We start from the raw sequence: 288,358 nt of genomic DNA, 5'->3' as shown, positions 1-288,358 counted from the left end.
ACAGTCCTGACTGGGGGGGGGGGGGGGGGTGCAGGTCCACGTTACACAGCTGGAATGTCGTCTGCTCCCTTGCTCTATCCGTACTCTCAGCCATTTATTAACATCAGGTGGAATAAATGGGAATATGTGAGGCTGCAGTGCCTGTGATACCTCAGGAAGGAAGCTGAGGTGGATCATTCACCTCAGCACTTCTGACCGAACACAGTTGTGAGTGCTTCAGCCTTGGCTCCAGCTCTCACAGGCTGGATCCTATGTCACTGAGGATGGGGATGTTCTTGGAACCTCCTCCTCCTTCTCCCGTCAGTGGAGGAATTGTCCAGCACAGTTCATAACCAGATGCGGTGGGGCTGCGGAGCTGCAGTCCACCCTGCTGGCTGTGGAACCACTTGCTGCATGTTGTTTAGCAAGCAAGCTACATTTATGCAACCTTTTTCAGCATAACCACCAGACACCTGTGCAGGGCAGGTTTGAGATGTGGGAATTTCTAGTGCACAAGTTCAATGCTCAATAAAAGTTCCTGGGGTTATACTTACTGCAATGTCACAGCAACTGTCACAGCAGTTAGTGTGAAGATGGCCAGAGCAACGCCTACAACTATCAGCGTTACGGAGAGATCGTGGAACTGCTTCTTGTTTTTGCCGGTGTGCAATACTTGTATCCCACAACGCTCGTTCTGATATCCAGGAAGACATCTGCGTGGGAGGAACAGCAATGGGAATAGAGAAGTCAGCAGGGATGAAAATGGGAATGATGAAATGACCATTATTTAGTGTGGAGCTAAGATTTACAAGTCTAGAGTACTAACAGAGTTCTGGCCTCCATATTATAAAAGCATCCAAGTTGGTTTACAAGTATTTTTACCAGAATAGAGACCTTATGACTATCAGGAAGAGATCAATACCTGGGAGTCCAATATTTAGAAAGGAGAGGTGGACTGGGGGCAGGGGAGGGGGGGGGAGGATCTTAGGGGCTTCAGTAGAATAGATGTGGAGAAAATATTTCCATATGTGGAAGTGAGTAGTGAGTACAAGACACTAATAAATGCAGCAGGGAGCTCAGACCAAGGTCCCTTCCTAGAGAGGGCTGAGATGTCCCCACAGCAAGGAGTTGATGTGAATAGTAATCATATTGACAGTGCTTAAGATCAACAGATCTTGGAGACAGTGATAGATGTCACCTTTGGGTCATTGTAGAGGGGTGTGGGAGAATATTGTTGTAGAGAAGGACCAGTAAAGCAGTGGACTGAACACAATCTGTTATAAGATATTCTTAATACATCCAAAGTTCCCAGTATTTAATAAACTCATATTGGACAGTAAACTCTGCATAACTCTTCCGCTGAACACCAAAGCTACCTGTACGTGCACAGAGAAGTGTAGGGATAGCAGAGGATCTTAACTGGAAGCTCTTTGAAAAAGGGTCAATAAAACTCTGGCTTGAAAATGAAGAACACCAAAGTTTGGTGAATAAAAGGCAAAAAGTTGGTGGAGCAATAGTTTGCCTTCTTCCCAGTAATAGCTGAGGACCACATCCCGATCATCACCACATTGACTGTAGAAACACCATAATACTGCAAGCTTCTGCGAGTGTTAACTCTCTGGTTCTACTGTAGCAGAGGCATGCATTAAACCAAAGTAGATACCTTTCAAGGAATGTATTGCAATATCAGAAATAATTTTTGCACATCAGGCATGTTCAGAAAAAAAAAATTCAACTTCTCAAGCCTTTGAGGCCACAATTGAAAACATTAAGACAGATCAACAAACCAAAGCCAACAAGGATTAAGGGCTTAGGGAGAGAGTGGATGTGTGGAGTTCAAGCATCAGTCATGAAATAATGAGATAGCAGTACTAACTTAAGGGCCAAGTGGACTTTTCTGTTTTAACATTACAACATACAAGGTTGCCAGCCATCTTCAATCACAATAGGAACTTTAATGCAGCAAAGCACCCTGACAAACAATGCTTGACGTCAAGCCATGGGCGGTGAGGACCAGAGCTTGGTGCAATGGACAGGAAATGGGGAGGCAGTAGTATAGGGAGGAAATTCCTAGGCAGCAGGCCAGACAGTTGAGGACACAGCACTAAAATTTTAACTATTCTGTAAAACACACTTCCTGCATTTAAAAGTACTGCTGGCCACCCTTATATAGATGCAGAATATAAACTTATTATTTAGTATGAGCCCTACTATGGGTTTCACTTACATGCAAGAGGGCTTATTCAGTTCTTTCAGATACTTGCACTTTCCATGGATGCAGTAATCTTTGTAAATGGTTTTGCAGAAATTGCGCTTCCTTTTTCCATTTTTATTTTTCTTCCTCTTGCCCTTAAGATTTTTTGAGTTATTTTTCTTTTGGTCTTTGCCTTCGGGTTTCACGACAGCTTGAACTGCAAGCACAAGTCAACAGATGTTATTGAAACATGGTCCACAAACTCTTCTCATATACCAACAATGTAAAACACGGAATCATTTCCCTCTGCACATCGTATCACAAACGTGCACACAAGCAAACACAGATCAATTAAATTTCTGGATTTTATACAAATCATTCATCCCCAATAACATTCTCCGTAACTTCTACAGCACCAGAGGCCATTCTGCCCATTTTTTCATCACAACCAAAAAAAAAGACTTGGAGACCAACCCTACCTCCTGACCTCCTGATCCGTAACCCTCAAAGGTGGCCAGGGACTTCCAAACAAGCTCTACTTCCACCACACATTAGCCAAAAAAACCTTTCCTTAAATCCCTTCATATATGCTTTGCTATCTTGGTAAAGCTGCTAACATAAACAAAAGACTGCACACATCCCTGACATTCTCTTTTCTCCCACCTCCCAACAGGCAGAAGATACAGAAGCCTGAAAGGATGCACCACCAGGCTCATGGACAACTGTTAACAGGCTGTTGAACTCACCTCTTGTAGGACAAGATGGACTCTTGACCTCACAATCTACCTTGTTATGGCCTTGCACCTGATTTTCTGCCTGTCCTTTCTCTGTAACTGTAACACAATATTCTGTTCTTGTTTTCCCTTGGGCTGTACTACCTCAAAGCACTGGTGTGATAAAATGACCTGCATGGATGGCATGCAAAACGAAGTTTTCCACTGTACCTCAGCACGTGCTAATAATAAATCAATTTATTGACAATGCTACTAAGGGAGCACAACTTTCCCCTTCCCACTGACCACACCCTTCAAGCAAATCTCCCCTCCGCCATCAATTTAAATCAGAGTTTTCATCAATAGAAATGTATGACCACGCATCCTGCAACAGTTGTAGCAGGGCCCAGTATTCACCCACTCAAAAACTGATCTAATTCTGGCCTCAACGTCACTGACGAAGGGTCTCGGCCCGAAACGTCGACTGTAACTCTTCCTGGAGATGCTGCCTGGCCTGCTGCGTTCACCAGCAACTTTGATGTGTGTTACTCAACATCACTTTCCTAATCTCTCCTCATATCACTTGTAGTTCAAATGCCTGTCTATCTCTAATCGTTCCCTCCAGCTCTCACTGGGCCAGATATGCTCAACTGAGTCAGAATTTTATCTTGAATACATAAAACATCCTGCTTGGCTTCAGCATGTGTGGAGGCTTTGATTGGCACAAATTGGACTAATAAATCCTGGCAGATTGGGATGGAGGAAGGAGGGGACAATTTAAGCTCATACCAACAATTAACAAGACTGTAATTTCAAAATTCTACCTCCGGCTGAATTTGGGCATTACTTTTCATCTCAGTAAGGGAAGTAACAGTAGATCGGCTTGCAGATTAATCTGAAACCGGTCCAGGAGTCCCTGTGAGAGCTACATTGCCAAATTCTAGCACAACACCTCCCTACACGTCACTCCAGGTAAAACCAGCTGCACCATTTATTCCTTGCCACTAGTTAATGATTTTACAAGTTGCAGGGTGACTTGGATAGGTTAAGTGAGTGGGCAAATTCATGGCAGATGCAATTTAATGTGGATAAATGTGAGGTTATCCACTTTGGTGACAAAAACAGGAAAACAGATTATTATCTGAATGGTGGCCGATTAGGAAAAGGGGAGGTGCAACGAGACCTGGGTGTCATTGTACACCAGTCATTGAAAGTGGGCATGCAGGTACAGCAGGCAGTGAAAAAGGCAAATGGTATGCTGGCATTCATAGCAAGAGGATTCGAGTACAGGAGCAGGGAGGTTCTACTGCAGTTGTACAAGGCCTTGGTGAGACCACACCTGGAGTATTGTGTGCAGTTTTGGTCCCCTAATCTGAGGAAGGACATTCTTGCCATAGAGGGAGTACAAAGAAGGTTCAGCAGATTGATTCCTGGGATGGCAGGACTTTCATATGATGAAAGACTGGATGAACTAGGCTTATACTCACTGGAATTTAGAAGATTGAGGGGGGATCTTATTGAAACATATAAAATTCTAAAGGGATTGGACAGGCTAGATGCAGGAAGATTGTTCCCAATGTTGGGGAAGTCCAGAATGAGGGGTCACAGTTTAATGATAAAGGGGAAGCCTTTTAGGACCAAGATGAGGAAAAACTTCTTCACACAGAGAGTGGTGAATCTGTGGAATTCTCTGCCACAGGAAACAGTTGAGGCCAGTTCATTGGCTATATTTAAGAGGGAGTTAGGTATGGCCCTTGTGGCTAAAGGGATCAGGGGGTATGGAGAGAAGGCAGGTACAGGGTTCTGAGTTGGATGATCAGCCATGATCGTACTGAATGGCGATGCAGGCTCGAAGGGCCGAATGGCCTACTCCTGCACCTATTTTCTATGTTTCTATGTTTAAGTTGGCCAGCAATTGTCTGTTGCCCGTTCCAATCTACCCGGGGGGAAATGGCAAGGAGTTAAGCTCTGGGTGCTTCGAACCAATCAATAGTTATCTTAAACTTAGACTGTAAGGGATGTCTGGAACTGACGGAACGTCCTGCTTTAAAACAATGCACTGAAGGTAATATTATTGAGAGCTTATTGACCTTTTGCTGGTGACGTTACGTCGTAAAGCTCTTCCGACCCCGAGAGCTCATAGTCTTCTGAATAATCCTCATCATCTTCTTCCTCCTCCTCCTCCTCCTCCTCCTCGGAGCCCGTGAATCGCTCGGGGACGAGTTGCGGGGTGACACCATGGCTGTTGGTGGAGACACTGGAATCTGGAACCCCCAACGCCGTCACTGCTTTACTCTCCTCCTCGTCCCGAGGAGATCCCCTAACTGTACAACCTAAATACAGAAGAGATTTTTAAAACTCAAAAAGCTTGAAACATTTAGCGACCACAACACTACAATCCTGGCGCGAGGCATAAGTCCGTGGAAAAAGCAAAATGCAGCCCATATCGTCAGGGTGTCCTAACCTCCAGCCAGAGAGAGCTGGGAGCGACTGAGAGTGCAAGGCGGTTAACCTTTCTTGTTAACAGTTGGGTTTGACAGCCCCAAATTCTCTTTAGCTCGCATGAAGATTGCAAAGATCAAAGTAGGCGAGAATTATGTTTTTACCTGCAGTTAGCAGCAGAGCTAACAGCGTGATGTGCAGCCTGACCATCTTCAGCAGCGAGCGAGGATCAGACAGGTGTGCGGAATACCTGCAATTCACCCGGTATAAGCAGGCATTCACACCCCGTGACGTCACCAGCCCCGCCCTCGGGGGGACGGCGTCACCGTAGTATGGAGAAAGTTTATGAATGAGCCCTAAACCGAGGGATTGAGCGAAGCAGGGAGTGCCGTTACTGAGGGGCGGCTTTGAGGGAGCGCCGCGCTGTGGGGGGGGGGCGCAGTACTGAGGGAATATCACACTGTAGGAGAGGCAGTACTGTGGGAGCGCCGCAATGTCTGAGCTCTTTTTCTTCTCGGGGGAGAGGTTCTATTAGACACAGCCAACCCTCAAAATCAGACCTTGAGACAGAGAATCTGGTGGATATAGCAAATGCCTATTGTGGAATCTTCCTGCACATTGATAGGTCACTTCTTCGGCCACAGACACCACGAAAGGCATCAACTAGTTGTACTGTACTCTGGGATTACCAGTTTACGGAGCTGGCTACAAGAGGGCAATTGGCTTGTTTGTTGAGGTATATATTTGTTGAGGTTATCTGCCCAGTGCCTGCAAAGTGTTCTGTTGCTATCTAGAGGTCAGATGGGTGCGGAGTGAACAGCCCGCCTGCAGTTGGCCTTAGTCAAACACCACGGGAGCGAATGGACTGCAGCCCAATGAACACCCAGTGTGCAGCCAACCCAGAGTGGTGGCCTGCTGGTCTCCTCTTGTGGCCAGAGGCTGTGCTCTAGGGACTACACAAATCTCAACAGAGTCTCAGGAGGCATAGTGCTACGGGAGTGCCACACTGCCATCTTTCAGACTGAGTGGTGGTGAGGTGGGTTTAACGTGTCCCTGCACCAGATCAAGCCTATTGCCCAGGCTCCTGCCCAGCTCTGGTTTCTCGGTACACATCACTGAAATGTGCTGTCATGCCATAATCACCTTGTGGGCTATTTCTCAGCAAAAAAAAATTAGCTGCTTTGTACAGTGACCACATTTCACAGATATCTTCCTGGCTTTCATGTCTGTGGGGATCTCATTAGCAGTGTGAACCTTGTCCCCATCCTGTCAAAGGATGAAATCACATGTCAGTTCAGGTCAGTGGATGCCTTTTATTACTTGTATTATTCATTAACCATTGTGGCTGTGACTAATTGTAATATTGATTCTCTATGGTTACAGAATAGTCAGAATCATGCAGCACATGTGTACAAGGAGAACTCATGGAAGGAGATTGTTCATAAAGACCATTTTAAGGGAGCAAACATCAAACTGCCAGTAGAACTGAGAGGTCAGGAAGCAACTGATGAGACCAGGTGGTAGTCGACATTTCAGGTCCTGCCAGGAGGATCTAGACCAGTAATAACACTCTCAAAATGCTGCAGGAACTCATCAGGTCAGGCAGCAGCTATTGAGGGGGAATGTCGAAGCGTCAAACAGCACAGAGACTTCAGATGTGGTCACCTCATTATAGGAAGGATGTGGGAGCTTCAGACAGAGTTCAGAGGAGACTTACCAGGACGCTGCCTGGCTTAGAGCGCATGTCTTATGAGGAAAGGCTGAGCGAGTAAGACTTTTCTCTTTGGAGTGAAGGTAGATGACAGGTGAATTGACAGAGGTGTGTAAGATGAAAAGAGACATAGACAGAATGGACAGTCAGCACATTTTTCCCAGGTTGGTAATGGCCCATATAACAGGGCATAATTTTAAGGTGATTGGAGAAAAGAATAAGGGGGGGTATTAGAGATGAGCTTTTTTTACACAGAGTGATAAGTACATGGAACACACTGCCAGGGGTTATGGTAGAGGCTGATACATTAGGGACATTTAAGAGAATCTTAAGAGACATTTAGGATGAAAGAAAAATGGAGGACTATGTGGGAAGAAAGGTTAGATTGATCTTGGAATAAGTTAAAAGGTTGATACAACATTGTGGGTTGAAGAGCCAGTGCTGTGCTGTACCATTCAATGTTCAGCGTTCTATGTAATAAGGCCTTTGACCCAACTTGTCCATGTTTACCCAGAAGCCCATCCAAGCTAGTCCCATTTACCTGCACTTAGCCCATAATCTTCTAATATACATCAAATGCAAGTTGAAACTTGCTGAATATTGAAAGACCTGGATGGTGTGGACATGGAAGAGATGCTTCCATTAGTGTGAGAAACTAGGATCGGAGGGCAGGGCCTCAGAATAAAGGGAAATTGAGATGAGAAGGAACTTCTGCAGCCAAGGGGTGAGGAATCTGTGGAATTCATCACCACAGGGGGCTGTAGAGGCTAAGTCATTAGAATGTATTTGAGTAGGAAAACAGGGGTTGGGAAAAAAAATCGGCCATAATGGAATGACAGCACAGACAGAGACTGGTCTAATTCATCTGCCATGTTGTATGGTCTCACTATCTTCTAATAAATATCAACTGTCTCTCTCCCTCTACAGATCCTGAGTTCCTCCAGCAGTTTTTATGTACTCCAGATCCCAACATCATTGACCAAGGTGCTCCAGTCTCCAGCGGACTGAGGTCTTTTCAGATGGATGAGAGAGAACCCTGAGCCTGACTCAGGACAATACATCACATCCAAGGCAGTTCATTCCTCAGCAACCAATATTTACTACTATTCTGTGAAATAACGAAGCAAAATTACCCCAAGGTTCTTTATACAAAATTCCCCAAATAAAACTTGACACCAAACTGCAAGAAAGTTGAGCAAACACTTAAAGAACGACATAGATCTTAGGAAGAAGCCGTTTTAGAGAGGTGGAGAGGTTTGGTGTTGGGGGGGTGGGGAGATTCCCAAAGTTTGTGCCAGAAGTGGTAGAGTGAAGGGAATTAGTGATGTTAAAAGGACAGAATTGGAGGTGGACTCAGAAGATCATAGAGCGGGAGGAGATTACAGAAGCCGGGTAAGAGCCAGTCCCACATAACTTGAATGACACCCACTGTACCATTCCATGACAGGCAGGCAGTTCCTATACGCCTTACTGCTAGACTTCCTTGCCTCCATTCACTGTCCAGACACTCTGTGGTGGTCGGTTTTTCCATCTGGTAGTGACGAGGCTCCTCAATGGAGTCCTTCTATTTGAGGGTTCTTCCCATTTACACCAGGGACCTGGACTGGAGGGTATTACATAGACAGGAGCCCTAAAACAAGTTTTTAGTTCTCTGCACAGATCTCCCAGCTGCTTGTCACTATTGTGAGCTGGAAGAGACTGTGTACCACATGAACGTAGAATGTACGAGGCTGCAGGCCCTATTCACATATCCAAGCTGACTGCTCTTCTGGTCATGTTCTAGACCCACCCTCTTCATATTCGGTCACCAAGTGCAGAGAGCTGTGGGATAGGGGGAGGATGTCCTGGCTGCTGACTAACTGAAGGGAGTCAGCTGAGGACTCTGCCTGAGATGTCTGCTTGGCCACCTCTCAGGACTATGTTTGTGTCCAAGCATCTTGGAAACAGAATACACAGTGTCCGTGAGCACCACAGGGTTTCCTCAAGTTTCTCCACCAATGTTCAACTTGTTGATGGGATAAACCTACAATATCTTAAGTCTTAATGTCCAGCTTGGTGTTGCAGTTGCAAAAACATGTGTTTAAAATTTCTTGGTGTTCACCTGGCGGAGAATCTCATCTGGTCCCTCAACACCAGCTCCAAAGCAAAGAAGGACCAGCAGCGGCTCTACTTTCTGCGAAGGCTGAGAAAAGTCCATCTCCCACCCCCCATCCTCACCACATTCTACAGAGGTTGTATTGAGAGCATCCTGAGCAGCTGCATCACTGCCTGGTTCGGAAATTGCACCATCTCGGATCGCAAGACCCTGCAGCGGATAGTGAGGTCAGCTGAGAAGATCATTGGGGTCTCTCTTCCCGCTTTTAGAGATATTTACGCCACAGGCTGCATCCGTAAAGCCAACAGCATTATGAAGGACCCCACGCACCCTTCATACAAACTCTTCTCCCTCCTGCCATCTGGCAAAAGGCACCAAAGTATTCAGGCTCTCACGACCAGACTATGTAACAATTTCTTCCCCCAAACTATCAGACTCCTCAATACCCAGAGCCTAGACTGACACCGACCTACTGCCCTCTACTGTGCCTATTGTCTTGTTTATTATTTATTGTAATGCCTGACGAATCTCATAGAATTATTTGAGGATGTAACTAGTAGAGTGGATAGGGGAGAACCAGTGGATGTGGTATATTTGGATTTTCAAAAGGCTTTTGACAAGGTCCCACACAGGAGATTAGTGTGCAAATTTAAAGCACACAGTATTGGGGGTAAGGTATTGATGTGGATAGAGAATTGGTTGGTAGACAGGAAGCAAAGAGTGGGAATAAATGGGACCTTTTCAGAATGGCAGGCAGTGACTAGTGGGGTACCGCAAGGCTCAGTGCTGGGACCCCAGTTATTTATAATATATATTAATGACTTGGATGAGGGAATTAAATGCAGCATCTCCAAGTTTGCGGATGACATGAAGCTGGGTGGCAGTGTTAGCTGTGAGGAGGATGCTAAGAGGATGCTGGGTGACTTGGATAGATTAGGTGAGTGGGCAAATTCATGGCAGATGCAATTTAATGTGGATAAATGTGAAGTTATCCACTTTGGTGGCAAAAACAGGAAAACAGATTATTAACTGAATGGTGGCCGATTAGGAAAAGAGGAGGTGCAACGAGACCTGGGTGTCATTCCTTGTTATTCCTTGCCACCAGTTAATGATTTTACAAGTTGCAGGGTGACTTGGATAGGTTAGGTGAGTGGGCAAATTCATGGCGGATGCAATTTAATGTGGATAAGTGTGAAGTTATCCACTTTGTTGACAAAAACAGGAAAACAGATTATTATCTGAATGGTGGCCGATTAGGAAAAGGGAAGGTGCAATGAGACCTGGGTGTCATTATACACCAGTCATTGAAAGTGGGCATGCAGGTACAGCAGGCGGTGAAAAAGACGAATGGTATGCTAGCATTTATAGCAAGAGGATTCAAGTACAGGAGCAGGGAGGTACTACTGCAGTTGTACAAGGCCTTGGTGAGACCACACCTGGAGTATTGTGTGCAGTTTTGGTCCCCTAATCTGAGGAAAAACATCTTGCCATAGAGGGAGTACAAAGAAGGTTCAGCAGATTGATTCCTGAGATGGCAGGACTTTCATATGATGAAAGACTGGATGAACTGGGCTTATACTCATTGGAATTTAGAAGATCGAGGGGGTATCTTATTGAAACGTATAAAATCCTAAAGGGATTGGACAGGCTAGATGCAGGAAGATTGTTCCCAATGTTGGGGAAGTCCAGAACAAGGGGTCACAGTTTGAGGATAAAGGGGAAGCCTTTTAGGACCGAGATTAGGAAAAACTTCTTCACACAAAGAGTGGTGAATCTGTGGAATTCTCTGCTACAGGAAACAGTTGAGGCCAGTTCATTGGCTATATTTAAGAGGGAGTTAGATATGGCCCTTGTGGCTAAAGGGATCAGGGGGTATGGAGGGAAGGCTGGTACAGGGTTCTGAGTTGGATGATCAGCCATGATCATACTGAATGGCGGTGCAGGCTCGAAGGGCTGAATGGCCTACTCCTGCACCTATTTTCTATGTTTCTATGTTTCTATGTTTGTGACTTTACGCAGTCCTGGGTAGGTCTGTAGTCTAGTGTAGTTTTGTGTTGTTTTACATAGTTCAGTGTAGTTTTTGTATTGTTCATGTAGCACCATGGTCCTGAAAAATGTCGTCTCGTTTTTACTGTGTACTGTACCAGCAGATATGGTCAAAATGACAATAAAAAGTGACTTGACTTGACTAAAGAAGACAATAACTCCAGCGTTTTTGAGTAGGGGTTACTGAAGCATACTATTGTGTGGATGGGGATATGGGGATGGCACAGTGTGTGGTCAGAAATTTATCTCCACTATCTCCTGCAAATGTTCCCTTTTAGATCATTTCTTGGGGGAGAAATGGAGCCGGCGGGAAAGGAATGGAGACTGCAACCAGCCAATCCCACAGATAGATTGGACTAGGAATGGCAGCTCTTACATCCACCCAGGAGAAACTAATTTCAGGAATTTACACTCTGCTCCCAAAAGGAGCTGTGAGGAAATCTAACCCAGTCTCAGATTAATTCTAAATTACATATTGCACATTGTTTCGGAAATGGACCTGTCTCCTAGAGTAGTTCACACTTTTACCTTGTTGAGTACTTTCCTGCCATTAATTGCTTCCCTGAGGAAACTTGACTAATTTATGAGACCATTACAACTGCCAGCATTTCATGGTCCAATGGGTAGTTACATCAGTGACTGAACAGCCTTTTTCATTCCCCTTTCACCATCTTTGAGCTTTAGAATGAGACACCAAAAGAATGAAAAAAAAAAGATATTTTTTGTCTGACAGACTCACTAAGGTGAATTATCTCCAGTCATGCAGATTACTTTCCAGTACCTACACCAAGATTAAGAGTTTGCCTTCTAGCTAGTTTCTTTCCCCACCTCCCACATTTTTATTCTGGTAAACAACAGGAATTCTGCAGATGCTGGAAATTCAAGCAACATACATCAAAGTTGCTGGTGAACGCAGCAGGCCAAGCAGCATCTATAGGAAGAGGTGCAGTCGACGTTTCAGGCCGAGACCCTTCGTCTTTTATTCTGGTGTTTACCTCCTTCCTTTCCAGTCCTGAAGAAGGATCTTGGCCTGAAACGTTGACAGTTTATTCATTTCCACAGATGCTGCCTGACTTGCTGGAGTTCCTCCAGGTTTTTGAGTGTGTTGCTTTGGATTTCCAGTATTGGCAGATTTTCTCTTGTTTAAGGTTGAGGGTTTGGCTGATTTGACCTCATCCTTTGGAGGATACTTTGCCATGTGTAAAATTAAAGAAATTAAATTATTGTCGTAATCATGATGGCATTCTCATAAAGAGCTATACACAGCCCCAGAAGCATGTAGAAGACAATTAAAATGGAAAGTTAATTGGTTTATGATTAGCTGAAAATCAAAGGATATGTTTTATGAGACCCTGAACACTTCCATTGGAACTTTATAGAAGTTTCACTAGTTGTAATAGCAGCATTCCTGTTGAACCAGCTTCCTAGCCTGGTGCTGTACACCCTTAACAGCCTGAAACAGGACTGAAACTAGTTCCAGTCAGGGCTACCCAAGTGTCACTAATGTGGAGATGGCATCTATTCATTGAAGCAATTAAACATTGTGAGCCTCAAGAAAGGATGTCAGCTCCTTATTGAAAATGCCTGTGAGCTAGTGGTGTATTTCCCAGGGTTGGGCAGTCATAGTTGGTTTCCTGACCTGATCTTCCTTCACAAGAAAGAGTACCAGCTGTTGCCTCCTCTCATGGAAATCATGGCAGCTTATCTGAATAGGGGTAGAGGTGTAAAACTCCAATGGGTTATAGATATTGATTTAGAAAAGACAGTTTTGTGGTCAATTTTTACATGGATAAAATATTGCACTCTATGTGTGTGCAAGTATATGCAAACATTTGCTTAAGTGTGTGTGTGTGTGTGCGTGTGTGTGTGTGTGCACACGTGTGCGTGTGTGTGCGTGCGTGCGTCCGTGTGCGTGCGTGTACGTGTGTGTGTGTGTGTGTGTGTGTGTGCGTGTGTGTGCATGTGTGTGTGCGTGTGCGTGCGTGCATGTGTGTAGAGACGGCTGGAATGTCAGCAAGAGATAATTCTGAGCATTTCTTCTTTGAAGACACCTGCAAGTCCTTTCTAAAGGTTCTTCCTGAATCTTCCTCCATTGCCCTTCCAGACAGCCCAATCCAAATCACCACAGCTCATTACACATAAACAATCCTTCACCCCCTTCATATGTTTCTCCAGATTCTCCTTAGCTGCATTTGTGCAGTTTCTCGTTAATTGTTACATTATCTGGCAAGTTCCTCTGTTCCTAACCCCCTCCCCAATCCCCACCATTATCCGTGTGTATCACTGGGACACTAGCAAACACACTTCTGGGATTCTGATTTATTAATTGCTACTCGAAAGGAGAAAGCAGGTAAAGAAATCTGACAGAACGGGAAATCCCATGGATTCCATTTGTTTGGTGATAATACGCATTAATGGTGCTTTTCAAACTACGTATGGCAAAGGAGGTTCACAATAGATCCGGGCAACTGTTGGTTTATTGTCCAGCTCATGTTTCTTTAAAGAATAACTTTTCATGAGAGTGATAGAATTTCATCATGAGCACAACTGGTAAAGATTGCAAAGATAAGAAGTTCGTTTCAGTGTAGGAGGGATGTTTGGTTGTTATGGAGATATATAAATACGCAGATACAAAAGTTCTGGCATTTTTTTTAAATCCACAGTTTCAATTGCTTTAAATACTTTGAACTGTTGAGATGCTGTTAAATTTTAACGTTATGTTTGTAATAGGAACTTTCAGAAAGGAATTGGATAAAGATTCTGCTATTTTTTCATCCTAATATTTCAGGTTCAAGTTTAAGTTTATTGTCAGAGGCATACATATCAAGGGCATAAATTAGCATTTTGCTACAGCAGCACAGTACGTTACAGATATAAGTTAACATAAACTTAAATGAACATAAATTATACATAACCTACATGACAAAATACACACGACAACAATAGTGCAAGTTGAAAGAGTGAGAGAAAAAGAGAGAGAGAGAGAGAGCGAGAGAGAGAAAGAGAGAGAGAGGAAGAGAGAGAGAGAGAGAGTAGTGTTAGGGTTTTTCATTTTGCAGACCCCTATTAAACTTACCTCCAACAACTTTCCCAGGTCACAGCAATTCACAGCAAAAAATCCATTTCCACACCACACGCCCCCCCCCAAACCTTTTACCAAGCCCCTTCACCCTGCGTCCTCCTGACGGAAGCTCTTCCTTCTTACTTACCCTGGTGAAACCCGTCCTCTACTCCAAGGGGAACAGCCCCTAGCTATAGCTTTTGCTACTTCGGTTAAGCAGCCAGCATAATTGAAAACATCACCCACCCCGGTTATGCTCTTTTCAACCCCCTCCCATCAGGCAGAAGATCCAAAAGCCTGACAGATGTCCCACCAGCCTCAATTCTGCTGTTATAGACGATTGGATGGTCTCCTAGTATAATAAGATGGACTCTTGACCTCACAATCCACCTCATTATGACCTTGCACCCTATCATCTGCCTGCACTGCACTTTCCCTGAAACTGTAACACTTCATTTTGAATCTCTTCTTGTTTTACCAAGTACTGCCTCAATGCTCTGTTGTAATGAATTAATCTGTATAAACCAATTTTTCAATTTACTCCATCTTCCCCAGTCATTCCACAGAACTGAAACACTTCAGCCTGGGACCCATCCGTTAAAAATCCGCCCAATTGTTCCACAGCAATGTCTGCGTATTCTGCTATCTTCAAGGTGTTCTGAATAGACTCTCCCAGGTCTTCATTCCTCTCTCCACTCTGTAAAGAATGTGAAGTTTTTGCAGTTGCGCCACATTTTTCTTCCCAAAATGCACCTTTAGTTAGTAAAAACATAGTCGGTAGAATTTTTTTTTGATTGTCAGTTTTTCCATTTATTCACTCATGTAAGCTAGCCCAAGTAATAGACAAACTTCCTCCTGTGAGGGGACATGTCCTCACGACAAACACTACAGACTTTAAACTCCACACTGCTAGTGGGATTTGAACTCATATATCTGAATTATTAATCGATGGACTTGACCTTCTAACTTAGTGATTCAACCCTTGCACCACCACAATGAATGCACACTGATCTCTGCTGCTGAAATCATGTTCTGCTCACTCCAGTGGAAGGGAAATTCTGATGGAGCAACAGCCTGCTGGAAGTGCTCGGCAGATTGAGCAGCCTCTGTGGGAGGAAGGAGCCGTCCGCATCTCTGATCAAACTTTGCATCAGGATGAACCCATACTTTCCTCACCCCCAAGTGATTCTGCTCGACCTGCTTTTCTTCCAACAGATTGTTTGTTGTTCCAGATTTCAGCATCTGCAGTCTCTTATCTTATGAATTTCTGAAAGGAATTCACCCATTATTCCACACAATGCACACAAAATGCTGGAAAAACTCAGTAAGTTAGGCAGCATGTGTGGAGGAGAATCATTTATTCCCTTCCATCGTGTGTATTGCTGAAGGTTTCCAGTATCTGCAGAATCTCATTCATTCTCCTACCTCCATAGGCAGGAGACTACCTCCGTAGTTACACTCAGAAGCAAATTCTGATTATTCCTACTGTTTATGGGGACAGTAGACTAGCATTTGAGATCTGGGGCTGGTTAAGGACCAGATTCTGAATCGTGCTGCCGAAGTTGTGCGATAACCACACAATGAGCCATTGTCAAATCCCTTCCCAGGGTCGAAGAAACATTGCCCTCTGCTGGTCCCTCAGACACCTTCTGCACACTTTACATGGGAAGCTGCAACACAACTACCACATGTACCAAGGTCTCGGAAAAACAACGTCATTGGGCACTGATTCTCTTGCATGGACAACACCTACTTCAGACACTGATATACTTCCTCCACAAGATCGCACACAGAGGTGGATGGAATCACACAGACACTCACCTACATCAACTTCCACAACACTCCCTCCCTCTCAGCTCTAATTTTTCCTCGTCCTTTCAGTTCTTCTCCCACTCTCCAAATGTGCCCTTTAATCCCCTTCCCTCCCCCACCAATGCTGCTCTCTACCTTCATATATTCCTAAAAGTAGGACGTTTAGCTCATCAGATCTATGCTGGCTGTCAGCACATTCCCATCAGTCCCTTTCCTCTCTCACATGCCCCTCAGCTGTCAAATTCGTATATGCACCAGGGATAATTTACAACAGTTAATTATCCTAGCTATTTGGCCCACCCAATCTCAGGGAGAACTTAGAGAGTACCTATGGCTGAACTTGTGTCTCTGGAGTAGCAGGGCCAGCAGCACTATTACCCCTATTTTACCTCCTCTCTCAAGGTGCCAGCTGTCCAGTCTCTTGGGATGAACCACCTTTTCTCTTTCCACCATTCACACCGCAGCCCACTCTCCAAAAACCAGCATTCAGTGCCCACTTTAGTCCGAGGACCAGGACTGACTCACAGGACATGTTGTCCTTGGTTACTTAAAAAGTGAGGCCCTCGCTCCCCTCTTGTGGACACCTTGGAAAACCTCAGTGTGAGTCCAGTACCCGTCATTGCAGGCAGTTCTGCTCACTCACCCAACCACAGGAAGGATGTCATTAAGCTGGAAGAGGCGCAGAAAGACTCACTTGCTGAATCACTGCTGACCTCGAGGTGTGGATGTATTCTCAAAGTTGGTAGGAAGGAAGTTCCAGGATTGAGCGATAGAGGAAGCAGATATACTGTATTTCCAAGTCAGGGTGGTGTGTAGCTGAAAGAGGAATGTATAATTAGTGGTGTTCCCTGTGCTTTTGCTGTTTATGTCCTGCTCCTGGTGGAGATGGTGGGATTAGAATTTGCTGCCTGAGGAGCCTCAGTGAGTTGCTGCAGTGCATACTGTAGGTGGTCCGCCCTGCCGCAGCCGCCCAGTGGTCCGCCCTGCCGCAGCCGCCCAGTGGTCCGCCCTGCCGCCCCCGCCCAGTGGTCCGCCCTGCCGCCGCCGCCCAGTGGTCCACGCTGCTGCCGCCCAGTGGTCCGCACTGCCGCCCAGTGGTCCGCGCTGCTGCCGCCCAGTGGTCCGCCCTGCCGCCGCCGCCCAGTGGTCCGCCCTGCCACCCCCGCCCAGTGGTCCGCCCTGCCGCCGCCCAGTGGTCCGCCCTGCCGCCGCCCAGTGGTCCGCGCTGCTGCCGCCGCCCAGTGGTCCGCGCTGCCACCCAGTGGTCCGCGCTGCCGCCGCCGCCCAGTGGTCCGCACTGCCGCCCAGTGGTCCGCCCTGCCGCCGCCCAGTGGTCCACGCTGCCGCCGCCCAGTGGTCTGCACTGCCGCCATTGCCCATCGGTGCTGAAGTGAGTGAGTGATTGTGCATGGGGCGTCAATCAAGCAGCCGTGTCCTGGAAGGTGATGAGTGTTGTTGACGTCACAGTCAGAATCAGCTATGTCCTTACAAAATGGTAGGGCAGGGTCCAGGGGCTGAGTGGCCTCGACTTGTTCCTCATGTATTTTTACCTGTGTAAATAGAAATGGTTCTTTAATCAATGGTGGGCTTCTAAATAGCATGCTTTAGAACGTGATGCAAAGCACAGAGCACTTACATCTCGAGCTGCTGGAACATTGGTGTATTGAAAACTTTTTCCAAGAAAAGTTGGTAAAGTTAAATGGTTGAAGAAAGTGTATTTCCATGAAAATTGATCTCATCTATTCATCCTCCCTCCCACCATTCCCAACCACACACAATCTTCTTCTCCTTCTTCTTCTTCTTTCTTCTTCTTGTTTTTCTTCTTCTTTTTTCTTCTTTCTTCTTTCTTCTTCCTCTCCTTCTTCTTCTTCCTTTTTCTTCTTCCTTCTCCTTCTCCTCCTTCTTCTTCTTCTTCTTTCTTCTTCTTCTTCAGCCCAATAGCCCCTACTGAGGGAGAGGTCACCAATAGCAACTCACCGAAGTCCTCTGTCCTGAGCCAATAGAAGTTTGATGGGCACTGTTGCTCTTGCTTTCACCGCATAATGTCATACATCTTCTAAGTGAAGATTCTTCCTCGCCAAGAAATGAGGTCTTTGAAGCTTCTATTGGTGCTTGTGTAGCTCCAGGTTTTTATATGATGGGATTACTAGCCCCATGCCCAGCCCCCCTCCTTTTGTAGCTGGGACGGGAACTGTCCATGGCATAATTTCCAGTTCCTCCTACTAGACACTTAATCCTGCCTGGTTTCGTCTGTTCTCTTCCATGAAGAAAGACACAAAGTAATTGTTTCAATCCTCTGCCATTAGAAACAGTCCTGTCTCTATCAGGGGCCCACAATTGCCCTGACTGACATTTTCCCTTTTACACCCCAACCTTTCTCTCCAGTCTACTCACACGTCCTATCTTGCACTTCCTTATCAATTCCTTGGTCCTCATTTGTCACTTGTGGCTGTCGGGCATGAAAAATTTATAGCATAACAGTTAGTGTAATGCTATTACAGTGCTAGTGATCTGGGTTCAATTCCGACCATTGTTTGTAAGGAGTATGCGCATTCTCACCATGACCGTGTGGATTTCTTCCGAGTGCTCCGCTTTCCTCTCACACTCCAAAGACTTACAGGTTAGTGAGATAATTGGTCACATGAGTTGGAGAGGCCTGTTACTGTGCTATATCTCTAAACAAAAATAAAATAAATAAAAATGCTACTTGGGATAATCCCAGTGAAATTTACCCCATTTTCAGGAAAGGGGATAAATAGTCTAGGGGGAGGGAGGGAACATCGACTCAGACCATGAGAGGCCTGCATCGGGCATCTTCATGCCTTACAAGGTACAGATTGGAAGTCTGTGTGGGGCGCCACTCCTCGCACAGATTAGAGCAATGTGTGGTTAAGTGCCTTGCTCAAGGACACAAACACACTGCCACAGTTGAGGCTCAAACTAGCGACCTTCAGATCACTAATAGTCCAAATGATCCTCAAAAATTCTCGGAAGGATTCAGCATCCTCAGTGGAGCAAGATTTCTGGGAAAATATCCATGAAACTCAAGGGGCTCACAGAAGAGACAGAATTATTCAGGATGAATTGCTTTGTCTTCCGGAAATGAAGCTGTGGTTCCACAGGTGTTTAAGACAGAACAGATACAAAGCAGAAAATACTGTAAACACTCAGCCGGTCAGCAGATGTTGATCTTGGACCCTTCCTCAGAACTAGGGCAGGGAGAGGCACACACACACACAGGTGTTTGGCACCAATGCACCTTCAGCTGAGGGCAGCCATTAATGTCACCAGCATCATTACCTTTGAGTGCACTTCCTGACTATATTTAGCAAATGTGAAAGTTGTGAAATAGCACGTTCTGATGGTAATGTGTTCTGGATCAATGCCTTCCTTTCAGAGTATTCAGAATAAATTGTTGCATTGACATCCTGAGGTTATTTTTGCATCTGTTCTTCCTTGAGCAGGAAAATAAATACATTTGTATAGCATTAATAATGATGTTTAGCATACTACATTGCCACTGTGCATCTGACAAGGGCAGTTCTCCCTGATACTTGGGCTATCTCCTATCCTCACATCAACATGCTGACACCGATTATCTGAATACCTCATCTCTCCAACGGTCACAAGTTGATGAGTACAAATTGGCTCCCACTATACAACACTAACCATCTCAAAGCCCCCATCATGGGGTGCAGGATCCTGAGAAAGAGAAAAGGTTAAACAGAAGGATGTAGTAACAAAAAAACTTGAAAAGAAAATCAGGTTTGTACAGAGTCAACATGGATTTAGAATTAGAATAAGAATCAGGTTTATTATCAGTCTTCTATTCCATAAAATTCCCTGTTTTGTGGCAGCAGCACAGTCCAAAGGTATAAAATCACTATAATTTGCAAAAATACATAAATAGCACAAATAAGTTGGAGTGAGGTGGATTCATGAACTGTTCAAAACCCTGATGATGGAAGGGAGGAAGCTGATCCTATAGCATTGAGTGTGGGTCTTCAGGCTCCTGTACCTCTCCCTCGATGGTAGTAATGAGAAGAGGGGCTATTGCAGATGGTGAGAATCCATAGTGATAGATGCAGTATTAGTAGCGGTAGTGCAATCACTTGAGTCGAGTCTGATGTTCTCCTAGGGAGTTGTCTATTGATGTGTTCTCAAGTGGCTGCAGGGGCCAGTGCAGGATCCACATACTCTGGTGCAGTGTGGGCAAGAGGTAAGTGGTGGCTGTGGTCAGTGGTTGGGTCCTTTGGTTTGTTCAGTCTCTCCTTTCGCAGCTGGCACTTGTTCTCTGTGGCACGGTGGAAGTCGATCTGATGTGGCGTCGCTCCGCCTTGAACAGATTTCCTCCAGTGAGTGCAACGTCATCCTAGCGTTTAGATGTAATGCTGAATTTCTTCAGGCTGACTGAGGAGTTTTCTTTGCCCACCAGGGACTCACTCACCCTCCTTCAACTTGGAGTAAAGTATCTGTTTGGGAAGACATGAATCCGGATGACATGACCTATCAATCGGAGTTGGTGTTGCATTATCATGGAGGAGATGCTCCTCTAGTATGCTGGTGTTAGTGCATCTGTCCTTCCAGCTGGTCCTCAAGTTATTTCATAAGTGTCTTGGCATTGTTCCAAGGCTTTCGGGTGCCTAATGTACGGAGAGCCAGTGATAGATGCAGCTTCCTTGTGGCACCACCTCTTGGAGATGTCATTGATGGTGGGGAGAGTTGTTGTGCCTGTGATGAAGCCGGCTAAGCCCACAACCCTCTGTAGCTTACCTCAACCCTATGCTTTGGAGCCTCCACACCAGACTGTGATGCATCCAGTCCAAATGCTCTCCACCATATCTCTGTTGAAGTTTGCAAGAGTCTTTGTGACATGCCAAATATCCACAAATCCCTAACAGAGTGGAACCACTGGCATGCCTTCCTCATAATTGTATCAATGTGTTGGATCTCGTCATTAGGGTCGACATTGGAGGAGAGGTGACTTCCAAGATACAGAAAGTGGTCCATGGTTTCCAGGGTTAATGTCGACCTTAATGACAAGATCCAACATTGTCTTAAATGTGCTGGCACAGCTTTTGGATGTCTCCGAACAAGTGTGTTTCATGATGGTGACATCTGAACAGACACCAAAATGTTAGTGTACAGAGCAGTGGTGATCCCAACGCTCCTGCATGCATCAGAAACCCGGACAACATACCGACGACATCTGAAAGCGCTTGAAAAGTTCCATCAACGCTGTCTTCGAAACATCTTAAATATCAGCTGGGAAGATAGAAGAACCAACGTCAGTGTGTTAAATGAAGCAAAAACAACAGCATTGAAGCCTACGTCTTCAAGAACCAACTAAGATGGAGCAGTCATGTTGTTCAGATGAAAGACTGAACAACATGACGACACAAATCTTCTACTCCCAGCTTAAAGAAGGCAAATGTAAAAGAGACGGACAACAGAAGAGATTCAAAGACATCTTAAAAGCCAACATGAAGAAATGTAACATCGACATCAACAATTGGGAAACCAATGCCAAGGACAGGAAACTCTGGCAAGCCATCATCCGAGAAGGAACAGCAACTTTCGAAGCCAACAGATGTGCAGAATTAGAAGAAAAGAGAAGAAAATGGAAAGAGAGGCAGCAACAACCAAAGCCCGATCTGTCATCTGGAACTACCTGTCCTGAATGCGGAAGAACTTTCAAAGCCTGGATTGGACTCATAAGCCACTTGAGAGCCCATAAATAGATCAGCAGAATGAAGACCATCATCCTTGACCTCAAGGGGTAGCCACGACGATCAATGTGTTGGGCCCAGGATGCATCGTCCAAGATGGTAACAACAATGAACTTGAATCTGCTTACTCTTTCAACTGCCTACTCCTCAATGAGGTATGCTATGTGTTCTCCCGACTTTCCCTTCCTGAAGTCCACAGTCAATACTTACTAACATTGAGTGTGAGTTTGTTGTTCTGACACCATTTGACCAATTGATTTATCTTGCTCCTGCCCCCCCCCCCCGCTCCCAGCCTATACCATTCATGAGAAGACAATCCTAGTTTGTCCAAATTCTCCTTTCAACTTGCCCCTACACCTTCCTCTTTACCACCATTTAGGGCCACAAACAGGTGAAGTGACACATCAATGGGACAGTCAAGAGAAGGTCTCCAATCAGTGAGATGGCCATCTATTATATCCAGTGCTCCCAGTGCAGCCTCTTCTAGATTGAAGGATCACTTTGTCAAGCACCTTTTCTCTATCCGCCATATAAAGCAGGATCTCTTATGGCTACCCATTTCAATTCAACTTCCCATTCCCATTCTGACATGTCTGTCAATGGCTTCCTCAACGGCCACATTGAGGCCAACTCAGGTTGGAGGGGCAAACAATCAATCTGTGTAGCCTCCAACCTGATGGCATGAACATTGAATTTTTCTGACTTCCTGTAATTACTCCCACCTCTGCCTTCTCTCTTTCTCCATTCTCCATTCTGGTTACCCTCTCACCCTTCTCTTCTCCGCACCTGCCCATTTCTTCCCTTGGTGCCCCTCCTCCTTTCCTTTCTTTCATGGTCCACTGTCCCCTCCTATCAGATTTCTTCTTCTTCAATCCTTTACCTCTTCCACCTATCACCTCCTAGCTTCTTACTTCACCCAACCCCCCCCCACCCACCCACATTCTCCCTCACCTGGTTTCACCTGACAACTTGTACTCCTTCCCCTCCTCCAACTTTTTTTATTCTGGCTTCTGTCACCTTCCTTTCTAGTTCTGATGAAGGGTATTGGCCCGAAACATTGACTGTTAATTTCCTTCCGCTGATGCTGCCCGACTTTTTGGGTTCCTCCGGCATTTTGAGCATGTTGCTCAAGAATTCCAGCAGCTGCAGTACCTCTTTTGTTTCCCATTCGCCCTTTTTATTCTTTCATTTTTATTCTTTTTTTTCTTCAATTGAGTTCTTTCGGGTTTCTTACTTTGCGGCTACGTGTGAGTGAGCAGATCTCAAGGTTGCATAATTTATACATTCTTTGATAATAAATGGATATTGAAATCATGAAGCTTCAAATCTTGAAACCCTATTTATCTATGTACCTGTCCAAATGTCCTTTAACTGTTGTTACTAAATCTGCTTTAATCACTACCTCTGGCAACTCGCTCCATATACATTCCTGCAGGATGGTGGAAATCAGGGTATCTTGCAGGTCCCTGAGGCCACGGCTGTGGGTAATGTGTTCATCAGTAGCTGCTGCACAGCCAAACAAAGGACTGACCTCACAATGCACTAGATGCACTGAGAACCATCAGGGATGCTGAGAGCATCACAAGTAGGAATTTTAGGTGCCCTTGTAAGCTAGCCCCTTGTACGCGTGTTTGGCCAATTTCCCTCTGAATCTTTCCTATCCATTATGCTGATAAAGAAAAGCAATTCTTTCATTCTTTCAATGGGCAGATCCACCTGTTTCATTGTTGCACATGTGCTTATTTAAAAATTATTTCCTGTCAGAGCTGGATTCCTTTTGCAGACGTAATCCCTGTCCTTTCCTGTACAATGCTTCACTTCCAAGTATGTGTGTGCACATTGCAGGGCGTGTAACCAGACACTCAGCCTCTTCTCTGTGCTTATATTGGAGATGCAAATAAGTCAATGAGGGCATGTACGTGTATCCTCATTGACCTCGTGGAGACAGAGAGAAGACAGTTTTTGCACAGGGGTAATGCACTTGCTCTCTCTCTCCCCCCCCCCCCAAGAGGGATGTGAATGTAGCCTATTCTATTGCAGAAACCAACATCCCCTCCATTAACTCCATCTCCATTTTCTGCTACCGTCCGAAAGCAGACAGTGTAATCAAGGACCTTTACACTCCGGCAATTCTTTAGTCTCTCCTCTCCCACCCAACAGAAGATAAAAGAACTTGAAAACACTTCCACCAGGCTCAAGGACAGCCTCTATCCTAATGTTATCAGACTCTTGAACAAACATTTCATATGCTGGAAGATGCATACTTGAGCTTCCAGTCTACCTCAACAAGGCCCTTGAACTTCATTTGTGCCCCTGCACTGATCAATCTCTGGATTCTGCGTTCTGCTTTCCTTTTTTATTATTTCCACGTACTCATGTATGGAATCGTCTGTCTGAATGGCGTGCAAATAAAAAAGTACCTTGCTACGTGTGACAATAATAAACCAATGCCAATTACTTAAGACCTCCCTTTTGGTCCAAGACCAAGCGAGATGGTGTGGGAGTGTGGTCACTTCTTGCACTCTGCTTTCTGCATATCTACTCATCACTTCCATTATTTTTGTTGTTCTGTCTTGTTGGAAACTGCCTCTCTAAGATCCCCCAAGGTCATACACATTGCCTGAGTAATATTATCAATCTATCATAGCTTCTGTCGTCCTCTCCTTCTTTTACCTTCTATTTCACCTAACACGAGAGTCTTCTCCAAGGAATCCTGTCTTCTCACGATGTGGCCAAAATATTTGAGATTTTGTCTCATAATCAAGTCTCCTAGCGAGCAGTCTGGCTGTATTTCTTCAGGTATTGACTTGCTGGATCTTCTTGCTGTCTAACAAACTCTTAACATTTAACACTTCTATTATACTCTATTAGTAATTCTTGGAGAAATAGAATTTAACAATGATCTTATTAAATCTACTTACAGGTCTATTGATCTTTCCACCTCCAGGACCCAGAGGGAAGGCTACTGAATGGTTCCCTAATGAATAAGATGGTCTCTTGACCTCACAGTCTACCTCGTTATGACCATGCACCTTATTGTCCATCCGCACCGCACTTTCTCTGTGACTCTTAACTCTTTATTCTGCATTCTGTTATTGTTTCCCCTTGTACTGCCTCAATGCACTCGTGTAATGATTGATCTGTATGAATGGCATGCAAAACATATTTGTTCATTGTACCTCGGTATTTGTGACAATAATAAACCAGTGTACAGTTCACAATTGAATGTATTTGATTACCTCCTTATGTGGATCACCATGAGAGACATGGTTAACTTAACCCACCAATATTATGGGTGCTATATAAATGCAAAATGTTGCCATGGCTACCTATTATGTCAGGAATGTTGTCCCTCTAGTGCAACGTGCCCAGTGGAGGAAGCTGGGTGTTGGTAAGGGGTAGTGGTGGTGATGAAATAGCGCACTCCGTAGACAATGCATGCCTGAATAGTGAAAAGCATCTCCCCTCAGGTGCCCTGGCAATACAGGTGATGGTAAAGAATGCTTCTGATCATGAAATATCTGCTGTAATGTAATATCTGCGATGCAGTGACTGTAAATCAGGTTACAGCAGGTTGCATTCCTCAGTCGCAGATTCCTTGCTGAAACACGACCTGTTCCATCGATTGCTTCCACATTCTTCCACCCGTGCTGCTATGCCGCAGCTCAACTAGGCAGCAGATCCCAAAGGTGCTGGCAAAATCCCAGCGGGAAAACACCGTGCCCCTTGTCTAAACACACATCAGCAACAAGATTGTACACACGGAAGTATCAACAACGAGAAGGAAGACCACTGTGTTGGCATGGTTGAGTTGAGCTGATCGCATGCTGTATTGACACAGAACAGTACCACACAAAACAGACCGTTCAGCCCCTGCCAAACTCAATGTCAAATTACATAGATAATTTCTGCCTGCACATGATACATATCCCTCAATTGCCTGCATATTTATGCGTCAACCTTAAAGTCTCCGACATGCAATTTTGTATCTGTTTCTACCACCACCATGACAGTCTGTTCCAGGCACCTATCATTCTCCATGTAAAAAACTTGCCCCACGCATCTGCCTTGAACTTTCCATCTCTTACCTCAAATGCATCACTCTAGTATGTGACAATTCCACCCTGGGAAATTACTGTGGCTGTCTACCCTATCTATGCTTCTCGCAATATTCAAAACATCTATCAGGTCTCCTCTCAGTCTCTGACACTCCAGACAAAATCCAAGATTACCCAATCTCTCCTTTGAGCTCACACCCTCCAATCCAGGCTACATCTTGATCAACCTCTTCAATACCCTTTCCAAAACCTCAACATCATTCCTGTAAATCAGATGCCCAAAATTGCACTCAAATATGGTCCAACCATAACAGGGTGATTAGAACTACACCCAGTACTCCTAATACAGCCTCAACAATAGCCTTTACCTCTGTAACTCTGAGTAATTGAAGAAGTTGGAATCATTCTCCTTGGACCACAGGGGTGATGAGGGAATTTAACATCTCAGAGAGATGTGAATTCACAGGGTCATAGTCCTACAGCATAACAAGAGGTCCTTCCGCCTACCATGTCCATGCTGACCAAGTGCCCAGACGTACTAATCCCAGGTGGTCTACTCAGCTCATCTGGATACTTCGTCAATGCTGTGTGAGTATCTGTCTCCGCTGGGTCACTCAGGCAGTGTGTTCCAGATGAAGTTGGCCGGACCTACTCTGTCGAAGAATGAGAGGTGAAGCAGGCAATTTTCTATGGAGCTTCAACACGATAGATACTGGGATCGTATTTCCCCTGACTAGGAAGTCTAGAATCAGGATCCACCATCTAAAAATGAAGGATCAGCCATTCAGAACAGAGCTAACAGGCTTCTACCCCAGGGAGCTGCATAGGACCAGTCAAAGAGTGCATTCAGTATAAGAGGGCAAACAGTTAGGAACTAGACCTCAAGTAAAAACAGTGACTGCTGGAGACACCTGGCAGGCACCAGCATCTGTGGAGACAGAAGTGGTCTATGTTTCAAGCTAAAGATCTTCAGTGATGATCTCCACCAAAGGTGGACAATGGTTGATGGTGCATTAAAGTCCAAATTGACTGAGCCAAATGAAATTGTATGGGTTTTATAATTCTTCTTCATCCTTAAAACCCTTATTACTTCTTCACCCTATCTGTGGTCCACCCTTTGCACCATAGAAAGCATCCTATCCAGATATATGGTGACACAGGAGACGGCAGGCGCTGCAACAGTGAAAATGCTGGAGGATCTCAACTGGTCAGGGAGCATTTGTGAAGAGAGACGGAAAGTTGACATTTCCGGTCGAGACCTTTCATTAGAACTGGCTATCCAGGTGCATCGTATCTCTGACCAAGGTGGCAAGAAACTGGAGAGAGTTGTGTGGACATAGCACAGCATCTCGCAGGGATCAGCCTCCCCTCCATGGGCTCTATCTACACATCCCGATGCCTCAGTTAAGCAGTCAACAATCCCTCCCTCCCCAGAAATCCCTCCTCCCCCCCTCCAGGGGATACAAAAACAAGTGAAAGTCAGGCTCAAGGAGAGTTTCTATTCTACAGTTATGACTATCGAATGGTCCCTTTGTATGATAAGATGGACTCTTGACCTCATAACCTACCTCGTTATGTCCTTGCATCTTCTTGTCTACCTGAGCTGCACTTTCTCTGTAACAGTATATTCTGCATTCTGTTATTCTTTTCTTCTGTACTTTGATGCACTGGTGTCATAGAGAAATACGATACAGAAACGGACTTGTCAGCCCACCTAGTCTGTCAAACTATTAATCTGCCTAGTCTCTGATCTTGTGAAATAATCTATACAGATTGCATGCGATGACAAAGTTTTTCATGTAGATTTGACAATAATGAACCAATTTAACAGATTTCACCCACCCTAATACAACGAGGCATCAGTAGAATCAAAGATGAGTTCAAATAACCATCACTGTAAACTGTGCCTCAAGCTGGAATCATTTCAGCTAAAGTAACTTAATCATTAGTGAGTCACTGCATAGCAAGAATCTCTAAACCTTGTAACTGGCTGCACTCAAACTTCCTGTAACGGGGTGTGTGAGGCGTACGACTGCTCTCTGGTATAACTACAGGAAAGTGCTTTGCGGGCTAGTTAGTCATTTTAAGATGCTCCTAATTGATATTTATGGTTGTGTACATTACAACATCACAACTTTATACACCACAGTCAGACCAACCTGCTTAAGATGACTCCAATATAGAGTCATGGCATCATAGAATACTACAGCATAGAAACAGGCCGTTCACTCCAACTAGATAGTACCAAACTGTTATTTTGTCTAGTCTCATCCAAGTACTTATCTAAACATCTCTTAAGTGTTTCATTCCAAACCACATCCACAATTTCTGCTAGCAGCTCGTTGCACACTTGCACCATCCTCTGAATAAAGAAGATCCCCCTCAGATTCCCATTAAATATTTCAGCTTCCACATTTAACCTATGACCTCTAGTTCTAGTCTCACCCAACTTCAGTGAAAAAAAGCCTGCTTGCATTTACCCTATCTATACCCCCTCATTAATTTGTGTACCTGTATCAAATCTCCCCTCATTCTCCAGGGAATAAAGCCCAAACACAGTGAACCTTTCCTTATTACTCAGGTCCTCCAGTCCCAGCAACATCCTTGTAAACTTTCTCTGTACTTTTTCAATCTTATGATATCTTTCCTTTAGGTATAAACGTATAGATGATCAAAACTGGACACAATTAGGCCTCATCAACATCTTATACAATTTCAACATAACATCCCAACTCCTGTACTCAACGTTTTGATTTAGAAAGGCCAATGTGCCAAAAGCTTTCTTTATGATCTATAATGCCACTTCCAAGCAATTATGGACCTGTATTCCAAGATCCCTTTGTTCTACTAGACTCCTCAGTGCCCAACCATTCATTGTCTAAGTCCTACCCTGGTTTCTCCTGCCAAAGTACAAAACTTTACACTTGTCTACATTAAATTACATCGGCCATTTCTCGGCCCATTTTTCCAGCTGGTCCAGAACCCAGCATTGATAGCCTTCATCGCTGTGCCCCCAAACTTGGCGTCAACTGCAAATTTGCTGATCCAGTTTCCTCCATTATCATCCAAATGATTCATGTAGATGAAAAACATGAACAGTCCCAGCACTGATCCCTACAGCATGCAACTAGTCATGGGACCCCAGTCAGAGAGACAACCATTTACTATCACCTCCATGAAGCCAATGTCGAACCCAGATTACTACTTCATCCTGAATGCCAGGAGAGTGAACCTTTTGGACCAGCCTCTCATGAAGGTCTTTCTCAAAGCAACACCACAATCACTCTCCCCTCAAGCCCTGCAAGGATTTTAATTTTCAAGTGAAAATTCTGCTCCTCTTTGACCTTTTCTGTTAAATCTGTTTCCACGCCCTTTAAGATCACAAGATGTAAGATATAGGAGCCGAGTTAGGCCATGCAGCCCAATGTCTCTGCTCCAGCATTCCATCATGGGTGGCTTATTATCCCTCTCATTCTCCTGCCTTCTCCCCATAACCTTTGACACCCTTACTAATCGAAAACCTATCAACCTCCGCTTTAAATATACCCAGTGATCTGTCCTCCACAGTTGTCTGTGGTAATAAATTCCACAGATTAACCACCCTTTGGCCAAAGAAATTCCTCCCTACCTCTGTTCTAAAGTGACTTGCTTCTATTCTGAGGCTGTGCTTTCTGGCCCTAGACTCTCCACTATACAGGGCATTTTCTCCATGTCTATTCTATCCAGTCCTTTCAATATTCCATAAATTTCAATGAGATCCCCCTTATCCTTCTAAACTCCAGCGAGTACAGGCCCAGAGCCATCAACCGCTCCACATGTGAAAATCCTCTCGTCCCCACAAGTATTCTTGTGGACCTCCTCTGGACCCTCTCCCTGTTAAGGCAGCAAATTCCTGATCAACGTAAGGTAATGAATCCCTGATTATCACAACTTACTGTTGAGTCATATATTCTGCTCTGTCTTCATTTCTTCCGGTCATTTGCTTATTTATTGCAATAGAGAGGGAGGTCATGCCCAGAAGGACAGTTCAACCAGTCCCATTCCCACTCTCGTTCCTTCCCAGGATTCTGTGTCACATTCTCTTTCCCTCTCACACACCCCCACCAACATCCCTTCGAATCTTAAAGTCTGCAGCAGCCAAACCAAAACCAAAAAATTGTCACGGCTGGCGACCCTACGGTTTTGAGATTCTTGCGTGACGCACCCTCACTCCAATAATGTTGCTCCAAAAGTCACGGATATGTATTTAATCCTTCATTAGCATTTAGCAAACATACCATCTTGAAGTGATGAAACTTATGTGTCCCCACCTGAGAAAACGCCTGATTCGATGGATGAGGGGAAGAGAAGAGGTGAAAAGACAAGGGTTGCAGGGAACATGGTAAGATGGGGAATGTTTGATGGGAATGAAAGAACTACTAATGGAGTTGCCAAGTGAAATGTGGAAAGGAGAAGAGAGGAGTGGATGTGTCTGGTGGAGGAATCCCTTCAAGGACATTTCAAAGAACGATCTATTGAGTATGGACACTAATGAGGGCCAAGGGAAACCTCTGGAATCCTTGGTTCCAGAGAAGAAGGGCTGAGACCAGAGGGACAGGAAGTGTTCACCCTCAAACAGCTCCCATTCACTCATAGAGCAGATCGCCTATTCACAGCCTGTCCCCAGTTCATTGCTCCCTCCTTGACAAATCCGGTCAAGATGGCGCCAGCATACAATCCTCCCACGGTCGACATCTTCTAGGTAGCAAACAAAAATAGCTTTTTCACTTCGTTTACATCTGTTTTCACCTTAAATGTGTTTCTGGGACTGTTAGAGGCTGTGATTCATAGCCTGGAAATCATTTGAATGATCCAAGGCCTTCCTGGCTCCGAGAAGATTCTGGGAAGCGAGCGCATACTCGGACGGCCTTGATACGAAGAAACTTTGAGACAGGACGTGAGCCGATACTCAGCTCCATTTCGCTGTTTAAAGCCTCTATTAATTGCTGATTAAAGCTTCGAGGAAGAAGAGACATCGAGGCGAATGCAGAAGACGAGCGAGAGTTCAGCGCTCACTGCCTGCCATTTGATCGCTGCCAGAAAAGGAGTCTGTGAGCGGCCTATCGCTGTGTGGCTCACTGTGGCAGGCGGGTAGGCCTCGTTGCCTCATGTGCTGTCCTCTTTTGATGAATGTTGGTGATATTGTAAAATAGTATGGTAGTTCTGCGTTCATGGATTGGATTATAGTGTTTATGGATTGTGGAATTTTTCAGACTGATGGTTTTTATATTCTGTATTTTTATTGCCTGTTCCTTTTCTTTTTCTTGTGCAAGGACAGAGTGTTTGGGGGTTGATGTTTTTGTGCAGGGAGGGTTTTTTTTTTGAGGGGGACGTCAATGTTCCTGTTCTGTTTTGGGCAGAGAGAGGGGGTTTTGTGGGGGCCGGGATTGGTGATCGAGATGCCATTCATTTTTGTACAGTGAGGAAATGAGTTTGATGTTTCTCTCTGAATGATTTACATGTTTTTCTTGTTTCGTGGCTACTTGGAAAAATACAAACTTCAGAGTTGTATATGGAGACATGTTTTGATAATAAACAAACCTTTGATCCTTTGAACCTCTAAGCTGTGCGAGTGCACAGCCATGCAGTAACTGAAATGCCCCCATGCACATAGCCTTTGTTGCTACACAGTTGGAATTTTCTTTTATATGAGAACAACGACGAAAGTGTTGTTGTAAAAATATCACAGTATTACTGAGGTTTCAAATTTGTCGTTTCTGAGAAAGTTAAGACTGGTTCACTGATACAATGTACTACGTGCTTAGAAATAAAGAATTTGAAGAATTATTGATTCTTGTTGACATTGCTGGAACATTTGAAGCTGACTGTAAACATGAAGTCAGTGTTATGAACTCAGTCAAATGTAAGTACAGAACATAGAACATAGAACATAGAATAGTACAGCACAGTACAGGCCCTTTGGCCCACAATGTTGTGCCGACCCTCAAACACTGCCTCCCATATAAGCCCCCACCTTAAATTCCTCCATATACCTGTCTAGTAGTCTCTTAAACTTCACTAGTGTATCTGCCTCCACCACTGACTCAGGCAGTGCATTCCATACACCAACCACTCTCTGAGTAAAAAAACCTTCCTCTAATATCCCCCTTGAACTTCTCACCCCTTACCTTAAATCTATGTCCTCTTGTATTGAGCAGTGGTGCCCTGGGGAAGAGGCACTGGCTATCCACTCTATCTATTCCTCTTATTATCTTGTACACCTCTATCATGTCTCCTCTCATCCTTCTCTCCAAAGAGTAAAGCCCTAGCTCCCTTAATCTCTGATCATAATGCATACTTTCTAAACCAGGCAGCATCCTGGTAAATCTCCTCTGTACCCTTTCCAATGCTTCCACATCCTTCCTAGAGTGAGGCAACCAGAACTGGACACAGTACTCCAAGTGTGGACTAACCAGAGTTTTACAGAGCTACGTCACGACTCTTAAACTCTATCCCTCGACTTATGAAAGCTAACACCCCATAAGCTTTCTTAACTACCCTATCCAACTGTGAGGCAACTTTCAGGGATCTGTGGACATGTACCCCCAGATCCCTCTGCTCCTCCACACTACCAAGTATCCTGCCATTTACTTTGTACTCTGCCTTGGAGTTTGTCCTTCCAAAGTGTACCACCTCACACTTCTCTGGGTTGATCTCCAGCTGCCACTTCTCAGCCCACTTCTGCATCCTATCAATGTCTCTCTGCAATCTTTGACAATCCTCTACACTATCCACAACACCACCAACCTTTGTGTCGTCTGCAAACTTGCCAACCCACCCTTCTACCCCCACATCCAAGTCGTTAATAAATATCACAAAAAGTAGAGGTCCCAGAACAGGTCCTTGTGGGATACCACTAGTCACAATCCTCCAATCTGAATGTACTCCCTCCACCACCACCCTCTGTCTTCTGCAGGCAAGCCAATTCTGAATCCACCTGGCCAAACTTCCCTGGATCCCATGCCTTCTGACTTTCTGAATAAGCCTACCATGTGGAACCTTGTCAAATGCCTTACTAAAATCCATATAGATAACATCCACTGCACTACCCTCATCTATATGCCTGGACACCTCCTCAAAGAACTCTATCAGGTTTGTTAGACACGATCTGCCCTTCACAAAGCCATGCTGACAGTCCCTGATCAGACCATAATTCTCTAAATGCCCATAGATCCTACCTCTAAGAATCTTTTCCAACAGCTTTCCCACCACAGACATAAGGCTCACTGGTCTATAGTTACCCGGACTATCCCTACTACATTTTTTGAACAAGGGGACAATATTCGCCTCCCTCCAATCCTCCGGTACCATTCCCGTGGGCAACGAGGACATAAACATCCTAGCCAGAGGCTCAGCAATCTCTTCCCTTGCCTTGTGGAGCAGCCTGGGGAATATTCCGTCAGGCCCTGGGGACTTACCTATCCTAATGTATTTTAACAACTCCAACATCTCCTCTCCCTTAATATCAACATGCTCCAGAATGTCAACCTCACTCATATTGTCCTCACCATCATCAAGTTCCCTCTCATTGGTGAATACCGAAGAGAAGTATTTATTGAGGACCTCGCTCACTTCCACAGCCTCCAGGCACATCTTCCCAGCTTTATCTCTAATCGGTCCTACTTTCACTCCTGTCATCCTTTTTTTCTTCACATAATTGAAGAATGCCTTGGGGTTTTCCTTTACCCTACTCGCCAAGGCCTTCTCATGCCCCCTTCTTGCTCTTCTCAGCCCCTTCTTAAGCTCCTTTCTTGCTTCCCTATATTCCTCAATAGACCCATCTGATCCTTGCTTCCTAAACCTCATCTATGCTGCCTTCTTCCACCTGACTAGATTTTCCACCTCACTTGTCACCCATGGTTCCTTCACCCTTCCATTCTTTATCTTCCTCACCGGGACAAATTTATCCCTAATATCCTGGAAGAGATCTCTAAACATCGACCACATGTCCATAGTACATTTCCCTGCAAAAACATCATCCCAATTCACACCCGCAAGTTCTAGCCTTAAAGCCTCATAATTTGCCCTTCCCCAATTAAAAATTTTCCTGTCCTCTCTGATTCTATCCTTTTCCATGATAATGCTGAAGGCCAGGGAGCGGTGGTCACTGTCCCCCAGATGCTCAGCCACTGAGAGATCTGTGACCTGACCCGGTTCATTACCTAGTACTAGATCTAGTATGGCATTCCCCCTAGTCGGCCTGTCCACATACTGTGACAGGAATCCATCCTGGACTCACTTAACAAACTCTGCCCCATCTAAACCCTTAGAACTAATCAGGTGCCAATCAATATTAGGGAAGTTAAAGTCACCCATGATAACAACCCTGTTATTTTTTCACCTTTCCAAAATCTGCCTCCCAATCTGCTCCTCTGTATCTCTGATGCTACCAGGGGGCCTATAGAATACCTCCAATAGAGTAACTGCTCCCTTCCTGTTCCTGACTTCCACCCATACTGACTCAAAAGAGGATCCTGCTACATTACCCACCCTTTCTGTAGCTGTAATAGTATCCCTGACCAGTAATGCCACCCCTCCTCCCCCTTTGCCCCCCCCTCTATCCCTTTTAAAGCACTGAAATCCAGGAATATTGAGAATCCATTCCTGCCCTGGTGCCAGCCAAATCTCTGTAGTGGCCACTACATCATAATTCCATGTATGTATCCAAGCTCTCAATTCATCACCTTTGTTCCTGCTGCTTCTTGCATTGAGGTACACGCATTTCAGCCCTTCTACCTTACTGTCTTTACACCGTTTATTCTGCTTCTCTTTCCTCAAAGCCTCTCTGTATGTTAGATCTGGCTTTACTCCATGCACTTCTTTCACTGCTCTATCGCTCTGGGTCCCATCCCCCTCGCAAATTAGTTTAAACCCTCCCGAACCATGCTAGCAAACCTACCTGCAAGGATATTGCTCCCCCTCGAGTTCAGGTGCAACCCATCCACAGGTCCCAGCTTCCCCAGAAGAGATCCCAATGGTCCAAAAATCTAAAACCCTGCTCCCTGCACCAACTCCTCAGCCACGCCTTCAACTGCCATCTCCTCCAGTTCTTACCATCACTGTCACGTAGCACTGGTAGCAATCCTGAGAACGTCACACTTGAGATCCTGTTCTTCAGCCTTCTGCCTAGTTCCCGAAACTCACACTTCAGAAACAGACTAGAAGTGGAGCATTTGTATGATCCAATGAGGATTAAGATGTATCTTTCAACAAGGGACATGGTGAGAGGGCAGGTGTATGGGGCTGAAAGAGATCTGGGATCAGCCATGATGAAATGACAGAGCAAACTCGATGGGGTGAATGGCCTGATTCTGTTCCTATGTCTTATGGTCTTATGGTCTTCATCTGGATGCCAAATTAATCTGGACTGTGTTTATAGACAATGGATTTGTAATAAAGACAGATGAGAAAAAGTTTACAAAACCTGGAAGATTTAATGCCATCCCCTTCTCACAATTCCTCCGTCTCCGCCGCATCTGCTCTCAGAATGAGGTTTTTCATTCCAGGACGAAGGAGATGTCTTCCTTTTTTAAAGAAAGGGGCTTCCCTTCCTCCACCATTAACTCTGTACTCAAATGCATCTCTGCCATTTCATGCACATCTGCTCTCACTCCATCTTCCCGCCACCCCACTAGGAATACGGTTCCCCTTGTCCTTACCTACCACCCCATCAGCCTCCGGATCCAACATATAATTCTCCGTAACTTCCGCCACCTCCAACAGGATCCCACCACTAAGCACATCTTTCCCGCCCCCCTTTCTGCTTTCCGCAGGGATTGCTCCCTACATGACTCCCTTGTCCATTCGTCCCCCCCATCCCTTCCCACCGATCTCCCTCCTGGCACTTATCCTTGTAAGCGGAACAAGGGCTACACATGCCCTTACACTTCCTCCCTTACCACCATTCAGGGCCCCAGACAGTCCTTCCAGGTGAGGCGACACTTCACCTGTGAGTCGGCTGGTGTGATATACTGTGTCCAGTGCTCCTGATGTGGCCTTCTATATATTGGTGAGACCCGACGCAGACTGGGAGACCATTTCGCTGAATGCCTACGCTCTGTCCGCCAGAGAAAGCAAGATCTCCCAGTGGCCACACATTTTAATTCCACGTCCCATTCCCATTCTGATATGTCTATCCACGGCCTCCTCTACTGTCGAGATGAAGCCACACTCAGGTTGGAGGAACAACACCTTATATTCTGTCTGGGTAGCCTCTAACCTGATGGCATGAACATTGATTTCTCTAACTTCCATTAATGCCTCTCCTCCCCTTCTTACCCCATCCCTTATTTATTTTTATTCCCCCCTTTTTTTCTTCTCTCTCTGTCCTTCTCACAATTACTCCTTGCCTGCTCTTCATCTTCCTCTGGGCCACCCTCCCCCTTTCTTTCTCCCTAGGCCTCCCGTCCCATGATCCTCCCCTTCTCCAACTCTGTATCCCTTTTGCCAATCAACATGCCAGCTCTTGGCTCCATCCCTTCCCCTCCTGTCTTCTCCTATCATTTCAGATCTCCCCCTCCCCCTCCCACTTTCAAATCTCTTCTTTCAGTTAGTCCTGATGAAGGGTCTCGGCCCAAAACATCGACTGTACCTCTTCCTATTGATGCTGCATGGCCTGCTGTGTTCCACCAGCATTTTGTGTGTGTTGCAAGATTTTCTTTGTTATACTGTATTTCATTATACTTTACAATTAATAAATAAAATCAAAAGTATGTGATTTTCCCATTTCATTCTAAATACTCTTAGCACACATATTACAAAAAAAAATTTAACTTGCTGTGCAGTTTTCAGGCCATGGAAAATTTCCTGCTCAGAGCAATAGTTGGTCTGCGCAGCTATAAAAAAAATATTGGGGGGAATGTTGCCCGTTTATATCCAATAGAAGACATCACTGTCCCCTGGCCCTTCTGCACGCCAATGGCATCTTTTATCTCTTTTTCAGTTCTGAATAAAGGTCTCTAAGCTGAAATGTTAACTCCGTTTCTCTTCCCACAGATGCTGCATGACCTGCTGTGTATTTCTAGCATTTTAAGTTTTGAAATAGATTTTTGGATATTGAAGGAGTCAATGGTTATGGGGTCAGTTAGGAGACTGATAAAGAGGTAGACAATTGGCACTGCTCCTGCAGGAAGGAGGCTGACACCTCCCCCTTCTGCATATGACAGGGTCCACTGACTTAGTGACTCATAAATAGATGTATATTTGAAAGACTGAGGAATTGAGGGCTGTGAGTAACTGGCATGGAGTAGGAGTTGGGGCTAGCATAGATCAGTCATAATAATGTTGAATGGAGGAGCAGGCTTGATGGGTCGAATGGCCTACTCCTGTTCCTATTTTCTTGTGTTCTTTAGTTTGTCTCCTGGATGAGTCCTTGGTTTGCTCTTCTGTGCTTACCATCCACTCACCGTCCCGTGGTGTCTCCCCATGCAGCTGGAGGAGTCACCACAAGCCGCCATCCAGAGACCCGTGCAGTTGCTCCAGGCGAAGCAACAATTCACCTCCATGAGTGAACGACATTCGGTGTTCACAGTGTGTCTCCTCTACCCTCAGAGAAGCCAAAGACAAATCTGTTCTCCATCCGCTGAAGTGACCTGGAGTTGCCTCCCACTTTAATTTCAAGCCCATCCCTTTCCTCACAGTCCATCTATGTTCTCCTTCACTGACATAGTGAGACCCAACATAAACCACAGCAGCAATATCTTATTTCCCAAATGGGCACTTTGCAACCTTCAGGAAAGAAACTCCAATGTCAGATCACCTACTCTCTCATTGTTTCCATTATCCTGCTTTTGTCCTTTCTCGCCTTTTTTTTAATTGCCTCACTAATGCTCTTATCATCTGATCTGATTTTACTCACCTCTATGTGGTCCTTTGTCCCACACTTCACTCCTCCTTCCAGCTCTAATTTGGAAACTGTAACCCTTCCACAGTTCTGAGAAAGGGTTTCTCACCTAAAGCACTAACCGGTTTCACTTTCCTTAGATACTGTTTGACTGGCTGAGCTCGTCCAGCGTTTCTGGTTTTGTTTCAGACTTCAGTGTCTGCAGTTTTATTCATTTTCCGTTAATAAAAATATCCCAGATTGTGTAGTCACTATCATATCACTGTTTGTGGAAGCCTGCTATGGACTTTTTACATTACAGCCATGCTAGACATCACCAAGTCCTTCACTGGTCATAAACCCCCCCTCAGGAGGTCTGCAGAATGTGCAAGGCCCTCCATAAACATAAGGGCCCTTAATTTTCACTGGTTCACTGAAACATTACACATTAGGTTAAAAAATAATTTATTTGCGTTAACAAATAAATACTGACAATGTATAATAATTGTTTTTCAGCTTACAAAGCAATTACAGATAAACACTTTACACCATCACAGGATGTTTACAGCACCAAAAGAGTCCAGTTGACCCATTGGGTCTATACTAGCTCTATGTATGAGCAATCCGGCCAATCCCACTCCCACATCTTTGTCCCACAGCCTTTCTCATTCCTCCACTCAAAAACTAGTCCAGCTGTCTTTTGATGCTACTTTTGAATCCCTCTCCACTACTGCCCAGCGTGTGTTCCAAACCCCTAACTCTTGCTACATAAAAAAAGTGTTCCCTCTTGTCGTTTTTGTTTTTCAGCCAATCACCTTCTTTCTATTCCCCCAGCTCTTGATTCTACACCAATGGGAACAGTCTCTCTCTGTCTGCACCCTGAATGACTTTAAATACTATTGGTTCCATTCACAACCTCCTCTTTTCCTGGAGGAACAACCCCAGTTTCTCCAGTCTATCCATAGTACTGAAGACGCTGATACCTGAAGTATTTTGGTGAGCCTCATCTGCACCCTCTCCAAAGCCTTCACATTTTCTCTAAGTATAGTACCTAACATTGGACATAATACTCTAAAAATGGCTGAAGTTGTCTATACGTGCAGTCTCAACAAGGACCCAGTAAATGCATTAAGACATCTTCATTTCTGAATTACCATCTCCTTATAATAAAGGCCACCATCCATTAACTTCCTAATCACCTGGCTTCTGGTGGTTTGTGCATTAGGACACCCAGGTCCCTTTGGATGTCAACTTTCTGCAATCCCTTCCCATTTAAAGAACATTCCACTTCTGTGTTATATTCTACGCAGTGGATCATTTCACCATCTTCCACATTACACTCCACCCACCAGATTCTTCCCCACTCATTCAGTTTGTGTGTTTCCTCTTGAAGCTTCTCCATCCTCCTCCCTCCTCACAATCTCACCGAGTGTTGTAGCATCATCAAACTTGGAAATGTGATATTTGGTCCCCTCATCCAAATCATTAATCTAGGTCACAAAGAGATGCGTCCAGTAATATATTCTAACTGAGCATAGAATATTACAGTTAAACACATTTTTACTTATTAGCTTATAAAACTCTATAGTACTGAACTGAAAATGTTCTGTGCTACAACAAGTGTTCAGTACTGAGTTCCAAGATCCTCTTTAAGCATAATACACAATAGCAGAGTTCACTTCAGTTCTGGGCACGTTGGTTTCACTAATGGATGAGCTGATTAGTATCAGCCCGTGGGAGGAAGGACATCAGCCTGAGTCGCAGTACAGGTCAAACTCTTGCCATTCTCGAGCATGCGCTGTATGTCGTTTTAGATTTCTGGCATCTAGGAGCAAGCAGAACTGCTGTTAGAATATTTACATTTCTACCTGACATGAGTAGAGACACCAGCTGGCCAATCCTGTACATGTCAGCTTTTGTCCATGTCCAGGAAACTGCCAAAAATGAGTTACCCATCTCACAAGTTGCCTAAAATCCAGTTGTTGCCCCTCAATTTCAGATACATACCTAGTTCTTTTCCTCTAACTGCAACTGAGCTCTGAAACTTTTCGCAGACCTCCCATCCCATGTCCCCTCCCCATAACCTTCTCTCCTGATCTATTGTGACCAACTGTAATGATTGTCCACCTCTCAACAGGACGTAAGGAAAAGACAAAGGTTTACTTCATCCAAGAAAGATTATTAACACTTGCCTGCTGAGTTTTCCTGATAATAATTTCACTTATTGAACAAGTGAATATAACAAATATAGCAATGTAAATTTAAAAACAAAAGAGATTCTGCAGATGCTGGAATTCTTGAGCAACACACACAAGATGGTGGAGAAACTCAGCAGGTCAGGCGGCATCTATGGGAGGAACAAATGGTCGATGTTACAGGCCAAGATCCTTCATCTATGCTGAAGGGTTCTCGGCCCATTAGGGCGACTGTTTATTTCTCTCCATAGATTCTGCCTGACCTGCTGAGTTCCTTCTGAATGTTATAAATGTGAATTTATGTTGCCTTTCTCTTAGTGGAAGCAGTTCAACTTGCCTTACAATAGTATTTATTGGCCAAGCTGTGCAAGACGGGATATTCAAGATTCCCAATTTTTTTTAGGAAGCATCCGATAGGGGGTTTGGGAAAGGAATCTCAGACGTAAAGGTGCAGCCCTCAGTGATGGACTGCAGGGATCTCAGAGAGTTTGTAAATTGGGGCCTTGTCCATGCTCTCAGGTGAACAATAAAGATTGTATTGTACTATTCCAAAGAAGAGGAGAGGGTTCTCCCTTGGGAACTGGGTCAGTGTTATCTAACCAGTATTGGTCTCATCAAAACCCAAAATACAGAAAATGTAGGGATCCTGAAATAATTTTTAAAAAAACATGAAATACTGGAAATCCTCTACAGCCCAAGCAGTGTCAAGGGAGAAACAAAACTGTTCTGATGAAAGATCGTTAACCATAAATATTAATTCTGCTTCTCCTTCCAGGTCAAAATTAACATTTCTGGCTAGTGACCTTTCATTGAAATGGAAAGGGAGAATATGGATTAGAACCAAGTCAAATCGGTTGGGCTGATATAATCCTTAGATTTATACAACTGCCTCATTAAAGGATTAATGAGGGGAAGAGAGAGAGAGATTATAAATCCAGGGAGATGTTAGAACTATGAAACATAGGTCAAAGGTGTTGCTGACTTCGGAGTGAGAATGCTGGAAACCATTCACAGATTCTGCCTGACCAGCATTTTTTGGCTCATTTCAGATTTCCAGCACCTGCAATGTTCAGATCTTCAATCCACCCTTTTCCTGTTGTGTGATCCAATCTTGTAACTGGGATCATAGTGTGAGGGTGCAATGTTTTCTTTGTCTGGCATTGGTGGTTATTACTCAAGAAGGCATCTAATTGGCTGTGAAATCCTTTTAAGATGTTAAGAGATCATTCCAAGTTCCAGTTTATTGAGAACAGAACAGGCACTTCAACCTACAATGTTTTGCTAAACTAATTAAATCTGGAATTAAAAACCTAACAAAACTAATCCCTTCTGCCTACGCAACATCCATATCCCTTCATTCCCTGCACATTCACGCACCTATCTAAGAATCTATGGAATGAAGAAGTCAGGTACAGGGTTCTGAGTTGGATGATCAGCCATGATCGTACTGAATGGCGGTGCAGGCTCGAAGAGCCAAATGGCCTACTCCTGCACCTATTTTCTATGTTTCTATGTTAATCTCTCAAATGCCTCTGTCGTATTTTCCTCCACTGCCACACCAGGCGTCCACTACTCTCTGTGTAAAAAACTTGGCCAACATATCCCTTTTGAATTTATTTCCCCCCCACCCCCACTCATTTAAATGCATGCCTTCTAGAATTAGACCTTTCATCTTGGGAAAAGATAGCAGCTATCTACCTACGCCTCTATTAATCTTATAACCGTCTATCAGTTCTCCCATCAACCGCTGATGCTCCAGAGAAAGCAACCCATACCTATGACTTCTTCTGCACCCTCTCCAAAGCTTATAATGAGAATGGAATACTCCGGATGCGGCCCAACCAAAAATTTATAGCTCCTTTATTCTGAGATTAGTTTCCAGTTCTGAATTTACCTGCTTCGGAAGCAATAAAAGAACAGCACAGCGAGCCCACTGAGCAGTAATCCAATCCCCATGCCGACTGCAATGTACAGATAACGTTCCGACTTTTCAACTCCTCGGGAAGTTAAGAGTGCATGTTGGCATCTTGTTCCCGTGTATCCTGATTGACAGCTGGTGAGAAAATTCCATAAAAGATTACACTTACAATTTGAGAACTGAAGACTGTTTTCTGGAAATAGGTCTTACTGTTTTGCAGGTAATAGCTAATGCAAAAATTCAGGAACACCAACAACACACTCAGTAAGTAATTCCCCTCTTCTCTCCTCTGAAATTTTAACTAGAACTGAGAACATAGAACAGTACTGCCCAGGAACAGGCCTTTCAGTTCACCATATCTGTGTCGATCCTGATGATAATTCAAACTAATTCCATCCACCTGAACATGCAGTGGAGATTTATTGCTGGAGGAGGCACTGATCTGACTATTACAGCATTAAAACTGCTGGGGCACCTCAATATGTGAAGGTCTCATTATGTGCCTCAGGGAAAATCTAAATGTTCACCTATAATGTCATGGATGCTAATCTCAGTTTGGTCCCAAATTCAGCATTAACCTCTTGATTATCACACATCAATACATCAGCAGCCCTTCAAGACCTACCATTCCCAGGTGGCCTCTTCACACAAACATCTGCCCAACCCCCAATTCCTGCCATTAGTCAGACTGCATGTCCATCCTAACGCTTGCTGGAAGCCAACAGGCTCTTTTTGAATACTTCTGTCAGACAGAAATGTTTCTCTTTATTCTGTGAATTATTTTAAACCCCTGGATATATTTTTGGTAAATTAATCTCCAATTCCTGAAGAGTCAGGCCATTTCAAGAGGGCTTATAGCCAAAAAGCAAAATGTAGATGCAAGCAGTGCTTGTAGAGAGAAGAGAAGGGTTGGCATTTTAGTTTGAATATCTTTCACTGAAATGGGAAAATGTTAGAAATAGAAGGACTGGGAATTATAAAAGAGAAGGGGGCAAAAGGGAAGGTCTTGTCCCTGGAGGCAGGTCCAGAAGGATCTGAATTATATTTGTGATCCATGGTGCTGGTTGAGAAGGCGTGCAGGAGGTATGAAAGGTGGGGATTGGGGAAAAAATATTTTTGAACTCTTTGTTAGGTTCAAAGAGCTGTAACTCAGGAGAGAAAATGCCTCAAGTTTGCTCTGAGTTTTTCTTGAAGAGTGTAGAAAGTCAAAGGATGAGAGATCATTGGGATGGAGAATCACATTGGTGGGAGACAGGATGGAGGTGCTTCACAAAATGGTCACCCAATCTCATTTGGTTTCTCCCCATCATGAGCACCAAAAAAACAATGATCAAATCTTCCGATTGACACTGAGTCCAAACATTTTAAAGGAAAATGACTTACATGCAGATGCGATGTCTGGTAACCTGGTCGTGATCTTCATGGTATTGGCAAATGCCATTCATACAATAACCTTGGTCACTTTGGTGACAATTTTTATTTAAATTCAGAGCCATGAAGCGACTGGAATTTCCTGTCAAATGAATTAAAATCAGGTTCAGACATCAGATGTACTTTTGCAGACACCATATCCACCAAACCTCGGCTTTAAGAGGGAGAACTCATGCTTTGGAGAAAATCTATTCCATCATACAGCACAGAAAAAGATTAGCTAGCCTATCAAGCATTAAATGAGTGTGCCTCTGGTCTCCGATCTTCTTGTTTCTGGTAACAGTTTCTCCCTATTCTCTATCAGAACCTTTCTTTGTTTTGAACTTAATCTTCTCTGCACTGGTTCTATCCCAGAGATTTACATAAAGACTCGAATGCAATGCTGAATGGAGGCTATATTGTCTCAGGAGCTGCTTCCTAGATGACACTTTAAACTGAGGTCAGATCTGCCTTGTTATGAGAGTAAGCGATGTGATGGCATTATTTTGAAGAGAAGAGGTAATTTCTCTTCTGTACTTGACCAGTATCAAAGTTCAAAGTAAATTTATTATCATAGTATTTATATATCACCATATACTGCCCTGAGATTCATCTTCTTGCAGGCACTCACAGTAGATCAAAAAAAAACAATTGAATCAACAAAAAAAAACTACACACAAAGATGGACAAAGAACCAATGTGCAAACGAAGCCAATCTGTGCAAATACAAAAAAATGACAATAAACAAGTAAGTATTGTTAAGAAAATGAGTTGTCGTGTCCTTGAAAGTGAGGAGCAGATCTTCTGACCATTCTTGTCACCACACTAAACAATTATGCAATTACGTAGAGTAGGTGCAAAAAGATTCACAAGAACGTTGCCAGAACGAGCGTGCTTGAGTTTTTCCTGGAGTGGAGGAAGCTTAGGGATGACCTTATAGACGCTTAAGTAGGTAAATTGGTATATTATTGTCATATGTACCAAGGTACAGTGAAAGACTTGTTTTGCAGATCAATTCATTACCACAGTGCATTAAGGTAGTGCAAGATAAAACAATAACAGAGAGTTACAGTTAACAAAGAAAGGGCATTGCAGTCAGGCACAAGGTCAAAACAAGGTAGATTGTGAGGTCAAGGGGCCATTTTATCATACTAGGGAACCATTCAATAGCCTTATAACAGCAAAATAGGTGTTGTCCTTGAGCCTGGTGGTATGTGCATTCTGGGTGATGGGTGGGTCAACGATTATGACGTTTGCTTTACCAAAGCAGTGAGAAGTGCAGACAGGGGTGATGGAGGGGAGGCTGGTTTCCGTGATGATTTCTGAGGCACATCCACATCCCGCTGCAGTTTCTTGCGATCACGGGGAAAGCAGTTGCCAAACCAAGCCATGGTGTAAAGGAAAAGGATCCTTTCTGTGGTGCATCACTAAAAGTTGGCAAGGATCAGAGGGAACCTGCCAAATGTTTTTAGCTTCCTGAGGAAGTAGGGTAAAATCAGTAAGTAGACAGAGCCCATCAGTTTTCCAGGTTAGGGGAGTCTAAAACTAGAGGACGTAGATTTTTAGTTGCGAGAGGAAAGTCTTAAAGGGAACTCAAGTGGCAACATTTTCACACAGAGGGTGGAACACTGTTGAGGCAGGTACAGGTGTGATGTTTAAAATACATTTGGACAACTACACAGATGGGAAAAGCTTAGAAGGATACAGGAGAAATATCTGCAAATGGGATTAGGTAGATAGGTTCTTTGTTCAACATAGACTCATTGGACCGCAGGGCCTGTATCCATGCTGCATTGCTCTATGACTCCATGGCCTGTAAAATACATAGTCTTTGAAGTAAATGGACAGAAGTTCAGGGAACACATATAAAATGCTGGAGGAACTCAGTAGGCCAGGCACTATCTATGGAAAAAAGTACAGTCAAAATTTCAGGCCAAGTCCTGCCGAAGAATCTCGGCACGAAATGTTGGCTGCACTTTTTCCCATAGATGCTGCCTGGCCTGCTGAGTTCCTCCAGCATTTTGTGTGCGTCACTTGGGTTTCCAGCATCTGCAGGTTTTCTTTTGTTGGTGAAAAGATCAGGGAGCATTGACTCAGAGTTTCCCTTCACTCGGAATTTCTTCCTCTTTAGGGAACATAATGTGGTGGAGCAATGTCACCTCTGCCCAACTCATCCTGACAAAACTAGCTATAATTAAAGTTCAAGAGAATTCCTGAAGCATGAGGTGTGATACCACATTAACATGCAACACGCAACTATAATCATGGTTCAGACCTAAGGCAAGTATTTCTGGTGCCTGTGAAGATGACTGACTAACTGGAAAGGTGCAATTTGAACGAAAGATCAGCTGGCTGAAGATTTCTGCACACTTGGACACTGTCCTATACTCTGCATCGTTCGGTTCCTTGACCCTGCATCAGAAAATGTAACCCATCTCCAAATGCATTCAACTTCCCAGTTTGGCACCGAATTTGAAGTAACCAGTCAAGACAATTACTTCTCATCATCTCAAAACAACTACTCCCACTCGCTTACACAATGAGAGAATGGCATGTTCCAGACAGACAATGATATACTGCCAGGGGCACTTAACTTCACCTTGAACTAAGTATGGAGCAGAACTCCAGAGCTGTGGTGAGAGTAACTGCCCTTAGCGTCAAGGTGGCAATTGACCAACTGCAACATCAAGGGATCGCCAGTAAAACTGAACTCAATGGGCATCACTGTACGTTTTGACGTACATGTAATAAATAAATTAGCCTGAATGAAGGGGAAAACCTTTCACTGTGGAGTCGCGTTTCACACGAAGGGAAATATGTGTGGTTTGAGGCAATCATCCCAGCACCATGGTATTTCTGCTGGGGTTCCTCATTGCTTCATCAGCGACCTTCCCTCCACTGTAAGGTCAGAACCAACGTTCACATTATGGATTAGCCGATGCCCATATGAGACAAAGTCTTGAAACCACACAGGCAGGGGTGGAGCAGTGACTAATAGCACCTGCAGAAGCGGTAGGTAGCAATTCTAGCCACCTCTGTACACCCTCTGGCACTAGCATCTGCAAGAGCTCCACCATCAGCCTCCTGAGGGTCACCACTGAACCAGCCACACACATCCCCTGGCTTCAGGCCGAGGTATCGCGTGACTCGCATCCTCACACCCCAAAAGCCTTTCCACCGTCAGCAAAGCTTTACAGCCGCTCACTCTGGCTTCTTCAATTACGAAGTAACACAAACAAAATGCTGACGGAACTCAGCAGGCCAGGCAGAACCTACGGGAAAGAGTAAACAGTCGCCATTTCAAAGGGTCTCGGCCCGAAGCGTCAACTCTTTCCCATAGATGCTGCCTGTCTTGTTGAGCTCCTCCAGGATTTTGTGCATGTTACTTTGGATTTGCAGCCTCTGCAGATTTTCTCGTGTTTGTGGTTCTTCAACTACACCTCTCAGACATGGAATGTCCAGCCCCCAAGAAGGACTAGGATAGCAGACATAAGGGGAGTACCATCACCTGTGGGTTCCTCGCTGAGTCAGGGTTTACCCCAATTTGAAATACACCATTGTTGTTTCATATAGACTCCTCACCCAGAAATATTGTAAGACAGAGATTGCACCACCTTCTCAAGCAACTAGAGATGGCCAAGAAACACCGCCATTGCCAATGACAATTGTCTTGTATTTATTCATTCACAGATGTGGACATCACTGCCAATGTCAATTTTGATCCACCATCCCTAATTGCTGGTAAATTTAGATAATTAAAAGGTAACCGCACTTTGGGTCTGGGTAGGTGGAGTCGACTTCTTTCTCTAAAGGGCATTAGTGAACCAGGTGGGTTTGTACATCAGGTCGTTTCACTTTCATTGAATAGCTTGCATTTTCATTCCCCTATTGCCCTGGCAGGATCCAAGCTCCCATCCCTGACCACAGAGCTCTGGTTACCAGAACAGTCATTTTGGCATGATACTACACCCATGAATTAATTCAGAATCGACCGCTAGATTAGAATAATTGAGCTTTGAAAGCAAGCGGGAGATGTGGAGGACGTGGCCACCACTAGGACATCTTCAAAAGCGGTGTCTCAAGAAGGACCCTCGTTGAGGACACACACTACCCAGGATGTACCCTCTTTCCATCACTACCATCAGGGAGGAGGTACAGGAGCTGGAAAACCCTCACTCAACATTTTAGCCACAACCTCTTTCCCCCCACCATCATATTTCAGAATGGTCCATGATCACCAGCTCGCTGGTCATCTTTTGCTGTATTTTTAAGTATTGTAACTTATAATAACTTTTTAAGAGTGGCACTGCACTGCTGTCAGTGATAATACGCCTGATTGGGATTCTGCTATTTCTTACGTCCTCCAGCATGACAACCCTTTGGGATATTTGTCCTCATTCACTTCTGGAGCATTTCATCATCTCTGATGCCCATTTTGAGTACTCCAGGCTCCGGTGTACTGAAATCACATCCCCAACTCTATCTGCTTCTCAACCACTCAGTGCTGATCTACAACCGTCCCCCAGCGCTTGTGCTTACCCTAACACCTCCTTCAACAGTATGGTATCGCAGACCATTCCCCCTGTGATGGGTTATCTGCTGCATTGCAAGCACTACATAGAATGCTGCTCAGAGACTGGAAAATATAAGGTCACCCAGAGGATGGAATGGGCAGCCTGTGGAAGTAGTAGATATAGGCACAATTAGAACGTTTAAAGGATTTTGGATACGTATATGGATAGGAAAGTTTCAGAGGGATATGGGCCAAACGCAGGTAAATGGGACCAGCTCAGGCGGGTATCTTGGTTGGTATGCATGAGTTAGGCCAAGGAGCCTCTTTCTGTGCTGCATAGCTCTATGGATCTATATACTCCTCTCAAAATTATACTTATTTTCAAATCTATAAATTTAAAAAGCTAATTTCTAAACAGTCTTGCTTTCTATCAGTGAAAATTTTTCAGTGCCTTTGTACATACAGCCTGTTGAAGGTCACTGCTGAGGGTGTCAGGGGTCCCTTTATACCGGGGCCACCAAGGACGGCCTTCTGAGGCACCTAATGCAGGTTCTCTGCAACCAGCTTCCACCCTGGCAGACAGTAACCAGCGTAAAAATGTCGGTATCAGCCATGTGCCCTCACCTCGGACTGCTGGAGCCATTGTTTCTGGGCCACTCAACTCGCGTCCTGATATGTTGGAAGTCGGGAGATTCTCGGAGGCGGGTGTCGGAGTCTGTTCGCTCAGAGCCACAGCCAGAGCCAAAGCTGCAAAAGAAAACATAAAGATTATGTTTAGTGGCTTGAGGGAACACGGGGTGTGTGTTATATCCGTGAGCACACCATGACTGTGTTATATTGCAATCACACCAGGACTGTGTTATATTGTGATCACACCAGGACTGTGTTAGACCCATGATCACACCAGGACTGTGTTATATCCGCGAGCACACCAGGACTGTGTTATATTGTGATCACACCAGGACTGTGTTATATTGTGATCAATCCAGGACTGTGTTATATTGTGATCACACCAGGACTGTGTTATATCGCGAGCACACCAGGACTGTGTTATATTGTGATCACACCAGGACTGTGTTATATCGCGAGCACACCAGGACTGTGTTAGACCCACATCAGTCTGTGTTATATCCACATCAGGAATATTTTAAGACCACACAGTGACTGTGCCCACATGAGCACTGAAACTGTGCTAATACTACAGAGACACCACACATTAGACCCACAGCAGCTCTAGTTTGGTGGGAGGGCTGCCTATTCCAAAACCTCCCTAGCTTGGCTCTCCAGCTTTGCCTTAACCCTAGCTGGCCTAGTTTGGTCTGTGTTGTTTAACTCTCAACCCTTGTCCCTTCACACCCTCACTCCTTGACTCAGCTTGACCCTTGACCCCATGCCCCCGACCCCACTGACACACCAATTCCTTGTCCAACAATCTCTCAAAATTCTCATCCATGTGTTTAAATTCTTAACTGATCTCATTTCATTCTGATCTCCATTAAGTTCTCCAAAAGCATTACAAGAACTAGAGGCAAGAACTCCCATAGTGTGGCGCTCCTTCAGTACAGTGCTCCCCCCACAATACACCACTCCCTCATTACCGCCCCTCCCACAGTACGACGCTCCCTCAGTACAGTGCTCCTCCCACAGTGTGACACACCCTCAGTACCACTCCTCCCACAGTGCAGCGCTCCCTCACTACCGCCCCTCCCACAGTGCAGTGCTCCCTCACTACCGCCCTTCCCACAGTGTGACGCTCCCTCAGTGCAATGACACTGGTGCTGATCACCTTGTGCTGCGGATTGGCAGATGCTGTCAATCTGTTAGATACAAGGAAGGGATTAAATTCCTGCAATGTTCGAACGTAGACAGGTAGTGTTTTTGCCTGGATAACCTGCCCTTATTCCTGACCTCTGTTCTCTCTGCACTGTCTGAGTCATACAGCTGTGCAGCACTATAACCATATAACCATATAACAATTACAACATGGAAACAGGCCATCTTGGCCCTTCTAGTCCATGCCAAACTCTTACCCTATCCTATTCCCACCGACCTGCACTCAGCCCATAACCCTCCATTTCTTTCCTGTCCATGTATCTATCCAATTTAACTTTAAACGACAACATAGAACCTGCACTACAGCACAGAAACAGGCCATTCGGCCTGTCTAGTACATACTGAATTGTTGCTGAAACTTACCTATCTCGTTCCCTTTGGTAGATTCCTGCTGAATCTTTTCTCTGCACCAGATATTCACTGAGAGGTATTCTCCACTCCCTTAATCTCCTCCACCCAATTCATAGAGGACTACAGCACAGAAGCAGGTGCTTTGGCCTACGTAGTGTGTTGATTAAACTTACTTGCCTCGCTCCCTTTGTAAGGATCCTTCTGAACATTTTTTCCTCTGCACCAAGTAGCAGCTGCTCGCTGAGAGAGGCATCCTCAGCTCCTTCAATCTCCTCCACCCAACTCTGCCGACCCCTTCACTCTCCACAGTCTGACCCCTATCCTCCATCACTGGAAACATTTGATCCACACACATACTACCTGGACCCTTCCTGGACTTGAACCCTTCCACTAAAACTCCACTTAACCTTCTCTGAACCGAGGAGATTAGACCCAGCTTTACTCACCTCACTGAGTAACTGGAGCCTGGGTCGAAGAACCAACATTTATTTCCAAATATAATGAAAACAGAAAAGACTGGAAATACTCAGCAGGTCAGGCATAAAAATCGTTAATCTGGTTCCCTTTCTGCCTTACCAGCCGAGTGTTTTCTGTACTTTCTGTTTTTATTTTGGATGTCCAACACCATTTTTTTTGTTTTCAGTCAATAGTTTCGGGATCGTCTTTCTAGCAAGAGATAAACCAGTGAAAGTACCCAGACTGACATCACAGTCGGTCTCCAAAACATAAACCGTGGATCAGATGGGGCTCCACAGATAAAGAACACAGCTTACATCTTCTGTGAAGTTCTGGCAGGCAGCTGGGAATCAGGTTGACAGACAGTGTAGTACAGTTACAGAGGAGTTTAAAAGTATTTGCAAAGAGTCTTACCACTTAATATGTAGACACTTGCCCTGGATTCCATTCTGAAGCACGACATGTGCATCCACCCCCACTCGACCTGCACAATGCTGCTCGCCTTGCTGCTGTGAACGGACCAGCTGATCTACCTGTACTTAAACCTGTTCAAAGAGGTGAGTCACCGCTACGTCAGGGAGTTGGAGCTCAGCCCACATTCTGATGTTAAGGAGCTCCATAGCAGGTCCAGTCTTGGCAGCTCGTACTGAGCTCCAGCTACCCTGGGGCAGGATCTATCATGCAGGCGGCACAGAACAGACCTTCTGTGACTTTCACTAGATCCGGGGAAACTCCCAAAGCAAGTCCATAGATGGCCACAGGAAAGTGGTCTTAGCAAAGGTATGTTTGAATCATTTCCTACAGACAATCACCAGTGCTCCAGCTTGCACCATCTTCTAATGCCTGGTGATCTATGATCAAAAACCAACTTCCTGCACTGACTTACCACACCAGTTTGTAACTCTCCAGAAGCATTAAACCCTGTTACCTTTAAGAGCCTCATCCAGCGACCTTTGGTATCACTTGTTAAATAAAAATTGAGACGCAGCAGCTTAGGATCCTGGCAGCAGAGTTCCGGATTAGTTCAAGTTTACAGAGAGAGAAATAGATCGGTCTGGGGGGACACAGGTACAAAGTAGAGTTATTAGAACAGCCCACAGAGCCACAGTCATAAACTTCTACAGTGCAGGGACGGGCACTTTGGTCCAATTCACCCATTCCTGCCTGAGCTAGTCCCACTTGCCTACATTTGGCCCATATTCTTCTAGCCCTTTTCTATCCATGAACCTGTTTAAATGACACTTAAAGATTCTGATTGTATCTTCCTCTACCAGTTCCTATGGCAACTCACCACCCACAACCCTCTTTGTGAAGAACCTGCTGCTCTCACCTTCAATCTATGCTGTCCAGCTTTGGACTTCCCACCCTGGGAAAAGAGTGTGACCGTTGACTGTAACACTGGAACAGTCGCAGTTACCTGTAGTGACCTACAACAGTCCTTCACCTCCAAACCCTAAACAACCCAGTTCCTTGCTTTGTTTGAACATAAGTAATGTTCTGTTTTTGAGCTTGTGGACTGATCTGTTAACTCAGCTCCACTTTCCTGAACTATGCACCTATCCCTTCATTTCAATAACATCCATAAATCTATTGATCTCTGCTTTAAATTAATTCATTTCTATTTGGGTAGAGAGTACCAAATATTCGTCTCTCTGAGTGGAGAAATTTCTCCTCATCTTAGTCCTAAATGGCTGAACCCTTTTTCTGAAACTGCGACCCCTGATCCTAGATTCTTCAGCTAGGGAAACATTCATCCCACTTCCACCTGTTTTGAGCCCCCTGAGAATTTTGTTTTGTTCATGTGAGATCGCTCTACATTCTTCTGAACTCTGGAGAGTACAATAACTCTAAAGATACTCCTTAAACTTTCTTTGTATGACAAGCCTACCATTCCTGGAAACAATTTGGTGAACCTTTGCTTTACTCCTTCTGTGCTGAGTATATTGTTTCTTAGGTGGGGAGATAAACACTCCCCACAATGAGTCTGGTCTCACCTTCACTCTTTTCCCATTTCCTACTCTAGTTTACCCTCTCACCCCTTCTCTTCCCTTCACCTACCCATCTCTTCCCTTTAGTTTCGCTATGTCCGGTCAAGGTGGCGCCAGCAAACAATGATTCCTCGGGTGACATCTTCCAGGTAGTCAATAATTTCAATTTATCTACGTCTTCTACTTAATCGCTTTATCTCAGTTTTGTGTTTGGAACTGTTGGAGCCTGTGACTTACGGTCTGAAGTTCGATTGAGTGGGCCAGCACCCTGCTGTCCTCAAGGAAGCTGCAGGAGAGAAATGTGAGCACCAGCTGCTATGAGAGGAAGCTCAGAGACAAAGCAAGGGGCCAGGATCGACTGCATTTCTCACCGATTAAAGCATTGAGGAAGATTGAAACATCGAGGCAAATGCGAAGGAGAGAGAGAGGTTCTAGGAGCGGCTTGGGGTTTGCAGGTTTGAGTCGCTTGCCTTGGAGGGGCCGCTGGTTCAAGTCACTACCCTCAAAGGGTCCACTGGGTCCCAGTGGTCTTGGAGATGGTGTTGAAATTCTGAGATTTATGGATCGGACTGTAGTTCAAACTAATTGCAGTTCATATTAGCCTCTTTCAGTTCTATGTTCTTTCTGTGTTCTTGTCCATTCTTTCTTATTGCTGATTGGTGGGGCTGGGGGTTTGGCATTTGATGTTCTTGTTGTTTCTCCATGTGGTGGGTAATCTGTTGGATTTTTGTGTGCCCAATGGGTGGAGAGGGTTGTTGGGGTTTGCGAGTTACCGTTTCTTTTTCTTTTCATGCGGGGGGGGGGTTGGAATAATGTCCTTCTTTCAACTACTTCTATGACTTTCTGTATTTTATGGCTACCTGGAGAAGGCATATTCTGGGTTGTATTCTGCATACGTACTTTGGTAATAAAATGAACCTTTGGTTTTACCCCCCCCCTTCCTTTTCTTCCATGCTTCACTGTCCTCTCTCATCAGATTCCTTTACATCTTCCACCTATGCACTCTCTCATCTTCTTACTTCATACCCCCTCCTTCTCACCTATTACTGCTAGCTTGTTCTCCTCTCCATCTCCCCACCTTCCTATTCTGGTTACTATCCCTTCCTCCACAGTCCTCATGGAGGGTCTAAGCTGGAATATTGACTGTCTAGTCCTCTCCTTATCTGTGCTAAGATGAGACCACCCTCAGGGTGGAGGAGAAACACCTTATATTCTGTCTGGATACCCTCCGACCTGATGGCATGAACATTGTTTTTTCTTTCTGGTGAACAGATTTCTCACCCCCTTCCTCTATCCCTCACTCTCAATGTTTACCTTCTCACCTGCCTATTACTTTCCCCTGGGTCCCCTCCTCCTTCCCCTTCTCCTATCGTCCACTTTCCTCTACTATCAGATTCTTTCTTCTCCAGCCTTTAACCTTTCCCACTCACTTGGCATCAGCTATCACCTTCTAGCTAGCCTCTTTCCCTTACCCCTACCTTTTTATTCTGGCATCTTCCCCCTTCCTTCTCAGTCCTGAAGAAGGGTCTCAGTCCAAAATATTAACTGTTTACTCTTCTCCCTCGATGGTGCCTGACATGCTGAGTTCCCCCAGCATTTTGTGTGTGTTGCTTTGGGTTTCCAACATCTGTAGACTTTTTCATGTTATGATTGACCCATCCACAAGTGCTGCCTGATTTGCTGAGTTCCTCCAGTATTTTGTGTACATAACAAATCACTTGTTCTATTAATGTTCATTGCATTTGCATGTTGTCTTTTAGTGACTGATGTACAAGCACTTCCCTTTGAACATCGACACTACCCAATTTCATATCATTTAACCAACACTCTGTTTTTCTATATTGTGCTCCATGTTGGATGGCCTCACAGTTTCCCTTTACTATATTCCATCTGCTCTGTTCTCACCCACTCACACAATTTGTCCATATCCCCTTGATGTCTCTCCAAGTCATCTTCCGCACTCACAGTCCCAGCTAGTTTTGAACGATCAACAGATTTGGTAATTTGATATTTGGTCCCCTCAGACAAATCATTGATATACAGTAGATTGGGAATACCTGGGGTCAACAGCACCGATCTCCACTACATATGACTGTCAACACAAGAAGCATCTATTTTTTTCTATTGAACAACCAACTCTCAGTCCATATCAGTGCATGACCCCTAGCACCGAGTGTTCTAATCTTCTTGACCAACTTCCTGTGCATAGCTTCAAGAATTACCTTTGGAAAGTAAAAATAAATGATCTTCACTTTATTATTCCATGACCTTGAAGAAGTCCAGTAGATCAGTCAAACATGATCCTCCTGACACAAATCCATGTTCAATCCTATTATTTTTTTTCAGGACACTCTGCTATTACATTACCCATTCCAGCATGTTTCCTACTATTTATGTTAAAATAACAGTTTCTGTTTTCTGTCTCCCTCTTTTCTTATAATAAATTCATGTTTGCTGCCCTACAACCCACAGGATCAATGCTAGAACTTATAGAAACTTTGTACTATACTTTCTTCTTATTTCTACCATCAGAGAAGACATATAAGAGCCTGAACACACACTAAACGTTTTAGAAACAGCTTCTTCCCCTCCGTCAACAGATTGCTGAACGGACAATGAACCGATGAACATTACCTCACTTCTTGCTCTCTGTTTGCACTACTTAAATTTTATATATACACAATATAGATTACATTAAGATATAAATGTTTTGTATTACACCGCACTACTGCAGCAAATTAACAAACTTCATGCCATACAGTGCTCCCACGCCCCCCCCCCCAGAAGTTGTCATGTTTTATTGTTTTACAACATTGAATCATAGTGGATTTAATTTGGCTCTTTGGACACTGATCAACAGAAAAGACTCTTTTGTGTCAAAGTGAAAATAAATTTTTGCAAATTGGTCTAAATTTATTATAATTATTAAACACAAAATAATTGATTGCATAATAACACACCCCCTACAAGTCAGTATTTAGTAGATGCACCTTTGGCAGCAATTACAGCCTTGAGTCTGTGTGGATAGGTCTCTATCAGCTTTGCACATCTGGACACTGCAATTTTTCCCCCATTCTTTACAAAACTGCTCAAGTTCAATCAGATTGCATGAGGATCGTGAGTGAACAGCCCTTTTCAAGTCCAGCCACAAATTCTTAATTGGATTGAAGTCTGGACTCTGCCTCGGCCACTGCAGGATGTTAACGTTGTTGTTTTTAAGCTATTCCTGTGTAGTTTTGGCTTTATGCTTGGGGTCATTGCCTTGCTAGAAAGCAGATCTTCTCCCAAGTTGCAGGTCTCTTGCAGACTCATCAGATATTTCTCCAGGATCACCCTGTATTTTGCCGCATTCATTTTACTCTCTACCTTCACAAGCCTTCCAGGGCCTGCTGCAGTGAAGCATCCCTACAGCATGATACAACCACCACCATGTTTCACAGTAGAGATGGTGTGTTTTTGCTTTTATCAGACCATAGAACCTACTTCCACTAGACTTTAGTTTCCCACATGCCTTCTGGTAAACTCTAGCCGAGAGTTCACGTGTTTTTTTCCCCCAACAGTAGCTTTCTCTTTGCCACTCTCCCATAAAGCTGTGACTGGTGAAGCACCCGGGCAACAGTTGTTGTATGTGCAGTCTCTCCCATCTCAGCCACTGAGGCTTGAAACTACTCCAGATTTGTCATAGATCTCTTGGTGGCCTCCCTCACTAGTCCCCTTCTTGCAGGGTCACTCAGTTTTTGAGGATGGTCTGCTCTGGGCAGATTTACAGCAGTGCCATATTCTTTCCATTTTTTGATGATTGACTTAACTGTACTCCAAAGGGATAGTCGCTGACTTGGAAATTTTCTTGTATCCATCTTCCAAATTATGCTTTTCAATTAACTTTTCACAAAGTTGCCTAGAGTGTTCTTTTGTCTTCGTGGTATAGTTTTTGCCAGGATTCTGACTCACCAGCAGTTGGATCTTCCAGATACAGATGTATTTTTACTACAATCAATTGAAACACCTTGACTGCACACAGGTGATCTCCATTTAACCAATTATGTGACTTCTAAAACCAATTGGCTGCACCAGTGATGATTTGGTGTGTCATATTAAATGGGGTGAATACTTAATCAGCCAATTATTTTGTATTTTATATTTGTAATTAATTTAGATCAGTTTGTAGAGATCTGCTTTCACTTTGACATGAAAGAGTTTTTTACTGTTGATCAGTGTCAAAAAAGCCAAATTAAATGCACTGTGATTCAATGTTGTAAAACAATAAAACATGAAAACTTCCAAGGGGGGGTGAATACTTTTTATAGGCACTGTTTGCTGGTGTTATGTGATTCTGATATGGAGGGGAAGCTGTTAACCAGAGCACACACTGTCATCATCGTCACCTCTCTCAAAATTCTTGGCTGTGATCCTTGGAGTTTAATAGGTTTTGGGCCAACCAATTTCTCCAGTACAATTTTTTTTCATTAAAGTTTAATTCTTCCAATTTCTCTTTCTAGGCATATTATCCTGGTAGGTCTTGTATGTTACTTCTATGAAGACAGACAGACACAAAGTAATTGTTTCAATCCTCTTCCGTTAGAAACTGTCCACTCTCTATCAGGAGCCCACAATTGCCCTGACCAACCTTTTCCCTTTTACACCCCAACCTTTCTCTCCGGTCTACTCATATGTACTCTCTCAAAGATCTAAGTTCAAAGTAAACATTATCAAAATACATATATGTCACCATATACAACCTGAGACTCATTTTCTTGTGGGCATACTCAGTAACTCCAATAACCACAACAGAATCAATGGAAGACCACACCAGCTGGGTGGACAACCAGTGTGCAAAAGTCAACAAACTGTGCAAGTACAAAGGAAAAAGAAATAACAACAATTATTATTATTAATAAGTAAATAATATTGAGAACAAGAAATGAAGAGTCCCTGAAAGAGTTCATTAGTTGTGGGAACAGTTCAGTGATGGGGCAAGTGAAGTTGGGTGAAGTTATCCCCTCTGGTTCGGGAGCCTGATGATTGAGGGGTAGTAACTTCCTGAACCTGGTGGTGTGAATCCTGTACCTTTTTCAGCGAGAAGAGAGCATGAGCTGGGTGGTGGGGTTTGCAGATAGTCGATGCTGTTTTCCTGCGACAACGCTCTGGGTAGATGTGCTCAATGGTGGGGAGGGCTTTACCCGTGATGGACTGGGCCGTATCCACGACTTTTTTTAGAATCTTGCACTTCCTTATCAATTGGTCCTCCGTTTCCACATTCCAATACATCTCAACCTTCAGACCTACTACTATCTCTGTCCGTTTGATAAGTGTCTTCCTTGAGTTTAATACTTCCTTTGATTTCTCTTCTCAGTCACGGATCACTACACTTTCACTTTTCCTGCCTCAGTAATGGAATTTATTCATTATTCCCTTAAATGGTAACTCTTAGCTCCCCACCCTCATGTTTAATCTGTTCTGCCGCTTGTCCTCTCACACGTTCATGCATTTCTTTGCTTGGATCACAGTACACACTGAACTATATCGCTTTAAACTCAATCCCATCATGTTATAGTCACTTTTCTCAAAAGCCCCTTGACAACAAGATTATCAGTCAACATTGTCCACTTGCACCACAGTATCTCTGTAAGTGCGACATTGTGACTCTAAATTCTGTTTTCTTGTAACTATCTCAATGTACTTACGTATGGAATGATCTCTCTGAAGGATTGTATCTTGGTACATATGATAATCACAATAGAAATAACATTGAACGGAAGAAGAGAAAAACAGCATTTTGCCCAGTTGGATCCTTGTCATGTTGACCTAGAAAACCATCTATCTCATCCACTTTCATCAATTCATCTTCCATCTTATTCCAGAAATGTTGATTGGTCCAGACTATATGGAAATTCAGGTTTCTATATTTATCCCTACCACATGCACATCTAATTTCCTGATTTAATCTGTATCAATGTTACAACTAGTTTCTTAAGGTTATTATAGCCAGGCATGGTAGTGGAGATAAGCTCTCACCATCTATTAAATGATTTCAACGGTGTGCTTCTCAGATAGCCTCCGACGGCCAAGTCCGGCTGCTGACTTTCACGTGTGCCCAGTTGGAACCATTTCTACTGATGGGAGAGGGGCAAAGGCAGGTTGCTGGCGCCTTAATACCAGGAGCTTTGGGCAGATGGGGCTCATCAGCCGTAGTTGGCAGTTCAGCTAGGAGAAGGAAGTCTGATCTCAATCCTCTGCTGCCTTGCGGTTATATCCGCTCATGGGGAAGACTTCGGGAGCAAGTCCCTAAGTCCTATGTTGAGTTCAGCACTGACTGGCAGCTCCCGCAATGCTGCTGTTGCTAAATTATATCGGTCTCTGCCATTCCTTTGGGTTCACCAGATGCACAGAGAGGGGAGCTTGCTGCACGGACAACAGCTTGCTCTCCATATCATACTGCCCTGGCTTGCTTAACGTGTAGACAGTTGAGACGCCATGTCCAAGGCTAACCCCAACCAACGGAGTGTCTCAAATGTTACGATGACTCTTACACTCGTCAGTAACCAAACTCCAATTTTCTTGCCCTTTGTTATTTCTTAGCTTGAACTAAATTGATTCTATTCTGCATCATGATCTCAAACCAAGATCATTCTCATCATTCTCTTCCTTACTAACAGGGCTACACCACCCCTCTTTCCCTAATTGTCTGCTCTTCTTGCATGTTAGGTACACTGGAATATTTTTTTTCCCAGTTTTGGTTGCCCTGTACCCACACCTGTGTAACCACTATCAGTGCACTAATTCATACATACTCAAATGATGTGAATATTCTGATGGAATGCCTTCATTGGGTGATTCTATCATATCTATCACAGCACAAAAAACAGACCCTTCCACCCATCTACTCCATGTTGTTGACTCTGACATCCCTGTTGCTTAAATTTATTTTTGCGGCTATTTTACTTTCGACTGTTCTTAACTTTCTTTCCATTTTATCACTCTCCTTCCTCAGTTCCTTTTCAGATCCCAAATCCTTGCCAAGCTACTTGAAACCATGCTCAAGACCAGCAGTAAAACACACCTTCCCTTTCGAAACGTTGCCCACATTTCAGGGCGATCAATCCCATCCACCTTCCACCTGACCTACTGGTGAGTCAGCGTCAGTGAGGGGAAATACCCCATCATTGTCCTGACTTTGCTAAAGAAACTTGGCAGTAAAACACGTCTTCTTGGCTATGAAAGGTTGTAGGGACCGAGCCTATGAAATGAACTACTGGAATTCATCTCTACTGCCATTCCTTATGAAGCAAACCTGCTCAGGCAAACAGTTCAATGGTTTTTCCACATTATTTAATTTAAAGTTGAATTTAACTGAAAATTTTTCTTAATTTCCACTTCCTTTGATGTGTCTGTTAAGAAAAAATTCAGGGCTAAAGAATCTCTATTATACCAACAGTTAACACGATGAAACTTGTTAAACAGTGGGCTGAAACTGGTTATGAAATGCCAGCAGTTCTGTAATGAACAGCTGGTGATTTCACTCACAAACCCAGCAAACGTCATTGCTGTTAGCAAGGAAGTTTCGCCACCATGACCCTGCAGTGAATGAAGGAATGGTGATTCTTTCCCAGGACAGGATGCTGTGTGACTTGAAGGGGAACCTGCAGGTGGTGGCGTTCCACCACACTTGTCCACCTTGTCGGGGAAGATTTGAAATTGCCTGGATAAGTACCTGCAAGACTTTAAATGGATAGTTGAGCTTTTGGCTGTATCCCACCATACATACAAGGTTTTAAAAATTATTTTCGGGGTGTGGATTTTAATATCAATCCCTAGCTGTCCCTTGAGAAGATGTCCAAGATTGATCATGCCAGAGTCTATGGTAGTCTGTGGAACAAAAACAGTACGAAAGTTCAATACCAGGGCACAACACACAAACCCTACCACATCACACTTACAGTGAATATTTGTCCAACTTTTGTTCCAAGCTCTCTTTGGTTTTGCTGTTGGTGATACAGAGGTTGTCTTATTCCTAGTCTGAGATCAGATTTCAGTCAGATGTGTTCTTTGGGGATCAGTGGGTTCAGCAAACCATCAGAATGTAGCCCATGTTAAAATGGCACAAGTCAAAAGCCCCAGTAAGGGCCTACCCAATACCCTTGTCCCATCAAGCCTCACAAACTTACCCATTAGTTTAATCTTTCAAAATCCAGTGGTCACTCTGTTACCCGCACCCTTCCTATCGCCTCCGTCCAGAATCCTATATGGAACTGTGAAATGTCCAAAGGATGAGAAGGAACAGTTGAGGAATTATTCCTCGAGTTCTGGAAGTAGTTATCCTTCAGCCCACATCACTTGATCCAGTTGTTATCACCATGTTGCTTGTAGAATCTTGCTGTGCACGGGATGACCACTATCTATGTGACCACACCAAATGGTTTGGGAGATCCCTGAAGTTGCATAAAGCACAGTAGGAAATGTATTTGCAATGGTGTGGATGTTGGGCCCATCAAACTGCCTGTAGTTCCAGACTTGCCCTCTGTCCCTCCCCAATACCTCTCCTCTTCCACTCCATTCCATTCTGATGCTTGGGGTTATACCTGACCACCTTTGCACCTCTGGGTGTTCCCCAACTTTGCGTGATTATAATGCACATGTATCAATCGTGTTCAGCTGTGGGTTTCAGGCCTCCAGCCTATGGACATAGTCATTGAGAATAGAAATAGGCCCTTCAGCTGATCTCCTTCAAGATGCCTATTTGAGTTAGTCCCATTTTCCTTTTTGGCTCATATACCTCTACACCTTTTCCGTCCAAGTACCTACCTAAATGTCCTTTAAATGTTATAGCCCCCCTCTACCACTTCCTCTGGCAGCTTGTTCCATATACCCGCCACCCTCTGTGTGAAAGAGGATCTCCTCAGCTCCCTTTAAATTTTTCTCCTCTCACCTTAAATCTACGTCTTTTACTTTGAAACTCCCCTAATCTGGGGGAAAAGATTGTGACCAAACACTTATCCGTGCCCTTCACGATTTTATAAACCTCTATAAAATCACTCCTCAGCCTCCTCAACTCCAGGGAAGACAACCCCAACCAATCTAAATTATTTTGGGTCTTCTGCACTCCCTTGTACATCTTTCCCACCTCACCCTAAATGATGCCCCAGGGTTTGGACTCCCCCGCCCTAGAGAAATAACTGCTACTGTCCACCTGATGGCTCTCATAATTTTAACCACTTCCTTAAGGTCACCCCTTCATTCCCCAGCGCTCCAAGAAATAAAGAACCAGCCAGGCCAACCTGTCCCTATAAATTAGGCTGTTAGTGCTGGCAACAGCCTTGCAAATATTTTCTGTACCCTTTCCAGCTTAATGTTAAAGGTGTAATGGTCTGACTAACAGGTTCTGCAGTTGTAAAATGACCTCCCAACCCCTGTACTCAGTGCCCTCACTGAGATAAGTGGGCCAAACACATTCACCCACGCTGCAATAAGTGAGAGTTCAGGCACCCTATACATCACCGGCTGCACCTGATCTTATTAAGCACCTCTCCTGATTTTCCATAGTGAGCAGGGAAATCAGTTATGTGCGTCCTAGAGAGGGTACAACACGAGCCTAACGTTCCTTTGACCTTGTAAGGTTAAGGGAAGTTTAACTGGGTGTAGGATGCTTAAAAGATTTAATTGGGTCAAGAGGAACTACAGTACCTATAAAAACTGTTCACTCCCCTTAGAAGTTTTTGAGTTTTATTATTTTACAACACTGAATCACACTGGATTTAATGTGGCTTTTTTTGATGCTGAATAATAGAAAAAGACTCTTTCACGTCAAAGTGAAAACAGATCCCTACAAAGTGATCTAAATTAATTACAAATATAAAATACAAAGTAATTGATTGTATAAGTATTCACCCCCTTTAATACCACACACCAAATCATCACTGGTGCAGCCAATTGGTTTTAGAAGTCACATAATTAATTAAATTGCAGTCAAGGTGTTTCAATTGATTGTAGTAAAAATACATCTGCATCAAAAACTGAGTGACCATACAAGAAGGGGACTAGTGAGGGAGGCCACCAACAGACCTATGACAACTCTGGAGGAGTTACAAGCTTCAGTGGCTGAGATGGGAGAGACTGTGCATACAACAACTGTTGCCTGGGTGCTTCACCAGTCACAACTTTATGGGAGAATGGCAAAAAGAAAGCCACTGTTGAGGAAAACTCATACGAAATCTTGGCTAGAGATTGCCAGAGGGCCTGTGGAAGAAGGTTCTATGGTCTGATGAAACCAACATTGAGCTTTTTAGCCATCAGACCAAATGCTATGCTTGCTGTAAGCCAAACCCCACACATCATTAAAAACACACCACCCCTACCATGAAGCATGGTGGTGGCTGCATCATGCTGTGGGGATGCTTCACTGCAGCAGGCCCTGGAAGGCTTGTGAAGGTAGAGGGTAAATGAATGCCGCAAAATACAAGGAAATCCTGTAGGAGAACCTGGTGCAGTCTGCAAGAGAACTGTGACTTAGGAGATTTGTTTTCCAGCAAGACAATGACCCCAAGCATAAAGCCAAAGCTACACAGGAATAGCTTAAAGACAACAAAGTTAATGTCCTGGAGTGGCCAAGTCAGAGTCCAGACCTCAAACCAATTGAAAATTTGTGGCAGGGCTTGAAAAGGGCTGTTCACTCACAATCCCCATGCAATCCAACAGACCTTGAGCAGTTTCGTAAAGAATGGGGAAAAATTGCAGTGTCCAGATGTGCAAAGCTGATAGAGACCTATCCACACAGACTCAAGACTGCAATTGCTGCCAAAGATGCATCTACTAAATACTGACTTGAAAGGGGTGAACACTTATGCAATCAGTTAGCTTGTGTTTTATAGTTGTAATTAATTTAGATCACTTTGTAGAGATCTGTTTTCACTTTGACACGAAAGTCTTTTACTGTTGATCAGTGTCAAGAAAAGCCAAATTATATCCACAATAAAACATGAAAATGTCCAAGACAAGTGAATCCTTTTTATAGGCACTGTAGACTCACTGATTAGTGACTCCACTTGTGGGAATAATAAAGTGATGGACCAGCCACTCAGTGACATCACTAGTGATCCAGACCTTGTCCCAGGAAGCTGTCAAGTTTGGAGGCTATTTGGTGGACCAGAAGTCTTTCATTTTGTAGATGTGATGGGATATTTTAAGTATTACAGAATAGAGGCAGGTCGATGTAGATATACGAACTGTTGTTAATGCTGCAAGTGTAAGTAGAAACACCGAATACAAGAGAGCATCATTGCAAACTGAGTGTGCAACAACTGTATGTTACTTTAAATGGACACCATGTTCTGGGTTTAATATTGCATAGATGACTTTAATCAACGATTATCAGATAAAGATCAATGATTTGACAAAACTGATGCAATTGTCCATTGCCCAATACCCATCTTCCTCATGACTGAAGGCCAACATTTGGTGATCAGCTCCTATGGGAATGAGACCCATTGGTGATGAAAGACTGGCAGAATATTTCCAGTGCAGGATGGTATACATCTGTTGGTCGTGGTGTTCCCCTTCACCTACTGCCCCTGCCCTGCCCCAGAAGTCTGGGAGGTTTTGTCAGAACAGCCTGGGCAAGTACCATTATTGGTGCTGGTATTTACCAATTAATGAACAACCCTGTTTCAACATATAACTCTCTGAGGACACTTAACATCTGCAATGCACCAAGACGAGGAAAATAGGGTACTGAGAGTTCAAAGGGTTCTAGAGCTGGAGGAGATCACAGAGGTGGGGAGAGGAGAGGACATCGAGCTCTACAAATGGCTGGGGCAATGGATCGAGTGCATGGTAGGGCACAGACAAAAATGAAAATGACTTCTTATGTAAAGGAGAAAAAGGTGAGAAGTCAGTCAGCAGACTACTCGAATGGTTCCCTAAAACCTAAACGGAAATAAAGGTCAATCTGTTCCTGTCTTCATTAGAAATTGGTGGTGGATTGAGTTTTTGTTCAGTCCATCCTCACAGGATGCCTATCAGATCAATGCCAGCTCTTCAAGCAATCCGTGTAGTCTCTCTCCCTAACATATCCTTAACACCTTTCAAATATTTCTGTTCTCACAACAGTAAAGGCCAGTTAAGCCTATACTAGCTCCTAGAAAATTCCAATTTCCCTCCTATTGTTTTCCCTGTAATTAATTCTCTCTCATAACCCCATCAATTCCCTATCACCTACCTGCACTAGGAAGTAACTTACAGCAGGTACATCAACCGATCTGCTCGTCTTTGGGACTTGGGAGGAAACGCAGAGCACCCGGGGAAGCTCATGTCACAGGGAGAACGTGCAAACTCCACAGAGATAGAATCAGAGGGCAGGACTGAACCCGGATCATTGGAGTGGTGACAGAGCAACACTACCTGCTGCACCACTGCTCTGCTCTTCAAATATCTACGAAATTGAACCCGTTTCCACCCTCTCAGGATAAAGACATTTGCCTCTCCCTTCTGGTCCTCCCTCTCATCAATCACTCCTTAGCTTCTGTGTTTCTCCCTCTCCCTCCATCTCTCTCAACAGCTTCTCCTCATTTATTAACAGCAAACCGTTTCACAGTTGACCATCAACATCACATCTCTTGACCTCCTCTGCTCTGAGGAGAACAACCCATCTTCTCCAGTCTCTCCAAGTAACATCACTGTCCTATTGTGGGATTCAATGTCAGACAATTGCATAAACACAGGAGCTTCTGATACTCTGTAACTATCTTAACTCCTTCAATATTCTATCTAAACTACCAATCACTCAATCGGATTACCACAAGCTTTAGGGAAACCACAAACCCTCATAGATGAGTTTGTTTACAAACACACTCTTCCCCAGATTTACCTTCTCAGTGACCCCTGAATTTAAACAGTGGCAGCCACTGCAAAGCCCACAGCTTAGCATTCCCTCCAGCAGTGTCCTTGTCTCCTCAAACAGGATTTTGTTTATTTGTCCAAATATCTCTTTCTGTAGCCCCTGCCAAACATTGCAAAATAATATTGCCGTGATGTTTTACCAGGGTAAAGGAGCTTTATAAACGCTAATTAATGTCACAGCAACTTCAACTAAACAACCAGTCACTGTGTCACACAGCAAAGAAACAGGCCCTTCAGCCCATCGCCTGTGCTGACCATCAACTACCCATTCACACCCAGCCTATTTTACTCTTCCATACTCCCACCAACAACCCCAGATTCCACCCCTCACTCACACACTAGGGGCAAGTTACCACACCCAATTAACCTACCAACCCATGCTGAAGGAAACTGGAGCCCTCGCGTGCAGGGTTGAGGAGGTGGCCACCTTGTGAAAGACAATGCTCGCATGAATGACTGAGCCCAACATGTAGAAGGATGCAATGACCCGCAGCAGGGGTGGTGGCTGTCGCTAGGCGTCCACACCTCCAGAAGACAATATGAAGTAAACTTTACACGTGATAGCTTGCAGCAAATATAAATAAATGCAGTTAACAAAAATATCTCTTATATAATAAATTAAACTGTGCTCCACAGAGGGAGAGGGACTGCATCAGCTGATGACGGGTTCATCCTCAGTAGTTTACTGACTTCTTGGCCACAATTAGAGTGTTCTTCATGAGCATTGCAACGGTCATCGGGCCCACTCCACCAGGCACAGGGGTGACGTAACTGGCCTTCTTCTTGATCTCTGCAAGGAGGACACAACACCTTTACTGTTTCAAAGAGCAGCAATTGATTGGAAAGACACCACAGGTCAAACAGATTCTCCTTATGGGCAAAAGAAACTGCAGGGCTGGAATCTGGAGAGAAGAAGCTGCTGGAGGAACTCAATGGGTTGAGCAGTATCTGTTTGGCGGGGGGGAGGGAGGGGGAGGGGGAAGAATTGTCAACACTTTGGGCCAAAACCTTGCACCAGGACCAAAAGTGGAGAGGAGAGGAGGGGAGTATGAAGAGGTGAGAGGGAAGGGTGCAACAGAGGCCCGAGGTAATTGGTGAACCGAGGAGAGGTGAGAGGTGACGGGTAGGCTGCACAAGGCAGGGGAGGGGTGGGATGGGATTGGAGTTAAGAGATAGGGGCAGGTGGACAATAGATGCAGGCAGACAAAGCGGAAGCATTGGAAAGGGTACAGAGGAGATTTACCAGGATGCTGCCTGGTTTAGAGAGTATGCATTACGATCAGAGATTAAGGGAGCTAGGGCTTTACTCTTTGGAGAGAAGGAGGATGAGAGGAGACATGATAGAGGTGTACAAGATAATAAGAGGAATAGATAGAGTGGATAGCCAGCGCCTCTTCCCCAGGGCACCACTGCTCAATACAAGAGGACATGGCTTTAAGGTAAGGGGTGGGAAGTTCAAAGGGGATATTAGAGGAAGGTTTTTTACTCGGAGAGTGGTTGGTGCGTGGAATGCACTGCCTGAGTCAGTGGTGGAGGCAGATACACTTGTGAAGTTTAAGAGACTACTAGACAGGTATATGGAGGGATTTAAGGTGGGGGGTTATATGGGAGGCAGGGTTTGAGGGTCGGCACAACATTGTGGGCCGAAGGGCCTGTACTGTGCTGTACTATTCTATGTTCTATGTTCTAAAAGAACAATGAAAGGCAGATGCAGTGACACTCACTAAATGCTGGAGGTACTCAGCAGGTCCGGCAGCATCTATGGAGAGGAATAAACAGTCGATGTTTCAGACAGAGAACCTTCATCAGGGTGGAGCGGGTAGGGAAATGGGAGGATGGAGGTTGGAGACAGCTGCTAGAAACAGATAACCAGGAACACAGAGCACTACAGGCACCTCAGCCTCCATATGAAGGGCCTCAACACACAATGGTGACTCCTCATTTCTACTGTTCATTTCCATTTGTTTAGAGATACAGCATAGTAACAGGCCTTTCTGGCCCAATGGGCTGGGCCACCCAACTACACCCATGTAGCCAATTAACCCACTAACCTGCATGTCTTAGGAGTGTGCAAGGAAAACAAAGCACCCAAAAGAATCCCATACGGCAACAGGGAGAATGTACAAACTCCTTACAGCCAGGTCACTGCATTACACGAATCGCTATGCTACTGTGTCACCCTAAGTTCCCACCGTCTTACCTGCTGAGTTCCCCAAGGATCTTGCCTTTTGCATCATTTTTACAGACGTCCGTAACTCAATTTTGTCCATAAATTGGAAAACACACAAAAATAACTCGATATATTTGCCATACCTCCACAGTTGTGTAATGGATGGAATTAAAAACACATTATGCTCACAATAAAGATCAATTTAAAAAAACAGGGTGAAAGAGGAAACCAGTGCTTTTGTTAGTAGGAACGAACGTACGTACAGTACACAGACATCCCACCCTGCAAAAACTCATTTCAGGGAGGTAGCACCACCACCTCTGCCCCCCGCAACCCCATATCCTTCCTGCCCGGTCGACCTCCAAATGTGTACAGGACAATTGATTATCAAAGAACACAACAATTTATTTGATTATATTTATATACACACACACACACATATATCTATATCCATTGTTGAGTATTTTGTTGGCAGTCTCAATGCTAATAGCTAAATGCTAATGCAAATAGCTTTTCTATTTCTTTTGCAAACTTTCCTTGTACTGTGCTGTGGCTTGCTTGGCAGATTTGAGCATTTTGTCAGAAGTCTCAATCTCCTAGCAGTCTGTGTCAATGAATTTGTTAATTTTGCAAGACATCAGATTCACAAGTGTTTTGTGAGACAGCTGACTTCTGAATTCTGTCTTAATGTGATGCACCATGCTGAATGCCCTTTCTACATCACAATTAGCATTTGGTATCATTATTTTTGACCCCTACGAGGCAGGGGTACACTTTAGGGGTGAAGTATGTTTTATATTTTCTTTTTTTGGAACACTCTGCCATGGCCCTGAAGGACACTAAACTGAACAGATGGACAATGAAAGAGAGAGAGAGGTCGACTGTAAAGCGCGTCCACAGAGAAAACTGATAGGTCTACTTAGCACAAAGAGAGACAATCAGGATGCTCTCTCTGTCGCTCTCTCTGTCACTCTCTCGCTACGTCTGTCTCTCTCTCTCTCTCTCCCTCCCTCTTCCTCTCAAAAAAAACGATTTCCAGGATATTGTATATAATCTGCGGGCGCCAGGGAGCCACTATCAATATGCGGGAGACTCCCGGAACTTCCAGAAGAGGTGGGATGTCTTGAGTGCATGCAGCAATGAATTTAGTATTTTGCAAAGCTTGTTTGTATAGTGGAGCAGAAAGTTTGTGAACTTGTAGAATTTTCTCTATTTCTGCATAAATATTACTAAAATATGATTAGATCTTCATGCAAGTCCTAAAACTAGATAAAGAGAACCCAATTAAAAAAATAACATTATACTTGTTCATTTATTTATGGAGAAGAATGATCCAATATTACATGTATTTGTTGGAAAAAGTATGTGAACCTTTGCTTTCAGTAACTGGTGTGATCCCCTTGTACAGCAATAACTTCAACCAAACATTTCCAGTAACTGTTGATCAATCCTGCACATCGGCTTGCAGGAATTTTAGCCCATTCCTCTTTACAAAACTGCTTCAACTCTGGATGTTGGTGGGCTTCCTTGTATGAACTGCTTGCTTTAGGTCCTTCCACAACATTTCTACAGGATTAAGGTCAGGACTTTGACTCGGCCTTTCCAAAACACAAATTGTCTTCTTTTTAAACCATTCTGTTGTTGATTTACTCTTGACTTTCGCATCCTTGTCTTGTTGCATTACCCAACTTATATTAAGCTTCAAGTGACAGGCTGTTACTCTGACATTCTCCAATAAAATATCTTGATGCAATTTTGAATTCATTGTTCCCTCAACGATTGCAAGCTGTCCAGGCCCTGGGGCAGCAAAGCAGCCCCAAACCATGATGCTCCTTCCACCATGCTTCACAACTGGGATGAGGTTTTGGTGTTAGTGTGCAGTGCCCTTCTTCCTCCAAACAGCAATGTGTATTTCTGCAAAAAAGTTCAACTTTAGTCTCATCTGTCCATAGAACATTATCCTAGAAGCATTGTAGAACATCTAGGTGGTCTTTTGCAAACTTAAAACATGCAGCAATTTTTTTTTTTGGAGAGCAGTGGTTACCTATGTGGTGCCTTTCCATGAAAACCATTCGTGTGGATACATGAACAGAAACCTTAGCAAGTTCTAGAGATTTCTGGAGATCTATTGCTGTTATCCTTGGGTTCTTTCTCATCTCCTTCAGCATTTTACGTTGTGCTCTTGGTGTGATCTTTGCAGGATGCCCACTCCTAGGGACAGTAGCAACAGTACTGAGTTTCCTCCATTTGTAGACACTTTCTCTTACTGTGGACTGATGAACACTCAGGTCTTTAGAAATGCTTCTGTGGCTTTTTCCAGCTTCATGCATCTCCACAATTCTTCTTCTAAGGTCCTCTGAAAGTTGTTTTGAATGAGACATGATGCACATAAACAGATCTTTCTTGAGAAGAGCAGGCAGAGTCAGGAATCTGACTTTGTGTGTCTTTTTTATCGGACAGGGTACCTCTAACCTCATCTCATTGTTTGGAGCACCTGACTCCATATAGCTTTTGTAGAAAGCATTACCCCAGAGCTTCACATACTTTTTCCAACAAAGATATGTAATACTGAATCCTTTTTTTCAATAAATAAATGAGCAAGAATAATGTCTTTCTGTTATTTTTTTAATTGGGTTCTCTGTATCCGGTTTTAGGACTCTCATGAAGATCTGATCACGTTAGGTCATATTTATGCAGAAACAGAGAAAATTCTACAGGGTTCACAAACTTTCTAGTACCACAATATGTAGGGATTACCAAAAGTCAGGTGTTAATAACCTGGGTACAGCCTCTACATAAATATACTGTATTGGCTTTTAATCATATGAGGAACTTTATTACAATCCTTTAAGACCGTAAGATATAGGAACAGAATGAGGCCATTTGGCCCATTGTCTGCTTGCCATCTCATCAGAGCTGATCCATCTTCCTTCTCAGCCCCAATCTCCTGCCTTCTCCCTGTATACCTTCATGCCCTGCCCAATCAAGAATCTATCAACCTCTGCCTTAAATATACATAAAGACTTGTCTCCCACAGCCACCCGTGGCAACGAATTCCACAGATTCACCACTCTCTGGCTAAAGAAATCCCTCCTCATTTCTGTTCTAAAAGGATGCTCATCTATTCTAAGGCTGTCCCCTCTGGTCTTAGACTCTCCCACCATAGGAAACATCCTCTCCACATCCACGCTATCAAGACCTTTCACCCTTCGAAAGGTTTCAATGAAGTCACCCCTCATTCTTCTGAATTCTAGTGAGTAGAGGCCCAGAGCCATGAAACGCTCCTCATATGACAAGCCATTCAATCCTGGAATCGTGTTTGAGAACCTCTCCAATGTCAGCACGTTGTTTCTTAGCTAAGGGGCACAAAACTGCTCACAATACTCCAAGTGAGGCCTTACCATTGCTTTATAAAGTCTCAACATTACATCCATGCTTTTATATTCTAAGCACCTCAGATCTAGGACGATCAGTCAGGATGCTGTTCCAGTGCTGTCTGAACTGGGATCATTGATCAAGAGGGGTGCCATGAATTACAGGGAACTGGGAATGATGAATTGGCTCTGGGAGCCAGGATAGTCTCGATGGGCCAAGTGGCAGGAGAAAATAAGGAAGTTTAAAATGGGGCAAGAATGAAATGCATTCTATTGACTGTTCTCAGAGAGAGGGATAGAACAAGATCATCTTTTAATGAAACGTTCTATCAAACATTCCTCAAAGTTCAGTAAACACACCCCATTGAAAGTAGTCAGGTCAGTTCTCAAAGTTCAAACAGAGGGCAAGAATCTACAGGGGTGATGTAAAGTGTGTGCAAGAACTGCCTTCCCTCCCTCTATCATGTGCTGTTGATGAAATCTATGCCTTTTATAAACCTGAAAAAGTTTCATGAAAGCAAATGACAGTCTGAGCCAAAAAATAAATCAACGCAAGATAAAGATCCTGCTGTTGAGAGAGTGATACCGAGTCTGGATATCTGGGAATCTAATCTCTTATTCTGATACACTTAGTATGATGGACGCACACACTGCCTTGAAGTAAACCCAAAATACTCTGCAGATGCTGAGGTCAAAGCAACACACACAACACACTGGAGGCAGCATCTGTGGAAACATTTCCAGCCGAGACCCTTCGTCAGGACTGTGGGGGAAGGGGCAGAGGCCCTATAAAGAAGGTGGGGAGAGGGTGGGAAGGAGAAGGCTGGTAGGTTCCAGATGAGAAACCAGTAAGGGGGAAAGATCAAGGGGTGGGGGAGGGGAAGCAGGGAGGGGATAGGCAGGAAAGGGGAAGAAGGAAAAGGGGAAAGCACAATGGGTAGTAGAAGGAGGCAGAACCATGAGGGAGGTGGTAGGCAGCTGGGGGAGGGGGCAGAGTGAAATTGGGATAGGGGACGGGAGGTGGAGGGAATTACCAGAAGTTGGAGAATTCTATGTTCATACCAAGGGGCTGGAGACTACCCAGATGGTATATGAGGTGTTGCTCCTCCAACCTGAGTTTGGCCTCATCATGTCCCAGGACAATTAAAGCAAATTAAGAATGGTATTGGATGATGCCACAGCAGTGTTCAAGGATGGCATTGGAAAACTCAGCCATATCAAGGGTAAAATACTGTTAAGTGAAAATGCCGCACACAAGTTTTATAAAACCTGTCCGGTTGCTTATACTATCTGTGATAAAGTAGCCAGTGAGCTAGATTGCACGGAGGCTGAAGGAATTCTTTCCAAGGTTGAGTGGAGCCCTTGGGCAATACCAGTGGTCCCAGTAGCCAAGAAGGATGGGTCCGTCAGGATCTGTGGTGATTTTAAGGTCATCTTCAACCCAGTATTGAAAGTAGACCAATGCCCTTTGCCCAGGATAGAGAATTATCTTACCAAACCGTTCGGGGGGAAAGTGGACTTCGCTACGGCCTACATGCAGATGGAGATGGAAGAATAGTCCAAAGATTTTTCTCACTATCAACACTCACAAAGGGCTTTATCACTATAATAGGGTTATTTTTGGAGTGGCATCTACACCTGCAGTTCAGCAGAAAGCTATGGAACAAGGGCTCCAAGGCTGCCCGACACTCAGTGTTACCTGGATGGCATCATTGTTACCTATAAGAATGCAAGGAACAGCTCCAAAATCTCAAGACAGCATTAAAAAAAATTAGAAGATAATGGGCTCAGAGCACAACACAACAAGTGTGAATTCTTTATACCAAGCATCATTTATTGTGGTCACACCATTGACGTGCAGGAATTAGTACAAGAAATTTTCTAAGAAAATTCAAACAGTGGTGGATGCCCCAAGGCCGAAGGATGCGACACAGTTGCAGTCCTTTTTAAATTTGTCAATTTCTGCAACAGATTCCTCCCAAAATGACTACTGTGCACCCCCCCCCTTGAACTCAATACTACAGATGGAAGAAACAGCAATGGACGAAACAGTGTGAGGTGACAAACGGAATGGTGACATCAGACCCTGTACCCACACAGAATGATCCACATTGTCCTGTGAAGCTTGTCATGCACCATTTGGGATGATAACACATCCAGATAAAAGGTATTTAGAGCTGTCAGAACCGCTTCCTGCAGTCCCAGAGTCAAATCCTACAACCACCACGGAGGAGGTCCGAGAACTTGAGATTGTTTCACAGCCACAAGTCTCACCTGCCAAGCAGAGTGACTCCCGCTCGTCAGGAAAGACATCATCCCACAAGAGTAAAAAATCCTCCATAGCGATTAAATCTTTAGGCCTGAATGGGACAATATATAGATACTGGAGAGCAATTTGAGTTGAGACACATTATATATTGAGTTGGAGTTTATAACTAAGCAGAGAATAGTCCTGTGCATTTAATATTTCAGCAATATTTGAGTAATATTGTAAGTATATTATCTAATTAAGAATTCTTTGTTTAAGTAATTAATTACAGGATATACCTAACAGTACGTGAATGGCATACATCACCAAGCCACTATGTCATACAAACGTGCCTCATTAAAGTCAAAACAAAACTAGGACATCTTCTCCCAGGCTCCCATCTTTTTCTTGTATTTAGTTTGATGTTCTGGAGTTACAAAACACAACACCTGAAGGATAGGTGAGAATGACTGTGGGGAGAGTGTAGGGGAGCAGTTGAAGTCTCTCTCAAAGAGCTGGCACAGGCATAAACAATGTAGAACTATCCAATCCATCACAGCCCATAGGATGAGTCAAAGATTGTGACAAATCAGCAAATAAGAGAAAGATCGAAACTCTGGCTGAGTGATGCCACAACAGCTTCTTACTCAATGTCAGCAACACCAAGGAGTTGATTATTAACTTCAGGAGGAGGAAACCTGAGGTCCATGAGCCAGTCCTAATCAGGAAATCAGAACTTTAAATTCCTCGGTGTTATCCTTTCAGAGGACCCAGCACATAAGTGCAATTACGAAGAAAGCACGGCAGCTCCTCTACTTCCTTAGAAGTTTGCGAATATTCAGCATGACATCTAAAACTTTGACAAACTTCTATAGATGTGTGGTGGATAGCAAACTGACTGGCTGCATCACAGCCTGGTATGAAAACACCAATACCCTCCCTGATGGTTGAGGGGTAGTAACTGCTCCTGAACCTGATGGTGTGAGTCCTGAGGCTCCTGTACCACCTTCCTGATGGCAGCAGCAAGAAGAGAGGATGACCTGAGTCTGAAGGTCCCTGGTGATAGAGGCTGCTTTCCTGTGGCACTCACTGCTCCATGTGGATGTGCTGAATGGTGGGAGGACTCTTCATCTCATGTTCTCAATATTTATTCCTTATTTTTTTTATTTCTTTCTTTTTGTATTTGCACAGTGGCTGGTGTGATCTTTCTCTGATTCTATTATGATTATGCCCACATGGGAACGAATCTCAGGGTTGTATATGGTGATACTAAATTTACTTTGAACTTTCTTCCATCCATTCCAGCTTCACAGTGTGTTACTTCAGGAAGGGAGCCTGCCACCCTGCCCATTCCCTTTTCTCTCTTCAACCTTCTGGAAGAAGACACAGGAGCTTGAAATTCTAGATGACCAGTCTCAAGAACAGCTTCTTCCCCACTGCTACTGGATTTCTCAACCAATCACACCCTTCCCAGTGGCGCTGTTACGTTTTTGCACCCTCTCCCATTATTGTCACTTAAGGATTTTTTTAACTACGGTTCTTGGTGTTGTTTCATATTTATTGTCGCATTTATTATTACCATGTATCCTTTTACTCTGTAAGAATTACATGAGCAAAGTATTTCATTTCACCCTGGTGTACATGAGAATGCACTAATCTGAATCTGATCTTCCTTCACAAGTACAAATGAGCAGCCCAGGGCCGGCTGGTGGCGCAATGACATCAGTGCCAGACCCGGGAGCGGAGGTTCCCAGGTTCGAAACCAGTCGGGTCCGCTCCCGAGTACGTTTTCCATCTGTGCCGGGTTGAGTGCTGAGATCGCAACTCGACCTCGTAAAATAAAAGGAAAAATACTGCGAAAATGTCTGTGGGTGAGGAGCGGCGCGCCACACAGTCTCTCTCTCTCTCTCGCTCCGCGCCTTGTAAAAGCCACGAAAAAGACATCATCATGGACGCACGCACATGCGGACACGCACGCACAGACTCGCATGCACGCAGGCGCACGCCAAAAAAACAAATGAGCAGCCCTCACACATCTCTTGTATATCCTCTCTCCCATATGCTTGCATGCTTCCCATAGTGCAGTCACCAGAACTGTCCGATCACTCCAGTGTGTTCCCAGTCATCTTGCGTGCAGTCCCAGCATCACCTCTCTGCTCACCTATTCTGTGCTTCAGTCTGTCAGGGAGAATATCCCACAGGTCTTCTTACCCACATATGCGCCTACTCTGCACTCTTCAGAAGGCCACTGTCCTCAGCACCTCCGGCATGTTGCACAGTCCTTTGCTTTCTTGGCCCTCTCTGTACAAGTCACCTCACTCGGCTCCACAATGAGTTCTATCTGCCACTTTCCCAACCCAATTAGATCACTGATGGATCCCTGCCAAATTCAGTGCCTCCCACGCCCACCACCAATGATTGCATCATCTGCAAACTCCGTATCCGTGGGCCCTCAGCTCATACTTCTCCTCTCTCTGGGTTCCCCACCATCCATGCCATGCCATTCCCTCACAGGTACCATCGGGCAAGAGGTACAGAAGCCTCACACCACCAAGTTCAGGAACAGTTACTTCCCTTTGGCCATTCAGTTCTTGAACCAAGCAGTACAGCCCTAATCAGTAAACAAAACTATGATTACTTTAGGAAGAGGTGCAGTCGACGTTTCAGGACGAAGGGTCTCGGCCTGAAACGTCGACTGCACCTCTTCCTATAGATGCTGCTTGGCCTGCTGCGTTCACCAGCAACTTTGATGTATGTTGCTTGAATTTCCAGCATCTGCAGAATTCCTGTTGTCTATGATTACTTTGTTCATTTTAATGCAAAGTAATTAGTTCTTTTTCTTTTGTGTTTTTTCTTGTAACAATTGTGTATAATTTTGTTTAGTTTATATTTTCTTCATGAATGCTGTTTATATAGTGCCATTTATCTGTGAAGCTGCTGCAAGCAGGTTTTTCAATGTAGCTGGTCATACATGTACTTGTGTCTATGTCAATTAACTCAATTTTGATTTTTCACTTCTTTACCTTCAAAGTCAGCATCTCCCACCAACTTGGTCTTTCCTGTTACAGGATCCTGTACACGATTGATGCCAACATCTATTACAACTGTTCCCTCCTTGATCATATCAGCAGTAATCAGTTTCGGAATCCCTGGAAGAAAGCAACAATTTATGTATCACTGTAGGGTTTCAGGCAGTGAGTTTCAAAGCAAATCACCTTACGCAGGCAGAAATGGATGACAGGAACCTCCCTCATAACTTCAGTCATAAATAAATAAGCTATAAATATCGAGAACATGAGATGAGGAGTCCTTGAAAGTATGCCCATTGGTTGAGGGAAGATTTCACTGATAGGGCAAACGAAATTATCCTCTTTGGTTCAAGACCCTGATAGTTGAGGGGTAGTAACTGTTCCTGAACCTGGTGGTATGAGTCCTGAAGCTCTTGTACCTTCTACCTGATGGCAGCAGTGAGGAGAGAGCATGTTCTGGGCGTGGGGGTCCTGGAACATGAATGCTGCTTTCCTATAACAACATTTCATGTACAGTACCAATTATAAGTATTCACCCCACCCCCTTGGAAGTTTTCCTGTTTTATTGTTTTATAACATTGAATCACAGTGGATCTAATTGGCCTTTTTTTGACATTGATCAACAGAAAAAGACTCGTGTCAAAGTGAAAATAGATCTCTACAAAGTGATCTAAATGAATTACAAATATAAAACACAAAATAATCGATTGTATAAGAAGTCACCCACTTCAAGTAAATATTTAGTAAAATCACCTTTGGCAGCAATTACAGCTTTGAGTCTGTGTGGATAGGTGTCTATCAGCTTTGCACATCTGAACACTGCAATTTTTCCCCATTCTTTTTTACAAAACTGCTCAAGCTCTGTCAGATTGCATGGGGATAAAGAGTGAACAGTCCTTTTCAAGTCCAACCACAAATTCTCAATTGGATTGAGGTTTAGACTTTGACGGCCACTCCAGGACATAAACTTTGTTGTTTTTAAGCCATTCCTGTATATGGAAGGCTTTATGCTTGGGGGTCATTGTTTTGCTGAAAAACAAATCTTCTCCTGAGTCACAGTTCTTTTGCAGACTACACCAGGTTTTCCTCCAGGATGTCCCTGTATTTTGCTGCATTCACTTTACCCTCAATCTACACAAGCCTTTCAGGGCCTGCCACAGTGAAGCATCCCCACAGCATGATGCAGCCACCTCCATGCTTCACAGTAGGGATGGTGTGTTTTTGATGATGTGTGGGGTGTGGCTTATGCCAACCAGTGTTTAGTCTGATGGCCAAAAAGCTCAATTTTGGTTTCATCAGACCATAGGACCTTCTTCCAGCTTACCTCAAGAGTCTCCCACATGCCTTCTGGCAAACTCTAGTGGCGATTTCATGTGAATCGTTTTAAACAGAAGCTTTCTTTTTGTCATTCTCCCATAAAGCTACGACTGGTGAAGCACTCAGTCAACAGTTGTTGTATGCACAGTCTCTTCCGTCTCAGTAACTGAAGCTTGTAACTCTTCCTGAGTTGTCACAGGACTCTTGGTGGCCTCCCTCACTAGTCCTATTCTTGCACAGTCACTCAGTGTTTGGGGACAGCCTGCTCTAGACAGATTTACAGCTGTGTCATATTCTTTCCATTTCTTGATAATTGAATTAACTGTACTCCAAGGGATATTCAGTGACGTGGAAATTTTCTTGTATCCATCTCCTGAATTGTGCTTTTCAATAACCTTTTCAGCAAGTTGCCTGTAATGTTCTTTTGTCTTCATGGTGTAGTTTTTGCCAGGATACTGACAGACAGGCAGTTGAACCTTCCAGATACAGGTATATTTTACTACAATCAATTGAAGCACCTTGACTGCACACAAGTGATCTCCATTTAACTAATTATGTGACTTCTAAAACCAATTGGCTGCACCACTGATGATTTTGGTGTGTCATTTTAAAGAGGGTGAATACCTATGCAATCAATTATTTTGTGTTTTATATTTGTAATTAATTTAGTTCTCTTTGTAGAGATCTGTTTTCACTTTGACACAAAACAGTCTTTTTTTGTTGATCAAGGGCAAAAAAGCCAAATTAAATCCACCATGATTCAATACTGTAAAACAACAAAACATGAAAACTTCCAAGGGATGAAGACTTCTTATAGGCACTGTAGATGTGCACAGTGGTTGGGAGGGCCTTATTCGTGTTAGAATGGGCCACATCCACTACCTTTTGTCAGATTTTTCGTTCAAGGGCATTGGTGTTTCCGTACCAGGCTGTGATACCATCTGGTCAATATACCAGCTACATCACAGCCAGTTAATGAATGAATGGGGCAGTGCAAATTTGGACATATCGCTCTATATGTGAATTAGAAGAAGAGTTGACCATTTGTCTCCCTCAGCCTGCTCCGCATTCATCAAGATCATGAGTCATCCTCTACCTCAGCACGCACATTCTTTAAGTTCCTTTAATGTACTGATCTTTGTTTTAGATGAACTCAGCAACAGCCTCCACATTCATAATTCATGATCTTATGACTGCAGAAGTTTCTCCTGAAACATCTGCCCTGTATTCTGCTCCTCAGCCAAGGAAGGCAACCCGTCTTGTCTACCTGTCAGACCCTTTCAGAATTCTGTATGCTCTGATGAGATCTCCTCTCGCTCTTCTAGAGAATATGGCTAGTCGACTCGGTCTCTCCTCATAAAGCAATAAAGCAAACCCCATTCCCCCCCCCAACACCATGCTGGGAACTAGTCTGGTGAAACTTCACCGCACTCCCTCTGTGGTAGGTACATCTTCCCTAGGGTGAGTAGACCAGAGCTGTACACAATACTCCAGGTGAGATCTCACTAACACCGTGTACAATTTCAGTGACTTTATTACACAGGGACAAAAGACCTGAGAGTAGTTAATCAAATTATGGAACCATAGAAAAGGTAGACAATCATCAGAGTAGAAATTAAAGTCAAACACTAAAGGATATGCACTTAAAGTGAGAGGGGAGTAAGTTCAAGTGGGATGTGTGAAGCAAGTTTTTGTTACAGAGAATGCTGGATGCCTGTAACATACTGTTGCGGTTAGTGGTGGAAACAGGTATGATAGTTAATGTTTAACAGGCCGTTAGAAAGACACATGAGTATAGTCATATTCATACTTTATGCAGGGATCAGAGGGAAATGGATCACATGTAGGCAGAAAAAGTTTCGTTTATGTCAACATTATGTTCGGTATGAACATGGAGGGACAAATGCCCTGTTCCTGTGCTGTGCAGTTCCACTGTTGTGTGTTGGTGTTAATCCAAACAACGCATTTCACTGTACGTTTCAATGTGCACATGATAAGAAATTCTGCAGATGCTGGAAATCCAGAGCTACACATAGAAAATGCTGGAAGGACTCAGTGGGTCTAGGCAGCATCTTTAAACAGTTGACGTTTCGGGCCAAGACCCTTCTTCATGATAAATAAATTCATGGCCTGAATCTCACTGTCGCAAACCAACAGATTTTGCATCATTTAAGTCAGTGATTAATAGACCTGACTCTGAATGCAAGTCTCCCACAGGCGCGTGTTCCATACAACGGGTGAAGGTGGCGAGGGACCAGAGGAAGATGAAGTGAGCAAACTTTCTTACAAGCCACAGACTGGATGGAAGGGATGAGTTGGGAGATGTTACCAGTCACACACAGGATGTCACTGGTCACTTCAATACGGATTATTTTTGTGCTGCCACAGAAACGGGAAGGTGATGCTGTGTGCCAAAGCAACCCACAACAATAAGATTACAGTAAGATCAACCAAGACTTTGTTGAATGACAGAGCAGGCTGAATGGGCTGAATGGCTTATCCCGGCTCCTAATTCACACTGCGCTGAAGACAATGGGCACACACTTAATGTGAGCCACACCCTGTGAAACTGGATCAGTTCACACCAGGTAGCAGTAACACCTTCCACAATGACAATAAACTTGGCAAAGATCTGTTAACTTGTGGTTCACCACTGGATAGGTCATGGTTTCAACACATCACACATAGCAACAGTGTTTACCAACATTTTAACAAAGTTGAAGTTCTCAACAAACTTCATAAAAACAATGCCAAAACTCTCCTTGTGACTAAATGCTTTGCAAAGTGGTGGGGCGGGGGAACACAGAGAGGGTCGTTCTCTAAGGCTTTGAGGCAAGCAGATGGGAGCTGCCCAAAAGACCAAAGCTGGAGGCGCCTAGTGGTGAGACTGAGGTGGGGATGGACATAGGGTCAATCAAGCCAGTGTATTCAAGATATGAATAAGGATTTTTAAACCAAGTTGCAGTCGCTCCACACAGTTGAGATCGGTAAGCAAAGGGGTTTTAAGGGAAATGATATTTCGGAGGTAGTTGCTACAATCAACAGCTTGATTAAGATTGACCAACTTGTATGAACCTTGGTCAAACTACACTCAAAGTACCGCTAACAGTTCTGATCTCTATATCAAAGAAAATCATAGAGACATAGAGAGATACACTATGGAAACAGTTCCTACAGTCCACACAGTCTGTGCTGAATGTGAACTAATCATTTACACTAATCCCATGTCATTTTCCCAACACCCCCACCAACTCCTCCCAGATACTACCCCTCACCTACATGCTGGGGTGGGGGGGCAATTTACAGTGGCCAATTAACCTGTCAGCCCACACACTTTTGGGATGTGGTAGGAAACCGGAGCAACCTGGGGAAACCTAAGTGGTTAAAGGGAAAACGAGGAAGCTGCACACCGACAGCACTAGAGGTCAGCACTGAACCTGGTCTCTGGTGCTGTGAGGCAGCATTTCTGCTGCAGCCAATAGTACAGCACAGGAAAAGGCCCTTCAGCCCACGATGTCTGTGCTGAACCTGATGCCAATCCATCGCCCTCCGATTTATGTGCCTGAATGAATGCCATTGGTGCCTGACTGGATGATGCACATCAATGGTCCCCAGCTTCTACAGAGTAGAGAGTATGCTAACACGCTGCATCACTGCATGGTACAAAAACAGCACTGCAGCAGACAGTATGGCTTTGTAACAGGTAGTCAAAACTGCCCAATGCCACCAACCTACGCATCAACAAGGACATATATACAGAAAGGTGCCAGTAGCATCATGAAGGATCCCACCCACACTGCTCACAGACTGTATGTCCCACTCCCATCAGGGACGAGGCTACCAAACATCCATGCCAGGACCACTAGACTCAAAAATAGTCACTTTCCCCAAGCGGTAAGGCTGATCAACACCTCTGCCCACTAACCCAACCCACCACCACCACTTTATCATTTCCTGTCAGTCACTCCTAATCCTAGCATCACTTTATGTATATACAATCAATCTATGTATAATCTTATGTTTTTTTATTATGTTCTTTATCTTAGTGTGTTTTCTATATGCTGCATCGGATCAGGAGTAACAATTATTTGGTTGGCCTTTATACTTGTGTACTGGAAATGACATTAAATAATCTTGAGCTTAAATGTTGCGATTGTAGTTGCTTCCATTACCTGCCCTGACAGCAACTTTCAGATACCCTCTGCTCTCTGTGTGGAAGATTTGCTTTGCACGTCCCGCATCTCATCTTAAAGCTTTGTCCTCCACTATTTGGCATTTCTACCCTGAGGAAACAGCTCGTGACTGTCTACTTATCAACGCCAATCAAAATTTTATGAATTTTTACCAGGCCGCCCCCTCAGGTTCTGACGTTTCAGTGCTTGCCCAAACTTCCCTCTTTGAAAACAGTTACAGCTGCACCACTCAGCTACACCAGAGAATCCCTCGAGGAAATGGAAGATTTCCAAGGATGATACCAACACTGAGAGGATATGAGTATCCAGAGAAATCAAAGAGACAGAGCTCTTTTCTCTGGAAGGCAGAAGTGTTGAGGAACTGCCTAATCGAGCACATTAGTATTACAACAAGGTCTGACTGGCAGCAGTAAAAAAGGAAGGCAAGAATCATCACTGGAAGCCGGTCACTAATATATCCAAATGGGAATTGAGAAGAAGTCTTTTTCCTCAGGAAGGGTGGAGTTTGTGAAGCACACTCCCACAGAGAGCATTCAAGGCAGTTAGTAGGAATGGATTTCAGGAGAGAACGGATAAACAGAAAGAGGAGGATGAAAACAGAGAATGTTGGAAACACTCTGTGGGCCAGGCAGTGTCTGTGGAGAGAGAAAAACAGAGTTAATGTTTCAGGGAGATGACCTTTCATCCTGAAATGTTAAATCTGTTCCTCCACAGATGCTGCCTGGCCTGCTAGGTGTTGGCAGTACTTTCTGTGCTTATTTTGGATTGGCAGCGTTTTCAGGTTTGTGCTGAAGCAGTGGAAGGAGAAGGTAATGGGAAACATGAAGAGAAGATTGCTGTGGACTAGAAACTCAGTCATGAATCAAATGGGATGAGTGGACTGGTCCTTAAAATAGATGCATAGAGTTCTATAGATCAGAAATCAACCATTCAGACCAACTCAACCATGCCAACCAAGATGTCTACCTCACTGATCTGCCTGCGTTTGTCCCACATCCCTCTAAACCTTTCCTGTTCATGTACCTGTCCAAATGCGTTCAAACACTCACCTCTACCACCGCCTCTAATCGCTCGTTCCAGATACCCACTAACCTCTGTGTGAAGAAGTTGCCCCTTAGGTTTCCTTTAAATCTGTTCCTTCTAACTTAAAGCCTATGCCTTCTGGTTTTAGACTCCCCTCTCCCAGGAAAAGGTCTGTGACCATTCACATTATCTATGTCTCTCATGATTTTGTAAGGTCAACCTTCACTCTCCTATGCTCCAGAGGAACCAGCCCAGCCTACCCGGTCTCAAGCTCTTCAGTCCTGGCAACATCCTCATGACTCTTGTCAGGAAACAGTGGCACGAGATGAGGTGACCAGTCACTAAAACAGTTAAGCAGTGGGATTGGGGATGGGGATGAACTTGCCTGCACCCACGATGACGATATCTGCCAGAAGAGTGTGAGCCATCAGTTGCTCCTTGGGTGTGAACCTGTGGGTGATGGTCACTGTGGCATCGCCTGCAATTCACAAACAACAGCCTTGATTAGCAAAGCACCTTCGACCAACTAGATCTCCACCAGGCACTAACTCAAGAAGGCAACATCCATCATCGAAGATCCCCACCACCCAGGCACATCATTTCCCCGCAGCTATCATTGGGTAGGAGGTACAGAAGTCTGAAGTCCCACACCACCAGGTTGGAGAACAAATACTTCCCATCAGCCATTCAGTCCTTGAACCAAGCAGCACAAAGCTAATCATTTCCCTTTAGCAACATTATGACCACCGATCATTTTGCACTAAAATAGACTTTTTTTTGTTCTAATTGTGTCAGAGTAGTGCATAATTTATGTGTTTCTTGTAAATGGTGCTTATCTGATGACACTGCAAGATTTTTCACTCCAGTTGTGCATCAATGTACACGTTCACATGACTAGAAACTCGACTTTGGTTTTGGAGATTCTACCCTCAGCTACTCACAATTAACAATGGGCAATCAGCCTGCCAAGAGCAATAACAATGCAGAGCAAGGTGGCATGCTTGAACGACTATCGACCTGTGGCTCTGACATCAATTGCTATGAAGTGCTTCGAGAGATTGGTTATGGCACACATCAACCACAGCCTACCGGTCAACCTCGACACTGCAATTCGCCTACCGGAGCAACAGGTCAACGGCAGATGCCATCTCTCTGGCCCTACATTCCTCCTTAGAACACCTGGAGATTAAAGACACATACGTAAGGCTCCTTTTCATTGACTACAGCTCTGCCTTTAATACCATCATTCCAATAAACTGATTCCTAAGCTCCGGAACCTGGGCCTTAGCACTCAGATCTGCAGCTGGATCTTCAACTTCCTCACAGACAGGACCCAGGCTGTAAAAATAGGGGACAAGCTCTCCTCTACAATCACTCTGAGCACCAGTGCCCCACAAGGCTGTGTACCCAGCCCCCTGCTGTACTCACTGCACACCCATGATCGTGCAGCCAAGTTTCCATCAAACTCAATATATAAGTTTGCTGATGACACAACAATTGTAGGCCGTATCTCGGGTAATGTTGAGTTTGAGTACAGAGAGGAAATTAAGAATCTGGTAGCATGGTGCGAAGACAATAACCTATCCCTCAACTTCAGCAAGATGAAAGAATTGGTTGTTGACTTCAGAAGGAGTAGCGGACCACACGACCCAATTTACATCAGTGGTGCGCAAGTGGAACAGGTCAAAAGCTTTAAGTTCCTTGGGGTCAATATCACAAATGACCTGACTTGGCCCAACCAAGCAGAGTCCACTGCCAAGAAGGCCCAACAACGCCTTTACGTCCTGAGAAAACTAAAGAAATTTGGCCTGTCCCCTAAAACCCTCACTAATTTTTATAGATACACCATAGAAAGCATTCTTCTAGGGTGCATCACAACCTGGTATGGAAGTTGTCTTGTCCAAGACCGGAAGAAGCTGCAGAAGATCGTGAACACGGCGCAGCACATCACACAAACCAATCTTCCGTCCTTGGATTCACTTTACACCGCACGCTGTCGGAGCAGTGCTGCCAGGATAATCAAGGACACGACCCACCCAGCCAACACACTTTTTGTCCCTCTTTCCTTCGGGAGAAGGCTCAGGAGCTTGAAGACTCGTACAGTCAGATTTGGGAACAGCTTCTTTCCAACTGTGATAAGACTGCTGAACGGATCCTGACCCGGATCTGGGCCGTACCCTCCAAATATCCGGACCTGCCTCTCGGTTTTTTTGCACTACCTTACTTTCCTTTTTTCTATTTTCTATTTATGATTTATAATTTAAATTTTTAATATTTGCTATCGATTTGTAATCCAGGGAGCGGGAAGCGCAGAATCAAATATTGCTGTGATGATTGTACATTCTAGTATCAATTGTTTGGCGACAATAAAGTATAAAGTATGTACAAAGGCCATTGGTAACATTGGGAAGGGTCAAGAGGAAACAAGTTACAAGGAAATGGCTATATGTGACCTATTTTTAATAAGGAATCACTGATAGCCCAACTTCTTGGAAAGGACAAGTTATTACATGGTAACGTAATTTTAGCACAGCGCTTTACAGTACCAGCGACCCAGGTTCAGTTCCTGCTGCAGTCTGTCTCCTCATGACTGTGTGGGATTTTTCCAGGTGCTCCAGTTTCCTCCCACAGTCCAATGGTGTACCAGTTGGTAGGTTAATTGGTCTTTGTAAATTGTTCCCTGATTAGGCTAGGATTAATTTGGGCAATTGCTGGGTTAATTGGGACATCGGTTAATCGGGACAGCAGCTTATTTGGGACAACTGTAACAAAAATCATTCGAGAAATTAGCTGAGAGTCCATTCATTTATTTGGGACACTATTCCGCTTAATTGGGACAGGAGAGTGATGCAAAACAGTCTCTAACTTGCATCAGTTGCGTGCCCTTGTGTCGCCATTAGACACTACACAGTGCTTACAGCAAAAAGCTTTTAAATAGTGTCGACTGCATGCTTTTATGTTCAAAGAGCAGTGATTTTGGTCACTGATAGTTGGCAAGAAATAAGCAGTAGAACTGTTTTGTTCACCATGATTTCAATATTTCAATCTTGGGAGTTGCCAGAAATGGCCAGGAGTGAAAATGAAATGATTTTACTACTTCAACAAGTTAAGAACTACGAAAAATTTGGTGCTCTCAACAATCATCTTGAATGTTATAATGAAAATGAAGATTTGGAGGATGCAATCATCGAGAACATTGTATGAAGGCTGTCCATTATCTGCACTAGGTGTCTTTGCTCACTTTGTTCATTTACAATCAATCAAAATGACATGGCAGTGTACACTGAAAGAAATCGTCCGTCGATAACGATTAGGAACTAATACACAGATTTATAGTATCGTAGTAGTATTGGTAGTGCTTTAAGTCGTTCTGTGTTTAATCTAAATACATATTTTGTTATTCAGTTATACACTCATTTATCGTTTTTATACCCTTTTTACCTATTTCCATGAAACTTCAGCTAATTGGAGCACACATTTAATTGGGCTCAAATGTAATGGTCCAAATGTGTCCCAATTAACCAGAATACACTGTAACTATCTGAAGGTTTTGAAAACCTGCGACTTCAGAACGCCAAAGTCTAAAAATGCTAGATTATTACAGTGTTATGGATAAGTAGAAATTTAAAAAGTTGCTGTAATTCTGAAATAAGATCAACAGAAAATGTTGCAAACACTGGATCCTGAGGGGAGAGAGAAAAAGAGAGAATATTTTAGGTCTTCAGATGTCTTTAGGACTAGTCACATCTGGACCAGAATTTTGTTTCTCACAAAGTTTAGCACAACTACAGTAACTCAAACAGGCATGCAGCAAAAGCACTTGGCACACCAGGTGATGAAAGTCCAGGTGAAACAAGACTATGCTTGTGCTGTGGGCTTACGACTACCAGCGTAAGGCACGTGGCTCTAACCTCAATCGGGAGGAGCCACACGCAAGGGAACCAGCAACGCAATTCTGCTTTCTTCACCTTGTCTCTATACGCTAACAACCTTACAGCACATTCCTAATCTCCTGGGTGTAGAATTTCCTCATAGCCTCTGGTATTGTGCTTGCCCACTCACTCATTCCTGAGAGGTAGTGGATTAGTAAATCAGAGGTCAAGACGTAGGCTCAGATGCAACCACAGCAAAAGGCGAATTTAAATTCATTCATTAAATTAAAATTAAACGAAAAGGTACAATAAGCAGAAAGTAGTGGCTGCGTATAACACGTTGCCGGGCAGTGGCAGAGGCAGATACATTAGGGACATTTAAGAAACTCTCAGGTAGGCACATGGATGATAGAAAAATTGAAGGCTATGTGGGAGGGAAGGGTTAGATTGATCTTAAGAGTAGAATAAAAGATCAGCACAATATCACGGCCAAACAGCCTGTACTATGCAGCGCAGCATACATTGGCCAGACGGGACACATGGTGGAAACCCCCAACAAGGAGCACAGGAGGTTTATCAGTTTGGGTTACCCAGAGAAATCAACGGTAGCCGAACATTGTATTCGCAATAGCCATAGGATTGACTTCGACAGCACAAAACTACTGTGCCATGCCAATGGCTTTTGGGATCGCGTGATGAAAGAAGCCCTTGAAGTAAAACTAGAGCAAAAGAATTTTAACAAAGACGAAGGTCTTGCTCTAAGTAAGCACTGGAATTCAAATGTAATCAAGGTGGGACAGTGGAAACCTGATTGCATGAGAACTGACCAATCAGGAGGGACGGACAACAGGGGTATAAATACCACCAGACCAGACATGCCCAGGTATCATCCCTGATGAAGATGGCAGAACTTGTCATCAAAACGTCAGTTAAAATTGATACTTGTACCTAGCTGGAAGCCGAAGAAGAGTTTATTCAACTTTCAAACAAAACTTCTGTGATATTAAAAAGGACGTTAGGCATATAGCAGAACATGACCACTGAGGCAGAGGTTAAAATATCATAACCTTTTCACAATCAGAAATAATATTATTACTTCAATTTACACTATGCTTTAAATACTAACTGAATTACCATCCACATTACTGAAATCAGAGCTTTAGGGGAGAGAGGTTGTTGAGCAGTAATTATAATTTGGCTAGCCTTTAGACGTACAGCAACACTTTGCTCTGAGATGACTCTGGAAATATCTGATGCTCCTGAGGGGCATCAACCCAAGGTTTCCTATCCTTTCTCAGGCAAATGCACTGCGGGGATCTGAAAAGTTGGGCTGGCAAATATTCCTCAGCCTGCTGTCAGAAGTCATTACTGCACTGTTGGTTGTGGGATCCTACTGTGTACTGCCCTGTTGTATTTCCTACTTCACAACAGTGAGCGGACTTCAACAAAGGACTCCATTAAACACCAGGGCGCGTGATGTGAAAACGCGAACTGTTTCTTCCACCTACCGCCGGGTCTCTCGTGCCTTCCGTCGGAGTGAAGGAGAACTGCAATGGGCATCCCGACGTTCTTTGACCTCCCCACAACCACCACGTTCTTACCAAATGTCTCGATCCCTGCAGGGGAGCATTTTGTTAGACTTCGGCTGAAGTACAGTCATACAGTGTGGAAACAGGTCCTTAATACCAACTGGTCCACGTTGACTAAGATTTCCACCTAAGCTAGTTGCCCACATCTTCCTAAAATTCCTCTGTCCATCAATCTCTCTCTCTCTCCAAGTTCTCTCTCTCTCTCCAAGACTTTTTAAATTGTGCCTCAACCACTTCCTCTGGCAGCTCATTCCATTTACTGACTACTCTACGTGAGTAGTCAGATTCCACTGTCAGATTTCTGAACAGTTCATGAACCCATAAACACTACCTCTTGTGTTTTGCTCTCGTTATGTATTTTAGTACCTTTTCAGGTCTTGCAATTTCACAACATATGTCAATGATAATAAACCTAATTCTGATTCTAATCTGCTCTGGTTATTCCGAGAGCTTTAAAGCAGCCTGGGTTTTATTTCTTTTAAGAATAGTGGTGAACATGTTTCACTGCCCCAGAGCAAGTAACAAGACTCCAAGGTGAAGAGGAATCTTTGATTCAAATCTCTCCTAGGTCAAACTTGGGAAAAAACTCCAAGCTGTTTTGCTGGAAGTTACTGAGACCAAAGACAAAAGAATCTAATCTTTGAAATGACAACATCACCCTCTAGAGGTGCCTGCAATTATTGTGCACAAACATTTTGGAAAAGGATTCCGCATTGAACATTCAGCCCATTGTAACGATGCAAGCTTTCTGAAAGTACCCTCCTCTTCTCCACTGCCCAACTATTCCCTTCAAAAGCAGAAAGTTGTATCTGCAGTACTTTCAAGAAGCACACTTTTTCCAGGGTTGGGGAATCAAGAACTAGAGGGCATCAGTTTAGGTTGAGAGGTAAAAGATTTAGTAGGAACTTGAGGGGCAACCACCAGTAGGTAATCAGTAAGTCAGCAAATGGAACGAGCTGCCAGAGGAGGTGACTGAGGCAGGTGCAATTACAATATTTAAAAAACATTTCTACAGGTACATGGGTAAGAAAGATTTAGAGGCATGGGCCTGATGGAGGTACATGGACTAGCTTAGGTGGGATTGTTGGCTGGCGTGGATGCGTTGGGCTGAAAAGCCTTTTTCAATACCGTGTGACTTTTTCCCAGATTGTACCATGCATTGTATGAAACCGCTTCCTACACCTGAGTCCTTGCACCAATCTCTTCACTCCACATGTTCTACTCACTGATCTCAAGTCTATTGAGACTGATCCTGAGAATGAAAGACTGGGGGTGTATAAGCAGCGTTTGATGTCTCTGGGTCAGTACTCAATAGAGGTCAGAAGGATGAGGAGGGCGGACCTCAGTGAAATCTACTGAATACTGAAAATATAACAATCATGGAGGGAATATTTCCATTAGAAGGAGAGTCTAGGATCCAAGGACTCAGCCTCAGAATTAAAGAAGGTCTCATTAAAACTGAGATAGGGAGGAATTTCATCAGCCAGTGAGTGATGAATCTGTGGGAATCCATTGCCAATTCATTCGGTGTATTTGAGGCAGAGACGATAGGTTTTCAATCGTTAAGACGGTTAAGGTTGTGGAGAGAATGTGGGAGAATGGGGTTGAGGTAAAAAAACAAACGTGATTGAACAACAAAACAGATTCAATGGCCTGTATGGTCTGATTCTCTTCCTACATCTAATGACCTGGTTTTTCTAATTGGTAATCTAATCTCCCTAACCTTCTTATCTGCAAGTAGAGCAATCCCAGCTCCCCCGATCTGTCTATATCATAACTGAGTAAAATTCATTCTCTATTTTGGTCACTTGGCTTTGGTTACTTCTGATGACAATAGTGAAAGGAGCCCCTTTCACTATTCACGTGTTGTTCACGTACCTGTCCTTTTAATCATCTCCCAGACCCCTGCGGGGGTGGCTGGGAGAATTGCCTGCTGATCTAAGCAGAGCCTTCCAACGTTGACCACATGAAACCCATCCACGTCCTTCTCCGGAGCTACAGCGTTGCAGACGGAACGCTCGTCAATGTGGTCTGCAAGTCAAACAGTAAAGGGTTTTGAAAAGAACGCATTAGCTTTCTTCATCTTTTTTGCCTCACCTCCATTTCCCCAAATCCCACCATTTTAATAGCCCCCAAGTACCTTACCTGTTTTCACTCATCACATACCAGCCCATCTCTCTACTCACCCCCTCGGCTGGATCCACCACATACATTCCCTTCTTATCTGGTTCCAGTTATCATCTCCTCTGGAGAGGCGGGAGGAGAAGAGAAGCAGAGCACCGCGCGTGCGCAGCCCTCCGATGAAAATGATATCGTATCTGTTAAATAGGGGCCGTGGACAATTCTGATTTGATGAAGATGGACGTGAAAGCACAGAGGAACATCTGGAAAAATTTCTGAAACGCTCGTTCACAGCTGTCGTTACCGCACTGTTGGGAATCTTTCGGAGGGTAGGCCTCAAAATCCCCAGCTTTGCCTGCTGTTGGCAACCAAGAAGGAGGTCGAATCGTTCGGAAAGTGATGGCACTCAGTACTCGGTGTAAGACAGCTGATCAGAGCTCGAAGTTTTTGGATGACTCAAGAGTCGGACTGTGGTCGGGTATGGCAGGGAGAGTTTTTCTTCCTTCTCTCCGTCTGCGTGAGATGTGGGACATTTGAGAGACTTTGAACTTTACTGTGCTTATGGACTTCTTCATCAAGTTATGGTATTGTTGCACTGTTGTAACTATATGTTATAATTATGTGGTTTTGTTAGTTTTTCAGTCTTGGTCTGTCCTGTGTTTCTGTGATATCACACCAGAGGAAATATTGTATCATTTCTTAATGCATGCATTACTAAATGACAATAAAAGAGGACTGCGTGTCCTCATAATCTAATAATCTAATCTTCTGCCTCCAACTTCCTCCTCTGATTTCCACATCTAGGTATGTGCCCATCAGTCCCCCCTTCACCTATCACACACCCATCTCTAAACTAACCCCTCCCCACCCAGCTCCATCTGTCCGTCATCACCCGGTTCCACCTATCACCTGCCAGCTCCTGCCTCGTCCCTCCCTCTCACCTCTATATTACCTGGTTTCCTTCTACACACCAGTCCTGATGCGGGGCCTCAGCCAGAAACACTGACCACCCCTCTGCCTGCAGACACTGTCTGACCCACTGAGTTCCTCGGCTGTTTGATTTTTGTTCAGATCCTGCTCCTGCTCCGTATCCAGCTCACTGATTTCCAAGGTTTAAGTCCCACGCCAGTCCCTTCAGTACAAAGGTTGATGGTGCCCAGTAGTGTGACTTTCCCTGGCCTCGTCTCTTCCTTCAGCAACACCCGTCCACCCACCCTCTTCGCTCCCAGAGAAGTCACTGCTGTGGGCTACACCATGTCAGCCAATGACAGACAGGTCATACTGGGTTATAGAACATAGAAACAGGCTCCATAGATCGAATAACACCAAGTTATCCAGATTTAAGCAGTAGAAGACAAGGAATGTGAAAGAAACTGCAGCGACTTCTCCGATTTTGAGAAGGTACTTCACTTCAAATGCAGATGGTGGAGGATGATTCTACATGAATGATCTGCTCCAGCTCATTGTTGGACACACGGAGTTATAGAATCATGGCCCATACCAACCAAGCTGGTCCCATACATCCATGTAAGATTAACTGGCAGTGGAATTACCTAATCACACTCACTTTGCCTTAAAATATCTCCAATTGCTGCAGAACCTAGGTGTGTCCCACCAGTAGCATAAGGGTGGGAGGGAGTAACCCTGGGAGTCCTCATCACCAACTCCAGATGCCATGAAGTCTCCTGGTATCAGATCACCTATGGCAAGGAAACCCCTCCTCATCACTACCCTCCGCCATCCCTCAGCTAACGCAGCTGGACTCCTCCCTGTTGAGGAAGAAACACTGAGAACAGCAGGGACTCAGAATGTCCCCTTGGTCGGGGCCTCAGTGTTCGTTACTGAGTGGGGCAGTGCCACCACTGACCAAAGTGGCTGAGTCCAGGAGGACGGAGGTCGCAGACTGTGTGTGCAGCAGGTAGTGAGGACCAACACCAGGGCCAAACACACTGGGCTCTGACCTCACCAGTCTCCCTGTGGTAGGTACATCTGTCCCTGGGAGTTCTGGTAGAGGTGACCACAGCATTACCATTCAGATGGTGATGAGAAGGCAGACAAGGGCAAGACAGATCAGCTGGTTGAGTGGTATCGCACCAACAACTTTGCACTCAACATCAGTAAGACCAAAGAATCAATAGTGAACTTCAGAAAGGGGAAGTCGAAGGAACCCATATCAGTCTTCATCGAGGAATCAAAAGTGAAAAGGGCGAGCAATTTCAAGTTCCTGGCTATCAACATCTCCGAGGATCTACCCTGGGCCCAACATATTGATGCAATTACAATTACAATTACAACAGCGGCTATATTTCGTTGAGTTTGCGGAGATTTGGTATATCACCAAAGACGCTCGTAAATTTCTACAGATGTACCGTGGAGAGCATTCAAACTGGCTGTATCACCGTTTGGTGTGGGGGAGGGAGGGGCACTGCAGAAAGTTGTCATCTCCATCATGGGCACCAGCCTCCCCAGCAACCAGGTCTTCTTCAAGGAGCAGAGCCTCGAAAAGGCACCATCCATCATTAAGGACACCCATCACTCAGGACGTGTTCCCATCTAATTGCTACCCTCACAGGGAGGAGGTACGGGCCTGAAGGCACACACTCAATGGCTCAGGAATAGCTTCTTACTCTCTGCCTTCAGATTATCACAACGGTCCCCAACCACCGGGCTGCGGATCGGTACCAGGTCGCGAAGCATCTGCTACCGGGCAGTGAGAAAACGGTACGAGTCAGCTGCACCTTTCCTCATTCCCTGTTACGCACTGTTGAATTTGAACATAGGGTTGGGCTAAATTGGTTCGTCCCGTATTTCCCCCGCTAAGGTGGAGCGTTCCTATGAAACCTTTTGTGCCGAAATGGCGTGAAGCGAAGAAGCAATTACCATTAATTTATATGGGAAAAATTTTTGAGCGTTCCCAGACCCAAAAAATAACCTATCAACTCATACCAAATAACACATAAAAAACCAAAAATAACACTAACATATAGTAAAAGCAGGAATGATATGATAAGTACACAGCCTATGTAAAGTAGAAATAATGTATGTACAGTGTAGTTGGGAAGAAGGCAAAACCGATTTGTGGGGAAAAAAATCGGCACGTACGTGCATGCGCACGTCATATATGTGCACGTCACGCATGCCCAGACAGGTGCCCGCACAAGGCTTCATGGTCATGGTAGTCTTTCCTGCGGTAAAGTGTCCCGGGATTTGACTGCTACTTTGTCCCTTATTTGGGAGCGAGAAAGTTGGCAACCCTAACTGTAAAAGACATGTTGAGGTGAGTTTAACCCTACTTGGACACCCCCCCCCCAACCATCTAGTCGGCCGGTCCGCAAGAATATTGTCAATATTAAACCGTCCGCAGTGCAAAAAAGGTTGGGGACCCCTGGATTATCGGATTTCTGAATGGACGTTGAACCCCATTTCACGTACCATTTCCGACACCTCCCTCCCCTTTCTAGATCTTTCTGTCTCTGTCTCTCGAGACAGCTTATCCACTGATGTCTACTATAAGCCTACTGACTCTCACAGCTATCTGGACTATTCCTCTTCTCACCCTGTCTCTTGCAAAAACGCCATCCCCTTCTCGCAATTCCTCTGTCTCCGCCGCATCTGCTCTCAGGATGAGGCTTTTCATTCTAGGACGAGGGAGATGTCTTCATTTTTTAAAGAAAGGGGCTTCCCTTCCTCCACTATCAACTCTGCTCTCAAATGCATCTCCCCCATTTCACGTATATCTGCTCTCACTCCATTCCCCCGCTACCCCACTAGGAATAGGGTTCCCCTGGTCCTCACCTACCACCCCACCAGCCTCCGGGTCCAACAAATTATTCTCCGTAACTTCCGCCACCTCCAACGGGATCCCACCACTAAGCACATCTTTCCCTCCCCGCCTCTCTCTGCATTCCGCAGGGATCGCTCCCTACACAACTCCCTTGTCCATTCGTCCCCCCATCCCTCCTCACTGATCTCCCTCCTGGCACTTATCTGTGTAAGCGGAACAAGTGCTACACATGCCCTTGCACTTCCTCCCTTACCACCATTCAGGGCCCCAAACAGTCCTTCCAGGTGAGGCAACACTTCACCTGTGAGTTGACTGGGGTGATATACTGCGTCCGGTGCTCCCGATGTGGCCTTTTATATATTGGCGAGACCCGACGCAGACTGGGAGACCGCTTTGCTGAACATCTACGCTCTGTCCGCCAGAGAAAGCAGGATCTCCCAGTGGCCACACATTTTAATTCCACATCCCATTCCCATTCTGACATGTCTATCCACGGCCTCCTCTACTGTAAAGATGAAGCCACACTCAGGTTGGAGGAACAACACCTTATATTCCGTCTGGGTAGCCTCCAACCTGATGGCATGAACATCGACTTCTCTAACTTCCGCTAGGCCCCACCTCCCCCTCATACCCCATCTGTTATTTATTTATATACACACATTCTTTCTCTCACTCTCCTTTTTCTCCCTCTGTCCCTCTGAATATACCTCTTGCCCATCCTCTGGGTCCCCCCCCCTGTCTTTCTTCTCAGACCTCCTGTCCCATGATCCTCTCGTATCCCTTTTGCCAATCACCTGTCCAGCTCTTGGCTCCATCCCTCCCCCTCCTGTCTTCTCCTATCATTTTGGATCTCCCCCTCCCCCTCCAACTTTCAAATCTCTTACTAACTCTTCCTTCAGTTAGTCCTGACGAAGGGTCTCGGCCTGAAACGTCGACTGCACCTCTTCCTACAGATGCTGCCTGGCCTGCTGCGTTCACCAGCAACTTTGATGTGTGTAACATAAACTTGCTACTTTTTCGTCTCCTTTTGAACTACTTAGTTAATTTAACATATATAGACTTCTAACTGTAATTTACAGATTTTATTATTATGTAGTACAATGTACAGCTGTTGCCTAACAACACATTTCACAACATATGCCGGTGATATTAAACCTGGTTCTGATTCTGAACCGTAGAGTTATACAGCATGGAAACAGATCCTTCAGCCCAATTCACCCACGCCAACCAAGGTGCCTTGGTCTGAGTTCTGCTTGCCCGTGTTTGGCCCGTATATTTCTAAACCATTCCTGTCCTTGTATCTGTCGAACGCTCTTTAGACGTTGTAACTGTACTCATATCTGCAGCTTCCTCTGCCAGCTCATTCCATGTACTGACAAACCCCGTGTGAAAAAGCTTCTCCTCAGGACTCTGTTAGATCTGTCCCTCTCACCTGAAAGCAGGGCCCTCTAATTTTGGATTCCCCTACCCTGGGAAAAAGTCTGTGACCATTCACCTGCTGCATGGCTTTATAAACCTCCTTACAGTCACCACTCAGCCTCCTCCGCTCCAGGGGAAAAATGTCCCAGCCTACCCAGTCTCTCCGTAGAACTCAAGCCCTCCAGTCGCACCAGCATCCCCGCGTATCTGTTCTGCACCAGCTTACTGGCAAACTTCCCCTGGCACCAACAACATATAGCTGCAACATGATGCCCTGTACTCGAGACACAATCCTTCACACTGCGGACACCCTCCACGGTGCTGTGTGACACTGTAGCCCTGCCCAGTGGGATAGACTCAGAACAGATCCGGCAGCTCCAAACTGAGAGTCCACGAGGCCCTGTGGATGACTGCCACACACCCTGTAACCACATGGCCGGGCATGTTGCTGGGCAAGTCCCAGCTTATTGGGAGACACAGAAGATCACGCCAGGGGCAGCAACAGACAAGCCTTAAGGTGGTAACCTGAACCTCCAACACTGGGTGGCAGGCAAAACAGTCCACTGTCCTAACACATATGGGTGAGAGTGGTGGCCAACTGAACGCTAGTCGGAGCTCGAGGCTCCATGAACATCCCCCCCCTCAACGACGGCAGGACCCAGCCTGGGAGTGCTAAAGAAGTGTGAGGTCGGTGATCTACCTTGGCTCCTTCTGAGAGTCCCACCATCACAGAAAGCAGTCTCCAGACCGTTCCGTTCACTCCACATCGAGAAATGGCTGAGATAAGTGGTCACAGCAAACGCCAAGGGATCAGACAACATACCCTGGACCTGCTCTCCGGAACAAACTGTGCCTCTAGCTAAGCTGTTTCAGTCCCTTGTAGTGGGCCAGATCTCAAATAATCATGAGTTACAGAGTGCAGGAAGGAGATAGAGAGTCTAGTGGCATGGCATCATGACAATAATCTTTCCCTCGATCTTTGAAAAAGAGCTGCTCATTGATTTCGGGGAGGGGGTTAGTGTACGGGCAGCTGTTTACATTAATGGTCCTGAGGTCAAGAGAGTTGAGAACTTCAAGCTCCTAGCAATGAACATCACCAACAAACAGTCCTGGTCCAATTACGTTGACGCCATGGCCAAGAAAACTCACTAATGCCTCTACTTCCTCAGGAGACTATGGACATTTGGCACATCACCCTTGACCCTCATCAAATTTGATTCAGGCACCATATCCAGATGCATCACGGCTTGCTATGGCCACTGCTCTGCCATCGACCGCAGAGAGTTGTGGGCACAGCTCAGGAAATAACTTCCCCTCCTCGCACTATACTTCTCAGTGCCTTGGTAAAGCAGCCAGCAAAATCAAAGGCACCACCCACCCTAAACATTTTCTCTTCTCCCCCCTCCCATTGGGCAGAAAATACAAAAGCCTGAAAGCCCATAGCACCATGCTCAAGGTCGGTGTTATAAGACCCATTGTATGGTCCCCCAGTACAATAAAATGGACCTTGATCTCACAATATACCTTGTTATGATCTTGTACCCTATTGTCCATCTGAACTGCACCTTCTCTAACTGCAAAATTTTATTCTGTAGTCTGTTATTGTTTTAGTTTGTGCTACCCAATGCAGTATTGTAATGAATTGATCTGCATAAACGACACACAAGACAAGTTTTTCACTGAACCTCAGTGGGTGTGACAATAATAAACAAATTTACCAGTTTACCAGTTACTTAATTTACGCCAATCTGACAATGTGGAGAACTGCCCACACCTGTTGTGTTCACAAAATGCTAGACAAATCCAGTCCACTCATTTCTGTTAATGGAATTGATACAGCAAAGATCATCATTCAGCACATCGAATCTATACAGCATCACCGCAGAGCAATCCAGGTAATCTCACTCCTCACTCCCGCTGCTCATGGCTCTGCAAACTATTCTCCTTTGATCAGCAAAGTGCTGGAAGATATAATCAATGCAGCCGTCAGCTGTACTTACCAACCACCTGCTCACTTTACCCAGAACCACCAAACTCCAGTCTCAGTCCAAAATACACCAAGAAGCTGAATTCCAGAGCTGAGGTGAGAGTGGCTGCCCTTGATATCAAGGCATCCCTTTGAAGCTGAAGGTAGAGGCTCGAAAGAATCATGAGGCCTGACACACCAGGGTCAGAGATCCACGTGAGTCTGGAAGTCGAGACTCAAAGATCAAGCCCATGATCAGCAAGTCCTGGGGCAAAGTCTGAAGTTGGGGCCCCAATGTCTGCGAGCCTAAGAGTCCAGGTCCAAGGACTGGAGGCCCAGAAATGGCCTGTCCTTGGGTTGGAAGCCTGCCTGTCTGTATGTGAATGGGTGTGTGATTGGGTATGTGTGGGTGTGGGAAATGGGCCTGTTTTGCTGTTGTCTTGTTTTTTATTGCTGTTGCTTATGTTGTTCTGCAGAACATGGTGCACATGCAACACTGGTGCCAGAATGTGTGGCGACATTTGCCTCCAGCACATCATCGGGCATGCTGGCTGTTAACGCAAACAACTACATGTTTCGATGTGCACGCGATAAATAAATCTGAATCAGAATCACTTGACTGAGTGTAGCATCAGGGAGCCCAGGTGAAACAAACTCTATGGATGTCAAAGGGAGAGCATTCCAGTGCCTCGAGTTATCCCTCACACAAAGAAAGCTCATTATCTTCACTGGTGGTCAATACCCTCATCGGTGAGTCCTCTGCCCAGCCACCCTCCTTTCTCGGGATGGTCAACGATGACTTGCACAATGCTCACTTCTACTTGCAACTCTTCAGACAATGAGCGTTGAGTGGCAGGTAACATCCATGCCACAGAAGTGCCAGGCAATGGTCATCTCACCCAAGTGAGAGTCTCACCACCTACCCCTAACTCAGTGGTAAGACACCAATCACCAACATTCTGGGGGGGTCACATGGAGCAGAAACCCAGCCCAATTGCGTACTGTAGCTATAAGTACAAGTCAGTGGCACGTGGCACGTGTCACGTCTCCTGATACCCTAAGGCCTTTCCACAATCAACAAGGCACAATTCAGAACAAGTGCAGCTCCAATATCACTCAAGATGATCGACATTATCCAGGACAAAGCAGCATCTTGATTAGCAGCACCCAGCACACGCCTTCCCTCTGCCGGCACACAGTAGCTGCAGTGTGCACCATCTACAACACTACAATGTAGTTACTTGTCCAGACTACTCTGATAGCACCTCCCAAACCCATCAGCTCTCCCGCCAAGAAGGACAAGGTGCATGGGAACACCACCACCATCAGGTTTCCTTTATGGCACTGCTGTTCCTTCGTCTCACTGGGTCTAAATCCTCAGACTCCCTCTCCAGCCAGCACTGTAGGAACACCTTCTCAAGATGGCAGCTCATCCCCCAACTTCTCAAGATGGCAGCTCATTCCCCCACCTTCTCAAGATGGCGGCTCATTCCCCACCTTCTCAAGATGGCAGCTCATTCCCCACCTTCTCAAGATGGCGGTTAGGGATGGGCAATAAATGTAATCTTAAGCTAGTCAGCAGTACCCAGAAACTATGAACTGAATCTATAAAATCTTCTATGATAGTTGTTCCTATTTAAAAGGACAGCAGCACAGTGACACCGAGTCACTGCCTCACAGCTTCAGAGATCTGGATTCAGTCCTGACCTTGAGTGCTGTTCTTCCTGTGACTGCATGGGTTTCCTCTGGGTGCTCCCAGGTCCTAAAGTTGTGCTGTTACCTTCTGTAAATTGTCCCTTGTTGGTGCCGGAATCATCAGGGAAGGTTGATGGGTGTTTGAGAGAAAATAGCTTAGAGGGAAATCTGGGATAAAGGACTGATGGGAATGGGAGAGATGGGATTGCTTGGAGAGCTGACATAGACACAATGGGCTGAATGGCTGCCTTTTATTTCTCAGGAAAACAGAAACAGTTCTTACTTAAGGGCTTTGATCTGGAAAGTTAACTGGGTGTTTCTTCTTTGTTTTCCCAGTGTACTGGGTAAGTGCCAGGATGAAACTCACCAGGCAGAGGGAGCTGAACCAGCAGCCCAGTGACCTTCGGATCCCGGTTCAACTTCTCAATTATTTCCAGAAGTTCTTCCTGTGACACACTGGCAGGTCGTAGAATGGTTTCACTGATGATGCCTGCAAGCAGAGTGAAGCTATACATCATTGTCCATAACGAGATTTGTCCCTTTTCAAGCAAGGAAGGAAAAGTAGGGTGAAGAAACCAGAGTTGACAAGAGAGGTAGCGCATTTAGTCAGAGGAAGGAGGAAGCATACTTAAGGTTTATAAAGCCTGAAGATCAGACAGGACACTTGAAAGTCATAAGGCAGGCAAGAAAGAGCTTAAGAATGGATGGGAGAGCTAGAAGGGGACACGAAGCCTTGACGAGCAGGATTAAGGAAAACTCTAAAGCATCTTACATGTATGTGAAGAGCAGGACGACTAGAGTGAGGGTAGGATCAATCAGGGATTAAAGAGGACACGTGCCTGGAATCAGAGGAGGCTGGGGAGGTCCTTAATGAATACTTTACCTCAGTATTCATCAGTAAGAGGAACCTGGACGAATGTCAGGTCAGCATAGAACACAGTAACGTGCTGGAACATGTTGAGGTTCAGGAAAAGGCTGTGCTAGAACTTTTGAAAAACATTAGGATAGGTAAGTCCTGGGACTGGATGGGTTATACCCCAGGAAACAAGGGAAGAGATTGCTGTGCCATTGACAATGATCTTTGCATCCTCACTGACCACAGGAGTAGTACCAGAAGATTGGAGGATACAAAATGCTATTCCTTTATTCAGGAAAGGCCGTAGGAATGATCCTGGGTATTACAGACCCTTATAAACAGAGGCGGCTGAGAGTGGCAGATGGAATTCAGTCCAGAAAAGCGCTAAGTGATAGAGTTTGGAAGGTCAAACTTTTAGGCAAAGTACAGAGTTAATGTCAGGACCCTGTGCGGAGGAACAGAGGGATCTTGGAGTCCATGTGTCTAGATCCCTCAAAGTTGCCATGCAAGTTGGCATGGTGGTCAAGAATGTTTTATGGTATGTTGGCCTTTGTTAGTCAGGGAACTGAGTTCAAGAGCTGATGCAAGTTAATGTTGCAGTTCTATAAAGCTCTGGTTTGACTACACTTGGGAGTATTGTCTCTGTAAATTGCCTCTAACTTCCACCCTGCCCTCAAATTTACCTGGTCCATCTCTGATGCCTTCCTCCCCTTTCTCAATCTCTCTGTCTTCATCTCTAGAGACAGCTTATCTACTGATATCTTTTATAAACCCACTGACTCTCACAGCTACCTGGACTATACCTCTTCCCATCCTGTTACTTGAAAAAATTCCATCCCCTTTTCGCAATTCCTCCATCTCCCCTGCATCGGTTCTCAGGATAAGGCTTTTCATTCCAGAACTAAGATGTCCTCCCTCTTCAAAGAAAGGGCTTTCCTTCTTCCACCTTCAACACTGCCCTGAATCGCATCGCTTCCATTTCATGCAAGTCTGCCCTCACCCCATCCTCTGCCACATCACCAGGGATAGGGTTGTTCTTGTCCTCACCTACCACCCCACCAGCCTCCACACCCAGCACATGCTGTAATTCTCCATAACTGCCACCACCTCCAACGGGATCCCACCACCAATCACATCTTTCCCTTCCCAGCACTTTCTGCAGGGATCACTCCCCATGCGACTCCCTTGTCCATTCCTCCCTCCCCACTGATCTCCATCCTGGCACTTATCCATGCGGGCAGAACAAGTACCACACCTGCCCTACACCTCCTCCCTCACTACCACTCAGGGCCCCAGTCCTTTCAGGTGAGGCAACACTTCACTGTGTGTCTGCTGGGGTCCTCTACTGTATTCAATAATCCCGGTGCGACCTCTTGTTTATCAGTGAGACCCGACGTAGATGGGGTGGCCGCTTCGCCGAGCACCTACGCTCCATCCACCAGGAAAAGCAGGATCTCCCAGTGGTCACCCATTTTAATTCCATTTCCCATTCCCATTTGGCTATGTCAATCCATGGCCTTCTCTACAGCCGCGATGTGAGCACACTCAGGTTGGAGGAGCAACGCCTTGTATTATGTCCGTGTAGCCTCCAACTCGATGGCATGAACATCTATTTCCTGGACTTCCAGTAATGCCCCCCCCCTCACCATTCCCCATTCCCATTCCCCTCTCTCACCTTGTCTCCTTACCTGCCCATTACCTCCCTCTGGTGCTCCTCGCCCTTCCCTTTCTTCCATGGCCTTCTGTCCTCTCGTATCAGACTCCCCCTTCTGCAGCCCCTTATCCCTTTCACCAATCGATTTCCCAGCTCTTTACTTCCCCCTCCCCTCCCAGTCGCACCTATCACCTTCTGTTTCCTCCTCACCACCCCACCCCCACCTTCTAACCCTGACTTCTCATCTTTTTTCTCCAGTCCTGATGAAGGGGCTCGGCCGAAAATGCCAGCTGTACTCTTTTCCATAGATGCTTCCTGGCCTGCTGAGTTCCTCCAGCATTTTCTATGTGTTGCTTGGGGTTCTGTATTCAGTTCTGGTCACCTCATTATCGGAAAGGTGTGGAACCTTCAGAGAGGGTAGGAAGGGATTTACCAGGATCCTGCCTGGATTAGAGAACATGTCTTATGAGGATAGGCTGAGCAAGCTAGGGCTTCTCTTTTTGAAGTGAAGAAGGATGAGAGGTGACCTGATAGGAGTATAACATGAGAAGAAGCACAGACAGGATGAACAACCAGAGCTTTTTTCCCCAGGGCGGCAATAACTAACACGAGAGGACATAATTTCAAGGTGATTGGAGGAAAGTATAGGGGGACATCAAAGGTAGTTTTTTTTTAAGCGGAAAGTGGTAAGTTCATCCTTCCTATAATGAAGCAACCAGAATGGAGCACAATACTCCAAGTGTGGTCTACAAGGGGTAGTGGGAGAGACAGGTACAATTAGGCACACTTACAAGAATTTTGGCTAGGTGCGTGGATGATAGAAAAAAAAAGGCCATGTGAGAGGGAAGGGTTAGATTGATCTCAGAGTAGGTTCAAAGGTGACAGAATGTTGTAGGCCGAAGGGCCTGCGCTGTGCTGTAATGTTCTACATTCTGTGATCTGTTCTTCAGATCTCTTATACCCTGAGATGAGGAAAACCAGCTGCATCTCTGTATCTGTCAGTGCAGCTGTCTCTCAGTGCTGCTCTCCAACACGGCAACACTTCCTCAATAAAGCCTGGGTTTCTGTGTCCAAGCCTCTGGAGTGGGACCTGTATTCAGACATGGGAACGCTAGGGTAGTGACTCACAGCATTATCAAAAACCTGCAGACACTGGAAACCAGAAATCCAGGCAGAAAATGCCAGAAATACTCAACAAATCAGGCAGCGTCTGTGGAGAGAAAAGCAGAAATGTTGCCACTCAATGAAAGGTGATTAGCCTGAAATTTTTCTCTGATAGATGTCACCTGAACTGGTCAGTGTTGCCAGCATTTTCTGATGTCATTAGTGCAAGCAGGATAAACGTAAGAGGTCACCACTGATTGTTTGTGTGGAGCACTCCGTGGAAAGGTGAGGGTTAAAGTATACAGGGCAGTACCTGTCCTCACCTACTGAAGCTGCAGCTTTGGTTTTATTCTTCACGTACGTGTGGCTGCCAGGGTCATCCCCCACCAGGACAACGCTGAGCTGAGGGCGCATGTTCCCGAGAGACACCCACTCCTCCAGCTCTCTCCGCACCTCATCACGAACCTGCTTGGCGAGGGCTGTTCCTGAGATGACCACGGCCGCCTGCCTGGGGACAAGGAAAGAACGGAAACTGTCAGAACCAGTAGGATTCTCAATCCAGATCCCTACCAGGATCAGGTAATGAGGTCAACAGCATCAGGACTAGATCCACATTGGGACCAGTTACCCATTAGGACCAGATCTCCATCAGGACCAGACAATCCAACCATCTCAGCATCAGAACAAGAAACCCAGCCCCAACACCCCCCCCCCCCGGCCAGGTCCATATCCCCACTAGGACCATATCCCCCATCAGACCTCCCCCAGAACCAGATCTCCATCAGGACTAGACAATCCAACCATTTCAGCATCAGAACCAGAACCCCCTGGCCAGGTCCATATCCCCACCAGGTCCAGACAATCAGACCACATCTGCAACAGAACCAGATCCACCTCACACCACCACCCCCCACCCCGCCAGACCAGATAACCAGACCTACTCAGCATCAGAACCAGATCCACCCCCCCCCACCAGGACTAGATCCCTATCAGGACCAGATCCCCATCAAGACCATATCCCCATCAGGACCAGGTAACCAGACCATCTCGACATCAGAACCAGATCCCCCCCCCCACCAGGACTAGATCCCTATCAGGACCAGATCCCCACCAAGACTGTATCCCCATCAAGACCAGGTAACCAGACCATCTGGATATCAGGACCAGCTCCCATTGCTGGGAAAACCAACCTAAGCATTTGAACTAATTCGTTACTATTTTGGTGTCACACAGTGTGGGTAGCACCTATCTGGATCCGCTAACCTACATTATTTGCTGCCACCTCCCAATCAAAACAAAGTTCCTCATCTCTGCCCTCAATTTACCAGGGGACCGGCGGTTTTAAGATGCTCTCAAAGAAGTGAAAAAGAACTCTGGATCAACTTCCCAGTCCAGATGAAGGGTCTGGACTGTCCATTACCCTCCATTCCTGACCTGCTGAGTTCCAGGTTGTTTTGCTCAGGTTCCCTCATCTGCAGTCTCTTGTGACCTCTCTCCATTCTGCACATAGTGTAGCTAAACGTTCAGAACTTTGAAAACCACGCTAGATTAAAGCTTCCCCTAAAATTTGAGTCAATCTTTGCAACATTAGAGATTGGTCTACGATTCAAAACTAAAACTTTTGGCCAGATTTAGAGACAAGATGCAGAAACTCCTGGAAATATTCATAAGGTCAGGCAGCATCGCTTAAGTTGCAGGTCATTGGTCCGCCATCTGAACATAGTTTTTGTTCCAAATGCTGAACTGATCTTCACCGACGGTCACTCGTAAAAACAATGTCTGCCGCATGCAAGCTCGCCACCAGATGTCGCGCTTTGCCATTCCAAGCTTTTGCTTGACATTTGCAAAAAAATGAATCCTTTCACTGAATTCACTTGCAAACTCGCTAATCCCAGATATGTTTGCGATCAGCAAAAACATTGCGTTCTTGGTGATTTATTTCTTTTAATTTTGCAAAAGAGGAATTGCTTTTCAGATTGCCCGCATTGTTAAATTAACCTGCCTCCCTCTGGTCTTGCACAGGACGGGTCGGCAGGGAAAGGCTGCTGCCGCCGCAGTTCCATCTATTGTTTGCTGCGGGATTTGCGCCGGCTGCAGATCCCCGGGGCGAGCGGTCCCCGGTAGCTACCACACCTGGGGTGGGAGGGGGGCACTCGGCCTGCTCACCTGCCGGCCAGGTGTGGCCTTACCTGCAGCCGCCAGCGTGCAGCCGTCTGGCCAGCATCGGCGGGTGCACGACGGGCGCCAGCTTCAGCACCGCCGCTCGGACAGGCAGCGAGAAGATGCAGAGAGAAGCCATGATGTGCAAAGCAAAGCAAAGCGTGCAGTGCCAGGGTGAGGGAGAGAGAGAGAAGGGGAGGAGCGGGTGTCCCCTATACTGTACTGAATGCAAGTTAGAAGCACTCCATTGGCTGCTCCTGATTTCGTGACCGCAGCTACAGAAATGCAAATTCTTTCCGAAACGACGGTTTTTACAAAGTATGGACACAGTGTCCAGTGTACAGACCGTACTTTACAGCTGGAACATGGTGCAAAGAACGATTTGCATTTACATCCGACAATAAATACCTCAAGGGCAATGAAGTACAGCACCTTCGTAGGATATTCGCTGTTCGGTCATACGGGAGAGTCAGCAGGTCATTTGGTCACGGCAAGCTCCCATCCAGTAACTTTGTTGCTGTGATGTGGGGTGAGTATTGGATAGAACACTGTGGAAGCGCCGCTGACCTAAAGTAATCGAGTTAATCTGCACCCGGAGGCCTTTCGGCCCAATTTGTGCTTTCCAGTCAAGGCGCCTACCTCAGCTAGTCCCAAACGTAAACACGAGGAATTCTGCAGATGCTGGAATTTCAAGCAACATACATCAAAGTTGCTGGTGAACGCAGCAGGCCAGCAGCATCTCTAGGAAGAGGTACAGTCGACATTTCGGGTGAGTCTCCGCCCAAAACGTCGACTGTACCTCTTCCTAGAGATGCTGCTGGCCTGCTGCGTTCACCAGCATCTTTGATGTGTGTCAGCTAGTCCCATTTGTCTGCATTGACTCGTATCCCTCGAAATCATTACCTGTCTGAAATGTCTTGTAAACATTGCATGTGTATCCACCTTTATCATTTCCTCTGGCAGTGACTCTAAATACCCACCACCCTCTGTGTGAAAAAAACCTCAGTTCCCCTTTAAATCTTTCTCCTCTCACCCCAAACCTCTGCCATCTAGTTTTAGACTGCCCTAGAATGTGACATTCTAAATGTCGCTCCTCTGGTCCCAGCCTATCCAATCTCCTTATGACTCAGTCCTGTCCGTGGAATTGCTACATCCAACAGATATACTGGAGGTACTGTACTGTGTTTTGGATCTGGGCTTGGACTACAGACATTTTTCAGTTTTATAGTTTTTTTTATATTCGGTGCTTTATACCCAATCTTTCTGTTTTTTTTTGTGTGGGGGGGTACAATAGACTTTTCTCAGTCTTATAGTTTTTTTATATTTGGTGTTTTTTCACCTGATGTTTCTCGTTTTTTTTGTGTGTGGGGTGGTGCGGATTTGGAAGTTGATGTGCCTGTTCCATAGAAACATACAAAACCTGCAGCACAATACAGGCCCTTCGACCCACAATGCTGTGCTGAACATGTACTTACATTAGAACTACCTAGGGTTACCCATAGCCCTCTATTTTTCTAAGCTCCATGTACATATCCAGGAGTCTCTTAAAAGACCCTATCGTATCCGCCTCCACCACCACTGCCAGCAGGCCATTCCATGCACTCACCACTGTCTGCGTAAAAAAACTTACCCCTGACATCTCTGTACCTACTTCCAAGCACCTTAAACCTGTGTCCTCTTGTGCTAGCCATTCCAGCCCTGGGAAAAAAACCTCTGACTATCCACATAATCAATGCCTCTCATCCATTTTTGTTTGTTTTTGTGAGGGGAGGGGGATTTGGGGTTGGATATGCCTGTTCCTGTCACGTTTTTGTTTGTTTTTGTAAGGGGAGGGGGGATTTGGGGTTGGATATGCCTGTTCCCGTCACGTTTTTGTTTGTTTTTGTGAGGGGAGGGAGGATTTGGGGCTCGATATGCCTGTTCCTGTCACGTTTTTGTGAAGGGAGGGGGGATTTGGTGGTTGGCAGATAAAATAGATGACGTGGCCGCTAGATGTTCCAGATCGGGTGAGCAGGATTGAGACGGTACCACTGCATCTGTGCATTACAATTAGTGAATCATAAAGCATGCTGCACCTCCTCTACCTTTAAAAGACTGAGTGCCCCGTCTCTGTGGAGAATGGTGAAGCCATCGGGCTGCAGTGTTGTGTCCGAGAGGGCTTCAGTGAGCCATGGTCCTGTGAAGCAAACTTTGGATTGGTGTCACAGTCAGCACAGACATGATAGGCCAAAGGGTCTTCCAACAAGGGGGGCACAATTCCTGATTAAACTCTGACCATGAGCAAATAACTGCAAGAACCGAAACACAAACACCAGGTTGGCTCTCCAGTGCAGGACTATAAATATCAGGGTGATGCCTGCCCGACGAGGGTGCTCTGTCAGTTTCAAACATCCTGCGACACCATCTGAAGAAGAGCTGGGGACATAAGTTATATTTTTATTTAGACATACAGTACGGTAACAGGCCCTTCTAGCCCAATGAGCTTGTCCTGCCAAATTGCATCCATGTGACCAGTTATAATTGTAATCCTACTAACAATTATTATCCTGCTAACCAGAATGTGGGAGGAAACCAGAGCACCTGGAGGAAACTCAGTGCAAAACGTACAGACTTCTTATAGACAGCAGTGGGAACTGTACTCAGTTCGTTGGCGCTGTAATAGCGTCATGGTAACTGCTACGCTATCATGCCAGCCCTCATCCAGGGGTCTAGTCCAATACCCCACCCTCAGTCACCACCACTGCACAACTTGCCCGTCAGACAGTAATGGGCAGAATCCACATGCCTTCTAGCCTGCTCTGCGTTTAATCATGGCTAATTTTTTTCTTAACCTCTTTCTCCCACCTTGTTCCCTCAACCTGTAACCCATTTACCAATCTAGAAACTATCAGTCTTGGCCTTTCCCCAGAAAGAGCTTCCTGGTGAGGTTGCGTTTCACCAGTGAGACTATGGTGTTATTTATTGCATTCAATGTTGCCGGTACAGCCTTCTCAACATCAGGCTGAGGGTTCACTTCATCAAGTGTATTCATTCAGTCTGCCTCGACAGCCAGGATCTCCCGGTGGGCACCCATTTCAATTCCACTTCCCATTCCCACAGTGATGTGTCAGTCCATGACCTCCTTTACTGCCACACTGAGGCCAGATGCAGTCTCCAACTTGTTGGCATCGACATCGATTTCCAGTAACCAGTCCCCCCCGTTTTCCATGCCTGCCCCCCACCATCCTGGTGGCCCTTCTCTGCCCCCTCCCCTGCCCTCATGACTTGCCCATCACCTCCCTCTCGTTTCCCTCGTCTTTCCCTTTATTCCATGGTCCACTGTCCTGTGCTGTCAGTTCCTTCTTTCTTCTGCCCTTTACCTCTTCCACCGTCACCTCCCAGCTTCTTACATCATTCCCCATCATCCCCTCTTCTCCACTGACCTGCTTTCCCCCTCCCACTTGCCAGCTTGTGTTCCTCTGCCTCCCACTGCCTTTTTATTCTGCCTTCTGCTCTCTTTGCCAGTCCTGATGAAGGGTCTCATCCCGAAATGTCGGCTGCTCATTTCTCTCTGTAGATCATGCCTGGCCGACTGAGTTCCTCCCGCATCTTGTGTGTGTCCGCCTTAATTACTCCCAATGGCTTGGTGGTCTCCATGGCCCTCTGTGGCAACAAATCCCACAGATTCAGCACTCTCTGGCTGAAGAAATTCCTCCTCATCTCAGTTTAAAGGGATGTTCCTATATTCTCAGGCTGTGCCTGAAGATCCTAAACTCTCCTACAAATACCTACTTGATCCAGCCCTTTTAGTCTGGGCTAGGTTTCAATGAAATTCCCCCCTCATCTTTATTGAGTACATCAAATGTTAAACCTTTCATTCCTGATTCCTGGGATCGTTATTGCATTGCCTGTTTATGGGACCTGACAGTGTCGACTTGTTTGCTACATTGACAGCAGCTCAGACAGATCATCGGACTGGCAGTAAAACACTCTGGGGCAAGCTGAGCTTGTGAAAATTGCTGCAGAAATACAATTACGTGAAGCTCAGTATCAGGGTCCACCTCCTTTGTGAATTGTTTGCCTCTCAGTACTGACAGTGAGGCAGGCAACATACTGCGCAAGGATCCTCGTAAATTTCATTTGCCCACTGAAAATGCCACAAGCTTGTTAATACGCTCCAAGCCACAGGTTAATGGGGGAATAATCACATTATCAGATGACGTGTGAGCAGCTATAATCTAGGAATCAGACCACTTCCACACCACAGCACGCAAACAAAGACAGTAAATCTTGTCATTACCAAATGTTGTTTAGTCTCACTGGCCTCCTAAAACAAATGAACATTTCTTGACTACAGATGGTTTTGGAGCTGGTGCAGGAACACATTGATGCAATCACAGCATTGACTAAACCTTATTAGGAGCCAGAGGTTATTTGGAATGTCACCAAGGACTCTTACAAATTTCTACAGATATGCAAAGGTTCCCTTTACAGTGTTCTGGTTGCTTTACAGCCTGGTTCCAATGCACAACATCGCAAGAGGCTGCAGAGGGTGGTAAACACAGCCAGCTCTATCACAGGCACAACCTCCCCCAGTACCAAGGGCGTCTTCAAGAGATGCTGCCTGAAGATGCTGGCATCCATCACTAAGGACTTTCACCGTCCAGGACATGCTTCTTCTCGTTGCTGCCATCGGGGGCGAGTTACAGGAGCTTGAAGACTCACACTCAATGATTCAGGAACAACTTCTTCCCCTCTGTGATCGGATATACAGTCTATGAACCCATCAACATTATTTTTTTTGCATTATTTATTTATTTTGTAATTTATCATGATTTTTGTGTCTTGCGTTGCACCGCTGCTCCAAAACAACAAAATACACGTCGGTGATAATAAACCTGAAGCTGAATTTTGATTCTGAACCTGACCAGGCACGACTGTAAAGAATGCAGAATGTACTGTTACAGTTACAGAGAAAATGCAGTACAGGTAAACAAAAAAAGTGCAAGGCCATAACTGTGAGGTAAAAAGTCCTCCTTATCATGCCAGGGGCCATTCAATAGCCTTATTACAGCAGAGCACTGTGATGAAGTGCTTTGAGAGGTTGGTGATGAAACATACCAACTCCTGCCTGAGATCCACTCCAATTTGCCCACCTTCACACCAGGTCAACAGTAGATGCCATTTCACTGGCTCTTCACTCAACTCTGGAACGTCTGGAGAGCAAAAGTACATACATCACGAAGCTCTTCATTGACTACAACTCAGCATTCAATACTATCATCCCTTAAGACTAATCAATAAGCTTCATGTCCTAGTTGAGATTCTAAATTGGAGAAAGGCCAACTTTGATGGTTTCAGAAAGGATCTGGCAGCTGTGCATTGGGACAGGCAGTTCTCAGGCAAAGGTGTACTTGGTAAATGGAAGGCTTTCAAAAGTGAAATTTTGAGAGCAGAGAGTTTTTATGTTACTATCAGAATAAAAGGCAAAGTTAACAGGTTTAGGGAAACTTGGTTTTCGAGAGATATTGAGGTCCGGCTTAAGAAGAAGAAGGTACATAGTAGGTATAGACAGGAAGGAACAAGTGAGGTGCTTGAGGAGTATAAGAAATACAGAGAATACTTAGGAAGGAAATCAGGAGAGCTAAAAGAAGGCATCAGGTTATCCTATCAGACAAGGTGAAGGAGCATCCCTCGGGCTTCTACAGATACAGTACGCTAAGAACAAAAGGATAGCTTCTATACATGGACCCTCTGAAAGAACAAACACAGTTATCTATGCATGTATCCGGGGGGAGATCGTAAATGGATTTTTGCATCTGTATTTACTTGGGGGACAGGCACAGAGTCTACAGAAGCAAGACAATACAACAGCAAAGTACAGATTACAGAGGAGGAGGTGTTTTGCTGTCTTGGGGGCGGATAAATCCCCAGGGCCGGATTAGGTGTTTCCGGGGACTTTGTGGGAGGCTAGTGTAGAAATTACAGAGGTCCTAGCAGAGATATTTAAAATATCCTTAACAATGAGTGAGGTGCCAGAGGATTGGAGGATAGCTAACGTGGTTCCATTGTTTAAGAAAGGGTTTAAAAACTAAACTGCAAAATTATGGGTCAGTGAGCCTAACGCCAGTAGTAGTATGTTACTGGAAGGTATTCTAAGGGATGGGACATATAAGATTGATTAGGGTTTTGGGCATGGTCGATCATGTGTAATCAATCTTATAGAGCTTTTCCAGGAAGTTTGAGGCAGCATGGATTCAGCAAAGGCAGGTCCTGTTTGACAAACTTACTGGAGTTCTTTGAGGATATAATGAGCGCAGTGGTTAGAGGGGAACAGATGAACATTATTTACTTGGATTTCCAGAAGGCGTTCGATAAGGTGTCGCATAAAAGACTTATCCATAAGATAAGAATGCATAGAGTTGGGGATGATGTACCAGCATGGATAGAGAATTAGTTAACCAATAGAAAGCAGAGTTGGGATACGTGGGTGTTTCTCTGGTTGGCAATCAGTGGTGAGCGGTGTGCAGCAGGAGTCGGTGCTGGGCTTGCAACTGTTCACGATATACATTAACGATCTGGAAGAGGGGATCAAGTGTAAGTTTGCTGATGATACTAAATTGAGTGGAAAAGCAAATTGTGCAGAAGATACGGAGAGTCTGCAGAGAGAGATAGATAGGTTAAGTGAGTGGGCAAGGGTCTGGCAGATGGAGTACAATGTTGGTAAATCTGAGGTCATCCACTAAGGAAGGAAAAAAGAAAGAGCAGATTATGATTTAAATGGTAAAAGATTGCAGCATGCTGCTGTGCGAAGAGACTTGGGAGTGCTTGTGCATGAATCACAAAAGGTTGGTTTGCAGGTGCAGCAGGCTTTCAAGAAGGGAAATGGAACGTTGGCCTTCATTGCTAGAGGGATTGAATTTAAGAGCAGGGAGGTTATGCTGCAACTGTATAGGAAACTGGTGAGACTGCACCTATGAGTACAGGGTACTGGTGAGGCTGCGTCTGGTGTACTGTGTGCAGTTCTGGTCTCCTTACTTGAGGAAGGATATACTGGCTTTGGAGGCGGTGCAGAGGAGGTTCACCAGGTTGATTCCAGAGATGAGGGGGTTAGACTATGTGGAGAGATTGAGTTGCCTGGGCCTGTACTAGCTGGAATTCAGAAGAATGAGAGGATATCTTATAGAAATGTATAAAATTATGAAAGGGATAGATAAGATAAGATAGAGGCAGGAAAGTTGTTTCCGCTGGTAGGTGAGACTAGAATTAGGGGACATAGCCTCAAGATTTGGGGGAGTAGACTTAGGACAGAGATGAGAAGGATCTGCTTTTCCAGAGAGTGGTGAATCTGTGGAATTCTCTGCCTAATGAAGCAGTGGAGGCTACCTCAATAAATATATTAAGACAAGGTTGGATAGATTTCTGCATAGTAGGGGAATTAAAGGGTTATGGGGAAGAGGCAGGTAGGTGGAGATGAGACCATGGCCAGATCAGCCATGATCTTATTGAATGGTGGAGCAGGCTCAACGGGCCAGATGGCCGACTTCTGCTCCTATTTCATATGTTTCTTATGTCACCAGGAAAGTTGATGAAGGCAAGGCAGTGGATATTGTCTACATGGGCTTTAGTAAGGCATTTGATAAAGTTCTGAATGGGAAATTGGTCAGAAAGTTTCAGTCACTTGGTATTCAGAATGATGTAGTAAATTGGATTAGACATTGCCTTCGAGAGAGAAGCCAGAGAGTGGTAGTAGATGGTTGCCTGTCTGACTGGAAGCCTGTGACAAATGGTGTATCACAGGGATCTGTGCTGGATCTACTGTTGTTCGTCATCTATATCAATGATCTGGATGATAATGTGCTTAACTGGACCAGCAAATTTGCGGATGACACCAAGATTAGGGGTGTAGTGGACAGTGAGGAAGGCTATCAAAGCTTGCAGCAAGATCTGGAACAGCTGGAAGAATGGCAGTTAGAATTTAATGCAGACAAGTATGAGTTGTTACACTTTGGGAGGGAAAACCAGGGTTGTTCTTACACAGTGAATGGTAGGGCACTGAAGAATTCAATAGAACAGAGAGATCTGGGAATACAGATCCATAATTCATTGAAAGCGGCATCATCGGTAGATGGAGTTGTAAAGAAAGCTTTTGGCTCATAGGCCTTCATAAATCTGAGTATTGAGTACAGCAGTTTGGATGTTATGTTGAAGTTGTATAAGACATCGGTGAGGCCTAATTTGGAGTGCTGTGTACATTTCTGGCCACCTTCCTGCAGGAAAGTTATCAATAAGATTGAAAAAGTACAGAGATAATTTACAAGGATGTTGCCAGACTTGAAGACCTGAGTTATAGGGAAAGGCTGAATGGGTTAGGACTTTGTTCCCCAGAGTATAAGAGAATGAAGGGAGATTTGATAGAGGTATACAGAATTATGAGGGATATAGATTGAGTAAATGCAAGCAGTCTTTTTCCCCTGAGGGCGGGTGACACTTCGAATTAGAGGTCATGGGTTAAGAGTGAAAGGTGAAATTTTAAGGGGGAGGTTCTTCACTCAGACGGTGACTGTGAAATGAGCTGCCAGCAGATGTGACGGATTTGGGTGCTATTTCAAGATTAAAGTGAAATTTGGATAGGTACATGGATGGGAGGGGTACGGAGTGCTATGGTCAGGGTGTAGGTTGATGGGACTAGGCAGATTAATAGTTCGGCACAAATTAGATGGGCTGAAAGTCCTTTTTCTGTGGCTGTCATGTTCTATGACTCTAGGAAGCATAGAGTGATGGTTGAAGATTGTTTCCTGGACTGGGGGTGGGGGGGGGTGTCAGTGAATGGTGATGTGCTGCAGCAGTCAGTGCGGGAACCCTTGTTATCTGTTAGTTATAAAAATGACTTGGATTTGAATGCAGAGGACCTGATCAATAAGTTTGCAAATTAGGATGTGTTGTTGATAGTGAAAAAGATTTAAAAGGCAACTGAGGGGCCTTTTCACGGAGCACTGTGAGTATGTGGAATGAGCTGCCTGAAGAAGTGGTTGAGGCAGGTACAATAGTATGAGTTAAGTTTGACTGTTAAGAGTACTTCTAAGATTTAGTATCTGTAATTGTGGTCACATGGTCAGCAACCATATGATAGGTACATGGAGGGACGGAAGTTAGAGAGATATGGGCCAAGCACAGGAAATTGGGGCTAGCTGATTGGGCACCGTGGATGATATGAATTTGTGGGGCCAACGGGCCTGTATCTGTGCTGTATTGCTCTCTGACCTGTACAACTCTATAAATGAAATAAACTCATATAGACACCAACAAACAATCGGTTGGAGGAACACAATGAGTCAAGCGGCAACTGTGTGAGAAGAAGAAATTGTTAATGTTTCGGATTGAAACCTTGCATCAATGCACTCCTGAATTCCATTCTACCCACAGATGCTGGTGGACCTGCTGTGTTCCTGCAGTTGATTGTAGGTTCCTCGAGATGTCAGCAGTCACTTGTGTCTGTCTCAGGTTGGCATCTTGGTCTGCAAGGATAAGCTGGGCTGAAGAGCTTGTTTCCGTGCTGTTTCACCCCATGATTCTATGACACCTGCACCAGATATAACTCACAGCAACCCATTAACTCACTGACCCACACGTTTTGAGCTGTGGCAGGAAACCAGAGTACCTGGAGCCCGTGCAAACTCCACATGGAAAGCACTGGAGGTCAGGATCAAGTTCAGATGCTGAAGCTGTGAGGCAGTAGCACTACCAGCTGTGTCACTCTGATGCTTCACCACCACATCAGGATAATGATTAGATATCCGTTTTAATGGTGACCTGAGAGCTAGATGTTGGCCAGAGACTTTGGAAAACCAGTCTCCTCATTCTCCTTCAAATGCTGTCATGGGATCTTACATACCCACCTGAGAGAGCAGACAATGGCTGTCTGAGAGGGTGAGCCAGTGGCAATGCTGCTCTGAAGCACTGGCATGGAACCAATACCGGTTGTAATCATACCACTCCCCTTTGAAGTCAAACTAGGACTCAAAAGCTTGAGGTTCTCAACGTGTGTGATGGAGGCTTTGATCACTGAGGAGCTTTGATTGAGTAAATGTTTGTGTGGCAAGAGTGTGGGTGGACATAAACCATGGTGTGAAGGGGTCGGCAAAGTACTGGGGGGGGTGGGTGTGGGGGAATGTTTGTGGTTATAATCTTGAGCTTCCTGAAGGGGCAGTCAGGCAGCTTCAATAGGAGCTTCACATGGGAGGTGAGAGGAGAAACATGCTGAGTGTAGGGAGAGAGTAGGGACCAACTGGACAATTGGTCAAAGGGTTAGCACAGGGGCAATGGGCCGAATGGTCTCACTCAGCACCATGTGCCATGAAAGGTCCTTACTGAAGGAAAAGCTGCAGAGATCTCCCAGCTGACACGGGCAATACTTACTCCTCAGTCATCAGCTCCAGAACAGGTCAGGGGTCATCAGTACCAGGAGAGATCACAGGTCATCAGCACTGTGACAGGTCACAGGTCATCATTACCGGGACAGATCATCAGGTCGTTGATAATTTTGTATATTATCTGTGAGATAATTGAACATAATGGAAGCAGGAGCAAACCATTCCACCCCTCATCCTTGCTTCCCCCTATCAATAAGACCATTGCTGCTTGCTCACCTCAGCACTGCAGTCCTGCACAAACACCATTTCCCCTGATTCCTTGAATGTGTGTCTTGAATTCCAGCTACTATCTTACCCTACATTATTGGCAATTCAATTGGTAATTGGTTACTACTGCCACATGTACTGAGATACAGTGAAAAGCAGTACATAAATATACCAAAGAAGTACAAAGGCATAACAGTAACAGAATGCAGTATATAGTGTTACAGTTACAGAGTAAGTGTAGTACAGGCAGACAAGGAGGTGCAAGGCCCATGACAAGGTAGATTGTGAGGTCAAGAGTCCATCTTGTCGTACAAGATGTCCATTCAATGATCTTATAGTAATTTTCTTGAGCTTGGTGAAGCATCTTGCCCGACAGGAGTGGGGAGAAGAGAGAAGAGGGTGGGGTCTTTGATTATGTTGGCTGCTTTACCAAGGCAGTGGGAAGTGTATTCAGAGTCCATGGAGGGGAAGCTGGTTTCTGTGATGTGTTGAGCTGTGTCCACAGCTCTTGCAGTCTCAGACGGAGTCGTTGCCGCACCAAGATGCATCTGGACAAGATTATTTCTATGGTACATCTATAAAACAGTGATCACAGTTTAAAAGTACAGTACATACTTATTAGAACAGCACTGAGAATGTGTGAAACGTGCAATAGAAATGCAGATTACTGGACCTCGGTCCAAAATGTGTTCTGCTTATTCCTTTCCACAGTTGTTGACCGACCTGCTGAGCTGCCTCCAGCATTTTGTATTTGATAGAATCGAAATTCAAGTTCTTTCTCTCTTGCAGTTGGCAGAAATATAATTGCAAATATGCAGATTGTGACTCAATTACCTTCACAAAAACACAACAGAGAGGAAGATTTCTGTGGGAGTTAAGTGGTGGGTTCTCTGCCAGGTACAATATACTGTAATTCACAGATTGCCACGTGAGGGTGCATGTGCCAAGTGAAATCTCGCACTGTGGTTCATACTGTTATCAAGTGGAAACTAGATGATAAACAACAAAGACAAGCTTGCGTTGGTCATGAGCAAGTGTTTCATGGCCAATGAAACAGTGAAGGAAGGCAGAAGCCAATCTGCACACAGTAAGCCCCCACAATGTGACAGTGACTGATAGTATGCTTTGGAGACAAAAGGAATGCAGATGCTGTGATCTGGAGTAACAAACAAAGTACTGGAAGAACACAGCGAGTCAGGCAGCATCTGTGTATGGAAATAGGCAGTCAATGTTTTGAATCGAGGCACTTAATGGTGACTGAGAAATAAACATTAGACAGAGGAGCAGGGTGAGAGTCTTGTCTCAAAATGTTCAACAGTTCATTTCCCATAATAGATGCTGCCTGACTGGTTGAATTTGCCCGGCTCCTTTGTGTGTTACACTAGGGTGAACTCATGTTCTTCTTTGTAATGGGCCATGGGATCTTTCACACCCTCCCAGGACCTAGTAGTATGTCAATTGAAAAGTGGCCCCTCAGGCTGTGTGGAAATCCCTCAGTACTGTCATCTTAGAGTCCCTGTAGTGTGATCTGAAACCAGAAGGCCCACACAACAACCAGCAGGCAGAGGGACAAAGTGGTGGAATGCTCATGGACAGCATCAAAGTTCAAAGTAAAATTTATTATCAGACTACATACATGTCACCGCATACAACCCTGAGATTCTTTTTCTGCAGGCATACTTAGCAAATCTATAGAACAGTAGCTGTAAACTGCAAACATCAGGAACTATAAACTGTAAACAAACTGAACAGGTATAAATAAATAGCAATAAGTAACGAGTATGAAATAACTATATAACAGAGTCCTTAAATGAGCGTAGATATCCCCTTTTGTTCAAGAGCCTGATGGTTGAGGGGTAGTAACTGTTCTTGAACCTGGTGGTGCGAGTCCTGAGGTAATTGTACCTTCTCCTGATGGCAGCGGTGAGAAAAGAGCATGGCCTGGGTGCTGAGGATCTTTGATGATGGATGCTACTTTCCTACAGCAATGTTTCATGTAGATGTGCTCATTAGTTGGGAGGACTTTACTCGTGATGTCCTGGGCTGAATCCACTCCCTTCTGAGGGTTTTTCCACTCAAAGGCATTGGTATTCCCGTACCAGGCCATAATGCAGCCAGTCAGCACACTTCTCACCACACACAAATAGAAGTTTGCCAAATTTGCGATGACATGCCAAACCTCCACAGACTTCTGAGGAAGTAGAGGTGCTGTCGTGCTTTCTTCACAATTATATTTATATGATGGGTCCAGGACAGGTCCTCTGAGAAAGTGACATCCAAGAATTTAAAATTACTGACCCTCCGATGATTACTGGCTCATGGACCTCTGGTTTCCCTCTCCTGAAGTCTTCAATCAGTTCCTTGGTCCTATTGACATTGAGTGAGAGGTTGTTGTTATTACACCACCCAGCCAAGTATCCAATCTCCCTCCTAAATGCTGATTCATCACCTTCTTTGATACAACCCACTACAGTGGTGCCATCAGCAAACTTGTATATGGAGTTGGAGCTGTGCTTAGCCACACAGTCAATGGTGTAAAGTGAGCAGAGCGGGGGGCTAGGCACACATCCCCGTGGTGCTCCTGTGCTGATGGAAATTGTGGAAGAGATGTTGTTGTTAATCTGAACTGACTGGCGTGTACAAGTGAGGAAATTCAAGATCCAATTGCACAAGGAGGTATTGAGGCCTAGGTCTTGGAGTTTGCTGATTAGCTTTGAGGGGATGATGGTGTTAAATGCCGAGCTGCAATCGATAAAGAGCATCCTGGTGTATGCATTTTTGCCATCCAGATGTTCCAGGGTTGTGTGAAGAGCCAATGAGATGGCATCTGCTGTAGACCTATTGCCTCACTAGGCAAGTCATCACTCAGACAGGAGCTGATATGCTTCAACAGCAGCCTCTCAAAACACTCCATCTCTGTGAATACAAGTGCCACTGAGCAACAGTCATTTAGACCGGCTACCACGCCCTTCTTGGGCACCAGTACAACTGAAGCCTGCTTGAAGAGGGTGGGTACCACACACTGCTGGAGCGAGAGGGGGAAGTTATCCGTGAATACACCAGCCAGTTGGTTGGCACAGGCCTTCAGTACTCGGCCAGATACTTCGACTGGACCGGATACTTTCTTTGGATTCATTCTCTTGAAGGCAGCCTGCATGTCATCTTCAGATACTGAGACCAAAGGATCATCAGGAGACATGGGGGTGCACGATGGTTCCTCCGTGTTCTGGTGGTCAAAGCGAGTATAGAAGGCATCATTGAGCTCATCTGGAAGCGAAGCTCTTCTGTCCCCTGTGTCGCAAGATTTAACTTTGTAGGAGGTTAAGGCATTCAAATCCTGCCACAGCTGTCAAACATCCCTTGTTGCTTCCAACCTAGTTGGGAATCTCTACTTCACCCGAAAGGTGGCTTTCCGGAGATCATACCTGCACCTCTTGTAGCATTCTTGATCTCCAGACTTAAGTGCCTCTGATCAGGCTCTCAGCAGGTTCCAGATTTCATTGTTCATCCAGGGCTTCTGACTGGGGAAACCCCTGAATGATTATGTGGGGACACTCTCATCCACAGCTGTTTTAATGAAGTCTGTAACCACCCTGCTGTAGCCATTCAGGTCCTCGAATGAGTTCTTGAACACGGCCCAGTCCACTGACTCAAAGCAATCCTATAGCCATTCCTCAGCCTCCGGCGACAACGACTTGGTTGTCTTGGTCTCTCGACCCTTGCTCTTTAGGCTCTGTCTGTACGCAGGTACAGACAGGTACAGGTATGTTCTAACTTGCCAAAATGTGGTCTCGGGTAGGAATGATAGGCATTCCTTTATCGTGGTGTAGCAGTGGTCTGTGTTGGGACCTCTGGTGCAACAGGTTATGTGCTGGTGATAATTAGGTAGGGTTTTCTTAAACAGGCCTAGTTAAAGTTGCCGACTATAATTTGAAATGTGTTAGGATGGGGCATTTCTTGTTTACAGACAGCATCGTGCAGTACTGCGAGTGCTTGCTGATAACTGGCCGTTGGTGGTATGTAAGCTGCCGTCAGGATCGTGGATGAGAACTCCCAAGGCAAGTAGAATGGTCTATCTTTAATTGTTAGTTGTTCTAAGTCAGGGGAACAAGAAACTGACATAACCCCAACATCCATGCACCAACGAGAATCAACTAAAAAGCATACACCACCGCCTTTGTTCTTACCAGAACTCGAGGTTTGATTCATTCTGAAAATCGTAAAATCTTCTGGTCAGATAGCTGCTTCCGACGTGTTCGCTGTTAACCAAGTCTCAATGCAACTAACAATTGAGATCTGCCTCATCTGCCTCTCAGAGAGCAGCCTTGCCCTGAGGTCGTCAATCTTATTTTCAAGTGACTGTGCTATGTTCTTCCATAAGACACAGGAGTAGAATTTGGTCATTTGACCCATTGAGTCTGCTCTGCCATTCAGTCATGGCTGACTCTCCCTCAGCGCACTAAATGTCCAGTCTCTGGCTGGAGATGCTAGTATCTTCAGCCCGCACTTCATCCTTGCATACAGCAGCGCCAATGGAAGGTTATGATGGACGGAACAGGACAAGGCAGACCTTGCAACAGCCAGTAACTGATGGAATCGTGTCAGACAGTTACCTCCAATAACCAGGTGAGAGTAATTCAGGATCAGAGGTCAGTTCTATTTACCCCAGCACAGTTTAGTTGAACCTTATACAATCAAAAGTAGAACTTGAAAGTCAGAGTACACATCAGTCCTTATCGAGGGGTCAGCAGCAGAAAGGTGAGCAGGTTCGAGTTCCTTGGTGTCAACATCTCTGAACATCTACCCTGGGCCCAACATATTGATACAGTTACGAAGAAGGCATGCCAGCGGCTATATATCACTCAGAGTTTGAGGAGTTTTGGTAGGTCACCGAAGGCTGCAGCAAATTTCTGCAGGTGTAATGTGGAGAGCATTCTAACTGCTTGCCACACCATCTGATATTGGGGGGGGGGGGGGACATTGCACAAGAACAGAAAAATCTGCAGAGAGGTGTAGACTCAGGCAGCTCCATCATGGACACCAGCTTCCCCACCGTCACGGACACCAGCTTCCCCACCATCACGGACACTATCTTCCCCACCATCACGGACACCGGCTTCCCCACCATCACGGACACTATCTTCCCCACCATCACGGACACCGGCTTCCCCACCATCACGGACACTATCTTCCTCACCATCACGGACACTATCTTCCCCACCATCACGGACACCAGCTTCCCCACCATCACGGACACTATCTTCCCCACCATCACGGACACCGGCTTCCCCACCATCACGGACACTATCTTCCCCACCATCACGGACACCGGCTTCCCCACCATCACGGACACTATCTTCCCCACCATCACGGACACCGGCTTCCCCACCATCACGGACACTATCTTCCCCACCATCACGGACACCGGCTTCCCCACCATCACGGGCACTATCTTCCCCACCATCACGGACACCGGCTTCCCCACCATCACGGGCACTATCTTCCCCACCATCATGGACACCAGCTTCCCCACCATCACGGACACTATCTTCCCCACCATCACGGACACCAGCTTCCCCACCATCACGGACACTATCTTCCCCACCATCACGGACACCAGCTTCCCCACCATCACGGACACTATCTTCCCCACCATCACGGACACCAGCTTCCCCAACATCACGGACACTATCTTCCCCACCATCACGGACACTATCTTCCTCACCATCACGGACACTGGCTTCCCCACCATCACGGACACTATCTTCCCCACCATCACGGACACCGGCTTCCCCACCATCACGGACACTATCTTCCCCACCATCACGGACACCGGCTTCCCCACCATCACGGACACTATCTTCCCCACCATCACGGACACCGGCTTCCCCACCATCACGGACACCAGCTTCCCCACCATCACGGACACTATCTTCCCCACCATCACGGACACCAGCTTCCCCACCATCACGGACACTATCTTCCCCACCATCACGGACACCGGCTTCCCCACCATCACGGACACTATCTTCCCCACCATCACGGACACCGGCTTCCCCACCATCACGGACACTATCTTCCCCACCATCACGGACACCGGCTTCCCCACCATCACGGGCACTATCTTCCCCACCATCACGGACACCGGCTTCCCCACCATCACGGGCACTATCTTCCCCACCATCACGGACACCGGCTTCCCCACCATCACGGACACTATCTTCCCCACCATCACGGACACCAGCTTCCCCACCATCACGGACACTATCTTCCCCACCATCACGGACACCAGCTTCCCCAACATCACGGACACCAGCTTCCCCAACATCACGGACACTATCTTCCTCACCATCACGGACACTGGCTTCCCCACCATCACGGACACTATCTTCCCCACCATCACGGACACTGGCTTCCCCACCATCACGGACACAATCTTCCCCACCATCACGGACACCAGCTTCCCCACCATCACGGACACTATCTTCCCCACCATCACGGACACTGGCTTCCCCACCATCACGGACACTATCTTCCCCACCATCACGGACACCAGCTTCCCCACCATCACGGACACTATCTTCCCCACCATCACGGACACTATCTTCCCCACCATCACGGACGTCTTCAAAAGGTGAGGCCTCGAAAAGAGGGCATCCAACATTAAGGACCCCAAACATCCAGGATATACCCTCTTCTCATTGTTACCATCAGTGAGGAGATACAAGAGCCCGAAGACATACACTCAACACTTTAGGAACAGTTTCTTCTTCTCATGGAACGGATTTCTGAACAGTCTATGAACCATGAACACTTCCTCACTATTCTGTTCTCTTTTTGCAGTATTTTTTATATATCCTTATTGTAATTTACAGGATATTTCAAGTATTGCACTCTACTGCTGTCACAAAATAACAGATTTCATGACGTATTCAAGACTGTTAAATGTCATTTCCAGTACACAAGTGTAAAGGAGAATGAAATAATTTACTATGCCGGATCTGATGCAGCACAAAACAAACACATAAAGAGCACAATAATAAAAAACACAACAAATATAAACACCTGACGAAGGGTCTCGGCCTGAAACGTCGACTGCGCCTCTTCCTATAGATGCTGCTTGGCCTGCTGCGTTCACCAGCAACTTTGATGTATGTTGCATAAACACCTATGATAGCTTATATCCATAGATTGATTACATACACACAAAGTGATGTCAGGTAGAGGAGTGTCTGTATATAAGGTGACTGATAGGAAATGATAAAGCAGTGGTGGTGGGTTAGTGGTGGAGGTGCTGATCAGCCGTACTGCTTGGGGAAGGTAACTGTTTTGGAGCCTGGTGGCTGTGGAGTAGATGCTATGTAGCTTCCTCCCTGATGGGAGTGAGACAAACAGCCCATGAGCAGGGTGGGTGGTTCGGATACTGCAGGCACTTTTCCAGAACCTTTCCTTGATGGTGGGTAGGCTGGTGTCAGTGATACGTTGGGCAGTTTTGACTACCCGTTGTAATGCTTCCTCTCCACCGCAGTGCAGGTTCCATACCATGCAGTGACACAGCATGTTAGGATGTTCTCTACTGTGCGTCTGTAGAAGGTTGTGAAGATTATTTGGCAAATTCCGGCTCTCTTCAGCCTCCTCGGAAAGTAGAGGCGTTGGTGAGCCTTCCTGATTGTGTAGGATGTACTCTGGGACCGTGAGAGGTTGTGCGAGATGTGCACTCCCAGGAGTTTGAAACTGTTCACAGTTTCCACTGCTGTGCCACCGATGGAAAGAGTGGTGTGGGTGGTGAGAGTTAAACCTGATTTTGATTCCAAGTTTTAACCAGAATCACTCCTCAATCTTTGAGTGACGCCTGAAAGATGTGAGAGCGCTGGAGAGTGTGCAGAGGGGATTCAGCAGGATGTTGCCTGGGTTTCAGTGACGAGGAGCGATGGGTCTATTCTCACTGAGGCTGAGAGAGGATGTAAATGAGGTATCTAAATTATGAAGAGTATAGACAGGATAGAATGCAGGAGCCTTTTTTCTTTCAGAATTAAATAAAACTAGAAGCATAGGTTTTAGGTAAAAGGGGGGAGGTAAAAGATTTGGAGGGGATCTGAGGGGTCCTTCATCACCCAGAGAATGGTGAGTACCTAGAACATATTGCTGGAGTAGTGGAAATAGAGTCACTGGGAGATTTAAGAAGTGTATAGATGAGCACTCGAGTCACCCAGGAACGGAGGACTATGGCTCAAGTGCCGAAGGAAGGGGCTAGTACCCGTGGGTATCCACTGGTCCCTATGAAGTTAGTGGGCTGAATGGCCTGTTTCTATGCTGTACGACTCTATGACCTACTTTGATGAGCAGTCAACCAGATAACTCAACACAAAACATTTAGAGGAGTTAGTTACCGGAGAGAACACCCTCAGGATCCACCACAGATCGGGCAATGAAACAGTTAAATCAGCAAGTGCATCGTAAATAAATTAGAAAATAGTGACACTAAACAAACAATAAAAACCACTCCACTCAACCTTCCAATGATACTGCCAATCAGTTCCGGAATCGTAGCTTGACAGGGTGCGGTTTGAAAGGGAAAGTGACAAATTAGTGCTTGAACTAAACCGATCCATCCTGTTGGCTGGTGCATCCAAAGAGCAGTCAGCTCTCAAAGCTACGAGAAAGGGTCGAAGAGTAATTTATGATCAGCCTAAATGAAGTTGCTTGCAATTGAATACACACTAGGTGTATGAATTGATGCTTTTCAGGAAACGAACTGGTGGTTATACTTAATCATAGAGCATTTGGCAAGCTGCAAGAACCAATCCCTCACAGTATCTCATCACAGCCAATGGAAGTATTGATTTTGTCAATAATAAATACACCTTCAACCAAATGCTGAGGAATAAATCTCACAATTTTGAGGCCTTTGTTGGCCAGGGTTCACCGTGGACGTTGTGCCTGACTGTCTAGATAGGCCAGTACGATATGGAGAGCAAGCTGTCACCCGTGTAGCAAGCTCCCCCTCTCCATGCATCTGATGAACCCAAAGGAATGGCAGAGACCAGTGCAGTTTAGCACCAGTGGTGTCACAGGAGTTGTTGGTCAGTGTTGAACCTGACACGGGACTTCCTTAGGGACTCCAGCTTTGGATTTTTCCCTCAAAGTTTACTCCGGAAACCTACCCCATGAGTGGGTATAGCCACAAGGCAGCAGAGGTTTGAGATCACAGTCTTCCTGCTGAGATGAGCTGCCAATATGGCTGATGAGCCCCATCAGCCCAAAGCGCCTGGTTTTAAGGTGCCAGTAACCCACCTTCGCCCCTTCTCCTGTCAGTAGAAATGGTTGCACTGAGCTTAATATCTAAGCCACACCTGAAGGCCAGGAGCTGGACTGGATTGTCAGAGGCTATTTGAGGAGAACGCCATTGGGAGCATTTAATAGGTAATGGGAGCTTGTCTCCATTACCATTCTCCCCCCCCCAGCTACAAAAAAACCTTAAGGAAACAAAGTTCACAATAAATTATAAATACAGTAACAGTGATGAAACATGTTGAAACCCAGAACTGCTAATAGGTAATATACGCAAACTGACCTAGTGCTCTTATTACAAATTCAACATAGGTATCAAAAGGACTTTATGAAAACGCATTAAATATAACTTTATATCTAACACCATATTTGACAACCCTTCTCAGCTCTTCTATTTTCTGCGCCTTTTCTCTCGGCTCCCTCTCCTACTGAGCAAGGCAAAGATCGAGTTCCCCTCAGCCCCTGTATCCAAAGCATCATCCTTTGCCGTTTCTGCCACATTCAATGTGATTCCACCGCCCGGCACATATTTTCCTCCCCTTTCAGAGAACGGACTGGCCTCTTCTTTGGTCAACCACGTCTACTGATGATCCGGCAGCATCACAGACACACAGCATTAAATAACCAGCAATCAAGAGAAAACCATAAATTATACACAATCTTTACAAGAAAAAACACCATTAGAACAAAAATACAAAGTCCATTTTAGTGCCAAGTGGCCCTAGTGTTGCTAAACTGTGATGATTACGGTTATGTCAGTTGGTTCAAGGACCAAATAGTCAGAATTGGAATCAGAACCAGGTTTATTTTCTCTGTTTTATCTGACATGTCTTGATGAAGGGTCTCAGCCTGAAAAGTCAACTGTTCATTCCTTTCCATAGGTACTGCCTGAGCTGCTGAATTCCTCCAGCATTTTGCGTGTGCTGACATGAAATTTGTTGTTTTCCAGCAGCAGTACAGTGCAAAGACATAAAATTACCATAAATTATACAAAAAATAAATAGTGCCAAGAAACAAGGGACGAGGTAGTGTTCGTGGAGCATTCAGAAATCTGATGGCAGAGGGGAGAAAGGTGCTCCTGAATCTCTGAGTTTGGTCTTCAGGCTAATAATGGTAGGTCAATAACAAGAAGAGGATGGTGAGGGTCCTCAGTAATGATTACTACCTTCTTGAGTCACTGCCTCTTGAAGATATCCTCCAAGGTGGGGAGAGGGGTGTGCCTGTGACGAAGACGATCAAGTCTACAAACCTCTGTAGCCTCGTGTTCCTTCATACCCAGGTGTGACGCAACCAGTCAAAAAGCTATCTACTGTACATCTACAGAAATTTGCATGACTATTCAGTGATATAATGAAATGGAGCTGCTGACATGCCTTCTTTGTGATTACAGGGAAGGGTTGAGGGAGAGAAGCTGTTCTGGAATCTGGTGAAGGAACTCAGTACCCATGAAAAAGAGTACAGTCGACATTTTGGCCGACACCCTTCGGAAGGACTGGAGACCAAAAAAATTAGAAGGTTGGGGGGGGAGAGGGGAGGGAGAAACACAAGGTGATAAGTGAAACCAGGAGGGGAGGGGTGAAGTAAAGAGCTGGAAGTTGATTGGTGAAGGAGATACAGGGCTGGAGAAGGGGAGATCTGATTGGAGAGGACAGAAGCCCATGGGAGAAAGAAAAGGGGGGAACAAGCACCAGAGGGAGCTGATGGGCAGGCAGATAAGGTGAGAGAGGGGAAAGGGATGGGGAATAGAGAAGGGGGGGGCATTATCAGAAGTTCGAGAAATCGATGTTCATGCCATCAAGTTGGAGGCTACCCAGACGGAATATAAGGTGTTGCTCCTCCAACCTGAGTGTGGCTTCATCTTGTGGTGTGGGACTTCAGGCTCCTATACTTCCTGCATGATGAAACTTTGATTCCACACCCTACAGACTACTCAAGGATTCTACAATGCATGCTTTCAGTACTATTTATTCATTTGCACAATTTGACTTCTTTTGCCCATTGGTTGTTTGTCAGTCATTATGAATAGTTTTCATAAAATCTGCTGTTTTTTTTTAATTTTCCTGTAAACGCCTCAAGGAAATGCATCTCAAGGAATATATAGTGCCATGGTAGTGTGATGATTAGTGCGACGTTATTACAGCACAGGGCATCAAGAGTTTGGAGTTCAGTCTGCCACCGTCTCTATGTCCTCCCTGTGGAATATGTGGGTTTCTTCCCGCAGTTCAAAGATGGACCGGTTGGTAGGTTAATTAGTCAGTGTAAGTTGTCCAGGGTTAAATCGAGAATTGATGAAGCTGCGGCTCGAATGGCTGCCTGGAAGGGCCTAACCTGCGCTGTATATAAATAGAATAGAAGTTTTAAAAAAGTAGATGTTGCCGGCTCATTCCACTATTCTGGGACTGATATTTGTTCCGTTACAGTTTCCGGAGGATGTCCCGAAGGTGATGGGGGCTGGATCTTTAGATAAGGTGCAGAAGTGTAAGGGAGTGAAAGAGATGGCAACTGGAACAGACGAGACGTTGAGGTGGCCACAGATCAGCCATGATCATATTGAATGGTGCAGATGGGCTAAGGGCCGAGCCGCCTATTTTCTCGTGTGTTTGTGACATTGACACATTTCCTGGCACACGGATACATCCTCCTGGGACGTAGACCACAGAACGCTACAGTACAGGAACGGCCCTTCCTGCCCATGTTGTCGAATTAAACTAAATGTCTGGACATCATCTACTTTCCTCCATCCCTGCCTAATAGCCTGTCAGACAGTATCTTGTCCACTTCTGCTATCATCCCGGGCAGCCCACTCCAGCACTCTCCAATGTGTAAAAAAAATGCACAGCACATCTCCTTTAAACCTTTCCTCCTCACTTTAAATACATATCCTCTACTATTTGACATTTCCACTCTTGGAAAATAATCCTGACTTCTGTAACAGGTTGAACAGGTTCAGACCTTATTCCTTGGAGCGTAGAAGAATGAGGGGGGATTTGATAGAGGTTTACAAAATTATGAGGGTATAGACAGAGTAAATGCGAGTAGGCTCTTTCCACTTAGATTAGGAGAGATAAATACAAGAGGACATGGCTTTAGGGTGAAAGGGGAAAGGTTTGGGGGGACTTCTTCACTCAAAGAGTGGTGGGAGTGTGGAATGAGCTGCCAGCTGACGTGGTAAATGCGGGCTCACTCTTAAGTTTTAAGAATAAATTGGATAGATACATGGATGGGAGAGGTCTGGAGGGTTATTGACTGAGTGCAGGTCAATGGGAGTAGTGGAATAAAGTTTCTGCACAGATTAGAAGGGCCGAATGGCCTGTTTTCTGTGCTGTAGTGTTCTATGGCTCGATAAACTTCTGGTCTTCCCTCAGGCTCTGACGCTCCAGAGAAAAAAAATACAACTCGTTTGGTTTCTAACTATAGATCGTACTCTCGAATCCAGGCAGTATCCTGGTAAACATCTTCTGCATCCTTTCTGAAGCCTTCACATCCTTCCTCTAATTGAGTGACCAGAACTGCAGACAATGCTATAAGTGAAAAAAAGTTTATATTTAACTGCAAACAACAGGAATTCTGCAGATGCTGGAACTTCAAGCAACACACATCAAAGTTGCTGGTGAACGCAGCAGGCCAAGCAGCATCTGTAGGAAGAGGTGCAGTCGACGTTTCAGGCCGAGACCCTTCATCAGGACTAACTGACCGAAGAGCTAGTAAAAGATTTGAAAGTTGGAGGGGGAGGGGGAGATCCAAAATGATAGGAAAAGACGGGGGGGGTGGCGGGGAGGGATAGAGCCAAGAGCTGGACAGGTGATAGGCAAAAGGGGATACGAGAGGATCATGGGACAGGAGGTCCGGGAAGAAAGACAAGGGGGGGGGGACCCAGAGGATGGGCAAGAGATATATTCAGAGGGACAGAGGGAGAAAAAGGAGAGTGAGAGAAAGAATGTGTGCATAAAAATGAGTAACAGATGGGGTACGAGGGGGAGGTGGGGAACAAGTGCTACACATGCCCTTACACTTCCTCCCTTACCACCATTCAGGGCCCCAAACAGTCCTTCCAGGTGAGGCAACACTTCACCTGTGAGTCGACTGGGGTGATATACTGCATCCGGTGCTCCCAATGTGGCCTTTTATATATTGGCGAGACCCGACGCAGACTGGGAGACCGCTTTGCTGAACATCTACGCTCTGTCCGCCAGAGAAAGCAGGATCTCCCAGTGGCCACACATTTTAATTCCACATCCCATTCCCATTCTGACATGTCTATCCACAGCCTCCTCTACTGTAAAGATGAAGCCACACTCAGGTTGGAGGAACAACACCTTATATTCCGTCTGGGTAGCCTCCAACCTGATGGCATGAACATCGACTTCTCTAACTTCCGCTAAGGTCCCACCTCCCCCTCGTACCCCATCTGTTACTCATTTTTATGCACACATTCTTTCTCTCACTCTCCTTTTTCTCCCTCTGTCCCTCTGAATATACCTCTTGCCCATCCTCTGGGTCCCCCCCCCCCCGTCTTTCTTCCCGGACCTCCTGTCCCATGATCCTCTCGTATCCCCTTTTGCCTATCACCTGTCCAGCTCTTGGATCCATCCCTCCCCCTCCTGTCTTCTCCTATCATTTTGGGTCTCCCCCTCCCCCTCCCACTTTCAAATCTCTTACTAGCTCTTCCTTCAGTTAGTCCTGACGAAGGGTCTCGGCTGAAACGTCGACTGCACCTCTTCCTAGAGATGCTGCCTGGCCTGCTGTGTTCACCAGCAACTTTGATGTGTGTTGTTTATATTTAACTTCCTTACTCTTAGGCTCTAAGCCCCACCCAATGAGGGCAAACATGAGGTAGGTAATCTTCGCCACCCTATCACACATCTGTGGCCACATTCAATGAGCTATGGACTTCGATCCCGAAAGCCTCTCTATATCAGTGCTGTTGGGATTCTGCTGATAACTGTGTACCTTCTCATAAACACTGGATCCGGCAAAGTGCAACACCTCACTCTTGTTTGGATTAAAAACCAGCTGCAGTTTCTCCGCCCATACCTGTAACTGGTCGATGTCCTATTTCACAGCCTTTTACACTGACCACAGCCCAGCAATCCTTATATACAGAACTATTGACTCGCTCATTTACATTTTCATCCAAGCCATTTATATACCCGGAATGCAATATATTTCCCCGGGACGCTGATACATTGCCCGGGTCGCTAATACTTTCCCTGGGACACGAGTGGATTTCCCGGGACGTTGATACATTATTCCCAGGGACACGAGTGGATTTCTCGGGACGTTGATACATTGCCCGGGCCGCTAATACATTATTCCCTGGGACGCGAGCGGATTTCCCGGGACGTTGATACATTGCCCGGGCCGCTAATACATTATTCCCTGGGACGCGAGCGGATTTCCCGGGACGTTGATACATTATTCCCTGGGACGCGAGCGGATTTCTCGGGACGTTGATACATTGCCCGGGCCGCTAATACATCATTCCCTGGGAGGCGAGCGGATTTCCCGGGACGTTGATACATTATTCCCTGGGACGCGAGCGGATTTCCCGGGACGTTGATACATTGCCCGGGCCGCTAATACATCATTCCCTGGGAGGCGAGCGGATTTCCCGGGACGTTGATACATTATTCCCTGGGACGCGAGCGGATTTCCCGGGACGTTGCCCGCGGTTCGGCCCCGGACCGTCTGGCAGTCACGCGCTCCGGGGGCAGGACCTGTCGTTGCTACGCCGATCATGGCGGAGCAGTTTGCTGCGACCGCGGGGTTGCAGCAAGTTGTGGAAACAACTGCCGTGGATTGGGGCTCGATCACTGACTCCAGTGCGCCTGCCAGCAACGGGGAAGCGTGTCCTATCGCCCGCAGCCCGGCCGACAGAGACCCGGTCATTTATTTCGTGAAGAAAACGTCACCTTCCACCATCGATATCTGTGATGGCGTCGGTCTGGTGCAGCTCGAATCCTCTCCTGCCGCTTCCCCTGTCAAAGTACGCGGCAAAAGTAAGTACACCCGCCGGGCCGGTGCGTGAACTGACCTGTTTGCATTCAGGACAATCAAGAGTTGGGCAAACTCTACCGCAGCCGGCGGAACTCTGCCTTAATTCAGCAAGACGTACTGGGCCGGACTGAGCAGGGACCGGGTGCTGGAGTCCGACATCGGGCTGTGTGTTGGGAATATGCCGCTTTAACTTACGAACTGGTTTGAAATCATTTGCGTTTTAACCTGCCCACCCGCTTGACACGCAGTCCGAGAGACTGCTGGTTTGTTCTGAGGTCGGAATCAGCTGGTGAAGCGAGAGACCGGCAAGGATGAGATAAACTAGAGAGGTTGCAGAACAAGTTGTGGCGACTGGAGGGCTTGAGCTGTTTAGGAAAGACGGGGTAGGCTGGGGCTGGTGAAGGAGACTGAGGGGTGATTGTATAGAGGTTTATAAAATCAGGAGGGGCATAGATAAAGTGAATGGTCACTTTTTTTCCCAGGTTAGGGAAGTCTAAAACTAAAGGTCGAAGGTTGACGGAACACGCGTGAAAGTGACCTGCGTGGAAAGTTTTTCACCCAGAGCGAGGTGAATATAAGGAAAACAACAGGAATTCTGCAGATGCTGGAAATTCAAGCAACATACATCAAAGTTGCTGGTGAACGCAGCAGGCCAAGCAGCATCTATAGGAAGAGGCGCAGTCGACGTTTCAGGCAGAGACCCTTCGTCAGGACTGAATATAAGGAACGTGCTTGCCAGAGGAAGTGGCAGAGGTGGATGCAATTTGCGTTTAAAAGGCGCTGAGGTCGTGGAGTTGTACAGCACCAAAGCTGACGCTTCATCCTAGATTGTCCAGTCAACCAAGATGAGTTGGACCCATTTGCCCATATCCCCCGAGCCTTCCTATCTGTGTCTCTGCCCCAAGTGCCGTTTAATGGATAGGAATCCCGTTCTGAGGATCTGAAAGGTTTGGAGAGAGATGGGTCAAACACAGGAAAGTAGGTCTAGCTCATGGAGGCTGTTTGGCTGGGGGTTGGCCCAAAAGGTCTGCTTTTGTGCTGTATGGCTTTATGACCCAGCTGCTTCAGACCCAGGCGGTGAGAGGACAGCTCATGTGAAGGACACTCGGGCAGCAACCTCTCTCCTCGGAATGGAGGTTGTCCCCCTTTCCACTCCAGTTCTGTGACCCCTGAGGTGACTGATCAGGAACCTGCCGCAGGTGGGCAGGAGAGGGCTGTTGGGTCAGACGGGTGGACTGCTGCTTATATCTGTACGGTCCCAGTCCATGGATCTGAGATTCGATGAAGACAGGAGAGGAACTGAGGCCAGCTTAGATTATCCATCATGATATTACATAAAATGGTGCGACTGAGGAGCCAAGCTCTCTATTCTTGCTGCTAATTGTATTGTGTTTCTGTGTATAAAGCTACAGCTGGGCTGCACTGGAAGTGTTGCCTGTGTTTCTGGTCACCCCATTACATCATAAGCTTTACAAAGGGCGCAAAAGAGGTTTAGAAGGCGTGTGCTGTAAGGAGAAATTAGACAAACTTGGGTTGTTTCTCTGGAGTGTCGGAGGCTAAAAGGTGATCTTATTGAAGTTTATAAAATTATGAGAGGAATAGCTGAGGGTTAGAACACCTTTCCCCAGGCGGAAATGTCAGATGCTAGAGTGCATGCATTTAAGCTGAGAAGGGATAAGTTTAAAGGAGATGTGTAAGGTAACTTTTTTTTTACGCGGAGAGTAATGGATGTCTAGAACCTGACACACTCTGTGTAGGTTCCAGTTCTGTTCAGGTTAGGGGTGGAAGCAGATAGGATAGTGGTGTTTAAGAGACGAGGGAATGGAGGAATATAGGCCCTGTGCTGTACTGTTCTCTGTTCTAGAAGTGAATTAGTTTAATTTAGCATCATTCTTTGTGAACCATGGTGAGCCGAAGGGCCTGTCCCCCTCCTCTACTGTTCTATGTTCTAGTGTTCATGCTGAATGCTCCCTCAGCACTTTGGGCAGTCGTGGACTGCAGATGTCCCCGGGAGTCAGTGGGGAGGTTGTTTATCTTCAGTCCCGATGAAGAGTCTCGACCTGAAACGCCGACTGTTTATTCCTCTCCATAGATGCTGCCTGATCTGCTGAGTTCAAGTCAGAGTCAGTCAGGTTTATTATCACTCTCTTGTATCATGTGAAATTTATTGCTCTGAGGCAGCAGTCCAGTGCAAAGGCATAAAGTTACTATAAACTACAAAATAAATTGTGCATTAAAACGGAATAATGGGGTAGTGTTCATGGACCGTTCAGAAATATGATAGTGGAGGGGAAGAAGCTGTTCCTGAATCGTTGCGTGCAGGTCTTTGGGCTCCTGTAGTAACAACAATGTGACAATCTGTTTACATTTGCCTGGTTGAAGAATGCATGTGAATCTCTCCTATCTTGGCAGTTACCTGAGAGGGTTGCTAGGCCTCAGTTTAACACTGAGGTAGCAGATTGTATTGGGCAATCGCTCACTCCCATTTGTAAAACAACTTTAAAATAGGTGACCCTAAGGATCTGGGCACAAGCTGAAATTGGACACCAAGCCACATGCGACTCTAGGACATGTAAGGGATATGTTGAAGGAAGAGAAAGGAGGAGAGGTGTTTGGAAGGGAATTTCAAACCTCAGCGTCCAGGCAGCTAAAGGCAAGGGACTGGAAATGGAGAAGTGCAGAGGTTATGGGGATTTGGTGAGAATTATAGAGATGAGAGAGAATGGCTGGATTGATATCAAGGCTTTACTGACCAGCAGTCAATGGAGGTCAGCAAGGGCAAGGGTGATGCGTGAAGGGGACTTGGTGTAACTTGGGTCATGGCATTAGAGGGTTAGATCAACCAAGGGAAACAGGGCCAAGTGGACTAATCAACTGAAAGGGGATACCTTTGAGACTGTAGCATCCTCTCAGTATGGCTTTAAGAGTGTCTGCATGCATTCTGAGCCACAACTGGGACTTGGTTTATTATTGTCACATGTACGGTGAAAAAATATTGCATTCTGTACAGATTATTTCATCACATCAGTGCATTGAGAATGCAGAATAGTGTTCCAGGGAGAGTACAGCGAAGGAAGACAAGAAGGTGCAGGGCCATAATAAGGTAGATTGTGAAGTCATGACTCCATCCTATTATGCCAGGGGACTGTTCTATAGTCCTATAACAGTGGGATAGAAGCTGTCCTTGATCCTGGTGGTAATTGCTGTTCGTTGACTTTTGTATCGTCTGTCCGGAAGAGAGGGTGGAGCAGTGCTTGATTTTGCTGGTTGCTTTGCCAAGGCACCAAGAGTGTAAACAGAGTCCATGAGAGGAGGCTGCTTTCCATGATGTGCTGAGCTGCCCCACAGGTCAGAAGCTGCTGCTCTCATTGCCACACCGAGAGTCTAGTCATATGAACATTAGGCTGAACTGTGAATTTTTTCTGCTGAATATCAGTTGCGATGGTCTGAGCCACAAAATGAACCTGACAGGAGTTGCTTGTTGATACCCAGGAGCATTGAGTCTTGTTAATTTACTTATGGATGTGGGCATTGCTGTAAGATCAGTAATTATTACCCATCCTAAACTGCCTTTAATAACATGGCGTTAAAAACATAGGTTTTTTGCGTCTGTGTTTACTAAGGAAACTGGCATGAAGTCTATGGAATTAAGGGAAACTAGTAGTGAGATCATGGAAACTGTACCGATCGAAAAGGAGGAGGTGCTTGCTGTCTTGAGGAAAATTAAAGTGGATAAATCCCCGGGACCTGACAGGGTGTTCCCTCGGACCTTGAAGGAGACTAGTGTTGAAATTGCAGGGGCCCTGGCAGAAATATTTAAAATGTCGCTGTCTACAGGTGAGGTGCCGGAGGATTGGAGAGTGGCTCATGTTGTTCCGTTGTTTAAAAAAGGATCGAAAAGTAATCTGGGAAATTATAGGCCAGTAAGTTTAACGTCAGTAGTAGGTAAGTTATTGGAGGGAGTACTAAGAGACAGAATCTACAAGCATTTGGATAGACAGGGACTTATTAGGGAGAGTCAACATGGCTTTGTGCGTGGTAGGTCATGTTTGACCAATCTGTTGGAATTTTTCGAGGAGGTTACCAGGAAAGTGGATGAAGGGAAGGCAGTGGATATTGTCTACATGGATTTCAGTAAGGCCTTTGACAAGGTCCCGCATGGGAGGTTAGTTAGGAAAATTCAGTCGCTAGGTATACATGGAGAGGTGGTAAATTGGATTAGACATTGGCTCAATGGAAGAAGCCAAAGAGTGGTAGTAGAGAATTGCTTCTTCGAGTGGAGGCCTGTGACTAGTGGTGTGCCACAGGGATCAGTGCTGGATCCATTGTTATTTGTCATCTATATCAATGATCTGGATGATAATGTGGTAAATTGGATCAGCAAATTTGCTGATGATACAAAGATTGGAGGTGTAGTAGACAGTGAGGAAGGTTTTCAGAGCCTGCAGAGGGACTTGGACTAGCTGGAAAAATGGGCTGAAAAATGGCAGCTGGTGTTTAATACAGATAAGTGTGAGGTATTGCACGTTGGAAGGACAAACCAATGTAGAATATACAGGGTTAATGGTAAGGCACTGAGGAGTGCAGTGGAACAGAGGGATCTGGGAATACAGATACAAAATTCCCTAAAAGTGGCGTCATAGGTAGATAGGGTCGTAAAGAGAGCTTTTGGTACATTAGCCTTTATTAATCAAAGTATTGAGTATAAGAGCTGGAATGTTATGATGAGGTTGTATAAGGCATTGGTGAGGCCGAATCTGGAGTATTGTGTTCAGTTTTGGTCACCAAATTACAGGAAGGATATAAATAAGGTTGAAAGAATGCAGAGAAGGTTTACAAGGATGTTGCCGGGACTTGAGAAACTCAGTTACAGAGAAAGGTTGAATAGGTTAGAACTTTATTCCCTGGAGCGTAGAAGAATGAGGGGAGATTTGATAGAGGTATATAGAATTATGATGGGTATAGATAGAGTGAATGCAAGCAGGCTTTTTCCACTGAGGCAAGGGGAGAAAAAAACCAGAGGACATGGGTTAAGGGTGAGGGGGGAAAAGTTTAAAGGGAACATTAGGGGGGACTTCTTCACACAGAGAGTGGTGGGAGTATGGAATGGGCTGCCAGACGAGGAGGTAAATGCGGGTTCTTTTTTAACATTTAAGAATGAATTGGACAGATACATGGATGGGAGGTGTATGGAGGGATACGGTCCGTGTGCAGGTCAGTGGGACTAGGCAGAAAATGGTTCGGCACAGCCAAGAAGGGCCAAAAGGCCTGTTTCTGTGCTGTAGTTTCTATGGTTCTATGGTTAAGCTTCTTTCTTTAACTACTGCAGTCCTTCTGATAAAGGTGCTTCCACAGTGGTTTTGGGATGGGCATCACAGTGTTTAGACCCAGTGCCAATGAAGGAACAGTGGTATATATTCAAATCAAAGTGGTGTGTCACTTGGGGAAGTTGTAAGTGATGATGTCCCCTGTACTTGCTGCCTTGCCTTTTTGGTGTGGGAGGTGCTGAATGATCGTCAACAACAAAGCTATTAGCTAATCTGTCAGCTGCACACAGAGACTGGTGCTAGGGTCTGAGTGTACTGCCCAGCATCAGACCATTTGGTGATTCTATCTTGCATCTCTGTCCATCTTTCCCCCTCACTCCAACCTTTCTGTCCTCTCTCCCTTGGTCTGTTCAGCAGGTAGACAAATCAAATGTAAGATCCGTTTGAGGTAGATTGGGAGATCAAGAATTCCGCTTCAGCATATGAGAAGTTTTATTCAAGAGTCTAACAACAGCAGGATAGAAGCTCTGCGTGGTGGTCCAGGCTTTCAAGCCTTTGTACATTCTGCGTGGAGGTGAGGCTGATTTGTCTTGGACTGGGCTGTGGGCACAACACTCTGCAGTTTTTTTGTGGTCTTGGGTGAAGCAGTTGCCTTACCAAGCTGTGATGGGATGTTTTATATGATGCATTTGTAAAAGTTGGCAAGAGTCGTCTGGGACAATGACAAATTTCTTTATTGTTCTAATGAAAGAGAAGTGTTAGTGTGCTTCCTTGGCCATGGTGTCAAGTGTGATTGAATTGCACCAATTACTGCATAGGACGGAGGGTTTGGAGCCTTGGTTGATTATACCCCTTGTATCTGATGAAAGGTGTTGGGTCATAAGATGTCCATCCCATCTTCTGTACTGGAGTTCATATCTAAGGGAGTTAGACAAGAATATTCTGGTGTCTTCATTCCCCTTCTAGTCTATCTTTTTTTGCCCCCTCTTTAGGCCTAGAGGACTGGAACCTTGCAGAGGGTTTGGGATTCAGGGAATTGGGTGGGACAACTGAGGGTTGTTTGATGTGGAGAGCAAAAGTGATGTGAAGGAGGGGGAGACAGCTGTGTTCAACGCATGTGAGGGAATTAGCTAGAAGGGCTCAGCTCCCTTCTCTCGAACACACTAGAATGGACTAAAGTGGTGTATGATTTGCGCATGAACATTTTTAGTGCTGGTAACCAAAGCTGACTACCTACCCCAGTAATATCACTCCATGATTGCCTGTGTGGGAGTTCTCCGTGCACCTGCAGTTCATATCCTGCTCATTGAGTTGTCTCACTAGACATCCTGTTGCTTTGGGCAATTTAGTACTGTGGTTACAGATGGCAGACATTTACGTTGCGTTGCTGTAGTTGATGCAGATCTTAACAAAAAGCCCTTTTCAGTTTTGTTTTACAAAATTAGCAGTTGTTTCAGGAAAGTATAACAGGAAGCAAATCACTGTTAAAGGAAGTAAATCTGTGAACTGCCTTTTCATACTTCACTAAAGACATAGAATATTTTATTTCAAACAAGGAGAATTATTACTGAAATACTGAGCTGGTTAGGCGCATTTATGGAAAGAGGAAACCATTGATGTTTCAAGGTTTTGATCTGATTTTACTTCAGAATTACAGTATCTCTTTTTTCAATATTAATTTGATATTAAGGGTTAGGCAGTGATTTTTTGAAGAATGTTTTTCTTCAATAACAGTGGTCTCAGCTCCTTTGTCTCCGCCGTATCTGTTCCCAGGATGAGGCTTTCCTTTTCAGGACATCAGAGATGTCCTCCATTTTCAAAGAATGAGAACACCATTGATGCTGCCCTCACCCACGTCTCCTCCATTTCCCGGACATCAATGCTCATCCCATCTTCCCACTGCCTTAACAGGGATAGGGTTCCTCTTATCTGCACCTTCTCGTCACCATGAGTGATGATCCACATCCAGCACATCATTCGCCACAACTTCTGCCATCTTCAGTGGAATCCAAACACACCTCCCGGTCAAGATAGAGCCTGTGTACAATGTTCCTACAGTCAATATCTTCTGGCTAGATCATGAAACCGTATATTTCACTTCCTTTGTCCTTTGTATTTGATTTTTTTTTTTCATTTTGAATGTGATTCTGGAACTGTTGGGAGTCTGTGATTTACTGTTTGGAGATCATTTGGGTTCCAGCGCTCTGCAGTCTCCCGAGAGGATTGCAGGAGGCAGAGGCAGCATGCGTGAACCTCACGGTGCTGCCAAGGCTGTGAGCCGATGTTCGACTGCATTTCACCAATTAAAGCTTCCATTGTTCGCCGATTTAAGCAACGAGGGAGATTAAAACATCGAGGCAAATGAGGAAGGTTGGGGATCATTTGGGTTCTTCGTTACTCTGCAGTCTCCAGAAAGATTCCAGGAGACAGCATGTGTGGACTTCGTGGTGAGAAGGTTGTGGGACGTGGCACAGGCTGTTGTTCGACCGGCCTGTCTTTTTATCAACCTGCTACTGAGATGGAAAGATTTGGGGGTTAGTGTGCCTGTCCTGGTTTTGTTTGTATATTTTGTGCAGGGAGGGCGATTTGATGACTGATGTTCATACTGCCTTTCTTTTCTTTTCTTGGTTTCATGGCTACCTGGAGAAGAAGATTTTCAAGTTGTATACTTTGATAATAAATGAATTTTTGAACCATCACCTTCACTCCACTATCCTCTTTCTGCAGGGATTGTGTTCTCTGTAATTCCCTTGTCCATTTGTCCCTCCCCACTAATCTCCCCTTTGGCACATATCTTTGCAAAGGACAGAAATACAACACCTGCCCATTCACCTCGTCCCTCACTTCCATTCAGGGCCCCTTCCAGGTGAGGCAAAACTTCCCCTGTGAATCTGTTGAAGTTGTCTACGTTGTGGCCTTCTCTACATTGGTGAGACCCAACGTAAATTGGGGGATCACTTTCTTGAGCACCTCCATTCCATCCATAATAAGCGGAATTCCCTGATGGGCAACCATTTTAATTCCTATCACCATTCCCATTTTGCCATGTGGGTCCATGATCTCCTCTTCTGCCAGGATGAGGCCACTCTTAAGTTGGAGGAGCAACACCTCATATTCTGCTAGGTAGCCTCCAACCCGATAACATGAACATCAATTTCTTCGGGTAAAATTCTTTTTTTTCCTCTACCTTTCCCTCATCTATTCCCTGCTCTGGTGTCTTACCACTTCTCAATGATAAAGTTTAAGGATGTTGGGGAAGTAAGACATGATTCTTGCACTCTTGTAAATAATGGGTTAAAAAACTTAAGTGCCACCCTGTGTGTGTTAGTGAACAAATTCTGTTGCTTTCGCTGAAGAATATGCCCGCAGTTTGTTTAGATTAATAGCTTGCTTGATTAGTAATACTCACAACACACTGGAGGAACTCAGCAGGTCGGGCAGCATCCGTGGAAATGATCAGTCAACGTTTCGGGCCAGAACCCTTCATCAGGACTGCAGAGGGAAGGGGCAGAGGCCCTATAAAGAAGGTGGGGGGACAGTGGGAAGGAGAAGGCTGGTAGGTTCCAGGTGAAAAACCAGTAAGGGGAAAGATAAAGGGGTGGGGGAGGGGAGGCAGGGAGGTGATAGGCAGGAAAGGTCAAGAAGGAATAGGGGGAAACACAATGGGTAGTAGAAGGAGGCGGAACCATGAGGGAGGTGATAGGCAGCTGGGGGAGAGGGCAGAGTGAAATAGGGATAGAGGGGGAGGGAATTACCGGAAGTTGGAGAATTCTATGTTCACACCAAGGGGCTGGAGACTACCTAGACGGTATATGAGGTGTTGCTCCTCCAACCTGAGTTTAGCCTTATCATGGCAGTGGAGGAGACCATGTATGGACATATCTGAATGGGATGTGAAGCAGAGTTGAAGTGGGTGGCTACTGGGAGATCCTGTCTGTTGTGGCGGACGGAGCGGAGGTGCTCGATGGAGCAGTCCCCCAATCTGCGTCGGGTTTCACCGATGTAGAGGAGGCCGCACTGGGAGCACTGGATGCCATAGATGACCCCAACAGACTCACAAATGAAGTATTGCCTCACTTAGTAGCCTGTAGCTGCCTTTTCAAGGTGACATGAGGGCTGGAATTACTCAGAGCTCACATAAGTCAGAGGAGCAAAACAATAAGGGATGACCTAAGTCTTGTCTTTGGAGAGGCTCAATGATAAAGACATCTGTCTGTAATCAAGTCAGGGGCCTAGCGACAGAAATGACTGATACGGGGAGGACAATATATCTATTTGTAATTAAACTCTGACTTAGTGGACTCTCTTATCAAAGTAGTTAGGTTTGGCTCTAACTGACTTGGCATACCATTGTAACTGAGTGTTCTTTGTCTGCTCATTCTATAAATTGTAGCATTTCTGTTTTTTTAAATCAGAAGCTCATTGAGCTGCCACCAAGAGAGAGAGAGAATTTCTGTCTCTTTTTGATGTTCGGTTTCAAGGTTCTTGCCGACTGAGCTCGAACAATAAACTAGTGAAAAGGTTAAAGTAAAGACTTGCGTGTGGTGTGATTATCTGGTCCAGCAAAATTTAAGTTAACATCCTCACCTACCTGTCATCTCCCCCTAGTACCTCACCCTCTCATTTCTTCCTTGATCCAGTCTTTTCTATCAGAATTCCTTCTTCCATTCCTTTTTCACTTGCCACCTCCCAGTTTTTTACTTCATATTCCCTCCCTCACCCACTTGGCGTCACCTATTGCCTTCTAGCTTGTCCTCCATCTCCTCTCCCTACCTTTTTATTCGGGCATCTTTCCCCTTCCTTTCCACTCCTGATTAAAGGCCTTGGCCTGAAAAGTCGACTGTTTATTTGTTTCCATAGATGCTGCCTGATCTGCTGAATTTCTCCAGCATTTTGTGTGTGGCGGTTCTAAATAAGTTTGTCCTCTTAAACAATTTCAAAGTTCGAAAGTTCAAGGTACATTTATTATCGGTGTGTATACTACGTATAGCCTTGAGATTTGTCCCCTTACACACAGCCGCTAATCAAAGAAACCAAATAGAACCCATTAAAAAAGCAGACTGTTAAACACCCAATTTGTTTAAAAAAAATTCTGAAAACAATAAAAGTAAGCAAATTGCATTCGGAACTGAAGTTCAGAGGCACGAAGCCAGTCATCACTGCAGCCGATTCAGGAGCTCAGTAGTTGTAGGCCACAGCCTCAGCTCAGTACAGAGATGAGTAAACCTCACGGAGCAGCGAGCTGAAACGGCCTGCCCCGACACCCTGACCTTTTTAATCTGGACCGGCACTCTTAAATGGTCCAAACCTCGGACCATTCCTCACTCTCCTGCTGCTTCAGTTGGGCCTGTACCCAACCTTTCCAATTCAGCCTGGGTCTTTCCTTGCTCTCAGTCCCGGGCCGGGCCCCACCACCTCGGCTCTGCCTGGCCTTGGCTCTGCCGCATTGAATTGCCTTCAGGTTGGCTCCAGCAATGGCTAAACAGTGGTCCCCAGGAGCTTGGTTTGCAACCAGGGCAGAACGTTGGTTGCTTATTGTGGAGCATGCAGATTGTGTCTACACAATATGGTCCCACAAACAAAACGATGTAAGCGGCAAATTTAAATGGTTCAGTTGTGGTTGAAGGAAGAGCCAATGTTCTCTGGAATTCTGGACGTTGATCTTACTTGTGGAGTGAAGAGATCAGGCAGAGTGGATGACCTCTCCATTCCCTGCCTGGATCTTGGACTGCCTGTCCTACCCTCCACGTACCGTAGACAGGTGTGTGTCAACAACCCTACCCGACTGGCACTCGAGATTCTCTGCATTTCTTTAGAGCCTTCCACAACCTCTGAACTAGCCAAGGCTCCTTTCGCCCAATGAGCATTTCGTATCCACGTAACAAATACTCAGCCAATTTATGCACAGTGAAAGCCCACAGGCAGCAATATGGCAATATGCAGAGAGTGTGATGTTGGTGCAGGTTATATGTTGGATGTCTGTAAGTCGGAGGTAATGCTGTTTATAACGATAGCAACCCAGGTACTGCTCCACTCAATGTACAAGAGTTAATGAGCTGTGCGGTGACTAGGATCCACTGGTTTATGTTGCATTGGTCAGTCTTGTTTGTTTTTCCACTCCCTCTCCTGTTTCAGGTACTATCACAATATTCCTTCGCATCTTGTGACACATCATCTTTCCCCACTGTGTAACATTCCATCCTTCCAGGCATTGTATGATAATCATACCCCTCCCTGCACTGTGACACCCCACTCCTCTCCCCTACACCTCCTGACACCTGCTCCTCTGCACTGTGACACCCCTACTCAAATTATAAATTAGCCTCAGTGACGTTGTCATTCTTGGAGGTAGAAATGTGCAAAATATTCCTTCATTCAGTATATATATATTCAGTCGAGTTACATGGCATTGTAGGCTGAGCCAGCATCTAATTGTTCTTGGAAGCGCATGCTGAAACCTGTAGCAACACAATCTGCCGGAGGAACTCAGCATCTGTGGAAGGAAAGAAATCGTCAACATTTCAACTTGAAACTCTTCATCACAACTCTCGTTGATACAGAGTTTTGAGCCAAAATATTGACAATTGTTTCTCTCCTCTGTCTCCCCCTCCCCCAACAAATGCTGCTTGACCCAATAAGCTCTTCCACAGATTGTTTGCCGCATTCAATTGCCCATCCCCAGTTGTCACTGAGAATGTGGTGGTAAGCTGCTCTCTTGAACTTCTGCTGTTCTTGAGCACGATGTAGTTAGGGAGAGAGCTACAGGATTTTCTGACCTAGCAACGCTGAAGGATCAGCGATATATTCCCAAGTCAGGAATTAGAATCAGAATCATTATTATTGGCTTCTATGACATGAAATTTGTTGTTTTATTTTATTATTCAGAGATACAGCACTGCAATGGGGCACTTCCAGCCCAAAGAGCCTACATCGCCCAATTAGATCTATGTGACCAATTAATCTACTCACCCAAGGGCTCCCAACCTTCTTGACGTCATCATTGAGCAAGGGGTCTATGGACCCCTGTACTACCCATACGTCTTTGGAATATGGGAGGAAACCAGAGCTCCTGGAGGATATCCAAGTGGTCAAGGGGAGAACCCTTGTAGATTGCAGTGGAGTTGAACCCAGGTGCTGTAATACCACACTGCCATTTTGCTGCAGCAGTACATTGCAAAGGCGTAAAATTCCTATAAATTACAGATCTAAATATTGCAGAAAAGGCAAATGAGGTTCATCGGTTCATGGGCTGTTCAGAAATCTGAAGGCAGGTGCAGGTAGCTATTCCTGAATTATTAAGAGTGACTCTTTCAGCTCTTGTACCTCCTCTCCAATGGTAGTACTGAGGGTATGTTCTCAATGGTGAGGTCCTTAGTAATGGATTCCACCTACCTAAGGCACAGCTCTTTGAAGATCTCCTTGATGGTGGTAAAGGTTGTTCCTGTGCTGGAACTGGGTGAATCCACAACCCACTGCAAAGAGATAGAAGGGGTGGTTGAGTGGTGTCACAACAACAATGTTGTACTCAGCCGTGAGGCCAAGGAGCTCATTGTGGACTTCAGGAAGGGGGAAGTTGTCATTGAGGAGTAAGCAGCTTCCCGTTTCTGGGCGTTAACGTCTCAGAGGGTCTATCCTGTGGCCAACACATTAATGCAATCATGAAGGAGGCATGCCAGGACCCTACTTCATTAGAAGTTTGACAAGGTTTACTATGTCATTAAAGACTTACAAATTTCTGTAGTTGTACGTTGGAGAGCATTCTGACTGGTTGCATCACAGCCTGACGTGGAGGCTCCAGTGCACGGGATTGCACAAGGCTGTGGAAAGTTATAGACTCAGCCATCTCCATTATGGACATGGACCTCCTCAATATTGAGGACACTTTCAAGAGGTGGTGCCTCAAGGAGGCAGCATCCTTCACAAGACCCTCACCATCCAGGACATGCCCTCTTCTCATTACTACCAAAGGGAAGGGAAGGGATTACAGGAACTCAGTGACTTGGGAACAGCTCCTTCCCCTCCACCATCAGGTTACTGAATGGTCCATGAGCTCTGTCAGTTATACACTTCTATTTGCTTCTGTGATTTGTAAGTTTTTGCCTTGCTGTCACAAATCAGCAAATTTCATGTCACACGTCAGTGATAATAAATCTGACGCTGATTCTTATTCATCCTTTTCCTGCCCTTGTCTCTAGTTGGTAAAGGTTACGGTCGTGGGTTTGGGTTTGGAAGTTACTGTCTGTCTAAATCCTGGACCTCCTCCCCAGCTGCACTGTGGGAGCACCATTACCAGAAAGACTACAGTGGTTCAAGAAGGGGGCTTGCTCCCACCTTCTTAGAGATGATTCCAGATGGGTCACAGATAGTGGCCTTGCCAGCAGATCTTGTGAAGTCACTTCAACCTGGGAGCACGGCAAAATTTAAAGGCAGGTGATCCTGGAAGTGACACATTCCCATGAGTTAAGTAATCACAAAAAAAAATCATGTGGTGCTAGAAACCTGAAAAACATGAATATCAGGTGCCACAGCAGAGTGAGTCACGTTTGTTGGAGAAAGAGGGCCAAGCAACTTTCAGAATGTGTCATCTGAAGGCCTATATATTTAATGAAGCCATTGTAACCCAGTAGGAGGTTGTGTGAGGCTCCCGTTGACAGTGGTCTGATAACACTTTCTTTCCTCAGTCTCTCTCGCAATGCCGTATCTCACTCCCCCCCCCCCCCCCGCAACCCCCAACAAGCTACTCACAGGAGTGGAGCTGACCTTCAGAGCTGATGGGGAAACTGAAACTGTTCAACCCATGGCCAAGGTCTCCTGGGTGTCAGTGTTGGAGCTGTAACAGCAAGCAGATGATGCTTGTGTTTGCCCCACCATGGTTTCCATACCATCATCAACCATTTCAGTGCAGTAGATGTATGAGGGAATGGGACATACACTCAACTTCTGAATCCTTCTTCATGACAAATTTGTCATTTCAGGGAACAGTCTGTTGAATCTTCACTGCATGCCCACTATAGCAATTCTATCCATTTTTAGCTTGGTTTGAGATTTCTTATTAATCTCTCATTCAGAAGATGGCACTGATGATGTGGGAGCCTTCCCTTGGTACAGTACTGGAATGCCAGCTGGAACTGTGGTCTTGAGGTGTGTTATGTGGGACTTGACCTCTCAATTTTGTGGCTCCGCTAAGTGTCTGGTGCACCAAGCCATTGCCTTGTTTGTCTAGAGTACTGGTAATTACTCCCTGTTTGGATATTACGGCTTTGGACAAGGTTCTTTAGCTGCATATTCACTCAGAAGGATGAGGGACTTCAGCCCATTAAGCCCCTGCTGTTCCTTTGAAAGAGTTTCCACAATTATTCCCACTCTCCCACTCATTTTCTCTCTTTATCTCAGTCCCTTTGCAGCATTCCTGTCGAATATGCTCCCACCACCCTTTCAGACAGTGCACCCCAGACCACAGCCACCTACCGCTGAAGAAGATTCTCCCAGTGTAGGGTTTCGACCTGAAACATTGACGGATCTGCAACGTTCCCACAGATACTGCTCAATCTGCTGACTTCCTCCAGCAGGTTGTTTGTTACTCCTCCACCGACCTCTGGTTCAATTGACAACTTACGGTACTGTGCAATAGTCTGGGGTGTGTGTGTGTGTGTGATATATACACACACACACACACACACACATACATACAGTGCCTAAGACTTTTGCAAAGTACTGTATAATTTTATATACTGTACTGGTGCCACAAAAAAAAAACCTCAAATTTCATGATGTATGTGAGTGATGATATGGGTCTCTATTATGGACTGAGAGTGGGAAGCGAGCAGGGAAAGGGGAATCACAGTTGGGAAAATGGGAAGGGAGAGGGGAGGGAGCAGGAAGCACCAGAGAGATGTTCTGTAGTGATGAATAAACCAATTGTTTGGAATCATATGACGTTGCCTGGTGTCTTGGAGCTGGGTGTGTCTGCACCCACGCTACCCCCGCCCCCCGCCCCAGCACTCCTTCTCTGCCACCTGTCCGACCCTGCCATTGCCATTCCCAACATTCTTTGCTCCCGCCAGATTTACAAACTCACTCTCCACTCTGCGTTGACGAATACAGTACTGTGTAAAAGTCTAAAGACACCCTAGCTATATGTATGTGCCCAAGACCTTTGCACAGTCCTGTAGGTAAAACCTACTTCCCCCGCTTCTTTTTCCTGAAAATGGAACCTTTCTTTTGTCAGCATCCTTCATGTTGAACTCCATTTAATAGACTCCATTTAATTCTTCAGCCTCTCATTCTGGTAAACTTCTCCAAGCTCTCCCCCCAAGAAGTGGGATCAGAATCGGACTCAATACTCCAACAAAGCTACGTAGCTTAAAGTTCTTGCTTAGTGTTCAAGTTAACACTCACAACACGCTGGAGGAACTCAGCAGGTCGGGCAGCATCCGTGGAAACGATCAGTCAATGTTTCGGGCCGGAACCCTTCATCACAACAGTGTGTTGTGAGTGTTGCTTTGACCCCAGCATCTGCAGAGTATTTTGTGTTTAGTGTTCAAGTTTACTGTCCTTTCTCTGTGTGTACGTGTGTATATATATATATATATATATATATATATACCCCCCCGCCACAAAGTGAAACAACATTCCTCCCGGACCACATAAACCAAAATGGTGCCAAATAAATAAGTTCATAAGATGTAATTCAAAGTGCATGTTGTGTGCAGCACAGGTAAACAGTAAACAACTCACTGTCCTAGTGATGAGAGCTCAGTGGTGGCAGGGTACTCAGTCTCTCAGCCTGAGGGAAGGATTTACCCAGTCTGGCAGACCTAGTTTGAATATTCCTGTACCTTTACCCTGAGGGTATTGTGTTAAGGAGATGCTCGGAGGTTGGTAGGGATCCTCAGCAATGTTTCTGGCCCTTTGCCTGCAAGGCTGCTGGTAAATATCACAAGCAGAGGGAAGGGAGACCCTGCTGATCCACCCAGCAGTTTTTACTATCCTCTGTAGGGTCTCGCCTTGCAGTTTCCGTATCACACAATGAGGCGGCCAGACAGGACTCGTTGGCGCTTCTGTGAAAAGTTGTTAGAATGAGGGTGGGAGCCTTGCAAGCCTCGATCTCCTCAGTGTACTGTGCCTGTGATCTGTCTGTGTTGTTTTAAACATCTTTATCATCTTGCCTCATCTAAAGCTCTATATATCCAATCCCAACCCTCTCAGTGCCTCGTCCTGCCATTTGCCTGATGTTACAGTGTGACCCTTCTATGGAATTCAGGTTCAAAGTTTTGGCTTTCCCCGTTCAAAGGCAGAGGTAGGTGTGATTCACCATGGTAACTGCCAGTTTGGTCGTCTCTTTCTCTAGTCCTAGGTAGAGTTGCTGCCTCACAGCTCCAGTAACCTGGGTTCTGGTGCTGTCTGTGTGGAGTTTGCATGTTCTCCCTGTGACTGTGGGAGATTCCCTTAAATGCTCCAATTTCCTCCCACGTCCCAAAGATGTTTGGGTTGGGGGTTACAAAACAAGAGAAAATCTGCAGATGCTGGAAATCCGAGCAATACACACAAAATGCTGGAGGAACGCAGCAGGTCAGGCAGCATCTGTGGGGGAAAAAGCACAGTCGACGTTTCGGACCGAAGTGAAACGCAGGGAGAATAGGTTTCGGGGAATAATTCTTGTGAGCCAGAAAAACAGAATGGGCTAAATGGCCTCCTCCTGTGTCATAAGGGAATCTGGAACTTCCTATTAACCTTCAAACTTTTTCTAGACTTGCAAAGGTATGGAAGTGGTGTAGTGTGGATACAATATGCAGCCTGAGTCGGGTGGGCTGAAGGGCCTGATTCTATTGTTGGTTATAGCACAGAAACAGGCACTTCAGCCCACCGTGTTCACTCTGATGTTTAGCCCATCTACTCTAATCCCATGCCTCCAATACTTTGCCTTTTTAAGTTGTGTCTAAATATTCCTATGTAGAGTAATTGTATTGGCACTGAGTTCCGATATCAACCACCCTCTGTATGTGTTTATTTGCCCTAGCTGACTTCCTAACTACCCCTAGCTGACTTCCTAAAATACCTCATTCACACTTATTGAGGTGAAATTCCATTGATGAATACTGTCCCAATTTTCTAACTGATCTGCGTTCTGCTGTAGCCTTAGACAACCTTTCCTCCCCATCAGCAGCAGCACCACCAACTTTAGTGCCATCTGCACACTAATTAAACATGCCTCCTACATTCACATCCAAGTCTTCAATATAGTATCACAAACGATATCGCAACTCCCTTTCTCTCCTGCTTATTGTACCTTGTCTCCAATTCTACTTTTTTTTTTCTGCGTTAAGTATAAACTGAGCAGCGCCTGTGTTTCCAGTTTTGCCCTCTGTCAGGGTGTGCAGTTTTCGGAATTCGCTGTGTTTATTTGCGAATGTTATTGTGAAGTAGGAGTGCATTGCCTGATGCGTGGGGAGTCAAGCAGACAGTGGGACAGTGGACGTGCTCTGCCTTCTCTCTGCTGCCAGATGGATGAGTGAGTGTGCCTGGGACCAGGAGGCAGGCAGCACCAATTATACTCGCCGCCGCAGCATCCACGGAGCATCTCGGGAATTGTTTATGGATAAGGATCAAAGTCAGGTGGTGCTTAATGTTCAGCCCAGGGTTCGACTAAGCCAGCCATTTTAGCTTATCCCGAATCTGCGAGGAGAGAAGTGGTTTTCCTGGCATCTTGGTCCAGAGCATGCTCCGTGGAGTCGCTGAAGCGAATATCTGAGCACCCGCCTTTGCATTGATTTGGTACCATTGCCGGAGGATTGCAGTCTTGCAAACGGGCAGGGGCTTTGGCGGAGTTGTCCCGGGGAGAAGCCTCTGCTGAGTCACTCTGCATCGCCTCACTGGTGTGTTGGTAGTCTGGTAGCGAGGCATCCGTCGCCGCACGTTTCACGCCACCCCCTCGCAAGGGAAGGGGGTAACTGGCCGGCAACAACAACAACAACAAAAAAATCGCGTCTCTGTTCTTGCAGCAGCCGAGTCATCATGTCTGACCTGACTCCTCAGAGTGACGCCCCGACTCCAACCACCGAAAAGATCACCCAAGCCGCCAGGGAGACCATCTACCTGTGCAACTTCCGAGTGTCGGTGGATGGAGAGTGGCTGTGCCTGCGGGAACTCAACGACATCTCCCTCACACCTGACCCGGAGCCCAGCCACGAAGGTACGCTCACGACAGGGAGGCTGGATTTTCAGCCCATCCATTAGACACAGCGTTAAACGAGCGGGCCCACAGGGATGTCATAATTGCAAATCTTATTTTGACAGACGCCCTGAAATCTGCTCCATGTCTACATTGATGCTGCTGTCACGTTTTTAAAATAAGATTTATATTTTAACCTGAATTGTAAAGCTAACCGTTATGCATCACATTAAAAGCCCGTTCAGACATTTTGAATAAATATGTAGGCTGAGATCTGTTGAATCTGGTCATTGTTAGATTAGTCTCACCTCGCCCCTCGGAGATTGCAAGCCTCCTTGCGAATTGACAGCTGTTGCTATTGGGATTTTTAAAATAAAACGTAGGGTGGCCTTTTTATTAAAATGCCCACTGAAAGCAATGATGCAAATAATACATTTTGTATATTTTTAAAAAATCAAGTTTGCGACAACCGATTGGATTTCCTGCGGCAGGCGATTTGGGAATACACAAGCGACAATGCAAAGGCACTTTTATCTTTTGTATTTGGGAGGGGCAGAGGCGAGAGGGACGCTATTGCTCCTAATCTGGCAGTCAGCGTCAATCATCTCTTTAGGTCTAGATATCTCGCCACCATCAGCATTAACGCTTTCACCCCCGAGTCCCTGCGCACATTCCTCAGTCGAAAGGGCAACATGTCGAGTAAGCGAACCCGCAGTACACTTCACAAAGGCTTTACTCGCGGTTTAGCATTTCTAAATTACAATGAGACGGGGTCGAATTAAGGTTCCTTGATTAAAAGCCTCATCCGTCAGTGTTGTCAATTTCCAAAGACAAGTTGCAAACAAAAACAGTGAATAAGATCTCCCAAGATACCATGTCACGTTAATTAGCTACTGTTTATTTTTAAAGAAAAGCAGGATTTAGGACCTGGAGACATCTTGTTGAATTACATCAGATATCAGCTTAGTGTCAGTGCTGTATGATCTCAGAAACTGTATCTCAGGAAGGATCTGAAGAGTGGTAAACTGGTTTATTGTTGTCATGTGTCCCAGGGTAGAGTGTAAATCTGTACAGGCAGTTGATCACATCAGTACGTTGAGAGACAGAGCAAGGAAAAGCAGCAACGGAGTGCAGAATAAAGTGTTACAGTTACAGAGAAGTATCAGTGCAGGTAGACAATAGGTGCCAAGCCTTGATGATGTAGATGGTGAAGTCATGGGTACATGTTATTGTACAAAATAGGATATGATTAGGGCAGCTGTGTTCAGTAAAATGGACCCAGGAATTTACATTTATGGAGAGGCTGAGTCTAGGGGTAACACCTGGGATGGGAGGGTGGGGGCTTGTTCAGTCACGAGTGACTAAAGAAAATAGATCTCTGTTTTTAGCGTTTGGAAGAATGGAGGATGCTTCTCATTAAACGATCCTGGGGGAATATGATGGAATAGATGTTTCCCCAGTGGTAGAATTTTGAAAGAGCAGACAAGGGGTGGTGATATAAGGCCGAGGGATGCAGTAGGAGGTACATCCTCTGCTCTGGAGGGTTGTAGAGATTGGATCATTGGGGAAAAATAAATTTGTGAAAGCCGAGGGATGAAGGGTGATGAAGCCTGGGGTCAGTCAGCCATTGTTGTATTCAGTGGTGAGATAGGTTTGAGAGGCTATTTCTGTTCTTTATGTAGAACAGAGAAGATTAAGAGGAGGTTTAATGGAGAAACTAACACCAGTAGTGGGGAGGGGGGGGCTACTGTTTATTTTCCATAGTGAATGATAGTGACTGAGGTCACTGAAGGGGCGGTGAGAGCAGATTCAACAGGAACTTTCAATGGAGAAATTGTTGTGGGGAGTTTGTAGGGTCATGAAGAGAGAGCAGGGGTCTTAGTCTAATGAGTTCTTTCAAAGAATGAGCATTGGCTTTATGGGCTTGAAAGGCCTTGCCCTGCTTTGGGCAGCACTCACTGCTGTCTCTCCTTGTCTGCTTAGGTTGATAGCAGGAAGTGCTCTTATTTGATTTTAAAGCCACTACTTCCCACCCTTTCGTGCTCTGACACACCCAATTCATTTCTTTTTCAATTAATAAAACCTTGGTCCCTCCCCTCCTTCAGGGCCTTGGGGTGATTGGAGAATGTGTTCTGGTGTAATGTGGATGCATTAACTTTCCACAGAAAGGAAGGCTAAGGAAACGTTACTCCCCACTCCAGTGCTTCTCCCCCCGCCTCCTCCCCTCCCCCTTCTGGCCCTCCCATTTTTGTCTCATTTCCACTCCCCCCCACCCCCTATTACCCATCTTTGTCTTTCTCCCCCATCTGTTTCTGGTTCCATCTGCCATCCACCTCTCCCCTAAAGGCTGATTTATACTTGTGCGTCAAGCTTGCGCCGTAGCCTATGCAAGTGGGCAACGCCATTGTGGGCATTTATACTTGTGCGTTGGTGTGTCTGTGTCGCTCTGCAATTCGCGCATGTCACGCATGTGCACACACCTGCCCGTGCAAGTCTTCATGGTCATGGTGGTCTTTCTCGGGATAAACAAATTTAAAGCGAGCGTCCTTTTTCGTAAAAGCGAAATGTGTCCTCCATAATTTCAGAGGTCTGTAAAGCTTTATGGAAAGCATTGCAGCCAGAGTTCCTTCCCTGCCCTTCAGTCGCCCAATGGGAAGCTATTGCAGCGTAGGAGGAAATGCGATGCTACCAGGTGGACCAATCACAGTTGTTGCGGTCTGCGTTGCCGCGACGCGCAGTTACATTTTGGGAGAGGTGCGCGTCAGGCTACGGCGTAGGGATCCGCATAGGCTCTGTGTAGGGTTCACGGCTACGGCGTCGATTTGACGCAGAAGTATAAATCAGCCTTAAGTTCCCATTATCATCTCCTTATCAGATTCCTGCATAATCCTCATTCTCCCCCCTCCCACCTCACCCCTTTTTTGTCTGCATCTATCTATCATCCACCTGCCTCTTCCCACTAACTTGCCTATTACTGTAGCTTTCACCGTTTCACAGTCCACCAACCACCTAGGGCCTCTCTCTCTCTTTTGTTGGCTATCTCCCCTCTCCACACACATTCCTGACGCAGGATTTTGACCTGAAATGTTCACAATACCTCCCCCCTCCAGCACAGGTGCTGCTCGACCTGTTGAGATCCTGCAGTGGGCTGCTGATTGCTCAATGCCAGCCGATCTATGTTTGCCTGTGTCTACTGCAATCCCTCCCTAAATTCCCTCCACCCCTCATGTTCATGGGGGTGGTATAAAATGTACTGATTAAGTAGATTGTTAGTGGACAGGATGTTTCCAATGGAGGGAGTGTCCAGAACCAGAGGGGACCACCTCAGAATACAAGGACGACCTTGAGGTCAGAGAGGAGGAAGAATTTCTTTAGATTGGACAGAGGGTGGTGAATCTGTGGAATTCATTGGCTCAGACTGCTGTGAAGGCTAAGACATTGGGTATATTCAAAGCGGAGGTTGATAGGTTCTTGATTAGTAAGGTCATCAAAGGCTGCAGGGAGAAGACATGAAAATAGAGTTAAAGGGGAAAGTAGGTCAACCATGATCAGCTGGTGGACCAGACTCAATGGGCTGAATGGCTTCACTCTGCTCCTATATCTTACGGTTTGATTTCTGAGCTTAGCTGAACCCAGGGGCCTTCCCCAAGTTTATATGCAAATATACTTTCAGTAGAGACTTTCCAGTACAAGGTAAGTTGTTTATTTGTATCAGCTGTTGGAGGCAGATGTGACAGAGGCTCTTAGATAGGCACATGAATATGCAGAGAATGGAGGGAAATGGACCATATGCAGAAGGTATTAGTGAAATTAAGTATCATTTCATTGAATTAGCTTGGCAGAATATCACGGGCTGAAGGACATTTCTTGTGTTGTACAAGGACAGGAAAAACCCTGCAATCTTTGCCATTTATCCAGTAGCATCCTGACTGGTGTGAATTTTAACCCCAACCAACCTCCATTCATTACTCTTCATCCTCTTGACCAACCAGGTCTATTCAAATGTTTCAGTCGTGTTTCACTGGAGTCCAGCAGCGATTTCAGTGGTGGAGGGTGGAGGGTTCCAGATTCCCCTAATGAGGAAAATTCCTGATGACACCCCCTGCCAACCTCGCTTTGAGGATAAGGTTAAATCCATTATCAAGGACATGCCTATAGGAGACAATACTGAGTCTGATTTGAGTCACTTAACTACTCATATTTTAATTGCTTCTCATCAGTTAGATAGTAAATGTTGCCGTCTCAAGTAAAGGTAATCACAGTAATACGATGGATTGGGAACTGGAGGCCACTCGGCCCCTTGAGGCTACTCTCTTATTTAATGAGACTGTGGTTGGTCTAAGTGTAACCTCACTCTACATTCCCATTCTTTCTTTCACTCCATCGCTTCAGGAACCTATTTAGCTCAAAAAATTTTCAAGTCCTTGCTTCGGATGTTTTGAGAAAAAGAGTTCCAAAGAGTCTTGGCCCTGGTGTGAAAATTTAGTCTCCTCCTTGTCTTAAGTGGCTGATCAATTTTTAAATCTGGATTCCACACAGGAAGAATTATTCCCTCCACAGCCTCTCCCAGACGGGATCCATTAGATCTTGCCTGAATCATAGAGCACAGAAATAGACCCTTTTGGGCCACCATGTCCATTCTGACTATAATCTCTCTCCTTTTTGCCTTCATTAGGCTCACATCCTTCCACAGATTTTTTTTTTAATCCAGTTGTGTGTCCAAGCACCCTTTTCTTAAACATTGTAGTTGTATTTGCCTCCACCACCTTCTCTGGCAGCTTGTTCCAGAGTAACAGCACTTCAGTGTGGGAAAACTTAACCCTCAGATCTCCTCTACTTTCACCTTAAACCTATGTCCTCTATATCTAGATTCTTCATCCCAAGAAGAAAAGAACTTTTTCAATCCATTACTTTTCCAAACTCCTGCAAGTACGAACTTAACCTGTCTTGTTGCGAGTTGCCTGAAATAGCTTTGGAATGGTGGATGTTGTGCATTTCCACATTGGGGGTTTGCTGTCTGACTCTTAGTGAAAGGATGCAGTAGATGGGGCCAGCCACTGGTTCTGGGTGGATGGAATGTCAAATTGGGTCCCTGACATCCAGCAACACCTGGTTGTTCAGCACCTTCCCCTATTGCACATCCCCACGAAGAGCTTCACAGGAGATCTGCTGGAAATGTAGACAAAGAGCATCCTGATCGGGGAGGGGAGAGAGGTGGAAGGGACACTTCTGGAAGGAATTCTGGAGTTTTGGATGGGGGCCTGTGAAGGCATAGCTGCTAGTGAGGGCGCAAAGGGAATGCCAGAAGGCCATCCTCTTTTGGATGCATGCTAGTATATCAGGACTGGCACTGAGAAGTCAACATGGTGGAGGTGGACAGATGAGGAGAAGGAAAATTAAGAAAGAGGCAAAACAGGGGACAAAAGCCAGTCTTTGTTTCTTTTCCTGCAATCTTTAATATTTGTCTCCCACCAGGTGAGTCCAGAGTCCAACATGCGGTAGCTTGATGAGCCCACATCTAGGCTGGAGGGAGTTGAGGTTGGGTGATATCAGCCATTTGAATTTCCCACCACCTCAAGGATGAACAGTGGGGATTTGCTATGTCCTGTGTTGATGTGGGCCTGTAGGCAATTGGTCTGCAACTTACTGGGCGCCACACCTCTATGGTACCTGGCCGGGGAAGGTGACAGCTTCAAATTGTGGCTACTGTAACACTGATGCAAGGGTCATCCTCGTTGTCCTGAGAGCCCCTCCCACTCCGGGAACTATGAACGTGATGGTGCGTGGAATGGTTTCATCTTTGTCGACTCTCTTGGTGTCAACCTTTTTGCTGACCGGGCATGTTGCCAGGATGCTGTAAGTTGAATCCATGGTTACCGAGGCAAGACCACTATTCTTAAACCTAATGCTGCAACATTACAGAAAACTGATTATGGAAGCAGGCCATTGGGCCATTCGGACTCTGCTAGCCAAAATCCCAGGAAGTATTGCAGGTTTTGTAGTTTCTGCAGCATTAATAATACATAGAACCGCACAGTAGAGGTCCTTCGGTCCACGATGTTGTGCCAGTCCTTCGATGTACTCTAAGATCAATCTAACCCTTTCCTGCCTCATAGCTTGCAGTTTTCCTATCATCAACGTGCCTATCTAAGAGACTCTTAAATGCTCCTCATGTATTTGCCTGTAGTACCACCCCTGGCAGGGCAGTGCACGCACCCACCACTCTGTGTTTTTAAAAAAAACTTACCTCTGTTTTAGCCTTTGTTTTCCTCAACGGCTGTTTTTTATGGTTGTTTTATTTGCATGACATTATTCCTTTTTTCTTTTTATTTTTTGCTGCTCTTTGAAAGGCTCTTGGGAGGATTTAACAGTGTGGGTGGATCAGATGGAAAAGCTTGATGGGGCTGAAGGTGCGTAACAGCATTGCTTCTCAGATCCTATCCTGTACCTCGTTTGGGGGCCCTGTCGTTGTCACGTTCGCTAACCTCCTGTTGTATTGTTGGACAGACTTTTCAACAGTGCTTTTTCACAAATGTTTCAAACTACATCGCAGTCACTTTAAAAAAAAACACCTTGTGAGGTACAGTCTCCTATCGGGAGCCTGATACCTATGACACTGTGAAGATAACCAGGTACAATGATTCCACGACGGGGACCTGGGGCGGCCATTTGCCTGAGGACTGGACATAATTCCCTGCACTCTGGGGGAGAAAGCAGCTGACAGATCTCTCATGTCAGCTTTGGAGATCTTGTTGCTTAGTTTAAAGCCGTATCTCAGAGATCCCGTTCTTGTGGTACCCCATGCCATGTTCACAGAAGATACAGCTCAGTCAACTCAAATGTGCTTGTGACATATAATGTTTATCCTGTGTTCTCCGGAGACCCCTGGCACTTCCTTCCAGTGACACCCCAACCCCCAGGGAGATCGGTGGCTGGGTTTTGGGGTGTTTGGTTTGGGTTTAGAGATTCCAGGCAGGATCTGTGTGCAAGCAAGTCTAGGCATGTGTAGTACAGCATAAATAGAATGCTGGAGGAACTCAGCAGGTTAGGCAGCGTCTGTAGAGAGAAGCAGACAGTCGATGCTTTGAATCGAGACCTTAATCAGTGGTGGAGCCTATCTTGTTACAAAAGGAAACAGTTTCAGCCGATCCTTGGGCTTGTATTTGGTGTTGTTGCCCTTCACTTTGATGTGTACAATGTTATTTTTCTTCAGGTGAAATATTTGGGCTGCATTGGAAAAATAACTCCCAACATTAAAGTTGGGATATTTTAGGTTTTTCGGAAGGAATGTTTTATTTCAATGAACTCTGATTCTAAAGCATGTGACCAGAGCACCAAAAAGTAGCTCTCAGAGTGCTGCACCCCCTTGGCATTACACTGGCAGTATTGCCCTCCACTTGGGGTGAAGCCTCTGGAATTGGACTTGACCATGGAACCTTGGGACCTAAAATTGAGAGTAGACTATTTCCTGTCCTGTAGAACCAGGATCCAGGCAAACTACCACATTTGCCCACATTTATCCCATATCCCTCTCTTCACGTACCAGTCCAAATGTCTTAGAGTCATAGAGCGTGGGAACGGGCCCTTCGTCCCAACTTGTCTCTGCTGACCAAGGTGCCTACCTGAGCTGGGCTATTTGCTGCATTTGTCCCATTTCCCTTTAAACCTTCCGTGTCTATGAAACTGCTTCCCTTTTTTAAAGAAAGCCATTCAGGGCATGCCCTTTTCTCACTGTTACATAGAAAACCTGCAGCACAATACAGACCCTTCGGCTCACAAAGCTGTGCTGAACCTGTCCCTACCTTAGAACTACCTACTCTTACCCATAGCCCTCTATTTTTCTAAGCTCCATGTAGCCATCCAGGAGTCTCTTTAAAGACCCTATCGTTACTGCCTCCACCACCACTGCCGGCAGCCCATTTCACGCACTCACCACTCTGCGAAAAAAAAACAACAAAAACACCTTCCCTCTGACATCTCCTCTGTACCTAGTTCCAAGCACCTTAAAACTATGCCCTCTTGTGCTAGCCATTTCAGCCCTGGGGAAAAGCCTCTGACTATCCACATGATCAATGCCTCTCATTATCTTATATACCTCTGTCAGGTCACCTCTCATCCTCCGTCGCTCCAAGGAGAAAAGGCTGAGCTCACTCAACCTATTCTCATAAGGCATGCTCCCCAATCCAGGCAACATCCTTGTAAATCTCCTTTGCACCCATCCTATGGTTTCCACGTCCTTCCTATCGTGAGGCGACCAGAATTGAGCACAGTACTCCAAGTGGGGTCTGACCAGGGTCCTATATAGCTGCAACATTACCTCTTGGCTCTTAAACTCAATCCCACGATTGATGAAGGCCAATGCACCGTATGCTGTCTTAACCACAGAGTCAACCTGCGTAGCGGCTTTGAGTGTCCTATGGACTCGGACCCCAAGATCCCTCTGATCCTCCACACTGCCAAGAGTCTTACCATTACTGCTATATTCTGCCATCATGTTTGACCTACTAAAGTGAAACATCTCACACTTATCTGGGTTGAACTCCATCTGCCACTTTCAGCCCAGTTTTGCATTCTATCAATGTCCCACTGTAACCTCTGACAGCCCTCCACACTATCCACAACACATCAGGTAGGAGATACGGAAATCTGAAGGCACATACTCAGGCTTTCAGGAACAACTTGTTCCCCTCTGCCATCCGATTCCTAAATGGACATTGAACCCTTGGACACTACCTCACTTTTTAAAGTGTATTATTTCTGTTTTATTGCACTATTTTTAATTTATTCAATATACATATACTGTAATTGATTTATATGTTATTTTAGTTTTTTCTTCAATATTATGTATTACATTGAACTGCTGCTGCTAACAAATTTCACAACACGGTGGTGATAATAAACCTGATTCTGATTCTGAAACTGCTCAAATGTCTTTTAAGCATAATTGTACCTGCCTCTACCACTTTTCTCCTCCGTCACTTCTGATCTCACCAGCAGAGCAGGCTTCCCAGCAGTAAGACACTATTAGAACATGACAATTTAATTCCTTATGATACTGTTAGCCCTGCTACAGCCTGGCATGGGCGGGGCAAGGGGGGCATCTTTTAATGTTGTTATTGTACCTGCCTTAACCACTGCCTCTGACAGCACATTCCAGGGTGGGGGAAGGGGAGCATTGCCCCTCAGGTTCCTATTAAAACGCTCCCCACCTTAAACCTCTGCCTTCTAGTTTTTTGGGGGAAAAGACCCAGCCTGTCTAACCTCTCTGTGTAACTCAGTAAATCCTGCCAGCATCCTCATAAATCTTCCTGACATCATCCTGGAACCATTTGGTTCTCATTTAATGTTCTGGTGCAATTCCTGTACCTTTGGATAAAATTGTCCCCCTCTATCCAACTGCCTGAATCCAGCTCCCTGTCTCTTCTGGTTATCCTTACCAGTTAGCATTAACCTTCTTCTCAGTCACTCAAAGTGCCTGTAACCTTGGCTGCTGTTTGTCTGTTCTTCTCCTGGTCTCTCTGCCCGCTGTGTGGAGGAATGACTCCATGTGTGTCATCTCTGCCCCTATCCTTTTGCAACCTTTGAGGAGATGCATCCTGAAAGCTTCCCTAGGTGTGGATACCATCTACCGCAGCTGCAGTCCCCACGGTCAGAAGCTGGAACCAATTGTGACAAGGCAATGCACGAGCACAAATATGCCCGAATGGTCCGGGTGCTTGGAAATATTTACAGATGCCAGCAGTGCATTCCTGGTCAGCGTGGGTTTAACTCCTACACGATGTTTGGAAGGCTCGAGATTTCTTTACATTCTCTGCACCTAAAGCTAAACAGCTTGCTAGATTAATACGTTGGTCAATTAAAAGTTAACTGCTGGGGTGTGGGATGGTGTTTAGCCAAGGGCGTTACAAGCCAAATGGATGTTACAACAATCCTGTTAACTCATGATCCGCTGCCAGTGATCTGAGTGAGTAAATGTAAATTCCTTGGCTGTCACTAGGATTTGAACTTTGGCTTGTGAGTCAGTCATCTGTGCTTCTCAGTCACCTAGTGAAGTAACTTTGTTGACATCCTCTGAAATACATGCCAAATATCTTTTTAAGATCTTTGGCACATACCTGAAGCTTCTCTGAAAATCTACCTGCTTTTATGCTTGGGATGCTTTTATTCTTTTAAGTAAAGCTTTGGTTTTATATTAAAAAAAGTTCTGCTGTTAAGTTTCACACCTCAGACATTTTGAGGTTGAGCTGTTTTCTGTGTAAAAGTAATTGTAAACCACAGCTAAATATGGATGGTTGTCTGTTATACAGATGAGTATTTGTTTGACCCTTCACTTTCACTTCTGCAATCCATATAGCACTGATGTAGGCCCTTTGGCCCATTGACTCTGCTAATTATCACCATCCATTTACTTGTAATCTTGTTATCCACTCCCCATGTTCCCATCAGCATCCTTCTCATTGTATGACCCACTTGCACACCAACCTACACCTCTCTAGGGTGTGGGAGGAAAGACGAGCACCCATAGGAAATCCAGGTAGTCATACGGAGGACTCCACAAAGACAGCACCAGAGGTCAGGGTTAATCCAGGGCTCTAGCGCTGTGTGGCAGTGGCTCTATCAGTTGTTCCACTATGCTGCCCAGTTCTTGAGCACTTAAATCAAAGTCAGTTTAATCAAGTATGTAATTAATGGCTAATAAATCCTCCCGCAAATTTGGGAGGAAATTCCTCTCTTCGATATTGTGGGAGAATGAGGGAACCCTGGCCATGATGTCATCCCTTCCTCCAGTCCATCTTCTTGCAGACTCTGTGTTATGAGCTCAAGAATCCACAACCCTAACCATCCCCTTGTTTTAAAACCCTTTCCAAAATTTACTGAGCTGACTTTCAGTGATGTGCCCTCTTCGTTTGGTCAAAGTGAGTTTGATACTCCTCTGATAAGACCATAAGACAGCAGCAGAATTAGGCAATTTGGCTCATAGAGTCTGCAATGCCATTCCATTTAATTAATTAATTTTATTTATTGAGGTTCAACGTGGAATAGGCCCTTCAAGCCACACCACCCAGCAATCCCCTAATTTAATCCTAGCCTAACCATGAGACAATTTACAATGACCAACTAACCTACCAACTGGTATGTCTTTAGACTATGGGAGGAAATCAGAGCACCCGGAGGAAATCCGTGCCTTCACGGGGAGAACGTACAAACTCATTGCAGGCAGTGGTGGGAATTGACCCTGTATCGCCTCTTCCATTGTGCTAACCACTACACCAGCATTTATTATGGTTTTATATTGCTATATTTATACTCTATTCTTGGTTGGTGCAACAGTAACGAAACCCAATTTCCCTCGGGATCAATAAAGTATGTCTGTCTGTCTGTCTATCTATCTAGCTATTATCCCTCTCAATCCCATTTTCCTGCCTTCTCCCTGTAACTATTGATGTGCTTATTCCATTTTAAATGTACCCAATGACTTGGTTTCCACGGCTGTCTGTAGCAATAAATTCCACGGATTCACCATCCTCTGGCTAAAGAAATTCCTCCTCATTTTTGTTCTAAACGGACACTTCTCTAGTCTGTGGTTGTGCCCTTTGGTCCTAGACACTCCCACTATATGAAATGTCCTCTCCATGTGCAACCTGTCAAGGCTTTTCAGTATTTGATGTGTTTCACTGATATCTCTCTCTACCCCCTGCCCCCCCCCCAAATTTCTCTGCACTCCAGGGAGTACGTCTAGAGCCATTAAATGCTCCACATTTACCCTTTCATTCCCAGAATCATTCTCGTGAACCTCCTCTGGACCCTCTCCAATACCAAAACATCCTTCCGCCGAGGGATCGTACACTTTTGTTTAAGGATTCCCTTCTGAACTCGACGGCAGTAGTAGCAATCTCCCAGAAACACAACCAGCAGCAACTACTTTCCAGAATACTGGAAACTTGTAAGAACCTTAGACGAGTTTTGAGATTGGATGCACAAAATTGAATTGGGCGATTAGAATAAGTAACTCCCAGTCTCGGCAGCTAGGCTTTAGTTAATATAAGAACACGGGAGGATTCTGGTAGAAGATGGAGGGGATTGTACTTCTCTGCTACAGGGGTGTCTGTGACCAGAGAGAGAAGCAGTTCAATGATGTGAAGACTTCCATAAATTCCTAATTGGTTTTAGATGAAAATCGAAGTTGCTGTAAACACTGGAAATCTGAAATGTGAACAGTAAATGCGGGAAACGTTCAGTAGGTCTCAGACCTGAAATGTTAACTACTCCCCTCTACAGATGCTGCCTGAGCTGCTGAGTATTTCCAGCAACCTGCTTTCCTTCATGTACTTTACAGGATGTAAAGATTGAAAGTGGGCAGTTTGTATACAATGAGCTCCCACAAACAGCCATGTGATAGCTAGCGACCGATCTGTTTTTGCGTGGTGAGGTTGACTGCATTGAGATAGTTTAATAGGACTTGTACCTGGGGCCGTGGAGCAATCTGAACACAGTCCCTTGCCCAACCAGTTCATGCCAGCTACGGTGTTCACTCAGCTGGTCCCAGTTTCCCAGAATGATGTGTATCCATTCAAGACGTGCCCTCCATCTTCCTAGATTATACATTGGTACCTCCTCAATCAGTTTCTTGGGTTCGCTATATTCACCACCCTCTACATGGAAAATGTTACACCTCAGATTCCATTTAAATCTATTCCTCCTTGCCCTATGTCTATTTCTCGTAATTTTGGACACCCTTTCTGGGGTAAAGACTGTTATCTATGCCTGTCAATTTTAACCGTTTTTAGAAGGACATCCCTGCAAACATGACGTATGCTGCACCACCCCCTACGTCTCCCCTCACCATTATCCAGGGCCACACACACAAACAACACTTCACTTGTCTGTCGGGGGTCCTCTGTTGTAACCAGTGCTCCCAGTGCGGCCTTCTGTACCAAATGCAGATTGGAAGGCTGCTTTGGAGACCTTTGCCAGTCTGCCTTAAAAAGCAGGATTTCTGGTGGCTACCCATTTCGATTCAACTTTGCTTTCCAATTCTGATGTGTCTGACAATGAGGCCAAACTGAAGTTGGAGTAGCAATGTCTTGTATTTCGTCTGGGTAGCATTCAGCCTGATGGCATGAACATCAACTTCTCAAACGTCCGGCATTTACTCCTTTCTTTATCTATTCCCCATTCTGGTTACCTTGTTATCCCTTCTCCTCACCTCCTCTTTCTCTTTCTTTCGTGGTCCACTGTCCTCTCCTATTGGATTCCTTCTTCAGCCCTTTACCTCTTCCATCTATCTCCTCCCAGCTTCTTACCTCATCGACCCTCCCCCAGCCACCCACCTTCCCCACTTACCTGGTCTCACCTATCAGCTGCCAGCTTGTACTCCTTCCCCTCGCCCCCACCCCACCTTATTCTGGAGTCTGCCTCTTGCTAATCCAGTCCTGATGAAGGGTCTTGGCCTGAAATGTTGACTGTTTATTCCCTTCCAGAGATGCTCCCTGATCTTTTGAGTTCCTCCAGCATTTTGTCTGTTCACGATTTCCATCATCTGTGGAATCTCTTGTGTTTATTACACAGTCAGCCTTCATTCTGCTACTCTGCAAGGAACGATGATAGCCTGCCTGGCCCATTTCTCCCAATGTCCCGGGCTCTCTAGTCCTGGCAACATCCTTGTAAATCTTTTCTGCACATTTCCCAATTTATCCATGTCTTGTGTGCAGCAGAACTGTATACAGTACTCCCAGTGTGCTCTGACCAAGAACTTGTACAACTGCACCAGAATGTCCCAACTCTATATAGATCACGGGTGTCAGACACAACTAATCTTGTCTCATTCCTAAAGCACACACGTTAACCATTAAGTCAAAGCTGGGCGAACCTGGACGGGCAGGTTCACTGCTGACGTCCAAAAGAGGATTGCATGAAAGCTTGATGGATTTGAGGGGCCTGGGGTACTAGTTGGGAGTGCAGGGGGAATGGAGAAGCACAACGAATTGTTAAGGTTCTCAGAAGTAAGAATGAGCGTAGGTGCCTTAGAATGAGGGGATATTGGAGGTTTACTCTTCTACTCTTCTCCCCACATGGTCTTCGGGGGGGGGGTGGACTGCATTTGGTCAGTTGAATAAATTGTAATTAACATACTGAGATACCGTGGAAAAACTCAAAACGAGAAAATCTGCAGATGCTGGAAATTCGAGCAACACACACAAAATACTGGAGGATCTCAGCAGGCCAGGCAGCATCTGTGGGGGGAGGGTGGGGGAAGTACAGTCGACTTTTCGTATACTGGAGGAAAAAAAAACATGAGTAGCTTTAAAAGGTGGGGGGAGGGGAGAGGGAAAAACACAAGGTGAGAGGTGAAACCTGAAGGGGGAGGGGTGAAGTAAAGAGCTGGGAAGTTGATTGGTGAAAGAGATACAGGGCTGGAGAAGGGGGAGTCTGATAGGAGAAGTCAGAAGGCCATGGAAGAAAGAAAAAGGAGGAGGAGCACCAGAGGGAGTCGATGGGCAGGCAAGGAGATGAGGTGAGAGGAAAAAGGAGACGGGGAATAGTGAAGTGGGGGGGGGTACATGACTGATGTTCAAGAAATTGCTGTTCATGCCATCAGGTTAGAGGCTATCCAGATGGAAAATAAGATGTTGTTCCTCTGACCTGAATGGGCCTCATTGTGACAGTAGAGGAGGCCATGGATTGACATACAGTGGCATGCAAAAGTTTGGGCCCCCGTGGTCAAAATTTCTGTTACTGTGAATAGCTAAGCGAGTAAAAGATGAACTGATTTCCAAAAGGCATAAGGTTAAAGATGACACATTTATTTAATATTTTAAGCAAGAAAACTTTTTTATTTCCATCTTTTACAGTTTCAAAATAACAGAAAAGGAAAAGGGCCCGAAGCAAAAGTTTGGGCACCCTGCATGGCAGTACTTAGTAACACCCCCTTTGGCAAGTATCACAGCTTGTAAGCGCTTTTTGTAGCCAGCTAAGAGTCTTTCAGTTCTTGTTTGGGAGATTTTCACTCATTCTTCCTTGCAAAAGGCTTCTAGTTCTGTGAGATTCTTGGGCCGTTCTATTCAAAAGGTTCAAAGGAGCATCTAAACAAACCTGATGCATTTTGGAAACAAGTCCTGTGGACTGATGAAGTTAAAATAGAACTTTTTGGCTGCAATGAGCAAAGGTATGTTTGGAGAAAAAAGGGTGCAAAATTTCATGAAAAGAACCCCTCTCCAACTGTTAAGCACGGGGGTGGATCGATCATGCTTTGGGTTTGTGTTGCAGCCAGTGGCACGGGGAACATTTACTGGTAGAGGGAAGAATGAATTCAATTAAATACTAGCAAATTCTGGAAGTAAACATCATACAGTCTGTAAAAAAAAAAGCCAAAGGTGAAAAGAGGATGGCTTCTACAACAAGATAATGATCCCAAACACACCTCAAAATCCACAATGGACTACCTCAAGAGGTGCAAGCTGAAGGTTTTGCCATGGCCCTCACAGTCCCCTGACCTAAACGTCATCGAGAATCTGTGGATAGACCTCAAAAGAGCAGTGCATGCTAGATGGCCCAAGAATCTCACAGGACTAGAAGCCTTTTGCAAGGAAGAATGAGTGAAAATCCCCCAAACAAGAAATGAAAGACTCTTAGCTGGCTACAAAAAGTGTTTACAAGCTGTGATATTTGCCAAAGGGGGTGTTACTAAGTACTGACCATGCAGGGTGCCCAAACTTTTGCTTCGGGCCCTTTTCCTTTTTTGTTATTTTGAAACTGTAAAAGATGGAAATAATAAAGTTGTCTTGCTTAAAATATTAAAGAAATGTGTCATCTTTAACTTTATGCCTTTTGGAAATCAGTTCATCTTTTACTCGCTTAGCTATTCACAGTAACAGAAATTTTGACCATGGGGGCCCAAACTTTTGCATGCCACTGTATCAGAATGGGAAGTGGAATTGAAATGGGTAACCACTGGGAGATCCCCGTATGCTGTAGATGCTGCCTGGCCTGCTGAGTTCCTCCAGCATTTGTGTGTGTTGCTTCTATAGTGAAAAACTGTTTTGGATGCCATCTATGCAGATCATTTTACAGCATCAGTTCATTGAGATAGTACAAAATGAAAAGCAGAAACTGAATTAAAACATTTTTTTAATTCATTTATGGGATGTGGGCATCACCAGCTGAGCCAGCATTTATTGCCTGTCCCTAGTTGCCCTTGAGAAGGTGGTGATAAGCTGCCTTCTTGAACTGCTGCAGTCCCTGAGGTGTAGGTACACCCACAGTACTGTTAGGGAGGGAATTCCATGATTTTGACCCAGTGACAATGAAGGAACGGTGATATGTTTCCAATCAGGGTGGTGAGTAACTTGGAGGAGGATTTCCAAGTGGTGTTCCCAGGTGTCTGCTGTTCTCTTCCTTCTAGATGGTGATGGTCATGGGTCTGGAAGGTGCTGCCTTAGGAACTTTGGTGTGTTGTTGCAGTGCATCTTGTAGATAGTACACACTGCTGCAACTGTTTGTTGAATGCACAATAAAGTGTTACAGTTCTTGAAACACTGCAGGCAGACAATAGAGTGCAAGGGTCATGAGATAGAGAGATCAAGGCCTGTTCAAAGCTCTTATAACAAAGCTGCCCTTCAGCCTGGTCACGTGGGTTTTCAAGTTTTTGTATCTCCTGCCTGTTGGGAGGGTTTAAAAGAGAGAAAGCCTGGTGTTGGTGGGGTCTTCGACTATGTTAGCTGCCTTCCCAAAGTAGTGGCAAGTGTAGATGGAGTCAGTGGAGGAGAGGCTGGTTTTCATGATGGACTGAACAGTGTCCACAACTCTCTGCCCAACACCTCAAGAAATTGCAGAGCAGAAACATTCTTTGTACATTCTGTGGCCCCAGACTTTAATGAAAGAGTGAGATTCAGGGCACTCGAGGGGGTTTGGGGTATCTCTACTGGAGATGCAGGAGAACTCTGGAGATATTGGGGATGGAGTTCCTTGGCAAAAGATGACCAGTCAATTCAGGTGGATTGAGCCAGCTTGTAACATGTGGACAGGAAGAAGTTGTTCAACTCCGAGTTGGATTGGTTGGTCTGCGTCTGAACTCCATCCTAACTGTTAGTAACCTTGAAGAAGAAAAACCTGTCACACCTTATTTTAACCCAGCCTCCAGCTGCCTGGGGATGAGCTCACCCCTTCCTCAGGTCACTCCCACACATCCAGGTCATGGTGACTTCCTCTGGCTGCAGTGGTTTGAAAGTTATCCAGAAGTTAATCTAAGATCTGCAGGCTTTTGCCCAGAGGAGGGTTGCGAGAGTCAGGGGCACGGACAAAAGGCACCATATCAGGAAACAGCTAGAGGGACTGAATGGCCTCCTCTTGTTCTACTGTTGAAGGATGGGTGAAGTAACTGAGGATTTGAAAAGAGGGTATGTGATCTGTAACCCTTCAGGTAAATGGGATGGGCTTGAGAGGTTTGCTGGTGTTTGTGGAGGATCAGGCTTGAGTCTGGACTCTTGCAGTGAAAACCAAAGTTGTTGTGGCCATTGGCCAAGAACTGGTCATTTGTGATTGATGTAGACATCATGATGGTTACCACAGGAAGCACCAAATCCTGCTGGAAAGTTGAAGGTTGGAATGGAGTGGATGGACTGAAAAGCCCTCTCCTCTTCTAAACTTCAACCTACTGTTATTGACCTAGGACACTGACCCACTTACCCTTTGCACAGATGCTACTTGACTTGTTGAGTGCCCTAGCATTCTGTTTTTATTCCGTATTTCCAGCTGTCCTATCAGGAGCAGTATGGGTCACCAAAGAGGAGGGGATGAAGCTTTAGTAACGGATTATGATGCTCCTAGTGACATTACCGTTGCCCACCAGACTTTTCCAACCATTCAGGAGTTGGCACAATTCTTTGATTTGAGTTTCGTTCAGAACTCCACCTCTGCAGGTGCAAGATTGAACACAGCTGGGCCTCATTTTACCGTAGTTCCAATAATAAAAACCAAGCTAGCTACTGAGGCGTTAGCCGGTTGGAATATCCGGCGTTGACATGTTGGCTTACGTTTCAGTAGATGTGCCTTTCACCCCATCACCCCCATGTTCTGTCATTTGGTGAGATCATGGCTGATCTGCCTTCTAGCTCCATGCACCCACCTTGGTCCGTTTCCCTTTACAGTCTCATCTCGAGGGGCTCTGCGCAAGCTCTGGTGATGCCGGAGAAATGGCAGCTGATTTCGTACCTGTGACAGTGGCCCGATTGGTTTTATTGGTGACACCAGCTGAGCTAAGTGCATTGGCCCACCTCCTCCTAACATCACCAGTGAATTGCCTTGGAGCCGCCCGAGAGTTCAGAGAAGCGTGTCACGCGGAAGAACCAGCCCTCGGATGGGGGAGTGGGGTTCGGTGCGGTGAGAGGCCTCCGGCAGTGAGGTTGGGCCTTTCTCAGTCCTGTTGCTGGAGTATTTGCTGAGGTTATTAATGGTGAAGTTCAGGAGGAGGCTGGGAACACCCCCCCCCCCCAAACGACTGAAGAGTGAGTCTGTTCTGTTCCCTGATGTGTGGGTAACTAGAGGTCTAGATTTGCGTCAGATGTTGTTGAGACTGTTCCTGGGGTCATGCGTCTAATTTACATTTTGGGTTTACTTTGTTCCAGAGTTAGGTGGTTTTCAGTGAGTGAGAACTGCACGGGTTTCTTAGAAACCCTTAGAGGTTTCTGAAAATAAATATTGTCAACTCCAGGAGTTCTGAGTTAGTTTGGTGTACCTGCTGAATACCCTCCAGTGTTTCAATCCCGATGCTGTTTTGATTTGTTTCTGTGATTACTGTGTCTAAATCTGGTGAGATTATTGGCATTTTATCTGTGTGATCTACTGCTAGAGACAGACAAATGGAGGAAGTCTTGGGGCTGAGAAGAGGAAAAGCTCTGGGATTTTTCTCTCTGACCCCCCTCAAGACAGTGCCGGGGGTTTTCTGTGACCAGTTTGATCCAACAGCCCCTGAGGGCAGAGAACTGAGACCTCACGCACGCCAGCCACTGCCACATCCCAGAGTGCCCCAACCCTGAAGAATGTAGAACTGTTCCTGTTCTTGCAGTTTAAGCTCCTGTCTGACTATTGTCCACTTATGCTGAGGGATCAGGTTCATGCACCTTGGGAATGAAAACATACTTGAAGCTTTGGTCAAGCTGCTCTGGAGTATCCCATTTAGTCCGTGAGCCAGTAGGGTTGGTCGGTACCATCTGAGGGGAATAATGCTCATAGAGATTTCTGGCAAGGTATACATCTCTAGAGTTAGAAAGTATGTGATAGCATTGTACCAGTGTTAGCTTTATCACTTCAAATAAGTCATCATTTCTTGTATATATTCCATATTAACATCAGTACAGCAGAAAATGTTACCCCACCCCCCAAAAGGTAAAAAACCTCATTTGGAGAGATTTCTGGAGTTTTATCAATGTCATGATATTTTCCATATTGTTGTATCAAATCAAAACAATCTTAAGCTTTTGTGGTAGCATATAGAATTACAGTACAATAATTCAAATGTGGGGTTCCACACGGCCATAACCTAGGCCCCATTTGGTTGTAAAATGAATATATTTAATCAAAGACTGCTTTCCACACTTTGTTTTCCATATTTTCATAACCTATTAATAATCGTAATTTTCCAAGTCTTCCACATCTTCATCTGAACTTTCCACACTCTGTGAGGTGGATCCCTAATTCTCACAGTCTGCCAGTCTACACATGTCAGTATACCTGAGGCTGTTTGCAACACACATACATCTTGGGAGTGAGCATTTTTTTGGACAGTTACAGGCCAGTAGATCCAGGACGGCATTAGGTGCTGGCTGGCCTTTCATCCAGTGCACCACCAACTGTTCGACTTCCTCTTCTCTCTCCATCTTCCATCCTCTGCCAACAGGGCATGGCACTTGTGGGTTCTTCTCCAAACATCTTCTCCGTATACCAGCCTGGTAGTTGGCTCATCGTGCATGTTTTGTTAAGCAGTCCTTGCATGGTGGGAGTTGATGACTTTCGATTTCACCTTTTTTGGCACAGAAATGGTGATACCTGAGCTCATTGACCTTGGTGGTCGATGCTTTTGGGGCATACAGGAGAGAAAGGATAGCTTCCATATGTAGACTGCACCCTTGTGCCATTACTATAATGCGTCCAAACAAAAACCTGTCTGCTTTTGAGATGATCGCCCTCCCAGTTGATTTCACTTCTCTCTTCTTGCACATATCACTGAATGTATTCAGCTTGTTGGTTTTCATTGGGTCATGGAATTTCTTTGCTGGTGGGTTCTTCCTCTAGTCTCTCATCCTTGAAGGTTGCATAGCATTGCTCACCAATCTCATATACCTTCATCAGGTCAGAGGCAATGTCCTTGGGGACTGCCTTTGCCGTAGAGATGCTAATAAAGTCCCACTTGTCTGCAAATGGGTTGACCCCTTCATGTACGAGGCTAACCACTGCTGAAACTGCTTCCTCACCTTTCTGGATTCTTGGCCGCTGTAGCTCTGCATGACAAAGCTCTGATTTGTTGCCTTGCACCATCTCCCTTAACTGTTCCAGGAATGCACTGCGGTGCTCAGCTGTTATGTAGTAACACTGGATAGCTCCAGCATTCAGGCTAAACCGTGATGTGCCTCCAGGAGTCTGTGTGTCTTTGTTCACTGTGGCTTCAATAGCCTGGTCCACAGGGATCTGCCCAAAGGGGTTGTTACTTGACAGCTGCACTGAGAATTGGCCTGTCTTGAAGGCCTCATACACAGAAGGATTCTTCTCTGGGAGGTTCATCATCTGAGCAAGGTAAGGGGACAGGTACCTGGCATAATTCATCTTATCATAGGCAAAGCACCATGGGATCATGGTTCTTACAGCATGGAGGTGCAACTCCCAGTCCCCCTCACGAGAGGCGCGCAGAAGCCCAAGTACCACGTTCTCTAGCCCAAGTACCACGTTCTCTACCTTGTCAATATATGATATCTAGAATGCAGATAGCTCTCCATTGTTGTGACAGAGGTGTTCCAGAAAGTCTGTCCACCGGGTTATCAGCTCAGCTAAGAGTGGACTTTGCAGCAGATGGTTCAACTTCTGTTGGTTCAAGTCACTGGCCATGTCGTTCACACGGTCTAAGAATGATTTGGTCATCCCACTCCTCTCTTGAACGTTGTCCTCAACCCACAGTGTGAACTCTGCCCATGCGAGTCTCATCAGTGCTTCATAGATGTACTTGTGGACCCTGACAGCATGATTGTAGTGTTTACCACCAAGGACTCCATTGATGGACCCCTCTGTGACAATTCCAGCCTCTATGCATACGTCCTTTAGACCAGCATCCCAAAATCGCTTTCCTAGGATGGCTAAGGCATTACATATGGTACGGAATGTCCCCATCCTGAGAAGAATGTTGGAGAAGCGCTCTTTGTGCTTCCAGGCAATTTCAGTGGCTCACGCTTGATCCATGACTGCCACAATTGTTTCTAGATGACGTTCCTTCCTGATTAGCTCTGATTGGTTCAGGATTTCAAATACTGTGGTTAACTCTGTGGCTGGTGAATTGATGGTTGGCAGATACCCAACAATATCTTGTGAGATTGGTTCTTGGTCCTTGGTGCTGATATTAAAACCAGTCCAGCTTGGGATTGTCTGATTCTCTGGATCTGTTTGCCTTGCAAGTGTCCACACCAGGTTCTTCAAGCAGGCAAGAAAGCTACCACTGCTGCAATGCTATCACATATTTTCTAGCACTAGGGGTGTATACCTTGCCAAAAATCGCTGTAAGAATTATTCCCCCCAGATGGTACTGGTGGCCCAAATTTGGGGTCCTGGCTCGTGGACTAAATGAGAGATTAATTCTAGGGCAGGTTGTACACAAAACTCAGTGAGAAACGGTGGCGTATAGAAAAAGGCAGGGCCATTTACTCATTGTTTTCTTTTCAATAATGAAATTATGGACATTTGTATGTGAACAGTCTGTTTGCAGTTGGCTGTAGAAACTAAGGGTACATATGAATAGGAGTGCTCAGTAACCAATGGGAGGTGTAACTTCTGGTCATGTGATTGGCCATGGGTCATGTGATGTCACCACCAGGAGCACACCCAGCCAAGACCGGTCACTGCATTGATGTACTGACACTGTTCAATAACAGAGTGTTACTGAGCTCTCCGATATTCTGAATGAGTTCTCTTGGTATCCGCTGCCCTGTGCTCACGATGTAAACTTTTCATAACTTATCCAATTTTTTCAGACCCCAAGGACCCCATTGCAATCGAACGGCTGAACTTGATGAACATGGCAAAGCTAAGCATAAAGGGTCTGATTGAATCGGCCTTGAACTTGGGCAGGTCCCTGGACTCGGACTATGCCCCTCTGCAGCAGTTCTTTGTGGTGATGGAGCATTGCCTCAAACACGGCCTTAAAGGTGAGGTCCTCCGTATCGGCTGCTTGTTGAGGGCGACGTGTGTGTGTTCGTCATGCAACGGCGATAAACAAATCAGTTAATCTCACTTTGCCTGGGTGGAGGTACTCGTGGGAGGGAGCAAGCACGGGTTGGGATGGCTGGTGCTTGAGGTTACTGCAGAGTTCAAGTTTAACATTATAGGTGTATATATACAGGGTGTAAATGCAATGAAAATTAGTTTTTTGCAGCAACGAAGTCAGAATTACGCTGCACAGAAACAGGCTGTATGGCCCAGCTGGCCCATACTGTCCAAGAAGCCCCATCTAATCTGGTTCCATTTGCCTATAATCCTTCATAAGAAACAGGAGCAGGAGGAGGCCATCTGGCCTGTCGAGCCTGCTCTGCCATTCAATAAGATCATGACCAGTTGGCCATGGACTCACCTTCTACCTGCCTTTTGCCCATAACCCTTAATTTCCCTGGCATGTAAAAACCTAACTAATTACGTCTTAAATATGTTTAAAGAGGAAGTCCAGTAAACCTGAGTAACTGAGTTACTGGAGGTGGGGAATGCCAACTGCTCCCCACAGGTGAATGAGAGAAGATGGTGATTCTGGCGTTATCCTCCAGCATGGTGGGTTCAGAAAGAGGGTTTGTGTGAAGTCTGCACTGTTTGAGAGGTCAGAGGAAGCCATTTTCAGGGGTGGGGAGAGTTACCAGAGGACACAGCCAAGGGATTGGCAAAAGAGCCAAAGGGGAGAGGTGGGAACGTTTCCACAAGGAATTACTGGGGACTTGGAATGTGCTGTCAGTGGGAGCAGATTCAGCGGGAACTTTGGAGAAAAGAGCTGGATTGGGGGTGGGGGGGATCTGTGAATGAGAGGAGTGGGATATACTGGTTCTTCCTTTCAGGGGGAGGTCATAAGCATGATGGGCTGATGGCCTTCAGTTCATTGTGGTTGAGAAGACCATTAGAACGTATCTACAGCACATTACCGGCCTTCGGCCCACATGCTGACCATGTAACCTGCTGTAGAAACTGCCTGGAATTTCCCTACCACATACCCCTTTTCTTTTGAGCTCCATGTACCTATCTAAGAATCTCTTAAGACCTTATTGTATCTGTCTCGACCACCGTCACAGGCAGTGCATTCCACGTACCCACAACTTGCTGTGTGGAAAAACTTACCCCTGACATCTCCTCTGTACCTACTTCCAAGCTCCTTAAAACTATGCCCCCTCATATTAGTCATTTCATCCCTGGGGAAAAAGCCACTGGCTATCCACACGATCCATGCCTCTCATCCAGGCAACATCCTTGTAAATCATCCACTGTGTTCTGTTTGGGATGGGATTGTCTTGTCAGCTCCTGATGAGAGCTACATCTCTGCCTCTCTCCCTCACCCATTTTACTGCTCACAGGGACGAGATCTGATGCGTGTCCACAATAACCAGGGGTTAACTTCCTGCATGATCTGCCTTGCTCTGTTCTGTGAAGCTGCAGATGCTGGGAATCTGAAATAAAACAGAAAGCCGACAACATTCTGCAAGTCAGGCAGCATCTATGAAGAGAGGAATAGAGTCCATGTTTCAGAGATTAAAGGTCTTCCATTAAGAACCCTCTGGAGTGCCATGGAGCCGTACAGCAGAGAAACAGCCCATCAAGTTGCCCACTGCAGCTTGATTTCATGATAAACAGGATGCTTTAAATCAAAGTGATGTATCTTCCTGTGGCAGAGTGGATTTGTTACTGCTTAGGGGGTATAGAATCAGCAATGGATTCAGAGATAGGTCAGCAGGTGAAGAAATTAAATTTATTAAGTAAACCCAAGTGATAAAGCTGGTGTTAGTTATAGTGACAAAGATACTTTGTATTCTCAGTTCACTGAGGAATTTCAGGGAGGAAATCTGCTCTTTCCTGGCCCATGTGTGACTCCAGACTCACTGTCTGATCTAAAGAGGCAGGTCGGAGGGTGATGAGAAGATGAGCACAATCGGATCAGGAGTAGGCCTCCTGGCCCTGCAACTTCACCCCACCATTCAATGTAATCATAACAGGTCTACACAGGCTGCAAGCCCTCCTCTGTACCTGTTCCCCACAACCCTCGATTTCCTCATCTTCCCTTTATCAGTCACCACCTTAAGTATATCCAATAATCCAGCCTCCACCATCCTCTGGGGCAGGTCTTCACTTCCCTCTGCACCTCAGTTTAAAATGACTGGAGCCTTGTCCTGTAATGAGGCGGCTGGTGATGTAGTGGTATCAGCGCCGGACCTCGGAGCGAAGGCTCCCGAGTTCGAATCCAGCCGGCTCCCCTGGCACGCCTTCCACCCGTGCTGGGTCAAGTGTCGAGCTAGCAACTCGGCCTCATAAAAATAAGAAAGCCTGCTTTAAAAAAAAAACACCGTCATGACGGTGTCCCGAAGACTCCACTCGGAGTTAAAGGCTTTCTTCTTCTTCTTGTCCTATAATGTGCCATTATTCCCTACTCTCCCTTGCTGCTGATGTACCCGTCTCATGAATCAATATATTTCTTTTAAAGGATTCGACCCAGTGGTATAGCAAAGGACAGGATATTTATCTCACTATTTCTGCACTGAACACTAGGCTGAATTAAATCAATTCCCTTCCGCTGCATGTGATCCATACCCACTACCTGCATATTCATGTGTGAAAACTTCTTAAAAATCACTATTGTGTGTGCTTCCACTTCTACCACTGACAGCGTATTCCAGGCACTTCCTGTCCAAAGAGAAAGCTGCCCCACACAATCCATTTTAAAACTTTTCCCCTCTCACCTAAAATACATGTGCCCACATGTGCCCTAGCATTTGGCATTTCTACCCTACCTACATCCTTCAGAATGTAATAAACTTCAGTAGGATCTCCCCTCAGCCTCCAGCGTTCCAGAGAAAACAAACCAAGTCTGTCTAATTTCTCCTTCCAGCTCATACACTCTAACCCAGGCAGCATCCTGGTTAACAAGCTTAACCGGCTGGAGTTTCCTCTAACAACTTTCCTTTTTATAAACTAGTTAAGAAAACATTCCTTGGGCAAAACAAGTCGTTCTGGGGGGCGCTGGAGCTGGTAGAGAAGCTGTGTCCAGAAGCCGGAGAGATCACCGTCAGCGTCAAGGACCTCCCAGGACTCAAGTGAGTAACTAATGGCGGACCTCGGCTCCAAGTGGCTGTTGGATGTACTGGTACAGGGAGCCATGCGCTTTGTGACCCTCACTGCAACTTGTGCGTTTATGTAGCGCGGCTGATGCTGTAGTGTCCCGAAATGCCTGGTGTTTTTTTTTGTGTGGTGACTGACCCTCTGTCGTTGTAGGACAGCGGTTGGGAGAGGGAGAGCGTGGCTCCGCCTGGCTCTGATGCAGAAGAAGCTCTCTGATTACATGAAGGCACTGATTAATCGGAAGGATCTGCTGAGGTTAGTGACTAATTGCGCTGCGAGTCTCAGGGATGAACGCACTGGGTAAGGGGCTTCCCACTGACCTTTCAGAATCTCGACCTTCGCCAGTCTAGCAAGCTGGTCCCTTCAGATTTTCTAAACGTGAACGAACTTTGCGATCTTCCTATTCATCAAAACATGGCAACAGGATGGGGCCATTTGAGTGTGTTGTGCTGTTCAGTACAACCATGGCTCATCTCTTCTCCCCCCCCTCCCCCCGCCATCCACTCTCTGGATCCTCATGGAGAAATCTCTACCTCTTTAAAAATGTTCATCAGGTTCAGTTATTCACTCACTTCACCACTGACGCACTGTCCCAGCAGTGTGTATCGTCTACAGGATGCACTGCAGCAGATCACTGAGACTCTTTAGACAGCTCCTTCCAAAGCCACCATCTCTACCAGCTAGAAGGACAAGGGCAGCAAAAACGCAGGGGTACTACCAGCTGGACACTGCCCCTCAAGCCCCACACCACCCCGACCTGGAAATGTATCACCATTCCTTCACTGGCGCTGGGTTGGACTCCCTCCCTAACAGCATTGTGGTACACCCACACCTCCTGAGCAGTGCAACACAGCAGCTCAGCACCAACTTCTCGGGCAACCAGGATTGGGTAATAAAGCACTGTCTCTGCCTGTGAAACCCACATCCCCTTGAATTATAAAAGAACGTTGACCTGCTTCCTCCTGGGGGGAGAATTCCACAGATTCACCAGTCTTGGGTGAAGAACTTTCTCCTCGTCTCATTTCTAAACTTTTTGGCCCATATCCTGAGCCTGTGACCCCACGCTCTAGATCTCTCGGCCAGGCTAAACTTCACTCCTGCACCCAGGCATTGAGCCTATTGGAACTTGGTATGTCTCAATGAGATTTATCTCATTCCTCAGCACTCTGGTGAACACAGGCCCAGCTGACTCAACTTCCCCTCATACAAACGTCTTCCCATTGCATAAATCTTAGATTCAGATTTATTTATCACATGTACATGGAAGGATTTGGTGAAATGCACGGTTTAATGTTAACAACCAACACACCTGAGGATGAGCTGGGGGCAGCCTGTAGGTGTTGCTGCACACCCTTGTGCCAACACAGCATGGCCACAATACTCAGCAGCACAACACGCAACGCAGCAAAACTGAACACATCAACATCATCACAGTAAGCCCCTTTCCTCCCTCCCACCCACCCACCCACCACACACACGGACAGTCCTCCAACTCCAGGCTTCCTGCGTCCAGACTTCAGCCATTGGGCTTTGACTCCGGATTTCAGATTGACCTTTGGGCTTTCAGCCTTGATATTGGGCTCTAGATTAGCTGCTGACAGGACCCCTGACTTCAGGCTCAAACTCTGGGCTTGCCAGCTGACCGTCTCTCATGCCTCCTCCCCGCATGGGCATCTGATCCTGGGACAGCTTGACATCTACAGATGTCTTTCATCCCCCGTCCATGTTGCTGGACTTCGAGTGTGGAGCTCAGACCTGACCTCTAACTCCTCCACATCCCACATCCCTGTCCCTGAAGCTTAACCTGACCCCTAACTCCTCCACATCCCTGACCCTGAACCTTAACCTGACCCCTAACTCCTCCACATCCCTGACCCTGAACCTTAACCTGACCCCTAACTCCTCCATATCCCATATCCCTGTCCCTGAACCTTAACTTGACCTCTAATTCCTCCACATCCCTGATCCTGACCCTGAACCTTAACCTGACCTCCAACTCCTCCCCATCCCACATCTCTGTCCCTGAACCTTAACCTGACCCCTGAACCTTAACCTGACCTCTTAACTCCCTTCTCTGGCTCCAAAACGATTGAACCAAAAAAGAGTTTGAGCCATGGTCTCGGCTGAGAACACAGTTCAGCGCCATCTTGAAGGGAGGTTGTCCTGGTGAACCTTTCACTTTTATGACCGGCAGATCATTTTTTTTAGGTAAGGAGTCTCGTGTGCTCTCACCAAGGCCCTCGAAGTACAGCAAGTCATCCTTGTTCAGTCTCTTGCAATGTGAGGGGTCTGGTCTAAACCTAGAGGGTCTCAGGTGAGAGGGGGGAGATTTAAGGGGAACCTAAGAGTCGGGATTTTTCACAGAAGTCGTGGGTACAAGGAATGAGCTGCCAGAGGTAGAGGTGAGTATAATTAAAACATTTAAAAGTAGAGGGATATAGGCCAGACCTAGGCAAATGGATCCAGCTCAATTGGGCAACTTGGTCGTCATGGATGAGTGGGTCTGAAGGTCCTGTTTCCGGGCTGTAATACTCCGACATGAAGACCATGATGCTGTTTGCTGCCTTAACTGCTTGCTGTTCCTGCATGTTTCTTTTCAGTGAAGAAGTGGGAAAGAGATCACTGGTTACCAAAGCCTGTGGGACTGCTGTGGGGGAACTGATGTTAAAATGGAGGATGAGGCCATATCTGGTTGAATGGTGGAACAGACTCAATGAGCTGAACAGCCTTCTCCCCCTGCTGCTTGCGATCACTCATTTGACAGGTGGATGGGGATGAGGGTCTTCACCTGCTCTTTGAGGATGTGGCCAATAGGTCTTTGTTGGAACAAGCCCCTCACCCCACCCCCTGGGACTGGTGGGAGCTGGATTTCTGAAGAAAAGTTCTGCTGCCACTACTGCTGGAGTTGGATAAAGTGGGAGTGCACAGGAAGGTTCGGGCCAGAGTGAAGCAGCTTACCGCAGAGGTTTGCATGAGGCTCCTCTATGCATGAAGGGAGTGGAAGGAGTGTCACCCTCATTGTTGGGGGCCTACCAGGAAAAGGAGGTTCGTCATTTGTGACATGTTTCATTGTGGTCCAGGTCCGATATCCTTAATTGCCCTTAAATTAGTGCAAGTTTACAATTGTTAAAAGTGTGAGATTCTCAGAGATACAGTGTGAAAACAAGCCCTTCGACCCATCAGGTGCTGCTAACCATTTACTGTAACTCTACACCTATCCTCGCTTTTACTCTGCACTCACACGCGGAGTTTTCAACGTGAAGCTTCGGTAAGTGTCCAAGGAGCATAGAAGTTCTGGAAATGTTTGGCAGGTCAGGAATCTTGATGGCGTGAGAAACGCCAATATGTTGGATAGGTACTTGGATGTCAGGAACCTCGATGGCTTGAGAAATGCCAAAATGTTGGATAGGTACTTGGATGTCGGGTATGGAGGACTGTAGTTTGGGTGCAGGTCGATGGGACTAGGCTGATTAATAGTTCAGCACGGACCAGATGGGCCGAAGGGCCTGTTTCTGTGTGGTAGGGTTCTGTAATATTAATGACTATAGTTCCTTTTCATCAGAACTTTATGGCCATAGTCTGTTACAGTGACATGTGTGAGGAGCAGTACAGAGTGCTGATGGTTAACTGTGAGACTGTTCGCTGGAGGAAGAGGGTACTTCAGTGAGTAACTTTGAACATTTGTCCCCCAAAGCTAATGGGGATTCAAAGGAATGAGCAACAATATGACAACTGGTGAGAGGCTCGAGTTACCTCTAAAGCAAGGCCACGTTTCTGGGCGCGGGTCAAGTGGGGTGAAGGTGAACAATCCCTTTATTCGGGGTGCAGAAACTCCTGAGCCCTGAGTGGGTTTTCAGTTGCTAAGTCTGATTAAGGCTGAGATGGTTAGCCTATTGGTCAGTGAGAGAAGGGTAAGGATATGCGGATTGATGTGAATTTAAAGGTAGGCTGGAGAAGGTGAACCTAACTTGTCAACTCTTTGACTTTTCAGTGAGTTCTATGAGCCAAATGCTCTGATGATGGAAGAGGAAGGGGCGGTGATCGCTGGGCTCCTGGTTGGACTCAATGTGATTGACGTCAACCTGTGTATGAAGGGAGAGGACTTGGATACCCAGGTAGGAGAGAGGGACACCCGCTTGCCTCTGTGTCCCAATCACTGCGATTGCTTCTTATCTGTACTCCAAAGTCCAGTATTATGCCTCCTCCTGTCTTAATTCCTCATCAACACAGACCTTTTGTAAGCAATATAAAAATAATTAGATGAGTTTGGGAACTATGTACCTTGCCCCAAGGATTCTCTGTTCTACAGCACTCAAGGGCACTCTCATTCAAGTGGTTAGCACAGTCACTTTACAGCACCAGTGTACACTAACTGAGGTTTGATTCCTGCCGCTGTCTGTCCATTCTCCTCGTGACTGCGTAGTTCTCATCGCGTGCTCCAGCTTCCTCCCATGTTCTCAAGACGTACGGATAGAGTCAGTAAATTGTGGGCATGCTATGTTGATGCCAGAAGCATGGTGATATCTGTCAGCTGCCCCAACTCGTCTTTGGACTGTGACGTTGATGCAGAATGACGCATTTCAGTGAATGTTTTGATCTATATGTGACAAAGTTAATCTTTTCAAAAAAAAAAAAATCTCTATCTATAACTCACTGGTGATCCCGCTGACTTAATTTGTGTTCTGTTTGCATTTTAGGTTGGTGTGATCGACTTCTCTCTCTACTTGAAAGACGGCGGGCACAGCAGTAAAAGCTCGGAAGGGTGAGTATCTTCCCCGGCCGTTAGTATCAAAACCCTCGCTCTGATCATGGTCTGGGAGACTATCCGGCTGCCCACCATAGCTGCTGGGCTGTGTCTGTACTGTTGCAAAGCAGGCAGATGCACAGGGCGATCCCAGAACAGCAGTGAGTGTGTGGCAGTACTCACTGAAGGAGACAAAGTGGCCAAAAGCGATGAAAGTTCTGATCATTAATTCTGAACACTAGTGCTTGCATTAGTTCCTTTTCAAAACTCTTTGGATTGTTTCATGAATTCTTAGAGCTAGAAGTTGTTGATATCCTTAAAGATCTATAAACCCTTTGTACCTGGTGTGGAAAGGACTTGCACTGTTAGAACACCTCTCATCCCTCTGGGATGTGAAATTGGTTTACCAGAATGAGCCACTTCTGATGGGTAGTGTGGAAGATCAGTACAAGCTTCCAAAGATCTGTGACATCAGTTTATTGTAGGATTGCAGGCAGACTTTTTACCCCATCCTGTCCCACTCCACTGCAGGGCATCAGTAGGTGTGCAATGAAGCCACTGTGTGGCGGTGGTGGAGGGAATTAATGTTTACAGTGAGGGGTAGGATGCCGATCAGTCGTCTGTGTCATGGCTGGTGAATCAGCACTGCATTCATCCACGCCGGTGGAGAGTATACCATCACAGTCCCAACTTGTGCCTCCTGGGTGGTGGAAAGATCTTTTTATTAAATTTTTTATTTTTATTTGGATAAGGAATTCGCAAGTATCATGAACTTTTTTCACATGTATAACCTTTTCCATTTTTTTATATATGTATAAATCTATAATTATTTATACATTCCTAAGTACCCATTGAGATAATATAAAAAAGTAATTAGACATTTAAATAGATAATTGTGTGCAGTTGTAATTCTACTCTATTAGGCTAAGTAATGATATTAGTTGTTAAGAAAAATAATAATAATAGTGGATTAATAATAATTTCCTTATATCTCTTCTGGACCATTTCTTTCTGGTCCAAAATATTGTATGTAAGCTTATGTAACTACCATTGTAGGTGTTTATATCCTAACTTGTTCATGTTTGCTCCTATCCTCAAACATAATTATTCAATCCCTATGTACTTATTTACTTAATTTTATCATTTTTTTTTTCCCTTTCCCAAATCTTTTCCTTTACTTGTGTTAATTCTCCGTTTTCCAAAAAAAGAAAAAAAACAGTAAACATTTGGACCAACGGTGCTTACGTTAGCAATATTACTGTGTTGATGAGAAGAGCAGTATAAATCATTAGGAGAGTCATCTAAAGTCTGCTCGCTTTGGGGTTATATATTCAAACCATTTATTCCAAATTTGATAAAATTTTTCTTTTTGAATTCTCAGAGAGTAAGTCACCTTTTCCATTTTAAATATTTCCAAGATAATTTTGTGCCAATCTTCTAATGTAGGTGGTATTGGATTTAGCCACTTTCTAGTGATTGATTTCTTACTTGCCGCTAAAAGGGCCTGCAGCAACTTTATAGGATGGTGAAAAGATCTTCAGCACTGGTGAGCCACTCACTGCAGGTCGGCCAGTTGCTGATGAACTTGCCCACGCATTACCTTTCTGTCTTAAACTGATTCGCTTTCTACCTGTTAAAACAGCAAGTGCTCTTGTTTCTGCAACAGGGACGGGCAGATTACTGCCATTTTGGACCAAAAGAATTACGTGGAAGAGTTGAACAGGCACCTGAGGTAGGAAGCCGAGGGATGATTAGATTAGATTAGATTAGATTATGAGGACACGCAGTCCTCTTTTATTGTCATGTAGTAATGCATGCATTAAGAAATGATACAATATTCCTCCGGTGTGATATCATAGAAACACAGGACAGATCGAGGATGCGAGGGCAATGCTGAAGCTTGCTGAGTCCCTTTTCTCTGCACGGACTTGAGTGGTTTAAAAATAGTAATCCCCCAGGGTGTCTGCGAAGGTGGCATGTGGTGACACACCCTGTCTTCCCAGTTTAACCGAGCGGCTGGAAAGGGTGTAGGAGGACTAGGGAGTGTGCAGACTCTGGGGACAAGAGGTGACATAGTTTAGGAAAAAGATTTGGGGAGCCTCAGAATTCTTTTGAAGGAGTTTTGTCAGAATTCGATGTCTGTAGGGGAGAAAATGCATGTCAGATAGAGTTAAATTCCGCAGCAAATACAGGAGAAGGATCTTTGCTGAGGAAGCTGTGGACAGGGGAAGGGCTGTGACCCCCTCCCAGTGGGAGAGTCGTGGGGAACAGCAGAGACAGGCAGATGGGGGAAAGAGGAGACTGTGTGGGAGCGGTCTGGGGTGGAGCCATTTTGGAGAAGGGTCAAATAGCCTTTATACATATTGAATGATCTTTTAGTGTTTATCACAGGAGGGACAGGAAAGATTGGAACAGTCCCACGGATGAGGGATTTGAGGGAAAGTGGGATTGTTGTATCTCGTGTTTTAATTGGATATAAGGAGGCTATTTGGCCCATCGAGTCTGTGCTTGTTCTCGGACCCTGACTGACTTCCCTGTCACTTGTTTTCTCTCTTGCTTACACATCTGTCAACACCACCACTGGAGCAGTTCACAGCGGCCAGTTAACTCACTAGCCCATACCTCTTTGGGATGTGGGCGGAAACCAGAGCACCCAGGGGTATACTAGTGTGTCACAGGACAGAACGTGTAAACTCCACGTAGACACCAGTGGAGGCTGCAACTGAACAGGTTCGCTGGAGCTGTGAGCCAGCACCTCCAACTGCACCAGTCCTGTCATCGTTCTCCACAAAGCAAAAAAGGTTTAGACTTCACAGCCAGCATGTAAACAGACCTCTCGGCCCATCTGGCCTACGCTGACCCACATGTCCCACTTGTAAGTGATTAGCCCATAACCTCTTAAATCTTTCCAGTCCACGTACCTGTCCTGCTGTTCTCTTAGAACTTGTTATTGTACCTGCCTCAACCACTTTCTCCTGCAGCTGACTTCACATAGGTACCGCCGTTAATGTAAAAAAAATTTGCAACCCAAGTTCCTATTAAATCTTTACTCTCTCACTTTACACCTGTGCCCTCTTGATAATCCCAGCCATGGGAAATAGACTGTGTGCATTCACCCTGTCTGTGCCCCTGATAATTTTATACATCTCTGTAAGATCATCTCTCAGTCCCCTACACCAGTGGTCCCCAACCTCCGGGCCGCGGACCGATACATTGCCGCGAAGGATGCAGCGGTGCAGCAGTAGCCAGGACGCACCCAGCACATCTTTAAGAAAAAAGCCGAAATAACCAAGCTAATTAATTAGGTGCCACAATAGGCAATCGCCTCTGATCTGGGCCGACATTTACGTGCCAGGCAGCACCTAATTAATGAGCTTGTTTATTTCGGCTTTTTTCTTAAAGATGTGCTGGGTGTGTTCTGGCTACTGCTGTACCGCTGCATTCTTCGCGGCAGTGTGTCAGTCCGCGGCCCGGAGGCTGGGGACCACTGCCCTACACTCTTAGCCTGACCAGCTGCTCCGTAAAGACATGAAGGCAGCTTTGTGTTGAGCAGACAAAGACCAATAGTTGGAGTACTGGGGAACGTGGTTTTCCAGTTCTGGGTAAAGCTACATGGAGATGTGAGGGGAAAATGTTGTTAACACTGAGCAGTAGTGGAATTGATGGCACTGTGTACGGCGGCCGTGTTGCGAGCTCCGTTCCAACTTTACAGTATACTTTTGATTCGCATTCGATTCGTAAACCTGTAATTGGTTCACTCGGGACTTTGATAAGGAATTGGGTTGGCAAAGGAGGAGTAACTTGCTGGGATCTGGGGCTAGAGCTAGGGAATGGAACTGATGGGTTATTGTCCTAGGGGCCATCACACACCCCATGGGCTGAATGGCCTGTACCGTGATCATTTTATAATTTTATTCCTCTTGTTTTTGTAGTTCCACTGTAAATAATCTCCAAGCAAAAGTGGATGCATTGGAAAAATCGAACACAAAGCTTACTGAAGAGGTTAGTGCCCTCAGTCCTTGACCCTCCGTAAATGATGAATCACAGACTGTTGAGGTGACTCTCGGGGAACTGACAGTTCTGGCTGGTGTAACATTCCACCAGGGATGTCTGATGGGTGGATCATGAATCTGGGACTGCTACGGTGATTTGGAGAGCAGCTGGCATTTGTCAGTCAGCAATTGTCACCATCCTCGGATCCAACTTGTCCTGGGACACCGAGTTCCCCACTTCTAGGGAACCCCTGCGTCTGGCAAGTGTCATTGGCCTGGCTTAGTAGCAAGTCACACGGAACAGTCCTCTCAGGCAGCAAACCAGGAAGAAGGTGGCTTGGTCTTCAATATTTCATCATTTTTATAGAATTTATAAGCTGTTCAGCCCCCTTGGAGCCTGCCCAACCATTCGTGGTGACTGATTGGTTTATTCTTGTCACATGACCTGAGACAGAGTGAAAAGCTTTGTTGACATTCCATTCATACAGATCATTCTGTACACTTGCCTCGATGTAATTCCAGTTTATGTGTTGAGGTGGTACAAAGGGAAGGTGGTGACAAAATTCAGAGAAAGTGTAGGGCAGCTAGTTAAATAAGGTGGAAAATCTTCAAACACATTTTTGTGGCCTGACCTCCATGTTCCTTGATTTTGTAATTTCCAAAAATCTACTAATCCCGGTTTTGAACACATTCAACTCCACAGTGTCAAGAATTCCAAAGATTCACCACCTTGGTGAAGAAATGTCTCCTTATTTCTGACCTCAATTTCTTCCTTGCTAGCTGTAGGAGTGAGCTATGGTCTCGTGCTCCTGGGCCACATGAATTGTCTGCCCCCTGTTGGGCCCTTTAATTGTACGTCTCAGTGAGGTCACTCTTCTAAAATTTTGAGAAAAGAAACCTAATTGACTCCATCTCTCCTCGTATGACAGACCCACCATCCCAGGAGCTAGTCTGGCAAATATTCGCTGCGCTTCTTTGATCCCAAGTATATTCTTTGGTTTAGGGGAATCAAAACTGTGCACAGTCCTGTTGGTGTGGTTCCACCAGGACTATGTATAGTTGTTATAGGGCAGACCTTTTCTTGCTCTCAAATCGTCTTATAACAAAAGTCCCCTAATTACTCGCTACATCTACTATACATTTGCTTTCAATGGTCCAGGTTATATTCAAGGTAACATTCCCAATTCATCTCCAAGCGAAGAATATGCTGCATTTTGATTTTTTTTCACATTTGAAATGTATCACCACATATTCTCAGCACTGCTTTTTGCCCAGTAGCTGGCGTCACCAGCTCCCTCACCACTATTTGCATTCCCACTTAGAAATAAAGTTTGAATAGTGTGCAAATAAATCAGAAACTAAAATAGAATATTTCAAAATCAAATGCTTTGAAATAAAACTCTGAGGAATTCTCAATCTGTGTAAAAATTCCTCTTTCTTCACTAATTCCCCACAAGTCTGTAACTCCTCTGGAAAGCCTAATTGGTGTCTCCACCCCCATGCGCTTCTCAAACTCCTTGAGGGGGAGGAAAAGCCCAGGTGGTTGGTCTTTGGCCATGAATTTGTTATTGATCTTTGGGGTTAAGAGAGAGAAACATTTTAGTGGTTTTCAAGGCCCCAGTGTCCCTTTACAGTGTTGAGGGTTAACGTGTTGTCTGCTGGCCAGTGTCTTGATCTGGTCCAAGATCAAGACTAGGGTGGGTCTGGATCAGCTCTGGGGGTAGGGGCCTCTCTCCGCTGATGTGGGCAGTCTCCAGAAGTGTGCCCCCAACTGACCATCATGAGTGATGAGGCCAAGCTCTGAGCTTCACTTTGGAGGGGAGAGGAGGGGTGTCTGGATGTGAATAGCCCATCATCATGATCCTGCCCAATTCAGTGGCCAAGTTTCCCCCAGATCCCTGTGTTAGAGCTGTGGAAACATAAGAAATAGGAGCAGGAGTAGGCTAAGATCGTGGCTCGTCTAGTCATGGACTCATCTCCACCTTCCTGCCTTTTCTCCATGACTCTTAATTCCCCTACTATGCAAAAGTCTATCTAACCTTGTCTTAAGTGTATTTACTGAGGTAGCCTCCACTGCTTCATTGAGCAGAGAATTCTACAGATTCACCACCCTCTGGGAAAAGCAGTTCCTCCTCATCTCCGTCCTAAATCTACTCCCCTAGTTCTAGTCTCGCGTGCCAGTGGAATCAACTTTCCTGCCTCGATCCATCATTTAAAAAAAAAGCTCTTTAATTATTTTCTCTCTCTACCTTCCCAGCTGGCAGTGGCCAACAACCGTATCATCACCCTCCAGGAAGAGACGGAACGGATAAAGCAGGAGAGTGCACTCCAGCTGGAATCTACCTGGAAGAAGATGGAGGTGGGTCGAGTATGGAACCGCTGGGCTTCAGAAACTAAAAAGCATGAGTGATAGATGCAGAGCAAAACCAGTCCTATCCAGTGACTGAAACGTTGACTGTCCATCGCCCCTCATGGATGCTGCTTGATCCGCTGTGTAATCCCACTCTCTCCCAATTTATTCTCCCTCATGTTGCCTTTAATTCTCTACAGGTTCTGGGGGCTCCGCACACACTAGGGTCACTTCACGTCAGCCTGTTAACCGGCTAATTCTGCATGTCTTTGGGATGCTGGAGGATAGCGGAGCACCCAGGGGAACCCATGCTGCAGACTTAACTCAGACGGTGGTGGAGTTCGGGATCCAGCCCGGGTCTCTGGAGCTGTGAGGCCGTGGCCCTATCAGCTATAACACTGTGATGTCCCTCTTCGCAGGTGTCGAAGGCGGATGGAAACACTGAGGGACTGGGACTGGGACAGAGACAGGGCCGGCAGGTTATGGAGGACGCGGATACTGAGACCAGGAAACAGCTCAAGGAGGAGACGCAGCTCAGGCTGGTAGGTTCTGGTGAAACCCCCTCTCCACACTCTTTTCTTGAAGCACGGCTACTTTGTGTGCCACACTTTGGTTTCAGAAGCTGGCATGAGTGCTCGTTTCATCTCCAGAAACCTATCCTTAAAAATTACAGTAAAACTCTCATTAATCAGGCACCCTCAACGAGCAGATTTACAGACTATCCAATGTTAGTTGGTTAATGGTCTAACGTACTTTAAAATGGCATTTTTAGAGGTGTTACATGGTAATATATCGGTGAGTTTAAAGTGAGTGTGGAAAATGGGGGCAGACCACGGAGTGCAGGAACTGGAGCCCAGTCAGAGGGAAGTGGGAACACTACCCAATGAGTCTGGTGTTGAATCACTGGGATTTCCAAAAGGTTAAATAGCAGATTTTTAGATAGTGAATTAGAGTCATACAATCATAACTACTCCATGCTGACCAAGAATCTCAAACACATCAGTCCCATTTGCCAGAATTTGGCCCATAATCCATCTAAATCTTTTCAATCTTTGTTCCCTTGAATTGTCGTTACTGTGCCTGCACGGACTATTTTGTCTGGCAGTTCATTCCACTGTGATTTTTTTTAAAAAAAGTATTGGCCCTCAAGTTACTATTAATTTTCTCCCCTCTCACCTTGTATACAGTGCCCCCTCGTTCTGGATTCCCCAACGCAAGGAGAAGGATTGTGCATTCATCCTTTCTATGCCTAATAGTTGCCCAGTGCATCCATGTTCAATGTATTAATACATGCTCCAAGTTCACCTCCCTTACCTTTAATACTCCTTTCATTAAAATAAACACAGTTTATCCCTTCCATCCTATTGTGTCTGTTGTTTTGTTCTTGCCTGTTCTTTCTTGCAGACTTGGCTAATCGTGACATTTACCTTCCCCTCAATCCCTCCACTTTCTAACCTGGTTTGTCTTGTACCCATTCAACTTGGTATCAATGTCCAGCCTCCTGTCTGACTCACTTACCTTCCCCTCAATCCCACTTTCTAACCTGGTTTGTCTTGTACCCATTCAACTTGGTATCAGTTTCCAGCCTCCTATCTGCCTCACTGCGGCTCCTGCCAATCTGATGGGATCCTTAGTAGCAGTGAGCGGTCTAGTGACAAATGCCCCTGAATTCTACGGCTTTACTGTTGCGGAGTCCCTCGCCTGCGGTATCTGGGGTCGTCAATTTAAAAAGTTCAGTAGAAACACCTGTGTAAGTGCAGCTGCCACAATGCAGGTCAGAGACTGGGGAGCTCACAGCAAGTGGCTGAGCAGCTGACACCCCAAGGTCTCTCCACCACCGACAGATCATAAAGCTGGAGTACTGTCCTCGTGCCTGGGTGAGTGCAGCTTCATCAAAACCCAAGGAGCTGCAGGCCAGGAGGAGAGGCAGCTGCTTGCTCTCTGTACACCTCCCTCAGCATTCATCCAGGTTAACGATTTGTGCTTTTTTAACAATTTGCATTTTGTCCTGCAGGTTAGAATGTGGAAAGTATTTCTGCCATGGCCTCGTACGTAGTCTGAGACCCACAACATTGTTAATATTCAGGATTTATTTCTGGAATATAATTATCACAGTGTTCCCTGATAATTACAGTAGCAGGTTTTTGACTTGGATGTTACAGCGACGCTGTCTCCACTGGGAGATTGGTTGGCAGTCAGTAGGCAAGCTTAAGAATTGTGCATTCACATGGAGTTGTAATCTAGAGTGTGCTGACCAAAAAGAAGACAGAAGCAGATTTAGAAGGAAATTTGATAACTAAATAGATAGGCTCAGTGTAGGGCAGTGAGAATGATTGGGACCTCTCAGAGAGTTAGCATGGGCTGGATAGGCTGAATGGAATGGCAGTGCTGGAGACCACGATTCCAGTGCAGTTCTGATAGCTCTCTTTTCTCGGACTCTGGTTTGGAGAGAGTGCGTCTCACGGTGAATGGTCTCACTGTGGCTCTTGTGTGCTCCAGGACGTTGAGAAGGAGCTGGAGGTGCAGATTGGGATGAAGCAGGAGATGGAACTGGCCATGAAGATGCTGGAGAAGGACATCTGTGACAAGCAGGATGTGCTGGTGACGTTCCGACAGCAGCTGGATGAGGTGCAGGCACTCAACCAGGAGCTCTGCCAGAAGGTTCAGGTGAGGAAGGGAATGAGGCTCGGACTGCAGGAGGGTGGGTGCCGAACAATGAGGAATCAGTCCAACCATCCACATTGAATCCCAGTGTCTAGAACAGGGATTCCAGCCTTTTTTATGGCCAAGGACCCCTACCATTAACAGAGGGGAATCCCTGGTCTAGAGGAACAACACCTTGTATTCTACCTGGGTAATCTACAGCCTAATGGCATGAATGTGATCTCTCCAATTTTAAATAACTCTGATATGTTCTGACTCCCCCTCCCTCTTGCCCCTGTCTTCCCTTTCCCATTTCAGATGTTATAAAATGTACTTGCCTCTACCAGCTTGTTCCATATAACCACTGTGTGGAAAAGATTGCCCTTCAAGTCCCCTTTAAGGCTCTTCCCCTCTCACCATCAGTTGTGCTCTGGCTTTAGACTTCCCTACCCTGCGGAAAAGCTCGTTCCTCGCCGTTTTGCAAACCGCGGTTTCTTTACACAGGGCTCTGACAACGTGATCCGACAGAAGAATGAAATCATTGCCCGCCTGGAGGAGAAAGCTAATCAGATGAGCTCCACCATCAAACAGTTGGAACTGAGGTAAACGGGCAGCCGTACCTTTGGTGGAGGTGGGGGGCGGGGGGTGGATGGGGCATCAACACTGGCTAATTGTGTAAGTAGTCCCTATGTTCCATGTGTAGCCAGAGTGACAGCAATTCCAACCACACTTGAAGTCTGTTCCCTTGCCTCTTGCCTTAGTAAACCTCCCCCTCCCTTCACCCCTCATTACTCTCCATAGACCAATGAAGAGCATTTGGAGGCATGGGTACACTCATCCCACCTGTGCTTAATGCCGCAGCGCAGGTTTAGTATGAACCAGACTTTCCAAAGAAACCTTCCTGTGTCCCACAGCGCTGTATCCTAAGTCCCTCCTTCCCCCGTGGAGCATCACCCCGTGAGATGGTGCCGAAGAGAATTTACTTAAAAGGATGAAGCAAGCAGCTGTTGGCGAGCGAGGGCAGAGTATCATAGAGTTATAGAGCAATACAGGCCTTTCAGCCCCAAGAGTCCATGCCGACCTCCTCCCACCCAGCTACTCCCAGTTGTCTGCTTTCGGCCCATATCCCTCCAAGCCCCACTGCTCCCTGTATCTATCCAACAGCTTCCTAAATAATACCATTGTACCTGTCTCAACCACTTTCACTGGTAACTCGTTTAATGTACTCACCACACTCTGCATGAAAAAGTTGTCCCTCAGACTCCTTTTAAATATTTTGCCCCTCGCCCTAAATCTATGCCCCTAGTTTCATACTTCCCAACCCTTGGGAAAAGACTCGTACCATTCACCTTATCTGTGCCACTAATGGTTTTATAAACCTCCATAAGGTCACCCCCTCATTCTGCGCTCCAAGGAATAAAGACCTAGTCTAGGCCAACCTCTCCCTATAACCCAGTCCCTCTAGTCCTGGCAAAATCCGTATGAAATGTTGCTATGGTAAAGTTAGCTGCATTTGATAAATGATAAATTGTCCCATAATTATATTTTATACCTACAACAGCACAGAAGCAGGCCACTCGGTCCATCAGCCTCCTGCCAGATGTTTCAAATTTCAAAGTAGATTTATTATCAAAGTACATATACATCACCATGTACAACCCTGAGATTCATTTTCTTGAGGGCATACTCAATAAATCCAATAACCACAACAGAATCAATGAAAAACCACGCCAACTGGGTGTACAACCAGTGTGAAAATGACGACAAACTATGCAAGTACAAAAAGAAAGAAATAATAATAAATAACCAGTAAATATTGAAAACATGAGATGAAGAGTCCTTGAAAGTGAGTCCATAGGTTGTGGGGATATTTCGATGATAGTGCAAGTGAAGTTGAGTGAAGTCACCCCCTCTGGTTCAAGAACCTGATGGTTGAAGGGTAATAACTTCCTGAACCTGGTGGTGTGAGTCCTGAGGCTCCTGTTCCACATTCCTGATGGTAGCAGTGAGAAGAGAGCATGCCCTGGGTGGTGGGATCCCCTGATGATAGATGCTGCTTTCCTGTGACCATGCTCTGTGTAGATCTTCTCAGTGGTGGAAAGGGCTTTACCTGTGGAGGAATGGGTCACACCCACTCTGTTTTGCAGGACTTTCTATTCAAGGGCATTGGTGTTTCCGTGCCAGGCTGTGATGCAGCCAGTCAGTGTACTTTCCACCACACATCTAAAGAAGTTTGTCAAAGCTTTAGATGTCATGCCAAATCTTTGCAAACTCCTAAGGAAGTAGAGGTGCTGCCATGCTTTCTTTGTATTTGCTCATACGTGCTGGGCCCGGGACGAGTCCTCTGAAATAGTAACACTGAGGAATTTAAAGTTGCTGACACTCTCAGTCCCCATTCCCCCCCCCCCAGCCATTTTCCTGTGATCCCGTGACTTATCTCACCGTCCCATCAGTTTGTTTGATTCTCTCTGCCCTCAGCCAGCATCAGGAGACGATCAACATCCCTGTGGAAGGAAACAGGAGCACTCAGGGAAACCCTTGTAGTCACAAGGACAACGTGCAAACTCCACACAGAAAACACCAGGGGTTGGGATTGAACCCGGGTCTCTGCCACTGTGAAGTGGGGGATTTGCTGTTTTGGCCTCCCCTTGCTGTCCCCAGTAATCAATCCGTTGCTCGAGCGCAGTTGGATTGTTAATTGTAATCCCGCTGGGAGCCTTGCTGGCATTGGTATCCAGGTGATCACTTGCAGTTTGTTTAAAAAGCAAACAATCTTAAGTATTTATTTAAGATGCACATCATCAGGACAGCACTACAGCATTTCCTGACAAACAGGCTGGCTTTGTTTGAATCCTGTGCTGAATTTCTCTGAGAATCTCAGTGTACAGATGATGCTGTAGCACAGCAGTGTACAGTTATGAATGAGGGGGAGGCTTCCCAGTTGTCTTCATTCTGACCAAGTCACAGCCTCAGTGCAGGCAGTGCTCTGTGTTTCATTCCTGGGATGTGGAGGGGGTTGGATGTTTCCCATCTCTAATGCTTCTTTCCTTTTCCTGATGCCTTGGTTCTGGGAGAAAGGGACTGGTGACTCGGAAGCTTCTGAAGATGGTGGGGACAGAAGCACATTGGTTGTAATTGACAGACTTGCAAAGCTCCTGTATGCATGTGCTTCTATGGGGGACTGTATGTACATATGCAGTATATGTACGGGTGTTGATGGATTTCTATGCTTTAACATAATGGAAAGAATATTTTGGCTTGCCAGTTGTAATGAACTAATAGAGCTGCTGTTCACTTTTTTCCCCCCTTTTTCCATCCCTTTTTCCTTTTCTTTCATCATCGTCTCCCCTTTTTGGACTTGTCAACGTCTTCACCCTGCCTGCTTTCTTCTTCTGACTGACCCTGACACATACTTCTAATAAAAAGTGAAAATGATTTGGTAAAACAAGCTAAGTGTCTAAACATTGCAGCTGGGAAACTTGTCCAGAGACAGTAGGCATCAAGTGAAGAAAACCTCAAGTTTGGCCTTGGTTTTTACCATCGGAAAACCTTTAAAAGTTGTGGTTACAGTTTGCAGTGAAGCATGTAGCTTTTTTCCCAATTAAAAGTCAGCTACAGAAGTTGATTTTTTTATTATAATATTTGAATAATTCATGTTTCACTTGTGGCTCTTTCAGCCGCTATTTCCATGGGCTGGTTTCTCTCTACTGGAATGAGCAGTGTGCATTCCTCAAGAATTCCTTGTGACCTTTGAATAGGAAGCTTTCTTTTAATGTCCTTGTCACTTTGGTTGGTTTAAAGTGAGCCAGTTCGAAGACTGATTCTGATTGGGTCACCTTAGGCAACTTAATACGTTTAAAAATATTACAGACACAAAGATTCTAAAATTAACCCAAGATATTTGAGAAGGATGTACATAGTGGAATCTTCTTACCTTCATGTACCTTGCTTTTGTTCTTGAAAAAGATTCACCCACTTAAGAGTTTAAAACAATCTCTTCTGCTTTGTGTTTGTGTTGGAAACTTGAAGGCTTATGGCCTCAAGTACCACGGGTGCAAAGCTGTTGGCTTTGGGTAGGAGGTTGGGCAGGTTAGAGTTGATTGCAGGGGGTTGGCAGAGGCTGGACAAGTTGTGTGGCAAATTGCAGAGATGACTGATATTACTGTTTGTGTGTGTGTGTGTGTGTGCGTGCGTGCGTGCGCTCTGCAGTTTAAACGGGGCTACAATATTAGATGCTACTGGTATGGATAAGATAGCATTCAGAAAGTGTTAAAACATGAAGAGGGAGTTGAGTGTTGTAGGATTGAGAAAATTGAGGTAAATCAGTTTTAAGGGTGTTGTAGGCAAGGTAAGGGAAATGAAGACCAGGAGACTGATGGACATGGAATGGTGATTTACTCTAATGGGTTAATAGACTGCAAGGACAGTGCTCTGGAGAAGTTTAATACCTGGAGCTAGGGGTAATTTGCATTGAATGGTTTGACACTCCAGAATCCTTTGTTTGTCTGGAACTGGTGTGATGATAAGTAGATCTCACATGTGCTGAATTATTGCAAATGAAAAGCTGTTTGAACTTGGCTCTCCGGGGAAGCGGCCAGCAGCCCGCTGCCCCCTGTCCCAGGGCTTCTCCTGGCTGATTCAGTGGGAAAAGGCTGAGGTGCCCAAACAGCTGTGTGTGATCTGGCACCCAACTCCCGGGTGCTCTGCCATCGTCAGCTGCTCAGTGAGCGCTCATGGTGGCCTGATGCAAAAATGTAACCCCGATTTTTAGCAAGGATCCAGAAGTAAGTAGCATTAGTGGAATGAATTGTGAAGGGCATAGGGGATTGAAAGATTTTGGCTTTTGAGGAAAACCAATTGTCTGCTAACTAGGAATACATTGTGCAGCCAATGTATGCTTTTGCACTATGCTGTTCGCAGTTATATTTTATTTAGATTGAATGTTTTAATGGGAAGATCTTAGAGTTAATTCCAGTGCAATGAAATGTTTTTGGTGGGGTTGGGGAGAAGATGTTGAAGATAAATTTTGTTAATTAACCATCAATATTGTGAACTGTGTAGTAATAAATAAAAATAAAACTCTTGGAAAGAAATCCATCTCTGCCTCGATTCCCCATTTCTCAGCATGTCCGTCAGTGGTTTTATTTTGTGTTTGATTTGGGCCATCATTGAGTTGTGTTTTTGCTTTAGTTGACCTTCCCCCATCCTTGCCCAGCCCTACCCTCTGTTCCCCTCTGTTCACCGTGGCTTTTTGTTGCTATCACAAACTCGTCTGGCTCACACCCAGATTGCGACGGGCACAGGACAGCTGTCGCTCGGCAGAGGAAGCGAACCGACTCTTCAAGCAGGAGTTTGGGGAGAAGATCGCCAGCTTGCAGCAAGAGGCGGACAGCCTGAAGAGACAACGGTGGGTGCCCTCGGCAGTGGGCGTCTCAAGGGGCACTGGGTCCTTAGCTTAGTGCAAGTAGATGGGTTTGTTACATGGACCAAATGGCAATAAAGCACAAATTAAATTAAATGTCCTTTCTGCCAGTCACCTCATCTCAATCTTGACCTTTGGTGAAGTGTACGTGTTCTCCGTGTGTCCTCCCACATCCTGAAGATGTGCAGGTGGTTCCAGGGAGATTTATTAAGAAGAAAAGGTTGGACAGTGATGGTTTCCACTGCTTTCCATTAATTGGCTAGTTATTAGAGTGAAGGCCAGTCTCTGAGACTGGATCAGAATAGAAGAATTCACAACATACCACGGCATGGCTGGAAAGTGCTACCAGGGTGATAGCGGAGGCACTGGGATGTTGCCTGGATTGAAGGACTTTAGTTATGGGGAGAGATTAGAGAGACTGGGCTTGTTTTCCATGGAGCAGAGGTGATGAGTATACAAGATAGAGAGGCATAGATAGGGTAGGTAAAACCTTTCTGCCCACTGCGGATTGAGAACAAGAGAGCCAAGATTTAAGGTGAGAGGAAGAGGTATGTTTCCTGCACAGGGAGTGGTTCACATTTGGAACTCACTGCCAAAGGAGGTGGGGGAATGGGATACAATCACTGATACATTGATACAGACACTTAGACAGACAAGGTGTGGAAATGGGATTAGTGTAGATGGGCAAAAACATATGGGCACACACACATACATACAGGAGTCAGACTCGATGGCGCGGTCAGACACCCACGTCTGGACAATGCTTCGCTGCTTTAACTCTTCTAGTCACCAGGTGCAAAGGCCAACGCTCCTTTGCTTTGGACCAAGTGATGGGTAACCAATGCCAATGGCCTTTATGACCCCGCCTGATCCTGTCGTTCTCTCCTCAGTGCCCAGTTACAGATGAGCTTGAAGGAGCGCAGGCTAAGTTCACACATTGACTACAGACGAGATCACAGCTCGGAGGCACAAGTGAAGGACTGTCAGCAAGAAATGGCGGATATCAGGAGGGTGAGTGAACAACCACAGCAAACAGCGTGATCGTTGGATCCACTGGACCGCAGGCAGTGTAGAGTTTAACGAGAGTTGTTCCAAATTTTGTCTTGGTGTGTGGAGGTGGAAGGAATTTTTGTAGATAGGGTAGGTCAAATCCATGGTAGGGGGAACCAGAAACAACTGGGCAAGATTTAAGGTGAGAGGGACTTGCATAATACGCTCTTCATAGGTGAAAGGACGTCTTTGAGAAAGAACAACGAGGAGGAGGGACCAAACAGCCCCTCAAGCCTGCTCCACCAATTGGGTATCATAGAAACATAGAAAACCTACAGCACAATACAGGCCCTTCGGCCCACAAAGTTGTGCTGAACATGTTCCTGACTTAGAAATTACTAGGCTTACCCATCATCATCATCGGGTGCTGTGCCCAGTTTGAGCTTTGACTGCCATGGCCCACGCACTCCTGTTCCGGGTCAAGTGGATCAATTCATTGGTATTCATTTCCAGTTCTCTGGCTGCTGTCTCCATCATCATTTGTCTTTGTCTTCCTCTTGCTTTCTTCCCTTCAATCTTTCCCATAATTACCATGCATTCTAACTCCTCTTTCCTAATCACGTGTCCAGTGAAGTTACATTGCCTTTTCATGATCTCATACATTATTTCTCTTTTTGTGTTTGCTCTGTTCATGACATCCTCATTAGATACTCGTTTTGTCCATGATATTCTTTGCATTCTCCTCAAAAACCACATCTCTGCTGCTTCAATTCATTTCCTCATGTTACTAGATATTGTCCAACATTCTGAGCCATATAATATAACTGGATAAACGTAACATTTCAGTACTCTGAGGCGGGCTGTCATGCCTAGTTTAGTATTGGTCAGTATACTCTTCATTCTCGTAAAGATGTCTTTTGCCATCCCTATTCTTCTTTTGATGTCCAAGTCGCACCTGCCAGCTGATGTCACCTAGCTTCCTAAGTAGCAAAAGTTCTGTACTTGTTTTATTGCTTCCCCACTTATTCTCAGCCTGCAGATAGGATTGTCCTTCATTTTGGATATCACCATACATTCTGTCTTTTTGCAATTGATAGATAGATAGACCCATTTTTGTACTTCCTTAACACTTCAACAACTATATCAATTAAGTTTGTAGTTCTTCCTCCGTACTTGCAATTAACACAGTGTCATCCGCATATCTAAAATTATTGATGTTTTCACTGCCAATTTTGATTCCCAAGATGTCTCTTATTTCTTGTAATATTGTTTCACTGTACACATTAAACAAATCAGGAGAGAAAACACACCCTTGTCTAATGCCTCTCTTGATTTTTGTAAACGGACTCACTTCTCCATTTATTCTTACAGTGGCAGTTTGTTCCCAGTACAGATTTCTGATTAGGCAGAGGTCTTTCGAATCTAGATCTAGAGTTTTCTGTGATACTTCAAATAACCTATTGTGCTTCACTTTATCAAATGCTTTTGTGTAGTCGATAAGACAAACAAACAAATCTTTTTGCACTTGAATGGCTAGTTCTGATAGTATCCTTAACATCAATATCACGTTTCTTGTACCTTTGTCTCTCACAAAACCACATTGTTCTTTGCCTATTTGAGCTTGTATCGTACTTTTAGCTCTTGTCATCAAAATTCTTCGAAGTATCTTGGTGATATGACTCATTAAGCTTATGGTCCTATGTAATTCACATTCTATTGCTCCAGGTTTCTTAGGAAGAGTGATAAATACTGATTTTTAAAAAATCTCTTCTGGTATTATTCCAGTCTCATAAATGTCATTGATTAAATCAGTAAGTTTTTCAATTCCATAATCTTCAAGGGCGATAATTTGTTCTATTACTAATTCACCAGGACCTGCTGCCTTTCCTTTCTTCATCTTATTTATTGCATTACGAACTTCAGATTTTAAAATACTTGGACCTTCAATATTTTTCTTAGTTTCTGGTTTTTCGCCTTGATCGTCTTCAAACAATTCCTGAATATACTCAGTTCATCTGTTCATAATCTCATCTTTTTCTATGATAATGGTACCGTCCTTTGCTTTCAAACATCCACCTGAAGAACAGAGGTTCTTTTTACCAGTGATATTCTTGATTTGTTGAGGTAACCTTTTTTGGATCAGTAATAGGGATTCTTTCTATTTGCTCACATTCCTGGTTTAACCGTTCTTCTTTGGCTTTTTGACATAAGCTTTTAACTTTTTTATCTAAGGACTTATATTCTATTGGATTTGCTCTCTTCAGTCTCCTTTCTTCCATTAGATTTTTGATTTCATCTGTCATCCATTTATTCTTTGTGCTTTTTTCTTTTTTAGGAATCACTGACTTTGCTGATTCTACCAAGGCATCCTTTAGAGGTTAAATTGCATTTCTACATGATTGCTATCACATTCAACAGATTCTATTTCTAGACTTTGAAACCTATTTCTTACTTCAATTGTAAATTCTTGTCTGAAGTTTTCTTTAGTTAATTGCAAGTAGTCAAGGGATTGTTCAGGTTTTTGCTTCTTTAGTTTTTTAAGTTTTACTTTTACATGATATACTACTGGGTTACGGTCACTATTACAGTCTGCACCTGGATATGTTTTGCATTGAGTCACTGAGTTTCTAAATCTTTGCTTTATAGTAATAAAGTCAATTTGATTTTTAATGTTATCACCTGGACTTTTCCAGGTCCACAAGCATCTTGGATGGTTTTTAAAGTAGGTATTCATAATGACCTGATTATTCATCTTGCACCATTCTACCCATTTCTCGCCTCTTTCATTTCTTTTCCCTAGTCCAAATTTTCCTATGGTATTTCCATCAGCACCTTGTCCTACTTTAGCATTTAGATCTCCCATGACAATAACAATATCTTGAGATTTGCATCCATTCTTTGCTTGTTCAAGCTCTTCATAGAATTTATCTATATCCTCATTTGTTCCATCTGTTGTTGGTGCATAAACCTGTATAATTGCTAAATCAAATGGTTGTCCTCTGAATCTAACAAGGAGCACTCTTTCTGATACTGCCCAATGTCCTAAAACACTTTTTGCCATGTATTCATCCATAATGATTCCTACTCCATTAGTATGGGATGTTCCACAAGAATAAATTAGTGTTTTATTTCTATTCTGACATGTTCCAGCACCCATCCAATGAACTTCGCTAATTCCCATGATAATCTTTAGACTTTCCATTTCATTTATCACATTGTCCGGTCTTTCTGCTTGATATAGGGTTCTTATATTCCAAGTGGCAATAATTTTCTTTTGTGTTACTTCAATTTTATGAGCAGTAGCTTGATGACGGTCGGCAATCCCCTGCTGACCAGAATCAACCCTACCGAGCGAAGCATCTTCAGAATTGTCTTGAAGATCCTCTTGACGCTGTTGTTGTGTGATACATTTTGTGAGTTTGACCATGGTTTCCTTAGATTTTAGGAAACCTAGTATCTAGCAACGGTGGTTTGCTATTGCCTACCGTTGGGCGAACTAAAGAAATCGCCATTTCTCTACCCAAATGTTCATCCGCCTGTACTATAGCCATTGAGATTTGAGGTCCTAGCTCATCCGCCTTCTCCGTCATAAGAGTTACTGAACCTGCCGGATCCGCCGTTGGCCTTCGCTCGTATCCTGAGCAGGAACCCTTGCAGGTGCTACTGTTCCGGGTCAGAGCGACCCTGGGAGCAGTGAATGACTAAGGGGTAACTCCACTTTCCCCAAAGCTCTGAAAGTCCCCAATCAGAGCCTCGTCACCGGTTAGTTTAGAGTCATACCCAGGACATAGGGTTACCCATAGCCCTCTATTTTTCTAAGCTCCATGTACGTATCCAAAAGTCTTTTAAAAGACCCTATCGTATCCGCCTCCACCACTGTTGCTGGCAGCCCATTCCACGCACTCACCACTTTCTCAGTAAAAAAACTTACCCCTGACATCTCCTCTGTACCTACTCCCCAGCACCTTAAACCTGTGTCCTCTTGTGGCAGCCATTTCAGCCCTGGGAAAAAGCCTCTGACTATCCACACAATCAATGCCTCTCATCATCTTATACACCTCTATCAGGTCACCTCTCATCCTCCCGTCGCCCCAAGGAGAAGAGGCCGAGTTCACTCAACCTGTTTTCAAAAGGCATGCTCCCCAATCCAGGCAACATCCTTGTAAATCTCCTGACATTCCACAAGTCCACATCCCTGCCTTTCTCCAATAATCCTCAATTCCCTTCCTGATTAGAAACTGCCTGTCACAGCCATAAATATTTGCAAGGACTATAGCAGGGAGTTCAGAAGATTTCCCCCGGGGGTGGGGGGTGGTTTTCATCGTCATTGTTTTGGATTCTGGACTCTCCTACAAGTAGAACCATCATCTCAGTGGGGTTGTCAGAGTCATTGCTTGGAATTCTGGAATATTTTAATAAATGAAACACCTCTCATTTTCCTAAACTTCAACAACTGGAGTCCCAGCATGTTGGGGCTTGTAGGACAAGCCATCCATTATTTGGATCATCCTTCTCTGAATGAATTCCAGTCAAATAATATTTTTCTTTAAATCCTTTCAAAGCTGCTTCTGTACCAGTAGACCTCTCTGCCTGTATAAACTGATTCTTTCACACAACACACTTCATATAAATACTGTGTACAGCATTAATGGTGTTTGACCAAGTGCAGAGGTAAGCAACGAATATAGACCATAGCACAGCACAGTAGAGCCCCTTCAGCCCTTAATGCTAACCTGCGGTACTATCCTAAAGTCTTAAGCTCATGTTTTTAAAAAAACTAAAGTGAAGATGCTCTTAAAAATAATGACATGGAAATGTTCTAAATATCAAAAATGTTACTGTAAAAAGCTGTTTATAGTTTTAACAAAATCAAATCAACCACCCTTTGCCTTGAGATGCTGCATCAGAATTCTGACCCACTGATCTCCAATAGATTGTTGGTCCAGATAGTTAGTCTCCAGATTGCAGCATCTGCAGACTCTCGTGTCTGACGTGGATCTCGTGTTCACAGTTTATACTCGGTCGAGTTTATTCCCATACGCACAACACATACACGTATGCACAGGTGTAATGCAAAACCTGCTTGCAACAGCACCACAGGCACGTAGCATCGTGAAAGCAACGTTTACAAGGAAAACATAAGTGAAATGAATTATAGACAATTTGTAAAAGAAGGGACACAATTCAGAACAATAAAACATTCCATTTTAGTGCAAAGTGATCGGAGTGGTCATAGACAAGAGAAAACCTGCCGATGCTGGAAATCCAAGCAACAGACACAGAATGCTGGAGGAACTCAGCAAGCCAGGCTGCATCTATGGAGAAGATGTTTCAGGCCGAGACCCTTCGTCAGGACTGGAGCATAAAAAAGATGAGAAGTCAGAGTTAGAAGGTGGGGGAGGGGAGGAAGAAACACAAGGTGAGAGGTGAAACCGGGAGGTGTTGGGAAGTTGATTGGTGAATGAGATACAGGGCTGGAGAAGGGGGAATCTGACAGGAGAGGACTGAAGGCCATGGAGGAAAGAAAAGGGGGAGGAGCATTGGAGGGTGGTGATGGGCGGGTGAGGAGATAAGAGGAGAGAGAGAAAAGGGAATGGGGAAGAAGGTGGGGGGGAGGATTATTACTGGAAGTTTGAGAAATCGATGTTCATGCCATCAGGTTGGAGGCTACCCAAACAGAATATAAGGTGTTGCTCCTCCAAGCCTCATCGCAACAGTAGATGGACATAGCAGAATGGGAATGGGAAGTGGAATTAAAATGGGTGGCCACTGGGAGATCCTGCTTTTCCTGGTGGACGGAGCGTAGGTGCTCCGTGAAACAGTCTGTCAGTCTACGTCAGGTCTCACCGTTATACAAGAGGTCACCCTGGGAGCACCGGACACAGTGGATGACCCCAACAGACTCACGGGTGAAGTGTCGCCTCACCTGGAAGGATTGTTTGGTGCCCTGGATGGTAGTGAGGGAGGAGGTGTAGGGGCAGGTGTAGCACTTGTTCCGCTTGCAAGGATAGTGCAGGAGGGAGATCAGGGGAGAGATGAATGGACAAGGGAGTCACATAGGGACATAGAGTGGTCATAGTGTCGCTAAACTGCAGTGATTAGTGTTTTGTCGGTTGGTTCAAGAACTGATTTAGGAATCAGGTGACTCTGAGAGTGAACGATCTTTAATTCTGACAGTAAATAATAGGAGCCTGCACTCTCACAACTACAGGCTAATCATGCATAGCTTTGTTGCATTCCATAAAACCGTAAGATACAGGTTTCCCCTGCTATCCGAAGGTGGAGAGTTCCTATGAAATAATTCGTAAGCTGGAATGTCGTAAAGTGAATAAGCAATTACAATTTATTAATATGGGAAAAATTTCTGAGTGTTCCCAGACCCAAAAAAAACCCTACAAAATCATGCCAAATAATACACAAAACCTAAAATAACAGTAACATATAATAAAAGCAGGAATGATATGATAAATACACAGCCTATATAAAGTAGAAATACTTTTCTACAGTCATTGCCGCACTGTTCTCCGTAGTGAAAATTTCACGCAAGCACTCTCGGTAGAAACACTCTCTCCAGTAACCGTTAAGCTATGAAGCTGCTAAATCATACCAAATAACACATAAAAATACACAGCCTATATAAAGTAGAAATAATGTATGTACAGTGTAGTATCACTTAATGGAATCGGGAAGACAACAAGCACACTGATGATGGTGTGTTAGGCTGAGTCGTTGGGTGTTGGGGTGGTGGGACACTGGGGTGTCATCTCATCGTCGTCTGTTTCCATCAGGGCAGGCAGGTCATCTTCTTCTATCTCTGCCTGCCTCGATGTCGAAGGTCAAGGTTCGCCATCTCCTGTGGCTGATGTGGAAGGCTTGAAAAACGACTGTATTCTTGACTGCTTAGCCTCACGCATTTTTCTATCATACAGTTCTTTGTAAGCGCTCAAACCACCCTGCAAATATACCCTAAACCTACGTACCCTTTCAAAATTAAAGTTGTACTTTTCTGCAATCATTGTTATCAATTGCAGTGAAAATCTCACGCAACTGCTTCACGTTCAGTTCCTGGACAAGTTCACTTCCGGTCCGTTCGCTACTGCACTTGGTTTCGACTGTTATCCTTCCCTCTTCCAATTGCATCAGCTCTTCATCTATCAGTTCTTGGTCATGGGATGCCAAAACCTCTTCAACATCATCTTCGTCAACTTCCATAAGCCAAACTAACTTTGTCCTTACTTCATTCATCATGATCGAATTGTTTAATTACATCTAGTTTTACGCTAAGTGTAACACCCTTACGAGCTCTTTTAGGCTTTTCCAATACCATAGAGCTCATCTTGCTAACGGATGCTCAAAATAAATCAACGTAAGGCACAGCTGTTCACAGGCACGTGTTTAAGCAGTGCCAACTAGAATGCAGTTCCCGGGGGAGGAGCTTGGCTGCTCGGGGCGCACTGCCTTTTATTGCGTGCTGCCTTTTTTCACACGCTGCCTTGTTTCATAACAGTGAAAACACCTTCTGTTAGTGAAAACAGGTAACTAATGTAGGTCTTTCGTAACAGCGAGGTGTGGTAAAGCGAACGTTCGAAAAGCGGGGGACACCTGAAGAGGAGCTGAATTAGGCCATTCAGTGCATCAAGTCTGCTCTACCATTCCATCATGGCTAACTTAATTTCCCACTCAATTCCATTCTCCTACCTTCTCCCCTTAACCTTTGATATATTTAGTAATCAAGAACCTTTTAACCTTCACTTTAAATATACACAATGACTTGGTCTGCACAGCCGTCTGTGGCACAGAATTCCACAGATTCAGTACCCTCTGGCTAAAGATATTCCTCCTCTACTCTGTTCTAAAGGGAAAGTCTTGTACTTGAGGTTGTGCCCTCTGCTCCTAGACTCCACCCCCCATGGGAAGCATTCTCCACGGCCATGCTGTCTAGGCCTTTCAATATTCAATAGGTTTCAATGAGATCACCCCTCATTCTTCTGAACTCCAGTGGTACTTTCACCAGGGGTCAGTGCACCTGGTACTCTAGTTTGTAGTGTAATTCGGTTTACTGTCTATTAATTATTTGTACGATGTGAGGTCTCTGTGTTAACATTACAGGAGCTGGAGAGGCTTCGAGAAGAAAACTTTCGACTCTATCAAGCAGAAGGGGGGAGAACTCCCAATGGGTCCCACAAATCGGACAGGTATTTTCATATTTGTTGTGTCAGTGTCAGATGTGTGGGACTAATTCTGTGTAGCAGGTAGAACATGGAACAGCACAGCTCAGGAACAGGCTCTTTGACTTACCATGTCTGTGCTGAGCATGGTGCTTAACCAAACTAATGCCATCTGCCTGCACACAGTCTACATCCCGACATACTCTGCCTGTTCGTATGTCTGTGTAAATGCATCTGCCTGCACACAGTCTACACCCCGACATCATCTGCCTGTTCGTATGTCTGTGTAAATGCATCTGCCTGCACACAGTCTACACCCCGACATCCTCTGCCTGTTCGTATGTCTGTGTAAATGCATCTGCTTCCACAGTCTACACCCCGACATCCTCTGCCTGTTCGTGTGTCTGTGTAAATGTGCTTCCACAGTCTACATCCTGACATCCTCTGCCTGTTCGTATGTCTGTGTAAATGCATCTGCTTCCACAGTCTACACCCCGACATCCTCTGCCTGTTCGTATGTCTGTGTAAATGCCATCTGCCTGCACACAGTCTACACCCCGACATCCTCTGCCTGTTCGTATGTCTGTGTAAATGCATCTGCCTGCAGACAGTCTACACCCCGACATCCTCTGCCTGTTCGTATGTCTGTGTAAATGCATCTGCCTGCACACAGTCTACACCCCGACATCCTCTGCCTGTTCGTATGTCTGTGTAAATGCATCTGCTTCCACAGTCTACACCCCGACATCCTCTGCCTGTTCGTATGTCTGTGTAAATGCATCTGCCTGCACACAGTCTACACCCCGACATCCTCTGCCTGTTCGTATGTCTGTGTAAATGCACCTGCCTGCACACAGTCTACACCCCGACATCCTCTGCCTGTTCGTATGTCTGTGTAAATGCATCTGCCTGCACACAGTCTACACCCCGACATCCTTTGCCTGTTTGTATGTCTGTGTAAATGCATCTGCCTGCACACAGTCTACACCCCGACATCCTCTGCCTGTTCGTATGTCTGTGTAAATGCATCTGCCTGCACACAGTCTACATCCCGACATCCTCTGCCTGTTCGTATGTCTGTGTAAATGCATCTGCTTCCAGTCTACACCCCGACATCCTCTGCCTGTTCGTATGTCTGTGTAAATGCATCTGCCTGCACACAGTCTACACCCCGACATCCTCTGCCTGTTCGTATGTCTGTGTAAATGCATCTGCCTGCACACAGTCTACATCCCGATATCCTCTGCCTGTTCGCATGTCTGTGTAAATGCGTCTGCTTCCACAGTCTACATCCCGACATCCTCTGCCTGTTCGTATGTCTGTGTAAATGCATCTGCCTGCACACAGTCTACATCCCGACATCCTCTGCCTGTTCGTATGTCTGTGTAAATGCATCTGCCTGCACACAGTCTACATCCTGACATCCTCTGCCTGTTTGTATGTCTGTGTAAATGCATCTGCCTGCACACAGTCTACATCCCGACATCCTCTGCCTGTTCGTATGTCTGTGTAAATGCATCTGCTTCCACAGTCTACATCCCGACATCCTCTGCCTGTTCATATGTCTGTGTAAATGCACCTGCCTGCACACAGTCTACACCCCGACATCCTCTGCCTGTTCGTATGTCTGTGTAAATGCATCTGCCTGCACACAGTCTACACCCCGACATCCTCTGCCTGTTCGTATGTCTGTGTAAATGCATCTGCCTGCACACAGTCTACACCCCGACATCCTCTGCCTGTTTGTATGTCTGTGTAAATGCACCTGCCTGCACACAGTCTACACCCCGACATCCTCTGCCTGTTCGTATGTCTGTGTAAATGCATCTGCCTGCATACAGTCTACATCCCGACATCCTCTGCCTGTTCGTATGTCTGTGTAAATGCATCTGCCTGCAGACAGTCTACACCCCGACATCCTCTGCCTGTTCGTATGTCTGTGTAAATGCACCTGCCTGCACACAGTCTACACCCCGACATCCTCTGCCTGTTCGTATGTCTGTGTAAATGCATCTGCCTGCACACAGTCTACACCCCGACATCCTTTGCCTGTTTGTATGTCTGTGTAAATGCATCTGCCTGCACACAGTCTACACCCCGACATCCTCTGCCTGTTCGTATGTCTGTGTAAATGCATCTGCCTGCACACAGTCTACATCCCGACATCCTCTGCCTGTTCGTATGTCTGTGTAAATGCATCTGCTTCCAGTCTACACCCCGACATCCTCTGCCTGTTCGTATGTCTGTGTAAATGCATCTGCCTGCACACAGTCTACACCCCGACATCCTCTGCCTGTTCGTATGTCTGTGTAAATGCATCTGCCTGCACACAGTCTACATCCCGATATCCTCTGCCTGTTCGCATGTCTGTGTAAATGCGTCTGCTTCCACAGTCTACATCCCGACATCCTCTGCCTGTTCGTATGTCTGTGTAAATGCATCTGCCTGCACACAGTCTACATCCCGATATCCTCTGCCTGTTCGCATGTCTGTGTAAATGCATCTGCCTGCACACAGTCTACATCCTGACATCCTCTGCCTGTTCGTATGTCTGTGTAAATGCATCTGCCTGCACACAGTCTACATCCCGACATCCTCTGCCTGTTCGTATGTCTGTGTAAATGCATCTGCCTGCACACAGTCTACATCCTGACATCCTCTGCCTGTTTGTATGTCTGTGTAAATGCATCTGCCTGCACACAGTCTACATCCCGACATCCTCTGCCTGTTCGTATGTCTGTGTAAATGCATCTGCTTCCACAGTCTACATCCCGACATCCTCTGCCTGTTCATATGTCTGTGTAAATGCACCTGCCTGCACACAGTCTACACCCCGACATCCTCTGCCTGTTCGTATGTCTGTGTAAATGCATCTGCCTGCACACAGTCTACACCCCGACATCCTCTGCCTGTTCGTATGTCTGTGTAAATGCATCTGCCTGCACACAGTCTACACCCCGACATCCTCTGCCTGTTTGTATGTCTGTGTAAATGCACCTGCCTGCACACAGTCTACACCCCGACATCCTCTGCCTGTTCGTATGTCTGTGTAAATGCATCTGCCTGCATACAGTCTACATCCCGACATCCTCTGCCTGTTCGTATGTCTGTGTAAATGCATCTGCCTGCAGACAGTCTACACCCCGACATCCTTTGCCTGTTCGTATGTCTGTGTAAATGCATCTGCCTGCACACAGTCTACATCCCGACATCCTCTGCCTGTTCGTATGTCTGTGTAAATGCATCTGCTTCCACAGACTACATCCCGACATCCTCTGCCTGTTCGTATGTCTGTGTAAATGCATCTGCCTGCACACAGTCTACATCCCGACATCCTCTGCCTGTTCGTATGTCTGTGTAAATGCATCTGCCTGCACACAGTCTCACCCCGACATCCTCTGCCTGTTCGTATGTCTGTGTAAATGCATCTGCCTGCACACAGTCTACATCCCGACATCCTCTGCCTGTTCGTATGTCTGTGTAAATGCATCTGCCTGCACACAGTCTCACCCCGACATCCTCTGCCTGTTCGTATGTCTGTGTAAATGCATCTGCTTCCACAGACTACATCCCGACATCCTCTGCCTGTTCGTATGTCTGTGTAAATGCATCTGCCTGCACACAGTCTACATCCCGACATCCTCTGCCTGTTCGTATGTCTGTGTAAATGCATCTGCCTGCACACAGTCTCACCCCGACATCCTCTGCCTGTTCGTATGTCTGTGTAAATGCATCTGCCTGCACATAGTCTACATCCCGACATCCTCTGTCTGTTCGTATGTCTGTGTAAATGCATCTGGCTGCACACAGTCTACACCCCGACATCCTCTGCCTGTTCGTATGTCTGTGTAAATGCATCTGCCTGCAGACAGTCTACACCCCGACATCTTCTGCCTGTTCGTATGTCTGTGTAAATGCATCTGCCTGCACACAGTCTACATCCCGACATCCTCTGCCTGTTCGTATGTCTGTGTAAATGCATCTGCTTCCACAGACTACATCCCGACATCCTCTGCCTGTTCGTATGTCTGTGTAAATGCATCTGCTTCCACAGTCTACATCCCGACATCCTCTGCCTGTTCGTATGTCTGTGTAAATGCATCTGCCTGCACACAGTCTACATCCTGACATCCTCTGCCTGTTCGTATGTCTGTGTAAATGCATCTGCTTCCACAGTCTACATCCCGACATCCTCTGCCTGTTCGTATGTCTGTGTAAATGCATCTGCCTGCATACAGTCTACATCCTGACATCCTCTGCCTGTTCGTATGTCTGTGTAAATGCATCTGCCTGCACATAGTCTACATCCCGACATCCTCTGTCTGTTCGTATGTCTGTGTAAATGCATCTGGCTGCACACAGTCTACACCCCGACATCCTCTGCCTGTTCGTATGTCTGTGTAAATGCATCTGCCTGCAGACAGTCTACACCCCGACATCTTCTGCCTGTTCGTATGTCTGTGTAAATGCATCTGCCTGCACACAGTCTACATCCCGACATCCTCTGCCTGTTCGTATGTCTGTGTAAATGCATCTGCTTCCATAGACTACATCCCGACATCCTCTGCCTGTTCGTATGTCTGTGTAAATGCATCTGCTTCCACAGTCTACATCCCGACATCCTCTGCCTGTTCGTATGTCTGTGTAAATGCATCTGCCTGCACACAGTCTACATCCTGACATCCTCTGCCTGTTCGTATGTCTGTGTAAATGCATCTGCTTCCACAGTCTACATCCCGACATCCTCTGCCTGTTCGTATGTCTGTGTAAATGCATCTGCCTGCATACAGTCTACATCCTGACATCCTCTGCCTGTTTGTATGTCTGTGTAAATGCATCTGCCTGCACACAGTCTATACCCCGACATCCTCTGCCTGTTCGTATGTCTGTGTAAATGCATCTGCCTACACACAGTCTACATCCTGACATCCTCTGCCTGTTCGTATGTCTGTGTAAATGCATCTGCCTGCACACAGTCTACACCCCGACATCCTCTGCCTGTTCGTATGTCTATGTAAATGCACCTGCCTGCACACAGTCTACACCCCGACATCATCTGCCTGTTCGTATGTCTGTGTAAATGCATCTGCCTGCATACAGTCTACACCCCGACATCCTCTGCCTGTTCGTATGTCTGTGTAAATGCATCTGCTTCCACAGTCTACATCCCGACATCCTCTGCCTGTTCGTATGTCTGTGTAAATGCATCTGCCTTTACACAGTCTACACCCCGACATCCTCTGCCTGTTCGTATGTCTGTGTAAATGCATCTGCCTGCACACAGTCTACATCCTGACATCCTCTGCCTGTTCATATGTCTGTGTAAATGCATGTGCCTGCACACAGTCTACATCCCGACATCCTCTGCCTGTTCGTATGTCTGTGTAAATGCATCTGCTTCCAGCACCTACCTGGCAGATCGTTCCAGCCACTTGCCACTCTGTAAAGAAACTTTTCTCGTACATGTTATACAGCAACAGGCCCTTTGGTGCACAAGAGCTGAACTAATTAAACCACTAATTAAGCCAAAGTAAATTCAACCCTGATGCCCGTGCAATGTCCTTATTCCTCAATTTGGTGCATGATCGTGTCTAAATGCCTCTTAAATGTTACTATTGCTTCCAGTACTGTTCCAGGCACCCATCAACGCAACTTGCCCTGTACATCTCCTTTAAGCTTTCCTCTTCCCACCTTAAAAGTATATCTTACAGTATTTGACAATTCCATTTGGAGGTGGGGGTAGACTCTTATCATCTTCATACTTCATTGCCGCCAAACAATTGATACTAGAACATACAATCATCACAGCGATATTTGATTCTGCACTTCCCGCTCCCTGGATTACAAATCGATAGTAAATATTAAAAATTTAAATTATAAATCATAAATAGAAAATAGAAAAATGGAACGTAAGGTAGTGCAAAAAAACCGAGAGGCAGGTTCGGATATTTGGAGGGTACGGCCCAGATCCGGGTCAGGATCCATTCAGCAGTCTTATCACAGTGGGAAAGAAGCTGTTCCCAAATATGGCCGTACGAGTCTTCAAGCTCCTGAGCCTTCTCCCGGAGGGAAGAGGGATGAAAAGTGTGTTGGCTGGGTGGGTCGTGTCCTTGATTATCCTGGCAGCACTGCTCCGACAGCGTGTGGTGTACAGTGAGTCCAAGGACGGAAGCTTGGTTTGTGTGATGTGCTGCGCCGTGTTCACGATCTTCTGCAGCTTCTTCCGGTCTTGGACAGGACAACTTCCATACCTCACATAATTTTAAACTTCTTTCTGTTCTTCCCTCTGTCGCCAGTGCTCCAGGGAAATCAAGCCAACCACCCCTTGTAGCTAGTTCTCTCCAATGCAGGAAACATCCTGTCTGTCATTTAGGATTCAATGCCTGAAACTATTATTTTCAGTGCAGGTTATCTTTTGGAACTGTTGGGGGTGGGGTGGGGGTGGAATTACTGAGCAATGAGTACAGAGGGAGTATACATAACTTGTTAAACAAATACATTCTCTCCTACAAGTGCCATCTGAGCTGCCAGTTAAAATTAATGTATTCACCAAAATCCAAAGATGACGAAAGAAAGTATTTTGCTATGTTTTTACTGAGCTTTTCCGTGCACTCACAAAAGCCTAGAGATGGAATCCATTGGTGCACTGGAGGCTGGAAGTTCTGGGTGGAATGTTAAAGGGTCTCGACCCAAAACTTCGACTGTCCATTTCTTTCCATAGATGCAACCTGACTCGTTGAATTTCTTCAGCCTTAGTGTGTTGCTCCAGATTCCAGTACCTGCGATTTCTTGTGTCTCTGGAATGTTCTTCCTGGCTGGTTGGTGTTTGGTTTTGTCTGTGTAGAATAAAGCTGTCCTGCTTCACAACTGACAAGAGGTGCCTCCCAAGCACAGCCAATTGTACCTCCTAGTTCTCTGCCCGACCCTCTACCCTACTGCTTTCCCTCCCTCACTACTCTTTCGACAGGTTAGCAAACCTCAACAATTTCACAGAAGTTCATTTGTCAAAAACAAAATTGAAATATTTTCTTTTGAAAATTTTAGGTCAAATTCAGAAACAGAAGTAGAAACTGTAAGTATATATTGTTTCTTTTAAATAATTTTGCATCGTCTTAAACACAAAGCCGCAGTTTTTAACTATTGCGTTTCTTGTCACAGGGACCCAGTGGCTCGGTACCGGAATGTGAAGAGAATGTGATTTGCAAACTCTGTCAGGAGGAAGCCTCCCTAAACAGGCCCAAGGTACAAAACTGATCTGCAATCCATCCGCAACTCTGCCAGCCCGTTCTGACCATAACCTCTTTCATTACTATCCACATGCACAGTATGCATTTACAGCAAGAGGAGACAAGCTTAAAGGAGTATTTAATGATTACTTTGCATCAGTACTTACCAAGAAAAAAAATATGGAGGACCAGGAGATCAGTGCTGAGTGTGTAAATATGTTTGGGTGTTTGGAGGTCAAGGAGGAGGAAATGTTGGGCCTCTGCATGAGTATTAAGGTGGATAAGTCCCCCAGGCCTGATGGGATTGCTGAAGGAGACAGGAAACAAGATTGTTGGACCCTAGGCCAGTGCCTTCATGTCCTCTCTTGCCACAGGCGAGGTCCCGGAGGACTGGTGAGTGTTGAATGTTTACCTCTATTTAAGAAATGAACAAGGGAAAATCCTGGGAAATATAGACTGGTGAGTCTCATGTCAGTTGTAGGGAAATTGCTGGAGAAAATCCTTTGAGGTAGGCTATACGAGCATTTGGAAACCCACGGTCTAATTGGGGAGAGCCGGCATGGCTTTGTGCGTGGCAGGTTGTGCTTTGCTAACTCGATTGAGTTTTTCTGACAAGATGATGAGAGAGATTGATGGGGGTAGGGCAGTGGAAGTTGTCTACATGGATTTTGGTAAGGTGTTTGATAAAGTCCCTCATGGGAGGCTAATCCAGAAGATTAAGATGAATGGGATCCACAGCGAATTGGCTGTTAGATTCAGAACTGGCTTGCGTATAGAAGACAGAGGCTAGTGGTTGGAGGGACTTATTCAAGCTGGAGTTCTGTAATTAGTGGTGTTCTGCAGGGATCTGTGCTGGGACCTCTGCTATTTGTGTTGTGTATAAATGACCTGATGAAAATGTAGATGGGTAGATTGGTAAATTTGCAGATGATACCAAGATTGGTGGAGTTGTGGATAGTGTAGAAGACTGGCAAAGAATACAGCACAATGTAGACCAGTTGCAGATAAGGGCTACGAAATGGCAGATGCAGTTTAACCCAGATAAAAGGGAGGTGTTGCTCCTCAGTAGGGCAAGTGCAAGGAGACAGTACATTGTTAAGGGCAAGGTCCTTGAATGTTGCTGAGCAGTGAGATTTTGGGATCCAAGTTCATAGCTCTTTGAAAGTGGCTACACAGGTCGATAAGGTGGTTAAGAAGGCTTATAGAATGCTTGCTTTTATTAGTTGAGGCATTGAGTTCAAAAGTCAAGAGGTTATATTGTAACTTTATAAAACTAGTTGGGCCACATTTAGAGTCATACATACAGTTCTAGTCACCCCACTATAGGAAGGATGTTGAGGCTTTGGAGAGGGTGCAGAAGAGGTTTACCAGGATGCTGCCTGGTTTAAGAAGGCATATGCTATCACAAAAGGCTGGCTAAACTTGGGTGGTTTTCTCTGGGGCACCGGGTGCTGAAGGGAAATTTGATAGAGGTTTAGATTGAGAGGCATAGGTAAAGTGGACGGAGTATCTGTTTCCCAGGATTAAGATGGCTAATACCAGAGGGCATGCATTGAAGGTGATGGTGAGGGTTAAGTTCTTCACTCAGAGTCATAGATGTCTGGAATGTGTTGTCTAGTATGGTCACCCTCATAGCTTGTCACACCAGATAGCCAGCCACTCTAGTGTTGTTTGGTTGATGTTGAGCAGGTCAGTGTCAGCTAAATCAGGTGAAAGTGGGCAGTTGCGCAGAAGGTGTTCAATGTTCTGCACCCTTTCGCCACACTCACAGGATTCGCTGGTCTTTAAACCCCACTTCACCACATTGTCTCCCGTCCTACAAACTCCTGCTCTCGCTCTGTTGAGAGTGCACCACTTCCGTCTGTCAAGCAGTGCCCTGTCTGGCAATATTTCTTTGGGGTCTTGCACTGTGTTGTTTGGTGGGGTTCTGGCTTCTGTTTGTTGCCAGAGGTCAATCCTGTATGTTTGGGAGGATGTTCCATGTGGTAGTTCCTCCACTGTAGCAATGCTTTTCCTCTATTTTAGGCGGTTGGAAACTGGCACAGGATGGTGTAGTGGGTGCCGAGGATCCGAGTTCTGTTTACCTTTTTCAGTTTTCGTTGTGGCGTGTCTTCGGATCTCTGGGGGTGCACAGTATTCTGCAGGTGCAGAGCCCAGTGCTAGGGCAGTTGATCTAAGTCAGGAACGTTCACGCCGTTACCGTTAATCCGAAAGGAGACCAATCCTGACATTACACGCCAGACCAAGTGATCCAGTGGGTGGTAAAAGGATAAACCCTCGGCCCACTGGAAATCATGAAAATCGTCTGGTATGGTGGTAGAGGCGAATCCATTGGAGGTTGTTAAAGAGATGTTTGGATAGGCACATGGATGTAGGGAAGATGGAGGGATTTGGACATAATGCAGGTAGGAGGGATTAGTGAGTGGGTGTTTTTGATTTGGCACATTTTATTATGCTGTACTGTGTTGTATGAGATGTGACGGGTTTTTTTTGGTGTACAGTAGGTGCCTGAGGTGGTAGTGATAGAAGCAGATACAGTAGGAGCATTTGAGAGGCAAAAATGGACATGTTGCTCCATAATTTTATGGATCATGTACAAGAAGATAGTTTAATTTAGAATTTTTTTGCATAGACATGGTATGATGTACTGTACTGTTCTATGCGCCATCTCCTTCAAGCCCACTGTCATCTCTTTACCATCACACCTTTAATATGCTTGGTTATAGGAGTAGGGGGAAATGTGATATCCAAGCTTGACTCCTGAGCAGTCTCTACACCACTCTTTACTGTGGCTTTTCCTCTCTTTCAGAAGCAATGCAAAAGCTGTCAAGGAACCTTCTGCAGTGCGTGTGCTGTAAATGAGTTGCCTCTCCCGTCCTCCTTGGAGCCCGTGTGTGTGTGTAATCCCTGCCACGTGATGCTGTTACAACAGTACTCAACACCACCCTGACAGACTACCAAGTGGAGTCTGCAGAGAAGCACTCTGTCCTCAATGTGAAGTGTTGGACAAATCAGCATGCCATTCCTACTGTGCACACTTTCCCTTGAAAAAGGAACTATTGTTTTGATGACACATCATTGGGAACCTTGTTAATGGTGTTTGTAACTTTCAGGAAGACTATGCACCTGGACTCTTGCCACATCAAATGGTTGTTTTCTGGCCCATGAATGGTGTAACCAAAAAAGGTATCAGGTGAGGGGGCTGAAAACCAGATTAACTTAGTGTGGTAAAACACTGAGACATGTTTTAAAAATCATCACTTTGAATTCTGGTAATGCTATTTAACAATTCTAATCCTTAGCAGATGAGGCCAGATTTCTGATCTATGGCCTAAGCAATGTGGCAGACCCATGTGGGTGTAGTCAAGGTGACTATGCCAACCTTGGATGTTCTCTAGTTTCCCACATCCATCCCTCTCACTGAGGGTATTGTTATTTTGACTTTTCATTCTTTGACCAAATGTGAATTTCAGTTGTGTGCTAATATGTGTTTAAACCACCTCTCTGTAGGTTGGACTGAGCTGGAATTGTCTGTTGGTAAAGAATCTGGATCTTGTCCTTGCGTCAGTGAATAGTTCACTTTGTAAACCAGTATGCTTTTGTAATCCAGAATAAACGTGCAACCCACTGAGAACACAGGACACTGCTGGAGAGAAACAGTTAAAAGTCAGATCTGTTTTCTGTCAGCTTTTTTGCTTTTGAATTTCAGCATCTGTAATGTTTGACTATCTTTTCAGTCAAAGCACTGATCAAAGATGATTTCTGTGTTGGTGATCAAAGTGAGGTTCAAAGCTGTATGGTATACACTACCTCCTACTACAATGTAATTTAGATATATTCAAAAGACAGAAGTTTTCTTGACAAGTTCCTCATTTCACAGGACTTTAAAAATGAATGTACAGTAGGTATTTAGTGACCAAATGAATTTTATAGTCAACTATTTTTCTTATTTGATTCAAGGACCTGATATACTCCACAACATTAGTAGCATTTATACAAAACTGGGCAATTGTAAAAAATTTTGCACTGCATTGGGGAAAGGAGCAGGGACTAAAATATCTCTATGAGGGAGTACTTGTTTGCTGCCTGGGTACAACTGGATATCCTGATTGTTGTATGAATAAACATTTGCTTTGTGCGTACACACCTGTGGTTCAGTGATTTCCCTCCAAGGTACTCCATTCTCAACCCTGCTATACTTTGATGTCAGGGGCAGAGCAAAATAATCTATCTGTTAAATACCAAGGAATTTGGCATTTCTGGCCTGGTAATATAGTGGCTACCACAATGATCACTAACTGCTGTTACCTGCAAGGAGTTTGTACATTCTCCATCCATGTTCCAAAGATGTCCAGGGCTATGTTGGCGACACTTGCACAAGTCTAATCTGTAATGCTTAGCAATCTTTTCAGTCAAAGCACTGACCAGAGATGACTTCTGTGATGGTGATCAAGGTGAGGTTCAAAGCTGTATAGTACAGACTACCTCATACTACAATGTAGTTTAGATATAAACATGAGACAAGTCTTATCTACATACTCCAGGATTTGGTCAGTGCACCTAGAAAATACAACCTCCTGGGTTACAGATTGAGTAGGTATTCTAAACAAGAACACAACCCAGTGACCAGCTTGCAACTTTCCAGTTCTCTTTTTTTTTGAAAGAAAGGGAACTGTTTTTGTGAACATTGATTGTCTAAGAAGATATTTATTGTGGGTGCACTGTACATAAGTTTAATCCATTCGATTATGCTGTGAGGAAAACTCCATGTATATAGCAAAGGACATCCTTTGCAGATTACTGCAAATTTACATTTTTAAATCAATGCTACCAAACAATTCAAACTGTTGTAAAGCAATGTAAACTTGTTAAAATGCCTGGATTTATTTTATCAAGTAATGTAACATTAAAACGTGTTACAAGAGGCATAATTTGCAATATAGGCTACTTGGAGTACCGAAACAAAAATCAATTTCCTCTTTGTTAATGATATTGATGAGTAGGTCACAGTTGCTCCAACTGGTTTCGATACAACTTCAAGCTCCAAAACCAGGTTTGTTAGTTTTGCCTAGTGTTTAGGTATCCGCTCAAGTCGAAAGCTTCACTACCAAAGGCAGAGCCATTTCCAAATCAGTGATCGTTTACCTCTCTTCAGAACCTGAAACAAAATAAATGATCAGTTAGTGAATTATTTCACTTTAGGGTCAGGGATCTGCAAATGAGATCAACAGCTCTCAGACAACAGGTGATGAGCCATAACAGTGGTGACTACAGCATGGAGCATCTCTGGGTTTTGTGGACACGAAACAATGCAAAGTCAATCCCATCCAGCAGGAATGCAAGATAATTCATCTCAGCACCATGCTCCTGCACTAACCCATTATGCAATGGTATATTTATGGATCTGAAGGAAATCAAAACTCCACTAATTTGCTATCCAACCATTTGGAAATTATGGTGGCTCAAGTAGGGTTTGCTGTACTCCTTTGGAAATTTTATCATAAAGACTAAGTTAGTGAATTAAAGGTTTTTTAAAAATCATCCATCATCCAGCAAATCTGTTTGTCAGGCACTAGCAAACTCAAGTCTGCTGTATTACTGGAGTTTTACTGTTGCTCAATCTCCATAGCACACTTGGGTAGTGAATTCCGAAGATTCACTAACCTGTGAGTTAAAAAAAAATTACACCCTATCTGCATAGCCAACACTTGAAATTCTGATGCTAGATTCATCGCCACTCAATATCCTGTGTTGTGCCCTTTTTGGATTACATATATTTCCCTAAACACAGCCTCCCAACCCAAAATGACTCCCCAATTCCTGTTTCCTCCTTTAAGTAATCCTCATACCATGCAAAACTCAACACACACCATGTTCTAATTTTCATTAATAACTTCCTATATGTTACCTTGTGAAAGAGGTCCTAAGATCTGAAATACACTACATCCATTGGTTCCCTTTATACACTTAGCTGGTTGCAACCTCTATGGTACTACTGTTGGGAAGAAACAGACAACACCAACCAGTACTTTCTTCCCCTGCTGGCTCGCAACTCCACCAGAATGATTTCATTCCTCGACTTTCAAAGCCACATTTCCTTCTCTGTCAGTGCCCCCTCCTCGATTTTCCCTCTTTATCTGAAAGTAACCTGGAATACCTTACTCAATGTGGTTACTTTGCAACAATTATCTCTAACTAAACTGCATCCTACTACTCCACTCCCCAACTTGGGGTCACAGTTAACTGGCCCACTATCTCTACAGTCCCTGCTCTCATTTACACAGCCTGCAATATCCAGTACCTGTAGCATATATCTGCCAAACTTGTAATCACACCCTCTTGCTGAGCGATTCTTCAGTTCTTTATCAATAAGCTTGTGATTGCCTCCGGAACAACGCACCCAGATCTTAACCCCACACCCACATCTTGATGCAATATTTAAATCTTGGACCCCAGTAAATGAATTGACCACAGTTTGAGTTGTAAATATTTACTGCCATGGATTGCAATGATTTCCACCAACTTGAGCAAACTGCATTGCATCATATTACCCATCCTCACTTGCCTGTAATTATATACACAATATGCTCATTCAAAACACTTGGTAGACATTACACTCAATGGGCCCCACACCCCAAACTGCAGTGGTCACCACAAAGAACAGCCCATTTAGCCGAACAGATCCATGCCCTTAGTACCAGCACAAGTACTTCACCAGCAAATCCTTCCATTTCTCCCTCCCATTCCTCTCTAATTCTTGCAGATCTTCCTCTTTTGAAGACCTCTGATATTTACATCGTCTCTTCCCTAAGATTACAGGTGTACAGAGTAGTGAAGAGTTACTCACCACAAGGTGAACTTTAAAAACTGTATCAGGTTACTTCTCAGTCTACTTTATTTTAGAAAGACCTAGCCCATTCAGTTGCTCCAGTATAAATTGGTGGATTATCCTGTGTGGACACCATTGTAGCTTTCAACAACTTGTGCATTTCGGCATGAATACAAAACACACTGTAGTGTCAACCTTATGTTCCACTGGCATGCACAGTTGCTTTAATGCACACTTGTACAGATGCAATGCCGCACATAATGAATGCTTGACGTCAACTAGATTGGCTGCAGGTAGCAATCAGGTATAAAGGATTAACAGTTAGCCCACCCAAAAAAACTGTGCATTGTTAAACAGCAACAGAACCCCAAGAGCCCCAACCCACAGGAATGCAAGAAGCTGCAGAGAGTAGTGGACTCAACCCAGTAGATCATGGGAGAATGCCTCCGTCCACCATTGTTGCTATCTATATAAGGTGGCAACAGCTATCATCTAAAATCCCCACCATGCCAGCCACAGCTACCACTGGGCAGGAAGCACAGAAGCCTAAACTCCCACACCACTAGATTCAAGAACAGCTACAAGCATCTAGTTCTTGAACCAACTGGCAAAACCCTAATTACCACCTCAGTACTGCCACACTGACCATGTTGCATAGAATGGAATGTTTTAATTGTGTTCTTTCTTTTAAAAACTGCGTATAATTTATGTTTTTGTTGTGTTGTATCTCTAATACTGTGTGTCTGTGACATTGCTGCTAGAAGTTTTCTTTTGCACTTCTGCATACATGTATATTCATTTGACAATAAAGTTGACTTTGAAGAGTTCCCAGTGTTTGTCCAAACCTGCTCTTAGTACATCAGGGTCGGGAAGAAGTTAATCAAATAATTCACAGACAAAAACACTTGTCTAAAAAGGAAAGCCCTGCCCTGAATCAAACTAATCCAGGAACAACTCCCTGCAGCTTCTTTTTGTACCAAAATCTTGGCATAGAGCTACAATCTCTAAAGACATTACCTTTCTCTTGATTTCCTTGATCATTATGTCTGGCGGGAATCCCCGAGCAAAACGAGTTCAGGTAGAGTTCTATGTAGCGATGTTCTGCATCAAAGAGAATCAGAAGCCAACAGCTGCAGTAAATGAACCCAGTAGTTATCAAGTTAATGCCTGAACAACATCCAGCATGACTAAGTACAGTAAGCAAGCTGTACGACTCACATAACACTCCCTCGTAACAATCCCTACTCCCAACTCCCATCATCAAAAGTGAAACCAAAAGACTGGGGGTTGGGGTGGGGGGAAGAAGCTGGTTTCAGTGATCACAGCACTAAATATAGAAAATAATAATAACATGGTTTTGTGTATTATATTACTAAAACCTCTCCAGGGAATATAGGGACAATCAAAACCTATCCATTTTAAGGGGAAGTGCAGAAGCCCTTGTAACACAGCAGGAATCAATTCATTTATGTGAAATAGGACAAATTTTTTCCCCAGGATGGAGACAGAAGGTGGCTAGAAAGAACTGGGATACTGATTGGTTCCAGTCTGTGGACTCTGGGCACAAATTCCCTGCCACACTTGTCATATCTTTCCTGTGATGTTTTTTTTCCTTACCAGACTGAGTGTAGCATGTACATATTTTCTAGTTTCACATAAATGAGAAATGATCCTTGGCAGAATTAGGTGCTGAGAAGAGAGTACATCTAGAAGTTGATCAAGGGGTAGCTCATGTAGGATTGAGATAAGAAGAAAACTCTTTAAAGGCTTGAATCTTCTGAATTCTTCACTCAAGGGCAATGGACACAGTCATTGAATATAGATAAGGCTGAGATCAACAGTTTGTTGGGAATCTAAACAATGCGGAAGTTCAGAAGGGTTACAGTATGGATGATGGTCGTTCAACAGCTGTTTTACATCACAGCATTCCAGCTAGGCCTGTCCTACAAATTCTCTCCAATCAGAATGTTACAACTGAACCCATTAACCCTCATGATGCAGAATTATTTTTCCTCATATCCATTTTGGTTTTCTTGCCACTCATTTTTATTCTACATCCCTTGAATCTTTGTTCCTCGATCAGTTTCAATTTTCACCTCACCTACATGATTTTAAATCCTCTATCAGATCCTCTCAATTTGTGTTCCAAGAACAGCCCCAAACTTTCCACCAGCCATTTCAACTCCACCACATTCCCACACCCACACGCCTGTTCAGATTCCTCTACTGCCGGCTCTCAAAAACTAGAGGACCACCTCATAATTCACATAGGATGTGTCAAACCTGGTGGCATGAACATCAAATTATCAAGTTGCTCCATTTTCCCCAATTTTCTTTCTCTCCCCATCACTCTTTCCCCTCCCATAACCTTTCTAACTGCCCAAGACACTCACACTCCTCCCCACCTGTTACCCCCTCGACCTCCCTTTTATTCTATGTTTCACCATCCTCTCCTATCAGATTCTATCTTCTTCAGCCGCTTGCCAGTTCCACCTATCACCTCCCAGCTTCTAACACGATTGCCATAAGCAAGAGAAATGCGAAATCTGCCCATTCACTTCCTACATCACCTCCATTCAGGGCCCCAAACAGTCTTTCCAGATGAGGCAACACTTCACCTGTGAATCTGTTGAGGTTGACTATTCTATCTGGTAATCTGGCAGCCACCTCTACATTGGTGAGAACTAACATAAATTGGCAGACCACTTTGTTGAGCACCTCTGTTCCGTCCATCAACAGCGGAATTTCTTCGTGGCCAACCATTTTAATTTCTATCCCCAATCTGACACGTCAAGTCCATGGCCTCCTCTTTTGCTAAATACAGGCCACTCTCAGGGTGAAGGAGCAACACCTCATATTCCATTTGGGTAGCCTCCAACTTCATGGCATGAATATTGATTTTTCCTTCTGGTAATTTTTCTCCTCCCCCTTCTTCTATTCTCTATTAGGGCCTCTTACCTCTCCTCACATGACTATCACTTTCCGCGATGCCCTCTTTCCCGTCTCCCATGGTCCACTCCCTTCTATCAGATTCCTTCTTCTCCTAACCTTTACCTTTCCTGCCCACCAGGCTACACTAATGCTAGTCATCCTCCACCCACCCCCCCAAACTTTTTATTCTGGCACCTTCCCCCTTCCTTTCCAGTCCTGAAGAAGAGTCTCAGTCTGAAACATTGACTGTTTATGTATTTCCATAGATGCTGCCTGGCCTGTTGAGTTCCTCCATCACCCTCCACTCCTCAACTGGATCCAGCTCTTGCTCTATCCCTTCCCTCTGCCTTTTTATAGTGGACATCTCCCACTTTCTTTTTAGTCTAGGTGAATGCTTCTAACCTGCAACATCGATTATCCAATTCCCTCCACAGATGCTTCCTCACTCTCTGAGCTACTCCAGAGGTGTGTTAGTCAAAAGGAAATTCTTCACAATTCTATGTCTGGTCTTCTGGACTGATGGGTCTGTGAGGAATTTCCTGTTGTTCTGTGATCCCAGGATTTTCTCTATACGTTCTGAGGATAGTATACAAGGTATTATCTAATCACAACGGTCTGGCCACCTTGGTATGGCACAGTGCTGATATATTGGTTAGTAAGTTTCTGCCTTTTAGATTGTCAGAAAAAAATTAAAACTATTTTGATGTATTAAGGGCTCTGATAGAGAACACATAGGAGGGAAATAGATTAGCAAAAGGAGCAACTGGCAAAGGAAGAGCACTTGGCTTTTTGAAACGCAGTGAGCTGTTGTAATCTGGAACACGTTGCCTGAAAGACCAGTGAAAGTAGATTCAAAAGGAACTTTCAAAAGAGAACTGCTTAAGTTTTTGCAGTTGAAAACCTAGCAGGCTCCAGAGAAAGATCAGAGGAAGGAGATGACCTGATGAACACTTTCAAAGTACTTGGACAACGGGCTGAATACTGCTGTGAATGATCATGTGAAATAAATGGTCTGCACAAGACAGTCCATTTCAGACTTGAGATGCAGTGAAGTTCTTACGCATGTGCGATTTATCTTTTGTCATGGCAGCAACAGCATCTTCATGTGTGGCAAAGTGTACATCTGCTTCTCCAGTGGCTTTTCCGTCAGGTCCGTATTCCACAATAATCCGCACTGGCTTCAAAGGCTGAAAGAACTAGAAGACAAAAGATGTTACACAGCAATATCTCAAAGGAGACTTACTGGCATAAAGCATCCTGCACACAAGATTGAAAAGATGGTTTTCAGTTTCTTACATTAAAAATATAACAGAACACGAAACTAATAATCCTGTAGCCTCTCTGCAATTCATTACCCCTGAGCAGGACTCCGCAGATTTTTCCAGTATTTGCAGTCTTATTTACTTCACTACATTGTACACTACCTTATTAATATTACACTATTAAAGTGCTACTGAGCTATTAAAACAAAACTTCACGCCATATAGAAGTTTCTTCCCCCAGGCAGTTAAACTGATCAACCATTCTAGTTAGCCCCGCCCCCATACCCCTCTATTACCCCAGTCACTGCACTGTATGTGTTTTACGTTGTGAATGTGTGCAGGTATTTATGTATTTCTGCACACTTTATTCCATATCTGTACATATTTTTACATAATTCTTTATTCTGTTGAATGCTGGCTTTTGCATGTGACGCAACAACAGGGATTGGACACGCTCGAGGCAGGAAACTTGTTCCCGATGTTGGGGGAATCCAGAACCAGAGGTCACAATTTAAGAATACGGGGTAGACAATTTGCAACGGAGTTGAGGAAAACCTTTCCACACAGAGGGTTGTGGTTCTGTGGAATGCTCTGCCTCAGAAGGCAGTGGAGGCCAATTCTCTGGATGCTTTCAAGAAAGAGTTAGATAGAGCTCTTAAAGATAGCGGAGTGAAGGGATATGGGGAGAAGGCAGTAAAAAGGTACTGATTGTGGATGATCAGCCATGATCACAGTGAATGGTGGTGCTGGCTTGAAGGGCTGAATGGCCTACTCCTGCACCTATTGTCTATTGCAACACACCCCAACAATTTCTTAATACATGTAAATGATGAATAAAGTTGATCCTTGACCTGTGTTATCATTCAAAACATCTTAATAAACAATGGCATCTAGTGCAGTGCTCATTTAACTTCCACAACAGATCAGATTGGTGGCAAGAACAGGAAGGCAGATTACTATCTGAATGGTGTCAAGTTAGCAAAAGGGGAAGTACAATGAGATCTAGGTGTCCTTGTTCATCAGTCACTGAAATTAAGCATGCAGGTACAGCAGGCAGTGAAGAAAGCTAATGGCATGCTGGCCTTCATAACAAGGGGAATTGAGTATAGGAGCAAAGAGGTCCTTCTGCAGTTGTACAGGACCTGGTGAGACCACACCTGGGGTATTGTGTGCAGTTTTGGTCTCCAAATTTGAGGAAGGACATTCTTGCTATTGAGGGAGTGTAGCGTAGGTTCACGAGGTTAATTCCCGGGATGGCAGGACTGTCATATGTTGAAAGACTGGAGTGACTGGGCTTGTATACAGGTGTCCCCCGCTTTTCCAATGTTCACTTTACGAAACCTCATTGTTATGAAAGACCTAATTAGTTACCTGTTTTCACTAACAGAAGGTGCTTTCACTGTTACGAAAAAAAGCAGCCGCTCTCCCTCGGATTCGGAACGGCATTCTAGCCAGCATCGCTTAAACACGTGCCTGTGAGCAGCCGTTTGCAAGATGAGTTCTAAAATATCGGAAAAGCCTAAAAGAGCTCATAAGGGTGTTACGCTTAGCGTAAAACTAGACATAATTAAGCAATTTGATCGTGGTGAATGAAGTAAGGACAAAGTGAGTTTGGCTTGTGGAAGTTGACAAAGATGATATTGAAGAGGTTTTGGCATCCCATGACCAAGAACTGATAAGTGAAGAGCTGATGCAATTGGAAGAGGAAAGGATAACAATCAAAACCAAATGCAGTAGCGAACGGACCAAAAGTGAAGTCGTCCAGGAACTTAACGTGAAGCAACTGCGTGAGATTTTCGCTGCAATGATAAAGTACAACTTTAATTTTGAAAGGGTACGTCGGTTTAGGGCATATTTGCAAGATGGTTTGAGTGCTTACAAAGAACTGTATGATAGAAAAATGCGTGAGGCTAGCAGTCAAGCAAGCCTTCAGCAGACGACGAACCTCGACCTTCGACATCGAGGCAGGCATAGAAGAAGATGACCTGCCTGCCCTGATCGACGATGAGATGACACCCCAGTGTCCCACCACCCCAACCCCCAGGCCGCGGACAGATACCGATTCACAGAGAATGCAGCAGCAGTCGGGATGCATCCAGCACATCGTTAAGAAAAAAGCAGAAATAAACAAGCTATTTAATCAGGTGCCACCCGGCATGTAAATGTCGGCCCAGATCAGAGACGATTGCCAACTGCGTTGCCTCTGATCTGGGCCGACATTTACGTGCCGGGCGGCACCTAATTAATTAGCTTGTTTATTTCAGCTTTTTTCTTAAAGATGTGCTGGGTGCGTCTCGGCTACCGCTGTACCCCTGCATGCTTCGCGGATCGGTATCGGTTCACTGCCCGGAGGTTGGGGGCCACTGCACCACCCCAACCTCTGACGACTCAGTCTAACACACCATCATCAGTGCGCTCGATGTCTTCCCGATTCCCGTGATACTACACTGTACATACATTATTTCTACTTTATACAGGCTGTGTATTTTTAGGTGTTATTTGGTAATGATTTGGCAGCTTCATAGCTTAAAGGTTACTGGAGAGCGCTTGCGCCGTGTTTTCGCTGAGAGCGCTTGCATGAGATTTTCGCTACAGAGAACAGTGCAGGCAATGATTGTAGATAAGTATTTCTACTTTATATAGGTTGTGTATTTATCACATCATTCCTCTATTACTATATGTTACTGTTATTTTAGGTTTTATGTGTTATTTGGCATGATTTGGTAAGTTATTTTTGGGTCTGCAAATGCTCACAAATTTTTCCCATATAAATAAATGGTTATTGCTTCTTCACTTTACGACCTTCCTGCTTACAAACCATTTCATAGCAACGCTCTACCTTCGGATGGCGGGGGAAACCTGTACACTGGAATTTAGAAGGATGAGAGGGGATCTGATTGAAACATATCAGATTATTAAGGGACTGGACACGCTAGAGGCAGGAAACATGTTCCCGATGTTGGGGGAGTCCACAACCAGGGGCCACAGTTTAAGAATAAGGGGTAGACAATTTAGAACGGAGTTGAGGAAAAACTTTTTCACACAGAGGGTTGTGGTTCTGTGGAATGCTCTGCCTCAGAAGGCAGTGGAGGCCAATTCTCTGGATTCTTTCAAGAAAGAGTCAGATAGAGCTCTTAAAGATAGCGGAGTGAAGGGATATGGGGAGAAGGCAAGAAAAGGGTACTGATTGTGGATGATCAGCCATGATCACAGTGAATGGTGGTGCTGGCTCGAAGGGCTGAATAGCCTACTCCTGCACCTACTGTCTATTGCCTATTGGCCTTTTCAAACAAATAAGCTGCTTTTCAATTAATATCACACTTGCCATTAAGTCAAGTTGTTGGTTTGAAGTCCACACACATCTATGTGTTACTAGCACTGCAGTAGTGGATGACCAGTGATGTAATAGCAGGTGTAAGGATGCAGAACAACTCCAGTTAATGTGTAGCTAAAGATGACCAGATCCATATCTAGTAAGCAAAGGATGCAGCTGTGGCAGGAAATAAATGGGCAGAGGGTTGGGGGATGGTTGGGAATTAAAGACACAAAATGTAATTGTCAGAGTTCAAGAAATAGTTGATGAGCGTGGAATAGTTGCAGTGGTGTCCATTATTGATATTTGTGATGACTAATTGTTGGCAGTACTCACAGGCAGCAGACTGTTAAGTGTTTAAGTGTATAATACAGGTGCTGGGCTGTACCAGTAGTTTTTCAAAATTAATCTGAGATAACACTGGCAGATCTGCACCTGACGTACACAGTGAACAGACTGACGTACAGCAAAGGAACAGGCCCTCAGCTCAAATGTTGTGCTGAACTAAGTGAGTAATCAAATGTCCAACTGGACCAATTCCTTCTACCTACACTGTGCATACACTTCCATTCCTGCACATTCATAAGCTTATCTTAGAGCCTTCGGAAAACCTCTATCATACTTGCCTCCACCAGCACCCAAAGCAGCACATTCCAGCCATCCACCCGCACTGCAAAAAAAAATTGCCTAACACATCTTTGAACTTATCCCCTCTCACCTTAAACACATGCCCTCTAATATTAGACATTTCAATAGGGAAAAGATACTGACCGTCTACTCTAAATTGCTCACTGTCAATTTGAAAACTTACGATGGGGCAAGTGTTACAGATAATTTGTTTGAAAATATGAACAAGGCAAACACTTACTTTAACAACATCCTGTCCATTAACCCGAAATGGGAGGCCCCTCATATGCACATTATGTACATCAGATCTTTGAATACAGTGATTAGATTCCAAATCATTTTTTGGCAGCTGCACTATTAACCAAAAAAAAAAAGAAATCACAATTTTGAGAGAAAAGAGTACAAGTTGTTCCTTCACATTAAAATATCAAATATTTTTGGTCACGCTCTACGAACTATGCACATCAGTTTACATGGCACAGTGTACCAATATAGTCAAGTCTTTGTGCAGTCTTAAAATTGCACACATTTGAATCTTATGCAAAATTTCACAGCTGTAGAACTGCTCTGAGGCACAGTTTATAGAGCATATCAAGAAGTGAAAGTTAGGCTTATATTTATAACAAGTCAGAACAAATGCAAAATAGTGGCCTATTAAGCACCTACAAACTGTCAACATTTTATGAAATCTGAGCAAATCTGTCTTAATTTTAATTACTTGCTTCGATTTCATATCCCTTAATATTCTTGCCTAACAATAGAAACAGGTCATAGAATATGGACTTTTTAAAACTTAAAACATTTCAGTGTTAGTTAATTCACCAACATTAATACCTCAATTATAATAAAGTCTTTACTAACTGATCAAATTACACACAAGATTTTAAAAATGTCTTGCTGGAACTGCAATTCAATCAACCTTGCAGATGGTAGGAGGTTCTGCTTGTGAGAGATATCCTTACAGAATCAACAGCTTTCACAACATGTGTCTTTCATTCCAGCTAGGCAGCAAGGTACCTTACCGTTCTGGACTCTACCATCTCTTTCCATCATATCTCCATTATCACTGTTACTGTTTACCACAGTACAGCTCTCATTGTCAGTTGCAATTTCCTGCGCAGTGGGACAGCGAGGCATTTTCTTTGAGGGACGGATATACAAACGAAGATCACTCTTGGTGCTTCGAAATATTTCAATGTACCTAGCCAAAAAATAAAACTGATTGTCAGTGCTATTTGCTGGACAGTTATTTTCTGGTTTGACATCATCCCAAATAGAAATTGATGACTGCATGCCCTCGACACGCTTTCCACAGATTGAGCAAAAGTAGCACAGCAGAGAAAACTAGTGAAACAGGCTATTGGAACACTTGGACAGAATTTACGGAACATAACACTATTAGAATAACTAATTCAAATGTAGGTTTTATTCCAAGAATATTAAAACTCAACAGCTAATCTTGCAACTATGCAGACTTCAGGTCTTGATTAGTAGTGGCTCAGGAAAAAATGATGAGATAATTCAGCTGTCTGGTTTGAAATATGAAGGAATATATGAAAAAAACAATTCAGATTACCAGTAAATTCACTAGAACTCAGAATGATTGCTCACAAAAATCAGTGTTGATAAATATGCCCCACACAAGCCTTACCCACCCTTTTAAATCATACCCAACAGTGTTCTTTCCCTTCTCTCCAGTAAACTGTACTTACCCAAATACATTAATTGGTTCCTTTACTGATTCGTTGACACCCCCTTTCCTGTCTTCTCTTTGGTCCTTCAATCTTCCCATCTTTCACCTCAAATTAGCTTCATCCTTTTCTTCCCTGTTCATTTTCCCCACCTTTGTACTTTCTTTGAAAGTTAATTAAAATTTTTTGCACCCCTAACTTCTCTGTCAGGATAAGAGATATTCAACCTGTTCCCTTGCTACCAATCTGAGGTGCTGAGCATTTCCAGCATTTTCTGATTTTATTTTCTATTTCCAACATCTATGCACAGAAACACAGCAGGTCACTTGGCCATTTAAGCTTATTCTGCCATTCAATTCAATACCACATTCTACTCCCTCCACATCCTATGATTTATTTTTGTATCTAGAAATCCTCCTCAAACTTGCAGCATTTTAGTCTTCACTATTTCTCATATTAAAAAGTTCAATTCACTATCTTCTAAGTGAAGAAGTTTCTTTGCAACTCTGTCCTAAATGTCTTATCCTACATTTAACCTTTATACCCAAGGGCGACCAATTAGACTGCATGAATTTTGCTTGAGAAACAAATTACTGGAGGAACTCAACAAGTCACGCAACATCTATGATCTTTTCCTATCTCATTCTGCATACATTGACTGATGTTGTCTCAGCAACTTAATCAGAATAGTTACCCCCACCAGCCATTTCCTAAACCAACTACAGCACTTAATTGTTAATTCAGTACATACCTAGATCCAATCATTTCTCGGTCTTTTGCTAGGGCTCGCTCCGCCATTTCCTGAGATGCAAACTGAACAAAAGCATCTCCAGTGTTTCTGCCACGATGATCCCTGGTTAGAGCCACACCATCTTCTACGATCTCCAAACCTGTAGTTAATGATGTTCAGGAAAGAAAACAAGATTCAACAGCAGCTGTTGCCAAAGAGCTCACAACATCCTCCCTTCCTTGGGTGACCCAGAATCTGAAGATCTCTCTTCTCTGCTGGCTGCAAAAGGAGTGAATCTGAACTGCAATTCCTGACGGAATCACAACCCAGAACGCAATTCAGCTCAGTTGGCAATGTATACCGAGATGCATGCTCATAGACCTTAACAATTCTTGCAGGTGTACTGCTGAAGTTAAACCTAGATGTGTAAGAGCTTATTGAAGGGTCTTGTGGGGGAGAGATGGAGTGCTAAACACTATATTCAAAGTGCAATGAGAAACTGGTTGTCAACAGCACAATGTCAAAACAAGACAACCATTCCCCAAGATCAAATCAGTTGAAAGTACAGAGGGACAATTAGAATGTCTTTACTGGTGAAACTGTTTAATAAAACCAAAATTAATTACCATGGCAGCTTGAGACTTCCATTTTTTCCATTCCCTTTCACAGGGAAAATACACAAATTTACAAATGCTTTTTTGAAGCTCCACTTTTCCTCTGCTCCCACTGCCCCCAAACTCTTTTCTCAGACAGATAAATAAAATTGTGTAGATATTTATTGATTTAAAAAAATCTTGGGTGGTAGGGTGGAGATGTGTCTGTACCAAAGAAAATGTAAGACGCTTCATCCCTCCGCTAGCCTGCAGATCACCCTTGGGCAAGGTGTAGCACCTAATTAAACCCCCGATCAGTGTCACGCGAAGCCATGTGAGCAGGTGGCAGATGGTTGTATGAGCAGCTAGAGCATATCACAAGTCCTGGTTATGCGACCACTGATGCCAGGCAAACTCTGAAGAGTATAGATCAGGGGTAGGCAACCTACGGCCCGCAGGCCAGATCCAGCCTGCGAGTAAATATTGGGATACTATGCTTATCTGGCCCGCGAGTGATTTTTCCTTATTCTGAGTGTTTCATGCGACCACACTGATGGACATGCATGGTGTCTTGTTACACCGGCCCCAGGTTCCATTTTGTTCCAAACCAAACACTGGTCACAAATGACAGGAAGGCAGACTACCTTATTAATATGTATTAGATTCTCTCCATCTACGTGCAGGTTTTCAGAGGGGATCGTTCAAATTTGTGAACAGAAACAGCGTCACTGTGTTTCAACAAGAATTCCACGCTAAATATCCAGATACTTACATGTGCTACAATACTTGTTGAATAACTCGTTTCAAAATAAAATTGAAGAAAAAAATTCCAATGGCAATGAATGCAAAACGCAGGAAGGTAGACACTGAGTGCAGAAATTTCCAAGACACTTGGACACTAGATTACTCCTTCATCGAGCAAGCTGAGAAACCAGTTTGTCTCATTTGCCTAGAAAATGTTGCTGTGAAGAAGGTGGCAAATATCAGGTGACATTATGAGACCCGCCACAGAAAGCTGAAATTGTGGTAGTATCAGCTTCAAAAAGGAAATTGTGCACATTTTCCCACTTTTCAAAAAAGTAAAGCACAAGATCTAGGCATTTTTGTGAATATGGTCCAAGAATTGAGAAAAGAGTTTTCATCTTGCTTTGCTATTTTTGCTTGCATGCTAATGAATTCAAGCTGTTTGCTACTCCATTTGATGTGGAAGTAGACACCGTATCAGAAATGTTTCAAATGGAATTGAATGACATATTCAGATTGAAATTTCATTCTGCAGATGTGTCAGTGCTTGACTTCTATAGAAAATATATTCATCCAAGTGGCAAGTATCCTAACTTAGTGGACCATGCAAAAAAGATGGCATCACTGTTTGGCAGCACTAATCTGTATGAGTAATTATTTTCAAAAATGAAGCAAACCAAGAACCATTTGAGAACAAGATTGACTGATGCCCATGTGGATAATGTCTTGCTCTTGGCATCAAGTCTTACACTCAATATTGAGAAGCTTTCAAGCAACAAACAGCATCAAGTTTCACATTGATTTATCAACTGTTTTGCATTAAAAAAATTTTTATTATACTTAATTTATCATCATTCAATGCATCGTGTTCATATGTTTTATGTTTAAAGATTCGTTGTGTCCTTTTAAAAGACATCAAAAGATGCCTTGATTGAAATAAAATGCAACTAAACTGAGTTCTTTGAACACTAATTGGCATCCTTGGTTAAGCACAAATGATTTTTTAGCATGCGTTATTCATTAATTTGAGGCAAAACATAACTAGATGTACTTAAATGGATAATTCCCATATTTCACGTTTTTTATTTGACCCACCGTCCACTCATTAATACGCGAGCTGGCCCACAGAGGCAAAAGGGTTGCTGACCCCTGGTATAGATAACAGCTGGGGTCACCTGTTTTGTAAAGACACTACCCAGAAGACGGCAATGGCAAACCACTTCTGTAGAAAAATTTGCCAAGAGCAACCATGGTTATGGAAAGACATGATCACCCATGTCATACGACACAGCACATAACGAACAAATGCAATATAAACAGTTTGGTACTTTAAATAAGAACAAATAATCAGAGAATCACGCGTGTTAGGTTAGATCAAGGTCTTCTCACAGGTGACAACCAGTACTGCTGAAGGTCACTGATTTGAAATGCCATCTGCTTTCCTTCTCCTCAGATGCTGTGTGACCTTCTTGATGTCTGCAGCGTTTTCAGTTTTTAACTTGTGAAAATATACTATTACAGGTAGTTTTAAAAAAACAGAACAGTTCAAGAGACTACACTTGGATTATTGCATGTATTATAGGAAGATATGCATAAGCTAAACAGGGTGCAGGAAAAAAAATTGACAAGCATATTCCTATGAGTGCAGGGTTTCAGTTACAAAGAGAAATTGAATAACCAAGACTCTTCACTGGACCGATGGAGGCTGAAAGGTGACCTTGTTAAGATTTATGAGCTCATGAGAGGCATAAATAAAATGGATAGTCTTTTTTACTGTGTAGAGGCATAGGATTAAAGTGAAGTGTTACGAGAATACACATAAAATTAAGATGTTTGCTGGCCTGGGCTAGCATCAGTGGCATCAGCAGTTGGTCTGCCACCTGCCCTCAGGGGAAGGAGAGATAAGGAACAATGGAGCAGCGTCTGGAGATGTGTAATGAAGGGATGTGGGAGAAAGAGCTGTCTGGAGCGGCTCCCCCCTTTGAGCCCTGAACTGTTTGAAGTGATGGACAGGCGATACCCCAGCAGGGGGATAAAAAGGGACAGGTTCGCTAAGACAGACACACACGCCACCCGAGGTAACGAGACCCTGGAAGCGGTGCGCCTCTCACGAGTGGTGAGAAGAACCGGACAACGCACAGGGTGGAAAGGTACGATCAGCGGGAACCCGGTGTGTGTCCGCCCTTGCCTGGGTGCCGGGTTCACTGCAGAGGATCGACCGCATCTGGAGGAGGGGTCACAGTCGGTGACCTCAGGTGACATCACCAAGGACCCGCCCAAAAAGCTGTTTGTGAGCCATCTCGCTGGTCTGTGAGCCATCCTGCTGGTCTGTGAGTGAAGCCGTTCTGAATGATGAGTTGTTCCTATTCTATCTCTCTCTTTCCCCACATTGTCCACCGCCATGGCAACGATTACTGCGAACTGAACTACTAAACTGGACTGAACTTTGAGTCATTTTGAAATTGGTCATTTACCCCTAGACAACGATAGAGCTTGATTGATGCTGTTATCTTAATTCTGTGCACATGTGTGTTTATCATCACTGAACTGTTGCATTTATTATCCTTTCGATTACTGTGTTGCTTGTTTCCTTAATAAAACTTTCTTAGTTCTAGTACTCCAGACTCCAACTGAGTGATCCATTTCTGCTGGTTTGGCAACCCAGTTACGGGGTACGTAACATAAGTGGGGGCTCGTCCGGGATTTTGAACGCTAAATTTGGGACGGAGTAAATTGATTGGGTTAAAATTCCCGAAAGAAAGAAAAGACAAACAGCAGAAATGGAGGTTGAGGAATTTATAAAGGCGCCGACCTTGGAGGCATTAGAGGATGCCAGGAAATCGGAATTGATAGCTGTGGCAAAACGGGTGAATCTTGCTAAGGTGAAGTCGACAATGAGGAGAGAGGAGATACACAGAGCTATTGTAGAGCACTATGTATCTAAAGGTGTGTTTCCCCAAGGTGAGCTGGGGGAGGTGTCTATTGAAAAACCTGCTGGAGACGCGGTACAGGTACAGCTTGAAAAACTGAGACTCGAGCACGAGTTCCGGGTACGGCAGTTAGAACACGAAGAGAAGCAGTTACAAAGGCAGGAGAGAGAGTTAGAAAGGCAGGAGAAAGAGAGAGAGTTAGAAAGGCGGGAGAGAGAGAAAGAGGTAGAAAGGCGAGAGAGAGAGAAAGAGGTAGAAAGGCGAGAGAGAGAAAGACAGTTGGAGAGAGAAGAGAGGGACAGACAGTTGGAGAGAGAGGAGAAACAGAGGGAAAGGGAATTTGAGCTGGAGAAGTTAAAGATAAGGGCCGAGCAGGGGCTCGTGCCGAACCAAGGTGGAGGGTTCCGGGCGACCCAGGAGGTTAGGCTGGTTCCCCCATTTGACGATACCGATGTGGATCGGTACTTTCTCCACTTCGAAAAAGTAGCTATAAGTCAGGAATGGCCGAGGGATAAGTGGGTTGTCTTACTTCAGAGTGTACTGAAAGGGAAGGCCCAACAAGCTTACTCCGCCTTATCCGCGGAAGATGCCCAGAAGTATGAGGTGGTGAAGGAGGCCATCCTCAGGATTTATGAGTTGGTCCCGGAGGCATACCGGCAGAGGTTCCGGAATGCGAGGAAGCGGTGGGACCGCACGTATTTGGAGTTTGCTCGTGAGATGCAAACATATTGTGAGCGTTGGTGCGCCTCGAAAGGGGTAGAGGGGGATTATGACAGACTGCTGCAGCTGATTCTGATTGAGCAGTTTAAAGGTTGTGTCCCTGAGGGTATGAGACCCTACCTCGATGAGAAAGAGGCAGCCACGTTAGCCGCAACTGCTAAGTTAGCGGATGAGTATGCGTTGACGCATAAAATGAAGTTTGCCCCGAGTAAAGGCTACCAGAAGGGTAGTCAGGACGGCGGGGAGAGTCCGCCGGAAAAGTCAGAAAGTAAGCCGGGGACTAGTGAAAAGGATAAGGTAGACCGGGAGCAGCCTGGTAGGAAGTCTCCTGGGGTCGTCTGTTATAATTGTGGGAAAGTCGGACACTTTGCGTCCAGGTGCTTTGCCCCAAGGAAGGAGACGGGGAAAGGAAAAGCGGAAATTTTGAATGGCTGTATTGAGCTGTTAAGCGAACCGCTAGGGAAGGACAGGTCTGAAAAAGTCCAGGAAGGGCGCGAGAGGTTTATCTCGGCCGGACTGGTGTCAGTGAAGGAGAGGTTAAAACCAGTTCCAGTGCGGATCTGGAGAGACACGGGAGCGTGTCAGTCACTAATACTGAAGAGTGTATTAGAGTTTAGCTCAGAGACCCAGACTGGGGAGGTAGAGGTCAAAGGTGTTGGGGAAGGGACAGAGTCAGTCCCTTTGCACCAGATACATTTACAGAGCAACCTGGTCTCTGGACTAGTCACGATTGGGGTGAGGTCCGAATTACCGATGAAAGACGTGGAAGTCTTGCTCGGTAATGACATCGCCGGAGGAATCGTGTTCCCAGTCGTGAGATTGACGGGTCAGCCTGCCAGCATGGAGGCCCCGCCCGCGATGGTGAATTTGGCTGAAACATTTCTGCCAACCTTGTATGAGACAGGGTGTAGTGAGATAAGAGGTAGTGAGGGAGCTGGGACGGACGTAGCAGTAGCCAGGAAAGAATTTGTGCAGACGCAGGAGCGAGACGAGGGGCTGATGGTTTTTGCCGAGACCGCTCTCTCTGACACAGCCTTGACAAGCTATTGTGCGGATGAGGAAGTGCTAAGGAAGAAAGGGAAATCAAGTACAGCATCCGCAGATGAGGAATGGGGGGTGGTGCAAAAGAGTTATGGGGATGAGGTTTTTAACATGGCCCACGAGGTACCCCCCGGTGGACATTTTGCGGTGCTGGAGGAAACAGTTGGTGGAATCATGAAAGAGATTTACCGGCTGCCCAGGGGGAAGAATGTTATTGATCATGACCGACGCGAACTGAGACGGTCACCGGCTTTTGATATGCTAACAAACCTAGTCGGTGTTAGCGTGGAAATCAATGAAGCTAGGGGCCCCTTGATAAGAGGAAAAAACCATTTTGAAAAGATTAGGATGGGATCGGTCAGATGGGAGAAGGCTATTGTTTTGGCCAGGTCTACTGATAAGGTCTCTCCCTTAATCCCCGAAGGAGTAATTAAACGACTCGCACCCATGTGTTTGATTGTCCCGAGGAAATGCAAAGAACTGGGACGTTGGGTTATGTCGGTTACAATAGGGCGGCCAAGTAAACAACACCCATATTTTTCGAGTAATTCAGTGACTAAAGGGCTGATGACCACAGAGGTGTGTATTGGCAATTTAACACGGCTGTCTGAAGCCAGCTTGATAGTGAACCTTGGAAAAAATGAATTCGGCCACACGAATGTCACTTACCTGGGAATTGTGGTGACACAGGGGCAGCTGGCAGTGATGCAAGCTGCAGTGCAGGCTATCGCTGACCTCCCAACCCCGACAGACAAGAGGGCCCTCAGAAGGCTCTTGGAGATGGTGGGGTACTGCAGGAAGTTTTGCAATAACTCTGCGGTCAATACCCGTCCCCCTCCTACTAAGCCCTTGCGAGAGAAAATTGAGTCGGAATGGGACGACCCTTGTTATTGTGGTCCGGGACAAAACCAAATGAGAGGTTACATTGGTCGCAATTCATCAGTGTTTTTGGCCACTATGAAGTTTGCTGAGTTGGAGCCTGGTCTAAGGGATTATTAATAACACGTGTAAAAGGAACAGAAAATGTGATGACTGTCTGTCAAGGTGTTGACAGCTTCAAATTCTCTGTATTAGCTAAATAACTGTTAAAGATGTATATTGTGTATGTATCAGATAATGTAGTCATGTTTGTAATTTTTACCTCCCGGTAAAAATCCTTAAAGGGGGGAAGTGTTACGAGAATACACATAAAATTAAGATGTTTGCTGGCCTGGGCTAGCATCAGTGGCATCAGCAGTTGGTCTGCCACCTGCCCTCAGGGGAAGGAGAGATAAGGAACAATGGAGCAGCGTCTGGAGATGTGTAATGAAGGGATGTGGGAGAAAGAGCTGTCTGGAGCGGCTCCCCCCTTTGAGCCCTGAACTGTTTGAAGTGATGGACAGGCGATACCCCAGCAGGGGGATAAAAAGGGACAGGTTCGCTAAGACAGACACACACGCCACCCGAGGTAACGAGACCCTGGAAGCGGTGCGCCTCTCACGAGTGGTGAGAAGAACCGGACAACGCACAGGGTGGAAAGGTACGATCAGCGGGAACCCGGTGTGTGTCCGCCCTTGCCTGGGTGCCGGGTTCACTGCAGAGGATCGACCGCATCTGGAGGAGGGGTCACAGTCGGTGACCTCAGGTGACATCACCAAGGACCCGCCCAAAAAGCTGTTTGTGAGCCATCTCGCTGGTCTGTGAGCCATCCTGCTGGTCTGTGAGTGAAGCCGTTCTGAATGATGAGTTGTTCCTATTCTATCTCTCTCTTTCCCCACATTGTCCACCGCCATGGCAACGATTACTGCAAACTGAACTACTAAACTGGACTGAACTTTGAGTCATTTTGAAATTGGTCATTTACCCCTAGACAACGATAGAGCTTGATTGATGCTGTTATCTTAATTCTGTGCACATGTGTGTTTATCATCACTGAACTGTTGCATTTATTATCCTTTCGATTACTGTGTTGCTTGTTTCCTTAATAAAACTTTCTTAGTTCTAGTACTCCAGACTCCAACTGAGTGATCCATTTCTGCTGGTTTGGCAACCCAGTTACGGGGTACGTAACAGAAGGAAAATATTTAAAGGGCACCTAAGGGCAAATTTTTCCATACAGAAAGTGGTTGGCATATGAAACAAGTGCCAAATGAAGTAGTAAAGGCAGGTACAATTACAATGATTTAAAACAATTTGGACAGGTTCACAGACATGAAGTTTAGAGGAATGTAGGCCAAACAGACAAATGAGACTAGCTCTGAGAGAATTTTGGTCAGCATGGAAGAGTTGTGCCAAAGGGCTTGATCATGTGCTATGCAACTCTATGACATTAAAAGAACTAAGATTTACTGTGGGGAAAGATGGCTTTGATGTTTTTAAAGCATTGCTTTGTATTGACCAAGCAGCAGCAGCCACACTGAAAAATGTCAAAGTCTGCCCCTCTGATGTTGAACTCACCATCTGGAAGGGTTCAATAAAAATTTTGAAAAAGCAGTGATATAGAAATACGTGGAAACATTTTTAAGGGTGTAAGGAAAGAAATTGGAAGGAGCTGCATCGTAATAAGGAAATTTGTCAATGTTTCTAAACCAAAGGAACAATAATGTAAAGAAGGTATCAACAAACCAGCAAAGAAACGAGTGATATCCTCCGTTGTGCAACTATATGGAAGGCCTCTCAGGCGCACGGTACTACCATCGATCAGCTCTTTACCACTGGAGTGGAGCCGCTTCAGAAGGAAGTCCACATCATTGTTGGTTAGTTCAAACACTAAGGCAATGAAGAGAAAAAGTTAGATCGTTATCCATTTCCCTCTACACAACCTTCTCCCACCCTCTTAGTAAATCCTTTTGTTCCTTTCTCAAGCCCAAATGTTAAAAAGGCTTTCACTATTGGGAGAATTCCCCATAATCTCACTACTCTCTCTGTATCAAACTTTCTCCCAAATTTGTTACTATATTTATTACTGCCTACTTTTCAATTTGGTTTTAATTCAGATTACCCCGCAAACATTAAATAGTTCAGCACAGGAACATGCCCATGATATGACAGAACTAATTAAGCTAATGATATCTAAATCCCTTTTGTCTACACATTATCTCTATTGCTCCATTCTTGTCATATTTAAGAGTCTCTTAAACACTATCATATATGCTTCCACTATTACCCCTGGTAGTGCATCTCAAACACCCACCACTGTGTAAAATAAAACCATGCATCACACATCTCCTCTGAGCTTCCATTCTCACTTTACATGGCTAAATTTGCATTGCCAAGTTAATTCAGCGCTGATCTTAATTTTTACGGGGCATCTCTTACCCTTCTCTACTGCGGAGATAATGCCAGAACCTGCACATCCCTTCCCATGAACTGTAATCTTTCAATGCTGCTGCCCTGTTTGAGGCCATTTGTGAGCACTGGACTGGGTAATTATATAAAACCACCATTGCTGTCAGCAAGTTAACAATAAACTGCTTAAATACAGACAATGCACTGGGCTCACTCGAGACAATGTAATACTGTAACATTGCAATTATCATTGCCTTTATGTGTCTGTGAAGCAAACAGCTTTGTGTTTGACAGAATGACAACCATATTCAGGTTCACTGAATAATATACACAACAACCAGGTTATTCATCCCATCAGCTCTCTGATTACCCATATCACTAGCCTTTGAACCTCGTCAATACTGTTTTATCAAGCAACTATTTAACTTCCCTTGTCGTGGGATTGCTGAATTCCAGTTTACACAGGACTCCTCATCCTCGGCAAAAGGGAACACATTCTCCTTTGCAGCTCATTTCCCCACTTCTACTTCCAATTTATTGCAATGCAGCCAGTAAGAACAAGTCCATGAGATCTTTCTTCTGCGTAGGGCCTCAGGTATGGTCACACTTGGCAAGATTCCCTTACCCAATCCCAAATCAAGGGAGAGGAGAACAATATTTATATTGGAAATCAGTGACTTGACATTAGATGCCAACACTACCTCTGGACTAGCTGTTCAGAACTGCAGTGTACAAGGGCATTACATAGTCTGGACTGTCCTTTGGGGTAGAAGAAAGGATTCCACTCAAAACCAATCAGGGGAGTTTGCTATTGCTTACCTTGCAATAGTTATCCCTGAACCTTTGTCGTTTAAAATAAAAATCACTTTCTATGAAATCTGAAGCACTTAAGCCAGAACCACAGAAATCCAAAACACAAGAGCTTCTGCAGACGCTGGAACTACAGAGCAACGTACAGAAAATGCTAGAGGAACTCAGCAAGTTAGACAGCATCCATGGAAATGAATAAACTGTTGAGTTTTCAGGCAGAGACTCTTCAACAGGCCTGGAAAAGGGGGATGATGCCAAAATAAGGAATACAACAAGCTGGCAAGTGATAGGTGCAGCCATGTAGGTGGGGAGGGGGGATGAAGTAAGAAACTGCAAGGTGATAGGTGGAAAAGATAAAGGGCTGAAGATGGAGGAATCTATTAGGAGAGAAGAGTGGACCATAGGAGAAAGGGAAGGAAGAGGGGTACCAGAAGGAGGTGATAGCAGGAGAGAAGAAGTAAGAAGCCAGTGGGGAATAGAAGAACAGAAATCAAGCCTTCCTGTAACTACCGCCTTCACTAAATAATACTTAAAAATATTTGGATGCAGTTCTTATGGAGCTTGACCACTCCTGTAAATGCATAACCTAATACGATACAGACACATCTTCAAGACTGTTACCTATTATAAACAGACAAGTCAGAACCAGCAAGCACACATCTTCCATGTCCCTCTTTCTTCAACAGCAACCACACACTGCTTTAAAGATCCAGGAGTATCCTCTCAAATCCCAGGCACCCAATTCCCTGGCACTGGTACAATAAATGCTGACAAAAACTTCCTATAGATTGTCATATATACTACAACCTCACGCCATGACATCTGACTGTCACAGGGAGGAAACTCTCCAAACTGTATAAGGGCTTAGACTGCACCATATAATGGGATATTACAGTCACCTAATCAGGACTATGTCACTCCTTGGAGACACAAGGTGAATATCAAAGGACAAGAGAGGACATGAGGGGAACATTGCTATGATCTGGAACACTATTATAAATACTAGAAGGCTCAACAGAAACTTTCAACAAGGAACAGAATAAATACTTGAAGCATCATTAAAACTTCAATGATTCTAAAGAGTGAACTTTGGAAAAAATTTATACAAAGCTTATACAGCAATGTGTGGAATGGCCTCTCTGCACAATGAATCGTTCTACACAGGTCCTCAGATGCAGAGTTCTGGAGTTGATTCAACTTGCCTTCAATGTAACGCTGTCCCAGGTACTTTCTGTGCTTCTCCAAAGCTTTCCGAACATCTTCGGCAGACTGGAGTTCAATAATTGCTTCTCCACTTGGCTTGCCAGCTCTGTTACACAGGAAGTGCACACCTCCAACGCCATTCACCACACCGCAATCTGAGACAAGAAACAGGCAGTGTAAGTAGAACTACATTCACACTCCCTACCAGCATCAGGTTCCGCACAGGGAAGTCCAGAGCTCTACAAACGCCTTTCATGAACAGAATGGAATTTAGTCACACACAAACATGCACAGAAAACCACCCCCCCTCACAGATAAGCAAATTGCATTAATGACAAAATCTGGAAATACCAAGTTGGCCAGGAATCGTCAGTGGAGGAACAAGGTGTCCATTCATCAGATCAATGACCATTCACTATGAGATTATGGTTGGCTGAAGGGATCTAGTGCCGATGGGCTGATGAGGTAATATGAAGTTCAGCTGCAGCAATAACTACAGCATGGATCAGTTGGTTGAACAGCTTGTTTCCGTTCTGGTGATCCCATTCTGCCCTTGAATCTCTGATGAATCTTTTAAAAATTACCAGACTGGTTCCACAATCTTTCTCATGCTTGCTTGTTTGGTACGTTTCACAAAAAAAACGAAATATAGGAGCTCAGTGCAGCCTTTGAGAAAGACCTTGAAAAGCTTTTCCATCTCCCATCCTAGATCTCTGTAATTTACTTCAGCTGCAGCTGAGACAGTTTTAGTGCAGATAACACCACCTCAATTCACACTGTTTGCATGTGTTTTAGCTGGAGTGTTAAAAAGCTCTCTGGTTAGTATTGTGGTAAGTGTCCCTCTGATCCAACCCGATGAATGTATCTCAGCTTCTTGTCCCAGACTAATGTCAGAGGCTTGACTAAACCATTCACCATCTCCAATGTCCTGCTTAACTCCATGTTGGGCTTCAGACCACATATCCTTCCCATTACCATGAGTGGCAGTGGTGGAGGCAGATACACTCCTGAAGTTTAAGAGACTACTAGACAGGTATATGGAGGAATTTAAGGCGGGGGGTTATATGAGAGGCAGGGTTTGAGGGTTGGCACAACATTGTGGGCCAAAGGGCCTGTAATGTGCTGTACTATTCTATGTCCTATGTATTACTATGGCAGTCAACTTCAACCTCCAATAATATCTCTGCCTCAGCCCAGCTCTCCATTAGCTCAAGTAACCATCAAATCTGACCATTCCACTAACTCGTTTAACCCACTCTTCACCCTCTGAGAACCAGAATTCATCCATAACACATCTCCTACTCTACTAAGTTTGGGCAATGCCTTGATTTAAAATATCTCCATGGTTCTTCCTCGGCCTGATGTCTAATCTCCTCCAGACAACAATTCTACCAGTACCAGATTCATCCCTCCTTTTTCCACTTTTGGATCTCACTGGTTAGAGAGGTGCCAGCCCCAGTTCTCAGTGAGGAGCCCAGTGCTGATTTCCTTGAGACACAGTCTTATTGCTGGCAAATAACAAAGGAGACCTTCAAAACTGGGCTGTGAACGTATCGTATCGCAAGCGCAGAAAACATTCTGCTATGAAATGGCAGTATACAGCCAACGAGAATGCTGAGGTTACTGGTCTCTCTGCAAGCTAATATGGGGATATGCACAGGGGACAAAATCTCTGTAGTTTGAGTGCCCTACAGAACCAAATGCCAGACTTCACCTTCTGCCTCCATTACAACCTACATTTATTAAAAAACAGAAACAGCAAAAGCTGAAATATTCAGCAGGTCAGGTAGTATCTGTGGGGAAAGAAACAAAGTTATCATTTCTGGTCAACACCTTTCATCGGGACTGGGAAAAGTTACAGAAACAGGTTTTATGATTCTGGCAAGAGGAAACAAAAGGTGAGGTCTACGATGGGATAGCAAGAGACAGCGGCAGAAAGGAGAGTTGGGCAAGGCAAAGAAATCGAGTTTACTGTCTATACACAAGTACATATATGCACAGGTGCAATGAAAAACTTACCTGCAACAGCATCACAGACAGTGCTAGAGACACAAGAAAAACAAATTATACATAAAACAAAGGTAAAAATAAACAGCATTTTCATGAGGAGTGTGCATTTTGAAACCTGTGTGAACACCAGGTCACGTGCTTTCTGGGGTTATAGTGGAGCTGAGCGTTGTCACTGCACTCATCACTCTGACCAGTGGTGGAGCACAAACTTCCTGTGACTTCTCAGCAGAGAGCCAGGCTTCTGCCTGCTGAAACTACATCAGCAGATGCAGCAATGCCTTTCATCATACCCAAGAACATCTCTGAAGGAAACACTAGAGAAATTTTATTCTAATGAAGTGAATTTACTTAAGTTTTTTTTACTGCTTAAGTCTGCTATTAAGTCTTATTCAGCAGATGTAGAATGAGTTTGTTGTGACCATACCAGGTAATGGGATGGCTTTAGTGAGGAAGCTACACTGGGGAATCCACACAAGGTACACCTGGACTTGGTGAGTGACATGCAGCCGGAGTCCAGACAGGAAATTCAGGGCCAAAGGACCTGTCTGGAGGAAGTGTAAGCAGAGTGAAAACCAAAATTAAAAGAAAATAACACAAATGCTGATTTGAAATTTCTGAACCTAGTTCCAAAGGTCGTAATATGCCAAGATGGAAAGTGATGTTATTCCTGGAGCTTTGTTGAATAAATTCAGGAGCCATATACAGAAGGTTCAGAGTGGGAATGAAATGAAGAATTAAAGTAACAGGCAACTGAAAACTCAGGGCGATCCTCAGGGAGGTGAAGGTGAGTTGCAAAGTTGTCCAATGTGTATTCAGACTCCTCAGAGTAGGGCAGAGTAAGCAGCAAGTACAGCACACAAAACTGTATGCAGTTTCACTAAATTACCGTCTTGCCAATCAGTATTTCAAAGTTCACAGTAAATTTATTGTCAAAGAGCATACAAGTTACCACATTTTCTTGCAGGCATTCGCAGCATGTACAAGAACCAAAACAAAAATATTAATAATAAATAAACAACATTGAGAACATGAAATGAAGAATCCTTGAAAGTGAATCCACAGCTTGTGGGAACAGTTCAATGCTCAGGCATGTGAGTGAAGTTATCCCCCTGCTAATAACTACTCCTGAAAACTGGTGTTAAGTCCTGAGGCTCCTGTACCTCCTTCCTGATGGCAGCAGCCAGAAGAGAGCATGGCCTGGATGGTGGGAGTCCTTAACAATGGATGCCTCTTTCCTGCAACTCCACTCCATGTAGATGTGCTCAATAGTGGGGAGGGCTTTATCCATGATGGACTGGGCTGTACCTACTACTTTCTGTAGGATTTTCTGTTAAAGAGCATTTGTATTTTCATACCAGGCTGTGATGCAACCAGTCAATAGACTCTTCACCACACGTCTATAGAAGTCTATCAAAGCTTTCAGATGACATGCTGAATCTTCAAAAGCTTTGAAGGAAGTAGAAGCACTTCAGTGTTTTCTTCTATAATAGCACTTGCGTGCTGGACCCAGGTTAGATCCTCTGAAATGATAACAGTAAGGAATTTAAAGTTGCTGACCCTCTCCACCTCTGATCCCAATGAGGACTGTAGAAGTCGAATCTGGATAAAGTCACTCAGAGACCGTACAAGTACAAACTCTTTATTCAAAGCACCCAGGGCTTACTCAGTTAGTTGCTCAAACAGGAACAGTCTGTGACTGTTCCTGCCCAGTCCACCAACTAATTCATAATTCCCTTTACAAAATGGATATAGTCATTCAGATACCCCCCATACATACCAAGCTGGAGTCAGACTTATCTATTGTTTGACAGTACTGAGAGGCAAATTACAGAATACACAAACAGACTGGAGTGGTCTTATCTCTGTGCTTGACTGCGCAAAGAAACAAGGATCTTGAAACACGGCCTAACTCCGAGAAGAAATATGGCTCAGCATGGCTTAGCACATCTGTTGATCATCAGTGGTTTCGTTCAGAAAAACAGCCTATATTTAACTGACCCTGTTAACCCTTTGCATACTTTATCAGGACTGGCTCATAGACCTCTGGTTTCCTCCTCCTGAAGTCAATATTCATCTCCTCGGTCTTGCTGACACTGAGTGGAAGGTTGTTGTTGTGCCACTACTCAGCCAGATTTTCAATCTCCCTCCTAAATGCTGATTAGTCACTACCTTTCATTGAGTCAACAACAGTAGCGTCATCAGCAAACTTAAATATGGCATTGGAGTTGTGCTTAGCCTCAGTCATAAAGTGAGTAGGGCACAGAACGACGCACACAGCCTTGTGGTACACCTGTGCTGATGGAGATCACGGAGGAGATGTTGTTGCCAATCGGAACTGACTAGGGTCTGCAAATGAGGAAACAGAGGATCCAGTTGGATAAGGAAGTATTGAGGCTTAGGTCTTGGAGCTTACTGATTAGTTTTAAGGGGATGAAAGTAGTGATTGCCTAGCTGTAGTCAATAAAGAGTATCTTGATGTATGCACTTTCATTGTCCAGATGTTCCAGGATTGAGTGCAGAGCCAATGAAATGGCACCTGCTGTCGACCTATTGTGACAGTAAGCAAACTGGAGTGGACCCAAGTCACTTCACACTTCTCAACAGGAGCTGATAAGTTCCATCACCAACATCTCAAAATACAGTAGATGTAACTGCTACTGGGTGATAGTCATTAAGACAGGTTACCACATTCTTCTTGGGCACTAGTATAATTGAAGCCTACGTGACTGGGGTAGGCACCTCAGACTGCCGAAGTGAGAGGTTAAATATATCAACGATTACATCAGCCAATTGATCGGCACAGGTCTTTAGCACTCAGTCAGGTACCCCGTCTGGGCTGAATGTTTTCCGTCGGGTTCACTCTCCTAAAGGATGCTCTCACATTGGTCTCAGTATTTCTATGCAAGGTATAACCTAGTATCTCACAGAAATAGTATCATCAAAACTTGACAACAAACCTCAGAAGATGATTATTAGGATAAATTGAAAGGAATCATGAAGTCGGAAAGGGCAGTTTTTATCCTCATACATTATGTGGAATCATTTACACGTGATCATGGAGGCAGGTACTGTCTCCATTACTAATAAGCATATAGACAAATACAAAAATCACCAAGGTACAGATCAAAAAAAGTAAACTGGATTAGTATAGGGAAGTAGTGGTCCAAATGAACATGTTGGACCAAAAGGCTTGTTTCTGTCACTTTCAATGGATGTAAAGGTTAATTCTATTTCAGGGAAGACAGGGCAGCTATTGCTGTGTGGTGTCACCATTAACACAGAAATCATTGCAGCCGACATATACACAGGAAGCAGACTGACTATTAATTGAGGGGTAAACACTGGCTCCAGGTCAGTTTGCACACACAGGTACCTGCACATACACTTCTCAGCCAAACACTCTAACATGAAACACACTGCTGGACACATTTCAGGAACACATACCTTTATAAACTAGCTGTAGGGGAATTAAAGGTGAACCAAAAGCACATCTAGATATTAGTAAATCCCTTACCTGAGAAAAAGTCCAGCACATCCTCCGCAGAGCAAGACCAGGGCAAACCACGAGCCTTCACAACAAACACATTTTGATCCATTTCTAATAGAGAGGGCTCATAGTCAGGAAGTGGGGGATACTCCTCCTCTTGGAAAGGCTGCTGTGACTCCTGTGAGGCATTAAAAATTAATGACTAACACATTTCAAACAGCTACCATCAACACAGTAAAAGGCCACCATCCAGGCCATGCTATTTTTTCATAGCTACCATCAGGCAAGATGTATAGAAGCCCAAAGTCCCACACTAAAAGGTTCAAGAACAGCTACTTCCTTTCGACCATTTGATTCTTGAAGCAATCAGCAAAAACCTAATCAATCACTACAGTTTACAAAACTATGATCACTTTGCATCAAAATGGACTTTTGGTTCTGTGTTTCCTTGTAAAATAAAGTGTGTATGTTTTTGTTGTGAATGCTGCTTATATAATACCATGTGCCTGAAATACTGCTGCAAGCAAGTTTTTCATTGCACCTGGACATACAAGTACTTGTGCATGTGACCTTTACTTTACTGAAGTGGGAATGTATTGCTACATTCCAGGTTCCCTCCATCGGGATTTTTAAAAATTTTCAGTATATAGGCACTGCTGACAATGTACAGTAAGTTGGTTTTATTATTGTCACATGTACCGAAGTTCAGTGAAAAAATGTTATGCATTGAGTTAGTACAAGAGAAAACAATAGTAGAATGCAGGATAAAATACTGCAGTTCGAGAGAAGGTGCAGCATAGGCACGCAATAAGGTGCAAGGCCATGAGGAACATTGTACGGTCAGAGTCCATTTTACCATACTAGGGAGACGCTCAATAGTGCTATGACAGTACAACAGCTTTCCTTGCGCCTTGTGGCACATGTTGTTGTGCGTTATAATTTGAAGAGAAATTGCTAAAGTGGGTGGATTTTTTGATTATGCTGGTGCAGTTCCCTGGCCATGGCATCTACTGATTGGACCAGGTCATGCTATTGTTAGGAACTTTGTTAGGCTCAGTTTCAGTACCAGCAATGCAAATAAGAGCATGTGCGTCAACATTGTACTTGAAGTCAATGACCAGCCCTTTTGTTTTGCTGCCATTGAGGGAGAAGTTGTTATCCTGATGCCATAACACTAGGCTCCCAGTATTGTGCATCCCTCACTGGACCAGAGTGGTAGTGAAATATCTTCTCAAGCCGTTGCAGTCCCTCTAGTCAAAGTGCTCTCAACGTGTTGTTGGGGAGAAAGCTCCAGGATTTAGATCCAGTGATGACGACAAGTGAGATATTTCTAAATCAGGATGATGTACAATCTGGAGAGAAATCCTTGGGTGATGGTGTTCCCATACATGTGTTGCCCTACTGTGAGAAAGGCTGCCAAGATAAGAAGCCTGAAGACTGACGAACAATGCACTGTAGTATATTTCATTGTGCACCCTCTCTAGGATAGTGTTAGAGGGAGTGAACGTTTATCATGGGGAAATGGTACCAGTCAAATGGGCTGTTTCGTCCTGATCCATCCTGAATTTGTCATCAAGGTACATTCATCCAGGCAAGCAGAGAGTGCTCCATCACACTACTGAGTCATGCCCTGTGGTGGGTGGACAGGGTTTTGGGTGCCAGGAGATGAGTGACTCACTGCAGGATCCTAGTCTCTGTACGGTTGATGTTATCCTACACAGTATGCAGTCCAATGGTAAACCTGCAGGATGTTGATGGTGGGGACTGGGCAACATCAATGCATCGGACAGCACGGCACGGGTTAGACAATTCTTTGTTCGAGCGTTACAACTGTGCAGCACAGAAATGGGCCCTTTGGCCCAACCCCTCCAGGCTAAACTTTTGCTCCTCTACACTAATCCCATCTGCCCTCATTAGGTCTGTATCCTTGTATTTCTTGCCTATTTAAGTGCCTAAATGTCTCTTAAATATAATTGAATATATCTTATTCCACCACCTCCTCTGGCAGCAGGTTCCAGATGTCAAACACACTTGGTATAAAAAAAAAATCATTAGATCCCCTTTAAAACTTTCTTCTCACCTTCGAACTATGCCCTTGTTTTTGAAACCCCTACGAGGGGAAATCGATTCTGACTATATACCCTGCCTATGCCTCTTATAATTTTATGAACCTCTATCAGGTCATTCTTTTGCACCGGGGAAAATAAGCCCATCCTATTCAATATCTTCCAATCCTGGAAATATTATGTTCAATCTTCTCTGCACTCTCTCCCATACAATCCTTCCTGTATTACAACAACCAGAACTGCACACAGAACTCCACGTGCTACCTAACCAGTGTTTTGCAAAGTTATAGAGTCATAGAAAAATACAGCCCATCTAGTCCATGCCGACTACATCAACCCACACCGGGACCATAGCCCTCCATACCCTGACCATTGATGTACCTATCCAAACTTCTCTTGGACTTTGAAATGGAGCTCGCATGCACCACTTGCGCTGGCAGCTCGTCCACACTCTCAGGACATCTTAGTGAAGAATTTTCCTCCATTTTCCCCTTAAACGTTTCACCCTTTACCCATGACCTCTGGTTGTTGTCCCACCCAATCTCTGTGGGAAAAGCCTGCTTGCATTTACCCATCTATACCCCTCATAATTTTGTATACGTCTTCAAATCACCTCTCAATCGTCTATGTTTCAAGTATAAAGTCCTAACCTGTTTAATCTTTCCTAACAACCCAGGTCCTCCAGTCCCAGCAACATCCTTGTAAATTTTCTATGTACTCTATCAAACTTTTCTGTGAGTATTTGATAAGGTACCCCATGGAAGGCTTATTGAGAAAGTAAGGAGGCATGGGATCCAAGGGGACCTTGCTTTGTTTATTCAGAACTGGTTTGCCCACAGAAGGCAAACAGTGGTGTTAGATGGGTCGCATTCTGCATGGAGGTCAGTGAACAGTGGTGTGCCTCAGGGATCTGTTCTGGGACCCCTACTCTTCGTGATTTTTATAAATGACCTGGATGAGGAAGTGGAGGGATGGGTTAGTAAATTTGCTGATGACACAAAGGTTGGGGGTGTTGTGGATAGTATGGAGGGCTGTCAGAGGTTACAACAGGATATTGATAGGATGCAAAACTAGGCTGAGAAGTGGCAGACGGAGTTCAACCCAGATAAGTGTGAGGTGGTTCATTTTGGTAAGTCAAACATGATGGCAGAATATAGTATTAATGGTAAGACTCTTAGCAGTGTGGAGGATCAGAGGGATCTTGGGGTCCGAGTCCATAGGACGCTCAAAGCTGCTATGCAGGTTGACTGTGGTTAAGGTGGCATACAATGGCCTACATCAAGCATGGGATTGAGTTTAAGAGCCGAGAGGTAATGTTGCAGCTATACAGGACCCTGGTCAGACCCCACTTGGAGCACTGTGCTCAATTCTGGTTGTCTCACTACAGAAAGGATGTGGAAACCACAGAAAGGGTGCAAAGGAGATTTACAAGGATGTTGCCTGGATTGAGGAGCATGCCTTATGAGAATAGGTTGAGTGGATTCAGCCTTTTCTCCTTGAAGTGACGGAGAATGAGAGGTAACCTGGTAGAGGTATACAAGATGATGAGGGGCATTGATCGAATGGATAATCGGAGGTTTTTTCCCAGGGCTGAAATGGCTAGCACGAGAGGGCACAGTTTTAAGGTGCTTGGAAGCAGGTACAGAGGAGATGTCAGGGTTAAGTTTTTTTATGCAGAGTGGTGAGTGTGTGGAATGGGCTGCCAGCGGCAGTGGTGGAGGCGGGGACGATAGAGTCTTTTAAGAGACTCCTGGATGGCTACATGGAGCTTAGAAAAATAGAGGGTAATAGGTAAGCATAGGTAGTTCTAAGGTAAGGTCATGTTCGGCACAGCTTTGTGGGCTGAAGGGCCTGTATCGTGCGGTAGGTTTTGTATGTTTCTAAGTAGGTGAGCAAAACTGCATACAATACTCCAAATTAGGCTCAGCAATGTCTTATACAACTTCAGCATCTCCTGTACCCGATACTTTGATCTATAAAAGCCAATGTGCCAAAAACTTTTTTACAACCCTATCTACCTGTGACACCACTTTCAATGAATTATGGACCTGTATTCCCAGATCACTCTGTTCTACTGCTCTCCTCAATGTCCTACTGTTCACTATACAAGACCTACCCTGGTTGGTCCTACCAAAATGTAACACCTTGCACTTGTCTCCATTAAATTCCATCTGCCATTCTTCAGCCCATTTTCCAGCTGGAGCAGATCCCTCTGCAAGCCATGATAGGCATCCTCGCTGTCCACTTCACCTCCAATCTTGGTGCCAACAGCAGATCTGCTGATCCAGTTAACCACATTATCATCCAGATCATTGATATAGATAATAAACAACGAACCCAGCACAGAACCCTGCGGCAGTTCACTAGTCACAGGCCTCCACTCAGAGGCAACCATCTACTACCACTCTCTGGTTTCTCCCGCAAAGCCAAAGTCTGATCCCATTTACTACTTCATTTTGTTGTAACATAAAATCCCAATTTTTATATTCAATGCCCCAGCTATGAAGGTAAGCATGTTATTTGTCTCTTCACCACCCTATACACCTCCGTTCATCAACATCCATTAGCACCCTACAATTTACTGGGCATGTCCCACCCTTATTGAACTTCTCAAAATGCACAACCTTGAAGGGATGAAATTCCATTTGTCAATGCTCTGGCCAACTTTCCAAATGATCCATATCCCACCGTATCCTTAGACAACCTTTATCACTATCCCGATGCCAAAGTTTACATCACCCACAAAGTTGCAGAACATACCTCCTACATTCACGCCCATCACCTGGTTTTTCGCTACGTGTTGTTTGTCGCTGTTGACTGTATATTGCTGCAGAGCCACAGACTGCTTCACAAACACGCTACCCGTTTCCACCACTTCTTCATGGTGCCTGATACTTCGACTGTTTGATTGTTCACACAATCAGAGGGTGTGAAAAGCTGTGAGCGGTCGCAGATTTTAATAGAATGCTGCCCCCTACTGTATCAGGCCTGTCTATTTGCTGCGCAGCTTCCTTCAATTCAACATTTCACCTAGTTCTCAAATGCACGTGGCACAGCAATCGTGTTTTAACACTAAAAGTAAAGCACAACCGAAATTGCAACAAACTCAGTAATTCATATATTTCATTCATATAAAAATAGCAGAGGGTAATGGCTGGGAATAGTGGGCAGGTTTGGGAAGTGGAACAGAGATTTGCAGATGAGGCAGAGGGTATCACATTCAAACTAACTCAAAGTGCTTAGGAACACAATAGTTCAGGCAGCATCTACGGTGAGGAATAAAGAGTCGATGCTTCATGCCAAGATCCCTCATCTGGGCTGGAAAGGAAGAGGGAGGAAGCCAGAATAAGGCGGTGAAGGGACGGGAAGGAGTACAAGCTGGCAGGTGAGAGGACAGGGTGAACTGAAGCTGGGAAGTGATAGATGTAAAAGGTAAAGGGCTGAAGGAGGGATCTGATAGGAGAGGAGAGTGGACAATGGGAAGCTTCTCACTTTTCAATCCCTCTCCCCAACTGACCCATCTTCCCCTCACCTGACTTCACCTATTACCTTCCAGCTTGTATGCCTACCCCTCTCCCCACCTTCTTATTCTGGCTTCTTCTCCCTTCCTTTCCAGTCCCGATCAAGGGTCTCAGCCCAAAACACTGACTGTTTATTTACTTTCCATAGATGCTGAGCTCCTCCAGCATTGTGTGTGTTACTCTGGATTTCCAGCAGATGTAGAATTTCTTGCGTTTAAAAGTCAAACTGTTGGGAAACAGTGCATTACTGAAGGCCATCAAATCTATTGCAAAATAAGTTGTAGGGAGCAAATCTTGGGAAGTCTGGATAGCAGAGGAATAGTCAGAGCAGATAATCTGTTTCATTATGGACATTATACACTTGAGAAGTATTAGGGATACGGCAAAGCAGAAGATAGCAACAAAAATCAGGTAGGAGTGATGGAGATGCTGTACATTTTGGCTGTGAAGCCTGTTTTGTGATCAAAGAAAGTAGGAAATTTCTAAAGTAATGTTGTAAGAAAAAGATTCCATCTCAAGACCAAAACATAAAACTGCAATCAAACAGTGCATGAAATAGAGCAACACACAAAAACCTGAAGGAACTCAGGTCAGGAGAATCTACAGGGCAAAATATTCAGTCAATATTTTGGCTCGAGGCCCTACATCAATACACTGTTTGATCTGCCATCATTATATTCCACAATAAGCTAGTTAGATGTGGTAGCTGAAAACAGAACGATCAGCTGATTATGTGGCAATGGATCACTGACCTGGTAGCAGTGGAAGCACACACACAGCAAATGCATCAGGATGACAGCTGGAAGAGCGAGTTACATAGAACAGTACAAGCCCTCCGGCCCACAACGTTCATGTCAGCCTTCTACCTACTAGAAGATCAATCAAACCCTTCCTTCCTACATAGCCCTCCGTATTTCTAACATCCATCTCCTATCTTAAAAGTTTCAAAAATATCTCTAACGCATCTACTTCTAGTACATTACCCTTGGTAGGGCAATCTATGCACCTAAAAATACCATCTATGTAAAAAAAAACTGACCAATCCCCCACCCCTATATTTCCCTCCAATTCCCTTAAAATTATGCCCACTGATAACTGCCATTTCCACCCTGGGAAAAAGTCGTGTGTGTGTGTGTGTGTGTGTATTTTTTTTCCCCTCTTTTTGCAGTAGTGGACAGCGATGAAGGCTATCAAAGCTTTCAGTGGGATGTGGACAAGCTGGAAAACTAGGCTGAAAATGGCAGAGGGAAATCAATGCAGACAAGTGTGAGGAGCTGCACCTTGGCAGAACAAACCAAGGAAGGGCTTACACAGAGAACGGTAGGGTACTAAGGGGTACAGTAGAACAAAGGGATCCGGAAAAACAAATCCATAGTGCTTTGACAGTGGCAGCAAAGGTAGATGAAGAGAGCTTTTGGCACAATGGCCTTCATAAACCAAAGTATTGAGTACAAGAGTTGGGGTGTTATGTAGAAGTTGTATAAGACATTGATGAGTTGGATGCCATAGTTGGACGCATCAGCAAGGGAGATGAGGCTGAGTACAGGGCTACGGTAGGAAACTTTGTCACATGGTGTGAGCAGAATTATCTGCAGCTTAATGTGAAAAAGACTAAGGAGCTGGTGGTAGACCTGAGGAGAGCTAAGGTACCGGTGACCCCTATTTCCATCCAGAGGGTTAGTGTGGACATGGTGGAGGATTACAAATACCTGGGGATACGAATTGACAATAAACTGGACTGGTCAAAGAACATTAAGGCTGTCTACAAGAAGGGTCACAGCTGTCTCTATTTCCTGAGGAGACCGAGGTCCTTTAACATCTGCCGGACGATGCTGAGGATATTCAACGAGTCTGTGGTGGCCAGTGCGATCATGTTTGCTGTTGTGTGCTGGGGCAGCAGGCTGAGGGTAGCAGACACCAACAGAATAAACAAACTCATTCGTAAGGCCAGTGACGTTGTGGGGATGGAAAGAGGATGCTGTCCAAGTTGCATGCCATCTTGGACAATGTATCCCATCCACTACATAATGTACTGGTTGGGCACAGGAGTACATTCAGCCAGAGACTGATTCCACCGAGATGCAACACAGAGCATCATAGGAAGTCATTCCTGCCTGTGGCCATCAAACTTTACAACTCCTCCCTTGGAGGGTCAGACACCCTGAGCCAATAGGCTGGTCCTGGACTTATTTCCTGGCATAATTTACATATTACTATTTAACTATTTATGGTTTTATTACTATTTAATTATTTATGGTGCAACTGTAATGAAAACCAATTTCCCCCGGGATCAATAAAATATGAGTATGACTATGACTATGAGGCCAAATCTGGAGTTTTGTGTGCAGATCTGTCACTAACTGACAGGAAAACTATTAATAAAAGTGAAAGAGTATAGAGAAAATTTACAGGGATGTTGCTGGGATTTTAGGATCCAATAATAGGGGCAGGTTGAACAAGCAGGGATGGAGGAGGGAGGTGGAGGTGAGAAGAATTGTCAACTTTGCTGGTCAAAACCCAGTATCAATCTCCACAGATGCCCCTCAACCTGCTGAGTTTGTCCACAAGACTGGTCTTTGCTCTACATTCCAGAATTTCCAATTCCTTTTTCCATTTTATTAATCAATACTGATCATGGCGCCCCTCTACACCAGTCTATTTGCCTGTATTTTTGTTCTACTGATCAACCAGTGTTGTCATTAAGACTTCATCCACCTATCACCTATCAGCCCATCTCAACTCTTTATATTATCCCCTCCCCTACTCTCAGTCCAGATGCAGTGTTTGACCTGAAACGTTGGATGATTTGGATACAAATGTTCTGCAGGAAATTGTAGAGTTGTGTACACATCTCAGTTCAGTTCAAAAATCTGCCTCATTTTCGTGACCCATCCACAACTCCCACTGCCTCAGTAAAGCAGTCAACAAAATCACAGACCCCTCCCCCGGTCATTCGAACTTCCATTCTACCATGGAGCTGTAGATTTAAAAAAATCTTGGGACCAACACTACTAGACTAAGGACAGCGTCTACCCCACTGTCATCATACTCCTGAACGGACCTCCTTTACGATAAAGAATTCGGTCTCTCCATCTATCTCGTCATGGCCGTTGCGCCTTATTGTTTGCTGTCACTGCACTTTCCCTGCAACTGTAACACTGTATTGTGCATTCTGTTATTGCATTTCCTTTGTACTACCACAATACTCTGATGGGATGAAATGATTTGTATGGATGGCATTAAACATAAGCGGCAGGGCCCGAGGCGCCCGGCCACCGAGTGACTGTACATGTCACAATATTAAATCTATTTACCAATGGCAATACCTTTGCCCCCTCGAGTGCTACTCGACCCGCTGAGTTCCTCCAGCAGATTGTTGCTCCAGATCCCAGTATCTGCAGTCTCCTGGGACTCCAACACCCTGGTAAACCTTTCTGCATCTTCTCCAGCTTCGCTCTAGGTCCGCTCCCATTCCGTCTCAGACCCTCCCAGTCCCCCTCGCCCCACCCCATGGTCCCAATCTCTGGGGTCGCCCCCGCCCCCAAACCCTTGGCCTTCGGTCCATCTCCAGGCCTGCGAGCTCCGTAAGGAGTGAACAACACCCGGGTGGGCACTAGGGCCGACTTAATGGGTGCGACCGTCCCGTTTGCCCTTCCTTTCGCCCTCCCGGCGGGTAAGCTCTTGTTCGCAGCCCCTCCTCACCTGCTGCGAGTATGGACGCTGCGGCCCGGCACTCGCTCTACTCCAGCCCGCGGCCCAACCTCGGGCCTGCGGCTCCCTCAGCGGTGGCAGAGGGAAGCAGGGCCTGAGGCGCCCGGCCACCGAGTGACCGTAAGCTCGCGACACGGCACGAAGGTTGAGAAAGGCGCCGAGTCTGCAGCTGACGGCCATGGAGACCGGGTCACACCTCGTAGCCGGATCTCTCGCCGCCAGCAGTCCTGCTCCTCCCTCACGTCGACCGGCCCGGCACTGCGGCAGCAGACCTCCAGCGACAGCGCTCCCTGTGCGGACCTCCGGCCACAGCGCCTCCTGCAGCACGGGAGAGGCGATGGAATTCTGGGCGTCCAACGACAACGCAGCGTCCCACACACGCATTGTCCCCTTGTGTATTGCTATAGGTTTATTAGAGTCACATCTACCGAATTAACCTGAAAAAAAACATTTGCATGTCATCCAGGCAAATCAAGCTGTACGTTGTTCACCGATGCATAACCACAGCTCCGCCTCAATTCCGAGTGCTGTGATAGGAGCCTCCATAAACAGCGCCACCTACTGTCAGTCGAGAGACGGCGGACCTGAACATACAATAGCGCTCGCTGTGGTCGTAGAGAGTGGGTGGACCTCCAAGCACAGCGCCGCCTGCAGTGGTGGAGGTAGAGATACGGCGGATCTCCAAGCATGGCACCTCCTTTCGTACTCCCCTGTTAGGGCGCCCACATTCAGATGAGGATGGACTGCGTCATCAGATAGCAAGGCTGGTGGTTGCATGTTCCGTTGTTCACGTACTCCTGCAGAATCTGAGCTTCCGGTAACAAAGCTTGGAGGCAGTCAATACATTTGCATCCGCTCCTGTGTCAGAGGGAGCCGGTGAATCCAGTCTCCCCAGAAATCTGCGCAATGCTAATACTGAATCCTACCGGATCGCTCTAAACTTCGGCTCATATTCTGTGACTTTACTGCACTCGCTCTGTAACTCTTCAAGCAACACACACAAAATGCTGGTGGAACGCAGCAGGCCAGACAGCATCCATAGGAAGCACAGTCGATGTTTCGGGCCGAGACCCTTCGTCTGAACCAGCGTTTTGTGTGTGTTGCTTGAATTTCCAGCATCTTCAGATTTCCTCGTGTTTGCTGTAACTCTCCATTCTGTTTTTTTCTTTTCCTTTATGGTACTTTAATGCACATTTGTAATGAATTGAACCGAGTGAACGATATGCAAGAGAAGTTTTCTGAGACAATAATAAATCCGTTTACCAATTTAACTCTGACTGCAGTGGTGAATCTGACAGATCATATGACAATTATTTTTCCAAGTGCCACCTTTATCCTCCCGGTCTCAAAATCTAAACCTGTTGGTGAAACATTTTGCATCATTTGTTCCCCCCCCCCGCCCCGCAAATTACCGTTATTTCAATTGGCGCAGCATCAGCGATTGCATTTCTAAAGTAACCACTTGTGCATGAAATAGTTTGAAATGCCAAGAGTTCATTGTTAACAGCTTTGTAAAAAAATAAATGCAACACAACATCGAACTCAGCGGGCCAGACAGCACCTTGCGAAGGGAGATAGTCCAAGTTTCGGGTCGAGACCCTGCTCGACCCCACTGCGTTCCTGCAGCAATCTGTTTTCATTTTCTCCAGCATCCAGCACCTTGCACCCTACTGTGCTTCCATCTGTGAATGCAAACTTTGTGGAGCGAATGGGAAACAATACCGAAAATTAAACTTTTTGACACAAGAAACTGCAGCCGCTGGAATCCGGAGAAATGTCAAGTGAAGTCCTCTGTCCATTTCCCTCCACCGATGCAGTTGGATTACGAACACGAAAGATTCTGGAGACGCTGGCGCACAATAAATCCTGGATTTATTTCCTGGCATAATTTACATATTACTATTTAACTATTTATGGTTTTATTACTATTTATTATTTATGATGCAACTGTAACGAAAACCAATTTCCCCCGGGATCAATAAAGTATGACTATGACTATGACAAAACGCTGGAGGAACTCGGCAGATCAGGCAGCATTTATGGAAATGAATAATGAGTGGACGTTTCGGGCCGAGACCCTTCATCGGGATTGAGTTCCTCCAACATTCTGTGCGTGTTGCACTGCAGTTTATTGTTGTTTGTGTCTTCAAAACCGTCAATCACGGCCTCTGCGCATTTCAAAATAGTCAACACCCAGTGGGTTGCTTTAGAAATGCTGAATGAATTAAAGGTTTGAACGCAGAACGAGAAAAAAACCAAAATACACTCAACAAGTGCTGGAGGAACTCAGTAGGCCAGGCAGCATCCGAGATGAGCGTTCTGATGAAGGGTCTCGGCCCGAAACGTCTTTTCCATAGACGCTGAGTTCCTCCAGCATTTGGTGTGTATTGCTCGGATTTTCAGCTTCTGCAGATTTTTTTTTCTCTCTCTCGTTTCAAAATGCACTCTGCAGATTGCAACGGGCAGGTCAACATCTGCGAAAGTGGCGGTGGAAAAGCTCGCAGAGGGCGCGGGTGGTTAGCGGACTTCTGGGGCCGTTGACGACTGTCTGCGGGAAGGTTCATCCGGCCGTATTGCGCGCCGTGATCCACATGTTGCGGGGCCGGCTTCCAACCAGAAAGCAAGTCATCTGACTCGGGCAGGGGTGGGGGGTGGAAGATCAGGCAGGAGCGGGGCGCAATCTCGCGAGTGTCGGGACTGTGATAGGAGAGCTGACCGCAGGGTGGAGAGGAACCCGCTGCGAAAGCGCCGGCCGCCGGGCTGCATTCCACCCATTACTGCCGGCTGCGAGGGAGTCCAGGCGGGGAGCATGAGCTTTTTATTGTGAGTACGGTGACTGGACTGCAGGTTCCGTCCTCACTGTCCGCTCCGATCCACCACATTTGTAGATGCCTGTTCCCAATGCAGCGGACCCAGCTGAAAAGCCCCGGTGTGTGTCCACCGGAGACTCCAGACTGGCTGCTAAGGGACAGGCAGACGGTGGAGGATTTAGGAACTATCTGAGCGAGATTGGCAGGCTGGGCTGCTTCAGACTGGAATGTGTCAGATTTCGAGTTAGAAATGCATCAGGTTGGAATGAGTTGGCGTCCAACAGTGTCAGATCTGAAATATGGCACACTGCCATGTATTGAGGCCGGCGTGCAAAATGTATCTGACTGGAATTTGGGTGGAAGGTATCAGATTGGGGGGTGTGGGATTGGGAAATACTGGATTGAATGTATCGTAATTGAATATTTAATTGATTAGGATGTATCCAGTTGGAATGAATTGAATTGGAAGATGTCAGTATGGAATGTTTGAGGTCAGATTGGAATGCATTAGATATAAATGTATCTAATCGATTGGAAGGTATCCTATTGGAATAAATTCAAATGAATTGAAATGTGTTGAGATTAGAATGTATCTGATTGGAAATCTATCCATTCATAATATATTGGTTCAGAATATCTTGGACTGGAACATATTCGATTAGAATCAGCATCAAAATCAGGTTGTCACTGACATGTCAAGAAATTTGTTTTGCGGCAGCGATAAAGGGCAACGCAAAATTTACTCTAAAATATATAGAAAATAAATAAGAGCAAAATGTGGGGTAGCGTCTGCTCAACAATTTGATGGCAAAGGGGAAGAAGCTGTTCCTATAACATTTGAGTGCGTGCCTTCAGCCTTCTGTACCTCCTCCCTGATGGTAGCAACGAGAGAGGGCATGTCCCTGATGATGAGGCGCCTTCATGCTGAATGTTGCCTTTCGAAGGTGTCCTTGATGGTGGGAAGGCTAATGCCCGTGATGGAGCTGGCTGCGTTTACAGCCCCCCGCCGCCGAACAGAACATGTCTTTTAGTAATGTATCTGATTGGAATGATTTGGATTGGAACGTATCAGTATAGAATGTGACACGGTACTAGAATGTATCAGGTTGGATTGTCAGGATGAAATTGGCGGATTGGAATAGAGTAGAATTATTGGATGGATTGTAGTGTGTTAGGTTGGAATCTGTGACATTATTTGACATCTTTGCATACAGTCACAGATAATTTTCACTTAATTTCTCATCTTGGAATATGCTGTAGAATTCAGTCAATAAATTGGAATTTGGGGAACAACTAGATGTAGAAACGTGGACTAGAGAACTCAGGAATGTCAGAAAGGCCCACAGTGTTCACTGATGTCCTTCAGGGAGGGAATCTGATCTCTGTGTGAGGTGAGACTCACCCCATGTGGGTGACCCTTAAGTAGCCCCCCCCCCGAAGTGTTCCCACTAGTTATAGATGCTTCCAGCACTTTCTCATGGACACTGGGGCTGGCCTCGTCAATGATCCCCATGTTCCCAAATATGAATAAGCAAATAAAAGGAATGCCTCATTCTATTTCTGTCAGTGTGATGCAGAGTGAGGTTTATTGCCTGCGAATGCCTGAATCAATCTCTGAGAACATCTAGAGTGAGGTTTACCTCTCATCTGCATCTAGTTGTTACAGAGGACTGCATTCCATTACATCCCCCCTGGTTTACAACTCCTAGCTTCTACAGTCTGACGTATAAGGAGAAAATTCTGGAAGCACTCAGCGGGTTTGTGGGTTTGTGACGTCAGTTGAAAGAGAAGCAGTGATAATATTTCAGGCTGGGGGCTCTTTTTTCAGAGCTGGGAAAGTGAGCAACAAAGGATTGGTATCTGGAGCAGTAAGCAAGATGTGGAGGAACTCCAAAGGTCAGGCAGTATCAGTGATGAGACCTCTTGTTCTGAAACGTTGACTGTGTATTTCCCTCCACAGATGCAGCCTGGCCCACTGAGTTCCTCCAGCATCTTGTGTGAAATGAGAAAACAAGTTCAAATATGCAAAGAGCTTGGAGGAGACTGAATTAGAATCAAGTTTATTATCACTGATTTATATGGTGTGGGAATTGTTGCTTTGCAATAATAGTACAATGCAAAGGTGCAAACATTACTATAAATTACCAAATAAATAATGCAATAAAAAAGAATTTGCGTTGTTCAGAAATTTGATGGCAGAGGGGGAAAAACTGTTCCTGAGTCCTTCAGGCTCCTGTGCAAGCTGACCTCGAGCCTGGTGGTGTGTGCTACCAGGCTTGTGTGTCTTCTGCCCAGCGGAAGGGGGGAGAGGAGGAATGACTGGAGTGGGCTTTTTGATTATACTGACATGGAGAGACACGTGCCAAAGGACTGCCAATGCTGTAGTCTGGAGTAATTCACAGAATGCTGGAGAAGCTCAGGGGATCAGCCAGCCTCTGTGCAGGTAAGCGGAGGGAAATGGACAGACGATCAATATTTCAGATGGAGACCCTTCATCCGGACTGATGTTGGCTGCTTTCTCAAAGCAGGCAGAAGTCAGAGTCAGAACCAAAATCAGAGTCAGGTTTATTGTCACTGACACATGTTATGAAATCTGTTAGTTTTGTAACATCAGTACAGTGCAAGGCACAAAAAATATCGTGAGTTGGTTAAATAAGTGAATGAATAATTAATTAATTAATTAATGCCAAAGAATAGTGAGGTAGATTTAATGGAGAGTTTAGAAATTAAATGGCAGAGTGGAAGAAGCTGTTCAGGCTTCCTTGGTGGTAGGAATGAGAAGAGGGCATGTCCCAGATCGAAAGGGTTCTTCGTGATGATGCTGCCTGTCTGAGCGCCATCTTTCGATGATGTCCTCGATGGTGGGAGGGTGTGCCGGCTAGACAGAGTCAGATTTCTGGCAGATTTCCCTCCCCTCTTGTCTCCAAATGCAGAGGGCCACACCCTCTGTCAGTGGCTGGAGTGGGTTTGGGGGTGGAAGTGACACAAGGGTGTATGGTGAGTAGGCGGCTGGAACACTGCCATGCTTTGAACAATGACTACCCCTCCCAGTGGAGGACAGTTAAAATTGGGGACGGGGGGGAATCTCTGAAAAGCACTAGACACAGGAATGATGTGAAGTGAGAAATTTTAATTGAGGCATTGTCAGTTCACTTTAGCATCTGTGGTTCTTGTTTTTCAGTGGGAATCGTTCATCCCGGACGTTCAAACCAAAGAAGAACATTCCAGAAGGGTCTCACCAGTATAAGTTGCTGAAGCATGCTGAGGCCACACTGGGCAGTGGCAATCTGCGACTGGCTGTTATGTTACCAGACGGTGAAGATCTGAATGAGTGGATTGCCGTCAACAGTGAGTGAAGCTGCCACACCTGAGCTCAGCAAGGTTTAGGAGAGGCCGGGTTGGGTGGCAAGGGGAGGGGTCCTCTAGCTGGAAGTGAGGGCCGAGGCAGCTTAGCTTTGGGTGGGTGCACGCTAGTGTCCAGCGGGAGAAGGGTGGGCGGAGGGGATGGGTGCTCAGTTTGGCCTCGGCTGGACGTGGCTGGTTGTCTCTGTACGGTCTCCTGTAGCATAATTATTTCTCAAGTGACATCATTAAAAGAAAAATCATAATTACGTTGCTGTTGATGGGAGCTGGTTGTGTGCCAAATGGTGGCTGAGTTAGCCAGCTCGTGGGGTAGTGGCATCAGCACCAGACTTGGAAACAGATGGTCCCGAGTTCAAATCCCGCTAGCTCCTTGCACGCTTTCCATCCGTGCTGGATTGAGCACTGAGCTAGCAAACAGGCCGAGTAGAAAGAACAGACAAATGCTATGGAAATGGCAGAAATGCCACCCGATGCGCCCAAGGTGCGAAAAGGAACAATGAATGGTGGCTGTGATTCCTAAATTGCAATTGGGCCTACACATTCATAAGTGTTGCATTGGGTGGAAAACATGTTAATGACATCCTCAGGTTGTAAAATGTGTTGCATTCATCCCTCTGTCTCTACTCCTCCTCATTTCCTTGCCACCTTCCTCCCGTCCACATTCAGAAGCCTGTAGTCTTAACAGCGTTCTCCTTCTCACTTTGCAAGCTTTTAAAATGAGATTTAACAGTTTCTTAGTATCTCCTGGAGTTTATTTTGAAACGTGAGCTATCTAAGTCACCAGCTGAGACACACCAAGATCCTAAAAGTAGGCATCAAAGAAGTGGGCAGTTGTTTGCTATCTCTTGATGGTCTTGCCTGAGGGAAGGGCTTTGGTGGACAACAAAATCTTTATAAAGGTGCAAGACAGGGTTTGCTGATTTATTCATGGTGGCCAGAGCAGATTATGTGATATCTTTCAAAGGAAACAGGATTAATACACAGAGAAGGAATACATACAGCATTCTGAGCATGAGACAAGTAGAGGGCTAACACAGGCTCAGAGGCTGAGGGCTCGCCACTCTGACATCTGGCTCTGATTATTGAATGTTTCAGAGGTCAGGCAGCATCCATGGAGAAAAAATAAAACTGGGTAGGTTTCAGGTCAAGGGCCCTTCATCAGTGCCTGCTTATAGAATGTGGAAGCTAGTTAAACTGACGAGTATTAACTGAGGTAATCTTTGTCTTTCATCCAACCAATGAAAACCCAGCGGTGGACTTCTTCAATCAGATCAACATGCTGTACGGCACGATAACAGACTTCTGCAGTGAGGAGAGCTGCCCAGTTATGTCGGCTGGTCCCAAGTACGTTACTGCTTTATCACTTTCTCTGGGGTTTAATTAGGCAGCTGTCTTCAGCAGTTAGTTCATATTTCAATGGTAAAAGTAAATTTATTATCAAAGTACATATTTGTCACCGTACACGACCCTATGATTCATTTTCCAGCGGGCATTCTCAGTAAATACAAGACACACAATATAATCAATGAAAGACCACTCCCCAACAGACAGACAATCAATGTACAAATACAAAAAGATGAAAAAAGAAATCGTAATAGTAAGTAAACAAATAGGCAATAAATATCGAGAACATGAGATGAAGATTCCTTGAAAGTGAGTCTATAGATTGTGGCAAACTCGAGGAAATTTGCAGATGCTGGAATTTCAAGCCACACACATCAAAGTTGCTGGTGAACACAGCAGGCCAGGCAGCATCTCTATGAAGAGGTACAGTCGACATTTCGGGCCGAGACCCTTCGAAGTCCTGACGAAGGGTCTCGGCCTGAAACGTTGACTGTACCTCTTCCCAGAGATGCTGCCTGGCCTGCTGCGTTCACCAGCAACTTTGATGTGTGTGGCTTGAATTTCCAGCACCTGCAGATTTCCTCGTGTTTGCGTTCCAAAGTCTGGTCAAACTTCCTTTATTTTGAGAGGAAGGAATTGGAATTGGAAGACCATAAGACATAAGAGCAAAATTAGAGGCCATTCTGTCCATCTGGTCTACTCTGCTATTCCATCATGGCTGATTTATTATCCCCCCCTCAACCCCATTCACCTTCCTTCTCCCCATAACCTCTGACACCCTGACTAATCAGGAAGCTATCAACCTTCTGTTTAAATATGCCCAATGACCTGATCTCCACAGCCGTCTGTAGCAATGAATTCCAAAGATTGACCACCCTGTGGCTAAAGAAATTCCTCCTCATCTCTGTACTAAATGGATGTCCCTCTATTCTGAAGCTACGCCCTCTTGTCTTGGACTCCCTCAAGGTACGAAACATCCTCTCCACATCCACTGTACCTAGTGGGCCTTCGAAGATTCGTTAAGTTTCATTGTGATCTCTCCCCTCCTCATTCTTCTAAACTCCAGTGAGTACAGGCCCAGAGCCATCAAACGCTCCTCATACATAACCTTTCCTTGCTGGAATCATTTGTATGAATCTACTCTGGACACTCTCCAATGTCAGCACATCTTTTCTTAGATAAGAGGCCCAAAACTCCAAGTATGGTCTAACCAATGCCTTATTACATCCTTGCTGTTATTTTCCAGTCCTCTCGAAATGAATGCTATCATTGCATTTGCCTTCCTTACCACTGACTCGTCCTGCATTAGCCTTTAGGAAATCCTGCACAAGGATTCCCAAGTCCCTTTGCACCTCAGCTTTTTGAATAATCCCCTTGTTTAGAAAATAAGAGGTCTGTAAACGATTCTTGTAACTGTGGGATAGAAGCTGTCCTGGAGTCTGGTGTTGCTTGTTTTCAAGCTTTTGTACCTTCTCCCCGATGGGAGGGAGTGGACATTTGCAGACACAACTCCTTCCAGAATGGCAGTGGACAATTGGGACAATGTTTAGCAATCAGACAATGTGGGTCCTAGGCTGGGAAAGTGTGGGCTGATTTACTGTTGTCAGGTGGGTCATTGGGGGGTGGGGGTGAGAATACCACCGAGAGCAGAGGCTTGCACTCTCTGAGCTGTTGGGGTTGGGCAGTAGGAGGGTCTGGAGGGGGCCAGGGGCTTTGGATGAGCTGAATGAAGATGGTAGAGCGAGAGTCCAGAATCAGTTATATGACTTGAAATTTGATGTTTTCCGGCAGCAGTAAAGTGCAAGGTTAGATTACAAATATAAAAAAAGGAGTGGTCCTGGAGAGTGTTGGACTGCCTGAGCCGGAAGGCAGTGATGAGCCCAGCCTGTGACTATTTGTTTTCACTGGCTGAGGTTCTAAATCCCAGACTGTCCCTTTCCCGATCACCGGCTTGAGGCAAACTCAATCTGATCCTCTCCTCATCCATCCACCCCACCCTTACCCCAGTTACCCCACCAAAACTTTGGGACACCATCCTTTCCCTCTGATCTCCTCAATTCCCTAAATCCACCCCAGCTGCCTCCCCCTCCACTCTCACAGGCACTCGCCCCGATCCCCCTCCACTGGCATTGTGACTGTCCGTCGCCCTCATGCCCTGACCCCCTACGGGGGCTCCCTGTGCATCTCATTGCAGGTTGCTTCAGGCACTGTGAGATCAGATTTCAACCGATGAACCTGTGCACAGTTCAGGCACCCTCAGCTCATCCAGTAAAAAGAAAGCTTCCATACCAAAGCAGGCGATGCTATTTCTGGAGCTCAATGCCACTATCCATCCGCCGACAGGACTGTGTTGGTGGGGTTGGGGGCGGGGGGGGATGAGGTTTATCTCTCGGTAGGTTGAGCCTCAATGCATGTGGTAGAGGGAACTTGTTCGAGTCTCAGCTTTCACATCCCGAAAAGTATTGAGTCATTTGGAGAAGCCGACGGACGATCTTGCAGGGAGGCTGTGGGAGGCAATCCCACACTAAAGACCGACAGCAGAAATCCAAGCTGATGGTACGTGGAGGAAGAGGGTGGTGTTTTGTCGTAGGAGGTGGGGTGGGGTGGTTCCTGCAGCTCAGTGAGGTTTCTTTATCTCCTTCCCAGTTCTAATGAAGGGTCGAGGCACAAGAGACTGCAGATGTCGGAATCGGGAGCAACACACAAAGCATGGAACAACTCAGTGGGTCAGGCAGCGTCTACGGAGGGAAATGGGCAGTCGACCTTTCAGCTGAGACCTGAACTGTTGGCTCTATTCCTCTTTTCACAGAAGCAGACTGACCCTCTGAGCGTCTCCAGTTAATTTTTGTTCCTGTGGTGGAAAAGCAGAAGTGTGTCCTCTGCTCTTCAGGCGACTGCAAGCAGCTGTCAGCACATTTGCAGTCTGTTAGCAGGCAGCTTTGTGATCAGAAGTGTCACGAGAGTGCCCAGAGTTACTTCAGACTTTGCTAATAATCCAGCTGACTTCCTCAGTCCCTGGATCTCAGCTGACTACATGGACCCAAGTCTCATGGTCACCAGCAGGGCCAAAGATTTGCACATACGTTCCGTTCAAAGTCAAATTTCGAGTGCTGTCAGCAGACTTGATGCAGGGTCTCAACTTGAAATGTCAACTATCCTTTTGCCACAGACGCTGCCCAACCCAGAGTTTGTCCAGTTGTTTATTTGTTGCTTCAGCAAACTATTCCCTGTTTCATGGAAGATGGGTCTGAGGAGCTGAGCTTTCAGTCATTTTGTGCCAGAATTATCTGATTCAGTTGTCACGATTAATAGAGCTTGAAGCAGGTTCAGCCCTGGGTCCTGAGTTCCACCTCCCCATCCAGCACCACAGTGAGGCAGGTGTTATGATGTCGTGCAGCTGGAGGGATTCCTTATCCAGGGTCTGTTTCTCACCTGAAGCAGCAGTCCAGATGCTGTCCGAACTGCTGAGTTCCTCCAGCAGTTTGCTTTACAGCCCAGATCCCAGCCTCTGCGGTCACCATCACCGAGTCCTATAGCACAGAAACAGAACCTTCAGCCCAAATGGTTCATGCCGAAAGATTCCCAGCAGAGCGAGGTGCATTTTCCCGCATTTGACCCACATCCTTCTCACCCTTTCCTATCCATGTACCTGTCCAGTTATCCTTTAAACGTTAACGTTCCTGCCTCAACTCTTTCTGTAGTAGCTCTTTCCATATACTGACTTCTCAGTTCATAATTTCCATGTGCAGACCCCCTGTGTCTCTCAGGAAACAGCACTCTGCACCTGCCCTCTTACTACTGTGGAACTTGCTGTGGAGAGCACCAACTAATTCCCATGTTTGCCTCAAATACAGCAGTGGCCACACAGCAGCAGTAGTCTGCAGCCTGTAAAGTACCGCTACGGACATCAAAGGTGCTCTGGAAATCCAAGTCTTTGGGTTAGCTTTCTCAGTTTGGATGTCTGAGCCAGGAACTTCCAAAGTGAATGGGATAGACCAGGGTGCATGTTTTTCCTGAGGCTGATTGAGGGATGGCTCTTGCATTGGGACACTAGGGAGAATGGAGACAGGCTAACCCCTATTGACGTCAATGGATCTGGGGTTGAGAGGGTGAACAACTTTAAGTTTCTCGGCATACACATTACCGAGGATCTCACGTGGTCTGTACATACCGGCTGTGTGGTGATAAAAGCACAACAGCGCCTCTTTCACCTCAGACGGTTGAAGAAGTTTGGTATGGGTCCCAAATCCTAAGGACTTTCTACAGGGGCACATTTGAGATATCCTGACTGGCTGCATCACTGCCTGATGTGGGAACTGTACTTCCCCCAATCGTAGGACTCTGCAGAGAGTGGTGCGGACAGCCCAGCGCATCTGTAGATGTGAACCTCTTACTATTCAGGACACTTACAGAGACAGGTGTGTAAAAAGGACCCGAAGGATCATTGGGGACCCAAGTCACCCCAACCACAAACTGTTCCAGCTGCCACCATCTGAAAAACGGTACCGCAGCATAAAAGCTGGGACCAACAGGCTCCGGGACAGCTTCTCCCACCAGGCCATCAGACTGATTAATTTATGCCCAAAGAATTCGGATCTCTGGGCACACAGCTGGCAGCCAGCTTGCTGCTTTCGATCTTCTGTCTCCCACGACACACCAAATTCCTGCACACCAGTCCGCCACCTCCAGAGCCACGAAATCCTGGATCTCTGAAGGCAAGCGAATCTCCTAGGCCACATCTGTAGCATATCGAATAACGGCCAGTCCTGAAACCCGGAGAGCGGGTCCCATTCCTGCAAAGAACCAAAGTCAGCGTGTAACTCCAGGTCAGGGTCTTCAAAAGAACCCCGAAAGGGAAAAATAGAGATATTAAAGATGGAAGTAGAGTTGTTTCTGAAGATGCAAACAAAGGAGTCGCTGTTAGGCGCTATTGTCTCTCCTAGCTCACTACACACATTTACAATAGCTGAATAACTTACTGTCTTCGGGATGTGGCAGGAAACCTGAGCACGCAGAGGAAATCCACACAGTCAGAGGAAGAGCGTGCGAACTCCACACCAACAGCTCTGGAGGTCAGGACTGAACCTGGGCCTCTTTAGTTCTGAGGTAGCAGCTCCACCAGATGCATCACTATGCCACCCTTGGTGTGAGCAGGGGCCTTTGCCTTTGGTTCTGTTGAAAATCCTCTCAGATCTGAAGGCTGAAGATGAAAACCCACTCCGGACACTTAAGCGCAATGATCCGTCATTCCCAGTCCCGCTGTTTTCATAGTTTAATGGAAGAAGTAAAGGCCAGAATGTGGCTCACTGCAAATTGGCAGCACCGTGGGGAAGTCCAGTCAAGGATATCACCAGGTGAATAGATGCCCCAAAACAAAGTGTGTTAGTAACCCATGAGCTTCCACACCCAAAGGGTCAGCAGCCAAGGAGCTCCAGAAATAAACGCATAAATTGTTGGAAATGCTCAGCAGGCCAGGCAGCATCTGAGGAGAGAGGAGCAGCGTCAGTGTTTCGGGTCAGTCTCCACTGAACAGATAAAAAGCCATTGACGGATCCTGATGCTTTTGCCTTCAAGAGGTTCTTCAGAAATCAAGAATGAGGCATAAAACTTGATGCTTACCCGTTTTATTAAGTGCTGCAAGCAGTCATGGTCGTCTTCTACTCAGACAAGAGATATTAAAATTTCAGTGATAACAATTAACCTGTAAAATGTCAGATTCAAGTAGCGTGACACCTGCTACAAAAAACTAAGAAGCTTCTAGAAGAATGCAGAATCAACTGTACCATAATTGCTGGAAAATTCACTGGACAATTACATGCATATAGATAATTGTATAAAAATAGAAGTGAGCATAGGAAAGTTAAACTACAAGGAAATTAAAAGAAAAATAAGAATTCTACACCCTAATCCAACATCATCATTCCTCTCTCTATTGATGATCCTTGAGCAGATGCATGTTTCTAGCACCTGCTGTTTTATTTCATATTTCCAGCATCTGCAGCAACTTCTCTTTGTAAGCACACGTGATGTGTAAACCTGTGGTTGATCAATAATTGCACAAGGAACAAAGTAATTGACTGTCCTCCTGAGGGTGCACTCAGATACTTATTCATTTTAAAAATAGATATTATAAATATGACCCATCAGTACTGGTATACATCTCTTCCAATGCTGATATGTATTTGGCTGTTGATGTGAGCTGGGAGATATTTTATGCTTGCATTTGGCTGTGGTTAAATTGGTAATATTCTCTGACTTTGAAGGTTGAGTCATGTCCCACTCTGAGCAACTGAGCACAATAATCTGGAGAGAACCCTGCAGTCCTTCATTCCACTATCTGATTTTCCTCAATAGTCCCCAAGACCCTACCATCCATGGTCTATGTCCTTGCCTCATTACAATTCCCAAAATGCATCATCTCATATCTATCTGGATTAAACTCTTTCTGCCATCTCTCAGCCCATTTCAGCAAACGTAAAACCTACAGAATCACTCTGTAGTCTAAGAATGTCCTTGCACATCCCTACCAATCTTGGTGTCATTTATTTGTGTTCCAGCCATTTTCATCTGGTGATAACACTTTGCTCTATAGAAAGCTGACCTGTGCTATCCCACACCACTCTCCATGGGAGCACTGTCAGTGTTCAACCCTCAGCAGATGTTGGCCAAGCTGGTTTCATTCCAATGGAAACATGAGGATGGGAACTTTAACAATGTAGCAGGCTAGGGCAGCCTGATTCAGAGATGTTCCTATTTGCAGGTGAGATTAGACCTGGGGGCCATTAATGTCAAACAGACCCAGTAAGGAATTTAGAAGAAAGCTCATTATCTAGAACACAGGAGAAATGGAATCCTCTCCCACAGGGAGTGAATGGCATGAACAACAAGGATCAAGGAGAAGCCGTGTAAACACACAAGGAATAGGGACTTACACTAGTGAATTGAGGCCTAACTGGCGCTTAAATGTTAACTGGATTCTTGCTGTGCTTTCCATTCTTTATATAATTGTAGTTTCTCCTGTTAACCCTGAATGATCTATAGGTATGAGTATCACTGGGCTGATGGAACCAATGTTAAGAAGCCAATTAAATGTTCAGCCCCAAAGTACATCGATTACCTGATGACCTGGGTTCAAGAGCAGCTGGATGATGAGACCCTTTTCCCGTCAAAAATAGGTAAATATTTGACCATGCCAAATATTGTTGCAATGAATTAAAGTCATAGAGTGATATACAGCACAGTTTCCATGCCAACCGAAGTGCCCACCTAAGCTAGTCTGATTTGCCTGCCTTTGGCCCATCTCCCTCTGAACCTTTCTTCTCCATATACTTATCCAACTGTCATTTAAATGTTGCTAATCTAGAGTGCACACATCAGCCACTTTCTCTGGCAACTCATTTTCTACTAACCACCCTCCATGTGAAAAACCTGCCCCTCAGATCTCTTTTAAATCTTTCTCCTCTTGCTCTAAAGCTGTACGCTCTAGTTTAGACAACACACTCAAATTTGCTGGTGAACGCAGCAGGCCAGGCAGCATCTCTAGGAAGAGGTATAGTCGACGTTTCGGGCCGAGACCTTTCGTCGACTGTACCTTTTCCTAAAGATGCTGCCTGGCCTGCTGCGTTCACCAGCAAATTTGATGTGTGTTGCTTGAATTTCCAGCATCAGCAGAATTCCTCGTGTTTACCCTCTAGTTTAGATTCCATTTCCCTAGAGAAAACGTTGTGTGCATTTACAGAATCTATGCCTCTCATGATTTTATGTATCTCTTTAATTTGTTTTCCAGGACTTCAAAGATCATGGGGATAAAGTTAAAATCTGGCATTTTTTTCCAGATTCATGTTGAAAGGTCACATGACATTTATTCTCAAGCTGACCAAGTTATATTGGTGGTAATGTGAGAGCCAGAGAGGCCTTTCTGGCCCTGTAGGTGACCCTATCAGTGAATCTATCTGAACTTTGTGCTGTGCCCGTGATTCCTGTTGTTCCTTCTCCTGAGATCGGGATGTCACTGATTAGGCCAGAATTTATTGCACACCCCTATTTGGTTTTGGACTGACAGGCTTGTTGCATCATATCAGCGAGTGTGTAAGAGTAACTACGTGGTTTGGGTTTGGGTCGGCTCAGACAAGGAAAAATCAGCAGATTTCTTCTACTGAAGGACATTGTGGACCAGACGGGTTTTACACCAATTCTGTAGTTCTTGAGCAAATACCATTTGATAACTGAGATTAAACTGCAGTTGCCACAGTGTGATTTGTACTCCAGCTCTCTGGTTTGTTGCTCAAGCCTCTGGACTTCTAGTCTGGAAAGCTAATTACTAAGATTTTCCATTGATCTGTGAACATCTAGCTTGAATATACTCAGTGCTTAAGTGACCACAGCACTCTGGGTGAGGGAATTCAAAGGGATTGCACTATCTTCATAAAATACTTCTCATCTTGGCCTTATCCTCAGGCATTGCGCTACTCTGTCAAATCTTCACAGAACCATCATTAACCTCGCCTGTTCTAACCTCCAGGCCTATTACTCAAGTCCTTTTTATGGGCCAGCCCTGCCATACCAGGAATCCAGTGTTCCAGAGATCCATAAATCCAGTATTACAGGAGCCCAGAGAGCAGTATTCCAAGAACTTTGTTCCAAGATCCTAGGAGTCTGCTGTTCCAGTATTCCATGTAATACATGTAAAAAGTTTCTGAGGGCAGAAGCATTCATCCCCCAGACAAAACTGTAAAGCTTTGGCAACTTGATGATTGCCAATTCCAATGATGCTTGATTCTCTTCTCTTGATGCCTAGTAGCTCGCATTGGGGATACATCTCATCACCCGTATCCAACCAGTTCCTCTGAGGTGCATGGTACCTGATTCTCTGTCCGAGAACTTAGTTAGCAAACATCCCTGGAGATCTAAACAATAGTGCAAGCATGGTGAGATGAAGCAGCAATGTCTCTCCTTAGTTCTGATGGTCAGAATCTAGCAGCAGAAGAGATCAATCAGCCTCTCCCATTTATCATCTTCTCCCTCCTCATTCCAAGGCAGGCGTTTTGGGCGATGATGATTGAGGAATGATTTGGTGGCTCCTTAGTGTACCAGATTGTTGTGCCAGTCAGGGGGTGTTCAGTGTGGCCCACCTGGCCTTCAGATGGAAGGCTGTAGCTTTGACTCCCTCCTGAGCATAAAATCTGAAGGAGAACCATACTGTGGGCTGAGATGTCCTGCAGAGAAGAGAGTTATCTGAGGCACCTCCAGTCTGTAAATAATCCCAAGGCAACATTCAATAAACAAAGGGTGCCTGGCTAATGTTTATACACCAAAATCATCACACTGTGAGCTTGTAAACGTCACATCATTGTACATGGGAGCTTGCTGTGTAGAAATCGAATGTTACAACACCATGTGACAACACTGACTACAAACTAGGATTTGATCAGTATTAAGTTATTGTGGGGAATCACAGGGAACGTGAAGATCTTGTGGGAGTGCATGTATTTTTTAATATCACAATTGAATTAAAAGTCTTTCCTCTCTCTCTCTCTCTCTCTCTGTTCCTCTCCTGCTTCCTACTCCCTCTCCCTGATACTCTATTTCTATCTACCTACCTATCAATTTATCTATCTCTTTCATTGTGTCCCTCACTATTTCTCTCTGACCTGCTTGCATCCTCTTTCTGGACAATGTTTCTCTTTCAATCTCTGACTCCCTCTCCCTCCCCCTCTCTTCGCCCCTGCCTCTCTCTCTCTCTAGGTGTTCCTTTTCCCAGGAATTTCATATCTGTGGCAAAAGCCATCCTGAAGCGCCTGTTCCGGGTCTATGCCCACATTTACCATCAACACTTTGAGTCTGTCATCCAGCTCCAGGAGGAAGCTCACCTCAATACTTCCTTCAAACACTTCATCTTCTTCGTTCAGGTAGGCCCTGCAGCTCTCTCCCAGGTTCATCACATCGATCACTGCCCAGTCGTTACTGGGTCTCCTTGCCGCTCCGTCAGCCCTGTCTGAGCTGTGGGTTCTGAATCGGGACCCTCACAGTCCTTCCCCCACACTCCACTCGCTCTCCTCATACCCCTCATCCCCTACACCTCCAACACCACACCTCACACCACCTTCCCCACACTCCATATCACTCTCCTCAAACCCCCTATCCATAACTCCCACACGCCTCTCACACAACCTCCCCCCCACATCCCAACCCCTTTTCCACACTTCACACACCACACCGCCGGCTTTGCATGTTACACTGTCACCCACTGTGCTCACATCCCATACCTCTCAGATCCCAGCCCTCACACCTCACATCCTTTCCCCCACTTCCCCCCACACCTACACCTACACTCCACACCCCACACCTCCCACATACACACTCCACAACCATTTGCCACACCAATACCCTACACCTCTCACACTTCCCACATCGCACATAGAAATATATCCCAACACAGGTCCACAGGTTAAAGCCCTGAAATGGAGCAGGGCCAACTTTGAGGGCATTAGGATCTAGCGGGGGTTGATGGGTGACTCTTTTTTAAAGGCAAAGGAATAGTTGGCAAGTGGGAGGCTTTTAAATAGGTACCATCCAGAGACCAGGGCTGCATGTTCCTATTGGGGTGAAGGGTAGGCATACAAGCTTCTTGGAAACCTGGCTGATAAGAGGTATACAGGCTCTGTTAAGGAAAAAGAAGGAAGCGTGCATTGAGTTTAGGCAGCTGGGTATGAGTGAATCCCTCGAATATAACAAGTTTAAGAGGTAAGTCAGGAGGGCAAAAAGGAGATGGATTTGGCAGGCAGATTTAAAGATAACCCCAAGAGGATCTGCAGTTATACTAACAGTAAAAGAGTGACTAGGGAGAGATTGGGTCCTCTTAAAGACCATCAAGACCTCTAATCTGTGGAGATGGCTGAGATTTTTAATGGCTATTTCTCCTCAATGTTTACTAAAAAGAATATCATAGATACTGAAGTAATGAAGGTAGTAAATACTGAGATCTTAGATCATTTACATCTTGCAAGAAAGGATGTATTTGCAGCCCTGAAGCACATTAAGGTGGGCAGATCCGTGGCGCCTGACCAAGTCCATCCCCGGACCTTGTGGGAAAGCAGGGAAGAAATTGCAGAGGCCCTTCACGTCATCATTAGCCACTGACAAAATTCCCGAAGACTGGAGGATGGCTAATGTTGTCCCATTGTTCAAGAAGGGTAGCAAAGACAGACCAGGGAACTACAGGCTAGTGCAACTGATTTAATTTGTAGAGAAGTTCTGGAGGGAATTCTGAGAGACAAGATCTACCATCACTTGGATAGTCAAGGCCTGGTCAAGAGTAGTCAGCATGGCTTTGTGTGTGGGAGGTTGTGTATGATAAATCTTTTGGAGTTTTTCAAAGAGGTAACTAAGAGGATAGATGAAGGTAGGCCAGTGGATGTTATCTTTTGGACTTTAGTATGGCCTTTGACAGGGTCCCACATGGCAGGCTGATTGGAAAGATTAAGTTGCATGGGATTCAGAGGGTAGCTACAAGGTTGATTCAAAATTGGTTTGATGATTGAAAGCAGAGTGAGATGGTTGAAGGTCAAATCTCCAACTGGAGGCCTGTGACTGGTGAAGTGTCCCAGAGTCAGAGTTGTTATCCATTGTTTATATAAATGATTTGAATATGAATGTACATGACATAATAAGCAAGCTTGCTGATGGAATTTGATAGTGAAGCAGTAATTGCAAAGAGAACTTGATCACTTAGGGAGATGGGCTGAGGCAAAGTAAAACAGATTTCAACTTAGATATTGTCAGTGTAAGGTGACACACTTGGGACATTCAAACCAGGATAGGACTGATACAGTGAGTGCTGTGGAACAGAGGGACCTGGAATACAAGTGCACAGTTCACTGAAAGTGGCAGAGTGGTAACAAAAGCATTTAGCATGCTGGCCTTTGTCAGTCAAGGCATTGAGTTTAGGATTAGGGACATATAGCAGTTACATATAAATCGTTGGTGAGGCCTCATGGAGAGTATTGTGTATAGTTCCTTTTATAGGAAAGACATCGTCAAGTTGCAGAGGGTGTACAAGAGACTTATAAGGATGCTGTCTGCACTAGAGAGTCTGACTTGTAGGTAGAAGTTGCCCACACTGGATGTTTATTCCCTGAAGCATAGGAAAATTAGGGTAAGCACATAAAGATTTATAAAATCATGAGGGTATGGATAAGGTGGACAGTCATAGTCTTTCCCTTGGGGTTGGGGGTGGAGTGGTCTAAAAGTGAGTCCCTGGAATGAGTTGTCAGGGGGAATGGCTGAGGCAGGTACAATAACTGGGGTGGGAGGGGTCCTTGATTGTATTGACTGTGGGAAGTATAAACAGAGTCAATGGAAGAGAGGAGGCTGGTTTCAGTAATGCAATTTCTTCTGTTCTCGGGCAGAGCAATTGCCATACCAATCTCTGATGCATCTGTACAGGATGCTTTCTGTGGAGTGTTAGTAAAAAATGGTGAGGGTCATTGGGGACATACCACATTTCCTCAGCCTTCTGAGGAAGTAGAGGTGTTTTGACATGAGAAAATCCAGAACTGTGTCCGATAGAGATTGCTGATAAATCTGAGTAGGTTTAGGATAGCCAGAGAGCGGGGAGAAAGTGTAACTGTCCACCACAGGTTGAGGGGAAGAGACGTGGAGAAACAGACGGACCAGGGGAATGGAGCAGGGGGTGTAGCTGGAGACGGAAGGAGACACATGGAGGAGGAACACCAGCTCATAGCAGCTAGATCAAATGTCCGGTTTCCACATACTCTAGACGTGCTGAATATTGGCCCATGTCGTCCGTCCTGACTGTCTCCACCAAATCACTAAACCAGCATCTCTCCCACCATGCAGGAATTTAATCTCATCGATCGACGGGAGCTGGCTCCATTGCAGGAACTGATCGAGAAACTGACCACCAAGGACAGATAGAAGCTTGGCGGACGAGGACACATCTGCCCCTCTTTGTCATTAGCACCTTGCACACCGCTGGTCGGAGTCCTGCAGAGTGCACCCTGGGCAGGCAACGACAGAGACAGGACAACTATGCACGCTACCAGATTTGATTTAAGCCTTTGTTATTTGTCGCATAACAAAGGACACAAATCCTTCATTACTTTCTGCGATGTAATCCATTGGATCTGTTAGAGGGTGAATTGTTTTACCCATGTGCTGCATTGGTTTATAATCTGTATGTTTAACTTGCTCTTGACAACCTTTCGTTCATGTACCCTGGGCTGGAGTCTAACTGTGAAAGGAAACTTAACTGGCTCATGCTCCTCTTAAAAATAGGCTGTAGGAGACAGATGTGCACAACACAGATTGGCCTTGGTTTGTGCTTTATGCATTGCTAACAGTTCCCACTGTTCCAACTCAAGGTCATCACCGCTTGGTGATCAGCACTGCCCCTTCCTATGGATCCGGGTGGAATCAAGATAAAGGGGCTGTCTGGCTCCAATATGTAAATTTGCACATCACACAAAGAAGTTGTTTCGCAGACCTTCATAGTTAGACTTCAGCTGGAGCACTGCGCCCATCTCTGAGGGTCACACTTTAAAACAGGGCCCAGCCACTGGGAAGAGGTGTGTGGGAGAGACTTCAGCTTTGTAGAGAGATCAGGGAAGCTAGAGGGCAGTGCTTGGGCAACCTTTTGTGACATCCACTACTCGACACGGGGTGTATTTAAGGCAGAGATTGATAAAGGAGGTAAAGGGAGAAAGTGGGAGAATGAGGTGAGAGAAAGAAATTGTCCATGATTGAACTGTGGAGCAGGCCGCAGGAGCTGAATAACCAAGTCCTGATTCTATATCTTGTGGTATTGGTGTTGATTCCTATATCTTGTGGTATTAGTATAAACAAGATCTGAGGTTTGTTAGGGATCTGTATTTCTTGTATCTGAACTGCCATGTAGCTCAGTAGTACATGCAATAGTTAAGCCTCCACAAATACCATTCACACCATAAGGTGTCAGACAATGACCGTCTCCTAACAGAGAATCCAATGACCTATCCTGGCATTCAATGGTATTACAATGAGTGAATTGCCACTGGAAACTTAATTAGACCCACCGCATGAATAGCATAATAGAGTCACACAATATGGAAACTGACCTTTCAGCCTAAGTCGTCAATGTCCACTTAAGATTGTCCCATTTGGCCCACGTTGCTGTAAATATTTCCTATCCATGTACTTACCCAAATATCTTTTAAAAGTTGTTATTGTAAACTGTCAGGTTACTTTCTGTGCAGTGTGTCCCACGTACTGAGGAAGTACTGTAAGAAGAAATTGTCCCTCACCTTCCTTTTCCCCTCTCACCTTAAGCCTATGCCCAGCCTTGGATAAAAGACAGTGCAATTACCGTGTCTATGCCTCTCATGATTTTGAACCCTCCTAGACTTCAGTGTTTAAATGAATAAAGTCGTAGCCTGCCCAACCTCTCCCAATAAGTCAGGCCCTCAAGTCCTGGCAATATTTACACAAGTCCCTTGGGTATTGTATAGAACACCTGCCTGCACGAGGGCATCTCCAACAACACAGTATAGGAAAAAAGCAGCCTGCTTCATTATTATCCAATCCACTGCCCAGGGAGTTTACTCTCCTCACACTCGCACCCAGAAGCAACAGTGTAAAGAACAAAATGTTACTCACACAGGCTACTCTGAGATCTCCCAACCCATTACCTTGATCATTCCGAATGGCGAGATCAGCGGGAACACCACCACTTGTAGGTTCCTCTTCAAGTCACACATCAACCTGCCTTGAAAGTATCTTGCTGCCCATTCACTTTCACAGGATCTAAACTCTAACTCCCTCCCTAGCACTGTGGAAGCACCTTCACCAGGTAAGAAGGTGGCTCACTCCCACCTCCTCAGGGCCGCGAGGGATGGGCAATAGATACTGGCCCTGTCAGTGATACCCGCAGTTCAGAATTAAGTAACAAAAAGGCAAAACGTGATTCTCCCTGCATTTGAAAAAAATGACAAAATATGCAACTGGTGAACTCACTGAGTACTGTTATATGTGCGAATAATTCAAAACAAATGAAAGCTTTGCACAACTCTAGTTTTGCTGCATCTGGCATATTGCACTCAATTCTGGTTGTCCCCTTATGGAGATCTTGGAGAGGGTGCAGAAGAGTTTTACTGCAATGCTGTCTAGATTAGAGGACATGTTCCATAAGGAGAGGCTGGACAAATGTGGGTTGCTTTCTGTGGAGGGTGAGGGGAGACCTGATAGAAATTTACAAGATTATGAAGGGCGTAGGTAGATTGGACATTTGGAATTGAAATGTGTAATACAAGAGGGCATACAATTACTGTAACGGGTAAGTTCAAAGGAGATGTGCAGGGCAAGTTTTCTACATGGTTAGAGGTGGGTGGCTGGAAGGCTCATAGTTGAGGCAAATACATTTTGACGGGCACTTAAGAAGATCTCAGATGGAGGACAATGGACATGGTGGAGGCAGATGAGATTGGTTTAGTTAGGCATTTAATAACCAGTTAATTAGCCCAGCACAACATGGTGAGCTGAGGGGACGGTTTTTTGCAGTACTGTTCTGTGATCTATGCACTATCTCTTCTGACCTCAGAACTGCCAAAAGCACTTTATAGCCAATGTAATACTTATGGAAATGTGGGCGGTGTGATAACGCAGGAAACAGCTGCCTATTAATACACAGTGAGATCCCACAAATAGTAATGTGGTAAACAACCAAATGACCTGCTGTGAGCGATGCTGGTTCTAGAATAAACTGGTCCCAGGATGCTAGAGGGTATTCATCTGTTGCTTAATATGAGAGGGACAATGAGGCCTCAGTTTAATGTTTGATCCAAATAACAATTCCTCCTTGACAATGCAGCACTCCCTTTATTCATTTTCACTTCCTCTATACCCTCTCTCTCTCTCTGTCTGCCTCCAACTATCATTCATTTCTCTCGTCTCCCAACTCCAGCTCTGCTCCCCTCCCTTATCTGGCACATCCTGCCTGTCATCTTGCATCTGTCAGTTCACCAATCACCTCAGAATCCTTTCTCATTCTCCTCTTTATACTGGCCACCTTGCCCCTCCACTCTCAGTACTGACACGCGGTTTCTGTGCAAAACGTGGACAATTCTTTCTCCACAGATGCTGCATGACCCACTAAGTTCCTCCAGGGGTTTGTTATTGCGTCAGCACTGCAGACTCAGACTGCTTTTTGGATGTTGGGCATCATTTGTTCAACTTTACATGCTTAATTAATCATCTTAAATTTCTTGCATAATTAACAGCACCTAACTGAAATGTTGAAGTCACTTCCACTCAGGAAAATAAATCTCATTTGCTGCTGTAAGATTTTGATTTGATGTGGTCAATGTTGTTCAGCAGATACTAAAGTTACAATCCACAAGGCAGATGCGAGGATGTTTACTTCAAAAGAAACTTAGATGGTTAAATGTACGAGCAGCCAGAAGCCCACAGATTTCTGTTGTAGTGTTTCAGTTCCAACAAAACAGGAAGGTGAACAAACATAAAATTTCCTTTAAATGCCTTCCCATTTCCAAAGAGTTTCATTTTAAAACATTTTTGGCACAATCTTAAACTACAAAAGGGATTATCCTGTATACGGGATTTTTTTTCTGAATTGAATTATTGAATTTTAGATTTTTTTTCAAGAAAATTATATAATTATCATGTTAAGATGAAAAGGACTTTCAAGAGTCAGAAACACTGCAGATGTTGGAAGTGTGCAGTTAATTTGAAAATGTTGGAAACACTCAACAGGCCAGGCAGTGCCTGTATGGAGTCAGAGCCAGAATTAATGTTTTAGCTTGATGCTCCTTCCTCAGAACCAGCGATTTTCAATTGGCCCCATAAAGTGGAAATTTGGACTACTTTTACCTGAGAATAAATAAATTGGTCTGTGGATCACAAGGGACTGCAGAGGGTTGTAGATTCAGTCAGACCCATCATGGGCACAACCCTCCCTACCACTGAAGTTAACTTCAAGATGCAAATCTTTCACGAAGCTGGCATCCATCACGAAAGGACATCCAGTCACATCCAGGACATTCCCTTTTCTTGTTACTATCGTTGGGGAGGAGGAACAGGAGAAGTCCACTCAGTGACTCAGCTTCTTCCCCTCCACCATCAAATTTCTGAATGAACACTATTTCGTTATTCCTTTATTTCCTGTATATTTATTTTTTTATAACATACAGTATTACTTATCACTACTCTGCCACAAAACAACACACTTTACATTATATGACAGTAATATTCTGATTCTGCAAGATCAATATTATCATCAGTTTTTATTTCCATCTATGCTTTGTCAAATCGTATGGGATATGAAACTTAGATGTTGTTAGAATCTATGGCCAGCCTGTTTCGCAAATGACAGGAAATGATCCAAGGCCAGAGTGTGACATTCCCTCACTTTTAAGCAGCTGCCATTCTCTCTGCCACGTGGCCGGAGTCTAATGAGGTGAAGAACTCGCTCAGGCAGTGAGGTTCGCAACTAGACTTTGAAGGATCACAAGACTGTGTCATGTGTCTGCACTTGTAATAACGTGCCTCTGGCCATCAAATTAATAAAATTTGTAAACTGGTAAATTGAGTTACAGTAAAAAAAAACTTATTGCATACCGCCGGTACAGATTATTTCATTACAACAGTGCATTGAAGTAGTACAAGCTAAGACCAACAATAAGCTGCAAGGCCAAAACAAAGTTCAGAGATTAGCACGGGTGACTAAAGGTCAGAGAGGTGACCTCATGACTGTGGCTAAGCATAGCTTCAATGCCATATTTAAATTTAGTGTCATTGGCTGAATCAAAAGTGGTGACAAATCAGCATACAGGAGGGAGATTGAAAATCTGCATAAGTGGTGCCATGACAGCCACCTCCTACTCAACGTCAGCAAGACCAAGGAGCTGATTAATGACTTCATGAGGAGAAACCGGAGGTCGACGAGCAAGTCCTCATTGGGGAATCAGAGGTGGAGAGGGTCAGCAACTTTAAATTTCTCAGTGTTATTATTTCAGAGGACCTGTCCTGGGCCCAGAGCTTAAGTGTAATTACGAAGAAAGCACAGCAGCATCTCTTCTTCCTTAGCAGTTTGTGAAGATTCAGCATGACATCTAAAACTTTGACACACTTTTATAGATGTGTACTGAAGAGTGTATTGACTGCCTGGTATGAAAACACCAATACACTTGAATGAAAAATCTTTCTGAAAGTGATGGATACGGTCCTGTCCATCCCATGTAAAGTCCTTCTCACCATTAAGCACACCTACATGGAGTATTGTCACAGGAAAGCAGCATCCACCATCAGGAGCCCTCACCGCCCAGGACACGCTCTCTTCTCACTGCTGCCATCAGGAAAAAAGGTACAGGAGCTTCAAGACTCACACCACAAGGTTCAGGAATAGTCATTTAACTTTAACTATCAGTTTCTTGAACCAGAGAGGATAACTTCACTTGTCCCATCACCAAACTATTCCCACAAACTACGGACTTACTTTCAGGAACTCTTCATCTCATGTTCTCGGTATTTACTGCTTACGTATTTATTATTATTATTTCTTTTTCCTATACATGATCCATATCTCACCATTCTCAGCATAATAATATAAAAGCTTCTGAGATGCCACTATTATGTCTGTTTCTATCACCGCCCCGAGCAGCATGTTCCAGATATCCACCACTCTTCATATGAAAAAACTTGCACTCCTCTCCTTTCAACTTCCCCCTCTCATCTTAAGTCCATGTCTGTAGTACTTGACATTTCTACCTTAGGGAAGAGATTTCGACTGTCCTTCTATGTGCCCCATAATCTGAACTTCTATTGGGTCTCCCCTCAGCCGCTGATACTCCAGAGAAAACAACCCACGTCTGTCCACCTGTCATATAACCGACAATGGCTACATATCATTAGGAGTTCGGGAAGATTTAGTAAGTCTCCAAAAGCACTCGAAAATTTCTACAGATGTACTGTGGAGAGCTTTCTAACTGGCTGCAACCCCGTCTGGTATGGGGGAGAGGGGCTACTGCACAGGATCGAGATAAGCTTAGTCAGCTCCATCATGAGCACTGGCTTCTGTACTATACAGGACATCTTCAAGCAGCGATGCCTCAGAAAAGGGGGCAGCCACAATTCAAGACCCCCATCACCCAGGACATGCCCTGCTCTCATTGCTACCATCAGGAAGGAGGTACAGAAGCCAGAAGGCACACTCAATGATTCAGGAACAGCTTCTTCCCCTCTGCCATTTGCTTTCTGAATGGACATTGAAACCCATGAACACTATCACACTACTTATTTAATTTCTATTTTTGCACTACTTACTTAATTTAACTATTTAATATACTCACTGTAATTCATAGCTAATTTTCTCTATTATTATGTATTGCATTGTACTGCTGAGTCAACAGATTTCACAGCATATGCCGGTGATGTTAAATGTGATTCTAATTATAGCTCACACTCTACCTTCTAACCCGAGCAGCACCCACAACAAGCTCCTCTGCAACCTCAACAAAGCCTCCACACCCTCCTTAGAGTGGGCTGGCCAAAATAAACTTGCAATTCAAGATTTGGTAGCAGTGAAGCAACAGATTGTTGCTTTAAATCCCGTCTGCTCCCTGAGGCCAAGATACCATAGCTGCGATTATAGTCCTCTGTCAATACAGTTAACACTTCAGTGATGAAGAGAGAGGAGACTGCAGAAGCTGGGGTCCAGAACAGAACACCATAAGGACATACAGGATCAAGCAGCATCGGTAGAGGCAAAATGTCCAAGTCAATGTTTCAGTCAAGACTGAAGGGGAAGGGGAAAAATTGTCAATACTTGTGGTTTGAAAATGGTGGGATTGAGGCTGCTGGATGATAGATTCAACTAAATGAGGAAGGGATGATGGGTAATTAGAACAAGGAGAGGGGAGGGATGGAAAAAGGGAATAAAAAACCAGTTGGACAGCTGAGTTTTTGTCACAACCACGGATTCTGCCATGGGATCTGGGTGCACTTGCATGTGGGCCGCAATCACACTCACGACCATGCACTTTCCAGCCAATTAGGTTTCCTTTGTGGTCATATTTAACCTTATGTTTCAGCCTTATCGAGTCTTGACTGAAGCATAGCTATGGCAACGCTCCCTGTTTAGTCCATGATCTAGGAAAGAAAATTACAATTTAGATTGCTGCTCGAAAGGACAGTATTAAACTACTGCTTCTGAGCCACAGTAACGGTATTAAATTTTAGTGTTTTAGTTAGTGGTCCTGTTGGCTTAGCAATTATTATTTTTCCTTTTTTCTGTATAGGCCTAATTAAAACTCAGCGAACTGTTCACTCTGCTGCCGTGTCTCTCCCTCAGTACTTGGGCCGTCACTGAACAGTGTGCTAGCAAGACTCAAGTATTAAAATGGACCCAGCGGAGAGAGAACAGCTGATCTCAGCCCTGAACTTTGTTGGGCAGGTAGGAGAGAAATTAAAGTCAGCAGAGGCTTGGTTGGCAGAAGTGGCTCATGCAGTGCGACAGCTATTCGCAAAATGGCGAGCCCAGCCCAAACCGAAGTTTGTCGGTCAGGTGGAGGCTGAGTTTGTAGAAATAGTTCATGCAGTGCGACAATTACTTTTAGAGCAGCAAGCCCAGTCCAAGCAGGAAGAGCGGGTGTTAGTGCTCACGCCAACAGTTCAGCAACTCTCTGCAGATAACCAGAATCAGGTGGCAGCCATTACTGCTCTCACTGCTGCTGTTCAGCAGCCTTCTGCCAGGACAGTCCCACTCCCAGCATCTCCCACATCCTCCTCAATAACAGTCTCATCAGCCTCAGCCACTGATGCCCCGAATCCCTTGGCAGCTTCTGGATCAGAGCAAAGTATTCCACCACCAGGCAGATACTCCAGTGACCCTGATGGCTGCAGCAACCTTATTACCCAATGTGAGCTGACCTTCCAAGCCCAGCCAGGTCCCTTCAGTGATAATGTGTGTAAACTGGCATACATGGTGATTCTCTTAGACCAGGGGTTCCCAACCATTTTAATACCATGGACCCCTGTGATCAACCAAGAAGTCAGTAGACCCCTCATTGGGAACATCTGTCTTAGATGGATCCCCGCTTAGCCTGTTCAAAGCTCCATGAGAGCAAGGTTCCCCTGCAGCCCAGTCTTTCCAGCAACTTGTAGCTGAGTTCCAGAGAGCATTTGATCTTCCAGTACGGGGTCAGGAGGCTGCCCAGCGACTCCTGGACCTGCATCAAGGGAAAGGGATAGCGAGGGTCTGTGCAGTAAAGTTCCACACACACACATGTGGTTGAGATGGGGTGGAACAAGAAATCCTTCATCACTGCTTTCCAGCATAAGCTGAGCGCAGGGTCCAGCATAAGATCGCAGTACGTGATGATCAGGACAAACTGGATGACCTGGTATATCTGGCATTTGAATAGAAAACCAGGCAACTGAGTGGTGCAAGAAGAGAATGCCCTGAGCCTCCTACATTTACATCACATTCTGTCCTTCCTTGTTTTTTTCTTTCTCTCTCTCTCTCACTCTCTCTCTCATTACCTAGTACGCTGTCCATCAAGGAGCCTATGCAGGTGGAGGCATGCACCTATTTCAAGAACGAGATCAGTTCAAGAGAACAAGTTACTGCCTCTACTGTGGTGCTCCAGGATGCTTCTGGGCATCATGTCCCCAGCATCCAGTTAAAGACGATACCCATCAGCAGGCAGGGGAATTCTGACAAGTTGATTCATGTAATCATATAATTCTGTCAGCTTCCTTGTCCAAGGGTTCTCAGACCCACGAGCTTCAGGCACTTATGGACTCCAGGGCAGCCTTGAACCTCATGGATATCTCTCTGGCTGAAAGATGGGGAGTTGAGAGAAAATATTGATATAAAAGCTCAGGATGGTTGGTCTCTGGGTGCTGGCAAGATCTACCTTTCCACCAAACCCCTCCAACTTGTGCAAGAAAACAACCATAGGGAAAAGCTCTCCTTCTATCTTGCTGATTGAGCTGAATTGCTGGTGCATGGCCATCCCTGGCTATCTCGGCACAACTCACAGATCGATTGGTGCCCGAAAGCAGTCCAGATGTGGGTACTGGCATGCCTGTCTACGTGTCTGGGTCCAACTCAAGCCCCTGTCAACGTATCTCCTCCTGTGCCAACTGCTAGTGTGGACCTGTCCGGAGTTGCAGCGAATATGTTGAAATTCTTGAGGTCTTCAGTAAGAAGAAGGTCACCTTCCTACCTCCACACTGGCCATACGACTGGGCCATTGACCTCTTACCCGGTACTCGACTTTCCTGAGGGCGGCTCTTTACCCTGTCTCGATCCAAAACAGTGGCCATGGAAGAATACAGCAAGGAGGCATTGGCCTCGGGAATTATCCATCCATCAACTTTGCCAGTAGGGGTGGGCTTCGTTTTGATGGGCAAGGACGGCATACTCCATCCCTGCATTGATTATTGGCCCCTCAACAACATCACGATGAACAACGGCTACCCTCTTCCCCTGCTTGCTTCTGCATTTGAAAATCTCCAATGAGCAACCATATTCTCCAAGATAGATTGGTGCAATGTTTACAACCTGGTTCCCATCCAAGAAGGGGACGAGGTGATGACAACTCCACTGGCCACTATGAGTACCTCATGATGCCATTTGGTCTGGCCGATGGCCCAGCTATTTCTCTTGCTCCAGTCACAATGATGTGATCTAGGATGCGTTGAATCAATTTGTTTTTTGTGTTCTTGGACAATATTCTTATCTTGCCAGGAACACATCCAGTATGTTCATATGGTTCTCAGACTTTTCGTTGAGAATAACTTTTATGCCAAATCAGAGAAGTATGAGTTCCATAAAGAGCAGGTATTGCTCTTGGGCTATATTCTCACCCCCTTCTGGTGTTCAAATGGACCCATGTAATGTTCAGAGTGGCCCAAAACATCTACCATCAAACAGCTAAGGCACTTCATGGGGTTTGCCAACTTCTACCACCACTTCCTCAGAAACTTCTGTTCCATCGTGGCTCCCAAGCCGACCTCTGCAGGATTTCTATGGACAAGTGATTCATGTGGACCAAGCTTTCTCAGAACTGAAGTAATACTTCACCGCTGCCCCAGTGCTATAACATCCAGATCCACCATCCTGTCCATTCATGGTCAAGGTGGATGCAGCTGATGTTGGCATTAGAGCTGTACTCATCCAGCACCCTTCTGTAGATAATCGGCTGCACCCCCGTGCTTGTCTTTCCTGTCTCTTGCGGAGTGTAACTATGAGGTTGAGAACTGAGGACTTCTGCCTGACAAGGAGGCGCTGGAGGCATGGCAGCACTGGCTAGAGGGGGGAAGAGTGCCGATTTTTGGTATCGACCCATCACAGGAGCCTTTCCTATATTCAGGATACCAAGAGACTCATCTCCCCTCAAGACCACTGGGCTCTCTTATTTACCCAGTTTACCTTCACCCTCACCTATCATCCTGGCAACAAGAATACCAAAAGCCATTGCTCTCTCACGCCAGTTTGACATGTCTGAGTACAATGCCAATCCAAAGCTCATCCTTCCTTTCTCATGCATTGCTGCCCTGGTGATTTGGGGAAGAGAAGCAGAGGTGAGGGCTGCCCAGCAGTCGGATCCATGACCCAGTGAGGGATCACTCAACAAGCTGTTTGTCCCTGCCACCGTGAACCTCAGAGTGTTGGAACGGCTTCACTCTTTCCATCTGATTGGCCTTCCAGGGATTCAGTTGACCTTGGAATGATTTTGGTCTGTTCTTCCCGCTGCCTGAGCCTCACTGCCCCTGGTCCCGCCTCTCAGTGGATGTCATCACTGTCTGTTAGATGGTAACGCTACCATTCTGGTAGTTGTGGACTGGTTTTCCAATGCTGTCCACTTCATTGCTCTCCCTAAGCTCCTGTCAGCTCATAATACCATCTTTATGGTTCAGCACACATTCAGGCTGTGCGGCTTCCCTCAGGGCATATATTTCATGTCCTGTTTTTGGAAGGCTTTCTGGTCTCTGTTGGGAACCTCAACCAGTCTCTCATCTGGTTTCCACCCCAATGTAGTGGCCAGACTGAGAGAGTTGATCAGGAGCTGAAGACAACCCTGTGCTGCCTGGTCTCTTCCAGTCCTATGAACTGGAGCTCCCAACTGGTCTGGGCAGATATTGCTCACAATAACCCCCAGTCTTCCTCCATTGGTGTGCCTCTCTTTAAATGCCAAAAGGGAGTCCAGCCACCAAACTTCCCTGACCAAGAAATTGACACGAGAGTTTAAGCTGCTGAACAGTTGGCCCAACACTACAAGCACATGCATAGACAAGTCAGCGCTTCTCCACCTCACACTCAGAAACAATATGCCCAGCAGGCTGATCAGCTCTACTAACAGGTGAAGCCACTCAAACCAAGGGAGAAAGTCTGGCTGGTGTCTAGAAACATTCCTTTGAATGTTTCCCTGGGAGCTGCAAGTTGGCCCCACACTACATGGGACCATTCTTAATGGAACAGAGCTTCCTATAGACTGTCTCCCAGTGTTCCATATTTCCCATCTCAAGCTGGTGACTTCCTCCCCCTCCTTCCCACTTAGTGGATGGGTTCCTGGTCTATTCTTTGCGGCACCTCCTGGCATCTCACCGCGTGCGGGGCAGGGGCCAGTTATCTTGTGGATTGGGAGAGGTACGGCCCTGAGGAATGTTCTTCTGTTCCAGCTCATGACACCCTGGACAAGTCTCCCATCCGGGACTTCCAGCTGTCTCGGGTCTCTGGTGCCCCTGGAGCTGTATCTAGAGAGGACAGCCCCGCCACAGCCATGACCCTGTCATGGTTCTGGGCAATCCTGCTCATGTGTATGCTCGTTCCAGACAATTAGGGTTTCTTTGTGGTTGTAATTAACTCCCTTCTTTCTCTTGTCATGCCTTAGCCGAAGCACGGTGATGGCAATGCTCCCTGCTTACTTTAGTCCACGATCTGGGAACGATTACAATTTAGATTGACACTGCAAAGGTGAAGTATTAGTTTAGTATTACGTTACTGCTTCTGAACCACAGTGACAGTGTTAGATTTTAGTTTGAGAGTTTTAGTCAGTGGCCCTGTTGGCCTAGCTGTTATTATATTCCTCTTTGTCCTGCGCAGTTTTTATTAAAACTCAGTGAACCGTTCATTCTGCTGCTGTCTCTCTCTCTCAGCACTTAGACCATCATCAAACAGCGTGCAGGGGCTTCTTTTGAAGAAACAGTGAGGGCATGGTGGTAGATATTGCCTACATTTTTTGCAAGTCATTGAAAACTACAGCACAGAAACAGGCCCTTCAGCCCATCTAGTCCATGCTGAAACCATTTAAACTGCCTAGTCTCATTGACCTGCACTGACACCATAGCCCTGCATATCCCAACTATCCATGTACCTATCCAAACTTCTGTTAAACATTGAAATTGAGCTCACATGCACCACTTGTGCTGGCAGCTCGTTCCACACTCTCACCAGTCTCTGAGTGAAGAAGTTTCCCCTATCCATACCCCTCATAATTTTGTATACCTCCTTCAAATCTTTCCTTAATCTTCTACATTCCAAGGAATACAGTCCTAGTCTATTCAAGCTTTCCTTATAACTCAGGTCCTCCAGTACCAGCAACATCCTTGTAAATTTTCTCTGTGCTCTTTCAACCTTATTTACATCTTTCCTGTAAGTAGGTGACCAAAACTGCACACAATACCCCAAATTAGGCCTCTCCAATGCCTTATACAACTTCAACAAAACATCCCATCTCTCGTATTCAGTACTTTGGTTTATGAAGGCTAATGTGCCAGAAGCTTTCTTTACAACCCCATCTACCTGTGAAGCCTCTTTCCTTTGACGAGGTCCCACCTGGATGAAGGTGAGATCACATGGGATCCAGGGTGAGCTAAAAGGCTGGATACAAGATTGGCTCGTTGGAAGGAGGCAGTGTGCTAGTGCTTTTCCATTTGGTGATTTCCTGCAAGGGTTGCTGTTGGCTCTACTGTTGTTTGCTACAGACAAAAAAAAAACTCACCAATGCCTCTACTTTCTCAGGAGGCTAAAGAAATTTGGCACGTCCCCTTCAACCCTTTCCAATTTTTATTGGGACATCACAGAAAGCATCCTACCTGGATGCTTAACAGTTTGGTTTGGGGAACTGCTCTGCCTGTGACCCCGAGAACCTACAGGGAGTTGTGGACACAGCTCAGCACATCACAGAAGCCTGTCTCCCCCCCATGGTTCTGTCTGTACATCTCACTGCCTCGGTAAAGCAGCCAGAATAATCAAAGAGCCCACCAACCCTGGACGTTCTCTTTTCCCCTCTCCCACTGGGCAGGAGATGGAAAAGCCTGAAATGACATACCACCAGGCTAAAGGTCAGCTTCTATGTCACACACTGGTCTGACTTATCAGACTCTTGTATCATAAGACGGACACAGTATACATGACCTCATTATGATCGTGCACCTTGTTTATCTGCACTGCACTTTCTCTGTAGCTTTTGTTATTGTTTTACTTGGTTCTACCTCAGTGCACCTGTATGCACGACAAGCTTTTCATCGCACCTGTATTACAAAAATAAACCAATATGATCAACGTGTATTAATGATTTAGATGAAAATATGGGTGTCATGATTGCTGAGTTTGCAGGTGACACCAAACTGGCAGGTAAGTGGGATAAGTATAGACAGGCAAGATGGTTAGCAAAAGACCTGGGGGCCGAATGGCCTGTTTCTATGCTGTGCAACCCCTTGATTCTAGTGGCAGGCAGCCAAGGAATCCATGAACCAGATCAAAAACCCATTGCACCGCTCAGTTCAGTGAAAGCTCGGGCTGCACCTGTTATTTAAATACAAGTCGTTAGCACAGGCTGCATTAAACACACCGTGACCAACGTCTGCACCTTCCTGAGCTTACTTCCCATGCAGATGGAGAGACTCTCATTCCTTTTCAGGTTGTTTGTCGTTTACTGTATCTCCGTAGGAAGCCACACCACCTCCAGCGCCCTCAGAGCCACCACAGCCCCGGGTGCCTCTGCGACGTATCTCCGGGGTTTCACTGCTCCCAGGGGGACAGCGCCAGCTGCCAGTGTGGCTTGCTG

At 45.2% G+C, this 288,358-nt stretch overlaps 6 protein-coding genes across 13 annotated transcripts in view; 2 read left to right on the top strand and 4 right to left on the bottom strand.

Moving 5' to 3' along the window:
* LOC134345991 (uncharacterized) overlaps positions 1–17,433 on the bottom strand; it is a 21,894-nt gene extending 4,461 nt beyond the window's left edge. The window contains exons 1-5 of the mRNA XM_063047330.1: positions 16,996–17,433; positions 5,493–5,856; positions 4,977–5,219; positions 2,207–2,390; positions 534–692 (exon numbers count right to left, since the gene is read on the bottom strand). Of these exons, the coding sequence (XP_062903400.1) occupies positions 534–692; positions 2,207–2,390; positions 4,977–5,219; positions 5,493–5,856; positions 16,996–17,433 (1,388 nt within the window). The remainder of the gene's footprint in view (positions 1–533; positions 693–2,206; positions 2,391–4,976; positions 5,220–5,492; positions 5,857–16,995) is intronic.
* A 20,743-nt stretch (positions 17,434–38,176) lies between these two features.
* epgn (epithelial mitogen homolog (mouse)) lies at positions 38,177–50,874 on the bottom strand. Its single transcript, XM_063045097.1, has 5 exons — positions 50,791–50,874; positions 48,361–48,483; positions 43,197–43,326; positions 41,790–41,948; positions 38,177–39,525 (listed from the first exon to the last, which is right to left on the bottom strand). Exons 1-5 carry the CDS (start codon positions 50,843–50,845, stop codon positions 39,471–39,473), a joined length of 522 nt encoding a protein of 173 aa, XP_062901167.1. The 5' UTR covers positions 50,846–50,874; the 3' UTR covers positions 38,177–39,470.
* A 12,905-nt stretch (positions 50,875–63,779) lies between these two features.
* LOC134345758 (bifunctional methylenetetrahydrofolate dehydrogenase/cyclohydrolase 2, mitochondrial-like) lies at positions 63,780–131,232 on the bottom strand. Of its 2 annotated transcripts, none has more exons than XM_063046933.1 (8): positions 130,774–131,232; positions 102,993–103,177; positions 99,423–99,545; positions 89,949–90,101; positions 87,990–88,097; positions 82,995–83,087; positions 76,071–76,196; positions 63,780–66,045 (listed from the first exon to the last, which is right to left on the bottom strand). In XM_063046933.1, exons 2-8 carry the CDS (start codon positions 103,081–103,083, stop codon positions 65,930–65,932), a joined length of 810 nt encoding a protein of 269 aa, XP_062903003.1. In that variant the 5' UTR covers positions 103,084–103,177; positions 130,774–131,232; the 3' UTR covers positions 63,780–65,929. The 2 variants fall into 2 exon arrangements, with proteins under 2 accessions (XP_062903003.1, XP_062903002.1); XM_063046932.1 differs by lacking the exon at positions 130,774–131,232 and adding an exon at positions 104,859–104,968.
* rufy3 (RUN and FYVE domain containing 3) lies at positions 130,434–214,792 on the top strand. 6 transcript variants are annotated; one of them, XM_063046927.1, is made up of 20 exons: positions 130,621–130,738; positions 149,005–149,195; positions 155,525–155,584; positions 171,404–171,577; positions 174,592–174,709; positions 174,888–174,989; positions 178,726–178,849; positions 179,432–179,496; positions 181,145–181,210; positions 183,411–183,480; positions 185,728–185,829; positions 186,240–186,362; positions 188,320–188,487; positions 188,968–189,065; positions 193,751–193,870; positions 194,776–194,896; positions 202,985–203,070; positions 210,088–210,115; positions 210,202–210,285; positions 213,079–214,792. In XM_063046927.1, the coding sequence occupies exons 2-20, from the start codon at positions 149,018–149,020 to the stop codon at positions 213,217–213,219; spliced, it is 2,028 nt and encodes a 675-aa protein (XP_062902997.1). In that variant the 5' UTR covers positions 130,621–130,738; positions 149,005–149,017; the 3' UTR covers positions 213,220–214,792. The 6 variants fall into 6 exon arrangements, with proteins under 6 accessions (XP_062902995.1, XP_062902997.1, XP_062902996.1 ...); XM_063046926.1 differs by lacking the exon at positions 130,621–130,738 and having other exon boundaries at positions 148,451–149,195; XM_063046925.1 differs by lacking the exons at positions 149,005–149,195; positions 155,525–155,584 and having other exon boundaries at positions 130,434–130,738.
* Positions 214,793–214,981: 189 nt separating this feature from the next.
* On the bottom strand, positions 214,982–254,154 carry grsf1 (G-rich RNA sequence binding factor 1). The gene is made up of 10 exons (XM_063046931.1): positions 253,747–254,154; positions 244,485–244,635; positions 238,960–239,115; positions 236,285–236,428; positions 227,674–227,812; positions 226,254–226,432; positions 225,473–225,585; positions 221,090–221,225; positions 218,116–218,199; positions 214,982–215,427 (listed from the first exon to the last, which is right to left on the bottom strand). The coding sequence occupies exons 1-10, from the start codon at positions 254,137–254,139 to the stop codon at positions 215,411–215,413; spliced, it is 1,512 nt and encodes a 503-aa protein (XP_062903001.1). The 5' UTR covers positions 254,140–254,154; the 3' UTR covers positions 214,982–215,410.
* A 2,284-nt stretch (positions 254,155–256,438) lies between these two features.
* Positions 256,439–278,811, top strand: LOC134345759 (MOB kinase activator 1B). 2 transcript variants are annotated; one of them, XM_063046934.1, is made up of 6 exons: positions 256,439–256,578; positions 259,747–259,913; positions 261,179–261,272; positions 268,314–268,447; positions 271,017–271,180; positions 274,131–278,811. In XM_063046934.1, exons 1-6 carry the CDS (start codon positions 256,565–256,567, stop codon positions 274,206–274,208), a joined length of 651 nt encoding a protein of 216 aa, XP_062903004.1. In that variant the 5' UTR covers positions 256,439–256,564; the 3' UTR covers positions 274,209–278,811. The 2 variants fall into 2 exon arrangements, with proteins under 2 accessions (XP_062903004.1, XP_062903005.1); XM_063046935.1 differs by lacking the exons at positions 271,017–271,180; positions 274,131–278,811 and adding an exon at positions 269,059–269,848.
* Positions 278,812–288,358: the final 9,547 nt, after the last annotated feature.

This window comes from Mobula hypostoma, chromosome 4 (assembly GCF_963921235.1).
Source record: "Mobula hypostoma chromosome 4, sMobHyp1.1, whole genome shotgun sequence".
NCBI classification, from domain to species: domain Eukaryota; kingdom Metazoa; phylum Chordata; class Chondrichthyes; order Myliobatiformes; family Myliobatidae; genus Mobula; species Mobula hypostoma.
This window is presented reverse-complemented; position numbering and strand designations above follow the sequence as displayed.

Bases quoted from the DNA above. Each gene is read 5' to 3' on its own strand.
- epgn (XM_063045097.1), bottom strand. From the start codon at position 50,845: ATGCACATGTCGTGCTTCAGAATGGAATCCAGGGCAAGTGTCTACATA. The intron at 48,484-50,790 runs GTAAGACTCTTT...TTTCTTTTGCAG, and splicing joins AAGTGTCTACATATTAAGTG to CTTTGGCTCTGGCTGTGGCT. The intron at 43,327-48,360 runs GTGAGGGCACAT...TTCATTTGACAG, and splicing joins AATGGCTCCAGCAGTCCGAG to GAAATTCCAGTCGCTTCATG.
- grsf1 (XM_063046931.1), bottom strand. From the start codon at position 254,139: ATGCGTGTGTGGGACGCTGCGTTGTCGTTGGACGCCCAGAATTCCATC. The intron at 225,586-226,253 runs GTAAGGTACCTT...TTTGGTTAATAG, and splicing joins AGATGGTAGAGTCCAGAACG to TGCAGCTGCCAAAAAATGAT. The intron at 221,226-225,472 runs GTAAGTGTTTGC...TTTGTCTTCTAG, and splicing joins ATGGACAGGATGTTGTTAAA to TTCTTTCAGCCTTTGAAGCC.
- LOC134345758 (XM_063046932.1), bottom strand. From the start codon at position 104,968: ATGGCTTCTCTCTGCATCTTCTCGCTGCCTGTCCGAGCGGCGGTGCTG. The intron at 103,178-104,858 runs GTAAGGCCACAC...CCTTGTCCCCAG, and splicing joins CTGCACGCTGGCGGCTGCAG to GCAGGCGGCCGTGGTCATCT. The intron at 83,088-87,989 runs GTAGGTGGAAGA...TGTGAATTGCAG, and splicing joins AAGGCACGAGAGACCCGGCG to GCGATGCCACAGTGACCATC.
- LOC134345759 (XM_063046934.1), top strand. The intron at 259,914-261,178 runs GTGAGTGAAGCT...ATGAAAACCCAG, and splicing joins TGAGTGGATTGCCGTCAACA to CGGTGGACTTCTTCAATCAG. The intron at 268,448-271,016 runs GTAAATATTTGA...CTCTCTCTCTAG, and splicing joins CCTTTTCCCGTCAAAAATAG to GTGTTCCTTTTCCCAGGAAT.
- rufy3 (XM_063046925.1), top strand. From the start codon at position 130,477: ATGGCGGAGCAGTTTGCTGCGACCGCGGGGTTGCAGCAAGTTGTGGAA. The intron at 130,739-171,403 runs GTAAGTACACCC...CAATTTTTTCAG, and splicing joins TGTCAAAGTACGCGGCAAAA to ACCCCAAGGACCCCATTGCA. The intron at 174,990-178,725 runs GTTAGTGACTAA...TTGACTTTTCAG, and splicing joins AATCGGAAGGATCTGCTGAG to TGAGTTCTATGAGCCAAATG.